Source organism: Urtica dioica, chromosome 8 (assembly GCF_054948205.1).
Source record: "Urtica dioica subsp. dioica isolate 48M chromosome 8, U.dioica_male_clone48M_v1_H2, whole genome shotgun sequence".
NCBI lineage: Eukaryota > Viridiplantae > Streptophyta > Magnoliopsida > Rosales > Urticaceae > Urtica > Urtica dioica.
In genome coordinates, this window is record NC_142763.1 from 1,353,403 (window position 1) to 1,605,064 (window position 251,662).

The 251,662-nt window shown below is 35.3% G+C and overlaps 40 protein-coding genes, 1 long non-coding RNA gene and 1 pseudogene across 54 annotated transcripts in view; 20 read left to right on the forward strand and 22 right to left on the reverse strand.

The window, feature by feature from the left end:
* Nucleotides 1–1,899: 1,899 nt before the first annotated feature.
* On the forward strand, nt 1,900–2,946 carry LOC149387032 (uncharacterized). Its single transcript, XM_089624289.1, has 2 exons — nt 1,900–2,509; nt 2,617–2,946. Exons 1-2 carry the CDS (start codon nt 1,945–1,947, stop codon nt 2,646–2,648), a joined length of 597 nt encoding a protein of 198 aa, XP_089480415.1. The 5' UTR covers nt 1,900–1,944; the 3' UTR covers nt 2,649–2,946.
* Nucleotides 2,947–7,630: 4,684 nt separating this feature from the next.
* LOC149387033 (translationally-controlled tumor protein homolog) lies at nt 7,631–8,275 on the reverse strand. Its single transcript, XM_089621571.1, has 3 exons — nt 8,120–8,275; nt 7,850–8,007; nt 7,631–7,762 (listed from the first exon to the last, which is right to left on the reverse strand). The coding sequence occupies exons 1-3, from the start codon at nt 8,273–8,275 to the stop codon at nt 7,648–7,650; spliced, it is 429 nt and encodes a 142-aa protein (XP_089477697.1). The 3' UTR covers nt 7,631–7,647.
* Nucleotides 8,276–9,541: 1,266 nt separating this feature from the next.
* LOC149387034 (thaumatin-like protein 1) lies at nt 9,542–10,137 on the forward strand. The gene is made up of 2 exons (XM_089621580.1): nt 9,542–9,608; nt 9,725–10,137. Exons 1-2 carry the CDS (start codon nt 9,542–9,544, stop codon nt 10,135–10,137), a joined length of 480 nt encoding a protein of 159 aa, XP_089477706.1.
* A 2,179-nt stretch (nt 10,138–12,316) lies between these two features.
* Nucleotides 12,317–12,850, reverse strand: LOC149387035 (auxin response factor 7-like). The gene has a single exon (XM_089621583.1). The coding sequence runs from the start codon at nt 12,848–12,850 to the stop codon at nt 12,317–12,319; it is 534 nt and encodes a 177-aa protein (XP_089477709.1).
* A 2,209-nt stretch (nt 12,851–15,059) lies between these two features.
* LOC149387036 (kinetochore protein) lies at nt 15,060–18,774 on the forward strand. Its single transcript, XM_089621518.1, has 5 exons — nt 15,060–15,536; nt 15,984–16,674; nt 17,531–17,777; nt 17,933–18,079; nt 18,417–18,774. Exons 1-5 carry the CDS (start codon nt 15,116–15,118, stop codon nt 18,645–18,647), a joined length of 1,737 nt encoding a protein of 578 aa, XP_089477644.1. The 5' UTR covers nt 15,060–15,115; the 3' UTR covers nt 18,648–18,774.
* Nucleotides 18,775–19,466: 692 nt separating this feature from the next.
* Nucleotides 19,467–24,320, forward strand: LOC149387037 (KIN17-like protein). 3 transcript variants are annotated; one of them, XM_089623204.1, is made up of 4 exons: nt 19,468–19,575; nt 20,152–20,219; nt 21,313–22,493; nt 24,035–24,320. In XM_089623204.1, coding segments are annotated over exons 3-4 (1,161 nt in total). In that variant the 5' UTR covers nt 19,468–19,575; nt 20,152–20,219; nt 21,313–21,333; the 3' UTR covers nt 24,036–24,320. The 3 variants fall into 3 exon arrangements, with proteins under 3 accessions (XP_089479332.1, XP_089479330.1, XP_089479331.1); XM_089623206.1 differs by lacking the exon at nt 24,035–24,320 and having other exon boundaries at nt 19,467–19,575; nt 21,313–22,494; XM_089623205.1 differs by lacking the exon at nt 19,468–19,575 and having other exon boundaries at nt 20,062–20,219.
* On the forward strand, nt 22,500–22,982 carry LOC149387038 (uncharacterized). Its single transcript, XR_016300700.1, has 2 exons — nt 22,500–22,673; nt 22,903–22,982. It is a non-coding gene; the product is annotated as an uncharacterized LOC149387038 (long non-coding RNA).
* On the forward strand, nt 24,035–24,320 carry LOC149387039 (dolichyl-diphosphooligosaccharide--protein glycosyltransferase subunit 4A). The gene has a single exon (XM_089623207.1). It carries the CDS (start codon nt 24,035–24,037, stop codon nt 24,140–24,142), a length of 108 nt encoding a protein of 35 aa, XP_089479333.1. The 3' UTR covers nt 24,143–24,320.
* Nucleotides 24,321–26,633: 2,313 nt separating this feature from the next.
* LOC149387040 (uncharacterized) lies at nt 26,634–30,906 on the forward strand. Of its 3 annotated transcripts, XM_089623645.1 has the most exons (4): nt 26,634–26,765; nt 27,349–27,416; nt 28,223–28,424; nt 29,340–30,906. In XM_089623645.1, the coding sequence occupies exon 4, from the start codon at nt 29,341–29,343 to the stop codon at nt 30,436–30,438; it is 1,098 nt and encodes a 365-aa protein (XP_089479771.1). In that variant the 5' UTR covers nt 26,634–26,765; nt 27,349–27,416; nt 28,223–28,424; nt 29,340; the 3' UTR covers nt 30,439–30,906. The 3 variants fall into 3 exon arrangements, with proteins under 3 accessions (XP_089479771.1, XP_089479770.1, XP_089479772.1); XM_089623644.1 differs by lacking the exon at nt 28,223–28,424; XM_089623646.1 differs by lacking the exons at nt 26,634–26,765; nt 28,223–28,424 and adding an exon at nt 26,799–26,930.
* Nucleotides 30,907–32,215: 1,309 nt separating this feature from the next.
* Nucleotides 32,216–38,410, forward strand: LOC149387041 (Photosystem II reaction center PsbP family protein). 2 transcript variants are annotated; one of them, XR_016300619.1, is made up of 4 exons: nt 32,216–32,623; nt 32,801–32,956; nt 33,185–33,498; nt 38,117–38,410. XR_016300619.1 is itself a non-coding variant. In XM_089622058.1 (3 exons), exons 1-3 carry the CDS (start codon nt 32,315–32,317, stop codon nt 33,446–33,448), a joined length of 729 nt encoding a protein of 242 aa, XP_089478184.1. In that variant the 5' UTR covers nt 32,216–32,314; the 3' UTR covers nt 33,449–33,600. The 2 variants fall into 2 exon arrangements, 1 of the variants encoding a protein (XP_089478184.1); XM_089622058.1 differs by lacking the exon at nt 38,117–38,410 and having other exon boundaries at nt 33,185–33,600.
* Nucleotides 33,766–38,186, reverse strand: PAD4 (alpha/beta-Hydrolases superfamily protein). Of its 3 annotated transcripts, XM_089622056.1 has the most exons (5): nt 38,034–38,186; nt 37,927–37,969; nt 37,453–37,786; nt 34,743–35,402; nt 33,766–34,638 (listed from the first exon to the last, which is right to left on the reverse strand). In XM_089622056.1, the coding sequence occupies exons 2-5, from the start codon at nt 37,944–37,946 to the stop codon at nt 33,892–33,894; spliced, it is 1,761 nt and encodes a 586-aa protein (XP_089478182.1). In that variant the 5' UTR covers nt 37,947–37,969; nt 38,034–38,186; the 3' UTR covers nt 33,766–33,891. The 3 variants fall into 3 exon arrangements, with proteins under 3 accessions (XP_089478182.1, XP_089478181.1, XP_089478183.1); XM_089622055.1 differs by having other exon boundaries at nt 37,927–38,186; XM_089622057.1 differs by lacking the exons at nt 37,927–37,969; nt 38,034–38,186 and having other exon boundaries at nt 34,743–35,454; nt 37,453–37,577.
* A 1,964-nt stretch (nt 38,411–40,374) lies between the features above and the next one.
* Nucleotides 40,375–52,109, reverse strand: ESP (separase). Its single transcript, XM_089623451.1, has 27 exons — nt 51,396–52,109; nt 51,075–51,252; nt 50,884–50,991; nt 50,249–50,374; nt 49,751–50,139; nt 48,912–49,020; nt 48,695–48,820; nt 47,979–48,272; nt 47,759–47,875; nt 47,380–47,598; nt 47,155–47,262; nt 46,871–47,017; nt 46,391–46,759; nt 46,222–46,308; nt 45,839–46,102; nt 45,599–45,722; nt 44,687–45,478; nt 44,327–44,564; nt 43,857–43,959; nt 43,522–43,719; nt 43,272–43,327; nt 42,962–43,191; nt 42,611–42,854; nt 42,067–42,472; nt 41,574–41,801; nt 41,397–41,484; nt 40,375–41,180 (listed from the first exon to the last, which is right to left on the reverse strand). Exons 1-27 carry the CDS (start codon nt 52,034–52,036, stop codon nt 40,684–40,686), a joined length of 6,486 nt encoding a protein of 2,161 aa, XP_089479577.1. The 5' UTR covers nt 52,037–52,109; the 3' UTR covers nt 40,375–40,683.
* Nucleotides 52,110–53,662: 1,553 nt separating this feature from the next.
* LOC149387044 (Ribosomal protein L10 family protein) lies at nt 53,663–56,027 on the forward strand. Its single transcript, XM_089621587.1, has 8 exons — nt 53,663–53,808; nt 54,326–54,491; nt 54,590–54,680; nt 54,821–54,879; nt 55,158–55,218; nt 55,405–55,495; nt 55,577–55,653; nt 55,738–56,027. Exons 1-8 carry the CDS (start codon nt 53,781–53,783, stop codon nt 55,852–55,854), a joined length of 690 nt encoding a protein of 229 aa, XP_089477713.1. The 5' UTR covers nt 53,663–53,780; the 3' UTR covers nt 55,855–56,027.
* Nucleotides 56,028–56,872: 845 nt separating this feature from the next.
* PYM (partner of Y14-MAGO) lies at nt 56,873–59,191 on the reverse strand. Its single transcript, XM_089621691.1, has 4 exons — nt 58,845–59,191; nt 58,268–58,384; nt 57,325–57,564; nt 56,873–57,231 (listed from the first exon to the last, which is right to left on the reverse strand). The coding sequence occupies exons 1-4, from the start codon at nt 59,043–59,045 to the stop codon at nt 57,094–57,096; spliced, it is 696 nt and encodes a 231-aa protein (XP_089477817.1). The 5' UTR covers nt 59,046–59,191; the 3' UTR covers nt 56,873–57,093.
* A 2,054-nt stretch (nt 59,192–61,245) lies between these two features.
* LOC149387046 (Lung seven transmembrane receptor family protein) lies at nt 61,246–65,441 on the reverse strand. Its single transcript, XM_089624101.1, has 5 exons — nt 64,968–65,441; nt 63,129–64,065; nt 62,703–62,798; nt 62,442–62,578; nt 61,246–61,693 (listed from the first exon to the last, which is right to left on the reverse strand). Exons 1-5 carry the CDS (start codon nt 65,183–65,185, stop codon nt 61,513–61,515), a joined length of 1,569 nt encoding a protein of 522 aa, XP_089480227.1. The 5' UTR covers nt 65,186–65,441; the 3' UTR covers nt 61,246–61,512.
* A 414-nt stretch (nt 65,442–65,855) lies between these two features.
* On the reverse strand, nt 65,856–69,877 carry LOC149387047 (peroxidase superfamily protein). Its single transcript, XM_089623856.1, has 4 exons — nt 69,451–69,877; nt 69,065–69,244; nt 68,140–68,302; nt 65,856–66,602 (listed from the first exon to the last, which is right to left on the reverse strand). The coding sequence occupies exons 1-4, from the start codon at nt 69,652–69,654 to the stop codon at nt 66,178–66,180; spliced, it is 972 nt and encodes a 323-aa protein (XP_089479982.1). The 5' UTR covers nt 69,655–69,877; the 3' UTR covers nt 65,856–66,177.
* A 1,042-nt stretch (nt 69,878–70,919) lies between these two features.
* LOC149387048 (uncharacterized) lies at nt 70,920–74,539 on the reverse strand. Of its 2 annotated transcripts, none has more exons than XM_089621679.1 (4): nt 74,461–74,539; nt 73,781–74,273; nt 72,443–72,502; nt 70,920–72,303 (listed from the first exon to the last, which is right to left on the reverse strand). In XM_089621679.1, exons 2-4 carry the CDS (start codon nt 74,249–74,251, stop codon nt 71,281–71,283), a joined length of 1,554 nt encoding a protein of 517 aa, XP_089477805.1. In that variant the 5' UTR covers nt 74,252–74,273; nt 74,461–74,539; the 3' UTR covers nt 70,920–71,280. The 2 variants fall into 2 exon arrangements, with proteins under 2 accessions (XP_089477805.1, XP_089477804.1); XM_089621678.1 differs by having other exon boundaries at nt 72,410–72,502.
* A 337-nt stretch (nt 74,540–74,876) lies between these two features.
* On the reverse strand, nt 74,877–79,587 carry LOC149387049 (uncharacterized). The gene is made up of 4 exons (XM_089623517.1): nt 79,337–79,587; nt 78,143–78,256; nt 76,883–77,671; nt 74,877–76,456 (listed from the first exon to the last, which is right to left on the reverse strand). The coding sequence occupies exons 3-4, from the start codon at nt 77,403–77,405 to the stop codon at nt 75,228–75,230; spliced, it is 1,752 nt and encodes a 583-aa protein (XP_089479643.1). The 5' UTR covers nt 77,406–77,671; nt 78,143–78,256; nt 79,337–79,587; the 3' UTR covers nt 74,877–75,227.
* Nucleotides 79,588–95,601: 16,014 nt separating this feature from the next.
* On the reverse strand, nt 95,602–102,861 carry LOC149387050 (beta-xylosidase/alpha-L-arabinofuranosidase 1-like). Its single transcript, XM_089621897.1, has 7 exons — nt 102,432–102,861; nt 99,687–99,974; nt 99,426–99,595; nt 99,225–99,322; nt 98,297–98,647; nt 97,234–97,644; nt 95,602–96,498 (listed from the first exon to the last, which is right to left on the reverse strand). Exons 1-7 carry the CDS (start codon nt 102,831–102,833, stop codon nt 95,915–95,917), a joined length of 2,304 nt encoding a protein of 767 aa, XP_089478023.1. The 5' UTR covers nt 102,834–102,861; the 3' UTR covers nt 95,602–95,914.
* An 11,199-nt stretch (nt 102,862–114,060) lies between these two features.
* BAK1 (BRI1-associated receptor kinase) lies at nt 114,061–120,434 on the forward strand. The gene is made up of 11 exons (XM_089623904.1): nt 114,061–114,507; nt 114,985–115,117; nt 115,235–115,306; nt 116,100–116,243; nt 116,935–117,006; nt 117,106–117,177; nt 117,271–117,353; nt 117,639–117,764; nt 117,845–118,186; nt 118,847–119,241; nt 119,708–120,434. The coding sequence occupies exons 1-11, from the start codon at nt 114,405–114,407 to the stop codon at nt 120,026–120,028; spliced, it is 1,863 nt and encodes a 620-aa protein (XP_089480030.1). The 5' UTR covers nt 114,061–114,404; the 3' UTR covers nt 120,029–120,434.
* A 1,521-nt stretch (nt 120,435–121,955) lies between these two features.
* LOC149387052 (uncharacterized) lies at nt 121,956–124,274 on the forward strand. Its single transcript, XM_089623814.1, has 3 exons — nt 121,956–122,647; nt 123,522–123,597; nt 123,973–124,274. The coding sequence occupies exons 1-3, from the start codon at nt 122,150–122,152 to the stop codon at nt 124,128–124,130; spliced, it is 732 nt and encodes a 243-aa protein (XP_089479940.1). The 5' UTR covers nt 121,956–122,149; the 3' UTR covers nt 124,131–124,274.
* Nucleotides 124,275–125,421: 1,147 nt separating this feature from the next.
* LOC149387053 (cytochrome b-c1 complex subunit 6-1, mitochondrial) lies at nt 125,422–128,056 on the forward strand. Its single transcript, XM_089621539.1, has 5 exons — nt 125,422–125,522; nt 126,189–126,243; nt 126,659–126,743; nt 127,600–127,689; nt 127,842–128,056. Coding segments are annotated over exons 2-5 (210 nt in total). The 5' UTR covers nt 125,422–125,522; nt 126,189–126,241; the 3' UTR covers nt 127,875–128,056.
* Nucleotides 128,057–129,008: 952 nt separating this feature from the next.
* On the reverse strand, nt 129,009–129,775 carry LOC149387054 (putative histone H2B.1). The gene has a single exon (XM_089623227.1). The coding sequence runs from the start codon at nt 129,662–129,664 to the stop codon at nt 129,215–129,217; it is 450 nt and encodes a 149-aa protein (XP_089479353.1). The 5' UTR covers nt 129,665–129,775; the 3' UTR covers nt 129,009–129,214.
* Nucleotides 129,776–133,704: 3,929 nt separating this feature from the next.
* Nucleotides 133,705–137,659, forward strand: LOC149387055 (disease resistance protein RPM1-like). The gene is made up of 3 exons (XM_089621926.1): nt 133,705–136,632; nt 136,764–136,971; nt 137,400–137,659. The coding sequence occupies exon 1, from the start codon at nt 133,842–133,844 to the stop codon at nt 136,629–136,631; it is 2,790 nt and encodes a 929-aa protein (XP_089478052.1). The 5' UTR covers nt 133,705–133,841; the 3' UTR covers nt 136,632; nt 136,764–136,971; nt 137,400–137,659.
* A 991-nt stretch (nt 137,660–138,650) lies between these two features.
* On the reverse strand, nt 138,651–140,373 carry LOC149387056 (non-specific lipid transfer protein GPI-anchored 31-like). Its single transcript, XM_089621931.1, has 3 exons — nt 140,019–140,373; nt 139,604–139,630; nt 138,651–138,997 (listed from the first exon to the last, which is right to left on the reverse strand). Exons 1-3 carry the CDS (start codon nt 140,371–140,373, stop codon nt 138,822–138,824), a joined length of 558 nt encoding a protein of 185 aa, XP_089478057.1. The 3' UTR covers nt 138,651–138,821.
* LOC149387057 (disease resistance protein RPM1-like) lies at nt 140,303–145,859 on the forward strand. 4 transcript variants are annotated; one of them, XM_089621928.1, is made up of 5 exons: nt 140,319–140,426; nt 141,301–141,419; nt 141,962–144,756; nt 144,892–145,185; nt 145,614–145,859. In XM_089621928.1, the coding sequence occupies exon 3, from the start codon at nt 141,966–141,968 to the stop codon at nt 144,753–144,755; it is 2,790 nt and encodes a 929-aa protein (XP_089478054.1). In that variant the 5' UTR covers nt 140,319–140,426; nt 141,301–141,419; nt 141,962–141,965; the 3' UTR covers nt 144,756; nt 144,892–145,185; nt 145,614–145,859. The 4 variants fall into 4 exon arrangements, with proteins under 4 accessions (XP_089478053.1, XP_089478054.1, XP_089478056.1 ...); XM_089621927.1 differs by lacking the exon at nt 141,301–141,419 and having other exon boundaries at nt 140,303–140,426; XM_089621930.1 differs by lacking the exons at nt 140,319–140,426; nt 141,301–141,419 and having other exon boundaries at nt 141,753–144,756; nt 144,892–144,959; nt 145,121–145,185.
* Nucleotides 145,860–146,826: 967 nt separating this feature from the next.
* On the reverse strand, nt 146,827–148,767 carry LOC149387058 (non-specific lipid transfer protein GPI-anchored 31-like). The gene is made up of 3 exons (XM_089624764.1): nt 148,220–148,767; nt 147,789–147,815; nt 146,827–147,200 (listed from the first exon to the last, which is right to left on the reverse strand). The coding sequence occupies exons 1-3, from the start codon at nt 148,572–148,574 to the stop codon at nt 147,025–147,027; spliced, it is 558 nt and encodes a 185-aa protein (XP_089480890.1). The 5' UTR covers nt 148,575–148,767; the 3' UTR covers nt 146,827–147,024.
* Nucleotides 148,768–155,820: 7,053 nt separating this feature from the next.
* On the reverse strand, nt 155,821–160,673 carry LOC149387059 (Protein phosphatase 2C family protein). The gene is made up of 9 exons (XM_089623758.1): nt 160,396–160,673; nt 158,824–160,151; nt 158,557–158,678; nt 158,387–158,456; nt 158,189–158,276; nt 157,498–157,667; nt 157,273–157,416; nt 157,037–157,165; nt 155,821–156,371 (listed from the first exon to the last, which is right to left on the reverse strand). The coding sequence occupies exons 1-9, from the start codon at nt 160,568–160,570 to the stop codon at nt 156,198–156,200; spliced, it is 2,400 nt and encodes a 799-aa protein (XP_089479884.1). The 5' UTR covers nt 160,571–160,673; the 3' UTR covers nt 155,821–156,197.
* Nucleotides 160,674–161,759: 1,086 nt separating this feature from the next.
* Nucleotides 161,760–163,272, forward strand: LHCB6 (light harvesting complex photosystem II subunit 6). The gene is made up of 2 exons (XM_089623195.1): nt 161,760–162,142; nt 162,502–163,272. The coding sequence occupies exons 1-2, from the start codon at nt 161,913–161,915 to the stop codon at nt 163,049–163,051; spliced, it is 780 nt and encodes a 259-aa protein (XP_089479321.1). The 5' UTR covers nt 161,760–161,912; the 3' UTR covers nt 163,052–163,272.
* Nucleotides 163,273–163,877: 605 nt separating this feature from the next.
* LOC149387061 (uncharacterized) lies at nt 163,878–166,161 on the reverse strand. Its single transcript, XM_089624538.1, has 4 exons — nt 165,657–166,161; nt 165,484–165,544; nt 165,226–165,370; nt 163,878–164,407 (listed from the first exon to the last, which is right to left on the reverse strand). The coding sequence occupies exons 1-4, from the start codon at nt 165,895–165,897 to the stop codon at nt 164,144–164,146; spliced, it is 711 nt and encodes a 236-aa protein (XP_089480664.1). The 5' UTR covers nt 165,898–166,161; the 3' UTR covers nt 163,878–164,143.
* Nucleotides 166,162–166,709: 548 nt separating this feature from the next.
* Nucleotides 166,710–172,119, forward strand: LOC149387062 (cation/H(+) antiporter 4-like). Its single transcript, XM_089621586.1, has 4 exons — nt 166,710–166,982; nt 167,517–168,524; nt 169,236–170,051; nt 171,761–172,119. The coding sequence occupies exons 1-4, from the start codon at nt 166,710–166,712 to the stop codon at nt 172,085–172,087; spliced, it is 2,424 nt and encodes an 807-aa protein (XP_089477712.1). The 3' UTR covers nt 172,088–172,119.
* A 1,400-nt stretch (nt 172,120–173,519) lies between these two features.
* On the forward strand, nt 173,520–175,054 carry LOC149387063 (hyccin). Its single transcript, XM_089624826.1, has one exon. It carries the CDS (start codon nt 173,565–173,567, stop codon nt 174,792–174,794), a length of 1,230 nt encoding a protein of 409 aa, XP_089480952.1. The 5' UTR covers nt 173,520–173,564; the 3' UTR covers nt 174,795–175,054.
* Nucleotides 175,055–182,184: 7,130 nt separating this feature from the next.
* LOC149387064 (peroxidase 71-like) lies at nt 182,185–184,032 on the reverse strand. Its single transcript, XM_089623143.1, has 3 exons — nt 183,552–184,032; nt 183,249–183,411; nt 182,185–182,828 (listed from the first exon to the last, which is right to left on the reverse strand). Exons 1-3 carry the CDS (start codon nt 183,963–183,965, stop codon nt 182,401–182,403), a joined length of 1,005 nt encoding a protein of 334 aa, XP_089479269.1. The 5' UTR covers nt 183,966–184,032; the 3' UTR covers nt 182,185–182,400.
* Nucleotides 184,033–186,476: 2,444 nt separating this feature from the next.
* Nucleotides 186,477–188,155, reverse strand: LOC149387065 (peroxidase 71-like; annotated as a pseudogene). Its single transcript, XR_016300952.1, has 3 exons — nt 187,651–188,155; nt 187,399–187,561; nt 186,477–187,137 (listed from the first exon to the last, which is right to left on the reverse strand). The product of XR_016300952.1 is annotated as a peroxidase 71-like (transcript).
* Nucleotides 188,156–190,469: 2,314 nt separating this feature from the next.
* On the reverse strand, nt 190,470–192,706 carry LOC149387066 (cationic peroxidase 2-like). Its single transcript, XM_089624070.1, has 3 exons — nt 192,203–192,706; nt 191,947–192,109; nt 190,470–191,131 (listed from the first exon to the last, which is right to left on the reverse strand). Exons 1-3 carry the CDS (start codon nt 192,605–192,607, stop codon nt 190,686–190,688), a joined length of 1,014 nt encoding a protein of 337 aa, XP_089480196.1. The 5' UTR covers nt 192,608–192,706; the 3' UTR covers nt 190,470–190,685.
* Nucleotides 192,707–199,227: 6,521 nt separating this feature from the next.
* LOC149387067 (peroxidase N1-like) lies at nt 199,228–201,360 on the reverse strand. The gene is made up of 3 exons (XM_089623083.1): nt 200,877–201,360; nt 200,397–200,559; nt 199,228–199,920 (listed from the first exon to the last, which is right to left on the reverse strand). The coding sequence occupies exons 1-3, from the start codon at nt 201,267–201,269 to the stop codon at nt 199,493–199,495; spliced, it is 984 nt and encodes a 327-aa protein (XP_089479209.1). The 5' UTR covers nt 201,270–201,360; the 3' UTR covers nt 199,228–199,492.
* A 3,580-nt stretch (nt 201,361–204,940) lies between these two features.
* LOC149387068 (peroxidase 62-like) lies at nt 204,941–206,862 on the reverse strand. Its single transcript, XM_089623961.1, has 3 exons — nt 206,377–206,862; nt 205,888–206,053; nt 204,941–205,470 (listed from the first exon to the last, which is right to left on the reverse strand). Exons 1-3 carry the CDS (start codon nt 206,779–206,781, stop codon nt 205,046–205,048), a joined length of 996 nt encoding a protein of 331 aa, XP_089480087.1. The 5' UTR covers nt 206,782–206,862; the 3' UTR covers nt 204,941–205,045.
* A 5,785-nt stretch (nt 206,863–212,647) lies between these two features.
* On the forward strand, nt 212,648–214,426 carry LOC149387069 (peroxidase 71-like). The gene is made up of 3 exons (XM_089623127.1): nt 212,648–213,131; nt 213,224–213,386; nt 213,713–214,426. The coding sequence occupies exons 1-3, from the start codon at nt 212,736–212,738 to the stop codon at nt 214,141–214,143; spliced, it is 990 nt and encodes a 329-aa protein (XP_089479253.1). The 5' UTR covers nt 212,648–212,735; the 3' UTR covers nt 214,144–214,426.
* Nucleotides 214,427–214,697: 271 nt separating this feature from the next.
* Nucleotides 214,698–217,276, reverse strand: LOC149387070 (cationic peroxidase 2-like). The gene is made up of 3 exons (XM_089624428.1): nt 216,750–217,276; nt 215,751–215,919; nt 214,698–215,235 (listed from the first exon to the last, which is right to left on the reverse strand). Exons 1-3 carry the CDS (start codon nt 217,152–217,154, stop codon nt 214,805–214,807), a joined length of 1,005 nt encoding a protein of 334 aa, XP_089480554.1. The 5' UTR covers nt 217,155–217,276; the 3' UTR covers nt 214,698–214,804.
* Nucleotides 217,277–221,988: 4,712 nt separating this feature from the next.
* Nucleotides 221,989–225,429, reverse strand: LOC149387071 (isocitrate dehydrogenase [NAD] regulatory subunit 1, mitochondrial). Of its 2 annotated transcripts, none has more exons than XM_089623569.1 (4): nt 224,805–225,429; nt 223,884–224,111; nt 223,467–223,545; nt 221,989–222,408 (listed from the first exon to the last, which is right to left on the reverse strand). In XM_089623569.1, exons 1-4 carry the CDS (start codon nt 225,336–225,338, stop codon nt 222,134–222,136), a joined length of 1,116 nt encoding a protein of 371 aa, XP_089479695.1. In that variant the 5' UTR covers nt 225,339–225,429; the 3' UTR covers nt 221,989–222,133. The 2 variants fall into 2 exon arrangements, with proteins under 2 accessions (XP_089479695.1, XP_089479694.1); XM_089623568.1 differs by having other exon boundaries at nt 223,884–224,123; nt 224,805–225,425.
* A 10,399-nt stretch (nt 225,430–235,828) lies between these two features.
* LOC149387072 (peroxidase N1-like) lies at nt 235,829–237,632 on the forward strand. The gene is made up of 3 exons (XM_089623381.1): nt 235,829–236,345; nt 236,442–236,604; nt 237,050–237,632. Exons 1-3 carry the CDS (start codon nt 235,935–235,937, stop codon nt 237,460–237,462), a joined length of 987 nt encoding a protein of 328 aa, XP_089479507.1. The 5' UTR covers nt 235,829–235,934; the 3' UTR covers nt 237,463–237,632.
* Nucleotides 237,633–250,285: 12,653 nt separating this feature from the next.
* LOC149387073 (peroxidase N1-like) overlaps nt 250,286–251,662 on the forward strand; it is a 1,782-nt gene continuing 405 nt past the window's right edge. The window contains exons 1-3 of the mRNA XM_089624000.1: nt 250,286–250,758; nt 250,852–251,014; nt 251,483–251,662. The exon at nt 251,483–251,662 is cut by the window's right edge and continues 405 nt beyond it. Of these exons, the coding sequence (XP_089480126.1) occupies nt 250,348–250,758; nt 250,852–251,014; nt 251,483–251,662 (754 nt within the window). The 5' untranslated portion in view covers nt 250,286–250,347. The remainder of the gene's footprint in view (nt 250,759–250,851; nt 251,015–251,482) is intronic.

Below are 251,662 nucleotides of genomic sequence, written 5' to 3' on the forward strand. Positions count from 1 at the left end.
CATACTTAGTGTGCGTATAAACAGGGTGTGTAAGATATACATTACGAATATAGAATATATGGATACTAATTACCGTATATTGTATATGGAGTATATTAAGTAAATACGTTATGATATATCTCTCCATTTATGGTCTATCAAATCCCATAATTATAGCACCGAATCAATACACATTAAGCCTCTCATTTCCGTTTCTCTTTGATGGAAAAGAACCGGTTTATAAATTGAGAGAGAGTTGTTTTGGTCCCTAAGCCTTTTAATCTCATTCATAAACACACACCATCTAGTTCGAGGTTATTTCGGTTTAGAAGAGCAAAACGACGTTCCTTGACGCCGGCGAAGCCATTCCGAGTCACCGATAAAGCTCCGACGATTTTCCGATAACAATGGCCGGAGGTAAACGCTTGATCCATTTAGCTTCCGCTTTAAGGTTCATGTTTCTAATCATATGTTTTTGGATTAGAGACTATATTATTCTTACATTTGGTGTCAGAGCATTATCATATCTCTGCCTTGTTTATTGTTTACGGTGTTGTTATTTTTCCATTTCGAGAATTTTCATGATACACGTTATTTTAAAACTATCACGTCCAAACGTTTTAAAATTGTTTTTCGATCGATTCTGTGCTTTAAAATCATGAAAACCGTGGAGAAATAAGGGAGAAACTGTCGGGTTTTTAAATGGGTTCGCGGGTCAAAAAATTTGTTTTGTGGGTGAAGAAGATGACTTTGAACGACATGTCATTTGTTCCATTAAATGATTTATTTTTGTCGTTTTTAATTACACTGTCGTTTATAAGATCTAGAGTATTTTTGTTGATACACTTAGTCTGTTGGGCTTCAATTTGTTTATATTGGGCTTCGATATTTTTTAAGACCCATTAATATGCATTCAGTTTGCATTTTCATACGTTATTTGTTTTTGGCTCATACTGCTTTACGTTTTGTTTTGATAAAGCAATATTAAGTTGATGTTATAAATTAATTTTTGCTTCATATTATTGTTGATACAATTATTTAATTGTACTTTAAAGGTTGATGCTTAATCATTTGTTTTGTTAAAATTGATATGACATCGGTTTTGGGCTAATACTGTACGTACATAATATTGAATTCATCCAGATTATTAATTTAATATTATACTGTTTGCTATGTACACCTTAGCAATTTATATAAATGATATTTAATTTTGTGCCTTAATTATATAAGAGTAATATATATACTGTTATTGTTTATATATATCTTTTAGCATTATAATTGTTTGCACAATAAAGAAATAAATATCATTATATTGTTTAGAACCTTATTAAAATAATTATAAGGTTAAGTGATTTATATTATCTTAATTAATTAGAGATTAGCCAGAGCATCTTTAATTAATATAAGTTATACTTTAGAAATAAAATCACATAAAACAATAGTTGTAGTTAATTATATAATATATTATGAAATATACCCACATGAATTTTATAATATTTGTATAATTAATTATGATAAAATATCAAATTATATTTCCTAATTAACCCACAGGTATTAGGAAAATGAACATAGTTTGATAGTTTTATCATAACGTGTGAATCTAATGGAATTAGAATTTTAGCCCACAGGCAAATTTTATGTCTCTAGATTCATTAAGTACATGTTTTGCATTGGTAAATCATGATATAGTTAATTTCTTCAAAAAAACATAATTCTTATAAGCATGTTTAATTTCTATAAATTACAGCTAGTCAAACTGTTAGTTACTCTGATGTTAAGTGCGATGTCCCCGAACTCAAAGGGGACAACTTTAAGGTTTGGAAAGAAAGAGTTCTCCTTCAGCTGGGATGGATGGATATTGATTATGCCATAAGGAAGCTTGAACCCCCTAAAATCACTGAGAAAAGTTCCCCTGATCAGGTTGATCTTTATGAAAAGTGGGAGCGATCTAATCGCCTCTGCGTTATGTTCATAAAGACCAAAGTATCTGCTGGGGTTAGGGGTTCAATTGAGGAATATGACAATGTTCGTCTCTTAATGAAAGCAATAGACGATCAATTTGTCACTTCAGATAAGGTTTTGGCTAGTACTCTTATCATGCAGTTCTCGTCCGTGAAGCTCACTGGAATAGGAGGTATGCGTGATCATATCGTGCGTATGAGGGATATTGCGGCTCAATTAAAGACACTGGAAGTTGAAATGTCTGAAACCTTTCTGGTTCACTTTATTCTGTGCACTCTGCCCCAACAATATGGTCCATTTAAGATTTCTTATAACACACATAAGGATAAATGGTCAATCAATGAACTCATGACCATGTGTGTTCAAGAGGAGCATAGGTTGGCTATGGAACAGGGTGAGAAAGTGAATCTGACTTTCTCCGAAAGGAAGAAGAAAGATCGTGCCAAAGGCAAAGGCAAGCTCTCTGTCAAACCGGACATTAAGAAAGAGTCAAAGTGTTTCTTTTGCAAGAAGAAAGGACACATGAAGAAAGACTGCTCTAAGTTCCAGAATTGGCTTGAGAAGAAAGGTATTCAATTTTCGTTTGTATGTTATGAATCAAATCTAACTGATGTTGATCATAATACTTGGTGGATTGACTCTGGTTCTACAATCCATGTTTCAAATACTTTGCAGGGTATGCAAAACCTACGGAAGCCAGTGGGTAGTGAGTGCTATATCCTCTCAGGAGGGAAGATGAGCTCACATGTGGAGGCTGTTGGTTCTTGCAATTTGGTTTTGAGTACTGGTTTTATTTTGCATTTAGAAAAGACCTTTTATGTTCCTAGTTTTTCAAGGAATTTAATTTCAGTTTCGAGACTTGTACCTTTTGGTTTTGGTTTTAACTTTTTGGATGATGGTTTTACATTATTAAATAAATCTAAAACTGTTGGTTATGGTACATTGTCTCATGATGGTCTTTATTCTGTTACTTTGCAAAATAATACTGCTTATAACTCTTTGAATGTTACTGCTGGGTTGAAACGTTGTATTATGAATGAAAATTCTTCTCTATTGTGGCACCGGAGATTAGGACATATCTCCATTTTAAGAATCAAGAGGTTGGTGAATGAAGGGGTACTTAGTACTCTTGATTTTACTGACTTCGAGACTTGTGTGGATTGCATTAAGGGAAAGCAAACCAATAAGTCTAAAAAGGGTGCAAAGAAAAGTACTGAATTGTTAGAAATCATACATACTGACATTTGTTGTCCAGACATGGATGCTAGTAGTCCAAAATACTTTATCACTTTCATAGATGATTTCTCACGATATATGTATCTCTATTTACTTCGTTCTAAGGATGAAGCTATAGATGCCTTTAAAGTTTTCAAGGCTGAAGTAGAGTTACAGTGCGGTAAACAAATTAAGATAGTGAGATCAGATAGGGGTGGTGAATATTATGGTAGATATACAGAGAATGGACAAGCACCTGGGCCATTTGCGAAGTTTCTTCAAGAACATGGGATTGTTGCCCAATATACGATGCCTGGTACTCCAGATCAAAATGGTGTATCAGAAAGAAGAAACCGAACTTTAATGGACATGGTGAGAAGTATGAGGAGTACCACAAAACTTCCTCAATTCTTGTGGACTGAAGCACTAAAGACGGCTGTGTATATATTAAACCGAGTTCCAACCAAGGCTGTTTTAAAAGCGCCTTTTGAGTTATTCAAAGGTTGGAAACCCAGTTTGCAACATATACGCATTTGGGGATGCCCGTCTGAAGTGAGAATTTATAATCCACAAGAAAAGAAACTAGACTCTAGGACTATTAGTGGGTATTTCATTGGATATGCCGAGAAGTCTAAAGGTTATAGATTCTATTGTCCATCTCACAGTATTAGGATTGTGGAATCAAGGAATGCAAAATTTCTTGAGAATGACTTGATTAGAGGGAGTGACCCATTGCGTGATTCGGTCTCTGCAATGGATCACAATGAAGCTGAACCTTCTAGTTCAAGTGATAGATTGATTATCATACACACTCCTCAAGCTCAATCGTGTGTACGACAACCAACTATTGAAGTTCCACAAGTTGATAATGTTGATCCTGTAGATCAAGTTGCTGATCAAGATCATGTTGAACAACCTATTGAACAACATGTTGAATAACAAGATCATCAAGATCATGATGAAGCACCATTAAGAAGATCTACTAGAGTTAGAAATTCAGCAATCCCTAGTGATTATGAAGTATATCTGCAAGAAATGGACGACAACGTTGGAGCCGAGAATGATCCTGAAACGTTTTCACAAGCTGTAAGTTCTAAAGAATCTAACTTATGGCACGAGGCTATGATTGAGGAGATGAACTCTATGGGAAAGAATCAAGTCTGGGATCTTGTCGAGTTGCCTGATGGTGTAAAAGTCATCGGATGCAAATGGGTCTTTAAAACAAAGAAAGACTCACAAGGCAACATCGAGAGACATAAAGCAAGACTTGTAGCCAAAGGGTTCACTCAAAGAGAAGGAATTGATTACACTGATACATTTTCGCCTGTATCAAAGAAAGATTCACTTCGCACAATTATGGCATTAGTAGCTCATTTTGACTTCGAGCTACATCAAATGGATGTGAAAACGGGCTTCCTTAACGGAGATCTAGAGGAAGAGGTTTACATGAAACAATCAGAAGGATTCTCCTTTAGTCACGGTGAGCATTTAGTCTGCAAGCTTAATAAATCCATTTACGGTTTAAAACAAGCCTCCCGCCAATGGTATTTAAAATTTCATGATGTTATAACTTCTTTCGGTTTCGAAGAGAATGTCATGGATCAATGTATATACCAGAAGGTCAGTGGGAGTAAGATATGTTTCGTTGTTTTATATGTGGATGATATTTTGTTAGTGACTAATGATAATGGAATGTTGTACGAGGTGAAACAATTTCTGTCTAAGAACTTTGATATGAAAGATATGGGTGAGGCATCTTATGTCATTGGCATTAAGATCCATAGGGAAAGATCACGAGGCATTTTGGGTTTGTCTCAAGAAACCTATATCAACAAAGTTCTAGAGAGATTTCGGATGAAAGATTGTTCGCCAAGTATAGCACCTGTTGTGAAGGGTGACAAATTCAGTCTTGATCAATGGCCAAAGAATGATCTTGAGCGGGATCAAATGAAGAATATTCCATATGCTTCCGCTGTGGGAAGCCTTATGTATGCTCAGGTCTGTACCAGACCTGACATTGCATATGTTGTTAGAGTATTGGGTAGATATCAGAGTAACCCAGGTCTTGACCATTGGAAAGCTGCAAAGAAGGTTATGAGATACCTTCAAGGAACAAAGGGTTACATGCTTATGTTCAGACGAACCAATGAATTTGAGGTGGTTGGTTACTCTGATGCTGACTACGCAGGCTGCATAGATTCCAGAAGATCCACTTCAGGATATATGTTTATGCTAGCCGGCGGAGCTGTATCTTGGAGAAGCACGAAGCAGACGTTGGTCACTACTTCCACCATGGAGGCCGAGTTCGTATCTTGTTTTGAAGCTACATCACATGGTGTTTGGTTGAAGAGTTTTATATCTGGGCTTAGAGTTGTAGACTCTATTTCTAGGCCTATTAAGTTGTACTGTGACAACTCAGCTGCTGTCTTTATGGCTAAGAATAACAAAAGTGGAAGTCGAAGTAAGCATATCGACATCAAGTATCTAGCCATAAGAGAACGTGTTAAAGATGGAAAAGTGCTCATCCAACACATTAGCACTGAGTTGATGATTGCCGATCCTTTGACTAAAGGCATGCCACCAAAGAAATTTAAGGATCATGTGGAAAATATGGGACTTGGTTCCATAATGTAATTTTTCATAGTACGCTACATTTCCATTTATGAAACTCGTATTCAGTTTAATATTTCTCATATGGTTTGTGCACATTCATTATCATTATTGATTTGAGAAGTATTTTATTATGTTTGGACCTAGAATAAACATATGGTTTATTCATTATTTTTTGATGGGTAATTTGTGAAAAGTAATATATATGATACATTGAAGATAATACTCATTTATAGAGGACTTATCGCCATGATCTATATATTAATTTTCTTGTGACATATATTGAATTTATAGACCAAGTGGGAGAATGTAAGATATACATTATGAATATAGAATATATGGATACTAATTACCGTATATTGTATATGGAGTATATTAAGTAAATACGTTATGATATATCTCTCCATTTATGGTCTATCAAATCCCATAATTATAGCAACGAATCAATACACATTAAGCCTCTCATTTCCGTTTCTCTTTGATGGAAAGGAACCGGTTTATAAATTGAGAGAGAGTTGTTTTGGTCCCTAAGCCTTTTAATCTCATTCATAAACACACACCATCTAGTTCGAGGTTATTTCGGTTTAGAAGAGCAAAACGACGTTCCTTGACGCCGGCGAAGCCATTCCGAGTCACCGATAAAGCTCCGACAATTTTCCGATAACAATGACCGGAGGTAAACGCTTGATCCATTTAGCTTCCGCTTTAAGGTTCATGTTTCTAATCATATGTTTTTGGATTAGAGACTATATTATTCTTACAGGGTGTAGATTAGAATGTACATAACAAAGAACCTTCAGCGTAGCAAAACTGGAAGCTCGCGGCGACGCATATCCTATAATTGCCCTTGCGCCCTGAATTCTTCGGCCACTGGTAACACCAAAAGCAAGCTGAAATTAGAGGTGATCGCTTATATTAACCTGAAATTTGATCCCAAAAAATTAACAAAACCCCGAATCGAACCTTGTAACGAGACTAAACATGTAAGGGCACAAAATGAGAAGAGAGGACTGACCTTTGGAGTCGGAGAGAACAACGACGACTTGCATGGTGACATTGTTGGGAGGGAGTTGGAGGCGGAGAGGGTAGAGTTTTCCGTTGAGAGGGCTCCGAGTGCACATCACGATGCCTTGGATTCCGGTCTCTTCCTCAGTTATTTTATGATACATGTGGAAATATTATCCCATAAATGATTATGAAACCTAGAAGGAAATAAATAAATAAATAAAAATTATAATGTTGTAGTGATGTGCAGCTTTCAAGTATTTCGACACTTTTCAATGAAGAATTCAAGCAGATCAAAGAGTGAGTGTCCAGAATTTCCCTTACCAGTTTTTCAGACAAGGAACACAATATCGTCGCCTCTTACACTTTTGGCATTGGACAACCCGGCCTTTGTCATTTCTTTGACATTGATGGCACATTAAAGATACATCTTCAATAAGCTGCTCGTTGAACATATCGGAAACACGACTCTGAGTGATCTCAAGTAAAATCAAACAAACAAAAAAACATATAAAGAAACGAAAAGAACTCTTACTCCTCGATTGTGCAGACACGCATTAGAAAAGAGAGTCTAAACGAGCCACAAAACACTCCAGAATCATCAAACTAATATCAGAAAATAAAAGCCCCAAATCATAATTCCTCAACCCTAATTTTTTTCCAATTTTCGGCCAAAAATTCAAACACATCAGAATTCCCAGCTTTAAAATCCTGTTTTCAAAAATTCATAACTCACTCAAATCTTAACGGATTTACACGTTCTTGGTCATTTTAGAAAGCCCATAACGTCTAATTTCCAGGAAAAATATCAACAAATCCAAATTAAATCGGTACTGATCTGACCACGTCAATTTACAGAGGCTGTTCACAGCGAACTCACTTGACCTCCTTGAGTCCGTGGCCGAAGTACAAAAACGTCGGGTCCGTGGCTCCTTCCTTGTAGTAAGCAAAAACCATACCACAATCATCGCCCATGCTCTCTCCGACAAAGCTGAGGGGGAAAAAAGTTAGTCAATTCATAATCGCTAACAAAACATTAACAAATAATTAGAATAAAAACTGATTAAGAACACCATACAATTGAAGGTCTTTGATCTTCCCGAGCAGGTATTTCGTCGCTCCCTCGACGCTCTTCTTGAACTCCGATTGCTGCTCCGGCGAGAGCTTGGCAGTCAAGTTCTTGATGTACTTCTTCACCCACGCGACAAACTGCTTCTTGTCGAACGGTGGTTGCTCCTGCAAAAGAAACACGCGTTCCCGTTCAGCAAACAATTTACGTATTCAATTTTATTTATATAGAGAACGGAAAGAGAGAAAAAGAAAAAAGAGCTGTGACTGAACGGAATACCTGAAGCCTGAAAGTGTCGACAATGTCGACGACCTTCACAGCCTGGTCATCGACGCTCTCGTCGTCACCGCCTTCTTCGGCGGAAGGGTTGGCACCAATGTCCACGTCGAGCGCTCCTTGAACAACCCACTGAACATAAATAGCGATGAGAGTCATTGACGAGCAACGATTAGTGATTCATATAAATATATGCTAATATCCACTCTCTCAAGTTTTGGAACCACCAACACGGAATAAAAAAAAACAGCTTTTTCATAAGTTTTTATTAAAGAGAAGAGAATGTATTACCAAACAGATTCGCAATAAATAAATAAAAAATACAGCCGGTACAATGTAGTATTTAAGTTGCGTCGTTTTTTAACATTAAGGTTTCCTAAAAGGCCCAAAAATAAGCAATTACATATTTTTTTTTTCTTAATTCAGAACAGCCTCCACTGAGGCTGGTTCTGAGCCGAATTTTTTTGAGGCGTAAAGTTGCCAAAACGTTTCGGTTCTGCACAAGCAATACAATCCGAGCACCAAAACGAGCTCAAACTCACTTAAATTCCACAACCCAATCTCAGAAATGAAAAGCCCCAAATCCAAACTAAGAACCCTAATTTTTTCAAAAATCCATTTCACGTAAGAACTTTTCTTACCTTGAGTTCGTGAAATTTCTTGTTCCCGGTGCTCTCTCGTCCTTTTCCTGGGGGTGACTCATGGTCGGTGTGCTCCGGTGACTCGCGGCCGTCGTGGCTCGTCTCGGTCGGAGCGCACGCACAAGGAGGCTCTGGTGGCGTGCTAAGGAGAACAAGGACAAGAAGATGAAGATGAGAGGATGGTGATGATGGTATGGCCGAGTTGTTCTTGTGGCCGAGAGAGAGTAGGATAGAGTGAGAGAGAGAATGTGAGAGAGTGAGAGCGTGAGAGATAGAAAAAAGACTCAGACTGAATTTTTTTTTATAACATTGACCTAGAAATTGGGTGCGACTTTGTCGCACCCAAAAGGTCTTTTGGGTGCGAAAAGTCGCACCAATGGACCTTTTGGGTGCGGACAGTCGCACCCAATGTTTTGATCGGTCAAAATTTTATAAAAAGGGGGGAAAATGACCGCTTAAAACATTTGGACTTTTGGGTGCGATAAAGTCGCACCCAAAAGGTAACTTTGATTTTTAGGTGCGACTTTGTCGCACCCAAAGGTAGTAATGAACTTTTGGGTGCGACTTTTCGCACCCAAATCTAAAAAAAATCAGCGAAAGTTTTTAGTTGCTTCAATGTCTTTTGGATGCGACTTTTCGCACCCGTAAGTCTTTTTTGGTGCGACTTTTAGGTGCGAAAAGTCGCACCCAAAAGTCATCCGCACCGAAAGACTGTATTTGTAGTAGCGAGACACGAAAAAATATACTACACACACATACCTCTCTCTCTCACACAAATACGCTTATGGCTATTTTTCAAACGATCACTGTTGCAGCGTGCATGGTCTACTTCCAGCTCATCATGAACTCAGGTGAGTGTTGAACGACAAAGCCTATAGTTCAGTTTACAAAATTTGAACCCGTTGTGCATGGACACCTGGTCTAAAATTTACAAAATTAACTATTTTTTTTTTTTTGTGCATATCAGTGACGGCGGTGGTGATTGAGGCGGAGAACTCGTGCCCTGCACCGATCTGGATTGCGGTGGTCTCAGCTCCGGACTCGCCGGAGCTCCCCGAAGTCTCCACGTGGCTCGCCCTTGCGCCGGGACAGTTAGCCCAAACCTCTGTTCCGTCGGAATGGTCCGGCACGATGTGGGCTCGAACAGACTGTAGCCCTGACCACATAACTGGCGCATTCCGTTGCGTTACCGGAGACTGTGGTTCTGGCGCCGTCACTTGCCCCCGAGGCACGCTCACGCCTCCTGACTCCACCGTGGTCAACTTCTCCGCCGCTGATCACCGATTCTACGTTCGGACCGTCCCCTCCTTCATTTCGGTGGTGGTTACACTTACAACCGTCGACGGTGGCAGTGCAAACTATCACCTCCGATTTCTGTAAGCCCACGCAATTTAATTGAAAAAAAAAACCTAATAAATTAGATAAGATATTTTTATTAATAGAACAGAGAGATTAATTAGCTCCACGACATCATCGTCACCGTGAAAGCCACCGGCAACCCAAACTTCACATTGTCACCTGCGTCGTAGTACCCTCCTTCGAGCATTTTTTTTTCTTTATACTGTTGGTCTTGGACAGATAAAACAATTAGAAAAAGTCCTTTGTTATCTTTCACTTTTTGGCCTCCGAATTTTAGAAACATGCCTCCAAATTTTATATTGAAATCAGGCCTAAGTTAAAAGTAAAAAAAAAATATGATAAATAAGTTTAATATAAAATTTCTTCTATTCTTTATAACAAAATCTACACGGGCAAAATCTTTTTTAAGTGAGTTTTTGATGTTATTTACTTGATCTTTTTATAATTCTGTTATCTTTTAAAGTCAAATTATCTTTTATATTTAGTTTATTGTCTTTTGCTTTTAAACATACGAATGGATAGATAATTTTTTTTTTCAGTAACAACAAACCTACCGTATTTCATAACTTTCGTGGATAAAGAGAAGCCAACATTTTTTATATAGTTAAATAAGTAATTCCTTCTATTTTTACTAAGTTATTAAAATTGATTTCATTGAGTTTTAAAAGGCCATATAAAACAAGTTATTAAAGAGCTGAGAAAAATAAATGAAGACAAATACAACAAAAAGAATTCTCATTTTTATAATAAAATATTTAGTTGTATCACAAGTTTTCTTAGGAATTTTATTTATCATAATTTTACATTGTGTTGTTTTTTTAATTTTGGTCTATTTAAATATTATTATAAAAGGCTTCTTTTTTACATGTCATCAAGGCCCCCTAATACGTCGAGCCGTCGCCTCTGAGCCCGAGATTAATTAGCTGAGAGAACAACTTAATTAGACTAATTTCTCAAAATTATGATTGGTTGTGAAGAGAGAGAAAATGAGTTACAGCTTATTATAATGATAAATAACGATAATGTTGTGATATTAATTAAACTAAAAACTGCTCTCTTTATCTGCAGTGTGAACCCAGATCTAGATAAAAAAGCTAAAAGTAAAATGAGTTGGATGACGTGGTTTACGGTAGGAATTGGCGCCAGTGGCATTGCGATCGTCCCAACGGTGATATGGTACATCTTCAAGAAATATGGCGACGGTGGCTGTTTCAAATCCAACGGTCAAACAAACATCGAGTGCTGTAAAATCACCTGCTGCGCCTAGTCCCTTAATGCTAAGCAACGATTTTGGAAATTTTGAGTGAGATCAGTTAAGATTAAGATGTGTGTTGCAATGTATTTTTGTTTTGTTTTTCCCTTTATTATATGCTATGTAGCTCGAATTACGGTGAATTGGTGCTACGTGGGGGATACATTATTTTGAGATTATATATATGGTTCGATTTTCAAAAGCTTTGTAACTTAGAAAACCCCATTTATTTTAAGTAGTATATTATATGCGGAATACTTTTTGGGAGATTTTGTGTGGGAAAGAGTCTATTGGCATATCATTAAACAGATATATTTATTTGTTGTTGAACTCCACTGATTCTGTTGAACTCCACTTCGTTTCTTTAGTGTGAATTTGATTGTGAATTTCAACTTTTACGTTTATCATTCTCACAAACGGACACAGAAAGTGGTGACTACTACAAAATTTATTCCTTGATCATTCTCACAATCGGACACAGAAAACTTTTTTACCTGTGTAAAAAATAAATAATTTCGATAACCCCATGATGAGCTGGAAGTAGACCATGCATGCACACCGCGACCATGATTCTTTGAAAAATAGCATAGGGGTATATGTGTGTAGGGAAAATATTTTGTTGAGTGAAAATATTTATAGCGGATCAACAGGAGATTGGTCGGTCATGTAATTTTCAAAAGTTACATACACAAATATGGTCGCATGAAATTAAAGACGTTAACCTTGATTTATAGAGGAATTGGCGGTATAAATCATCAAACTCTTTCGCTGGACTCAGTTTGGTACTCAAACTTTTTTTTTTACGGGAATAATCACTAAACTGCATTTCTAACACGTACCTTTCGGCGGAGTTGAGGCTGTGGGCCTCATTGGTGACCCGGAGGAGCCCACCGGCGACATAACCAAAGTCGCCGGAAGCCGCGGCGGCGAACATGGAGCGGGGGTTGATCATCGACGGCCCTTGGATCCACCGGTCTTGGACGAGGCTGTACCGCCACACGACCGGAACTCCGTCGTCTTCCTTGCCGGAGACGAGCAAGTGGGTCTCGGCGCAGAGCGTCTCCTTGATTGGGCGTCGCCGCCGTCCAAACAGAAAGCCGGGAGAGGGAAAGTCTGGTGCATAGTGCCGGCATCAAGATACGACGTCCCCGAAGACAAAGCCTCCAACGGATCCGCGGTGGCTCCTTTATATTTGAGCTGGTCCAGTCCTTTCGACACCACTACGGGCACTACTTCGTTCTTGACCCTGATATCGGGCTTGCTCTGGAGCTCCTGGGCCAAGTTCCCGGGAGGGTGGTCCATCACCGCCGCCGTGTCCGCGAGGAACATGGTCGCCGGAGCTTGGTGGTTTCTGTTGAGGGCGTTGGAGGGAGAGATTCGGCAGTTGTTGGTGGAGGGAGAGGAGGTGGAGCACGAGGGAGCGTCGCCGTCGGTGAGGCCCGAGTTGGATCTCATCACCATCATGTTCGTGTTGCTGTTCATGGGCTGCGACAAAGGCAATGGCAATGGCTGATTGATTCCCTATCAATTTTTTATTTATTTAAAATAATACTGATATTTTAGTGGGTAAGAAAAGTCACATGAAGTTGTTAGAAGAAAAAAATACCATTAATAATACTGAATATGTTTAACCATGGTAACAAAATGCTTTAGCCTTACTTCCGTCAAAAAAATCGTTAAAATGAGTAACGTCAGTACTAGAAATGCAGTTTAGTGATTATTCCCGTAAAAACAAAAGTTTGAGTACCAAACTGAGTCTAGAGCAAGAGTTTGATGATTTATGCCGCCAATTCCTCTAATTTATATGGTGGAAACCTTTATATGTCATCGTAGTCATGCAATTTTCAAAAGTTACATATACCGGACTAAAATTCACGAGACCCTGATCGTGCACTTGGATACTTCTATACCTTTTGGGGTAAAGTGCAAAAGATCTTATATCTTATATCTTTAATAAGAAGAAGGGACAGAGAAGAATGGATCAGGAAGAAGACTTGTAGGTCAAACTAAGATTTAAAGTTATATGACATAACCTGGCTTCTTCCACTTACTAATTAAGATTTGATTAACCTGTGTATCTTCTCTCAAAGATACCATAAAAATGGTTTACAACTATAGTCATAGTGGATTTCACAAACGTAGAGATTTAAGTTTGACTCAGTACAACTAAATATTTAACTAAACTAAAACTATATTTAACTCAGTACAACTAAATATTTAACTAAAAGTAGATTTAATGAATCTCGTTTCTTTTATTTTCTCAAAATTTCAAATGACCATATCTCCACCATATCAACTCCAAATTGAATACAAAACTAAAATATTTTATCAATTATATTTTAGTTTAGAGTCTACACCATAAATTAATTTTCTAAGAATTATTTTCATCATTTTGGGTTTGGAATAATGAGTTTATCGAATTAATTTGAAATATATTAAGGTAAAGAGAAATCTCGGAATAAAAAGGAAGGATTTATCGAGTTCGTCTCGAATAAGAAATTATTTTCCGATGAGATATTCCAGAATTTAATTTGAGAAAATAAATTCTCAAGGACGAGAATGAATTCCGAGAAACCTTAAATAAATTTGAATCAATCGAGAATGAATGGGAAAATTCTCGGTTCAAATCATTTAATTAAATGTTCGATCGGTTACGGTTTTAGTCACAAAATTTTGTGACAAGGATGTGGTTGTAATGTTTTTCTGGGCTCAGTTGAAATAAAATGTGAAGCTCGGGGTCAGTTTACAAGTAGTGGAGAATTGAAGGTTTTAAGAGCAAATATGGAATTCTCATTTCATATAAAAGGAAATTTTATTTTTCTTTTTTCCTTATTTTCTTTTCTTCTTCTTCTTTCTTCTTCACGGTTCTTCTCCTCCCTCACGCGCGCAACCTGCAACAAAGAAGAACAGAAAAAAAAAAAAAAATTAAACAACAACAACAACTAGGTGAGAGACCGGCGGGATCTAGGCCGAAATGGTCTTCGTTGCGTCGGGAACTAGGCGGGTCGGCGGGATCCGGTCGGAAAGTGGGAAGTTTTGGTGTGGGTCGCGACGGTTTTTGGGCGAGCTCAACCCGTTCCTCACTGGTCGGGACCCGTTTTTTTTCCTTTTTTTTAATTGAACCGGACCGGGAAGTGAGAACCGGGTTCCCACTCGGATCCCGGTCCGGTTCCCCCAGAACCACCGGAAAAATCCGGTTTTGGTGGTTCCGGTGCCGGATAGCTCCAAAAAAGGGGAACCGGACCGGTTCCCGTCCGGTTCCCCCGATTTTTAAATCCTTGGTTTAGACAGAGTAAAAAACTTATAACTCATTACAAAACTTTTGAACATTCAACCACTTCTTTTTATGTATATCTAATTAAATAAATACAAATTATAATTTACATATAAAATATAATAAAAATGATAAATATTCAGCACCTATACATTTTTATATGTATAAACTAAAATATAATATATATATATATATACATTATTTTTTATTTACCATACATCTAATTATTATTAAAATTTTAAAATATGAGAAATTATATTTAATTAACTCGCAGCAACGCGCGAGTTATAATAAACACTATAACCTATTTTTCAACGGCCATGATAAATAGATTCCTCTCTCACATTTACAGATCTAACTTTCAACGGACAGGATTCGCTTATCAAAAACCAGCACCACATCTCATCTCCTCCATCAAAACTTAGCGGGAGATTGTTCTCTGAACTCAAAATTCAAAAAAGAGAAGAAAAAAAATGAGAGGCCACCAGCAGCAACAGCGCCGGCTCAAACCCTCGTTTGCGACCCCCCAACAACCACCGTCTCCTCAGACGCGTTCCCAATACGCGCCGCCGCGAGACTCCGATGCCAGCTTCGCTTCCAGTCGCCCCTCCTCCGTCGGAATCTCCCGATCCTCCGCCGCGTCGTTCGACCTCTACAAGGACCACCGCTTTCAGTCCTCCGCCGTCGCCACCGTCAACGCGTACCTCTCCGACCATTCTCCGGCGGTCTCACTCCGACTCCCTTTCCCCTCCGCCAAGGACATAACCACGGCGCTCTCGATAATCCTCTCTCGCCTCGATTTCCATTCTCCGAAGCTCGAAGACGACCTTCCTCTCCTCCTCAAGTCACTCAATTTCCCCTTCAAGCTCAACAAATCCATCTTGAAATCGCCTGGTACGGATTCTATAGTCGCTCATTTGATCCAATTTTCTAGGTTAGGGTTAGGGTTTCACTTTCCGTCAAGCTCAACGAATCCATCTTGAAATAGCCGGGTACGGATTTTCTATTCTCGCTTATTGGATCAATTCTTCTAGGTTAGAATTTCGCTCCCTTCAAAAGCTCAAAAAATACATGTGAAATCTTCGGTCTTCGGGTATGAATTCTATAAACGCTGATTCGATCAGGAATTATCGGTTAGGTTGGACTTAGGTGTGTCATTAAGACTGTATTAAAGTTAGTTACAAGTCAAGTTTGTCTGTTTGATTAGTCTGTTGATAAACTGAGCTTGTAATCTTTCCCTCATTCAATACAAGAGAAACACTTTTCTCTCTATTCCAAGATTCAATAGTTTTGCTTTCCGTCGAAAATTCTTAAAACCAATTTATAAATATATATTCTCAGGCACGCCTCACCAATGGCCGACGTTTCTGGCGATCATACACTGGCTCGTACAAGTGGCCAAGTTCTACGACCACGCGTCGTCGAGCACGGCCTCGTTCGGGGAGAACATGATGCACGGGTACGCGCGGGAGAGCTACGCGCTGTACATCGCCGGCGACGACCTGGCGGTGGAGGCGATGGACCGGGACTTGACGGAGAAGGTTGAGAGGGAGTGCGGGGGCTCCGCCGAGATGGCGAAGGAGCTCGAGCGGATGGCGGAGAGCGTCCGGGCCGAGGTGGAGGCCGCAAGGGCCGCCCCGTCGAGGAAGGAGGAGCTCGAGCGGGAGAGGCGGGTCCTCGAGGAGGACGTGGCCAAGTTCAACGAGATGATTGAGAAGCTCGGAGAGAAGATCTCGGGGATGGAGAGGGGTTTGGAGGGGAAAGGGGCGGAGCTGGGCGAGAAGGAAGCGGAGACGGGTCGGGTCGGGGAAGAGAATGATGGGCTGAGGAAGCGGGTCGAGGCTCAGACGGTGAACTCGAGGGACGTGGAGAGGAAGAGGAGGGAAATGCAGGCCGCGGAGAGGGACACCGGGGACGCCGAGGCCGCCAGGAACGCCTGGGAGGAGAAGAGTTGGGATCTCAACGCTGCGCTCGGCCAAAAGTTCAACGAGATCACGAGTCTCGCTATGGAGTGCAATCAGGCTATGCGGAGGTAGTTTTTTTTGTTGTTGTCTCTGTTCTGTGTCTGCCTCTTTTTATATAATGCTGGTGTGGAAATAATGAGATCCATCCGAGGATAAGTGGAAGCAAAAAGCCGCTATCTTTGAAAAGATGAAGGGGCTTTAGCAACGTTACTTGTTTTCTTGTTGTTCTGGGAACAACATTTTATGGAAATGCGTCATTATTTTGTTCGTTTATATGATTATTATGGGGTGAAATGCCGGGAGTTGCTTTGCATCAGTTTTATAAGATGATGAGTTAATTGGGGAGTAAGTCATGTGTTGGTCTACCTGGACAATAAGAAATTCCCAGATTCTTGAAACACTATAAATATTTGAAATGACATTCTAACTATGTATGATTTGTTTTTGAGCTTTATCCTTGCTCTTTGCAATCTTCCCAGGTTCAATATTTTAAACGAAATGTGTAATTACTTAGTTTTTGGGTTCATTTGTATGATCTTAACTAGGGAAATGTTAAAGGTTATTGAGTGCAACCAGGCTCTGTGAGGGATTGATAACTTTTAGGTCATCTCATATACTTGTTTTCTTGTATTATATCACTGCTAACGTTCAAGACTGTCCAACATGTTATCTTTGGTGTTAGTTTGCAAATTGCATGTGAACAGTTTGTTTGAAGGAGTAAGTAAAGTTCAGTCTGTCCAATAATTACACTTTCAATCTAAAAGCTGTTCATCATAGCATAGCTTGCAGTTTAATTCATCATTATTATTCTTATATGATAATTTTGTTAAGCTGCTCACTTTGTGGTTTTTTCAGCCCTCAATACATTATTTATTCATTTTGTATCCTTGTGCTGAGTAATCGCTCTTGCTTTCTTGGTACAAGGTTGAAACTCAGTGATGGATTTCAATATAACTTGAATGCCAACGGCTCGACCCCCGCCGAGGTAATGGGAATTGACTATAAATCAACGTTGAAGCCCTCTCTCGAGTCCTTTGCCAAGGATTTGAAAGAAAGTTCCATGACGAAATTGGAAGAACTGATTGTCCTTCAGCAACAATCAAGCGACGTTGCTGCTAAGATTAAGGGTAAAAGAGACCATCTGGCCAGGCTCGATTCGCATATCAACGAAGTAAGTGTACTGAAATTAATGAAATTCCACTTCCTATTAATCAGTCTGCAGTTTCCTTCTGGGTATTTCTTTCCCAACCTTTAAAAAACTTTTATTCAAGAGTAGTCTAAATAGAACAAGCTATTTGCTCTTCTCTGACGCTTATCATGTTTCAGTTGGAGGCTCAACTACAATTGCTGAGGAAGGAAATGGATGAGTACACTAACAGATGCGCAGTGGATGCAAAAAATATGCTAGAAGATGTGGAAATGGAATCACATAACTTGGATATGGTGGAAAGAGAAGCAGAGGATATATTAAAGGTATTTAGACTTTAAGTTTAAGCTTTCTCATCACTGATTTAGCTAATTGGCATTGTAAATTCATGAACGAACGTAAACATAAGTTTTTTTTTCAGCTCTTGATTAGGAATTAATTAATGATCGATGTTTTATTTTTCTTCGGGTATGAATAGGGTTAAGAAGGCTCTCAAATTATAGGTGGATTCAGTGTGATCAACGAGTTTATTATCAACAATAACTATCAATTTGTGTTCTTAATATTCACGGGTCCAATCATCATGTCACTATGTATCTCGATCTAATTGGGGGATAAGGGACAAGAACACGCTAATGAATTGTCTTTTATTCCTAATTGCAGGCCTCCAAATTGAAGTTGGAGGAAGCTTTGAAGCAAAGCGAAGAGGAAATTCAATCGTGCGCTCGAGAACTCTTGGCACTGGTTGATTTGGTTTCGAAATTTAAAGAGCACGCTCAGTCCAAGCTTTCGGAAATGAGGAACGATCTCTCGGAGACCGCTGCTTTTGTATCCGATGCCTACAAAGGCTCGCTACGGTCACAATTCGGTATCGATCTCGATGCTAAGAACTAAAAATTGGCCAATGTATTGTTAGTTATTATGCTAAGTTTAATTAATCTGGTTAGTTATGTATATCTATTTTGTATATGAAAAAAATGGTATTGAATTCAGTTTGATGATTTTTACTTGCTCATGAAAAGTGTGAAAACTGGTTGACACCTTTTGGTGTGTATTTATTTTTACATTTAATGCATGAAAAAAAAGTGGAATGGAATCTTGAGTCATGACATGTGGTTAAGTTTGCAAAAGGTAAATGTGTTGGATTTTGTAAAAGTCTAGGCATTGAGTTTGGCCATATTTGACAGGTATTTCATCGAACACTTGTACACAGATTCGTTATGTAGTATAGTACTGTTGCGTAGTAACGTATAAAGTACAATTTCTGTTTAGATCATGTGGCACGTTTTGAAGTCCAAACACAATGTTTTATTGCATTTCTTTTGCTCCGTAGGGGACTAACAATTTTTTTCTTATTGCATTTCTTTTGCTCCGTAGGGGACTAACAATTTTTTTCTTAATAGATAATAAACAATTGATTGATCTCCGAATCCGAATGTTGGTTCATCAATAAATAGGTTAAAAAGCGTTTCAACCAGAAAAAAAAAAATTAGAAGTCAAGTCATCTAATTTTTTTTTTTTAGTAAATTGATAGACAAAACGCCGTCAATTTAAATCGTCTAAACTCTAAAGTTGCAAAAAAATACCTCTCTAAAAAAGACACGCGTGTTACAAGTTACAACTTACAAAACCACGCATCAAACCGCCACATAATTACGTCACACACACAGAACCTGTAGCGCGTTGTAATCACGATCCCAAGTTCGCGCGTATAGTTCCTCAACTTTAGAATTTAGTGGGGCCCACACACCCCTCTTCTTCGTATAACAAAAAAGAAATGGAATTACGGAATGACTCAAAAATCGATTCTCTTTTTCTGAAGGTAATATCATATGCTCCAGAGACCTCTCTCGATTTCGTCATTTAGGGTTTCGATTTTCCCCATTTCATTGTTCGTTCTATGTTTGTGAATAAATGTTTCACCATTTATTTTTCAAATTGCTTCTTCTGTGACATGATTCGATTTTGTTTTTGGTTGATGGAATGTGGCAAAAAGAAAGTTAATTAAATTGATTCAAAACGCTTTAATTTTCCCTCTATTTTTTCAGCAATTTTTTCTTGGTCGTTCAATCGCTTGGCGATTGAGAATTAGAAACCTAATATTCTCACTCTTTGTCATCCCTCAACTGGTCTAAATTTAAGCTTTTTATTGATTCGGATGCATTAATTTTATTTTATTATATATTTCGCTGTTTTTGCATATATTAAACTCGGATAAGAAAGATTTGTAGATCCCTCTGTTGAAAAACCGAAGGCCATGTGCGTAGCCTTATTTCTCATTGTTATTAACTGCGCTATAGTGTGATTCCTCAAAAAAAGCGTTGTCGTTTTGTCAGAAGTCTATATATTAGCTTCGTCTCTGAATTGGGTTTTCATGTTCTGGTGGATTTCATTACAGATGCGTTTTGGTCTCTTCAACTAACTTTCATTTGGATCCAGATTTGATTTCATCAGACTACGAGCGAGGTTAGAACTTTTTGTTCAATGATCGAATTTTGGCTCACCATCAATTGATTTTTATGAATTTCTTTTGGCCCATGGTTGATTCTTTTTCTTGGTTATAATTCACTCATTTCAGTATAACCGTATCTCTTTTTCTTCTTCCAATGATTATTTCTATAACGGGAATTCTGTGCTATAGTTTTGTAATGTTTGACATAGTATCCTTGGGTAATTGTAGATTTGAAAAAATCAGTATGTGTGAATGTTTGGTGACGTTGTTTTTCTCTGATTTGTGTGCATTTCGTTGGATTAGATGATTGGATAATGTTTTTTTTATTATTATTATTACTATTACTATTCTTTTTTTTTTCTTTTTTGTAAATACATGTTAGAAACTTAGTTGAGTAGTGCATTGGTCTTTTTATATTTGAGGATGTCGTAGAAGTAATTAAACAACAGAAGGGGATCTAAATTTTTAAATTTGGGAACAATTTCTGAAAGTATCAACAGTAACATAGAGGACCATTTAGATAAATAACATACATGAAATTTCCACACCTTAATTAGATCGTTGATCATGAAGGAAGCTTTTCACCGTTGGAAATGGATTTGAGACGATCCTAGTTGATTAGATTGATGAAATTATGGTTAGCCATGAGTCTGAGTGATCCATCAACTTTGAAGTTTTCAATCGTGTGGCTGGGAAATTAGTCATTTGTACCTTACAGATTGCTAGAGTATTTAAGATTTGTGATCATCTTGAACCTTTAGATGCCTATGAACCATCTAGAGATGATTTACTTTTCTTTGGAGAATTCCTCTTGTTGCAGATTTTTGCTCAATTAAGATTAGGGAGCTAAACAGTGGGCCTATTAATTTGAGGCAATAGGCTTCCCTGTTTTTGGTATATTGTCAACCGAGGTCACATACATTTTTATGGTGACGGAATGAATTCCTTTTTGGTTGGTCTCAATGGACCTTTGCCATATTTCTTCAGCTATTTGAAGACGTATGTTTATGGGATCGTGATCGTGATTACCAGCTCTAATTTTAAATTTTGTTGCTTTTCGCCTCTTGGGCCGACACAACCCGTGCCTTTCTTGGTCGTGATTGCCAGCAAAGAGTCTGATCTTTGGAAATGGGGAAGAACGACTTTCTGACGCCGAAGGCGATAGCGAACAGGATAAAGGCGAAGGGGCTGCAGAAGCTGCGGTGGTACTGTCAGATGTGTCAGAAGCAATGTCGGGACGAGAACGGATTCAAGTGCCACTGCCTGAGCGAGAGCCACCAGCGTCAGATGCTGATCTTCGGTCAGAACCAGAGCCGAGTGGTCGACGGATTCTCGGAGGAGTTCGAGTCCACCTTCCTCGACCTCATCCGCCGCAGCCACCGCTCGTCCCGCGTGGCCGCCACCGTCGTCTACAACGAGTACATCAACGACCGCCACCACGTCCACATGAACTCCACTCGCTGGGCCACCCTCACCGAGTTCGTCAAGCACATCGGCCGCAAAGGCCTCTGCAAGGTCGACGAGACCCCTAAGGGCTGGTTCATCACCTACATCGACCGCGACTCCGCTCAAGCTCTCAAAGAGCGCATGAAAGACCGCCGCGCCAAAGCCGACCTCGCCGAAGAAGAGAAGCACGACCGCGACATCCTCCGCCAGATCGAGCGCGCCTCCAACGCCGCCGCCGCCCCCGCAGAACCCGCCGCCGCCAGCAAGGAGATCGACCTCGAGAAAGGCGTCCGAGTCGGATTCGCTCTCGGGCAGTCGAGGCCGCCGAGGCCCGAGGGCGGCTCTTCCGTGGCCGGGGTCTTCGAGGAGGACGATGACAAGACGAGGGAGAAGAAGAGAGCGAAGAAGACTCTGTCGTCGGAGAGCTCGTCGGTGCTGGCGGAGGTGATGAGGGAGGAGGAGAGGAAGAAGGAGAGAGCGAACAGGAGGGACTATTGGGTTTGCGAGGGGATCGTGGTGAAGGTGATGAGCAAGGCGTTGGCTTCCAAGGGTTACTACAAGCAGAAAGGGGTCGTGAGGCGGGTTGTGGACAAGTACGTCGGGGAGATCGAGATGGTTGAGACCAAGCACGTGTTGAGGGTTGACCAGCACGAGCTCGAGACTGTGATCCCCGGCATCGGCGGAGCCGTGAGGATCGTCAACGGAGCCTACCGCGGCTGCGATGCCCGGCTGCTCGCCGTCGACACCAACAACTTCTGCGCAAAGATTCAGATCGAGAAGGGCGTCTACGACGGAAGAGTCCTCAACGCCGTCGAGTACGAGGATATCTGCAAGATTGCCTAGTGAGTTCGACTCATGACACTTTGCTGGTTCTCTTATTGAGCAATAGGAAAAAGTCGAGGTCGAGTTGAGCTTTAGGGTATATGGAAACTGTATAGTTGATTGCGCTGCGGGAAGAACATCACTTGCTGAATTATTAACATTTCCATGCATGATGTGATAGTGAGAGTAGTGAAGTTTCGGTGCGTTCTTAATCTTACCTAAAAATGGGTTAGCTTAGGGGGAATGAACAAAAAATGTAAAGATAGAAAGAAATTGAAATATGCTACCTACATTGGAGATTTGACCTTAGTTTATGTGTAGTCTGGCAAAAAAAAAAAAAAAAAAAAGCAGGTTGCTTTGCGTTTTATAAGACAATGAGTTTGCTTTTAATTTTTTCAGTAAATATCTTTTTTTGTTTTTGGTAAACAGACAAGGAATTTCCAATGGAAATCGAAACTGTGATGTTTATGCATCTGGAAGCTTTTTAATTAATATTGTTTCAGGACTGATATTGTATAATCCTTTGTGCTCCTTATAAAAACCATGCGTTACTCCTATTTGTGAATGACACAACATATAACGTTTTCTTTAGAAAAGTTGATCAGCAGGGTTTAAGATTCGTATGATCGTGTTTGTAATCCTAGCTTCACATGCATATTGTCGTTTACATAGAAAATATTCATTGTTCATTCGTATCTAGGTATATCCTAAGAGCACCAAAATCTCATTTGCATATATTATACTTTCATTGAACTTGATAGTACTGCAAACAAAAAATTTAAATATAGGAATGTAAATCTGCTTCTTTGAGAAGAAAGAAATACAGAGTGAAATTTCATGTTGTCAGATTGTGATACTGGTAAATTGGGACACAAAGTGACTGAATTGGTTCCTTGTCTTTCGTTTGTTCAATTTTGAATCAAATACTATATAAGGAACTTGTACGAGTGCATAACTTTTTATTTTTGTAGAAACATTTTTTAGATGGATAGCCATTTTTCAACTGCAGACAATAAAAATGATTTTAGTGCTCTCTGTTCTTAAGTTTAAATCATGTTGGAATAAGACAAAATGATAGAATACCCAGATTACTAGAAAAAGAGATGGCTTGATTCTGTTGGTAGAAATGAAAGGTTTTTTTTAGTGCTATTATATTTTGCTTGTAGATTGAAGAGTACATTAAATAAACTAAAATGACTCAGTTAGGTCTCTGTTTTGCAATAAATTAAATATGTTGTCTCAAATCAGTCTTCATTTTGTTTCTCTTTTTAAAAATGCAGTGTCATAGCTATTTCAAGTTTTCAACAATAAATTACATCGAAGAAAGATTCAAATTGAGGGTCTAAGATATCTTCTGTGGCAAAGGAGTGGAATTCTTTATATTCTAGCTTTTATCTTCTCAGTTTTTGACTTGCAATAATTCAGTTTCAGTTCATTAAATTTACAGTATTGTGAAGAAGAATGTGCCATGGAGACTTACTTATTACCTTCTATTTCTGATGGGAGAGTTGCTTTGTACGATGCCTGATAATTTAGTTATTTTTGTCCCATTTCTGTACAGATGATCGACGATCAGGACCTGGGTTTCATTGCCAATTTCCTCGGCATTTTTATATTCGTGATGGTCATTGCTTACCATTACGTTATGGCCGATCCTAAATATGAGTGAAGGCAAACTAAAATATGAGACCAAGGAATTGGAATATATAAATCTAGTTCTCAGTTTCATGTAGAACAGAAAGTTTGATGTATGAATTTTTGTTAGCTCAATAACTATTCTGGATTCCTTTATCCCAAGAATACATCGTTATAATTTTTTTTTTTTTTCTTTTACTTTCACTTGGGTATCTATGGCATTGAGTTTCTACTTTTTTTTTTTTTTTTTTTTAACCAAGTACTAACCCAGTAACATGCTTTAGTAGTCCTTGAATGATTTTTCTCATATTATGAACTACTATAACTTTTCTTGGATCTCTTTTTAACTTCTTTTCTATGGTCTGCCACGAAAATCGGCGACAGAAATATATATTGATTTCATCGATAAAATGTTGGCAACTTGTAAAAAAAAATCAAGTGGGAGAATCACATATTTACTAATCTCAAGCGATTACGATTATTAGTTTACAAGTGGAAATGATCCAACATATAAGATGTATAAAGGGATAAATTTTTAATAGAAAAAAAGACATTTTTACCCCCTGAACTATGGCGTCGACAAAAGTACACCCCTCGTACTTTAAAAACTCAATATTTACTCCTTAATCTTTGTTTTGATTTCAATTTTGTTCTTTCGTCTAAAATTTTGTCAAATCATCAGTTAAATAAGCACCCAACTCACGTGATAGGCAAAATTAATGCTTTAGGGATAATAATATGCATCTAATCAGAGAGAAAATAAATATTATATCAAAAAATTATAATTCTAAACCTATCCAAGAAATTTGAAAACAGGAATGCGAGTTCAAAATCTTCGATAACTTGACAGCCCCTATCAGATTAGATAGCTAATTGGATTTTCTATCGGTTTTCGATAATTCTAAAGCTCTGATGATTGCATCTTCAACTTCGGCGACGATCCTCTGACTGATTCGGTCCCGACTTAAACCCGACGAACAATGCTCTCTCTCTCTCTGCATTGCATTACACTGCTACAAACCGAGTCGATGAAGATGTGTTGAATGAATTCATTCTGCAACACATTGACCTCTCAGACATTAGTTATCATTGCCAACATTCCTTTGCTTCGCCTCAGCACGACTCAGACCTTTGCCTTTGAAGCGAGACCTTCGACTGTTTGGGTCAACTCGGCTCAGAGGAGAAAGACCCGTTATCCGCTCTGGTCCACACGATTTTTATGATATTGGGGCTCGTGAAGAATACAGAGCTAAATAATTATCGCCAACAAAAGCCACGATCTTCAGTCCCTCTCGTCTAACTTGCCGTTTTCGAAACCCAGAAAAAAAAATAATTGCAAAGCGTATGGTCCCAAAATTGATTATGTATGGTTGTGGTGATTATGTATTGTTAGTTATTATGCAAAGTTTAACTAATCTGGTTAGTTATGTATATCTATTTTGTATATGAAAAAAATGGTATTGAATTCAGTTTGATGATTTTTACTTGCTCATGAAAAGTGTGAAAACTGGTTGACAGCTTTTGGTGTGTATTTATTTTTACTTTTAATGGATGAAAAAAAAAAAGTGGAATGGAATCTGGAGTTATGTCATGTGGTTAAGTTTGCAAAAGGTAAATGTGTTGGGTTTTGTAAAAGTCTAGGCATTGAGTTTGGCCATATTTGACAGGTAATTATCGAACACTTGTACACAGATTCGTTATGTAGTATAGTACTGTTGCGTTGTAACGTATAAAGTACAATTTCTGTTTAGATCGTGATTCGTGGCACGTTTCGAAGTCCAAACACAATGTTTTTATTGTATTTCTTTAGCTCCGCAGGGGGAACAATTTTTCTCTTCATAAATAATAATAAACAATTGATTGATCACCGAATCCGAATGTTGGTTCATCAATAAATATGTTAAAAAGCGTTTCGACCAGAAAAAAAAATTAGAAGTTAATCATCTAATTTTTTTTTAGTAAAATGATAGGCAAAGGAGATTTATTACCTGATAACGCTATCATTATAAAACGAGTAAATACTAAAAACTCTTAAAACATATTTTTTTTTATCATATTAATAGAATTTATTCTACTATTTTCTAAAGTTGCACAAAAGAAAAATTTGTATTCATAAAAATAGAAAAAAAATTCTATTGTAGTAATTTTTTTTTTATAACTGAAAATGAATATTTATCATTTTCCAAGTCCAAAAAAGAATAGAAGCGAATTGAAAATTCCATGGAGACGAGGAGAGAAATTAAGTCATTTTTTTTTAATTTTAGAAATGTAGTCATTTTTTTTTAATTTTAGAAATTTAGTCATTTTTTTTTAATTTTAGAAATTTAGTCATTGGTATTAAAAGGAGAAGGTTTTTTTTTTTTTTTGATGAGGTTAATTGGCGTCTGCTTTTAGAATAAGTAACCGAATTCCATCAAAATACCTCTCTAAAAATTACTTACGTGTTACAAAGACCACGCATCAAATCGCCATATAAATAATTACGTCACACACACAGAAGTTACGGCGCGTTGTAATCACGATCCCACGTTCGCGCGTATAGTTCCTCAACTTTAGAATTTAGTGGGGCCCACACACCCCTCTTCTTCGTATAACAAAAAAGAAAGATGGAATTTGCTTAACGCAACTACTCAAAAATCGATTCTCTTTCTCTGAAGGTAATATCCAGAGACCTCTCTCGATTTCGTCATTTAGGGTTTCGATTTTCCCCATTTCATTGTTCGTTCTATGTTTGTGAATAAATGTTTAACCATTTCTCTTTCAAATTGTTTCTTCTGTCACATGATTCGATTTTGTTTTTGGTTGATGGAGTGTGGCAAAAAGTAAGTTAATTAAATTGATTCAAAACGCTTTAATTTTCCCTCTATTTTTTCAGCAATTTTTTCTTCGTCGTTCAATCGCTTGGCGATTGAGAAACCTAATATTCTCACTCTTTGCCATCCCTCAACTGGTCTAAATTTAAGCTTTTTATCGATTCGGATGCATTAATTTTATTTTATTATATATTTCGCTGTTTTTGCATATATTAAATTCGGATAAGAAAGATTTGTAGATCCCTCATTGTGTTGAAAAAGCGAAGGCCATGTGCGTAGCCTTATTTCTCATTGTTATTATTATATTGAGTAATTAACTGTGCTATAGCGTGATTCCTCAAAAAAAAGCGTTGTCGTTTTGTCAGAAGTCTATATATCAGCTTCGTCTCTGAATTGGGTTTTCATGTTCTGGTGGATTTCATTACAGATGCGTTTTGGTCTCTTCAACTAACTTTCATTTGGATCCAGATTTGATTTCATCAGACTACGAGCGAGGTTAGAACTTTTTGTTCAATGATCGAATTTTGGCTCACCATCGATTGATTTTTATGAATTTCTTTTCGCCCATGTTTGATTCTTTTTGTGGGTTATAATTCACTCATTTCAGTATAACCGTATCTCTTTTTCTTCTTCCTATGATTATTTCTATAACGGGAATTCTGTGCTATAGTTTTGTAATGTTTGACATAGAATCCTTGGGTAATTGTAGATTTGAAAAAATCAGTATGTGTGAATGTTTGGTGATGTTGTTTTTCTCTGATTTGTGTGTATTTCGTTGGATTAGATGATTGGATAATGTTTTTTTTTAATTATTATTACTATTACTATTCTTTTTTTTCTTTTTTGCAAATACATGTTGTTAGAGACTTAGTTGAGTAGTGCATTGGTCATTTTATACTCGGGGATGTATTAGAAGTAATTAAACAGCAGAAGGGGATCTAAATTTTTAAATTTGGGAACAATTTCTGAAAGTATGATCAGTAACATAGAGGACCATTTACATAAATAACATACATGAAATTTCCACACCTTAATTAGATCGTTGATCATCAAGGAAGCTTTTCACCGTTGGAAATGGATTTGAGACGATCCTAGTTGATTAGATTGATGAAATTGTGGTTAGCCATGAGTCTGAGTGATCCATCAACTTTGAAGTTTTCAATCGTGTGGCTGGGAAATTAGTCATTTGTACCTTACAGATTGTTGGAGTATATAAGATTTGTGATCATCTTGAACCTTAAGATGCCTTTGAACCATCTAGAGATGATTTACTTTTCTTTGGAGAATTCCTCTTGTTGCAGATTTTTGCTCAATTAAGATTAGGGAGCTAAACAGTGGGCCTATTAATTTGAGGCACTAGGCTTCCCTGTATTTGGTATATTGTCAACCGAGGTCACATATATTTTTATGGTGACGGAATGAATTCCTTTTTGGATGGTCTCAATGGACCTTTGCCATATTTCTTCAGCTATTTGAAGACGTATGTTTATGGGATGTGGTCAGGTAAGCTTATGGGGCCACATTATTTTATTTCGTTTTGGCTTTGTAATCTTTCTGTAAGAAGTTTCAGTCATTTGGATATTTAGGAATTTAATTGCTACTTGGATATGATATGATTTATTGGTAGCAAGCATTGCATTGTGTCAATTCTGTGTCCTTTGTCAGTTGTCACAGTCACTGTTTTTCATTAATAAGGGAAACCAAAAATATGCCAATGGTTAGTTATGCTGGTACCTGAATTTGGTGGAAATGAAAGTAAGAGGTCATAGATAGAAAATGGTTTTTGTATATATGAACGAAGCAAAATTGTAGTTTACAATTACCACTCCATCTCTTTTTTTTACAAATGAGTAACTGACTCTTAATAGCTTTGGCAAAAAAATCCATCCACTTTTCCTTCTAGTTAGCAGTAAGATAACCAGATAGACTTTTATTATTATTAATATTTATCTATATGCCAGAATTTCATCATTGACAGGTTGTCCTGGTAATCAAATTTTGTAGAAGTAAAGGGATTCGATAGTCTTATAGAAAAACTTATTTTTATTTCGAATTCTGGCGATGCAACAGTTCTAACTCTCTTTTTATTGACCAAACCAAGTACAAAGTCTATTTCATAGTTCTCTTATCTTACATAAAAAAAAAGCACCCAAAGAAAATGATAAGACCCTGAATCTTCTCATTACTTACAAAATAGGTAAATACAAGATATTACAAGCTTTCGAGAGGCTTGTTCTATCCCCCGTGAAACAGAGCAATTTTCACTCAATAATTGCCTACTTTTCCCTTTCACTCTCTTCTTATTTATACCAAGCAAATGCTCAACGAACTATTCGTTTCTTACCACGACTGAAACCTTTATCTTGCTAAACAAGCTCGCAATGATTTTTATTTAATTTTATTTTTATTTTTATATAGGATGGCGAAAGGAGGCCGAGGAGGACGCAGCAGAATGTCGTCGAGGCAGTACAGCAGAGCGACGGCGAATCCGTACCCGCTGCTCCGCCGATTCGGGCGGGTCGGCGAGGACATGATCGCGGCCCACGGCTTGATCCCGAAGAAATCGTCGTCGGCGTCGCTGTTGGACAAGAAAGAATGGGAAGACGTGACGTGCTCGGTGTGCATGGAATTCCCTCACAACGCTGTCCTCCTCCTCTGCTCCTCCCACGACAAGGGCTGCCGCCCATTCATGTGCGGGACCAGCTTCCGCCACTCCAACTGCCTCGACCAGTACAAGAAGGCCTACACCAAGTCCGCCGCCGCGCCCGATCGCAGCTCCGTCGCCGGCGACGAGCTGGCGTGCCCGCTCTGCCGCGGCCAGGTCAAGGGCTGGACCGTGGTGGAGCCCGCCCGGGAGTACCTGAACTCCAAGTGCCGGAGCTGCGTCCACGACGAGTGCTCCTTCGTCGGGACCTACAAGGAGCTGAGGCGCCACGTTCGGTCCGACCACCCGTCTCGGCGGCCCCGCGAGGTGGACCCCGCCCTCGAGCAGAAGTGGCGCCGCCTCGAGCGGGAACAAGAGCGGAACGACGTCATCAGCACCATCACCTCCACCATGCCCGGCGCCATGTTCTTCGGCGACTACGTCATCGAGAATGGGAACGGGAACGGGAACGGGAACGGGACCGCCTCGATCGACGTCGACTCCGACGACGACGGCGACGACGATAACAACGAAGGAGGGTTCGTCGCCGGAGTCGACCGGAATCCGGGGTTCGATAGCAGCCTGGTTAATGTGTTTCTGCTGCTCCACGCTTTCGGGCCGCCCGGCGGGGACGAGCTTAACCGGCGGATTCATCATCATAACACGACACCTGTCGGTGGGTCCGAGTCGTCGGATCGTGACGATGACGAGGACGATGATGATGATGACGTGGGCGGTGGTGGAGGCGAGATGTCGCTGGGGAGGCGGCTCCAGAGGCATAACGGGATTATGTTGGGGCGGGCGGGTCGGAGGCGGCGGCGGCGAGACGTGAACGTGAATAATGTGAATGTGAACGGAGGAGGGACTCGGTGAAAGGATCGGGTTTCGGTTCGGTAAGAGGGGGGTTTTCTGGAAAGGTTTCGACTTTCGAGTTTCAACTCTTTGTAGGTACATAAAAACAAAAAAAAGAAGAAGGTGAATTTGTAGGATTTAGAAAAAAACGACACCAAATAAATAAACCATGAGAAAAAGGATAGGAATTTCTTCACATTCGGAGGGATTACTCTTTTTTTTTTTAATTATCATTCTGAATTTCTGGGGGCAAGGTAAAGACTTGAGGGACGTGGATGTTCCTTTTGGCCCTTTGTTGTGTATGAATTTGTAATTTTTTTTTAATTTATTTATTTCTGTTTATTTACTACCTTCCAATCCTCCTGTTACAAAAATATGAACAGCTTCCTGTGTATGAAATTGTAATATTTTTAATTGCTTTTGTTTAATTTTAACAGTGAACAGATGTTCACAAAGTAGACAGTTTGAAAATTTAGCTGTTCATCTTGATTCTCATTCTTTTCTCTTTTGGTTTCTGAATGTATTTATCTGATCTATTGTGGGTCCAAGAATCTAAATTTTCATTAGTGGTCAGTGAATTTCAGATAGGACACCCATTTTGTTGATCATATTTTTAATTGTTTTTGTTTAATTTTAACAGTGAACGGATGTTTACAAAGTAGACAGTTGAAAATTTTAGCTGTTCCTCTTGGTTCTCAGTCTTCTCTCTTTTGGTTTTTGGATATATTTATCTGATCTCTTGTGGGTACAACAGTCTAAATTTTCATCAGTGGTCAGTGATTTTCAGAAACTCATTTTGTTGATCATATTTTTAATTGCTTTTGTTTAATTGCGGATGTTCACAAAGTAGACAGATGGAAAATTTAGCTATTCATCTTGATTCTCAGTCTTTTCTCTTTTGGTTTTTGGATATATTTATCTGATCTGTTGTGGATCCAACAGTCTAAATTTTCATCAGTGAATTTCAGACACCCATTTTGTTGTCGTTTTCGTTACCAAGTTAATACTTAAATTTAATATCACATTGATTTATGTTTTTTTTAGCTCACTAACGACACTAAAAATGGCATTTTTATATTAGTTCATTGAACTCTTTATCGTCGTTTTTTTGTTATTGCTGTCACTCGGCTGAAAAATATATAAAATATAAAATAGAGAAAATGACACGTATACTCTATGTTAGTAAAATCGAGTTTGACTTTTATTTTTAAAAATATCAAATTTATACCATCGGTTTAATTAAAAAATCAAAATTATATTATAAAATAGATAACTGTGTCACAAATATTTTTTTATTGATTTTTCAATAATAATGTCGACTCTAATATTTATATGAGAAACTGAGTTTACTCTTATTCATTCGCACCGCTCTATGTATAATTTATTGTAAAAAAAAAAAAAAAAAAAACAACAATATCTAAAATATGAAATATCGTTGGAGATCAGAAACAGATTAAATGATAAAAATTAACATTCGAAAATCATCAAAATCACCGATACAAACGTAAAATCCAAAAATTAAAATCGCTGAAAGGTATAAAATTTATTAGTCTATTTTGATTTAACTCGATCTTAAGTTTGGGTATTGGAGTTGTTTTTATATTTGTTTTCAAATAAATTATATATGAGACTATTAGACGAAAAAAAATGAGGTTTACATATAATTATCATAATTAACATTAAAGAAAAATCAACGAAATGAAAATTTGTGGCACAATTATTTATATCAGTATAATTTTTATTTTAATTAAATATAAAATACAAATTCGATATGATATTTTTAGTTTGATATTCGACGGGATGTATCATTTTCCCAGTAAATAAAACAAAGGCCAGGATTTCTGGTTCAATCTCTGTGACAGCCATTAACGCACAATAAAAAAAAAACGTGTAAGGGATGAATCGCTCACTGTCATGTCGGAGCTCGTACTTTCCGGCGCCGACATTCCCATCTCCGACAACGACTCTGTTCCCACCAGCTTCGGTCCCAAACCAGAGACCCATTTCCACGGTGGAGACTCAAGCTCTCTCTCTCCGGAAGCGACAGCTCAGCCTCTCCTCTCTCGCCATACTGATTCTGGACGGGTTTACCTCCAACTCCCCCATGGCCATTTCCATGGCCGTCTCTGCTTTAGAGCTCGAGCTCGAGAGGTACACCGATTCCGAGCAGGGCTTTACTCTTCTAAAACCCTCTTCTTGGGTTAAGGTCTCTCTCTCTCTCTCTCTCTCTCTCTCTGTTATACTCTGCTTGTTATTTTTCTCAGTTACCGAATTAGACGAAAGGAATCACAAAAATCTTGATATTCATTCTCGACTGAACTTAATTTGTTTTTTTTTTATTTTTTATTTTTACTTTCCTTGTTGAATTGTGGATGATCATCAGGTTGAAAAAGCCGGTGCGACGGCGCTTTTTGAGGAGGCAAACAAGAAAAGCAGCAATGTCGGCGTTGTGGTCACTCCGGTCAGGCTTTCGAATCTCCGCGATTTTGGGACTCCCGAGTTTGTTGCAGATAAGCTCATTCAAGCCGAGAAACGCAAGGTCAGAAAACCCACTCATATATGCTTTTTTTTAGTAAGCACAAATAGATTTTCATAAAGAAAAAGCTTCTATACGAACTGCGTTTTCGGTGTTGGGCATTCAATGCTCACAAGAACAAAGATCGTTCCTTTATCGTCTCTCTTTTACTTTGCTTTCTTGTGTGCAAAGGAAAATTCCGAGCTGTTCCTTGGGTCACAAGCATATTTTTTTTTCCGTTTGCATATACAGGAAAGCACGAAAGAAGCGGAGGTGATCAGAGTTGGAGAGAGATTAGGGAAAAACGGTTTGGAAGTGTACGAGTTCGAGTACGAGCTCGACAGCACTCGAGGTGGCATGAAAAGGGTATTCTCGGCGGCTTTCGTTGCCTCGAAGAAGCTTTATCTCCTAAACATCACTCACTCAGACAAACCCGATGACCCGCTCGACGAATCTACTAAGACGGTTTTGGAGCAAGTTCTTCGCTCGTTCGACCGTGCTCCTCTTCCTCTCTGACCCATCAATCGGGAGAATTCGTATTCGAAAGTTTTCTCTGGCCAAGCCAAGTGAGTTCTTTTAAGCATAAATTGTCTATTCGCCGCTTGAATATTTTCCGAATAAATCTTAAATAGTGATAAGCTCTGTCGATTCAGTGTCGATTTTTTTTAGCTATGGTCGCTATTTGGATTCGGTATTCAGGGTAAATATCGTCGATTTAAGTTAACGAAACGAGTAAATTCGGAGTGAATAGATAATTAATATGCTCTTTAGCTTCTTGATGGATTCTAGTGCTAGAAATGACAAGCATTTATTGATTGTAGGAATAAGCTAAGTACGAAAATGGGTCTCAATTTTGAGGCAGCTAAGAGGATTGAAACCCTTTTTCACTACAACCTTCTTGTCCGTCTTTCTTACAATACAAGTTAGGCTATACAACATTCCATATCTCCTGGTGAAAATCAAAATCCCGACCTCAGTTCCCTCAATTTCTCGGTCCACTTGGTGTAGCTCGAGTTCTCCGCGACCACGTCCCGCGAGACCTCTTTCTTCTCCACCAAGCTTCCCGCGTAAGCCTCGAACCAGCTGACTCTCTCCCACGCCTCCGCGTTGACCGACCCGTCCTCGTTCCGGACCCGTTCCAGCCACTCTCGAGCCTCCTCGAGCCGGGCCCAGAAGCACGAGTCTTGGGTCTGGCTCGCGAACCTCGTGCGGGGCCCGGTCTCCTTCTCCCCGGCCCGCGAGTCCCTCCACCACCGGTCGGACATCCGGTACCGCCGCGGCCTCCGATCTCCGGCCAAATAATGCCCCTCCGAAAATCCCCTCCGGTTGCGATAATAGTCTGCGATGTCCAGCGGCTCGACGAGGAGCTTGTAGAATTGGAGGGTGTTGACCCACTTTCTCCGCTTCTCGAAGTCGTGTGGGAGCTCGTTTTTCTCGAGCTTCTCGAACACGTCATCCCAGAAGAGCCCGAGATTTTGCCTCATCCAGTCCACTTGAGTCCATTTCTTCGTGCCGGGTCTGAGCTTGAAGTCGTCGTAGTAGCCGAGCCTGTCGTCGGACTTGTCGCACGAGGCCATGTACCACTCGATCTGGGCCCGGAAAGGGACGACCTTCGATAGCCTGACCGCCAGCGCCGCGCAAGTCAGGATCGGTGTCAGACCCGATCGCCGAGCCTCCGTTAGGCACGCTTTCGACTCCCTCGCCTCCTATACATTTCCCGCCAATAACAAAACACAGAAATAATATCAAAATGTTAATCATGAATCAATCTGGAAAGTGAATTTCGATAGACGGGAATCGTTTAGCAGACCCGTGGAGCGATTCCGATGGAGTGCAACGCTAGGGCTAGCCCGGCCTCGTCGGCGTTGCTCTCCCCGGCAGCGAAGAAGCTTCTCTTCTGCAGATACCGCCACGAAAGCCTATCGACGATTACGCCGTACCTCTCGTGGTCGTTGACGCATCGGCTCGCCGAGAATCCGTCGGAGACGAACGTCAAGTACATCATCTTGACGACGCAAGCAGCGTCGTCGAGGCAAATCGCTCCCTCCTCCGAGCACATCACGTAGTTCCCGAACGGCCACAGCAACGACGACGCCATAGACCCTCTTTCCTCCTCCGAAAAGGACACGGACTTTTCGAGGGTTTCGATCGCAAAGCGGAAAAACTCTTCCGAGGTCCACATCGTGGCGGGCGGGATCGAGAGGAGCCTCGGGACGGCGTCGTGCTTGGCCGCCACGTGGCAGAAATTGGCGGCCCATCTCTCTCGGAGGATGGCTCGGCCGAGCGGCTCGTTTCCGATCAGAGGAGACCCGAATGTGACGCAGAGGATCGAGGGCAACGGAGTCGAAGAAGAAGAAGACAATTGGTTGAGTTGGGAGAGAAGCCAAAGGGCTGTGAGTGAGGCTGTGGCTCCTCCAAAAGAATGGCCTGTGATCACTATTGACTTGCTCTTTTCCTTCACTTCCCTTATCTGCATTTTTTTCTCATTGTGTTTGCCAAATTTAATCAAAATCTCCTTTGACCTATTGTTTATCTCAATGCTGTTAGGATATTAAAATACATATATATTGCATAAAAAAAATAAAAACTAAAAAATAAAATAAAAAAACGAACAAACTAATCAAAATAATACATAGGGGTGTCCATAGATATTTTCAATTGCGTGATTATGAATTTTCTTTATTTCCTCGCTCCAAATTCAATAAAGAAAGAACATTTTCACTACTAAAAATCCTATATCATTTTTGGAATATTAAAAAAATAAAGTGTATATATATACATATGTATATAAATTGATTGAAAAAATATTAATGGATATATATATATATATATATATATATGTGTGTATATATTATCTATGCGGTATTTATTCATAGATAATTTGAAACGCTTTATATAATTTTTCTAATTTTCTCATTCTAAATTCAATCAAGAAAGTATATTATCTTTGGGGTGTTTGTACTTGAGCTCAATGCTTTATTATGAGTTCCTCACTCCAAATTCAATCAAGAAAGAGCATGGTCTCTAATTTTCTAACTAAAAAATGACTTGTTGACCAGAGTCAACAAAAAAAGTTGAATTGCTAGAAGCATATTTTTTTTGGTGGGACTCTCTCTAATTTGTCTCGACTTTGGACCAAGTACACATGTTCAAATGTGAGACTCTCTCTAAGATTCCATATTAAATTAAGAATTGGTTAGTTGGAGTTGAGTCACACCTAAGCTGTAGTCAAATTTCATTGTAAAATTGAGCTTTCTAATACTTGATTACTTATTTTAAATTTTTTGTAGCCTTCATTTCGTTTTCAGTTAATTGTTATTGAACCATTTTCTGAATATTATTTTGTCTAGTCAAACCTACTGATGGTTACTGAATAAGAAGGTTTTATTTCAAACCTGCCGGCCACAATATATATATATATATATATATATATATATATATATATAGTATATATTATATTTCTAGTAGTTTATACTTTATTTAAGTTTTGTATTGAATTCTTGGCTGGTGACTTGTGAAACTAAAAGAGTCATTATAAAGTGAGAACAAAAAAAATTTATGAAGAGTAATTCAAAGGCATGTTTTTGTAAAGCAGATTTAATCATTGAAAAAAACATCATATATTTGCCTTTTACTTTAGCTAAGTTCACACTTGGGACTTGGGAGTCATAATAATAAATGTGCATTTTTCTTGTAAAGTATTCTCTTTTTTTATTCTGGGCCCAAGAATTTGACCATTTTTAAAATTCTCAAGCTTTGTTCATGCTACTAAAGGAAATAACAATGAGCATTTTAGTATTATGCTTGATTAGATTCTGCTCATTTGCTGATATCATTTTACCATTCTAGCATTTGATAAATTATTACCCTTTCCTGATTATTTAACTCGCAATAACATGAAAAATTAAGATGGTTAATTATCAAAACTGATTCATTCATCTAGGCGTTTTTTTTTTGGAGGTGTCAGTGTCACTATCGTAAATGTCGACTGTCCTAGATGTTGCATAAAGTTGGACAAAAAAGCGATTAAATACAAAAAAACAGGAAAACAATAATACAGAGAATCATCCAGCTGGAAACAATCAATCCCAAAAACAGAATCATCAAATTATAATTTCCAGATTAGTATAAAACTGGGAGCTTTCTACAAAAGAAAAGAGCACCACAAAAATCTATAAAAAAAAAAAAAAAAAAAAAAAAAAAACAATGACTATTTATTAAAAAAAAACATAGTTACTTGTATCAAACGAAACATTGATGGTCCGGAAAAAAAAAACAAAAAATATTAACATTGTTTACCGTCGGTTTTCTTTTATTTTTTAATTGTTGAGTATCTTTGGTTTCAATTTCAAAATTAATGGGTAATTAATTAAAGGAATAACTCATAAACATAAACTATAAGTAGTTAAGCTGAACATATGTCATATGCTCATTTTGTAAGGAAGAAAATGATACCAACAATTGTTTTTATAATTTAATGATCATGGTTAGTCTAAAAATACAATAACATTATAACAAACCTGGTTCAAGAAAGCTTCGGAGCAGATCATGTCTGAGAAGAGCTTCAACAAACCGGCGTGGACCATCGCCGGCGGTCCATCATCGGCTGGGCCCACCAGCGGCCCAAACACGGCCGAATTTTCCAGCGCCACCAGCCGGGCCCACGCCGGCTCCGCCACGTACCGCGCCATCTGGACGCCGGAAAATGCCACGTACCCCACTCCGCCGTCGTCGGAGGGTTCCGTCAAGAAGCCCATCGGCGCCGATGAGTTCGCGTCGGCGCAGCGCCGCCACGATTCCCTCAGAACCGGCGTTGACGCCAGAAAAGTCGCCGCCATTTCGCTCGTCTCAAAACTACATATACATGAATTATGAATATATATATATATATATATATATATATATATATCAGATAATATATTGTGTTTATAATTATATATTATGTGTGTCGGTGATGATTAAGAGAGTGAAAAAAGTGAGAAGAAATTACTTACGCCAAAGCTTCGGATTCCATTTTTTTTTTTCCTCAATGATCTCTTCTTTCAAGACTTTGCTCTATCTCTCTTCGATTTGGATTAATTGAAGTGAAAGAGTTAATAAGTTCTATTATGAACTTTGAGCTTTGTTTGAAGCTCTTTGAACTGTTGAAGAAATCAGAAAGAGTTTTTTTTTGTGGTTTTGCAGGTTTTTGTTTTGGAGAGAGAGAGAGAGAGAGTCGATTTCTTTCGCACTTTGATTTTTCTTCTTTAACGCGGATACGATAGATATATAGGCTGCAATTTATTTGCAGTAACGACCCTGAACTTTATAGATTCTCACAAATTGACTTATTTTCTTCAATTGATTTTTTTTTTGTACCAGTACCCCCCCTGAATTTTTAAAATTGCCCGATATATATTATCATTTGATACCGTTTGAGTGGGTCTTATTTCATTGCCACACTACTAGTGACCTTGCAATAATTAATCACACTACAGAGATTCATTTCTTATGGCCAATCCACCGGCTTTATTCGTAAAGTTTCCACTCTTTGGTAATCAAAACCCAAAGATCTATGAAAATATCCCATCTTTAATTAACCAAAAAGACAAATAGCTATGCATTTCTTTTCTCTCTCCCACATTTTTTTGTATAAGTATAAGAAGCATAGTATTTTATATTTATACATTTACGATAAAATTTATAAAGATTGATTCGTCTTTTATTTTTCTGTACAAAGTGTCTAATTCATAAATTCGGGTGAAGATATTGAACTTTTGTATTTGAAAAAGGTTTTGATCGGGATCTCTGAAATATATGGTGGTTGATACAGTAATCCTTGATTAGAATTTCGAGTGCGCAGTCCAACACAAAACTCTTATGGCACAAATACAATATAACCACCACACTTATATTTGGTGCGACTTGGCCAAAATGAAAAAAAAAAAAAAAAAATGGAAAGTCATTTCGCTTTGTCGTTTATTATCATTTATTTTTGTCCCCAATTGGCATATAAGTTGAGGTTAGTATTATACTTCACCAAAGCAGTAACAAAATTATCGTTGTCATATGTACAGTTTGAAATGACCAAATACGAGTTAAATTGTGCTTCTTTGTGCATTATTAATCACCACAAAATTATTATTTGAGAATTGAGAGAGATGAGAGAGTTGCGGTTACTAAATTATTACAATCATTTAGCTATGATGATTGTGGTTTTGCGGCTTAAAAAATGGGATAATCTTCAGGGCCCTATATATATATATATATATATACATATATATATATATAACTTAAATTTTTCTATATAATCCTCCTCACCTTCACCATAAAATTTTATCAACAAAACTAAAAAGACGTTCATAATTATAAATAAATCATCAGACTCCAAAAACATAAAAGGAAAAGTTGTACAAAATAGCCATTTGAAACTTATTGATTAGCAAAATAGTCAAAGTTTCAATTTTTCAGCAAAATAGCCAAATTTACGTAACATTTTTATGACAGCCAGGATTAAAATTATTGACGATTATTATAAGCAATTTATCACTTTCAAAAAAATTAATCTTGTGGTCAAAATTTTTTTTGAAACCAGATTGCTGCACATTTTAACTATTTCATTCATTTAAGACAAACTTTGACTATTTTGCAAATTCATAACTTTAAATTGGTTATTTAACTACATCATCCAAACATAAATAAATAAAATGTTAAAAATGTTCTTTATATCATCATAATGATTATTTATTTATAATTTATAAAAAAAAAATAACTATTTAACAAAAAAATTAAATTTTAGTGGTTCAATTACTTATAAATTTGCAACCACCTTTTTTTATTTATATTATCGGATAAAAATAGTTATTTTATTGTTCTATTTTTGTATGTGCATGCAATTGAAGACACGTCAGCTTCTATGATTGATATACCAATAATAAATCAATATATAATCTACGCTGATGCCTTTATTTGAAATGCACATAGGTTACAACATTTTACCCACTAGGTGACATTGGCGGTTTGTTTCAGACTTTCAGTGGCCACTGACTGTTCAAGTCAACTTGTATATGTAGGCATGGCTAGCCTATGAGGTCTATCGTCATTATTATAGTATAAAATAAATTGTGAAATATTTTGAGTGACCGTTCTGGGTTTCGTTCATTTACTTGAATACTTGCAATCAAATTAATCAATGAAGATTTTCTTTTGACCCCTTCGTTACTTGACTGTTTCTTTTTTTTTTTCAATCAACCAAGTTGCGACATAATTGGTTCATGTAAAGTTTTGACCTCTTCGTTCCTTGACTACGTCTGGTTTTGTGGTTTGCTTCGAGCAATTTGTGTCTTATATTCCGATGTATTTTTCTGAGTAATAAATATAGCAACTTCTTTTATATAATGTTCTGAGAAATATAAATTTAAATGTTTATTTGATGAACTTTACTATTGAGCAACTTTGAACCATGTTTCGTAAAAAATGAGATTCAAAAAATCTAAAGAACTTACGAGGTAAAAGTAAAAAACTCTTTTATCAACTAAAAAATATATCAAATAATGATGCAACAATGCCTTGTTATGTCATGTACAATTAGTGAGATGTTATTCAGAACATCAAATGCACGACGATTTTGGATCGGCATTTTTTTTTTCATGTATGCAAACAAATATTCAATTATGTGTAAACTAATTGTGACACTATCTAAAAGAGCATAGAACGAAATATAGAAAATGAAATTTATAACCATACTTGAGCCAAGAAATTTACCATGCTGTTTATAAATCCTTTTTATTCCTTATACCCGTCGGAACACCGTAACAAACCGGCGCAGCCCCGATCAAGAAAGGCAACGTGCACGCTTCCCGTGCCCGGCCCATGAACGATCCGATCCCCGGCCCATGATCGCAGATCGACGGCTGCGATTCGAGCAACGCCGCTTTCTTCTTCGGGACTTTCTTCTTCAAGCTCAGGGCTTCGAGCTCCTCGGCCACCAAAGTAGCGCACCGATCGCAGCCCGAGGAGGAAGAGCCGCTGAGCCGTTCGTTGAACCAAGCGTCGAGCACGGCTTTGCCGAACCGGTCGATGTCCTTGTCTGTGACCTCCCACAGATTGGCCACTATCACCGGAGACCCGGCGATGAGATAGCACAACGGCGTGCCATGTGGCGCGTAACAGCCGTTGAGCGTCAGAGATCCACTGCTACAACCCATCAGGAGAGTCGCAGCGCAGTTTTCGAGTTTCTGGATTTTACGTCCGGGTATATATTGCGCGCCTAAAAAAAGAGACTCGGGTTAATCAAAGGCAATCATGGAATGTTTATTTTAGGAACCTTGCTAATCGAAAATAGGACAAACTAAATAGAGGTCTGCTCTGTCCTAAGAAAGAATTTCTTCGTCTCCCCACAATTCCATGTACTTCAAACTTTTGCAGTTCAAATTTGAGGAGAATGAATGAACGAACAAATACATAGAAAAGCCAATGAACATACCACTTCCGTGCCCAAAATACAGGAAAAGATCGTGACTTTTTAATGCTGCAGCCAATTCTTCAGCTGTGGGTACATACCCAGCCTTGCCCTGAATACATAAAAGACGATTCACACCCGTATATATGTGTAGACAGTAGTTTCATGCAGAGAAGATGGATGGGATATGGGAGAGATTACTTCGACATTTTGATCTCTAAACCATTTCTCAAATGTAGTTTGTGTGCCGCCAAGATCACCGCCAGGATTCAACAAATAAAAGGCGTCTAATGGATCGATACAAGGGAAGGGCGTAGATTGGTCTTCATTCGGGGAGCTTCTGTGAAGGCTCTTCGAGATGCTCCAAACTGAGGGCATCCGATAAACCTCATGGTTTCTCAGTACTGGTATATTCTCCCACGGAACCATCTGATGAAATAAGCCTCATATTAGGCTCACTCAAATTTGAAGTAATGACATTAATTTTCATATGCATATAATAACCTAGGAAAAGGAAGTTCCATTTTGAGCCTATTTCATGTTTTTTTTTTAAAAAGAGTAAATCTGTCCACCTGAGCTAATTTAATATTCCATGTCATGATCAAACAAGCAAAGACCATACTCCTGAATCCAACCTTGAACGATATACAGAAAAGCATGATGAGATTTTTAGTAAGAAGACAGAAACATTCACCTGAACATCTGAGTCGATTACTAGTATTATTGGTTCTCTATCGATGCAGATTTCATCTTCAAGCGTACTAAGTGCTTGGTGTATAATTTCCAAGGCCAACTTAGATGATTTCTCGAGACTGCCAACATCCTTTGTCGATGGACCAGACGTGTCTAAGTCTCGTGAGTCTGTCTTACCAATGTAGCAGCCTTTCCTTAAACAGAGATGTAACATGAACTCCTCTTCTTCCACAGCTTCCTTAGGAGCCCCAAGAATGATACTAAGAAGACTCTCATTTACATCCATCTTACATTTGGTTTTAAGAGAACGTGCCAACTTTTTTTGTATAGACTCCAGGCTCTTATGGTCAGAGCGCCGCCCGAGAAGAATATATTTCCAGGGTCCTAACCATGAATCTTCAATGTTCCTGGTCAGGTAAATTTTCCCTTTTTGAAATTAGTTTCTTTCATGCAAATAGGAAAGGTTAAGGAAAATAATTTGGTTTAATGAATGAGCACAATCAAGCTCAGAATTGTCAAAAATTAAAGGAGGTGGGAAAATCTACCTAAGTAATCTTCCCAAGCGATAATCAAGTTTCTTTCTCCACGTCCACCACAGCTTCCTGCTTTCGGGTGTATCGTCTGAGGTAAAGACTGAAGAAGAGATGTAATTTTCCTTCAATATCAGTCTCAACTCCGGTGCCACATTATCTACCATAGTCGAACCCCAGGGACATTGCCAATCTCTATCCGCATTCTCATTTTCTGAGCAATGCGTTGCAACAGATTTTGCAGCATCTTCTGAAGCTTCTGATACATATATTGCAATTGTTTAGAAATTTAAATAATAATAATAATAAAGCCCTGCTCTTTTCGAGTAATATAGTAAACTTTTGAATACAAGTGTTAAGGAGTACCTTCTAATTTAGTATCTATAGGAAGAAGGAGAATTACTGGTTGACTTTGAAAATCCAACCGTGATACTAGCATCCAAGCACCAGTATGTGAGTTGTAGTTCAGTATCTCTTGCAATGGGTAAGTACAATTGCCTTCTACAAGAGTGATACAAATTGTTGTTGTGCAACCAAAGTCCGCAAAAAAATTGATTACAAATTCTTCAAGATCTTGTATGGACTTAGGAGCAAGCCTGCATGAGTACCAAACAGATGGAAAGTTAGCTCCGTTTTGGTAATCTGACACTCTTTTTTCTGTTTAAGCAACAAAAACCTTGGTAAGTTCTGAATTTCCGTTCCAAGGCAGGTTGACCCTGTAACATCTGAACCCTGAAAATAAAGATGGTTGATATTTCTGTATCAAAAGCTTTAAAAATCTTCATACTAGATCCGAACATAACCAAAAGATAGTACTATTAGATTCAAACAGATAGTTTTATTGCAGAATCATCAAATGCGTATTTTTGTCTCTTATGTGATAATAAAATATGAAAGCCACAACTAATACATTATAGTATATATACCTCAGCATCCACTGAATGTTTGACTCTATATGTCCGATCATAATTTGTGAAGAAATGATAATTAAGATGAGTTCCAACTGAAGCTTGATGAAAAAATGAAGCCCATTGACTTTCAGAGAGTGCTTTACAGTAAGACGATAAAGAACATAGTTCACCACCACCGGCAAGTAAGAAAATGAGAGCAAGCAGCCTACAAACCTGTAGAATCCAAAATCAGTAATCTCAATAGCTTGTTAAGTACATACTTACCTGCATGTTGAAAGCCTTGAGAAACAAGTAAACCATAGGATGGTAGACCAAAAACAGCAAAACAGTCATCATCAAGAATATAGTACCTTCTGAAAAATCATAGGAACTTCGGAGCATAATACGTATGCATGCATCAACGCGTCCACCAGTTTTGGTAGCTGGATGTTAGACATATCACAGCAAGCAACTCTGGTGTACAATAACAAAACCAATAAAAAAGAACCATATCGAAGTCAGGAACAAAGTTCAAGCCAAATTGCAATGCTTGGGGCATATATTTCAAGTCTAAAAGGTGTTACAATCGTGATTGTCACAGACAGATACGTGTTTACGCAGAGGTTATGTAGGCAATTTACGAGAGAGAGAGAGAGAGTAAGAAATTTCATCCAATTTACAAAGCCAAAAACTAGAGTAAAAGAAAACTCAAGGCTTAGTGTCACGTTTTAATCCTCTATGCTATTCGGCACGCGAGTCTAAAATCCAAAAGCCGTGGAGGTCATTGACGCAAGTAGTTACATGATGCTTGTTTTAAAGCAGCAAATATTAAATAACATACCTGGTGCTTTTAGAGTAGTAACTTCTCAACGAAAACCGGCCTATTGTATACAGTATTTCTGCTCGCTCAGCTCTGAGTGTATCTTCTGAGACCTCATTTCCAATTATATCAAGCAAGTGAGTATCAGGAACAGATGAGGTTGGAAGATGGAACGAGTCCAGATTGGCTAGGATAGAAATAGTCTGAAGGAGAATGACATGTGCTTCGTGAATTTGTCCATTTGTCTCCAAGCAACTTCCTGGCAATGAAAATATGTCGAGTTTAGAAACCTAACATTTCTTCCTTTGAGTCTCAGCTTACTTTAGTCAGTTTCACCAAAATAAGTATAAAACAGTACGGTTCGTTATATGTTAGTCCTACCTAATCCAGTGAGTAGCCTTAACGTAAGTCTCTGGCGAAAAAATTCCCATTTCAGGTCTACAAAATTCTTAAGCAATCCGTTCTTCGCAACTTCCATCTGTAGACAGTGCCAACATCTCATTTTGTTCTTGCCATCAGAACCACAACCAATCTTCAAACTCTTAACTTCCACCTGGTCACAAGTCCCAGAACATTCATTCTCACCATTGCTGAGCAAATGCTTTTGATTGGCAACTTGTACCTCATTTGAAATGCATTTGCTTTTAGAAGATCGGTTCTTAGGACGAGTTGTTCTCACACTGTTTGCAGGCATGACAATTTCATTGCTAGAAACAGTTTTTGCAGAGCTTCTAGTCTTCCTAGACTTGTTAACTTCCTGATTTTCCTTCGGCTTTCTCCGGGATAGCTTCATATTGTGCTGATTTTCTACAATGTCTGCAACGATATTATTATCAGCGTCAAATTCCACTTCTTTTGCTGCAGCTCTTTCAACGACAATTCTCCCAGGGCACGCTACTTCTGGAATACTAGCAGAGATTTTCCAGGCAGAACAATTTAACTTGTCAAGAGCTGATTTGTACAAAGATTCAGCACAAGATAAACCCTCATTCGATGCCCTTTCAGATGAATTCTCAACAATGCTTTGGGACAAATCACCAAGATGCTGATCAACAGTTGCGTTCAGCATCAATCTGCATTTTAAGCAAGAAATTTCTTCCTCCAAGTACTGCTTGGCACTATGAAGCTCTTTCTCTGCCAAATCCAAAAGTCGCTTCTTACAGTATAATTTACCTAAGACAAAGAAACAAATGAATTATAGAGGAACATCATGTGAAAGAAGTAGAAGATAACCATATCCCTTTTGGGGGGTGATATAGGAGAGCATGAGATGAAAGCAGTTCACTTTCGTACCCAAAACAGAAGAGAAAGCAGCCATAAATATTGGCAGGTTTTGTGAACAGGAAATACTTTTTCCCCAGAGAAAAAGACCTTCAGCCTCAGCTCCATCGCCAATTATTTCAAAGGCAACACCAACCTGTAATTTGAGAGAGCTTTCAACAGTCTAGATGGGAGGTATATACACAGATAACATTTAGCTCTCATTTGATTCTAAAATAAGGACGTTATATGAAAAGAAGAGACAGGCCAAACCTGTAGAGTGCTTTCAAGATAGCACTGGAGAATAGCCCATGGACTTAGATAACATTTTTCCATATCCCATGAAATAGAATCACATGACCACATTTCATTACCAACCGATCTGCGCACTTGCAGATCCCGAAGGCTGCTGGAAACCTTCAGAAGAACATTTGTAGTTCCATTGGACTTTTCAGATTGCTGATCCACAGAGAATTTGAATTTCTCATCAAACAATTTACTGCGTAACCGGTGAGCTTCTTTGGCATAAACCAGAGCCTGCGGTGTATGAGAAATCATAAAAGAGAGAAACCTTATGCTGAGCACCAAAGAGCGAGAGTACAGTTTAAAATGAGTGTCTACCATAAAATTGGTTAATTTTTTTTTTCAAATGTTACCTCTATTGTTCGCCCTTCTGCTATAAGTCTTTCACTCAAATCATAAAAGAGATATCCAGCCGAAAAAAAAGAGCTGGAAGTGGGATCCTGACGAAAGAATATTGGTCAGTATGCATATAAAATTCTTATGATAAAGTAGGAACTCAGTGGCTACGTAAGAAGATCTTACACTTGAAATTAGTTGAAAAGCGGCATTTTTAACTTCCTCCAATGTGAAGTGCGATTGGAAAGAATTTTCATGGCTCAGTGAACCTTGAGGAGAGTTGGAGAATATAACTGAGAAACTGTGAGCAAATCCGACTTGCAGTGCTTTGGATCCTTTCAAACAACTTATCCATAAATCAACAGAGCTACCAAGTCCATCATAATGGTCTGCTAAGCTTGTTAAGAATGCTTCATTAACAGGGGCAACACAAAGTGCATGGCTAACCCTTCGACATTCCCATAATGCAGCCAAAGAATTTTCCAAAGGTACGTTCTTCAATTGAAATATTCTAAACATAAGCTTATATACATCATAGTGGTAATCCATGCAGCCCTATAAAAGAAAAATCAGGAAGCATAGTGATCTCGTCAATGTCAAGCACACTGCTTATATTTCCTGTAGCTCCTAGCTAAGAACAGTAGGCCTCGATGTAAAAGAACTAACCTTAAGTGACAACAAATCAACAATGCCATACAGAAGAATCATTGTATTTTCAGGCTCTAGAAAGAATTTCTCTTTGGCAGATAATTCATCCGGAATAGCAGTCCTCAACCACAACTTTAGTGCCATTCTGATATCTAGAAAGACTAGCTGCTCAAAACAGCCATTCACTTGTTTTAGTGAAAATCAAAAAACCAAAATTACTAGAATTATAGGTGTATTGAGATAAGACAATTGAAACAAACAAACTAACACCATTTTTAAGACCAATGTTCTTTCATCAGCACCTTTGAATTTGGTTCAGCTTCCTGAGTGCAAATCGCTCGTAAGCAGTATGCAACTGCTAACTGATGACAAGGTTGCACGTCGTTACATGTTTCCCCACATATAGCCTGCTGCTTCACAAATAATGTGTGTCATATAAAATACACCTTTAGAAAAACTTACAGAGCATGATAAGTAACTGACTCAAAACTTTATATAAAAACAAAAGGTAAAGTCAATCATCTTACAATTGAAGAAATTGCATCCGACAAGCATTGGATACAGTCCTTTAAACAGTGCCCGTATAACCTCAAAAGCCTTCCTTTTTTAACTAGGATTTTTGATCTCTGTAACCAACTTTCTGGTGTCGCATAAACATCATTCAATAGGTAGCCTATGATTTGCATCTGCATCTTCTGACATAAATCTGGATGCAGAGCATTCAGTTCTTCGTATGCTTGAAGTTCCTAACCATTTCAAAAGAATGAATTGATAATAGTCATTGTTCCCTAAGATAACTACATTCATGTAGAAATAGAAGCCCTTGACTTTGTACACCACACAATGAGACAATTATTAAGTGACTACAATTCCCAGAAATTTGATTGAACAAAAAAAAAACCTTACCTGCTCCAAGATAATCCCAGTTGTTCTCTTTGACACTTTTTCAGAACGTGACAGAAAGCTGTATAAGCTTGAAGCAGTATCTTGAGCATCCACATTCTTATGAGTTTTGCATTCAATCTGTGAGATAGAACACAAATGAGATAACAGAAGCACATATATTAAGAGAAAACTGTATAAGCTTGAAACCGTATCTTGAGCATGATATTTTTTTGGTTGCTACCTTCACCCACTGCTTCACCAAAGACATGGGACCCGGAAGCTTGCTAAACGTATTAGCAGCGACAAACCAATTCTCCAGGCTCTCAACAATTATGCTTTTCACCTTGTCCATGTTGCATTCGCAGATAGCATTCAAAAGAAAAGCACTTCTTGTGCATGTCTCATGAACAAAATCTACAATAGCATCTTCTGACAGGTCAACGCTAGACATGTCTGGTTTGTGTGAAAACATGTCACAAAGATGTAAAACATAAGTCCATGATGCTTTACAAGATAACTTCAACGCCTTCAAAGCCTGTAGAGGGTTGTATGCAACTTATTTTTAGAGGATACACATTGAGAGGGGATATTTACACTTGGAATTCTTTCTGGCTAGACAAACAAAAACACAAAGGAACAATTAAAGTAGGAAAGACATCTAAGAAATATTGTTCAACCATTTATATTACCCAGTCCATTAACCCTTCTGGCTAAGTACCAAATAGCATTGCAAAAACGGATTTACTTCTAACTTCACCAATAGAAAGCAGCAAACTAAAGATATTTTGGCAGTAGCAAAAAGTATAAATGATAAAGCACATAAAAGAGGTCAATAGACGAAAAAATTATTAACTGAAGATCCATAATTATAAAAAAGCATCCGAGTAAGATCATTGAAATTCATGAGCACCAAAGACTCCAAATTTCAAATGGCAGTATTGAACCTAGTAAAAGTACCTCTTTCAGTCGCCCATCTCTGTAGAGAATCACACCAACGTTGTAAAGAGATATAAAAAGATGTTTCAACCCATTAGGTTGAATCCATTCACTGGAAATGACATCTTTTAGTAAATGCACGCTCTTCTGAAAGAAGTAAGAAATCAAGTTAGTCAAAGCAATTTATAGCCGGTGAACCACACAGAATTTTGTAAATTCACACACCATCTCATATAACCTGCATATTAAGCTTTGTTCCAAAGGAGACGATAAACGACGCCACAGCTATACCTAGGATGTTGGTATCATCAAACCCATCCTTCTCTGTTTCAGAAGCATATTTGATCCTGGAGAAGTAAATATTTCATGGTATTATAAAAACCATTATTTCAACTGGTAAAATGCTGAAACATATTTTGCAATTTTCAAGCAGCTTCTAAATGCTTCACCGCACCTAAACAAAGCAAGCTGCATTACACTTAATTTATTTATTTTAGGGGAAACATAAGTCATTCATTTCAAGCATTAAACGTGTATCATATGTTCAATATTAAACAACATATAGCCAGGAAACTGATGAGAAAACAAATATGTTATTGATAAATAAAAATTATTTCAACGTAAGATCAGCTAAAACTTATCTGAAATTCAGATTCAAAAGTGAATAAGATACCATACTTTTTAACGCAAAAGAAAAAATAATGGTTACAATTTTTTAAGGTAGGGCAACAAGTGTCAGCTACTAGGCGTCCTGCAAATTAAGTAAGTTCCGTTTGGAAAGATTAATTGTTTAGGGAAACAACTTATAGTATTTTTTTATTTTTTTTTTAGGAGAAACAAACATCTTTTATTCATAAAATTGTTACAGCAAAAGGAATGACCGGACTGTCTTCCAATCCCGGACCCAACGCTAAACCAACACGCCAACCCGAGAAAAGGAAACAGACAACAACTTATAGTGTTACACACATCAGAAGACAAAGAAACTGTTCAAATCTCCTCTAACGAGCATGCAGATGAATGGATAATATCCTAGAAATGAGACTGAAATAAGAAGAAATGCTTTTGTAAAATTACCTCTTCAAGAGAAAGAAAGCATCGTAAAACTGAAAGAAAGCCTCCTGTGCGTGACAAAGTTTGACTGCTGATGCAGCAGCCTCACTCTTACTGATTATTTGTTTCTTCTCTGAACTCACTACTTCAGAGAGAGGCAGACATACAAACTTCAATGCATTCAAGTAAAGTAGAGTATAAGAATTTACGACTTTTTTCTCACTCCCCTTATGAACGTAACTCCTTAAGGAAGAGAGTAATGTAGCTAATTCCAGAAGAAGATCCCCTGAAAATGAACTCATAACTGCACCTCCTAAAGATGATGTACTGCTACCATCTGACCTTAATTTGTGATTTACAATGAGCAATCCTGTCGCATATAGCCTAAGAATCAAATTAAAAGGAGCTTTGACCTGAAAAATAAAACAGTCAAAATGCTTATTATTTCAACACTGCAGTGGGAAAGTATCCGAAATAGCATAAGATATAGAAGTATTAAACCAGATCACATAAACAATATACCCGATTCGCTGCTATTTTGTTTAGATGGGCTCCGAACATACTGCAATAATCCGGGTTTGCTTGGCATTTATTGGCACAATAAGCAATCAGTTCAACAAAATCTGTTCCAGTCTTTTCCAGATCAATCTGCAAAACGTAAGCCAATAAGTATTGCAAAGGTTCTAGAGACCAAAAAGGTACTATCATTGGTGCATCCTAATCAGATATAAACTGACCGACAACCGCATTGACTGAAACATTAAGGGAAAAAAAAAACAGAGAAAAAAAAAGGAAGAACAAAAGGTATGTAGTTTACCATTCATAAAATACGAGAGATTTCACAGTATATGGTCCAGCTATGTCACTAAGTTAATAACAAAATAAAACCTCACTAATACAATTTAACAATATTGCATCATAGTTTGCAAAATACCACGCTAAAGACAACACAATTGATTTGATCTTCTAGTACCAACTTCATTTTCCTGTTAACTTCTATAAAGCCTTTGATCTGATTGAAAAAGTTCCAATATCAACAAAATCATATATAGATATCAACGCTCGTTTTAACCTGGGTACACAAACATCCATTTTATTACATATAACAGTGAGGGAAAAATAACCAATCGCTTGATATGTATCTAACTTCGTATTACCTTCCCTTCAGTGGCAATAGAGTCCAATACACACGTCAGTGTCTTAATGAAAAATGTAGCTCTGCTATCTAGCCTCAAGAATAGGGTGCAACACATACTACGCGCCACCTTCAATTGTAAGCTTGATTAGATCATTAACCAAATGAATAATCAACGATTCATTTATATTCACAATCGAAACATAATTTCACCTTGTAAATTTGATCTCTGATCAACGACTCGGCATATTCAGTCATAGTCATTGTGCATAATTCGCAGGCCAAATTCACGTCCACAAAGGAAACCTCCCCGAGTAAGAAAATTGTGCACCTTCCCACATAAGCTACGAGAACCCTATGCAACTTCTCGTGTATGTTTGCATCCAAAACCCTATGATATCAGTGTCCAAATAAACCAATCCAAAATCTTAACACAGTTTTTGGTATACAAAATAGTTGCAAAACCTGTCTAAACCCTAATATTTGCACCAGAGTTGCTCAGTCGAATATTAAAAAAAAAACAAATAAACTCACCTGAACCAACACCTAGACTCTTCCACCAACCGAACAACTCGCCTATAATCACCAGCATCTTTACTTTGGCTCGCCGACACGCATTTCACCAGAGACACCACAATCTCCACCACCAAATTCGCGGTCACAGAATCTCCACCACATTTCTCTGCATCGGGTAACAAACAACTATCTAATTTCCCCCAACCTGTCACCTCTTTGAGCTTCTCTAATACCCCGAAACACTCGGCTTCGACGTCCCTCCACCGCCCCCACGTTTCAAGACTGCGGACCATCCGAAGCCTCTGGAAATGTACGGCGTGAGGCTTCCCGGAGAGCTCCGACGAGACTGACTCCAAGCACCCCAAGCAAAGCCTGTAAATCTCGAACAACTCCATGGCCGACCGCTCTCCGCCGCCTCCGAGCCCCGACGGATCTGCGAGGCGCTTCGGCAGAGCCGCTAGGGCACGGTTGAGGAACGGAAGGAACTTCTTGGCGAGAGAACGAGCTAGGGGTTGGCGGTCGTCTCTTTGCTTGGCGGTTCGCTTGGTTTTCTTCGGATTGGTAAGGTCGGAGAAAGGAGCGAGGTAATCGGAGAATTGGCACCGAACTCCGTTGAAATCGGAGGATTCGAGCTTCGAGATCAGGACAGTCTCGTCCATGGCGGTAGTGAGAGAATGTTTTTTTTTTGGGGGAGAAAGAAGATAATTGGGGTTTTCGCTCAGTTTAGCGATTTATACAGGCGCGAGTGTATTGTAAAGCCCGCCTTTTATCTATTTCAAAATTAACCAAAAATAATTGAAAAGGTCATTGTTGGGATCTATAATAATAGCGTATTGAAGAAGGAATACAAAAATAAAAATGAAGTATTCTTTTTTATAAACATAAAAATAAAAATGAAGTAAGAACTTACCTATTTGTTAAGATTCATTTATTGATCTAATTGCTAGGAAAAAAAAAGTCTATCTTCTTACCCACAACTTTGTTATATGACTATAAATTTTCACCAAATTTCATACCTTAAAATGCAAGATATAAACAAGTATTTGTTGTAATTAATCAATTATCTATTTCTTTTCAAAGATCTAACTCAAATTTTTATTTTATTAGATAAATAGTCTACCAAGCCGAAGTTAATTTAATTAACTTCGGCTTTGTTGACTATTTTCCTAATAAAATAAAATTAGATCTATTTTTTAAAAGGAATGTGGACTATTGAACTATTGGCCTATTATGTTATATTAGTTCACATTATTTAGTATGTTAAATTATGTTATATATGAAGTCCTTGAAAAATACTGCATTGTTGTTGATTTATGCAACTGAATGTTTGGACGTTCTGATTGAACACGAGTTTTAAGTGCATATATTAAATAATGGCTTTTAAGTCATTGTTAGCGAAACACTCCGAAGACTCGCATGAATGAGTGATCATCATCCGAGAATGGTAATTTTTTATTTTATATAAATAATTTGTTAACTAGCTATTTATTACTCATACTCTTTTTTTTTATATATAGCGTATGCAAATGTGAGGTTAATTCCTCCGAGATGGGAAAGAGCCAAAGAGACTATCGGAGAAGATCCACTGCTCACGATAAATATGCCGCAGACTACGTCAAGGGTCTCCAACGTACATACAATGATTTTTTTGGTGTATTAGTTCACATTATTTGGTATTACTTGTTGATGGGAAAATTTTACGAATAAATTGTTTGAAATAATAGAATGATTATCCTTAATTAAAAAAAGTATAGGTAGATTATTCTATACCAAAAATGTAGTCTAACTCATACTCAATTTTCTCAATGTCATATATCTTACCTTAATTTAAGCTATTTATAAAAATCATAATTACTAGATAGTTATACTGTTTTAACGACTGAGGTCAAAATAAGGCATATATTTCTTTCGATTATTTGTTGCAACTGATCAATTTTATTTTATTAGAGAAATAGTTCATCAGACTAAAATTAATTAAATTATATGTTCAATTAATTAGATTAACTTTGATGCGGTGGATTATTTTCCTAATAAAATGAAGAAAAAAAATTGAGTTATTTTTTAAAAAGATTGTGAACTAGTTACTGGCCTAATTACCCCTATTTTTTTTTTCCAAATTGTATTGAGGACATTTTTATCATGAATTAAATTTTGAGGGATAACGACGGAACAATAAACAATAACAGAACTGTTCTGAATAACACTAATAATATTAGGGAACTTATGATATTCCTGTAAAGTTTAAGGGTATTTATGTAGTTTAAATAAATTTACTGAAAGCCTACAAAATTGTTGGCCTTTTATTCAGACTCAGAAAAACCCTTTCCGAGCTGAAATTAGGGTTTTGAGAGCCGCCCTTATTTCTTCCTCTTCTTCTTCGTCTTCTTCAACAAGGATTACAAAATGCCTAAATCGAAGCGTGACAGACCTGGTCAGTTTTTATCGTATCATCTTGTACCTCGCTACTCTCTGTAGTATATTTGTTTTTGCTTTCATTGTTTGTTTACTGCTACAAAAACTGTCGTCGAGAAATACTAAGCTTATCTGATTGTAACAAGCTAGTAGAATTGAGTTTAGTTACGAACACGAAATCGACTGAGGTTATCGAGTGTTTTATTTTGAATTTGTTAAAAATCTATTTTTATTTCCTCGGATGTATTTGTGTAAATGTTGTATGTGCTCGTCGTTTTAAGTGTGTAAATGTTGAATGTTTGACCAGGAAAAAAAGGCTCGAACTTGAAATGAATATCACGCACCTATTTTTTTTTTTTGCTCAGAGAAATACTCTATTTTTTTCCGGTGCTTTGTAGCGTATGTAACCGAATTCCATGTCTTTTTTCCTCGTTCGTGAGATTTATTAAACAATCGGCCTGGAATTCTGGATTCTCTGCTATCAGTGACTTGAAAGTTAGCACTAATTGATTTTTTTTTTCTTGTGAATAATGCAGTTACATTATCAAAGACGAAGAAGAAAGGAAGAGAACACAAAGAAGCCATCGTGGAAACAATAAGGAAAGCCGCGGAGGAATACAGTTCTTTGTACGTGTTCTCTTTCGAGAACATGAGAAATCTCAAGTTCAAGGAGTTCAGAGAGCAACACAAGTCTACGAGCAGGTAACTTAAATTCACCACGAATGATGTTTTGTATGGTCTTGAATGGTCGCTATTTTTATGCTGATGTATATATTTGTGGTCTGATTATTGCTTGTTAGGTTTTTCCTCGGGTCGAACAAAGTCATGCAAGTGGCTCTAGGGAGATCTGCTTCTGAAGAGATCAGACCCGGTGTTTACAAAGTTTCTAGGGTAAGAATTATAACTTGTTTAACCAATAGCTTTTTAAATACTTGCAAAAAGTTTTGGATTAAACCTATGTGTTACTCTCTGCATTTTTGGACTCTATGCAAACATTTGGCTTATACCTTTCTTTTTTGTTACTCCCTTAGCTTCTGCGTGGAGATTCTGGACTGATGTGTACTAACATGTCAAAAGAAGAGGTCGAAAGGTATTGATTGTGCTTTTGATTATAGTGTCTGTACATTTGAAATTGCTGCTAAAAGTTGTGGACCTAAATGAATAAGTTTAAAGAAACTAGGGAAAGATAGCAATTATGTTAACCTTAGTTTAGTTCTTTCTAACTTTATATCCTTTTCCAAAAGCTTAGTGGTTTCACGTAATTTAGAATCAAGGTTTTAAACTCAAGATGAGTACTTGTACTCGTAATGAAGTACGGTATTGATAATTTTCTGCTATATATAACCGCTTTCTTCAACATTTTTGCAGGCTGTTTAATGAATACAAAGACTATGACTTTGCAAGGACCGGGAGTCTCGCAACAGAAAATGTATCTTTCCTTTTCAAGTTTAAACTAATTAAGTTGTAATTAGTGATAGTACACACTTGATTTGTCAGAGTCTGAAACTAAGATTACGAACTTGCAAACTTCTTGGTGGTGTCAACTCTATATTATTCCGTTCGATTTTTCTAGTGTATGTCACAGTCTCATTAATGTGGGTTTTAAATATTTCAGGTCGACCTAAAAGAAGGCCCATTGGAACAGTTCACCCATGAGATGGAACCCTTTTTACGCAAACAAGGGATGCCAGTTCGTATGAACAAGGGTCAGTATATCTGTGTTTGATATTAGCAAATCCCTTGTCTGTTTTTATATTTACCTATTTTATTAATCTTGTTTTGTACAGGGACTGTTGAGCTTGTTGCGGACTTTGTCGTTTGTGAAGAAGGAAAGCCCATTTCTCCCGAGGCTTCTCGCATATTGGTACGGTCTCATATTCCCCCTATTTAGCAATATTATTTAATGGTAAATAAGAGACTTAAAATTTTAATTGAATGGTTTATGCAGAGGTTATTGGGGATCAAGATGGCTCCTTTTAAACTGAACCTGATCTGCAGATGGAGTCCGGACGATTTTGAACTTTATGCCGAAGGACTCGAAGACTCAGATATCGAATCTTCCTAAACACAACGATTTTTCTAGCTTATTTACTTTACTAGTTTACTATGCATGTTTTGGAATATTGTGCTATTGATCATCAGAATTTTGTTTTCCGCTTTTTTTTTTTTGATTCGTCTGACTGGTGTGTATGTATCAATAGTTTTGCTCTTGAATGGCTCATTCTAAGTATCTCATCATTGGTGAGCTTTTTTAAATCGTCTATGGAAAATATAATTATACAGAAAAAGAAAACAACTAATCTTATTCTTATGCGATGTTGCGTTATTCATTCCATTACATGACAATATGACATTATGCTTACCCAGAGTTGCAGAATAGTCAATTTGACTTGAAAGTTAAAAGTGCTTCTTGGAGCCGTTAGCCAATGGAATTATAACACAAGCAATGATGATAAATATTTATTACATGGCGTTAAAATCTCAATACTCGAGAGAAAAAGAAAGTTATCTCCTGTAAGTCTGAACACCTTTTCTAACTCTCTACCCCACCTCATTATCTATTTTTATTTCATAAATACTTATATTTACAATATTTTTATTATTTTTCAATTTTACTTATTATTTACAATTATTATCATTTCATTTAGAAAATAAGAACATGGAGGGGCCGTTTGGTTTAGTTTTCTAAACTCGTTTTCTGTTTTTAAATTCTGTTTTCTGAATCTAATTTTTAAATTTAAAAAACAGATTTAGAATTACGTTTCGGAATATTTTAAATGTTGTTTAGTTATGTTTTTCATTCAATTGTATAGAGATAAAATAGAAAACAACTTTTCGTTGTTTTCTGTTTTCTAAACAAATTTCAAAGAAAACAGAAACATGATTCTAAATCTGTTTTCTGAATTTATAACCAAACAGTTTTTCTAAAACTGTTTTCTAGAATTTAGAATCAGAAAACAGAAAACAGGAATGGAAAACTTAACCAAACGGGGCCGGAAAGTTTTAAAAAGACGAGGTACTCTCGGAATTCCATCTACACAAGAGATTCAAAAGAGACATTTGTGTTGAAAGTGAGCAAGGAGTGAAAGTCAAACATGGACCCAAATCATCAATGGAAATAAATAGTGCGGAATATGAATACATGAGCAGTGAAAGTTCGTTTTCACAACAAAACATTTCTGTTTTGTCACTAATAAATTAAAGCTTACATGAAAACAGAAACCAAAAAGTGAGAAAAATTAAAATGGAATATAAATAAAAACTACATGGTTTCATCTTTCTTCATACTAACACAAAAACCTAATCAAGATTGAGTTATTTCAGTTTTTCTATCCTCCAAAAGCTTCAATTCCTGACGCCAGCTTTCAAGCTTCGAAAACTTCTCCAATTGCTCCGGCTTCACTTGCGGAGTCTTCTCTTTTTGAGCTTCAGTGAGTCGAATCTGCACCAGAAACCACAATTCAAAAGTCAAGGTAAGAAAAAGCTCAAAAGCTCGACCCCCGAAAAAGTGACTCATATGGGTGATAAAAGTTGCCTTCTTTTTGAGAGCTCGAATTCGTTTATCGATATCTTGAACAGGATCGCTGGAATTTGAATCCTCTGTCGGGTCAGAGGGAGGTAGAACTGCTGTGGTTTCTGTGGAAACAGCAAGCTCACTCAATTGAGTCGTCAATAATTCCGATTCGGAAGCCATATTTTGATGAGGCACAGTTTCTTCGTTTTTTATTTCCTCGCCATCCACTTGTTCCACATTCTTGTCTTTATCAAGAGCAGCCTGAAACCAGGAACAAAGAAGTTGACAAGAGCTGCAAAAATATATTAATCCTAGGTTGCCATGATTGCACCTACTTTTTGTTTTTTTTTTTTATATTAATTATCGCACGACGATACAAATCAAGGATATTGACAGGAACCAACAAAATAATCAGCAGAACGTTAGCCAAAATCACAGAATCGATTTTGGATCAAAGAAGGAAGCGTTTGTATTTCTGAAAACACATTCGACTTACCAGAAAATCCCGAGAGATTTACCGAAAGATTAGAATTTTTCCTCCATTTTCCTGATTATATATTCAACCCCTTACTTATCTAATAATTATCATTCTATCTAATATCTCACTCTCATCCATCGTTCACTGAAAATCTGTATGAACCCTACAATCTTTAGGACGTGTATGAAACTCTTTATTGTCAGCCAAGAACACGGCTTCAAGGATTATAACCCTTATCCACGTCGTAGAATACAAAAAGGCTTGGTCCGATACTCATAAATTTTCCACTTTTTTTTTTTTATCTTATACTAATTATTATGGATCTCCACTATTTATTTTCGCAGTTTAAATTCATCAAAACGTATGCAAAGACGCGCAACAATGTAGCTTCAATTGGATGACCAAAATATATTTATCTGATTGAAGTATTTTCCTAAGATTCATAAAAGGAAAGGGAATAGACTCTTTGGATGGGACTTAATGTACCTGTAAGCGCTTCTCTTTCTTTCTCTCGTTTCTCTTAACATTCTTTGTCTTTGGCTTCGCATCCACCGTTGGATCGTAACCCGGAGGACCATCCTGCGAGGCCATCTCTTTTTTCATCTGTATTCAAAAGAAAGTTACAAACAGCCATGTTACATAACAATATCTTTTTAAACGAAAATTGCAAACATATATGCATATTTTTCAAACTTTATCGGTAAAAAACATGTAAAATCAAACTTTTTTCTGTTGAAAAAATATAAGTAGACAACAAAGATTATAACTTCAATTCACAAAAGCTCTATGCCAATCACAACAATGCTTCATATTATCAGTACAAATTAAGACCAAAGAGACAAGGTTTGCGTGACTGTACACAAAATTAAGGCCTAAACACAATAAATAAAAACCTAATTTTTTTTAATAGAATCACAAACAGTAACACTCTCTAGCTGAATTCTTAGAGCTTTTCGGCGAATCACAAATAAAGTTCGCAGAACTTCACTAACAGCAGTCTCTATAATTGTTCACTTTCCGAGCGACGAAACAAGAGGAATAGAGAAGAATCGGAGTTTCGTACCAAAGCACCTTTGGACTGGTAAATTGCGACCTCTTCCTGAGGTGTATAGCCAGCCCTAATTCGAATAGCCTTTCGGAGAGTTCCGTCGGGCCGGCGAGTCGGCGCGAGGATTCTCTCTCCTTCCTTTAGGGTTTTCTTTAGATCAGACATCTGCTTCTTCACCTGCTTCTCCTCTCCGCCGCCATTGTTGCCGCTCGCCATGGCCGAGCTAGGATAGATCAGCTAGCGAGGTCGTTGTGGTTTCGGAGGTTCGGGCTCATTAATGGCGGTTCTCGGTCTCCGTGTAAATTTGGCGAAGAAGAAGGCCAAGATGAGTCAGGTTTATACATTGTTTAGCTTCTTTATTGTGTTTTGTTTATTTATTATTATTATTTTTTGTAGGATTTATTTATTCATTACCATTATTTGGTCTTGAAGTTATTTGATAATATTTTTTGTGACGAAATTAATGGAACAAGAAAAGAAAGTAAGATATTGATAAAAATTAGTGAAAAATGTACTTCTTTGTTGATACTTTGTTATAACGCGTATATTAGTCCAACTCGTTGGTAATTCGTGCATAATATCAAAAGAAAAAAAATATTTAACTTATTTAAGCCTATTTTTAAAAAATATATATTTATTTACGTATCAAGATGTTCAAATTTACGTTTATATAAGTTTTATTTTTTTAGAATAAATTTATTGTTATTTAATGTGTTAGACACTTAGACTACACATTAAATAACAATTAACGATGAGAAGTTAACGACCAAAATTCGAGTTATTTTTAATGTTAACGCATGAGCATACCACCATAGAAATAAGAAAATGACATATACTCAGCGACGGATCTAGGTGGGGGCCAGGGTGGGCCAATGCCCCCCCTCAATTTTTGAAAATTATTTTTTTATCCTCAAATTTTTATATTTTTTTATAATTTTACCCCTAAATTTTATTAATAATTATGTTTTTGACCCAAATTTGTAAGTTTTTTTTCAATAATGCCCCTCCTAAAAAATATTTCTCAAATTTGCCCCCCCTTGATTGAAATCCTGGATCCGTCACTAACTTACTTGTTATTAATGGATAAATTATTTACCGAAAAATACGTTGTTTATTCACGAACAAATCAAAACAGGTATTTTTTTTTTTTTTAATCAAAACAGGTGTTCAAAAACAAATATAAAAAATAAATTCATATAAACATGTGTGTTAATTATAGACATAAGAGACTAATAAGGCTTAATGCATTACATATCAAAACAACAAATAATAAAAATCTTAATAACCAATACTATAATATTAAAATAAAATTCAAGTAGTGCGGTGATATAAAAGTTGTTTTATTTGGAATTGGTAGTATGGAATATAAACATGTATAACACTACATCCTAATAAATAAATAAAAATGACGAGAGGACTTAGTTCAATTGATAAACACTCCACCCCTCAAATACAGAGAAGAATTCGAATCATCATGAAAGCAATTTACTAGAAAATAAATTAAAAAGATATATAAATAATGTACCGATACACTAAAAAAAATTACCACGAAACTCAAACCTTGTCAACAATCAATAAAAATTTTGTGTTATTTAACATAGTCTAATTGATAATTCCACATGACTTCCAAATGAAAATCGTGAGTTCAATCTTCACTGACAGTAAAATTATCCTTAAAAAAAAAAAAAAAAAATCAACATAATTTTTTTTTCTTCTTATTTGGATAAAAGAAATTACTAAACTTGGCCTCAATTAATAGCGTGCTTTTTTTGAAGGGGATTTAAAATATTACTTACCGATTATCTTTCACCGAAGTATAATTTTAGATAGAATATTTTTAATTTTTCCTTTAAATTAAAAACAATATAAAATTAAAGCCGTTGTTTCAATTCAAATAATAGATCATGGATTAACTATTAAGTCGACTTGTAGGGCACACTATGGAGTTGAGACTTCAACTAAAAGAAAAAGAAAATATAAGCTAATCATAAAGATCAATCTAATGAATATAACTAGACAGTTGGTCTACAGCATTATTAGAAGAAGAAAATTGATTGAAATAAATACCATCCCTGAGAAACCACCTTCATTTCATTAACTTGTCACTATCATAAAAGTAAAACACCTATTTCACCCAAAATAATGTTAAAAACGGGTTAGGAGACGGGTCTTTTTTAACGGTTCGAAAAAAACTGCAACCAGACTGGACCAATTAAGAACGTAAAGTAAACTCGTACAAGCCGTTTAGACCAGCCTGGTCTAATTTGTTCCGATTTATACCATTTTTTTTTTCTACAGATTTTATAAGACAATAGAAATTTGTTTTTAAATATTTACATAAACATCTATTAGTTAAGATGTCCACCCCAAATCAGAAGTTTAAAAGTCTTAAGAGTAATTAAATGAAATATAAAAATAAAACTTAAAATTTAGGACCAGGTCCAGTCCGGTCTAAACCGCGGTCTCATTTTGAAACCGAACCGGATCGGATAAAAACCATTTTAATAAAAATAATGTTACGTACACAAGTAAACACAACGGACCAAGGTAAACTGAAAAACCTATAATACATCTTCGTACAAAATCCTACAACTCTAACGCCTACTAAAGTGAAGAGCTATCTCCAAATAATATTTTAAGTACAAAAAGAAGTATAGAAAATTCTTATTCTTCTCTTACTTATTTATTCCCTCTTATCTTCCTCTTCTTCTTCTTCATCGCTTTCCTCGTCGTAATTCTCAGCATCACCGACATTCTCCTTCTCTTGCTTGACTAGCCCCACATCACCCTCTGACTTTCGACTTGTAAGAGGCTCCGCTTCTTCATCGCCAGAATCTTCTCCGACTTCCTCCGAGTAAGCATACCTTTGGGAATGAATGTTTAAAGCAAGCAATTCACATATTCATACTAACTTTCCATGTTATTCGATAAAGCGATATGAATTACAAGAAAAACCCGGGTATTCGAGAGACCCGGAACTCTCCCCAAATGATTATTTCTGACTTTTGTTATAGCCTAACTTATGCGCGGTCTGGTTTCGAAACTAGACGAAACCGGTCGGAAAAAATTGAGACCAGAATGGACCGTTTAAGAGAATAAACTAAACCGGACCAAACCGTTTTAGACTGGTCTGGTGCGGTTTGGACCAATTTAATCCATTTTTCCATTTTTTTTTTTTTTTTTTTTTACAAATTTAATAATAGAATAGGAAAAAGAACAATAGTAACAGAATCATTTATTCATTAGGATGTCCACCCCAAATTAGTAGGTTCAAATGTCTTTTGAGTTATTTTTAAAAAATGTAAAAGTTTAGGACCGGTCCTGTCTAAACCACGATCTCAAATTTTGAAACTGGACCGGATCCGATAAAATCCGTTGTCAAACCCGACTGGATTAAAAATTTAAACCGGACCGGTGGTGGAAAAAAAACCAGTGGTCCGGTCCAATTTACAATTTTTCGATTTTTCTGCACACCTCTAATTCTAAATCCCCCTTTTATTGAACTACTAACTATCACGAGAATTTTCACCCCCTGAGATCCTATCACATACACATACGTATGTCACATACAAATGGCCAAGAATGGAAAAATTATCTGATATGTGTGTGTACCTCTGGGAGCTCTGAGAAGGTGCCCAGAGATAACAGATAACGCAGAGCAACGCGAACGCAAGAACATCCCAGAAAGCCGTGATGATCCAAGCCGTTTGCCATCTTTCGTTAAACGGGTCTGTAGCTTTGAAGTAAACCTGTATAGAAATTACCAAGATTTGATGACGATATTATTGGACATTAATTGTTTCGAAAGTGCATATGTGAGATGAGATTCGGGACACACATCGATACTCGCTGAACTGAATGTTAAAACCATACCTCATAAGCTATCCAAGAAACCGAGGCAATCACCGTAACTGCTAGTGCATTTGAGAATTTCCTGTATATATCCAGCTTTACAGAACTCCTCTTAGCCTGTGGAGAGAGAGAGAGAGAGAGAGAGAGAGAGAGAGAGAGAGAGAGACTACTTTAATTTTCGAGACAATAACTAAACATGAATTAAATTCCATAGGAAAAAGTATTCGTGGACGCAATTTTAAAATATTTATGCTTAGGAGGAGTTGTTCAGAAAATAATGTAATCATAAGGGTTCTTTAAGCGTATAAGTCACAGAAAGATTGCGTCTTTAATTTTTTTAAATATTTTTCTGATACTTTCAAGTTGTAATATCATTAACGTAAAAAACTAAAATGGATTAACCAAATAAATGAGAAGAGAAGATATACAACGGCGTGATTGTCGTACCTGTAACTGCACTAATGTCTTTGAGAGAGAGGTAAAGATCCACAATATCAAAAAGGCGTCTAAGAATGCATTTGGTAGGACCAAAAACACCCTCGCCCGGCCCGAAACGTCATTGATCGTGCCCACATACTCGGTGACATTCAGCAACTCTGTCGACAAAAGATAAGTAGCCCCGAGAAGAAGCACCTTCGAGGTAAGACCGCCAAGCGTGGGTCTCACGACCCCGTAACCCATCGAGACACAGAGGATTAGAACCCGCAAGAGAGTCTTCCTCACGGCCCCGACGGTCACGACCCAAGTCGTGATCGAGACAGGCCTAATTCCCGTGTTGTTGAAATGCACGTATTCCATGTGCCAAAGGATCATCTCTATCAACCCGAGGCCAATCACGGCCGCGATGCAGTGCTGAAGCTGAAGAACGTCCTTCCAAAATCTGACATACTGAGCGAACCAAACCAGGCTGAGAAGCAAATAGGCGAGCGACATGTAGACGTAGAACTTCTTCAGCGGAGCCATTCTTCCGGGGAGAAACCCGTCGGGGTTCTTCCACAGAGTCTTCCCGTTCACCGCGAGACCCTTGAGCTTCGGATCGCACGCCACGAAGATCAGGTTGTACATCCCGGTTCTCGGGATCGGGACCTCCGTGTTTTCCAAGCTCGCAGTGAGTAGATTTCGGCTGAACTGAGCGTTGATAACGAAAGGCCACTCGGTATCGGCCGCGGAAGGAATCCTCAAGATTTGGCCTTGCTTACAGCCTTCGATTTTGGCGAGATCGGGAGTGCAACAAATCGCTCTTTGGCCACCATAAGCGGAGCCGCCGATGTTGTTCCGGTCGGCCGCCTCAAAAATTACGATCTGTACCAGCCCGTCGCTCTGTTCCGAGTGCGAGCGCGCCTTCGTGGCAGCCTCGCTTCTCCGGAACTCGATATTAGCGAAGCTGAAGTGAAGGAACGAATGTCAGAGACCAGATCGAAAAAAGGGAGAACTTGAATTGATGACTGTAATATGAAAACAGAGTACAAAATCTTCGTGTACAAAATGCCATACTAGGGTTGAAAATTCACGTGACTAGTTATGAATGAAGCAGAGTACCCGATAAAATTCCTAACCGTTTTAAGTTTAAACAAATTCAAGAATGTAGATTGTAGGTTCTCTTTGTCATTATACTCGCACTGGATTTTACAATGCCAGATAAAAAATCTAATCGATTCAACAAAGTTCAAAGGTTATATGTTCTGTTTGCCACTCTACTCATACAGGATTTCACAATGCCAGATAAAATTCTAATCGTTTAAAGCAAATTATAGCATTGTGCCCACTGTCTAGGGCATTTAGAATCTCAAGCACAAAACTAATCGCCACTTTTTTTTTTTTTTTTTTTTAATCTCACCATTAGAGAACTACATTTCCGTTTAAGCTAGATTTAAACCCCGCAAATATTGCATCACAAAAGAAAACTAAGCTATGAATTGATTTCCTCAGCTGCACCGGAGATGGGATGTCAGGTAAGACTTGATAAACAGTTCACTGCCTACTAAAGCTTCTAATTTTTCAGCAACAAAAAAAAAATCTCTCTCAATTCAATTGATTAAGGGGAAAAAAGGCTTTCTCGGTCACCACAACCAGACCTAGGACGATGCAAGAGATTGACAAATCAAAATAGAGAACCTTAACTCATTTTTCTGTTTCTCAGGTAAGTCCACCAAGTAGAAATATTGTCAATACAAAATAATAATGATGAATCATGAATTACTTCATAGACACCGCATTTAACCGAAATTTCATATCCGAAAACAGATCTGTGAAAAGAGAAAATCGAAAGTACGCAGACAAGGTTACCTTATATAGGATCGGGCGTCGGAGAGAGAAGCGGCGATGCCTTCGCTTCCGCCGGAGAGAAAGAACGAATTTCCGACTTCTCGGAAGGTCTCGTTCCGGTAAATATGTATTGAGGCTTCGGTGGCTGTGATGGCGAAGAACAGGAGCAACAAGAAGAAGACGATAGATTTGTTGAAGACGCCATTGTTGGAGTTTCTATTTCGTGTTCCGATATCCATTGTCGTCGTCGACGAGAGACAGATCGTTGAAAGAGCTAGGATTAGGGAGAAGAACAGAGAGTTGTTAGAGCGTCAGTGTAGAGAGAGAGAGCGAGTAAGAGAGAAGCAATGGTAGCTGAGCTGTTACAGAACTCGGGATCGGACTCGGAGTCGACTCACTGTGTCGGTCATCTTACGCGCCAACCACTTGCGCGTGTCAATCCAGTGAGCTGCCGGGTGATCAATTGTTGTTTTATATTATAATTTTGAAGAACAGAGAAAATAAATAGATGTTTTATTACTTTATTTATATATTGTCACAAAATTTCATACAGGCAATGATTTTTGTTATAAAATTTCATACAGAAAAGGGTTTTGTAATTTGTTTTTATAATCTTATAAAATAAATGAATTGAATTATGTTATCAGCCTACAAATCTTTAAACATTAAATAAAAATTAAGTAATTTTAGATGCAATATTTTTTTAAGATATTTTTCTAAATTATAAACAAATGATTTGAATTTATACATATATTTTTAGTTGATTAGGAGTGGAGTTTCATTTTTTTTTTTTCTTTTGAGAAACCAACCGAAAAGATACAAATTAAATCGATCAATAAATGACCTTTCTAATAGATTAGGGCCAAAATATCGCTCGTACTAAATTAAAAAATTATTACTATAAAAAAAATTCAAGAGGGAAACAAGTATAACGTTGAGTAATTGATCGTTAGTCCCAGCAAATTAAAACAGATTTTCCATACGTACGTACGCTATAATCTAAAAGAAAATTAATAAACTGCATTGTCCTTCACAAGAATAAACAAAAAAAGTGAACATACTTAATTTATTTAAGATTATAAGCATTAAGATGAAATTAAACAAATTTTAGGGTACCTCACTTTTAACAAGCATTATATCTTGTCCCAAATACCAAACATTTGTTGACAAATTTTATTTTCTTGTACAAACAAACCAGAAAACAATACTTCATATTAAATTTTTTTTTGGTTTAGTTAAAACGAGAACAAATTCGCCTAATCTCGCCTTGCGAACCGGTCTTGACACCAATCTGCCCCATCTTGACCATGGACTCGACGAAATCTCGCCCGAAAGGCGATCCAAACATTTGGTTGAAAAGTCCAAAGTAGGATTCGATGACTGCACCGGTTTGAAAGTCCTCTCTGAGCCGCGCATCGGATTCCAAGACCGCTCGGCCGTGCCTTATGTTCTCCAAAATGTGGCGGTCAAACTTTCTCTCGCTGCCCTCGTCGATCGGGACCCGTACATTGATGTCTCCATTCGGAGGGCAACGCGATTGGAGCACCGGGAGAAAATTTGGGTTTATTGCCGGGTCGGATCCGGATCCGGGCCCAAAGAAATTGTAGAGCCTATTTTGCATGAAGAAACATGCAGTGGTTCCAATTGTGTGAGCGGCTGTAAAATAATAATAATAATAAATAAATAACAAAGAGATTGTTGCATTATTATCTAAGATTTTTCAATATATTCTTATGCACAAATATTGATATTGTGCCGTTGGCTATGAATAATGTGGTATATACACTATATAGTAGGAACTAGGAACTACCATTATTTCGATTTAAAATAAAATAAAACAACATAAGAGCTATACGTAGAATCTAATACTTAATATTAAGTCAAATTAAAAATTCTAGATGATGTTGAAACTTAAAGTTAATTTGTCCAAAAAAGTGTATTCATAATCAAAATAAATGAGTTGGAGACGACCATATTGGCATTGTCATGTCCAATATAGACAAATCGATTATAGTTTTCCAACATTTATTTGCCCAAATATTATGCTAGCTATATCGATGTTCCTTAATTAGCAGCTTAGTTTCTTTTCTCTTAGCTATTATATAATACTTGGTTGCAACTTTCAAAAAAAAAAAAAAAAAAAAAAAACGAATACAGCGTGGGCGGTTTTCCAGGACGTGAAATTAATTTGTAGGAACAAAGTAACATGCTCGTTGGACTATTTCACCACTTATAATAAGCTTCTCTAATCTCGAGTCATAAAAAAACGATATTAACACATATTTTTTAAAAAAATTAATAAAATTAACACATATATTAAGTTGTAAATAAATTAGGTTCATCAAAATGATCTTATCCAATTAAATTTTCATAGACACAACAGCACAACAAGTTTAGTCAATCGAGGTATTAACATGCATGCACATGCACGTGGACGCATGGCACTTTAAAACTCCACAGCTTACACCATAACATACACACAGCTACACATGCGTATATATATATATATATATATATATATATATATATATATATATATATATATATATTGTGTATAGTATGTATGTATATGAATATTCACGCTTGACAAAGAATGCCCGTGCCTATTTTCTGATCAGTCAATTTCTGATGCATTAGGACCTTAACACCGCTTCTTGGTCACGCATGATTTTCAAGAGAGTCGTGACACGTCAAATAAATTTTTTTTTTTTTGAGGAAGTGACACGTCAAATAATTGTAAGTCCTTTTTGTTTTTCAGTGGTTTTACATGCACAAAGAGACAATAAGCTCCGGAAGTGAAAAAGAACACATTTCCAAAGTCACACGCAATAAACTCATTCTATTCTTCATTATTTTTTTCTTTGCTTTTAACTTCTTTTACCTAACGCTCGCTAAAGTAATCGATTATTTTCTTTCATGGGTACTATCTTCCTAAAACGTTATCATTTTAATGTCCCCATACTACGCGTGAATAAAACATTACGTCCATGTAAATTTTTATTTTCCAAAAATATATATAAAAAAAAAAAAGTGAATACGTGGATAGTGAGCCCTACATGTACACCTACTCTCATCATCACTTGCATAGTTGAATTGTAACAGAAAATCACAAAAAATGCATGCGGTGTAAGAAAAGGGTGATATGAAGCAAACAAAGAATAATAGCAATTTAAATAGTAAAAACAAAAGTTACCATTTAAAACAACAAGGTCTTTTGGGGTGAGGCCTTTCCTTAAGAACTTGTCCTTAAGTTGTTGAGCCGAATCTCGCACATCCGGCATGTCATTTGCTAAGAAGAGGTTCGAAACCCGCCCGTCCCTCCGTCCGGTTGGGACGTTATAATTCGGTCCCTCGGACTATTTCAAAAACAAATTTTCTTAAAGAATATTCATTATATATAATTAAATATTTTATTTTACATATATTTTTTAAATTGAATGTTTGTTTAATTAAACCTTTGACTTTTGCAATTAATGGTATTAAACTTCTAAACTACATCATCATGATAAAGTAGAAAGAAAAAAAAAACTTCATTTAGTTGAGTTTAATGTAATTTAACCTTCTTAATTAGTTATTTACACAACTAGATAAAATATCACCTATAATTGATTTAAATTTCAATTTTTGATATTTACATTTATATTTATTGCGGATCATATTTTTTGGTGTCCCTTTCAATTAAATTACAACACGTTATCATGTGTTCTTTTATACCGATTTATTTATAGACTACTCTCATAATTCAACTGTACAAAAAAAAAGTAATCTGGACTATGAAGTGGAGTTAAAATGAACTGATCATGAGAAAGGAAAATTATATATATATATATATATATATATATGGAAATACAAAATAAACGATAATTAATAAAGGGTTATTAAGTTATATAGTCACACGGATATAGTGGATTGAGATATAGCCCACATTTGGTTAATTTCTTGTAAATAGCCAAGTAAACTTATTAACAAATTAATAAAAGTCTTATTTAACATAACCAAACATATATTTTAGGTAGTTAATAGGCTGCCACGTATGCAAGTTGGCTATTTACAAATTATTTATAGTTTAGGTGGCTTGCGTAACCAATTTTTTTATTAATAAAAGATAAAACTCTTACAAAGAGAATGGAATCTCGAGCAGCCAAGGCGACTATATCGGCGCAAGAGACAATTCCAGGGCAAACAGACTCCAATTCTTGCTTGGCTCTCTCTATCACCTCAAACCCTCCCACCCCTGCGTGTGCGCTCGCACCTCTCTCCGCGTTTATGCCATCAATCAGAATCGAACCATCACATCCCTATAATATACGCATATACGTATATACACACACATACATATATATCTATATCATCACTTTTGCATGTCCAATACTACGTACGCACACACGCGCGCGCAAACAAGTTAAGTTAAGTCACTCACTCCAACACCGTGACTGTAGTTCACATATCATAATTCCTAATGTAATGATCAAGTTAAAAGTATATTAATGAAGAGATATTGTACCTCGACCATGCAATCATGGAAATGGAGACGAAGAAGAATGGCGGCCATGTTGGGATCGGAATCGGCGGCTTCGAGAACCACGTTGCGGACGATTTTCTCGGCCGCCGGACATGTTCTCGCGTAAAAACCTTCTCTGAGTTGTTGAGCCTCAGAAACGCCAAAAGCTAGCAGAGTGAAGAAAAGTATCGATGATAAAAAATTCATGGTGTTGTTGATGAAGCCTTTTGGTTTTAGGGTTTTCTCTCGGTACACTCTATATATTTGTTTATATAGATATAGTTTTTTTCTTAAAGATGAGATCGAGTTTTGGGAATTTGAGAGAGGACGAAGAGATATATGTATATATATATATATATTATAACTATGTAGGTGGGGAAAATAATATAGTAGGGGGTTTTATATCACGGTGGTTTGGATTCACGAATTGGTGTATGACGATAGCTTTTTACCTCTTTATATATATTTGGATTGAAATATCATTGCTCGCTTTGTACAATAAATACAATAAAGATAAGTGATATTACATTAAATAATAAGTCGTGATACTTTAGCTTACCTCAACGTGGATACAAAAAGCTTTTAGGTGAATTTACAATGAATTATCAATAAATTATTAGGACGTCTCACGTGTCGATAAAATTTTGTGCATTGGCTTTGTCATCTTCGTTTCTAGTCAAATTCCTCAACTATAATTTTCTCGTAATGGAAAAAAGACACAAAATTTAGAACACAACGAAAATAGGCATTGGTGGTTTCTACACGGATCTAATATATAGTTAATGGACTGGCTAATTAGAAAGATGAGTGGTGGTTGTGAACACTTGTGTAACACTTTTTCTCAAAACGATCCTCTGTCGGAAATAATATTTGTTATAATCAGGTTTAAGGACGTAATGTGCAAATTTAGGTTGAAATGACATTCATCCTCGTTTGCAAATACAGACATTACTGAATAGTTGAGTTTTTACCACCATGGGAAATACTTTCTTCAACTGGTTAATCATAGCACACTCTCTCTTTGGTAGTGTAGTAGTTATTAATATATAGTCTAAGATAGAGCATTTTATTCTTCATCTGCTATAGACTAATCTCAAAGAACTACAAAAGTTTGACCATAAAAACGAATGATCACATCACCTTTTCTTTACACGACTGTAACAGGAGAATACCTATGGTCATACTCTTAAGTAACTATTCTAACGAAGTCAAAAAGCTCATGGTGATGAACAAAAAGAAAGAAGGGGAAAAAAATGCCAGTCCAAAAAAGGAAATCAAAGTCCTCAACTCTTCAACAAAATATCAAAAGAAAAAGAAGAAAAACTCCTTTTTTATAACAAAAAGAAAAACTTCTAACAAATCATATAATAGAAGAATAATATATGGTCATACTCATTGCAAATTTTCTAACAATTCCAAAAAGCTCATGGTGATAAGCAAAGAGAAAGAAGGGGAAACAAATGCCAGTCCAAGAAAGCAAATCAAAATCCTCATCTCTTCAACATAATATCAAAAGAAAAACTCCATCCTTATAAGATGAAAAATATAACGGAAAAGGGTCTTCGAGCCCAACGAATAATCGGCATTACGTACGCATGCAATGTCAAGTATCTAGTTTCTGTGTGTGTTTGATCTATCCAAATCTATGTGAAAAGGATATCGTACGACGAACGAGTAAAGCAAACCTATGCAAACTATATATCGAGAAAAGAAAATTGATGCACGGTACTACGAATCACCACGCATTGTATGTATCTACGTATGTCCAGAGAGATCAATCAGAATCGGCCCACCAAATGCCTCTACACCAAGCCCTGTTTCTAGACACGGGACTCAAGGGTCAGGACATAATTCCAAGAATACCGGAAATCTCCGAGCACCGGTGCGGAAACCAGAGTCAAGGACCAAGTCGATGTGCTCGTCGCCTCTGCTCTCCATATTGACCCCATCGTGCTGAGGCGACCAGCGCTCCGGCAGGGCTTGTGGGTCTATCATCTGAGCGGCATGAATCAGGGCCGAGATTACCTCCGGAGACAGAACCCAGGTTATCGCCGGAGTCGGGGCCGAGGCTATCGCCGGAGTCGGGGCCGAGGCTATCGCCGGAGTCGGGGCCGAGGTTATCGCCGGAGTCGGGGCCGAGGCTATCGCCGGAGTCGGGGCCGAGGCTATCGCCGGAGTCGGGGCCGAGGTTATCGCCGGAGTCGGGGCCGAGGTTATCGCCGGAGTCGGGGCCGAGGCTATCGCCGGAGTCGGGGCCGAGGCTATCGCCGGAGTCGGGGCCGAGGCTATCGCCGGAGTCGAGGCCGAGGCTATCGCCGGAGTCGGGGCCGAGGCTATCGCCGGAGTCGGGGCCGAGGTTATCGCCGTTTTGTTCTCCAGCTTCGCGCCGAGCACTGGGAATGCTTCTCGGTAATCCGAGGTATCGATGAGAAATGATGTCTGTGGGTTCGGTGGTGCCATTTCGTCCGGAGAGGTGTGTGTGTCGGGTGATTTGGGGGGCGTGGGTATTCGTAGTTCAGTTGTAGGGGACACTTGGGGTTGACTTTGATACGGTGGCCTTGTGTATTGGGGCAGTGGGTTTGGACGTTCTCTTGTTGTATGGATTTCTGGGGAAAAATAGAAGGGATCTGCTGGTGCCCTTGGGCAGTAACTCCCTCCATAGTACTTAAGAGGCATTGGCTCTGTGGGCGAGGCTGATCTGACCGGAGTCCTTGGTTCTGTGGGTGAAGCTGTTCGGGCCGGTGTAGCACCCAATTCCGAGAATGTCGGTGATAGTGACTGAGGAAGGAAGAGGGAATCGGGGCTGAGGTTAAATAGACCCGGGATATCGTAGTTCAAGCCGTCGTTGACTTGGGACTGGACAGAGAGCATTGAAAGAAAGAAAGAGATCACAGGAATGAGATTCGTAGCAGTCGCGGGACAGAAAAGGAAAGAAGAAGAAAAATAAAAAGAAATAGATTACTGATATTCGACTGGTATTGTATACGTGGGCTACCTCAGTAATGTTCTTGATGGGGAGACGGGTTGGGCGTTGGTTTTCTTTCGCGCGAGAAAGCTGCTAAGAAGGAGAGAAACAGACAATGTGTCAATGAATGGGTTATCAAAATGTGATTTTAGGCTGGTTTATTAGAACAGAACCAGTTAATTGCTTTAGAGACACATCTCGCGGGCACAAGAAATCAATCTGAAATACCAAAACTACCGTAGTGAAAGAAAATGGTTCAACCAATGGGTTTCTTAGAATAATGAACGCGTGATCAAACTTAGAATCAGTGGGGAAAAGAAAAATACCCAATAACATGGTGCTCTGTTTGTTAAAAAAAACGAGAGGAAAAAAACTGCAAGGGCAAAGAGAAGAGTAGCCAGAAAATTTAAACGTCCAAAATAGTCTGATATAAAATGCCAAAGAGAAACGAAATAGTTGTTTTCAAATAATCACATTTCTTCTTGTCACTAGTTTTACGTTCTTGATTTCTATCAAAGTTTTTTCAAGGAATACGTACGCATATCGTAATGTGTATTAATTGTCTTGCATGTACACAAAACAGTGAGAATATTACAAATGGAAGGATTGCGTCGATACCCAAAAAAAGACTGGCCTTTCGGAGAGATCTTTCTACTGGAACTAAATGCACGTTATAGAAGAAATCATACAATGCCAAGAACTCTCGAACGTTACGTTTAATTTGAAGCAACCAACCAGAATATTAACTCTAACAAGTAAAGAGTCTTATATCAACTTCAAGAACTACATCAAGAAAACTGCATTCAAACAACACAAACAAGAGAATTAGCCGAACGAACTAACCAGTGAAAATGGTTTCTTCTCCAACAAGTCTCAACCAGAACCCAACTCGGTGAACCCAAGTTTGTCTCCCTCTATTCTCTCTGAAAGATATCTTTTTCTTTCTTTTTTTTTTTTAAATAGATTTCCGAATAGCGTAGTTTCATATGTTAACTTAAGTATTATTTATTTATAGGACAGAGCTCAACTCTTTCTCTTCCCAAATCCTCGCCACGTCACCCTCTTATAGTTATATACTTGTTGCTCCATTTTGTTACAACATTTGACTTACCAATTCTATTATTCGCACATTATAAGGGCCCAAAGAAAATAAAACACGCACCGAAAAACAAAAAGGAATGATTTTTAGGGCTACTTTAAAGTTCAAACTGGCAGTGTATGAAGCTATATAACTCGTGTACTTAGCAATTTCATGTAATAGACGTCTGAATCTATGACCTAGAAGAATAAATATGTTCACTTTATTCGGCGAAGCGAGGAAAATAACTCAGCGAAACACTAATTCAAAGCATGATCAGAAAATCGGACCTGAACTTTGGGAGATTGTCGTAAATCACCAGAACTCTCAGAGGACTGGTAAATATCGACCTTGAAGAGACTCTTCCCAGACGAACCAGATGATTCCGAGCCAGAAAACCTAGATTTTCTCTTAAACGGAAGACCGTCCATCACAAGAACCTCCTCACCGTCCACCGCCTTCACCGGCGTACGGTACGCCGACGGCGGAGGCGATCTGTTGATCAAATTGTCCACCACCGAGAGCGGCGATCGTGAGCCTCTCGGCGCAAGATTCCCCACCGATAGCGGCGATCGAGATCCTCCGCCGCAGAGGTACCGGAGGATCGGCGAGTTAAGGCCGACATTTTCGGTGTCGAACCTCGTAGGGCTTAGGGATTCGCCGCGATTAGGACTACCTCCGATTGTCAGCCTGTGCGCCTTCGTCTCCAGCGGAAGTTTGATCTTCGTCCCTCTCGAGTAGTTTCCTTCGAAATTCTCCATGGAATCACGATCCGAGCGGTGACTGAAATCAAAAGAGAAAGAAAGAGAACTTAGATTCGTCGCAATTGAAATCGATTGTTCCTTCGCACACATTCGAGTTTTCCCGCCAAAAACACCACCAATCCAAGTTATAACCACAACATTGACGATCTAATTGAGCATTGACGACGATCGAATTGAAATCCGAAAAGGCTCAGAGAATCGCAAACCTGAGAAGTTCTCAAAATCCCTAATTACTCGAGAGCTTTTTTCTTTCTTCCTCGTAAGCCAAACAGAGACTTTTTTTTCAGTGAGCCAAACAGAGACTTTAGCTCCGTGTTCACTTGCTGAATATATACGCACGCGGCTATGTGTGTGTTTGTGTCCCGAGTTGGACAAATACAAATGAGTTTTAACGTTTGGCGATTCATTTTATTTATTTCAGTGTTGTAATATATTCTTAGTTTGCCACGAGTGCATTTAATATTTTTCTTTTGCAACTTAATTGCAGATTGTCTTTCTGATTTTTTTTTTGGTCAAATCAAATTAAATTCTTAGAATAAAAAACCAACAGTTTTTAAAAGGTTCTCTTTTTTTTTCGTCACTTTGGAAATATGGTGGAACGTGACGCGAGTATTGGTGGTGAATCGCAATCTAATAGTTAACACGAACAAAGAAAGAAGACAATAAAATAAATATACAGACTTTCTTTCCCTTTTTTTTTATTTCAAATTCAAATCAAACGGAGCAGAAGAATCAAGACTCCATTCATTTTCACATCACAATAAAAACACCATAACCTATATTAACAGAAAAACCCCACCAAAAAAACAAAAAAAAAAAACCTTATGCACAATTACGGTTCCCATCCCACCCCGAGCCCATGACAAAAATAATACCAATCCCAAAACCCCAGATTAAAAAAAAAAAAAAACCCCTACTAAAAGTACTATACACAAATTTTCCTTCCCTAGCTTAACTTATTTTTCACCAATCTTCAAACACCATCAATCACATTCTTCAAGTTCAAACTTCCGCCGAACAAGGACATGAGCGGCCCGCCGTGAACCCTCCCCTCCGGTATATCGAACCCTCCATCGAACCCGCCCGAAGTCGTCTTCATCGACAAAGGCACCAGAACCTGCGGCGGAATCAGCTGCCGCGAGCAGTCCGAGACCCCGCTCCCCGCCGTCCCCGACGCCGCCGGAACGAGCCCGTGGAACAGCCTCGGCCCGATCATCCCGCCCGGCCCCTCTCCGCGCCGCCCGTTCGCCGCCGCCGCGGTGGCGTGGGCCGCGCACAGCCCGCTCTTCCCCCTCGCAAACTTCTCGCAACCCCCGCCGCCGCCGCCGCCGGAGGAGGCGGGCCAGCAGCAGCGCTTCCCTCCGCCGTGGGCCTTGCAGAAATCGGTGCTCCCCTGAGCGCTCTTCCCACACCCGTCCCTCCGGCAGCGTTTTCCTCCGCCGTGGCGGACGCAGCAGTCGGTCCGCCCCCTCGCGCTCTTCGTGCACCCGGGGACGGAGCACCGCTTCCCTCCGCCGTGGGCCACGCAGAAGCTGGTCCCGCCGTGGACGCTCTTCGGGCAAATCCCGCCGCCGTCGAACAGGCACCGCTTCCCTCCGCCGTGGCCTTTGCAGAGCGGGGTGCTCCCCTCGGCACCCTTCGTGCAGCCCTGAAAGACGCAGCGCCGCCCTCCGCCGTGGGCCTTGCAGAAGGCGGTGCTGCCCTGGGCCCCCTTCGTGCAGCCCTCCGAGCGGCACCGCCGCCCGCCGCCGTGGGAGATGCAGAGCCCCGCCTGGCCCTCCGCGCTCCGGCAGCACCCTTCGGTGCGGCAGCGTTTTCCGCCGCCGTGGCGGATGCAGAGGCCCGACCGGCCGCGGGCCGCCTTCGGGCAGCCGTCGGGGTGGCCGCACCGGCGGCCGCCGCCGTGGGCGATGCAGTTCTCGGTCTTGCCCTCGGCGCTTTTCGTGCAGCCGAGGTGCTGGCACCGCCGCCCGCCGCCGTGGGCCTTGCAGTAGGCGGTCCGGCTCTCGGCTCCCTTGTTGCAGCCCGGCTTCTGGCACCTCTGCCCGCCGCCGTGCCCGATGCACAGCCCCGATGCCCCCCGCGCCCCCTTCCGGCACCCCAGGAACCGGCACTTCTTCGGGGCCGCTCCACCACCGACCCCGGAACGCTGCTGCTCGGAGCTCGTCGTCGTCCCCACCGTCTCTTGCTCCTCCGAGTAGTCTAAGGTGGGCAAAATAATAAAGGGTCCATTAGATGTCTAGCCTTATTTACATATCTGATTTGCTAGTAAGCCTTATTTAAAGCTTAACTGCAACAATAAAAAGGAAAATAAATACGTGTAAATACATCAAGTCTGCGGCTATTTACCTAATATTTACTGAAAGTTGACTAAGCAGCGATTTCAAAAGTCTAAGTGGGTTATTTCCTCATTTTTTTAATAATTAACCGCATAAATTTTTAACCAATTTGAACCATCAACCGGTTAATCGTCTTTTTTTTTTTAAGATTTAACCAATTAACCGGTAGTTTCAATAATAAATTTTTCGAGATAGTTGGTTAGCCATGAAATAACCAGTTAAAATTAATCGTTTGGTTAAATTTGACCAAAACGAATGGTTAAAATGTAAATTAATAGAAAATACCCACCTTTAGAGTAGTCGCTCCGGAACGAGATTGTCGAAGACTCCGCCCCTCTTGGGGCGAGGAGGAGCGACGGCATGTACCCGCCGGACTTCTTCGCCGACGTGGACCCCTCGTCCACGACCGGGACCGACGCGCGGGACGTCGTGTGGTTGTTGTTGGTCTCGGCTTCCGAGGACATCGAGATGCTCGAGCCCTCGACGGTGGTGCCGCCGCCGGAGAGGCCGAGCTGGAGGATCGAGTCGGTCTCGGCGGAGCTTCTCTTCATGCTGAAGCTGCGCGTGTACTCGTTGGAGTACGCGCTCGGGGTGGGTCCCAGCCCGAGGACCAGCCCTACGCCGTCGTCGTGAGGGGCGAAGAGGCCGGCCCCGGCGCTGCTCCGTTTGCACCCGAACCCGGAGAGGCTGTTTCCGCTGCCGAAGCCGGGGCTGTTCAGGCATAGAGTGGTGTCGCCGGCGGGGTTGTGATTGGCGAATTCGCAGTTGCCGCTACCGCGAGAGAACATGAAACTGTTCTTGTTCAGGTCCATGATCGATACCGGTGAGGAGAGATCGTGTGTGTTTTCTTTTGTACAGAAAGTTCTATTGAGCAGAGCAGAGGAAAGATCTAAACTATGAGTAATCTTAACGAGTTACATCCACCGCTAACGAAGCCTGATGTGTCTGCTCGATCCATCGCAGTATCTGACAACGTTTCTGGGGTAGAATCCTTTCAGAAGAATGGTCTGTAACGAATGGCACAGATCCCTGGAGCGTCTTGTGCTCCGAATTATGCGATCATCAAGCTTCATTAACCCTGAAAAAGAGGAAGGTCAGTTAAAAAAGAGAGAAAACTTGATCAATTATAGGTGACAGATCAAGGTTCAGAGCAACCAGTAAAGAGTAAAATAGATAGGAATGCGGATAAAAATTGTAACTGTCGAAAGAAATTGCATACTCGAAAAATGGGCAGGTTCAAGTCTTTAGCTATTGTAACACATATTCTATACACAACCTAAAATTAATTTGTAACACATATTTTCGAAAAGAATGGAAGATCTGGGTCACGGATGAGGATAAAGACCAACTAGACTCAGTTATAACAACCAGAACAGAAAAACAGTTTACAGTTGAGAAAGAGGTGTGACATGCTAATCTCAGTCCGCATAATAGCAATTTTCAGTCATAAATGGACCGATATAATGAAACGCCGCTCTTACAGTCAAACAAGTATTCTGTCCCATATCTTTCTATGAATTAATTATTACATCATCAGTAAAGTATGTACCTGCTATTTCTGAGCAACATGCTCTCTCTCTGGGCAGTCGCTATATACCGATCCATAACAACGAGAGCAGAGTTCATAGGCTAGCTAGGCGAGTTCCGTTCTTCTTCTGCTTTGCTATAAAATAAAAAACAGGACAGAAAATCGCGCACAAGTGAGTACTTCATCAGAGAAAGAGTACATAGATATACCAACCAAAAAAGCATCATGTTGTTGACTGACTATAAAACGGAATCCGATTCTCACTCGAATGGTCTAGAATTTGTACCATGATTATGTCTATGCTTACGCTTGCTCTCCTAAAAATATATGTCACCGAGACATTTGGGCCTACTTGCATTGCAAAAGAATCTATTAATTGATATTTTTCAAATTCACAAAGTTTCTAAGAGACCAATGGGAAGTAAAGGGTGATGAAAGCTCTTGAAAACAAGGACATCAATATTTCATTAACTAAAAATAAATAAAAAAAATTAAACAGCTGCAGGCAAACAAATCTTTTTTGTGGGTAAAAATCACACAGCTTTTGTATCAGCTGTGTATAAATTCTATTACCCAGACTTGGTATCAACTATCAAAACATTATTGTTAATTGAATAGGACTTCAAGTAGGGTTAACAAAAAAAAAAAAAAATTCCTGGAATGCAATTATGGTCGAGAGACAATAGAAACCAACTACTGGAGATTGAGAAAGCGTAATCACTTCTGGGCTTTAGAGAATTGTTTTTCAACGATACTATAGTATCCTAAACCTATTACAATCAATGATAAGAATTCAACACTAAATTCCCCCCCAAAAAAAAAAAATTAAATAACTCGACAGTGAAAATCAATTATCGAAAGGACTATTAAGATCGCAAATTAAAAAAAATAAACTACTATTGAATTAGCATAACAACAAAAAATGAAAAATGCAATTATACAGTACAACACAATAACAAAAATTAAAACAAAAAGGCTATCGTTTTGCTTCCGGATTAACATAGCAAACAAAAAGAATTTGCATATGAATTATAAACCACACAGTAAAGAAGCTATATATGAACTATTTCAGAAATGATAAGAAAATGGAGGAAAAAAAAACCAGCTAAAAGTAAACACCACAAACTCATTTCCTTTCAAAAGGCTCAACAATAATTCACACACAAAATAACGGCTCATAAATAAATAAATTACTGAAGAGATTAAGCGATATACCACGACGAAAGATTCTTCTGCATGAAACCCCTGGAAAGTCTTCGGATCTGAGTTATCTTCGAAGTTATCTTCGAGAAGCCACACGCACCAAAAACAGCAACTATATCATAGAGAATAATCAAAATATAAAGCGAAAGAGAAAAATACAAAGAGAGAAACAAAAAAAAATGAACACCAGAGAGAAATGAGAAATGAGAAATGAGAAATGAGAAAGGCGAAACGTAAGCGAACACTAACTAGGTATATATTATTAGGGCGTGAATTAATAAAACAATCTCTCGTTTTATATTCGAGCACTCCATTTAATGCTATGGGCACACACATTTGCTGATATTTTATTCACGGAAAGAATGAATGAAAAGTCGAAAATACCCTCCCGCGCTAGTGTCGCGGCCTCACGGCCCGGTGGGACACTGGACTTGGACGAGGCGGGCTTTTTGGGGAAAACGACGGTATGGACGAAAAGGCGGGAAAGCCCTCGAAGGGAACGGTTGGTCCGAAAGTTTTGAGGGGTGATTTGGTCATTTGAGCGGGGATCGATGGGCGAATTTTTGTCATTTTGTTCCCAGGAAAAGGAGTGGCTGAGATAGGAAAAGGTGGTGGGTCGTATTTGCGAGTGCCCGAATTGAAAAGGACAGACATGGAAATTAAAGATTCTTGGCGAGTGGTGATGAGCTGGCAAGTGACGTAGCAATTGTGATTCGGCTTCAGTTAATTCCTGATATTGGCTCGATTCGAGCAAGCCGGCTCGGCTAGGCTCGGCGTAGTTTGTCAAATTGTGATAAGCAAAGAATTGTATATGTATGTTAAATTAGTTCTGTTTTCCCCTGAATTGGATAGGGACATGGTTAAGTTAGGTTAACACAATATTAGTGGAAAATTTATGTCAAGGGTTGGCCATTAAACGAAAAATTTCGGTCAAGATAATTGAATTTTTTTTTTAAGGAGTCAAGATAATTGAAATTAACTGAATTTATTTATATATTAAATTTGATAAACTTAATTATGATTTCAATTTAATTAAAGAAATATTTTTTTCATCAAATTTAATTAGCTTCATTTAGTTTGATAAAAAAAATTTCATTTTAAATTAGAGGTTTATCGAATAATCTTAGTTAACCTAATCAATTTTTTTGTATTTTACTTTCAATGCCTTTTAGCCTTGGGCAAGACTCTTTACGTGTATATGACCTCATTTTAAGATTATGATGGTTCATATATGATTCTACATAGTTCATAATTTTTGCCTAAAATTTCAATATAAGTTATTATGTGAATACATATATGACGATAATAAAATACTGCAAATATCGATTTAAAAAACCTTCATTGTCTAGTTTGTAAGAGCATTTTATTTAGATAAATATGCAAAATATGCTAGCTCTCCAAATTTCATAAGGTTGACATATGTATTTAAACAATAATATAAATCAAATTATAGATTATACTAATCATATTTATTATAGTGTAATACCTTAGTCGTAGTGCTTTTATGAAAGTTCTTAAATATATAGTAAAACAAATATAATTTGACAAAAATGTCTATAGTTGATAAGAAAACCGGATCGTCTGAGATCAAGAGACTTAAAACATGCATAAAGTAGAACTCCACAAAGAAATATTCAAAATAAATTAAGTAACATAAAACGAGATGTCCAATTTGATGACGATCCATATAAAGAGTCCTTGAAATTTAAGGAAGGGGACTTTCGAAAATCCAATAATTTATCGTTCTAGAACTTCAAAATATAGTACAGTAGTTTGAAAAAAAAATGTAAACTTTTAGTTAAGATGATTTTGTTCGTACAAAAGAAAAATTAAATACATTTAAATTATGAATAAAACACTAAAATGTTAATTGACAACATTTTTTTTAAACGTGGTCGGTACCACGAGAGAATACAATTAATACTCTTACTTAGGTGGCGGAAGAATACCGTGGTTACATCAAGACATAAAGTCGCTAATAACATCTCGCATTGTGCATGGAGGGACAAACCCCATCCACCGCAAATCCGAGTTCATTCTAAGAGCATATTTAGCCATATTATGTGCTGCAACGTTACAAGAGCATTTAGCCATATTATGTGCCGCAACGTTACAAGAGCGGGGTATGAAAGAAATATCAAAATTAGAAAACGCTAACCTTCTAACCTTAATGTCCTCCAAGATCGTACCGACCTCCGTAGCCGGTGTAGAATTTCTTTTAATCGCAAGAACCACCTCAAGACAATCGGAGTGCACGGTGAACCGGGAAAAGCCGAGCTCCGACGCCAAACGCAGCCCTCCAAGCACCTCGTAGGCCTCCGCAAGAGAAGGGGAAAACCGGAATTTTTCACCAAAATCTCCGAGGCGATGACCCACCCCCGATGATTGCGAAGGACGCACCCCGTGCCGAATCTTCCCCTAGCCAAGTCAAGGGCCGTATCCACACAATTATTCACCGTTCCCGGCTGAGGGGGCTGCCACCGGTCGGTCGGCTGCGAGCGAAGCGAGGGGCACGGTGGTGAGGTCATGTTGGCAGCCCGGAATTCCCTAAGGAAATTTACAGTCCAATCCACCGTATTCTCCGCATTCCACTCGGCTTGACCGGCCACCGCGTTGTTCCTATGATTCAACAATTCTCAAACCAAAACCACATATAATTCGAAGTTACTAACCTCGAAGTTCTCCATGATTTTGATGAAGACTGAAGTGGCGTCTTCTCGATCCCCGGATATCCTTGACGAAATCAAAGAAACTAGTGAACTCTCATACTTTACGGACCCTTCGGCAGCCCCATAAACTATGCGTGACCGTTTCCGGTCTACCGAAACACCTCGGACAGCGGTCATTGTCGGTGATCTTCTTCCGAGAAAGGTTCACCAAAGCCGGAATCCACCCTTTGCACACCCGCCAAGCAAAAAGCTTGATTTTGGGTGGGAGTGAGAGCTTCCAAATGGTGTTCCACCACCTCGCGGTAGTACCCGGGACGGAGAGGCACGAGCAAGAGAAGTCATGGCCACACGATAGCCACTCTTGACTGAGTACTCACCGTCGAGGGAGAAAGGCCATCGAAGCTTGTCGAGAATCTCATCTTCACTCACCGGGATGACGAGGATATCCTATGCGTCTTCTTCTTCAAACATGGTTCGAACCCATACTTCATTCCACTCACCGCCATTATGCTTGAGTTCCGCCACTCGCATATCCTCCGGAATAAGATACACATCGGAAAAGCGCGAAATTATGGGGCTAGAGGGAATCCAACGATCTCCCATCACATGCACCGATTTCCCGTCCCCGATCCTCCATCTCGTACCCCTCACAATAAGATCTTTACCCCACATCAAGCTCCGCCAAAATAGAGAACCCATTCGGCTTACAAGCGGCGTCAAGGATGTTCCCGTCGGGGTAGTAGCTTGCGCGGAAAACCCTCTCAACAAGGCTGCCCTTATTACGCTCAAGCCTCCACACGTGTTTGGCAACGAGGACTTGATTGAACCGTTCCAAGTCCCGGAATCCCAACCCTCCATTCTCTTTGTGGACCGTCAATTATTTCCACTTGCACCTATGGATCTTCTTCTCGTTCTCTTTATTCCCTCACCAAAATTTGGCGATGATATTGTGAATTGACAACATAATTTCATAAAATAAAAGTTAAATTATAATTTTTATCAATCATAAATATAAAAATTAAATACACCTAAATGATAAATTAAACAGTAAATGTTAATTGATAATCTAATGTTAATTAACATTTCACTTCCAATCATTTATCTTGGATGGCACTATTTTTTTGCATGTGATGTCTTTTATCGTGAGAGCTTATCTTCATTATTTGAATTTTAAAAATTTTATTTGTAATATAATTTTTAAATTGTTGCGTGTAATTAAGTATAGTGAATGTACAAATGGAAAATGGTACAAATAAATTGTTAATTTGTAATCCTTACAATTTTATTTAGAAAAAATTGTACAAAATAGCCATTTAAAATTTATTAATTAGCAAAATAATCAAAATTTCAACTTTCAGCAAAATAACCAAATTTACGGTTTCAAAATTTATACAATAGTTGACATATAGAAAGCTATTCTTTATGTGTAAATATTTTTTAAGGCACCTTATGTGTAAAGATAAACAGTTTTAATAAACATTTTTTTTTACCGTTTTTTTTTTTAAGGAGCGGCTGAAGATATGGCTTGATGTGAGCCGGCGCGGCTGAGATGCAGCGGATACAGCCGCCAATGACACGGCCCAATTGCTGCATCCAAAATCTAGCAATTCACGGAATCCATATCCACGTTTCGACTTCTCATTGGCTGTTGCGCTCAATTATTGAGATTCCATTTGATACCCTAGTAGTACGTTCCTTAATCACTTAACTACCACTTTTATAATTCAAGAGAGCGAGAGATAAAATGAAACAAATAATTATTGTTTTCGAGAAGAAAAAAAAAATTATAATTATAATGGTGACGTAGTCACACTTTTTATTTTTTTAATTAGATACATATGGAGACGAGAGAAAGAGAATGAGAGAGAGAGGTTTCTTTGGAGATCTGCATAAAATTTGTCAGGTTGTACATATATACGAATATTTGCATTTATACCCTTAGAGTTTGATATAATTAGAAAATCGCCTCATAAATTAAAAAAAAATAATGACAAATTGATCAAGAGATAGTAATTGTCGGAAATAATATTTGTACGATCTACAAACAACTTAGATTGTTTATTAAAATACATACAAACAGCTTAATATATGTCATTATATATCAGCTAAATCGATCTAAGATGTGTTTTATATTAAACAACAAATTGAGCTAAAATGTAAATTATATGTATAAACTTATTCATTGAATAAAATATAGAAACATGGTGTATTAACGAATTCGACAGATGATTTGTTAATACCAAGTTCATGATTATTAGTCAGCATGATGTGTCTTCACTTATTCAATTTTTGAAAGAGAAAAATCTCGATAAAGTCGTACTAATACCTACATCGACTTTCATGATTGTTTAAGAGTACAACTATTGTGAAAATATTGCACAATGATTTTAGAATCGTCGTGAAAGAAATGAAAAAAATAAAAAGAGGAAGATGAAAGATGAAAAGAATAAGAAGAATATGAAGACCGAAAAGAGGACAAATTAAAGAAGCAAAAGAATAAGACATAAAAAAAAGAGTGAAGGAGAAGGTAAAGAAGGATAACGAGAATGAAAATAATAATTAGAACAACAACAATTAGAAGATGGATGGTAAATGAATGAAAAAAAGAAGAAAAAAAAGAGGACAAGTAAAAATAATATAAATTATGGTTACAAGACTCCTGCACGATTGTAATTAGAAAATTCTCATAGAACGTGGAATTTACCACAACATTATCCATATTTTTTGTGATTCTGTCGGTATAGTGCACGACCGTTTTAAAATCGTTATGCATACGTTTAAATTGCTCTTCACGGGAAGTGTTCACGAAAAAAATTGTGCGCAATAATGCAGATTTTGATGTATGATATTTATACCACGTTTATTTGACGTTTATATAAACAATTTTTATAAACTATAGTGAAATTTTTTGTTATATAACTGATTATTTGTAGCAATGTAATGTGTGTTTTCAATACTTTGATTACATGTAAACACAATTTTTTTTTCCAGAAGTTAATAGGTTTATCACTTCTTTAGATCAATCACACTTTAAATTAACTTGGTTGAAAAATATGTGCAATCTCATTCTTACACCATAAATCATTAGAAATTTTTTTCTAAGAATATATGAATCATAACAAAGGCTTAATTACACAATTAAATAAAGCAATATTTTTATCAAAATTATTACATTTGACATTCTATATATGATACTTAGACAGTAGAGTAATACTCAATTAATCAACATTGAAAATTAAAAATGAGTAGTCCACGACCAACGAGACAAGTAAAATTGGTGACGACGTCACATACTATCGCTACACGACAAACCACACGCCAATTCCGAAAGAGTTTGCTATATAATATTATTATATTTTAGAGAGCCAATACGGAGAGAGCTTTGCCACGTGGAGTTCTGTCACTTGCTGACGCAAATCTCCCACCATTCTTAATCTATGGCCCACCTGTGACGCCAGCCAAAAGGACTCTCACTTGTAATTAAAAAAAGGTCTTTTAGGCTCAGCATTTAAATCGATAACTTCGTTCAAATTGTTTTCGTTTAAAATGATAAGTGAATTGACCATTTAAATTGACATTTTAAATAAATATTTGGAACTATTGTGAGGAATACAATTTAAACGGGAAATAAAATAATTCACGTTCGATTATAAATATTTAAACGATATAAAATGTATTCATATTCAAAATTCTTACGCATTTTATCAATATCATTATTTTTAAGAAAAAATAAGCATACTTAATTTTCTTATTTTTTTGTAAGTTAGAAATATAATAAAATAAATTATCATACGTAAAACTAAATTAATATTTAATGAAAATCGTAAAACCCTCTAAATGTTGCTTTTAGATATATATATATATATATATATATTTGAAATAATCAATATTTTCTAATAATCAATGTTTTCCGCTGTTATATTTACTTATTTCTAATAATCAATATTTTCTATTTGTAAAAGTTATAAAATCAATATATATATATATATATATATATATATATATATTGATTATATTTTAATAAACTGGAAATCCTAACTCTTTTACTTGTTAAAAGAATATTCTTTTTTATTTAGCTTCTACGATTAATAATAAATTTATTATAATCTATAGTTCTTCGGCTTAAATTAAAATTGAATATTTATATATAATTCATTTATATTGATATGAACAAATATATAACAAACAAATATATTTGAAACGGTGGACATTACAAATGAGCTTAATTCACCTATCTATTATAATTAGAAATAATGGTCAAAATTTCATTCAAGCCCACTTTTATTGACTTGAATAAAAAAAAATTAGAAAAAAACATAAAATTATTTAATCAATTTATTTTAATTATAATAGCTCATTAATGTCATGTCAAACGCGCTCTAAGTACTTATATTTTCATCGCCATATAAATTCATATTTCAGAATAATATATTATACCAATATTAACATACCACGTATATATTCTACTAGGTACATGGAGCTTAATATAGATCGGCCACATTATTTTCTATATGTGATAATTTTTTGCTAGGTTAGGGTACGTAGAGAAAATTAGGATTCATTCAGGTATAGTGAATAGGTAAAGGTGAGAGTTTTTTTCAAAATAAGTATTTACTATTTTACTATACTATTTGGTATAAATATTATCCAGCATATATATCAAAAATATGAAGGCATCTTAAATAATAATCAACAATACTTTGTCTAGGTATTGAGTTCAAACTTCATGAGCTGCAAAAATGCATGTTCTCTTAAAATTTATCATAAATTATATAATTTTGGTCAATAATATCATATGCGATTGCACTGATAATATATCATATAATATTTATCAATAATATTATTTCTAAAAAAAAAATGAACTACGATATTTGAAAATAATTTGAATAATATGTAAAATTGGTATGACGTTATTTTTAAGCCATGATTCCAAAAAATAAAATTGATTAAAATTAATCGATAAAGAGATGAGCAATCTACGACTTCATAAATTTTGTTAGCTTCTATTTTTTTAATTTATGTCGAATTTCTAACATACCCGCTAAATATCATAACTATATAAAGAATGATCATAATCACCGAGTCCCATAATAAAAATAAGAATCAAAGTATCCTTGACTTTTTTTTATTCAAAAGACAAAATAATTTCCACAAAATCGATCAATTAAGATCAGTAACCCATAGGTATTTTTTTGATGTATTTCGTGTTGAAACAGGCAATTTATATAAGCCCTCCATTTGATATCTCGATCGATGTAGTGTCATCATATCCCATACCATAACATACAAAACAGTGCTATTCTTTAACAAGGCAACAAAATATGATACTCAATGAACCACACAAACAACCTTATCCTCTCAAATACTACTATAAAAATTTGCCTTTTATTTTTCGCCAAGTTTGAGGAATATAAAAATACATGATTGCAAGGTTTCCAACTAGGTATCCATTAGGAGAGCACACATCCTTTACAACCAGATCAATTAGTTATTTGAGCAATATAATAATTATTATATTACACATCAACCACAACCTATATTATAAACCAAACAACAGAAAACGAACCACAATGTAACTAGCATAATAAAAATGATAATACGAAAATATTTCCTATACATATATGTGGCGTAGAATTTTGAACATTTTTCCCTTTTGTTTTGGTATTTAAATATGAAAAGTCATTTGACTATACGTTAACACATCAATAAACAGTATATAACATACCAAAAGATGCATGAATTTACCACTCAACTTGTAGCTTATTACTTAAACAATGTGCTACATTATTTTTTGCCAAGGTATTGACCAAATCCACAAATCGGCCTATCTTTAGGAATAAATTTAGTAAAATTAAAATTTGAATCCGTCTGCAAAAATAATCATCTATCAACCTTCATTGACGACGTCACAAGACGAATAGACGATTCCGCGTGCATATTATCGTTTGACATTGATCATATATATATAAACCTAAAATAATTTTAAAAGATAAAGCACATTATATGATAATGTAGCCAAATAAAGCATCGCTATTATCATCTCTAATAAATTATTCATATATGTGTGAAACTACACACAAACGCCTTCAAAAATATTAAAGTTATGGAAATTATTGGATGATTAACATCTTTATCCTAATATATAGTCTACTACGACATGGTAGTTTGGCAAGCCGGAATTTAATATTTTATCAACAATATTGTGTTTGAGCTTTCTTATATAAGTGAAAAAATATATTCAAAAACCCTAATAGCTTGTAGGAATCGCCATTCTTATTTTTCCGTATATTCTAAAGGGAAATTAAGGACGAGAATATTCACGATTTGAAAAAGAATTTGGTGTAACAATTAGTTTACACCAATAATATTTTGTGACGCAATTACTCGGAGATATATAAGTCAACAAAGCTAAGAGAGTTGGTTAAAAAAAATTAGGGTGACGATTGTTAATAGCATATAGAACTAATTAATAATTTTTTTTTCTTTTGTAGAGAATTGACAACGGAACTGTACGATCGTGGACCATAGTAAAGATTGGCCAATAAGCTTAAAGGAGAAATGAATAAATAAATAAAATATTAAAAAATAGGGCAAAGAAAAATGTATTTGAAGCCTTCTAGCCTTCTAGGCACCTCCAAAAGCTATTTTGGTAATGTGAAGTGGAAATCTACGCAATTAAATGAAAGCCACGTTTAGAGTTTAATAGTTTGTGGGGATATGAGGAGACCAAACCAAGCCTATTTTGTCGGTAATAAAACAAATATAATTTTTTTTTTATATAATGAAAAACAAATAATTTTTTTAAAAATTACTTAAATAAGTACTAAGTACAAACACAAAGCCCATTTTCCTCAAAGAAATAATGTCCAAGGGTGTGTGGCTGCCACACTTTCCAGATTCACATCACATTTGATGATTATAAAATACAAAAATCGTGACATGTACGTTTACAAAAATGCAAAAGCTAATAATAATAGCGACATATAGTTTCACCAAATTCCAAATGTGACGTATGCACTGAATATTCACAATTAAAATATTGAACCCAATACTCTATATTATACAGATCCTAAATGGCCTATAAATATATTGGAATCTTTAGTTCAACTCCTTGAACATTGTGCAACATTAATATATATAGCTCTTATCAATTATCATCTTTTATTCTTGACCTAACAAAAGTAAAGCTAAGCAGAATAGCAAAACTAACCCTACTTTAAAATCCCTACACAAAAGATAAAAGAAATATGACAAAATCATGATCTCAAACTAACTAATTATGTTTAGCAATCTAATTAATAATTTAAGCTTTCAAGTCATTTGGTATTGAATTATCAGTTAGGTTACTTTTTTTTTAATAGTTTTCAACCACAATTGCCATAAATACAACGTGATCAATATTTTCATGTTTACATTTAACTTTTTTTGTTGATTAAAGTCTGTAATTTTTTAAACTATTCTTTTGACTGCGCTGTTGTATTAAGGTTTATTTTTTGGTGAAATTTCTTTTTATAGATACTTCAGCATTAAAAAGAAAATATTTGTATTTATATAAATTATGTAAAATGTAATAAATTATATGATTTCAAATTCTCCATCGTTTATCCAGAATTGTTATTTTATATTTTCACGTCATTTGTATTCTTGATTTTTTAGATTTTTGGCATTGTAAATCAAATATATATATACGATGTATATATGATCTATATATTTTATATAGAATGATTAATTACGAATTATATTGAGGCTTTTTGCAATGTTGCTAAGTAAAGCCAAGCTTTGACTATTTTAACATTCTATTACTTTCAAAGCATATATAATTGGAACACCCAAAACAAAATTATAAAATAAAACCTTAATCTAATGGTTTATACGTCATTCTCATCTTAAAATTTTCTCAAACCTAACAAAAAAAAAAACTTTATAATTGCTTCAATATAATATTGTGGACTAATAGATAAAAAAAATAAAAAATAAAATACTCACTTGATAGAAAAAATATAGGGATAAGCATTGCAATGGTGTATACGTAATATAGGTTATAGTAATATAATACCTGTCATGTTATTTGTTTTCTTTATTCTGAAATGTGTTTTGTAGATGCAGAAACGTCTTTGAAAGTTTAGGTTCAGATAGTATAAAATTATTAATCAATACTAATGTCCACTTCTGTGAACAAAAAATTAAATAAAGAACTTATTTAGGTCCACCACCATTAATGTTTCCCAACAAATTCATAATCATATAAATGCGATGATTACGCATTTATACATATTCAAATTTTGATCTTTTTGCTAGTTGGTTTAGACACCGTAATCTAACATGTAAAAAAAGGATGATATATATATATATATATATATATATATATATATATATATATATATATATATATATATATATATATATATATAGGGGTGAAATCAGAAGGGGTTGAGTCAAAAATAAAATTTGGGTGGATAAAAAAGTAAGATATGTATAAAATTTAGGAAGCAAAATATTTATTTTATAAAATAAGTTTAAAATATTTCTTTTTTTAAACTTTAGTATGTTTCACAATTATTAAGTCATTTAGAGGGATCGATTTTAGTTGTTTTAGATAGTAAATACTACTAGAAGTCTACAATAATAAACAAAATAAGAAGGGGATATTAGTTTTATTATGTAAATAAAAAAATATTGAAGGGCTAAAATGTAAGAAGCAGAAAAGTTAGCAGGGGCCTTTTGTATGTAATACAAAGGTATACTAGTACAGCTTTGAGATTCTACGGCGGTTAATAATCATCGTAAAAGAATTCTATGACGTTAATTTTCAGTCGACTAACACGTATAAACCGCGTCTATCACTAATTTACCGCTATGAAATAGGCGACTAACACGTATAAACTCGCGAGATTCAAGCTCGGAGATAGGCGACTAACATGTATAAACCGCGTCTATCACTAATTCACCGCTATAAGATTATGAGGTATTAAGTCTGAAACATATCACATTGTTACGAATTTACATTGAGCTAATCCAAAAGACTAAACAAATGAAGAAAAAAGAAGACAAAATCCATCATTGCTAACTCGTTAGTATGGATTACTACAACCGCTAACGGTTAATATCTACATTGTTCGCTCTATAATACTTACAATTGTCATATAGTATTCCCCGAGACCATAGCCGGTGCAAGGGGAGGGCAAGTGGGACCATTCTCCAATAAGACCCATATATTATTTTTAATAAATATATTATAACTTCATTTGTAGCTATAAATGCACGCTTAATTAGTTATAATTTGTAATTATAATTTTATTAAATTAATATTAGTCTGTAGTTATAATTTACGAAATTTGATTAATTTATAGTTAGAATTTCATGTGCAATTTAATACTTTAAATATTTTGTATTATTGATAAATGGAATTATTTAAAAAAAAAAAATGGGGACTTTAAATGAATTTTTACCCAAGTCCCCGAAAATTGTAGAACCGGCTGATCGAACCGATTTGGTCCAAAACCGAAATTCGGTTAACCAGTTATGTAAAACCGATAACCAGTTTTATAACCGTTTTAAAACTGGTTAACCAGTTCTGAAACCGATTAACCAAAAAAATCGGTTAACCGATTTCAAAATTGGATGACCAAATTTAAAGATCCTACAATTATCCAAATCGGTTATCCGGTTCAAATCGGTTAACTGATTCAAATCGGTTATCCGTTTTATATATAAAAAAATCGGTTAAATAACATTGTTTGCCAATTGATTTTAAAATGGAATCTCATGATACTTTAACAGAACCCTTTACTTTTTTATTTTTAACATATTGTTCGTAGCAAGTTTGCAACTCCAAGTCCCTACCAGAATTTTGAACAACTTTTGCATTGAGCGTGTGTGAAAACACAAGTTTGTAACTCTATTTATTAATTTATTTATTTCATCATTATACAAAAAAAAAAACTAAGAAAAAATAATAAAAATTAATGTAAACTCTTAAATATGTCATCTTATTAATAAAAAATATGATTACTCATCAAACATAAATAAAGCCCATATCCTACTATGTGATCATTTAATTTTGAAAGATTATAATAATATGTATATGGAATATATTTTATATTAATATTTTTTATGGTTTTATCTTAATATTACTGTCATGCATATATATATATATTAATCAACAATATTATTGTTTGACATATTTTTGCTTTTAAAAAAAAGTGTTTTTAAATTCAGCTTTCAGTCCACCTATGCATTTATGATTGCATCAACCAGTTGCAACTATCTTAAAGTTGTATTTTCAGGTATTAACACTTATAATTTGTATTTATGACGGCATTTTTTATGGCCTAGATTTGAGGCTAAATTTTATTCAAAGTTATCATCATAAGATGCTGATCATTCAAAAGCAAACAATATCTATATATTTTTTTTAAAGAAACAAACCTTCTAATATACATAGATCTATATATCTCCATAAATAGAACACAATAATAAGCATCAACACTAGAAAGTTGGAATTAACCAGTTTCGGATTGCTTTAATGTAATAATTTAAAAAAATTACATATCATTGAGTACAGGTACAGCCATACACGTGTAAAGTATTTCTCAGAACTAGTAGGACTGTCTGTACTCTGTACTGGTCTTTTTCATGATGAGAAAGTTCATATTTGTTTGAAGTTCTTAACGGTATATATTCTTATGAATCCATTCTGTAGTTTCATTTATATTTTGATGGAAAGAAAGACATTTTCTGCATGGATTTATGAACTCTAAGAGTCAAATCTTAAAAATCAAATTGAATGTGTTAATTTTTTTTTTTTTTTTTTTTGGGCATTGATTTATTGTCTAGCTTGCGAGTTTTTGCTAGCTTCGGTAATGTGAAAACCTGAAGACTTCCATTAAGTTGATAATATATACGTAGATTAAAATATTATAAAATATTAGGGTGTTATTGTCAATGATGTAGCCATTATTGGTTGTCTCATTCATTGGCTTACGTAGTGTCCTTTATAATAAATAATAATTATTGTAGTGACAATCGTGGAATCTATATTTATTGGAATAAAATAACATGGTCTTTTATATTCTTACAACGTCATCATTTGATTCAATCTTACTTGATTCATTTTCACATATTTTAAACTTTGTTTTAAGAACCACCTATACTTATTGGTGATAAAAGCTATATTCTTATTTGCCAATATTCAATTAGCCCATTGTTTCGTGCGGCTACTAGTTTAATTTCAACTTGTTGTTCATGCTTCATTAAATTTATTCGAGTTTTCTTCTATATCAATTAATCCCACGAATACTCGCATCTCGTTTGACATGATAAAAAAAAGGCTTGGAATATTTTTTTTTTTATACTAAACAAATAATTGAATTTAACAATCATGACGTTTTAACACGACGGATATTTTTATTAAAGATTTGAATGGGCGATAAGCAGCGTCAATAACTAAAAAATTAGTTTATGTTAGTTGTCACTAGAGAGGAAAAATAAATCTTAGGTACGGAGAATTTTGAACTAATTGATTCAAGATTTCTAAGTTTAAGATTAATTTGGATGTATGAAGTATATGTTCAAACAAAGTTAAGCCATGATTATAATTATATGAACTAGCTTATTTGATTAAAAAAATTCACATGCTTTTTTTTATATGATTTATGTTTATGTTCTTGTAAAGTTTTTGAAATGTTATAATTTTTCTAGGTATATTATATACTGATAAACAAATAAAGTAAGGTAAATACTACAAGACTAAAAAAAGGCCGTTACAAACGAACTCTGATCCTCTGTCACCCTAATGGTGTCTCCTATCTGTCCCACCAATTAAATTTGGACACCTCACCATCCCTTTAGACTTCTTTTAACACTGTTATTAGTTATACTTAGTTCACGTTTCTCTATCCCATATAAATTAAAATCTATTTTACTATACAGTCAATGCCACCGTAAATAAAGTTCTGACAAATCAGAGAACCTTGCTAACTTTTAGAAAATAAATCCACAGAAAAATGGCGAGGACAAATTCTTGAATAGCATTAATTTTCGATCAAGACATGGATTTAAATTACACTGCTCTACGCACTTCTTTAGCTTGCTGGATAATGAATCAGCAATAAAATCGACAACGGTATACTAAGTAAATTAATTTTTTTTGTTTGTTTGCCTTTTTTTTTTTAGCCCTTTTGCTTATATTACTTGCATCGTAAAATTATTATTTGGCCTTTCTTATTTTATCTATATATTAGTGTTTATTTTGTTATTTGTATAACGAAATTAAAATTTGATCCCTCTAAACACCTTTCACTCCCGTATGTGCGTGTTTGGCAGCAACTGGAAGCTTTGCAAAAGCTAGATTTAGGGTCATTAATGAATTATTATTTTTTTTACTGAATAAAAGTAGAAGGAATTAGGTGAATATTATGTTTAAAATTACTGAGTAAAAAGGTATTATCTATATATAAAAATACAAATATGTAATAATAATAATAACAAACTACTATATATAGTAATTGTTAATGCGGTTTTCACAACATTTGCGATGTGCGTCCCACGGAAAAATCCAATTCAACACGCTGTGAGTGTAAGGCCTCATTCGAAGGCTCCGAGGAATTAGAGGCGTCAAGAGTTAAGAACTGCGAGACGTCTATTTCCGAGGCTTTTCAGGTTGATGATCTCGGGGTTATAGACGACTTCCTTCAAACAAAAAGGGATCAAGGCGGCTGGGGACAAACCCGAAATAACCAAGATCTCCTCAGTTCCTTCGGAAAGTGGTTCTAGGAAGTGGTGGACGTCTGAGTGGGCTACTTCTTTGCTCCTTTTCCTAGATCAAGTGATGAAATTAGATAATAATGGGATGTTCCTCTTTGTGGAGCGATGAGCTTGTGAATATGAGTTCAACAAGCCCTTTGACACTCTTAGACGGTTGATAAATAGACGTTTGTGATACATTAGTGTATGTGAGGGACGTGTATGTGGGAGATGATGTATAGAGAGTGATCTTCCTCCACATAGGGGAAATGCAACGGAAATTCACGATAGAGACATGCAACGGAATCTCCAGGCAAACTTGGTGGAGCATATATGGACTCGATTTGGAGAAGATTTTTCATTAAAAAATGATTATTTACTCTTTTTATGTAATTTTATGAGAATTTTAATTTCTAAATGTTGTTTATTTTAATGAAAAAACATTATTCAATGAATTTTCATGTTCTCGATTTTATAAATTAATTATATAATATATCTTGTTAATTTTAATTATTTAATTATTTATCATATAAGTATAAATAAATAAAAAATTATAGAAAATAAATAGAAAACGTGGTGGATAACTTTTATAAAGTTGCTTGCATTGTAATGATTTTGTTAGACGTTATCAACTTAATGGTGTAAAAAAAATATAATTAAATATTATTATTTTGGTGATTTGTTAAAATTGGACAACTTCTAGCATTGTAGTTGCTCACAGTAAAAATTAAATTAATAATAACAACAGAAAGGTGCAATCTTATATATTTTTTCCATCGTCCTAAATTTAGTGCCTCATTTAATCTTCATCGTAATTATCATTGCACGCCACATATAATAAAAATAACATTTACAAAACGTGTGTAGGGATAGTCAACCATAAACCCAAATTCATTTCATCCTTTGAATGAATTCAAAATCCTTTTGATTTTGAACAATCAAAACAAGATATTTCAAATCACTCGAGAGATACAATTAATTTCTGACGACTATCTCAACTTATTTAAATCCTTTTTTTTTTCTTTTCTATCTTCCTTTTTTTTTTCCTTACTTTGTTTTTTTTGCCCCCTCGAGGCTTAAAAGCTTAACACAATTGCCACCAGAAGGGAACACAAAAATCAACAAAAAGAAAAGAAAAAAAAAATAATAATAATGGGCTTGCTTATCTTTTGGGCTCTCAAACCCTCAGACTCAGTGAGTGTTTCAAGTCTCCAATGTGAAGCAAATGGCGGCCCAAAGCGACTTTCCTTGTCCCAGCCTCGTCAACGATACTCAAGTCCTTGCAAACGTTGACTTTGAAATTGACCAAAGACTCTTCTTGAGCCGCCAAAGAAACTTTCTCGAAGCCCAATAAGTGCTTCTTGGGCGAGTTGTGGACCGACGGTGGGCTCGAGAAGAGGAAGACGACGTGGGACCCACTGGCGGCCCCGTTGTTTTTCACCCTCAGGTGAATGTCGACGAACAAGTTCTGGCAGCTCTGGGCGTGATCCTCTACGGCGAGCGTAGCGCAGCGCGATGTACCAGCACGGCACGCGTGGGTCTCGTCCAATGGGAACGAGACGATCTTCGGGGCGTGAGCGAGGTGGTGGTGAAACGTGGTGTAGCTTAGACCGTCTCCAAAAGTGTAGACGGTTTCGCCCGTGTAGAAACGGTAGGTCCGACCCGGATAGCCAGTTTTCGGGTCGGGTCTCATGTTCATGTTTGTCATGGGCACTTTTTCCGCGTAGGATTGGGGGTACCATGTCAATGGTAATCTTCCACCTAGAAAAATTAAAGTATTAAAGAAACTCTCCTTTACAAGATATATATATTTCTTTAATAATCAACGCTTTGAGAAATTTCATTAAATAGAAGATAATATTAAATTTTTGGCAAGATTTAAAAAAGATGTAATTTCTTTTTATTGTTTAAAATGTAAATTGAAGTGAATTTCCGTTAATTAGAAACTCCCCTTGACAATATATATATATATATATATATATATATATATATATATATATATATATATGTATATTTTAATTATTAATGCTTTGAGAAATTTCATAAAACAGAATATAATATTAAATTTTTGGCGAGATTTAAAAAAGATGTAATTTATTTTTATTGTTTAAAATGTAAATTAAAGTGAGTTTCCGTTAATTAGAAACTCCCCTTGACAATAATACAATATATATATATATATATATATATATATATATATATGTATATATATATATATATTAATTATTAATGCTTTGAGAAATTTCATAAAATAGAGTATAATATTAAATTTTTGGCAATATTTAAAAAAGATGTCATTTTTTATTGTTTAAAATGTAAATTAAACTGAACTTCGGTTAATTTAATGAATTACACATTTTTTGAAACTGAAATTTGCTTTTAAAAACATTTTTATCATTATTATGTGACCAAACTTGCACCTTTTTAAAGATTCATACCATTAATAATTTCTATATAATCAGGTACGAAATAATGTATCGAATAGAGTTAGTTTACTTGGATTGTAGCGGCCGAAAACTATATCGGCTAGGGCAGCTCCTCCGGCTTCGCCAGGATAGCCGACCCAAAGAATGCTTGTAATTTTGGAATCATTTTTAGCGAACGAGATGTCAAACCCTCCTCCGGACATTATAACGAGAATGACCGGTCCTTTTGACGCCTTTGCAACTTGTGTGATCAAGAGTTGTTGTTGGCCCGGGAGAGTCAGAACGACTCTGTCGCGGCTCTCTGCCTCGATGGACTGATCCGCCCCCACCACAAGCACCGTTGCGTCCGCGCTTGATGCGATCTTTGCTGCGTCATCGGCTTGTGCGGTCCCACACCCCACGTTAGCGCATCCCGGGTGGTAAGTGGTTGCCACCGAGGCACTTAAGCCTTGTAACGGTGTCGTGTATTTACAAGGAGTCCCTATACAAAAAAAAAAAGAGGAAAGAAAAAACTCAAAATTAAGCTAAATGTAATTATTATCTTCTTGAAAAACAAGTGTACAGTCAATTAAATTTACTTGGATACTACTAGCAAATATCTTTTGATTTAGTATAATAATTGGCAGAGCCACATGAGTAATTTTTTTTTTTCAATTTTTTATGTTTTTTAATTTAATTTAATTTAATTTTTAAAATTTACCCTTTTGGATATTTATTTTCAAATTTACCCTGATTACAATTCTCGGCACCGTTACTCGATATACTTTAATTTCATCTATAAAATTTCAATCATTTAAAGTCTATAGTCAATTAAATGTACTTGCATACTTATAGTATCTTTCTTTTAATTAAGAGTAAAGATATATATCCAACGGCTGAGCTACACGAGTACTTTTTTTTCTTTCAATTTTTATATTTTTAGCTAAAAATTATATAATTTTTTAAATGTACCCCTTTGATTTTTATTTTCAAATTTACCCTGATTACAATTCAATATACCTTGATTTCATCCGTAAAACTTCAATTATTTATTAAAAAAAGAAAAAGAAATCTATCGTTGTATAAACCTACATACCATATTAAACAATAAAAAATTTATGTACTCGTTTTATATTGTATTAATTAATATTTACCTTCATAGTTTCCGATCATGGTTTTGGTGACATTGGCATTGGGACCAATGACAGCCAGGTTTTTGATGGAAGTGGGAGACAAAGGCAGAGAGTCATGGGCGTTTTTGAGCAACACAATGCCTTGCCTGGCAGCTTCACGGGCCAATTCTTGGTTCTCAGAAGTGCAAACATCTTTAGGCCCCAAATTGCCAAATGGCTGTTTCTTCGGGTCACCGTCGAAGAAGCCCAATCTCATCAGCGTTGCGAAGTTGTTTGAAACCGCCTTGTCTATGGCTGCCTCGCCCACAAGCCCATTCTTCACCGCCGCTTCCGTGTGCTTTCCCAAGAAAGCCCCACAGTCTAAATCTAAACCTGTCCAATTTTGGAAATTACAGGTGCTACCAAATTTAGGAAAAATTATACAAAATAACCGTTTGAAACTTATTGATTAGCACAATAGTCAAAGTTTCAACTTTTCAGCAAAGTAGCCAAATTTACGTTTTCAAAACTTTTATGACAGCCAGGATTAAAATTATTGACGATTATTATAAATAATTTATCACTTTCAAAAAAATTAATCTTGGGGTCAATTTTTTTTTTAAACTAGATTGCTGCACATTTTGGCTATTTCACTCATTTAAGACAAACATTGACTATTTTGCAAATTCATAATTTTAAATTGACTATTTAGCTACATCAATCCTTTTAAAAACATATTCCGAGAATATCTCATTTTCATTTTTTTTTAATGTTTTCAGAAATTGTCGGAAAAAATAGGTTTTATGATATATTTGAAAATATTTTAATTATTCAAACATTACTCTAATGCCTAACTACTATACTTTTTTTTTATCTATGTGAATTACATGGAATTTAACACATAATATATTTGAAGGCAATAAAAAGAATATAATGAAACGAGTTTATAATTAATAAAAAAAAAAATTACCCGCCAAAATGGTCTTGGCTGCAGCTTCCTCCGGGGACTTGGTGTAGTGCTGAGAGTTATACAGCACATCCACTGAATCACAATCTGAAACTATGTATCTGCAAAATACACCCCCACCAATTTAAATATTTTCATTTCATTACACACTCAAATTTTGCATTGTGATCATGAAATAAAAAAAATTAGGTCAGGTAAAAGTACCCATTTAATTTCCATTGGCCTCTAATGACTCCATAGAGAAGATCAGGGTCAGCACAGGTTGGCTTGCCATTGACTTGATTGTAAGAGCACATCACACTTGCAACATTCCCATCAATCACACAACTCTTGAACGGTGGCTGAAATGTATCATCCATATCTTGCTTTGTCACCTTATAAAAAAAAAAACATAACAAATATTAAAAACTCGAAAAAATTAATTGGAATTAAATTTTTTTTTTTCATTAGCATAAAAAAACGTACCACGGCATTGAAGTGAAATCGATCGACGCCTTTCCAATTGTCCAAATCGTAGGCCGTGTAATGCTTGCAACACGCGGCGACTTTGAGCCTGTTCGGGTCTTTACCGTCTGTCTGTTGGAGACCTTTGACGTACCCAGCGGCGTATTTGCTCGTCAGCAACGGATCTTCTCCGGGGGTCTCTTGGGCTCTTCCCCATCTCGGGTCTCGGACAATGTTGATGTTCGGAGACCAATACGTCAGGCCCGCAAGCCCGACGTTGTACATGGCTCTCGCCTCCGTCGAAACCACCTATCCATTTCGACATTATCTACCTTAATTAGATTTTGATTAATGAAAATGCATTTGTTTGTGATAATTGGCTAAGGTACATTCAATCAACACTAGTACCAATAATTTGTTTTTGTGTCATATGATGTTAGGTATTTTATAAAAGCACATGTGTGATAAAAGCAACATTATTGGCTAGTATAATGGGAGGTGATTTGTATTTTGTACAAACAAACTACAAAGAGTAGCAGAGCCATTGGGCAACTTTTTTTTTTTTTTTTTTGAGGTCAGAGCCATTGGGCAACTTGTTCTGAAACTTAATGCCATTATTGGCTGGGTTGGTGCAAAACAAGGACCATTAGATTGGATTGGATATGATTTTTCTAGCTGGCATATATGTATAGTGGGTCCCACAAGAGATAAAATGGCAGATAGGTAAAATTGGGTTAATTTTTTTGTTTCAATCTTCACTAACTACATTTTTTTAACCGAAATTTTTAGTTAAAAAGAAGTAATAGATTAGTTTACAACTTAAAATGGTCATAATCTGTTTCTCATCAATTTTGGATCGTGAGTTCGAGTTATAATAGGGATAAAATTCTCTTTCAACAAAAGAAAAATAAAGATAATTTATATATATAGATTAAAGGATTTAGCCCCAAAAATGACCCTGTACACTATTTTTTGGATATTCAAAATAATAGTAAATTGAGAATTACCATGTATTTTTACTTTCGAGATTTTTCGGTTAAGTTAGGTTATATATATGCTTTTCAAACACTATGGGCCAAATGGCAGTGGGTATTTTCTTTTCAATGCTTAAGCATTACCCTATTTTGCATTGATGATATTCTATATGTTCTATAGACTTTTGCCAATAAAGTTTATTTTCCTTGCATGGTGAGCAATGATACAATTTGGGAAGCGACAAAGCGGAAAAGAACATTAGTCAATTTCAAAAGTGTATAATTTAACACAAAAATAAACCCTACTTAATTTAATATAAATTAATGAAAAAACATAGTATATTGGTCTTGGAATTATCACATTAGCCAAAACATCATTTCTAGGAAATAAAATACAGCGCTTTAACTCACATGATTGGGTTTGGTTACCAAACTTGAAGTGGGTTTTGAAAAATGTTTCACTTCGCACATGTAAAGGAATGTATATTTGACACTTTATTACTTCATAACTTTACTGGTCACCAATCAGTATCAACTCTTTAACAGAAAAATCATACAATAATTTTAAATCATATAACTAGCTGCAAAAATTTACGTACCACCTACATATTAAATTAGCCATCAAATTAGGATAGGATAACTAAATCTAAACAATATCTATCACTAGCTAGCCTCAGAATCAGAAATACCTAAAAAAAAGTATCATTTGAATTTGAAGGCTTTTTTAATTATTTTATTATTGTTATTTCATAGCTGTAAAGATCATATTATTTGTGAATGCAAAAAAAAAAAACAGCTGTAATAATGCAACATAAGAGGTAGTTCCAGATCGCAAAAAAAAAAAAAAAAGCTTTTGGAAAGAACAAAAAAAACATTTTTCACAGGTTGTGGTGGTGATAGTGGTTGATGATGATACTGATAATAATGTGGACACTACCAAATAAATTAAATTTAAAGTATCACTCACACTCATCGAAAAATATTAAATAAATAAACATGTGTTCTGATTTGAGCTTCTTATCTTTAAATCTGTAGATGAAATCTTCTATATATTTAAAAACAAAAAAAATTAAAGTATCACACTCACAGAAAAAAATAAAATAAACGTAAGTCCTGATTCGAGCTTCTTATCTTCAAATCTATAGATTCGATCTACTGTATTCTCGAATGCCAAATCCAAAGAATCCATCAAGAAATCAAATTAGTATAAAAAAAAAAAAAAATTAAAGCTAAAAATAAACATTCAAAACTCCGATTTTAAATTATAAAAAAAAAAAAATTGACAGCTGAAAGCAAAAAGGAAGTCCCAAAAACTCATCTCTGATGATTTTATACATTACAAAGTACGAACTAAACGCTACAATGAGTCTAGTCTATGAATTAGTAGATTGAAGCTTACACAATCAAATCCATAATTCTAAAACAGAACTATATAATCTCGGATAAAATAATAATAAATAGAGCCCTCGAATCTATTAACGTGAGGCTAATAAAAACAACCCAAAAAATGCATTAACAAAATAAAATCAACAGATTTAAACGTCGATCAACTTAAAGAACTAATTAATACAATTTAAAGAACATATCAAAAACTCAAAACAAAACCAACCTCCCCAAAAAAAAAAAAAAAAAAAAAAACAGAGAACAACACACACACAAACTTAAGATTTATATCTCACCAAAACACAGTTCTGCTTCTATTCACACAACGTACATAAAAAGATTAAAAAATAAAGAGCATTGGTTCAGTTATAAGACGTGATATTATTATTATTATTATTATTATTATTACCTTTCCAATGGCCTCAAAGAGAGAGGAGTTAAAAGAAGCTCCGGTGAGAATGGGCTGAGGAAAGCTGGTGGCTCCGGGGACAAGGCTTGAGAAGTGGGTCCCAGGACCGACGTAGGAGACGCCGTGAAGAGCCTCCGACCACCACTCGTACCTCGGAATCCCCAGCCGGCTCACATTTCCGGCGGAGTTCACCAGGAACGTTATCTTCTCCGGCAGACTCAGCCTCTTCACCAGGTCCCCCACCCTCTCGTCGATCCCCAGCGACGCGTCGCAGAATCCCATCCCCGTCGTCGACGCGCCGCCGCACGCGTAGGGCTGCGCGTAGGCGAGGCCGGCGAAGGAGATGGACGCGGCGAGCACAAGAGCGATGATAGTTCGTCCTCTGTTTTGTGCAGAGGCCATTTTGGTGAAGAAGAAAAAAGAAGAAGAAAGTTTTGGTTATAATATATTGGTGTGATGGGGTTTTCTTGTATTTATATATGTATATGAGCATGGATTATTGGGGCTCGAGCTTTCAAGTGAGAAATGATAGATTTTCACTCTTTACTATTTCACTCTCTCTTTATATTTCATTATGTTCTTATTATTAGTATAGTAATAGTTGCTTGGTTTAAGTGTAACATGGCACAACCTTTAAACTAAATTCCAACTTTGAGCTAAATTTTTTGTGTGAATTAAAAATAAATTTGGACAATAAAACATATATAATAGAACGAGCTGAAATTCGGAATCATGTTTTTCGGTTTCAAATTCGGAAATTTTGATTCATGTAACAGTGAACGAAACATTTCGTTTCGTCTTTCTGTGTTCCATGATTTTATGTTTTTAAGTTTATTAGTAGTTGCGTTTTGATTTTGGCTGAATTGTCCATTTCTTGAATGAAACAACTGATTTTTGGGCATACACAATTTTGTTATGACCGCCATATTTTGAGTGTGTCCTTAGATGCTCATGCTCATAAACTTCGCGTTTTAATATTTATCATATGCGTGCAGGAGTGTATTAAAATGTCCCACATCGACAAAGACAATATTCCACCTTTTAGCTAGTTTTAAATTGCACTTCTAACAATATATTTATGGTTTAAAACTCGTAATTAGTATATTATAATATGTTTGATGTCGCATGTGATTTTTTCAATTTATATTTTAGTTGTATAGTGCAAATATTTTGTAAGGTTACTATTATAATCAATCTTATATTAATATCACATGAATACATGAAATAGGGTTTCTCTTTTCTTTATATATACATTTTTGTTTATTACATTATGTAGATTGCGATTAAATACACATGAGACATTGTTTTTTTTTTTGTTTAGCAAGAAAGAGCAGCCTTATTTAATAAGAAGAACTTGGTAGATCCAAGTAAAACATATTCAATACAAGGAGTCTTGGCAAGAAGTAGACCATCTCGGAGCACCAACAGTTTGCTATAACAGGTCAAAAATGTCACTGACATGGACGAAGATATGATTTTTATTTGAGGAGCTTATTTTTAATTTAAAGATAGAAGTGTATCGTCAAGCATAATTTTGTCATTTTTCTTAAGATTAAGATGGTAATAGTATTTGAGGAGCTTATTTTATTTTTTTTTTTTAAATTTTAGATCGAGGTGTGACATATAGCACAATCATATATAATTATTGCACATAATTTTGTAATTTAACTCTTGCGCATTTTATCTTTAATTTTCTAGTTATACAAAAAAAGAAAGAAATCGGCCCCTCAAACTTGAATATGGAACCTTTAATCCATTAACTTTTGGCTCTTTGCATACTCTTTTTGTTATTTATATTTATTATTATTGTTGTTCGTTGTGCTATTATGTGCAAAAAGTAACGTTATTTTATAGCTTCCCGTGATGTTGACGATCGATGGTTTTTTAAGGATGGGCAGTAAATGTTATTGTTTTTTAAGGATGGGCAGTAAATGTTATTGTTTTTTAGGGATTTGGAAGGATCCAAAATACATAAATGTGATTTGTTTAAAAAAATAATTTAAGACACAAGAATCTAGCTGTCAAAAAAAAAAAAAAAACACAAGAATCTACGTGGATGTGAATTTCTAGCTTTGATAAGAGTCCGTGAATATTTTATCGATTTTTTTTTTACTGAAGAGGTATTTGTCTTTTGATGAATATTGGGAATCACGAGAGAGAGAGAGAGAGAGAGGGAGAGAGATTGGTTTAAAGTTTCGTAATATCCAAGCGAATGTTGTTTGTTTTGTCTGCTCTTTGTGGCAACACGTGAGAGATAGAGATGCCATAGCTCGGTTGTGTCTTAGTCAAAGCTCTAAGAAAATTAAATGATTCGTATATAGCAAGTATTTTATATACATTATTTCGAGTTTGATTGGTTGAACTTGTAAAAGATCAATCTCGTGAACTTGATTGACTCTATTTGTGTTTTTGGGATGAGGAACAAAAGTATTGTTATACTGAGGAATATTTCTAAATTATTTACGAAGGCCTACATATTTTTCTACAAATAACAATTTATAAACATCATGATTTGTGTAGAAATATCTACCTTAACTCGGTAATCATTTGAGTGTGTTAATTAGATAAAAGAATAGGTAGTTTGATTTAACCAATAATTAAAATCTCGGCTATACATCGCTGTTTCTCTTTTAGATCTCGTTTTTTTAATGTCCCGATACGATATCAATCATATATCTTATAGTTATACATAAATATCGTTGTTCACCAGGTGTAGCTTATTAGTTTATGGATAGTTTATCAATTTATGCGTTTAAAACTTGATTTAAAATTGATGATACCTTATCCATTTTTTAAATTTACATTTTATAAAAATCTCTGATATATAGTTTGAAGACAAGGATAATCATGGAAGCTCGTCCTTCATGTGTATTTATTGCTGAATCTTGTCGAGAATGAGTTGTAAATCATCGAGAACGAGTCTCTATTTTAATTTTGATATTTTTGGAAAGATCGAGTATATACTCAGTGAATATTTTTATGAATTTTTGTGTAACGGTTGATTTCTTTTTAGATCGCTAAGTTTTGGTTCACTTCCAACGTGTTTTAAAATTTATAACGAGCCACTTCCATGATTTTCGACTTCCATTCTTTTTTGCATTTGTGTACGTAGTTGCTTAAATCGTGAAAGTAAAAAATAATACCACACACTTTGATTTAATACTCCTTAGAGAAAATAACATGGTAATAGTGATAATAGGAAAAATGTCTAAAATCGAACGGCATTTGAATTCCTGAGTATACTTATTTTTTGAAATGACGTTAACTTATATATTTATATTGTAACTCCCACAAATAGTAACTTCCATGACGAGTATATTCTAATTCATTTTTTTTTTATTAAGTTTAGTTATTTAGATACCTTTTATATATATATATATATATATATATATATATATATATATATATATATATATATATTACAACTTCCACAAATAGATTATTACAAAAAGTAACTTCCATGAGCAGTAAATTCTAATTCATTCCTTTTGTAGATACACAATCTATAATTTAACTTCCATGATCAGTAATTTCTAATTTATTCTTAAAGTGCTTGGTTATTTAGATACCTTTTATAGAGATACGCAATCTATAATTTAATTCTATTGGCGATCAACTAAATGTGTGTGTGTGTGTGTGTGTGTGTGTGTGTGTGTGTGTGTGTGTGTGTGTATGCGTGAATTCTAATAGGTGATTTTATATATTTTGATAGGGTGCTCTAAAGTCATTCATACAAAGCAAAAAAGAAAAAAAGAACTCTGTAATAATAATATGATGGAATAATAGGATTTCGTGGAGGTAGTGCACAGAAAGACGATATGGATAAGTGCCGGACTGAGGTTGGTCTGCGGTGAAAGTTTGCGAAGTCCCATAAATGGGTCCCACACGATCCCCGAGTCTGAGACTGAATTCTCTAAAGTGTAGGTCCCACAAGAAAGTTATGGACCCTATGGTTCAATTAACAACAATACATCTTATCAGATTCAACATCATATTTATTTAGGGCGTCCAAAAAATCCCTTCGTAAAAAAAGGGCGTCCCCCCAAAAACCACCATTTCAATTTTCAATGTATACAATTTTTTTTTAATATTGTTTCCACATAATTAGAAATTAATTTTTTTGAAAAAAAAAATCGCTCGTATTTTGTCGATTTAAGCTGTTGTTGTTGTTATTGAGTGTGAATACGAGTATTTTGAGGTAAAGGATCAAATGTGTATATCTTTAAATAGTATTTTAAGTATGAATGATTGTTATAAATTCTACTCGGCAAATGAATGATTGTTATGTATCACGAGAGGAGAGATTTATTTCTTTCTTTCCATTGTGATTTTCTTTTTGTGTGGTCCACTATATGATCACAAGTCATAATTAATAATAACTATCAACAACTTATTGTGGCACTGTCCGTAGGCTATCTTAGTTTCGATAATTATCAGTACATGTGTTTGTACAAACATCATACGTTTAGTGCATTACAACAAGATGTCATTAAATTCCTCCATAATTTTAGAAAATTGGGTATCAATGATACTTATCTTTTTTGGAGACAATATGTGATTGGAATAAATTCCACGTGGCTCTTAACTTTATATGATATTGTTGTTTATTACACGCAAGTTGTTTACTTATATTAATATATCCATGCTTTAACTAAGAGATGGAAGCATGTATTTTTGTTTGGCGATGAATTTAAAGTTGAATTCTACCTTGATACTTGGATTTGCTTTATTAATACTAATCCACATAAAAAAAAAAGTATTCATCACTATTAAAATTTCGACAAATTATAGTGGAAGGGGACACACACGTGTTATGTAATTATTTCAAACACGAATAATATACAGTATATATTTGTATATACATACATATATATATATATATATATATATATTATCATTGCTTCGCTTTTATGATAATAGAACAAATAATTGGATTATATAGCCTACGAGACTAACAATATCGCAATAAAGGTGACAATATATAAGATATTATTTTATATTTACCATGTTCATCGTCCATGTGATATGTTAAACGAATCTCCACGTACAAAAAGGTGACAAATAGAGATATGTATACGTGGATTATTTTAGCATATCATTGATTTGAAGATTTTTTCCCGCCTCTAAGCATATCCGGAAATCGTTCGATGTGACCACCATCTAATGACTTTTATTCCTATTATAACGTAAGAATAAAATTTTGTGTGCACAAATTTTATAAGCTAGTACTAAGCCAATGAAACTAACTCTACGTGGTTTATGGAATTATATTTGAATCATCCCATAGCATACTTTAAAAAGATAGTACCCCCCACGTATCATAAACCTTTGAAAACAATGATTTTTTTTATGTCACACGTACCATATGATTGGATTTAATTAATAACATGCATTGTTTATTAAGTACTGTTCTGCATGGGCGTCACTTATGTTGAGTGGGTGGACTCATATGAATAGATTTTAGGTCAAATTTCTTCATTGAACACGATAATAAGTGGAGAGCATAATGTACGGCTTTATGCATTTTATTGTCTTAAATTCCCGGGCAATTTAACAAAATAATCAAATTAAAACGTTATAATTTTAGTTTGGTCAACGTTTCCAAAGTTTTAAAAAATAGCCCTAAAAATGACGTGTCAATATTTATTGATGGTTTTTTTTTAATATATATTTATTGATGGTCAAAATTTTATTTTTGCCCTTCATTTAAATACACGATCTTGTTTTCAAATTTTGAGAACGATATTTATTTAAACGAAAATAAAAAACAGAACTAAAATCAAAACGTACTACAAGTATGTGACATAGGGAAAGTCCGCCTTTTTTCTTCTTTTATCTCCGTGTAGAGAGAGAGAGATCCAAAATTGGAATATAAAAAAGTTTTTAATTTTTAATTTTATTTTTTATGGATAATCAGATCCTAAACTTTAGCAAGCTTGAACACCAATTAGAATTTTATTTAATTTCGAAAATCAATATTAATTGTTGATTTTTTTTAATAAAGTAAAGAAAATTATAATGATAAAATCAGAAATTTATTAATTTAAATGTCATGTCATCAATTTGGCTATTAATTAAAAAATTATGAAACGTTGGCTTGTTTAAAACTACAATATGTTTCATGTAGTTTAGTCGGTCATATTTCTCTAAATTCTCCGAGTTATTATTATTATTATTATATTTTAATTTGGCGAATTATTATGTTGGTATATATAATTGGTAATACGAGGAAGCCAGGTTCATTCGATCCATTTCTCGTACCCCCTTAGATTTTGGGTCGGATCTAGAGCGACCAATTTTATTCATAGGACCGGCTTAACCTCTTTTGTAAATATGGGTGAAAGTGTTTATCCCTAAAAAATCCACTGTAAAAAATGTAATTTAATAGGTAGAAAATTAAAATGACCTTAGAATAAAAAGGTTTCAATGATTAAAGATCGAGTATGGATTATATTTTCCTAAGCAGTAAAACTTGTAAATCGCTTGTGATTATGGACTAAGACTTCGGACTTTCATATCATAATTTCCTAACCTCTTTCAATTTTTTTTTTTGTTATTTCGACTTCTTATAAGCTTATATATATCTGTAGTACTAAAACCATGGGATATTAATATTCTAAAACTGTAACAACTCTTTTATAAAACTGCAAAAGATTAGTAGCGACTCTTTTTGTAGTCGTTGTTGCTTTTCAGTTTTTTTATTTATTTATTTATTTATTTATAGTCAATGACATTTTGCGATGAATAGCGATGAAATTCATCATTTTATTTTATGATACACTAAAAAATAATTTAAAATTTTGATTATTTAAATTGATCTTTGCGAGTGTTCGTCGAAAATCATCGGAGATCATCGAAAATCATCGAAGGTCTTTAAAAGTGTTGGAGATATAGAGAAGTGTAAATTATATTTTATTTTGGGTAATTTAGCAAAATAGCCAACTTAAACGTTGGAAATTGCTAAATAGCCAAGGTTTGGTAAATATTAAGCAAATAGCCAATTTTATATATTTACAAACGTAAATATTAAGTAAATAGTCACTGCCATATTAAGCCACGTCATCATTTATGGCTATTTACCTAATATTTACCAAACCTTGGCTATTTAGCAATATCAATTGTTTAAGTTGGCTATTTTTCTAATTTTTTGTTTTATTTTTTTAGAAAAAATGTGTAGCGTGGAGTTTTTGTTTGAAAATGAGCCAAAAATCTAATTTAAAATATCTTGACCATAAGGTGTCCAACCAAGATATTTTGATAGTTTTTTAGTCTAGAAAATAAAAATTCTCTAAAAAAGAAGAAACAATCAGTTAATTCATCTAATCCATACTAAGCAAGTATACAATCTTAAACAAAATAATCACCAAGCACATTGATTAATAACGGATAACTATAAACTTTCTTTTTAGCAATTTTTTTTATACTATTTTCTTAAGGATTTTTAGTATATGTTCTGATTTCATACTAAACACATAGTTATTCATTATAAGCTATCGTCACATTAAATATGGGGAAGAGTGTTAAAAAATAGCATTATACAAAGGGCCGTTTGGGAGTTTACTTAAATTAATTTTGTTCCCTGCTCGCAAATATATTGGAGTCAATGAGCAAAAACTTCACATGATACAAGAACAAACGTTGCAACACACTATTAGACTTCGGCGAACAAAATCTACGATAAAACTACCAAACGAGAAAGAAAAAAAAAATACTCAAGAGGAATAATAGATAGGATTATAGACCAAGGTTTAATTCATGTGTCTTCAAATAAGCAGGCGAGGCTTCCTTTTATACGCAAAGTCAAGCACAACTACAGAAGTTTAGAACAAATATTTCGGTGATTAGAAAATTTAATCTTAACGCATTATTGCATGTAAAATTAATCTGTAAGAATTATTTTTGACAATGTAATAACAAATCATGAAATTATTGGAAGTAGAGAGGAAGTAGTTTTGTAGTGTGGGCGTGTATTCACTTTTTCAGCGGCTATAAAATATTTGAACCCATATCATGGAAGTGTATGATTTTAAGCTTCCCATTATATATTTTTAACATATTTGGGGAAACATTTGGTTTGTTGGAGTGTCGCTTTCAAGAAATCATAAGTTTGTGTGTCCATTACATATCCTACGCAATGAGTCGTATGTTGCTTCAAAGGAATATATTGTAACCAGCAAATGAGTTTGAAACTGCTATATCATTATTTTTTTTTTCCGTTTATCTGTCGAACTATTGAAAGCATACATGAAAATTAGGAAATGTGAAAAACTGGAGAAAAGAAAAATTACAGACATACGAGAGAAATTTCATTATATAAAAAAATATGTTATAATTCCTATAATATATATATATATATATATATATATATATATATATCTCCCACCTAGTTTTATTGTTTGAATTATTGGTTAAATTTTAAACATTGTAATTATTTGAATCAAAGATTTTAGGATGTCATTTTTTTAAAATTTTTAAAAATTAAATTACATTAGTGTCTGAATTGCAGTATTTTTCAGAAAACTGTCAACTAGTGGGTTTTTTCAACAAATATTTATTTGTAACATAAATAAATGATCATGTTCTTGTATCTCAGTTTCTTTTAGATACGCACCATATATGGCCCCATATAATATGGGTGTAAATTAATGACGTGGAAATGAATAAGAAATAAATAATGCCTGCAAAATATATAACGCGTGGGAATAAATGTTTAATAATTACTCGTGACTTAAAACTGAAGCCATCCAAGCTCTGTTCGCTTTTTACTTCAACTTTGCTTGTTTGATCATAACACATGATTAATTTTGTGGCTCCCACTTTGCCTCTTTCATTTTTTGCGTAGACATTGATCTCTTTCTCTTCTCTGCCTTTTAGTTTTAGCTCTGCCAAAAAATATGCATCATATCTTTCTCTTTACATGCATAGTAAGACAACTTGATTTATAACAAGAAACGATGACATACTATACTATACTTGTATTGGCTTGTTTGAGACCGTTTATTAGACATTAAGAATTTCGAAATGTTAATAACAAAATGAGTGAAATTTGGGCTGCTTTGATTTGTTTATCATTGCTAACTTTAATGAAGGTATTTAATTTTATATAATTACTAATTAGATCGGGTATTTCAATATTTTGTTGATTGAATACAAAACTAAAGTCTACATCTAGTTTGAAGTTTTGCGAAACTTTTTAAGAACATTAAGGGTTTTATCAAGTTTGTTTTGAAAACTTGTGTGATTGTGGACAAAATAAAAGATGTTGCTATATACGTACGTAACCATCTGTAGTTAACTAATTAACTACATTTTAAAGTTTTGTTGACATGGTATATAAATATCTACAACAAAATTCTAAGTCAGAATAGACTAGTTTTTAGGTTGGAAACAAAACTCCTTTAGGTCCCTTAGGAAACCCTTATTACGAAAAGTACGTTGAATTAGATTTGCTGTTATTGATAGTGAGTGATTTAGATTAACTTATTAAACTAGCGAGTATAAAATCGCCAAATATTATATAAAGATAATATCTTTAGAAAATTAGCTAATTTTATGGTAGCTAGTATAAAATAGCCAAATAATATAAATAAACATCAAATTATCATTGTAACGCCTAGATTAAATAATGCCTGATGAAATATTGATTTTAATATTTCTGCCAAAACACACAAAAATATTCAACTATGACAAATATAACCGACTATCATAGCAAGAAATCTATAGTAGTTGTTTTTGTAGTACAAAAAATAGCATTTGTAAATTCTCAAAATAATGGGCTATTTAATTCCTTTCAAAAATAATATTTTTTTCAAACGTTTTACAATTATTTTCTTTTCAAAATGAAATTTTAAACTGTAAATAAATTGAAATAGAGCCCGAAAGAGTAATTTTTTTTTTTTTTTTTTTAAATTCTTAAACGCTATCTCTGTAATAAAAACTTTAAGCATCTAATTTTGAGATAAAGTACAAAACTTGACTACAAGAAGCAATTACCACAGTATCATTTTCCAAGCCTTTGGGTCTCAATGTAATATTCCTAACATATAATAGAATTTTATGGGCCTGAATGGTCTCTTAAGATTGCCAACGGCAACAGAAACCTTTGAGCCTTAATGATATATCCCTTACATTTATAACTACATTAAAATCAGGCCCATTTTAAGCCCACAATAAGCTAGTGGTGGGTTTGCACTTCTGTTAATTTCAGGCCCAACACTCTTTATTGGAATGTACTTGTCTCCCTGGACAAATAATATGAATATCGTCATTCTAAAATCTAACCCAATTGACTAGTAAAATAGGAAATATTTAAAAAATTTAGTACATATTTTTATTTTTAGTGATGACGCTATAACTAAAATATTTACCCCTGCATGTATATACATGACGACTAGGTATAAAAAACTCTTTTGTACATGAATGTGATAAAAAAAAAGGGTAAATATTTTAGTTACACGTCATATATTATAGGTTTATCAAGTTTTTTTTGCTATTTTTAATTTTTTTTTATACCATGATATTCTTTTGCAGCGACTATTTAGCTTTGGCATGCACATGCATGCATTGTATTAGTATGATATAAATATTCAACCGTGTTTTACTATTGAGCTTAGGGCTCTGAATATTAAGAATGCTAAACAAAAATTAACATATATGTAGAATATGATGGTAAAATATGGCAATAAATTTCAGATATTGAGTTTCCAATCAATCACAGACTAGTAAGCTTCTCTATTACTCAGATTGACAGAGCATTTAATTTAGCCTGTTTGTGTCTGTGGTTGCAATACAGCTTGGCTGTTCTTTTACTCTTTTTCTACCTATTTACTACTGTATATTCTGTTGTACAAAAGAAAAAATGTTCGATGACTTAATTGAAAATTGCCCCGCAATTTTCATTACCATTGAAAAGTAGCCAAGAATTCGGAAAGAAATAGGTGCCATTAATACTACATTTAGTTTGATTTACACTATATTTAGACTAGTAAGAGAGTTGACTAATCATTGTTGAATACAAGTCTAAAAAAATGACATCTGTTTTTATAACTTATTTATTGGATTAAAGATAAGCTCTACAAATTTAGATAAATGTATTTAACTATATTTCGTTTTCATCCCCTAAATGATAGGAATTCCCAATATTACAAATTTCAACTCAGTTATTTTTAGTTTCTTTACTTTTAATTAGTTTGATTAGGGTAAAAAATTATAAGAATGTAATATTTTAATATACTTTTTTATTCTAGGGTAAAAGTATAATAAGAATATAACAGTTATATATTTTTACTGTTTATATTGTTGGAAGAACTTTTAACATCACGGTTGAATTCCGGGGTCAAGATGAGAAGTGTTTCCCTAACCAGGGGCGGGAAATAATATTTACTAAAACTAAGTCCCACACGTGCCATCAGCTAAGCACGTGGGAGCGTACGTCTTTGACCCGCATATGATTCTCATTTAATTTGTTATTTTTTACTATTTTATTTCACGCGAAAGTTCAATTTATTCCATGTTTGATCCTTGAAAATTGCTGTAGAAGAAAACAAAAAGTTTTTATTTTTTTTATTTTTTATTTATTTTTTTATTGAAAATATTAAATTCTAACAAAAGTAATGGCTGAACGTTTGACTAAAAATCTCAGAGACAACTCACATAGACCAACGACTTTCTTCATCAACCAAAAACAAACCACCATTTTTTTTTTCTTGAAGCTCAAAAGTTTTTCAGAGCTTTCAACGAGGAACGAACATCTCTGTTTCTCCTTTCTATCTGTTCTCTGTATTCTCTTCTAATCTTTTTCTTAGCGGTAATTGGGATAGAGAGAGAGAGAGAGAGGGAAAGAGAGGAGTTGAAATTGAGCGACGAAAGGTTTTTATTCATTTAATATATTGTGGTACGCTGCGATTGGATTCGGTCAACGATGTATTAGTGATCGGTCAACGGCGAGGGTTTCCCGGTGGTTTGAAGCGTGGAATGGAAATGGCGGAGCGGTTGATCTCAGCGATCTCGGCGTCGGCTTTTCTATGGCTGATTCTGCTCTTAGGCTCTCTCAGGAGTGTCGATTCCAACGCCGAAGGTAAAACTTATTTCCTGTTTGGTATGTATTCAAAAGTATCGAATTGTTGTGTTTTCGTTTGTTACGGAGCTGAATTTCGGGGCTGTTTTGGTTTTAAATTTTTAATACAGTCCGTTAGGTATTTAATGGAATAGAAAAAGGATTTAAATCATTTATTGGTTAGAGTTAGAGCCATGTTGTTGTGACCTTCGTGGTTTGACATAATATAAGGGTGATCATAAACTAGAAGCTCAGGATAAACAAGCGTGGTATAGAGCAAGTTTGGAATTATTTGTATCTGTATTGAATCATACTCGAGAATAGGTGAAACTAACGTAGTGTTATGGTCAAAACTTTAAGGGATTTTGTTTGAATTTTTTTTCGGGGAAATAGAAGCCGCTTTAAGTTTTAGGGACGAGAATTTCTGGCAGAACACAAAGTTTATTTGAGAGTAATTAGCGATCTCTAAACAGTTATTTTCTTTTCCGTGTAAGACAGGCGATGCGCTGAATGCCTTGAAGTCTGGCTTAGCCGATCCAAACAACGTGTTGCAGAGTTGGGACGCCACGCTCGTGAATCCCTGCACGTGGTTCCACGTTTCTTGCAACAACGAAAACAGTGTCACCCGAGTGTAAAATTTTTGTTTCACGACTTGAATATTGATTGTTTGAACTTGTTCGCTTCTTCTCGTTGATGTTGTGGTGGTGCTCATAAATAAGCTTTTTTTTTTTTTTGGGTGATGATACAGTGATCTCGGGAACGCTAATCTTACTGGTCAACTGGTTCCGCAGCTTGGCCAGCTGAACAATCTACAGTACTTGTGAGTCACATCTTTTTTGCTTCATCACGTGATTCGATATTGTAATCTTTCCGTTTTTCTGAAGAGGACTGAAATGGTTTTTTCTTTCCTTAATGACATGCGTTCGTTTTTTACCCCTCATTGTCTCGTAATATTGTTTGCTCTAGAAATAAATTAATAAATAACTTAGAGCTACAATATTCTAATTGCTGAACATGTAATTTATCTCCTGTTCCATTAGCAAATATCGGAATTGGCAGTATGCATCAATGGAAAGAGTGTTTTTTTTTTTTTTTTTTTTTTTTTTGCATTTGTAGCATGTAATAATAGTGTAGTTAATATTTCCTAGTTTTCATGTTTTCAAATGATCATTGCGCTCTCACAACAATTGTTTTTTGCACTTGGTGAGGTTGAATTTTCCTAGTTTCTAGAGTTAGTTGCTCTTTGTGCTTTTGTCAACAATTTGCATGCCTTCCGATAATTAAAAAAAAAAACCAATTTACGTGCGTTTCGTATTATATTATACTATGCGTAGCTTCAAGCATGTAGACGTTCTCTTATGTCCTAATTATACCGTTGTGGCTTTGTTGATACTTTCTATAAGAAAAAAAAATATGGTGTTTGTGTGTGCTTGTGTAGAGCGCCTCTGATGGTATGTACTATGTATAAGCTCTGCGTAATTGATTGATGCCTAGTTATGTTTCATTTTGCGTATAAATGACGGGGTTGTGTTTTTCTTGCAAACACATGTGTACACTGTAGCTAAATCCCATCCTTTGTTTACGTAATACCTAATCTTCTTATATCTTTACAGGGAACTTTACAGCAACAACATAAGCGGAAAAATCCCAGAAGAGCTAGGGAATTTGTCAAACTTGGTCAGCTTGGATCTTTACCTGAATAAATTAGTGGGTATCATTCCAGAGACGTTGGGAAAGCTTGATAAATTACGTTTCTTGTATGTACACTCATTCTTCTCTTACATTATTTTAAAGAGTGGTATATAAAAATTGTTATTTATTGGCCTTGAGGTTTTGGCTCGTGTTGTGTGATTCATCGTGTTTAAATGTTTGCACAATCATATCATTTCTTGGAAAAGTGCTTCATCTATTAGTGTCAAAGTGCATAGGTTTTTACTTAGCATAAGCATTGATGGAATAATGTACCCCAAAGCGTATAGCAACTATTACCATTTTCAGTAGTTTTTTTTATTTTATTTTATAAAACCATTAAAACAGAATAATGATCACACCTTGGTCTTAGACTTGGTAAATTTCATACTTACAAAATGTTGTCGACCTGGCTATATGCCAAAACCTATTTGACTAAGTTGGTTATTACAACTCATTGCTATCAACTCATGGCATGAATACTCTCGAACTTGTGTTTACTTTTCAATTTACAAGTTACCATACATGAATAGCGTTAAGATAATCATTGGTGTTTTAACCACTAATAATAGATTACTCAAGTGGCTACAGTTAATTGTAAATTGGTAAGTTCAATTACTATGAATTTGACGGTATAACTGAAATTAGCTGTTTAATGGATTCGTGTTGCGACCCTGTATTTTATCGTTTCTGACGTGCTTTCATGTTAGTATTTATTCTTATTGGTTGGAAATAAAGGTCTCTCTCCCTGTGAAACAGGCGTCTCAACAATAATAGCTTGACTGGGAAGATTCCTGTGATTTTAACTACTGTTAAATCACTGCAAGTCCTGTAAGTGTTCCCATAAAAACTAATATTATTAGTTTCTAACTTATCTAGGGTCAATAGCAGAAAAAATGTGACAGTGCAATGTGACTTTGCTGTCTGCAGGGATCTTTCAAACAACAATCTGACGGGAGATATTCCAATCAATGGCTCTTTTATACAATTTACTCCTATCAGGTTCATACAGAGCAATTTTGACAATTTTCCTTCTGATGGTCCTTGTGTCCTAGCAAAATGTTGTTTTGACGAATAATATGCATCATTTTGCAGTTTTACAAATAATAAACTGAATCGGCCCCCAGCTTCACCGCCTCCTCCTATAACTCCTTCAACAACATCCCCTTCCTCCTCAGGTGGTTATTATCAATTTTATTTTCCCATAGCTATTTCATTTCGATACTAGTTTTCATGTATTGTCTGTATTTTATTGTTTGGTGTCTGTTGCTTCCCCTCTGATTCTGGGCTGGCGTGAAGGTGTACGCTCGGTCTGGTTTTTGGGGTAATTAGTTGTTTTGGCTGTGTCCGGCAAGTGTCATAATAAATATTTCAATTACCTGAGTACTTAAGCCACCGAAATTTGGAGATTTGATATGGGATAGATCTTTCTGTCTGAGCATTTTACTTGGTGAATACTTCAGGCACAAGAACAGCAACTATTGCCGGAGGAGTCGCTGCTGGTGCGGCTCTTCTTTTTGCTGTTCCAGCCATTGCTCTTGCCTACTGGCGCCGAAAGAAGCCAGAGGTTCATTTCTTTGATGTCCCAGGTTGGTGACTTTTGAGATTTTTATTTTTATTTTATTTTTCTAAATGCGTCGCATGTCTTACATGCCTGTATCCGAAACAGCCGAGGAAGATCCAGAAGTTCACCTGGGACAGCTCAAAAGGTTTTCTCTGCGTGATCTACAAGTTGCGACCGATAATTTTAGCAACAAACATATCCTCGGACGGGGAGGATTTGGGAAGGTTTATAAAGGGCGTTTAGCCGATGGCACTCTAGTGGCGGTGAAAAGACTTAAAGAGGAGCGCACGCAAGGCGGCGAGCTTCAGTTCCAGACAGAAGTAGAAATGATCAGCATGGCCGTGCACCGTAACCTTCTTCGTCTCCGTGGCTTTTGCATGACTCCAACTGAGCGGGTTCTTGTCTACCCCTATATGGCCAACGGAAGTGTAGCATCGTGCTTAAGAGGTAATACCTGTAACTTTGTACTTGCGTATCAGTTCAGAAAAGAGCAGTAGTATTTTAGCACATTGTTTCCACATGATTTATTTCTTGGTTTGTGTCAGATATCAATTTTGTTAGGATCTAAGGAATAAAGGATTATAATAATAACTGGCAGGTGATAAGTGTAGAAATATAGAGTAGTTAAAAAGTTGTTAGTCTATATATAAGAGTTATTATGGTAGAAAAAAGGCAGTTTCTGATTGTAATGTCGAGAGGAAGAATTAGCAACAAAGTGTAGCATCGTGCTTAAAAGGTGATTAAGTTTGCATATTTGTGTATTAGCTGAGGAAATATATGTAGTACTTTATTGCTTTTTCGCAAGATATACCCAAGGAATATTGGGGAATAGCAGGTGATTAGGGGTAGAAATTTAGAATTGTTAAAAAGTTGACGATCTATACAAGTAAGAGCTATTATGGTAGAAGAAAAGAATTGCATGCTGATTGTAATAGATATTTGGGGAGAGGAAGTATTGGCAACTATCTTTGTATTTTGTTTATGCTATTTTCTATTAAGAAATATGAGTGAGCTTCTCAACATTTTCCAATGCTAGTCTTGTGTTTTAAATTTAACTATAGATGTCACATTTCCTCCCATAATGGTGTGTATATAATATGGCTGCAGAACGTTCTGAATCACAACCACCACTCGATTGGCCAATTCGGAAACGCATTGCACTGGGATCTGCAAGGGGATTAGCTTATTTGCACGATCACTGCGATCCCAAGATTATCCACCGTGATGTTAAAGCTGCAAACATATTGTTAGACGAGGAATTCGAGGCAGTTGTTGGAGACTTTGGGTTGGCTAAACTCATGGACTATAAGGATACTCATGTCACCACCGCTGTTCGTGGCACAATCGGGCACATAGCACCGGAGTACCTCTCCACTGGGAAGTCCTCGGAGAAAACCGATGTTTTTGGATACGGAGTTATGCTTCTTGAACTCATAACCGGACAAAGGGCTTTTGATCTTGCTCGGCTCGCGAATGACGATGATGTCATGTTACTCGACTGGGTATGCATTTTGCTCTCTTCTCTTACGTGCTTGCATAGCGTCTGCTCTTTAATACTCGTGTTAAATCATTATAAATATATAAATAAAAACATGCCTACTTGACAATTTCTCTGCTTCATTGATGTCATAGAAAATGTCCCACATGTGTCAAATTTACCTAAATTTGGCATCTCATTATAAGTAGCCCGACATACGTAAACCGAAAAACGTCATTACAAAACCTGATCTTTTCAGTTTCGTGATTCTTTACACAACTGGTTGCACGGTTAGAGAGTACAATAGCAAGTCACATATGTGCAAATTGTTTCATGATTCTTAAATACAAAAGCTCAATTCATACATAGGGATAAAAGCTCAACTCAAGAAACTTTTAGCCGTTGGTCAAGCGGTCAGACCGTACAGTTGTTAGCGTTTCGAGTTCCCGATAATCGATGTCTGAGACCCCGAGACTCTCGAATAATTGCAGGTGAAAGGGCTGCTGAAAGATCGGAGATTGGAGACGCTGGTGGACGGGGATCTAGAGGGAAATTACGAGGACTACGAGGTGGAACAGCTGATCCAAGTGGCTCTGCTGTGCACGCAGGGCTCGGCGTCGGAGCGGCCGAAGATGTCTGAGGTTGTGAGAATGCTCGAGGGAGACGGGCTGGCCGAGAGATGGGAAGAGTGGCAAAAGGAAGAGATGTTCCGCCAAGACTTCAACAACAACCACGCTCTCCACCCAGGCACCAACTGGATCGTCGACTCTACTTCCCACATCCCTCCCGACGAATTATCCGGTCCCCGATAGTCAAATTAAAAAAAAAAAAAAAAAAAAAGAAATAGAACGACGCTGCTCTCTCGAGAGAACCCGTTTTTGTATTTTTGTAATTTTCTTTTTTATGTTTTGATGGTGGTTATAATACTTGCCAGTTTGTTGTGTATAAGTTTTTCTTTGTAGTGTATTTTTTTTCCTTTGATTCTATATGTCCAGTATGTATAACTCATTGGGGGGGTAAAGTGGTGGTGTGTTTTTTTTCTTCTTCTTCTTCTTCTTGTTTTCTTATAGGGTTTAAATCTAAGTTGGGTTGATCAGGAATTTGTTGTGGTGAAGAGCCATAGAAAGCATCCGGGTAAAGATGTCATTTTTATGTATGTAATTGTAATGTATTAAAACATTATTAGTGGAGATGGTTTAATAAATATATATTTCTTTCCATTGTTCAATTTTTGTTTGTTTGTTAAGAAGATAGCATGTATAAACCGGTCATGGGTTTTATTGTTGATGTGACATGTTTTCGTAGTTGGATGTGATTGGGCGCAGATTTGAATCCCATTTCCCTTTTGTTGCTTGGTGATCAGAACTCAGAGAAGTAATGCTGAAGAGAGACAGGGTAATATTTAAAGTGAGGCTGAAACAAATTTAGTTGCAAAATTGACAAGTGGTAAACTTTTAAGCAGTTATTATTACTACCAGCTTTGTGATGGAAGAAAGATCTGACCCTTCCTAAAAACCTCATTTAAAGCACTGCAACTTTACTTTGTTGTTTTGTAACTGCAAATAAAACTTTTTTCATTATATATATATATATACAAGCTTCCATTTTTTGTTTGACCATTTCTTTTCATCCCACGTGATCTCCAAATTGCCAATTTATTTGTTTTTACAAGTACAACGGTTCTGTTGGATCCGTTTCACTTAGCTGGAGACTGAATGGTGTAATTGTTATTATACAAAAATGGAAAGAAGAAAAAGATCATTCAGGAAAAAAAAAGTTACATACATCAAAAGTGCAAAAAGAGTAATAAATGAGGACGATAAAGCAAATACTAAACAGTGTGGTGTGGGTTACTAATAAGAAGAACTATATCCATAAGATAGCAAAAGAATAAATGTAAAAGAGCAGTCTATAGGTGTAACTGGTAAACTTCACTGACCATATTTAAGTGTCTTAAAGCACTGTGTAACTGTTTTTTTTTTTTTGCGACCAAAAAAAAAAACATAGATAGGATTATAAATTCTCTCATAATTAGAATGAGATAACGGAAATTCTTCAGATAACTAATACTAGCTAGATAATAACGGCATATCACTTCAAGACGTGTACCAAAAATAAACAAACAGCTAATTCTGCTTTTAAGTTTTAACTATTTCTTTGTTTTGTAGTACAATAACACATCATGATTATGAAATGACTAGTTCAAACTTTGGATACTTTTGTAGACTCCAACACGACACTCAACATAACATATATACCACAAAAGCTTATTAGTTTTTTGCAATGTAAGTATAGAAAAAGACATATAAGGTAAAAGAGTATAAATAAATAAATAAATAAATAACACGCAATGACTTGTCCTGCGTGGCAAAACCTACCGAATATGATGAAATTTCTTGGAAAAAAAAATTGAGAATTAAAATCCCACAAAATGTAAAAATAAAAATAAAAAAACTTATTTGCAAGGGAATGGTATATGTAGTCATTATATTAATATGTAATATTAAAAAAAAAAAAAAAAATAACCAACGTACGGTACAAAAACCAAACTGACATTGCCAGCCAATTCTTTGTTAGCTTTGCCATAAATTTTGCATGTTTCTGTCCTATCCCACTATACCCACATGATCTCATCTCATTCTATCCTAATCTCTCTTCTCTCTCTCTCTCTCTCTCTCTCTCTCTCTCTCTCAGTATAATACTTCCACAAAAAAAAAAAATATATAAATAAACGTCGTTTTTCATTTTTTCTTTCTCCATTACCCTTTTCTCCACTTCACTAGACTAGAAATAAAAATCCTTGACATCAACACATTATTATCAGTTATCACACACATTTTTTCATTTAAAAAAAAAAAACACTTCTCACTCTTTCAACTACTTTTCTTCTTTTGATATACATATAAGCTAATATCCGCTTGGTGTCATTCAAGATGAAGAGCATGGCAAAGAAGAAGATCGGCGGGTTCATGTGCCACTCTCCGGCGGCCACCGCCGTGTGCATGACCGGACCCGACTCACGCGCCGTCGTGATCCCCGGCCGGAGGTCTTCCTCCGAGAGGAACATCATCACCAATTCCACCGCAAACACTGCCGCCTCATCTCTGCCCAGTAGGTACTCCAAGCTCGTCGATTATCATAATATTAAGCTAAATAATAATAATGATAATCGACGTCATCATCATCATCATCATCGTCACCGTGATCAATCGCAAGCGAAGCTCAGCGGTGGTGCTAATAATAATAACATGATTATTGTTAAGAGCGAGCAACAAGAAGAACAAGCGGTTAATAATGATTTGACGCTAATTAGCGGTGGTGTTAGTACTACTAATACTAATAATAGTGACCGACAAATTGTTCTGCGTGACGATCTCAATATATCTCCAACGTCAGGGATCGATTCACTGCCTCATAGTAATGTTTTACAGGTAATAATTCAGTTTCTTAGCTTCTATATTTATTTTTCTTTTTTCCGAAGGACCAATAATTCATATGGAATTTGGTTGTTTATAATTCATACTTTCTCTCTTTCATACACACGCCAAATCAAAAAGGTCACATGATCAAATCGATCGTATCTGCAACATAGATTATATATTTATATATGAATTATGTCAGCTTTTTTCTGGGTTTATAGAGATATAATACTGATGGAATCATGGAACCAGAAAATATACCAAAAGCCAGTACAATTATTATTGAGTTGTTTATTTATTTATTTATTTATTAGTAGGCCAAGAAATAAATGTTGGCTATGAGTTATAGTTTTCATTGGCTTCGTAGGGTTGATGTAACATTTAAGTCCATTTTCTTCTGCGTAGTCTATTTAGTTGCTATACACATTAACTTCTAAGATTGATGTTTGATAAAGTCAATTAGTAATACAATGTTATTTATATACATTTAAATAATTAAATATCTGAATTAAGAATTTTGGTTCCAAATAAATTCATGTCATGTATAGCCAATACTACTATATGACAAATTTTTAAGATTAAGCCTAGATGTGAGTCATATTTACACCATGCCATTTACTAATAAACTCTGGCATTTTTTACTCTTTTTGATATTTTCCTCATTCATATAAAGTCCAATCTACCATGCCATTTACTAAGAAACTCTACGATTTTTTGCACATAAAAGTCCACCTCAATTTAATGCTAAGCTTTTTTGGATAAGTCTTACAAAGAATTTTGTGGTTATGAATTTTATCGTATGGCCATCATATATATTTTGATTTAAAAAAAATAATGAATCATATGTATGTAAGTTATTTCTTTTTATATGGTGTGAAAATTTCAGGTTGTTGTGATGAGGGTCTCTCTTCATTGTCAAGGATGTGCTGGTAAACTCAAGAAACATATAGCTAAAATGGAAGGTATATTATTATATATATATATCTTCACAATGTAGAATCATTTCATATAAAAACAAAGAAAAATATCTTCGATCTATTAATATTTGCTTTCTCAGTTCTCACTCATTAATTATTATTGTTTTTTAAAATATTTTAAAAAATGTACTTATTCGGAGACGCCCACTTTCCCAGTCACACGTGAACACTCTCTGTTACAGTGTCACACGTGCTATTTTTAAAACTTATATTGTATTTTTTGCAAGAAAATAAATCTTCGAGCGATTTTTAAATTTTGATCACTAAATCTAATTAAACTTTGAGACCATCATGTAAAATATTGACTTATAGTTAATTGTTTGTCTTTGACCACCTCATATAGTTGGGTTGTTCTTATAGGAGTGACGTCATTCAGTATAGAGCTGGAACACAAGAGGGTCACCGTGATGGGACACGTGTCACCGGTGGTCGTTTTGGAGAACATTTCAAAGGTGAGAAGAGCAGAGTTTTGGCCTTCCTCAGCTTCTTCTACAGATCACTATCTTCGTCATTTCTGACTTTAATGTATGAAATGAATCATTATTTATATTTCCACAAAAGAAAAAGAAAAGGGCCTTAATTAATTATTAGTGTTAATCAGTGTTACATATGAATTTACCTAGATTTGAGCTTATTGAGTAATCTGAGATTCAGGTACGAAACTATCAATCTGTGTATTGGTTGTTATCTATATCAAGTTGATTATCAAACCAATAAATGTTCCTACCAAATTGCCCAAAAATAAAAGAGGCAAGGAAAAAATGGGATTGGTAGGTGAAACTATTTGATCATTATGCGGACAGTATTAATATGTTCACATAAATTGTAGCTATGGTTGACTGTGATGTGCAAATTCTTATTGCATAAATACTCATATTTCAATCCAATCATCACCTATCTATCATAATGTATAAATAAATAATATTGTACTTGTTTGTATATCAAAGTAACCATCTTTAAAAATATTGGATGCGTTGTTGCATTATTATCCAACTAAGGGCTTAAAATCTCTTTTATATATAACACTTGCCTAGTGAAATTTATGTTTTCGTTTCTTCAAGAAGAAAAGACAAAGGCACCTAGCTGTCATCATTATAAACATTATAATTCTAATTATTCTATATTGTAAACAACGATGTATTTTTATGAGCAATTAAATCATGGGGCGGGATAACTATCTAGCTTATATGAAACCCCTCTTTTATAATAATAGCTCAACTATAAATTTAATAGGGTAAATAGTTTAAACTCAAATTCAACAATACAATATACCTCTTCATCGTCCTCAATCCTAACAATTTCGTCATATCCTAACAATTTCGTCATATCGAAATTTGCGACTCTAAAGCTCTGAGATCGTCTGTCTCGGCTTTCAAAGAATTGAACAGAATCGAGATTGACTCTGACGCCGCCGAATTCGATTGTGCCATTGATAATAAGAACTCCCACAAAATAATGTCATCAATATATGCGGGAGTTATACAAATGACTCATTTGAAGAAGCTAATTTTCAAACTTTTCAAAAGTACTTTTTTTTTTCACATAAATTCTATAAATGATGCTTTATACAGTAATGAAAATATACATAAAAATATTTGTAAAAAAAATATACATAAAATAAGTAAGTAAAACTGCAACAGTAAGGGAAATAGTGTAAAAAAATTGTTATGCATGTGATAAAAAAAAAAAAAACTATTTCAGGAATTAAGTAGTGAGGTGTGTTTATAATACTCGGGCCTTGGGCTGTATTATTAGAAGAAAAGCCCACAACGAGATAAAGGACTTTCTGGTAATTTTGAAATTAGTCAGCCCAAAGGCAAACCTAAATTTCCTTCAAACTAGTCATCAGACACAATTTTTTCTGTATCACACTCGATCGCTTGGGGTTTTCGGTGGTGGACTTTTCCCAGGTAAATTCTCGCTCTTCGTTCTCGTATACCTTTTTTCTCGCTTCTATATTTTTTTTCTTTCGATTTTTTTTTTTTAGATCTGCCTGGTTTTCCTTCCTAAATTATTTTATTTGTTATTCGTCGAGGGTTTGTTTATTCGAGCGATGAAATACGATTTGACCTTTTTTAATCTTTTGTTTGAAATATGCAATCTGATTTACAATATAAATCTCCGAAATAATATTAGAGGAGTTCGTTTAAAATATAATGAATGGTTATACTCTTAGATTGAATTTACATCACATATGTTCTTTAAATGTTTATCTTTTAATCGTATTTTTTAGTTGATTTCGAAATTTTGGTGCATAATTCCCAAATGTGTAAATACTCAGTACCAGAATCTTGCTTTAAGATGTGTAAAAAATTAGTTTCAATTTTTGGCTTAACCTAGAATGAGGTAGTTCTTCTTACTTCTTCTTAATCACAATTATTTGAATCTTAAAGGAACAAACTCGTTTATTATTAAAAATGAATAAGAGCTTAACTTTTTGTGGTTCTATGCTATCTGGCCATTTAGGTGCTAATCATTTTTATTTTGTTTCCAAGTAAATGTAAGTGTTATTTGATGCCTTGTTGTCTATGTATATGTCAACTAAATGCTAACAATTTTGAGTTTCATTTTTTCAGCTACACAACTTAACAGAGCATCGTGCGGTTGATCGTTTCCCTTTCTATTTGCAATGTAAGGATTGTCATCTTTGTTGTCTTTGTCGTAGCAGAAAATTGTTAATTTTATTGATTCTATAACCCAATGCTGTTTTCAATATTTTTTTTTTATAATCTATTTATTGCATTAAACATTCGTTAACTTATACATTTTGCATCATAAGACTTCGCAGTGAAAGTTCAGAGATATAGTGAACATATATTCTGTTGTGCACTTGTGCTTTTGATACAAGAAAGAGTATATTCTTTTAGTAGAGGACTTTAGGGCATAGGGGGAAAAAAAACACTTTACAAAATTATAAGAGATCATTCTATAAGTTTCATGGCTTCGTGATAGAATTTTCCAGACCAGAACACGTCTCTACGAAATTCTTGTATATGTATTCTTTGTTAGACCTTGATGTTTGGTCTTTGTCCATTTACGAAACCAGGGCAGACGAAGATCCCGTTGATCCCAAGAAGTATCTTGAAGAGTCATGCAAGCCCAAGTGTGTGAAGCCCTTACTCGAGTATCAGGTATACACCTCGTGACAATTGTTTGAAACATAAATTCAGATACTTGGGTGATGATAAATTTGAAAGTTAGGAATCCTCTGGTTTTGGAATTTCACAAGGGTCTTCATAACCTCTTCGTGGGGACTGTTTTCATCGACCTCAAAGTTTCTTTATATATTTTTTTTTCATGTGTCAGCTTGACTTTATCTTTAGAATATTTGACTTTGGTATTATATTTCTTTGTTACATCTTAGTCTAATTCCTGCTTCACAACACCCTGGTCAAGAGGCTAATTTTCTGACCTTTTTATGTTGACACTACCCGAAACCAGCCAGTAATAGGTTTAGATGATAAGCCCGGAATTTATGTTTTTGTATAGTTTTCTGATCTCGGAAGCAACTGTATAATTCCACTTTGTTTCCCGTTGTATTGCAAAGTCTCATGTGTTGATTCTGTTGGGAACGAGTCCCTTACAAACAAGCCGACATTTTTCCTATCTTTTAATTTGGCTGTGTAAATTATGCAAATACTATTTTCATTCATGTACAATCTGGTTAATAAGTACCGATAGATCTCTGCTACCCAATGACTACTCCATGCTGTAATCTGACTGAAATAAGTTGAAGTTCAAATGTTGTTCAACTCGGTGTAGTACAATGGTCGATTTTGTTCCTATATCATGTGAATTAAGCAGCCTTGTATTCTTTTTTCTTTTTTTCTCTGAAGTGACAAATGGATTAACTCTGAACTCTCGAGAAATGATTGGTTTCCCTCGGCTATTTAAACTTCAGTGCCTTTCAAGGCAGTTCGTAATGTATGAAATTTTGACTTGCCATCAATAGTTTCTTACTGAGTACATTTTTTTTTCTGTGTAAAGGCATGTGTAAAAAGGATCCAAGGCGATGAATCTGGGCACAAGCACTGTACCGGGCAATATTTCGATTACTGGTCCTGTGTTGACAAATGTGTAAGTATTATAATTTTCTTCTCTTAAAATAAAATAAAATAAAAATAAAAAATTCATTTCTCCCATGGACTGTCATTATGGTATGTTTTTTTTCTTCTGGAAATGCTGTCTTTTATTGTGTTGCTGATATGGTTTGTGATGATACTATGCAGGTGGCTCCAAAACTATTTGATAAGCTGAAGTGATAAAGAGCTCGGATTTGTTTTGTCGTTTTCTTCTTTTGTTTTATAAAATTGAAAATCTGTTTTCTGAGCAGTTGAAATTGTTGGGTGGCCAAGAGATGGCTCTGTGATTTTCTTCCTCATTGTTCTCATGGTTAACAATAGAGAATGACATTCATATCTAATAAAATCCTCTTTGTTCGACACTTTGAGTGGTAGGTTTAATGTTTTGGGTGTTTTTGTTCAACTCTTTGCTCTGTGATTTATTAATATATAAATTTCTAGACAATGTGTAGTTTATTTGTGTAGTTTGATACAGATGTAGAATGGGTAAAGAAAATAACGAATGCAGTCATTGTGTTAATTGACTTCGAATGGGTTTACTATTTATATTTGTAGACTCCATATGCTAAGCTTAAATTTGCTACATCTTATTATATTTGTATTTTTTTATTTGAAGTGTCATCTGAGTTCTATAGACCAAGCCAGAACCACAAATGGACTGTTTTTTCCAGTTACTGAAAGTTTTAAATATCATCATTGAAATCACAGTTTTATACTTTGCTTGGCACATAATCAATTGTGAATGAACCAATAAGAAATCTACAATACTTGACGTGGGCAAAGGATGAATCTACACACAAAAAAAGGTTGATACACTAAAGCCTAAAACTACATAATTTACAACCCAAGAAAAAAATAATTAATTAGTGGGCTAACGAATAAAATAAGTTGTAAAACAAAGGGAGAATATAACTAACGAATATTAAAATGTACAACATTTAGCATCTTCCATTTTATTTACCCGCAACAGTCAAAATTCTACGTTGGTATCCAAAGAACAATTATCTTCGTTATTTTGAATTGAATTATCCACGTCGTCGTATGGAACATACACTTTGTTATAAAGTGAAATATAAAATTAATAACTACAATTATGCAATTTTCTAGCAAGGGTTTGAAACATGCTAGAACATTAGTGATACCAGAAATTTAATATTTCTTAAATACGAGCAATACTGCAATTTATATAGAAAACAAATGAAATGAAACTACTGGATATGTAGTAGCATTTGTAAAAAGCGGGACAACAAACTTTAACAAGCATTATTATACGAAACACAATATAATTAATAACGGAAAAAACCAACAAGAGAATAAAGGTAATATTCATTTCACATTAATATTTGAGGAATATAAAAAAAAAAAAAAAATTAAGATCTAATTGCTCGAGATAAAAGCAACTATAGGAGACACATCTTCATCGATCTTTGGCACAAAGATCGCAAGATTCGATCAAACAGACAGAAAACCCTAAATCTAACCCTAGACATTCGCATACTCAGAAACAAAAGGCAATCCATTTACGAGCTCGTGAATTTCGTCACGGCCTTGGTCCCCTCCGACACGGCGTGCTTGGCAAGCTCTCCGGGAAGAACGAGTCTCACAGCGGTCTGAATCTCCCGAGAGGTGATCGTCGGCTTCTTGTTGTAGCGAGCGAGTCTCGAAGCCTCCTGGGCTAGCTTCTCGAAGATATCGTTGATGAAGCTGTTCATGATTCCCATAGCCTTGCTCGAGATCCCGATATCAGGGTGAACCTGCTTGAGAACCTTGAAGATGTAGATCTTGTAGGTCTCGACGCTCTTCTTCGTCCTCTTCTTCTTCTTCTCTCCGGCAGCCGCGGAACCGCCGTCCTTCGGGAGCTTCTTCCCGGCCTTCGGCTTCTTCTCCGCCGGAGCTTTCTCCGCCGCTGTGGTCTTCTTCTCCTCAGCCGGCTTCTTCTCTGCGGGCTTCTTCTCTGCCTTCGGAGCCATTGAATTCGAAGGTTTTTTTTCTTCTCAAGGAACGAATCGAAACGAGGGTTTGAGAAATTTGGGGGGTGAGTATTGCGTGTTCGGTTAAGTGAATTGAGATTTGTTTCGGATTGTCTTATATAGGAAGAGAGGGGAATGTTATTACTGGATATTGGCATTTGACGAGGATCGATGATGTGGCGTCGTATTTAGACGTTGGATTTAGTCGTGCGGGTGTCAGGAAATAGACGGTTGTGATAGATTTTCATAATTTTGGATAGAGTGTTGTTGGCGAAAAGGTTCGGTGTGGATCGATGAGTTGTCGTTTCTTTTGCTCGTTAGATTTCGAGTGTTTTTTTTATTAAAATGGACGGTTAAGATGTTCCAACTTTCCATCCATGTATAAAAAAACGACAATTATTTCATTGCCATTGAGAAAAAATGTATGGATTATATTACAAAAGTAAACAAAAACGTAAACGAAAAAAAAGTGGCTAAAATAGAATTTTAAAAATTATTTTTTCATTCTAGGAAGTTTACATCTTTCAAATAAAATCAAATAATATATAGTGAAATGTGACATATGTTATTTTGTAACTACATATCAGAAATAATTCTTGTATAAACATATGTGACATATGTACACAAAAATTATAAAAGATTTACATTATATATTTCGTATTGCTATAAATGGCAATTTCTAAAATGTCGCATGCCTCTATTACAACATTCATGTTGTACATCTCCTCAACGTGTGCATAGGAGTTTAGTTTATTTTATTAAAGGCATATTAAAATAGATATGCATTTAGAGGCTTTTTGAGTGACTTTATAACCAACATTTAAATTCTAATTAAGTCCTCACAATCACGGAACTTCCATCTTTCTTTCCTTCCCCTTATGGCGACATGCAGCCATGCATCCCCTAACTTCACCGTATGAGTATTGTTGTCTTAGCACGACTCTCAAAATGGACACCATATATTCTTCAAAACACTTACTCTCGATGACTTCTTGAACACTTGAATTTATATTTAGATTCCTCTTTCGTATTAGAAGCGTAATTTGTAGTAATAAAGAAACGGTCCTCAATTTATTGATTTTAATTCCTGCATGAACAAGCTCCATCACGCATAATTACATATGTGTCATTATCCTTCGTAGGATTCTCTTTATCATCTACATCGTCCAAATTCTTTGTCGAAAGTCTTTACTCATCGTTGCTCTCATGCTAGTTTGGCTCATGTGCTTGGGCAGGCCCGGGGGACTATAGGCTATAGTCCCCCTTCAAAAAGTGTTTATTTTGCAATTTTTGCTAGTTTTTTATTAATTATTTTTACCCTAAAATATTACAAATCGGCACCCTAATTTTTTTTTTCCCGTATACTAGTTCCCGTGGTTTAGGTTCCTGATTACGTCCCTATGCTCGAGAGTGTCCATTTCCCAAACTCACAAAGAAGGAAGACAAATGACCAACGACGAGTCGAAAGCTGTTTTCTTAGACGATAGTTTTATTTTCATCTTTGCCATAAGAATGTCTAGACATGGCGTTTTCTGTGGCAGTCTACGTGCCTTGAATCGTCTGATGTTTGTTCTGCAAGACGCTATTAACTCATGTATGACATTTTTCTTATTTATCAAAATATCCCTTTAGTTATCAGTCCAAAGAGCAAAAAGTCAAATATCTCACCCTTGAAGGCTCAACGGTTGGAATGTGTAGGTCCTGTAGGTCAAGTCTCTACATACTGAGCTTCAGGAGCCTTTATATCCATTGCGGTTATAATATTACAGACTAACCAAAAAATGGGTGATAGGTAAGGAGATTGAAGTACGACACGTCCTAGTAACGGCTCAGCTTGGTGAATTTCTAATGAACGTTTTTCGCTAGTCATCACTTCATTGATGCACATGCCAAACTTTAGGTATAAAAATATGGCTCATTAGGAAAATAATCAATTTGACCGTTTGATAAATCTTATGTAATTAAATAGTCATTTTCATGTATTTACAGACGTAAATCTTAGATAAATAGTCACCTCCATATATTAGATCACGTCATTATTTATGGCTATTTACCTAAGATTTATCAAACGTTGGCTATTTAGCAAAGTCAAACGTTTAAGTTGGTCATCTTCCTAATATTATGATAAAAATATCCACCACTCGGTTGAGGGGGAGTATTAGAGACGGTGAATAACCCTTAATATTGCTAATGAGTTGTTGTCCATGTGTACCGTGGCCTATATAGTTTTGTTAAAAATATGTCACTAAGACTTCATTCAAACAGGCCTATCAGCCTTAAAATTGTAACAAAGTTAGGAGCGAAGCTAGTTTCCTATATTACATCAACATCCAATTTAAGAAAAAAAGTGGCAAGCTTATGATCTTATGAATTATAGGCCATCATGTAAAAAACAATGTAAAAAATATATGAAGAGAAATGACATTCATGAGGATCTCCTAGACCACTAAACCAACTTCATTTATATGAGCCTTCTTCGCCTTTATAAGATCCATTGTTGTCTTCCACATCCCTGTTACTGTTTCCACTGGCCTTGTTTGGTAGGAAGGATTAAATGATAGATGGATGGATTGTTTTACAAGGGAAAAGAATGAAAAAAAAAAGAAATGATTACATAATTTCTTATTTATGTTTGGTAGAAAGGAAAAAATGATAGATGGATGGATTGTTTTGAGTGTATATTTGTAAAAAAAATAACATTTTTCTTCTTTACTTTCATTTCCTTCTAAAATTGGAAGGATTAAAAATGGTGGGCCCGGTGGATTATTAATCCCTCCAAATCATTCCTATTTTCTTTCTCTCATTCCTACCAAACAAGGCTACATGTCACATCAACAGAAAAAATCAATCCTCTCTTTCCATTTCTCCTCTACCAAACAAAACCTAGAGCGGATTGAAAGATCAAAATAGAGGAGAAAATAGTACAAAAGAAATTACCAAGTTCATTTATTAAAAAAAAAAGTACAGCAGCGATAAATTTATTCGTATTTCATGAATAAAAAACGACAATTATTTCATTGCCATAATAATGTATGGAGTTTACTACAAAAGAAAACAAAAACGAAAACAAAAAAAAATATCTGGCTAAAATATAATTTTAAATAATTTTCGATTTTTTTTCATGATAGGGAGTTTAAATCTTACAAATAATAAAAAAGTTGAATAGTAGTCATATGTGACTTACGTAATTTAATATCCTTAAAAAAAACATATGTAATTTTAATATATTTATACATCAACAACTATTCTTGTATAAACATAGATATAAAAAGTTTATAAAAGATTTACGTCATATGATAAAAGGCAGCTTCTACAATACAATCTTTTATGCATTCGTGTACATCCTCAACGGTAGAATAGAAAATAAAGCGTCCATAGAGTATTAGTTTGTTTTATTAAATATGTATGTGTTTAGATTTAGAGGACTTTAAAGTAATTTTATAATAAAGATTTAAATTCTGGTTTAAGCCCTCACAAAACGTTTTTCCTTTTCCAGCCTAAGTTTCTTTCTTCTTCCCTATGACAACATGCAGCCATGGGGTTCCTTATTGAGGACAACTCCAACGCATATTAGTACATACGAGCTTATATGCATTGACGATGTTTTAATTACAGGTACATATTTTTTTTGGCAATTCAACGCCTCGTTGAGGATCTGAATTGAGATTTCTCCTAAAAAATATTTGGGGGAAGGGAACATAACTATTTCCTTGGTATTGAGGCTCTTCCTGAACATGACAAGATTCATTTGCTGCAAGGGAAATATATTTACTGATTTTCTCAAGAGGTTAAGTCTATATATATACTGATGACAAGAACAAGCATTATTCCCATGGGAGAGACATTTCTGGGCTCTCTTAAAAGCACTCCATATATAATCACATGGAAACAAAACACGCATAGAAACAATTGCTGTTATGAAAAGTAATGTTGAAAATGATAGTGGGAACAAAGAAAATAATACGAAGAAAAAAAAAAAGACTTGAATAAATTATGTCCCCACATGCATGACTAAGAAAAAAAAAAAAGCTAGTCAATATTAACACGGTTTCTTAAGCACCACTCGATTGATGTAATCCAGAATACGAGTCAAGAGTCTGATTCTGATCATACAGAAACTCTATCACTGAGAGATTTTGACGATCCTTTTATTTTTGTTTTATTTTGATAAAGAAGCATGGCAGAGACGTTGTTGAGCCCTGTGATAGAGAAACTGATTGATCTCCTCATCAAAGAAGCCAAGTCCCTGAAAGGAGTTCACAAGAAAGTCAAGAGCCTTCAAAACGAGTTGGAGATCATCGAGCCTCTTCTTCACGACGCCGAAGCCAAGTCCGCCAGAGGAGAGCTCAGCGACGCAACAAAGGTGTGGCTGAGACAACTCAGAGAGGAAGCGGAGAAAATCGAAGACATCGTCGACGAATACACTTATTATGCAGAGCAGCGCCGTCAAGATCAAGGTTGTTTCTTTGGATCTCTGCGCAAGCCCGGTCGCCGCGTTAAGGCATTGAAAACGCGCCGCGACTTGGCTTCTGATATCAGAGACGTCAAAGACTCGATACTCGAGATCAAGGAGAGAGGCCTGCGATACGGGTTGAGACCCTTCGAGCAAGGCGGCTCGAGTGGCGGGACAGGAAACTCTCGAGTCGACCCACGCATTGGCTCGCTGTTCGTCGACGATGAAGAGCTTGTGGGCATTGAATCCGAGTCGAATGAGCTTGTGAGAAGTTTGTTGGAAGGTCGCCAAGAACGGACGGTGATTTCGCTCGTGGGTGAGGGCGGGATCGGTAAGACTACTCTTGCAAGGAAAGTTTACAAAGATAGTGTCCAAAAAGGAAGCTTTGACCATCACGCTTGGGTCACCGTTTCCCAATCGTACGACATCGACAAAGTTCTCAAGATACTGATGACTCGGATCTGCCCACCTGCCCGAGAAATCATCGCAGTTGAAGAAGCTTTCGCAGTCTTGAAAAGCTCTCTCCAGGCAAAGAGGTACGTGATCGTTTTTGACGATGTGTGGGAAATTGAATTTTGGAGCGTCGTAAAGCATGCTTTGCCTGATAATAGCAATGGTAGTAGAATACTTCTCACGACTCGTAAATCTAACGTCAAAGACTCTTTTAAGTCACCGTCGACTGAAATGATTGCTAGAGAGCTAAAGACTTGGTCGACCGAACAAGCATGGTTGTTGTTTTGTAAAAAGGCATTTCCAAACTCATATTGTCCACCTGAGTTGGAACAATTGGCTCACGAGATTCTACGTCGGTGCACCGGCTTGCCACTTGCTCTGGTTGCCGTGGCTGGTTTATTGTCCAAAAAAGAGAGGTGCAAAGTAGAGTGGAAAAAAGTGCTTGCCGATCTCAACTACGAATTTCAAGAGAACAATGCGTTATCGAGTGTTTCAAAAGTCCTATTACTCAGTTATCATGACTTGCCTCTCCATCTGAAGTTATGCTTCTTATACTTCGGAATGTTTCCAGAAGATTTTTCAGTAGATCAAAGGAAATTATTCGCAATATGGATTGCTGAAGGGTTCATTAAATTCCGAGAAAACAAGACGTCTGAACAAATCGCTGAAGAATACTTGATTGAACTCATCGATAGAAACTTGGTATCATATGAGTTACTATGCGGATATAATAGAGAGTGCAAGGTGCATGATTTAGTACGGGAGCTGATTTTAACAAAAGCGAAGGAGTTGGGTTTTTGTAAAGTATTTAACCAAAACAAGCCAGGTTACAAAGAGAAGAGTCGCCGGTTAGCGATTCATAACACCGCAGAGAACGTTGTGTTTGATTCTAAGATTCGGTCTATCGTTCTTTGCAACACTGGAGAGGTTTCAAAGCCTTTCGTAGTCGGCGTGTTTGAAAGCTGTAAGCTCTTAAAGGTGGTCGACTTTGAAGCCTCTCCTCTCGATTATCTGCCAAAGGAGATAGGAAATTTGTTGCAGTTGAAATACTTGAATCTGAAAGGCACGAAAGTGAAGACTCTCCCAACCTCTATCGGAAAGCTGCGAAATCTCCAGACTTTGGAGCTCAGCAATACCTTGGTCCGGGAGCTTCCGGCCGAGATCAATAAACTGCATAAACTACGACACATTTTCGCTTACTATTTGGATGAAGGAAGGAAATACGGTGTAAAGATATTCACGGGGGTGAGGATTCATGAAGGGATCAAAACGTTGGAAGATTTGCAGACACTCCTTGCTGTGGAAGCACACTCCGGTAGAGTTGACATCATCAAAGAGCTACAATATCTGAGAAAATTAAAAACTCTAGGAATTTCGGAAGTCACAACAAAAATGTGTGAAGCACTTGGAGAGGCTATTGAAAAAATGAAGGACCTTGAAACATTAGGCCTGATCTCAATCAACAAGGATGAGGTTATAGATTTGAGATGCGTTTCGTCTCCTCCCGAACTCTTGCGCTACTTCAAACTCTGTTGTCGATTGGAAAACTTGCCGATTTGGGTTTCTGGGCTTCATAATTTGAAAGGACTGGAGTTACATTATTCGAGGCTAGTCGACGAGCCGCTGAAAATGCTCAAAGGCTTGCTCAATCTATCGTACCTTTTCTTGGACGAGGCGTACGATGGAGAGGAATTGCGGTTTGAGGAAGGAAGTTTTCCGAAACTCGAGCATCTTGAATTGAAAAAATTGGAAGGATTGAAGGTGGTTACGTTCGAAAGAGGAGCGTTGCCTCTTCTCAAGAAGTTTGAATTCGGACCTTCTCCGCTGATGAAGGAAATGCCTCGCGATCTTCGTCACCTGACAAACCTTAAATCGCTTGTAGTTAATGATATGCCAAGGGAATTTGTGAAGGCCTTACAACCAAATGGTGGCTCAGAATTCTGCAAAATTAAGCACATATCTTCTGTTACCTTTGGCTATTCCTCAGGCAAAGGGTTGCTTCATAGTTCCTACATGCTTGGCAGCTCAGAGTTGTTGCAACATCTTGAAGCACACCAGTAATGTAAGCAATTTTATTGAATCGTTTAGCAGTTTTAAGTCCTTTTTTTTATTTTAAGATTATATTTTAACAATTTTTTAAAAAGGCTTTCTTAGTATACAAGACATTTTGGTTAACTTTTGATTGTTAATTAGGTCCGTTGGTGTCCTCATTCGCTCGTTTCTTTAACCCGCTTAAGTCGAAGATCAAGAGGCGTAAGAAGGTTGGAATCATTGTGGAGGAGATTCACATGAGTCTGGTGTTATTTACGAAAGTGTTTTCCCTCCTGATCTTGTAGACGTTTTTATGGCTGATAAGCCTGTTTAATGAAGTCTCAGCGACATTTTTCTTCAAAAACATAAGGTACTCAAATTGTTTATCCTCGACTTTATGTATTTTATAATTAACTAGGTTGAATGTTACTTAAAAACATTGATTTGAGCAATCCGATTGTGTTTGAATTACATTAATCTATTTATTACATGACCCAAATAAAGTAGATAGTGAGTCGAAAGTCGAAACATACAAATCTCAGAGGCGGAGGCCGGTGTGGATGACGGTCATATCATTTATATGAATTGATATTCTGACTACATTTTGACTATAGAATATATTATGTAAATGTTGTGTTATTAAGATTGGAAGCAAATGACAATGTCAATATACCAATACATATCCAGCTGCATAATCGGATTAGTTTCAGACTTGCAGATTCTTTCACTTAACACTAGTTCTTTCAATCTTGGAACCTTTATCTCATTTTCATCACATTTTTTTTTCTAACAAAACAGGGCAAAAAGAACGTTGTGGCAATGATGATTGGTGTTGTTGCTTGGGTGGATTTTGTAGAAGATCAGACTGATGCTCCAAAATACTGAAAAGGCTATTCCTTTTTTTTTTTTTTTTTTTTTTTTTTTTTTTTTTTTTTGTAACGTCGAAATGAACTTGTAGAAAATGCATGGAAAAAGACGACCAATCTCCATCGAAGAATTGAGAAAAGAAGAGAAGACGAGAAATTGAAATTGGAAAAATGAACTCTTCTGATTTTTCATTAACAGTCTCAGATTGTATTTAAACATTATTACATAACAAATAACTTTGGTAAGTCATCACTTATTAATTAGTGAGCTCGGTCAACAAGTCAAAAGAAAATAAACAAAATTATATAAAATAAAGAAAAGCTAACAGTTACAAAAACCGATCTTTAACTAAAGCTCAAACAAAGATGACTTGAATGCTAAGTTAACTAATTTCCAATACCCCTCAAGATGGACTCTTTAACTATTTTTTAGGAACATCTTGGACTGCAACTTAAAAACTCACATTGTAAATGCTAAAGCTAAAAGAGTTGCAGGTAAAGGCTTTTATTGGAATAGCTGGCTCTATTTGTTTTAGGCAGTGTTTTATGTTTCAAATGTTTCTTAGGACATAAGAAATCTTATAGCCTTATCGTCATAAGCTTATAAGGTTTTATTGTTTTATTGACAAAAGAGTAAAACGATAAAACACTTGACAAGCGAGAAAATAGTACCAAAAATATTATCAAGTTCATTTCTTAACACCACATTGACTCTATATTATTGAGGAAACCGAAACCGCCACATTGACACTAAATAGCCACAACACCCGGAAGTCGAAATCCATACCATTCAGTCGATTAATAAAAGTAAAACCACTCTTGTTGGGAATTGGTAATAATTGAATCTATTAACAAACAAAGATTGGGTTTGATTCTTCATGTGCAATGTGTTCGATTTTGTGGGCCAAAATTAATTGGGGGAAATTCTACAGGTACCTCATTTTAAACTGATGATTCTTTGAATACCTCAAATCTTCAAACATTCTATAAATATTTCATTTTATTTTATTTTCAGAAAATTTTTATGATATTTAAAAAAAAAAAAAAAACTTTGAATACCAAACTTATGGTGCGCGTTTGTGGTGTGTGTAATTTTACACCGAACTTTTAGTGCGTTTATGGTTTGATGGAAGATGTGGCCAATTGACAAAAAATAAAAATAAAAATTCAATGTGCCACCCCATCCAAATAACGAATGTTCTATAACTATTAGATTCTCATCTAATAACGAATGTAAGACATTAAAACCCCCCGAATGGTCAAACATAATTAATTAAATAGCACAAATGATATATCCCACAACAACATAATTAACTCTCAAAGTGAGAGCACAAGATGAGAAAAATAAGCTTTTTTAGAAGGAAGAAAGTGAAGCCACAATAACTCCGACCACAACGGATCCCACAGAGAAGGAAACTCCGGTGGCGGCGCCGGAACGGGGAGGTCCTCCGGGAGACGGCGCCGGAGTTTGGACGGAGGCGGAAACTGCTCCGTCGGGCGAAGATGCAGAACTACCAGGAGAAACGGCAACTAAAAAACATAAAAAAAAAAAATAAAAAAAATATTAAATAAATACAAATAATTAATGAGTCATAAATTCATTTTGAACAATGGATGAGATCATGAGACCATACACAAGTCAAAGAATTAACTATACGTTTTTTATAATTTAACTAGAGGGGAAAGTGCAATTAATCTCCCATAAAGAATTATCAAAGAAAGACGTTTCAAGTTTTGGATTATATTTAAATATGAGAAAATTAAGGACTTAATAAAGATAGTCAACAGAAAAACTAAAATCCTTATATTCACTGTAAGTGAAAAAGAAAACGTTGATTGATTTTTTTATTTTAATTCGGCAAAAGGTATTTAATTCAAAGATTTACACGAAAAATATTAAAAAAAATCTAAAGAAGATCAGTCGGGCAAACCACACACACAGTTCACGCGAACGAAACCAGTGGTATGAGCCTGAGGTAACAAATTATTTATAAAATTTCCAGAGAATGATATTCATCCAATTCCAAACCAATATTCAAGAACATGCAATACAAATAAAAAAAAGGAAAAAAAAAACATTGAAATTGAGAAATGTAAATCAGAAGCTAAAGTAATTAATCTGATAAGGACAAGTACCTGGAGCACCGACCGGAGGGAGTGACACTGCAGGAAATAAAATTGAAAAGGAAAAAAAAAAAAATCATGAGTAACCACCATTAAAAATTAACAAACAAATAAATGAAAAAAATAGGAAGAAAAAAAATTTGAACTATTCAAAGAATAATTAGATATTACGCTGAAAAATACATAATCGGCATATATACTCTGCACAGTGTGAGCTCTTTGTTTTTTAGACCGAAAATACGAAGTACGAGCCAATACGCTCTAATATTTCAAAGAGAGAGAGAGAGAGAAATTGCATACACAATGTGTATCGTGTGTTGCGAATCTAACGATTCGAAACGGATTTCGTTTCCGATAATCGGTATTCCGATTCGCTCTGTTCTCTAGGTCGAAAAAACAAAAGAGAGATCGGAGAGAGAGAACTCACGGCCGCAATTGGTGACGGAGGGAGCGGAAACCTTGCAAGCGGCGGGGAGAGAAGTGGCTTTGGTGACGTTGAGAACGACGCCGAGCTGAGCGCTGTTCTTGAAGGCCTCGCACAGACACTCCGGTCCGCTCTTCAGCACCGTCTTCAGTCCGGTGCAGCAAGTCGGCTCCGGCGTCTCCGTCGTGCTGTCGTTCGACACGAACGACAGGCAGTCCACCATGTTCAATATCAGGCTCGAACAGTCCACCGCCGGCGCCGGCGCGTGGTGCCCGGCCGCCTCTCCGGTCGTCCACGATCCCGCCAGAATCGCCATCGCCACCGCCAACATCACCGCCGAACACCGCGAAACCGCCATTGATTCGAGGTCGAGATCGATAGATAGAGAGAGAAAGCGCTTACTGATCTCAGGTGAACTTCGTGCTTGACTCTCATCTTATCATCACTTCCTTCAGCTAATCCCCATGAGTATTCGTAATCTAACCAAAACGCGATAAAAATGTATCGGAATCCTCAGCACAACAAAATTTCCAAGGAAAAAAAACAGTACTGGATTATATTAATCAGAATATAGTATAACCAATGAACTCAGACTTGCATACAGAAACCAATGAACTCAGACTTGCATACAGAACAGTAAAAGAAACATCAATTCAACCAGTTGATTCAAAGATAAATAAGGTCAATCAAATACACGCCAGCTATTTACTATGATAAATTCCGTTCTTCGTTTAAAACTATACCGAAAAAAAAAAATTCATGACTAATTCAATTCCAACATTTGTAAATTACGATAATTATTTCATTGCCATAATAATGTATGGAGTTTACTACAAAAGAAAACAAAAACGAAAAAAAAAAATCTGGCTAAAATAGTTTTAAATAATTTTCAATTTTTTTTTTCATGATAGGGAGTTTAAATCTTTCAAATAATAAAAAAGTTGAATAGTAGTCATATGTGACATACGTAATTTAATATCCTTTTAAAGAAAAAACATATGTAATTTTAATATATTATACATCAACAACTATTCTTGTATAAACAAAGATATAAAAAGTTTAAAAAAGATTTACATCATATGATAAAAGGCAGCTTCTACAATACAATCTTTTATGCATTCATGTTGTACATCCTCAACGGTAGAATAGAAAATAAAGCGTCCATAAAGTATTAGTTTGTTTTATTAAATATGTATGTGTTTAGATTTAGAGGACTTTAAAGTAATTTTATAATAAAGATTTAAAATCTGGTTTAAGCCCTCACAAAACGTTTTTCCTTTTCCAGCCTAAGTTTCTTTCTTCTTCCCTATGACAACATGCAGCCATGGGGTCCCTTATTGAGGACAACTCCAAGGCATATTAGTACATACGAGCTTATATGCATTGACGATGTTTTAATTACAGGTACATATTTTTTTTTGGAAATTCAACGCCTCGTTGAGGATCTGAATTCCTAAAAAATATTTGGGGGAAGGGAACATAACTATTTCCTTGGTATTGAGGCTCTTCCTGAACATGACAAGATTCATTTGCTGCAAGGGAAATATATTTACTGATTTTCTCAAGAGGTTAAGTCTATATATATATACTGATGACAAGAACAAGGATTATTCCCATGGGAGAGACATTTCTGGGCTCTCTTAAAAGCACTCCATATATAATCACATGGAAACAAAACACGCATAGAAACAATTGCTGTTATGAAAAGTAATGTTGAAAATGATAGTGGGAACAAAGAAAATAATACGAAGAAAAAAATAACGACTTGAATAAATTATGTCCCCACATGCATGACTAAGAAAAAAAAAAAAAGCTAGTCAATATTAACACGGTTTCTTAAGCACCACTCGATTGATGTAATCCAGAATACGAGTCAAGAGTCTGATTCTGATCATACAGAAACTCTATCACTGAGAGATTTTGACGATCCTTTTATTTTGATAAAGAAGCATGGCAGAGACGTTGTTGAGCCCTGTGATAGAGAAACTGATTGATCTCCTCATCAAAGAAGCCAAGTCCCTGAAAGGAGTTCACAAGAAAGTCAAGAGCCTTCAAAAGGAGTTGGAGATCATCGAGCCTCTTCTTCACGACGCCGAAGCCAAGTCCGCCAGAGGAGAGCTCAGCGACGCAACAAAGGTGTGGGTGAGACAACTTAGAGAGGAAGCGGAGAAAATCGAAGACATCGTCGACGAATACACTTATTATGCAGAGCAGCGCCGTCAAGATCAAGGTAGTTTCTTTGGATCTCTGCGCAAGCCCGGTCGCCGCGTTAAGGCATTGAAAACGCGCCGCGACTTGGCTTCTGATATCAGAGACGTCAAAGACTCGATACTCGAGATCAAGGAGAGAGGCCTGCGATACGGGTTGAGACCCTTCGAGCAAGGCGGCTCGAGTGGCGGGACAGGAAACTCTCGAGTCGACCCACGCATTGGCTCGCTTTTCGTCGACGATGAAGAGCTTGTGGGCATTGAACCCGTGTCGAATGAGCTTGTGAGAAGTTTGTTGGAAGGTCGCCAAGAACGGACGGTGATTTCGCTCGTGGGTGAGGGCGGAATCGGCAAGACAACTCTTGCGAGGAAAGTTTACAAAGACAGTGTCCAAAAAGGAAGCTTTGACCATCACGCTTGGGTCACCGTTTCCCAATCGTACGACATCGACAAAGTTCTCAAGACACTGATGACTCGGATCTGCCCACCTGCCCGAGAAATCATCGCAGTTGAAGAAGCTTTCGCAGTCTTGAAAAGCTCTCTCCAGGCAAAGAGGTACGTGATCGTTTTTGACGATGTGTGGGAAATTGAATTTTGGAGCGTCGTAAAGCATGCTTTGCCTGATAATAGCAATGGTAGTAGAATACTTCTCACGACTCGTAAATCTAACGTCAAAGACTCTTTTAAGTCACCGTCGACTGAAATGATTGCTAGAGAGCTAAAGACTTGGTCTACCGAACAAGCATGGTTGTTGTTTTGTAAAAAGGCATTTCCAAACTCATATTGTCCACCTGAGTTGGAACAATTGGCTCACGAGATTCTACGTCGGTGCAACGGCTTGCCACTTGCTCTGGTTGCCGTGGCTGGTTTATTGTCCAAAAAAGAGAGGTGCAAAGTAGAATGGAAAAAAGTGCTTGCCGATCTCAACTACGAATTTCAAGAGAACAATGCGTTATCGAGTGTTTCAAAAGTCCTATTACTCAGTTATCATGACTTGCCTCACCATCTGAAGTTATGCTTCTTATACTTCGGAATGTTTCCAGAAGATTTTTCAGTAGATCAAAGGAGATTATGCGCATCATGGATCGCTGAAGGGTTCATTAAATTCCGAGAAAACAAGACGTCTGAACAAATCGTTGAAGAATACTTGATTGAACTCATCGATAGAAACTTGGTATCATCTGAGTTACTATGCGGATATAAAACAGAGTGCAAGGTGCACGATTTAGTACGGGAGCTGATTTTAACAAAAGCGAAGGAGTTGGGTTTTTGTAAAGTATTTAACCAAAACAAGCCAGGTTACAAAGAGAAGAGTCGCCGGTTAGCGATTCATAACACCACAGAGAACGTTGTGTTTGATTCTAAGATTCGGTCTATCGTTCTTTTCAACACCAGAGAGGTTTCAAAGCCTTTCGTAGTCGGCGTGTTTGAAAGATGTAAGCTCTTAAAGGTGGTCGACTTTGAAGCCTCTCCTCTCGATTATCTGCCAAAGGAGATAGGAAATTTGTTGCAGTTGAAATACTTGAATCTGCAAGGCACGAAAGTGAAGGCTCTCCCAACCTCTATCGGAAAGCTGCGAAATCTCCAGACTTTGGAGCTCAGCAATACCTTGGTCCAGGAGCTTCCGGCTGAGATCAATAAACTGCATAAACTACGACACATTTTCGCTTACTATTTGGATGAAGGAAGGAAATACAATGTAAAGTTAATCAGAGGGGTGAGGATTCATGAAGGGATCAAAATGTTGGAAGATTTGCAGACACTCCTTGGTGTGGAAGCACACTCCGGTAGAGTTGACATCATCAAAGAGTTACATTATCTGAGAAAATTAAAAACTCTTGGAATTTCGGAAGTCACAACAAAAATGTGTGAAGCACTTGGAGAGGCTATTGAAAAAATGAAGGACCTTGAAAAATTAGCCCTGATCTCAATCAACAAGGATGAGGTTATAGATTTGAGATGCGTTTCGTCTCCTCCCGAACTCTTGCGCTACTTCAATCTCTGTTGTCGATTGCAACACTTGCCGATTTGGGTTTCTGGGCTTCATAATTTGAAAGGACTGGAGTTACATTATTCGAGGCTAGTCGACGAGCCGCTGAAAATGCTCAAAGGCTTGCTCAATCTATCGTACCTTTGCTTGGACGAGGCGTACGATGGAGAGGAATTGCGGTTTGAGGAAGGAAGTTTTCCGAAACTCGAGCATCTTGAATTGAAGAATTTGGAAGGATTGAAGGTGGTTACGTTCGAAAGAGGAGCGTTGCCTCTTCTCGAGAAGTTTGTATTCGGACCTTCTCCCCTGATGGAGGAAATGCCTCGCGATCTTCGTCACATGACAAACCTTAAATCGCTTGTAGTTAATGATATGCCAAGGGAATTTGTGAAGGCCTTACAACCAAATGGTGGCTCAGAATTCTGCAAAATTAAGCACATATCTTCGGTTACCTTTGGCTACTCCTCAGGCAAAGGGTTGCTTCATAGTTCCTACATGCTTGGCAGCTCAGAGTTGTTGCAACATCTTGAAGCACACCAGTAATGTAAGCAATTTTATTGAATCGTTTAGCAGTTTCAAGTCTTTTTTTTTTTTTTTTTTAAGATTATATTTTAACAATTTTTTAAAAAGGCTTTCTTAGTATACAAGACATATTGGTTAACTTTTGATTGTTAATTAGGTCCGTTGGTGTCCTCATTCGCTCGTTTCTTTAGCCCGCTTAAGTCGAGGATCAAGAGGTGTAATAAGGTTGGAATCATTGTGGATGAGATTCACATGAGTTTTCTGGTTTTGATTTCTTCCTAGAACTTGTAATATAGCTTCACATAAGTTAGCATCTTTAGCTCTCCATGTTGAGTGACTCGAGTCTGATGTTATTTACGAAAATGTTTTCCCTCCTGATCTTGCAGATGTTTTTATGGTTGATAAGCCTGTTTAACGAAGTCTCATCGACATTTTTCTTAAAAAACATAAGGTACTCAAATTGTTTATCCTCGACTTTATGTATTTTATAATTAACTAGGTTGAATGTTACTTAAAAACATTGATTTGAGCAATCCGATTGTGTTTGAATTACATTAATCTATTTATTACATGACCCAAATAAAGTAGATAGTGAGTCGAAAGTCGAAACATACAAATCTCAGAGGCGGAGGCCGGTGTGGATGACGGTCATATCATTTATATGAATTGATATTCTGACTACATTTTGACTATAGAATATATTATGTAAATGTTGTGTTATTAAGATTGGAAGCAAATGACAATGTCAATATACCAATACATATCCAGCTGCATAATCGGATTAGTTTCAGACTTGCAGATTCTTTCACTTAACACTAGTTCTTTCAATCTTGGAACCTTTATCTCATTTTCATCACATTTTTTTTTCTAACAAAACAGGGCAAAAAGAACGTTGTGGCATTGCTGATTGGTGTTGTTGCTTGGGTGGATTTTGTAGAAGATCAGACTAATGCTCCAAAATACTGAAAAGGCTATTCCTTCTTTTTTTTTTTTTTTTTTTTTGTAACGTCGAAATGAACTTGTAGAAAATGCATGGAAAAAGACGACCAATCTCCATCGAAGACTTGAGAAAAGAAGAGAAGACGAGAAATTGAAATTGGAAAAATGAACTCTTCTGATTTTTCATTAACAGTCTCAGATTGTATTTAAACATTATTACATACCAAATAACTTTGGTAAGTCATCACTTATTAATCAGTGAGCTCGGTCAACAAGTCAAAGAAAATAAATAAAATTATATAAAATAAAGAAAAGCTAACAGCTACAAAACCGAGCTTTAACTAAAGCTCAAACAAAGATGACTTGAATGCTAAGTTAACTAATTTCCAACACCCCTCAAGATGGACTCTTTAACTATTTTTTAGGAACATCTTGGACTGCAACTTAAAAACTCACATTGGAAATGCTAAGCTAAAAGAGTTGCAGGTAAAGGCTTTTATTGGAATAGCTGGCTCTATTTGTTTTAGGCAGTGTTTTATGTTTCGAATGTTTCTTAGGACATAAGAAATCTTATAGCCTTATCGTCATAAGCTTATAAGGTTTTATTGTTTTATTGACAAAAGAGTAAAACAATAAAACACTTGACAAGCGAGAAAATAGTACCAAAAATATTATCAAGTTCATTTCTTAACACCACATTGACTCTATATTATTGAGGAAACCGAAACCGCCACATTGACACTAAATAGCCACGACACCCGGAAGTCGAAATCCATACCATTCAGTCGATTAATAAAAGTAAAACCACTCTTGTTGGGAATTGGTAATAATTGAATCTATTAACAAACAAAGATTGGGTTTGATTCTTCATGTGCAATGTGTTCGATTTTGTGGGCCAAAATTAATTGGGGGAAATTCTACAGGTACCTCATTTTAAACTGATGATTCTTTGAATACCTCAAATCTTCAAACATTCTATAAATATTTCATTTTATTTTATTTTCAGAAAATTTTTATGATATTTAAAATAAAAAAAATAAAAAAATCTTTGAATACCAAACTTATGGTGCGCGTTTGTGGTGTGTGTAATTTTACAACGAACTTTTAGTGCGTTTATGGTTTGATGGAAGATGTGGCCAATTGACAAAAAATAAAAATAAAAATTCAATGTGCCACCTCATCCAAATAACGAATGTTCTATAACTATTAGATTCTCATCTAATAACGAATGTAAGACATTAAAACCCCCCGAATGGTCAAACATAATTAATTAAATAGCACAAATGATATATCCCACAACAACATAATTAACTCTCAAAGTGAGAGCAGAAGATGAGAAAAATAAGCTTTTTTAGAAGGAAGAAAGTGAAGCCACAATAACTCCGACCACAACGGAGCCCACAGAGAAGGAAACTCCGGTGGCGGCGCTGGAACGGGGAGGTCCTCCGGGAGACGGCGCCGGAGTTTGGACGGAGGCGGAAACTGCTCCGTCAGGCGAAGATGCAGAACTACCAGGAGAAACGGCAACTAAAAAACATAAAAAAAAAATTATTAAATAAATACAAATAATTAATGAGTCATAAATTCATTTTGAACAATGGATGAGATCATGAGACCATACACAAGTCAAAGAATTAACTATACGTTTTTTATAATTTAACTAGAGGGGAAAGTGCAATTAATCTCCCATAAAGAATTATCAAAGAAAGATGTTTCAAGTTTTGGGATTTTATTTTTTAATATGAGAAAATTAAGGACTTAATAAAGATAGTCAACAGAAAAATTAATATCCTTATATTCACTGTAAGCGAAAAGAAAACGTTGATTGAATTTTTTATTTTAATTCGGCATAAGGTATTTAATTCAAAGATTTACACGAAAAATATAAAAAAAAATTCTCAAGATCAGTCCGGCAAACCACACACACAGTTCACGCGAACGAAACCAGTGGTATGAGGTAGCAAATTATTTATAAAATTTCCAGAGAATGATATTTTATCCAATTCCAAACCAATATTCAAGAACATGCAATACAGATAAAAAAGAAAAAAAAAACATTGAAATTGAGAAATGTAAATCAGAAGCTAAAGTAATTAATCTGATAAGGACAAGTACCTGGAGCACCGACCGGAGGGAGTGACACTGGAGGAAATAAAATTGAAAAGAAAATAAAAAAATCATGAGTAACCACCATTAAAAATTAACAAACAAATAAATGAAAAAAAATAGGAAGAAAAAAAAAATGAACTATTCAAAGAATAATTAGGGTTTTGTTTGGTAGTTAATTAGTACGCTGAAAAATACATAATCGGCATATATACTCTGCACAGTGTGAGCTCTTTGTTTTTTAGACCGAAAATACGAAGTACGAGCCAATACGCTCTAATATTTCAAAGAGAGAGAGAGAGAAATTGCATACACAATGTGTATCGTGTGTTGCGAATCTAACGATTCGAAACGGATTTCGTTTCCGATAATCGGTATTCCGATTCGCTCTGTTCTCTAGGTCGAAAAAACAAAAGAGAGATCGGAGAGAGAGAACTCACGGCCGCAATTGGTGACGGAGGGAGCGGAAACCTTGCAAGCGGCGGGGAGAGAAGTGGCTTTGGTGACGTTGAGAACGACGCCGAGCTGAGCGCTGTTCTTGAAGGCCTCGCACAGACACTCCGGTCCGCTCTTCAGCACCGTCTTCAGTCCGGTGCAGCAAGTCGGCTCCGGCGTCTCCGTCGTGCTGTCGTTCGACACGAACGACAAGCAGTCCACCATGTTCAATATCAGGCTCGAACAGTCCACCGCCGGCGCCGGCGCGTGGTGCCCGGCCGCCTCTCCGGTCGTCCACGACCCCGCCAGAATCGCCATCGCCACCGCCAACATCACCGCCGAACACCGCAATACCGCCATTGATTCAAGGTCGAGATCGATAGATAGTTAGAGAGAGAAAGCGCGTGCGTTTGAAGCGAATTTGAGTCTCTCTCTCTTTCTCTCTGTCTCGAGTTTTGTGATTTGTTTATATGGGTTTACGGGTTATTGTTGTTAAAGAAATGCTGGTTTATTCTTCTATATATATAGAGAGAAAGCGATTGGGGATATGGAAAAGCCAGATAGAGAGAAGTCTTTTCTGTGAAATTTTTTTGGTTTTTTATTTTTTAAAATTCAAAATAATGAGTTAATAAAAGCGTGTAATTGCTAATTAGTTTCAAAACTGAAATTATTTCACACTTTTTAAAGAGTAAAATCTGTTTTCATTTAGTTTTTATTCATATTTTTATTTTCAAATTGAATGGTTCAAGAGGGAAATTCGGGGATTAGCATCAACGACTATCTACTAAATATTCGTTTGCATTCAACTATTTATATATATAAATGAAATAAAAAAAAACCGTATAGAAACTGACTATGAGTCAAGACGTAAATCCCAATTTAAATATTTGAACCATTGAATTAAAACCAGCTCGAAACAAAATTAATTAGCCGTATACCAAATTCAGAATTTATTTATTAATTTTGTTTTTGCAGGATGGGGTGAAATGAGTACATTAAGTTTGGGTCAGAGATAGCCAAGTGTGAAATGAAGTCGGTGCAGTAAAGTTGTGCAAAGACACGTGTCTCATTTTGCATGCTACGGATGATTTTAGTCATTCCCTACGGCCGTAATATACGTCAACTTTTGTTCCAGATAAACAAAAAAACGTCAACTTTTTTTTTTTTCTGATGAAAAAGAAAATCTAAATATATAACCGTATTTAACTTTATTGCTTTTTTTTTTAACGGAACTTTACTTTACTTTTAGGCTTTGTTCATGTAAAAAAAAGGAAAAGATGGATGGATGAATTATCTAAAATTTAAGAGAAACGAAAAGAAAGTGATTGATTTTAATTTTTTCAAAAATTAATCGGTATAATAAAATGAAAGATTATTATCCATTTGTTTGGTAAAAAAAAAAAAAGAGAGAATGAATGATGTTTATATGTTAAATTTACTTTTGTACCTTTATATAATACCAAATAATTACCCAAAAAAATTATTTGAGCTAATACATACATACATTGTATACAATTCACCCACGTATGTATGTATATATATATATATATAGATAGATAGATATATGATATAAAACATGCAAAATAAATATATATTATCTATCAAAAACATATCAAATGCACAACAACACATGCACTTATGAAGTATCCAAACAAGAGTTATTATTTTACACATATTTACAACGGTTTTCATTCACGGTGAGAAATAAAAAAAAATAAAAAAAACTTCTTAAGGAGAGAGATAAAAGGAATTTTATAAGAAATTGCCATCAATTTATAAAGTTATTATTGTGCAGTAAATTAAAAAAAAACATCATTCTTTCCACGATCCCTCCAAATACGAGGGGATGATTTTTTTGTGGATCCCACGTATTCGAATCTCTCCTACAATTCTTTTCATCCTTTCATTTTTATCTACCAAACAAAAAAAGCTAAAAATTCATCATTCATAAATCCACCCTACCAAACAAGGCCTTAAGTTAAGATTAGTCTTTCAATATGAAAAAAAAAGTTGAATATTTTATGTCAAATTTTACTTTTATGAATTATGACACCAAATAATGACTGGATATTGAGTTTCAATTAAATCTGAATTTTTTAATTAAGTTGGATTATCATAAACCGTTACTTAAAGATGTAATTCTTAGCACATTTGAGCTACACGATCAACCCCGCGATCCCCATGACCCGTCTATCCATAAATAGAGTTTGTAACATAATAAACATAGAATCTAATCTAAAACTAATTACAAATTCTTATATTCACTTATTATGTTCGACATATAGAAAAACAAAATTGGCACCAAAATCCGAGCATTTATATACTATTCAATAAACTTTTCGATAGTTGACCTAAATATATCTAAACAATTGCACTATATTAATCACGAAAATCTAATACTCTCATAACAATTTAGTAGAATACACCACCTTTCGTTTTTAAAAAATCATAATCAAACAGCTACATAAAATACTAATAAACACAACAAGAATGAAAAAACAATAATATAATCCATTGTTGACACAAGTATGACAAAGGTTATCTAATAGTGTGAGCGACATAGACCACACAGATGATGATTCAACGACCATGCGATATTACCTATATTCTTCAACACTTGTTTTTCAAGCAAAAACCTCTATGTTACACTTTTTTCCCTCTACACACCAAACATCGCCTCAAATCTCATTCGGAGAAGGTCGCAACACGCATTCGACCCAAATCACATCCATCGACTCACCACATCGCACGACTTCTATTGTCACACACAAGCCATGCTTTTAAATGTATCCTCTCCTCCATGAGACGATCGAAGGCGAGCCATATGATGTCAATATTTTTGTTTTACTTTATACATATACATAAGAACTAAGTAAAATAAATTTTAAATAATGTCAAATGAGTAATAAGAAAATGCTTAAAATACAATAAGATTTTCAATCCAAGTTTACACTTTGGATTTCAAATTCAACGAAGCTAAAAGCATGGCAATATAAAAAAATGATGGTTTAAATTTAAATCAATAAAGTTTATAGCTAAGCAACCTTCTTCCAAAACGAGAATATAGAGTTATTGGAGGAGATTTATAGGCACTTTGAAATTCGATGCAATCTCATATGGAGTGAAGTCAAGACAGATTGAGAGAATAAGCCCCTCTCGAATGGTCAGAAGTTTCGCAACTAAAACATAGTAGATTCGAGGAAGAGATATGGAAAAAGTTGTCATGAATCACAAAAACACTCACCACCAACACATGTTTACGTTGTGTTTCACGCCACTCGAAATTGGGCTTCCATGGTTTTGACATTGGGGACCTCATCGGATAGTCATCAGATATTTGGGAAAAGCTGTTGTCCCATGGAATATAAGATAATCTTATGCGAGCACCACCATCTTATAAACAACTTGGCAATCTCGGGTTTGCGGTGTTTTATGAGTAAACTTGTTGTGGTAATTCAAAATCTCCCACAATAAGATATGAAGACAATTAACATTTCGAGCAACAGATTATACTCAAAAGCATATATAGAGAAGATCAAGCATCTCTTTGTTTTGATTTTGATTAAGCATCGCTTTATAAGGCGAGTTCCTCAAAACGTCTTATTACGCGTCACTCCAATCAAAATTAATCAAACCTCTTTACTTGTTATTATTATATTATAAAAGAATAGTATATTTTATTTTTATTGAATATATAAATGTATATGCGCCACTAAAACTCTAATAAACTATACCTATTGTACGATATAGATGATAAGTTTAGGACCCATGACACAAGACTTTCACACGCAAGGATTTGTTTTTCATGTGGTTTGGTGTCATTAATTGAAGAAACGTCAAATCCAACTAATATCTTTAGTACCAAAGTAGAAGAGAGAGCCCAACGATAACCATCTTAAACTCTCTACAGATGGATTACCTTTTTTTTTTTGTCTTCTATTCTACTCTTTTTTTTTTTTTTTTTTTTTTTTTATGTATTCTACTCAGCTATATAATGTTTATGATTACGCAAGAAATATATGGAAAAAGTATCATTTACTTATCATTGTGAATTATGTGTTTGAGTTTGACTACTACGATTATGATATCATATGTGCTTCCTTATTGCGCGCAAAACTTAGTGATAAAAATACGTATATATACACATATTCTCCTATGTGCATATATATACAAGCATATATATATATATATATATATATATATATATATATTTACCAATTTGTTATTTTTTCTACATGTACGGAAGCACACTGTTGTTACGTTGTTTTGTTGGCTCTATTTTTTAGTGCAAGTAGTATGGAAAGATGTCGGATGTTATGTTTCATCTTCTGGAGTGACATCTTTCCTCGTGTGTGCAGACAGTATTTCAGGCAAGTTTCCAGTTTCGACAGATTGCTTCGCTGGTGAATTTTTGCTGAGTTATTGCCTTGCTGCTGTCTTCATTACAAGATATCTGCCTCGCTGGAGCCTTCATTGCAAGATATTCTCCGCTGCTATCTTCATTGCTCGAATATTCTCTTTGATGGAGTCTTTACATTGAGATATTCGCTTGAGGCCGGGTAAGGAAACCCGAGATATCTTCCAGGATTGTCCAGCTGCTATAAAAGCCGTGTGCTCTCCCTTAGCAGCTTCGACACTTTTGATCAAACACTCAGAGCTCTTAGACGTGCAAGACCGGCGGACTGGGAGGCTGTGTGTTTTGGTTATAAGTGGTGTACTCTCTCAAACACTATTCTTCAGATTGAGTGTATGTGAGATTTGGGTTCTTGTGCTTTTCGTGATTGAAGGTTCACGTGCTTCTGAAGACTGAAGGTCAACCGAGCCAGGAGGTTGCTCGAAGGGTGGAATTGAGACGGAGCTCAAATTCAGGGGGAGTCCCTGTCTAGGTGATCACTGGTAGTAATAGTCTCTAGGTTTTATTGATTTGTTGATTGTAATCAGATATAACCTTGTGTGTACTATTGTCTACAAGATAGTGAAAATCCTTTCCACTGGCAGCGTGCCCCCAGACGTAGGTGTGTTTCACCGAACTGGGTAACCATATCTTGTGTACTTTATTTCTGCACCTTTGTTGTTTATCCATATCTGTGTTCAAGCAAGTTGTCGGACACATTGTCAACACATTGTGTGCGACATCTTGCCTTTGCAACTAATCAGAATTTCACACACATCATATTATTATATTATTTTAAATATATTATATTGTTGTACATGGCGAAACTGGCTATTGTGTGTGAGGAGAACATTTCAAATTTGACATCATTAGTATTGTGTGCTTAAAGGTTATATTTATAAGCCTACATATCATACAACATTTTTGCTTAGATTAACATCCCCTAAAAAACTCCTTCTCCATTTCAAATTTGAAAACATTTAATCAAGCATATATATATTTATATATTAATCACCTCAAGACGAAGGGACCACAGAAGAATTATATATTCAAAACAAACAGAAACACCTTTTTAGGCTAATTAAAATAGAAACATATCTTTTTTATTATTTATAGTTATACAAATGATTATGGTAAGTCGGTAACATGACTGGCCATGGCCAAGCCAAGCGTTTGAAAATCATGGCCAACTTTGTTCCTTTTCGTTACTCATTACTTTTTGTTTTTATTATTTTCCTTTGTTTTTTGCTCACTCATGGCTTGCATTATGATTTGGGTTCATTGAGCTTGCGCGTCCATAGAATGTGGTGGACCCAACTTTCATGTTTTGTTGAGCTTTCCCACGCTATGTTCCCATTGTTTCAATTTAAAATCTTCCTCACAACGAGCCAAATGATTCTTGGTCAATAAGTGGACGAATTAAGATCTAAATTTACGTCATTATTTACATTTTTAACTCCCCTTTGTTACTGACTTCACGAGGACCACTTACGAGGCTTTTGTCCCAAAAAAACGTACCTCCGAATATACAATAAGGAATTGAAATTAATAGTTTTACAAAAGCCAATATTTATCTAAAATAAATTAAATAATCTAAATTTAGAAAAATGTGCATGTATCAAATTTGAATAATTTTTTTTTATTATGTGATTACATTTTTTTGAAGCTAGTAAATTATTCATATACAACGCTAAGTTTTTTGAATGATAGTGTAAAAATTTAGATTTATGTCTAAAAAAATTAATAACATGTGTAAATTTTTGTTGTACACATATAACTCAGACTTGTGTCTAAAAAAATTAATAACATGTTTTTTTTCATTTTGCAGGATAGTTAAAGCACTGTTTATAATATAAAATTTAATAATTTGATGATGATGATACATATGATACAAAAACTACACAACTTATTATTATCTATGGATATATGGACAAAAACTACACAACTTATTATAACCTCCAATTTTTATTTATAGAATCAATAACTTTAGAAAATCGCATGCGAAAAAGAAAATTCGAATAGTTCTTTCATTTGTTCATTATTTCATTATCACTTTTGTGAACAATATCATGTCTGTGGAAGCATGCCAGCATTGCGGTTGTAATGATTTTACATGAGAGGGATCCAATTTGCCAATTTATTTACACTTTTTTATTTTATTTTATAAATTGGTTGATTTAATATATCCTAAACCTGTCAGCTACTATACTAATTACTAAATACTAATGTGACTTGTTAAAAAAAAAAAAAAACTAATGTGACCAATAATCATTGTGGTCTATGACTCTATGGTGATCCATGATCGGATATATAATAAAAAAAAAGTTTGACGGGCTGTAAAAAAGTGTCAATTACTTTTCGTTTCTTTCCAATTTATGAAGGTGATTCAATTGAGTTGTTGGGTTAATTTACGCTAATTCATATTTTATCAAGGACCCATCGAACACGTGTCCCGTGGTCCATAATTTTCGAAAATACAAAAAATGAAACAAGACATAAGAACAGCACGAGGGAGTGTTTTTAGTTAAAAGTGGGTTATTATTTTCTAATACGATCAATCAATTTAATTTACTCTGATTGTGATTTGTGAGTATACAAATGAGGACGATGTACAATGCCGATCGATGAATTAGTACAAGTTAGGATATAGACAGCAGTATTTCAGAATTTACTATCGTTGATGTGTTTCGACTTTTCAAGAGCTTATTTCCTTATAAACTAGAAATTAAACAACGATCACCAACCACCACAATAAACTATATTTTCTTGCAAAATTTAGGGAAAAAATAATATAAAAAACAGGAGTTTGTACTTTGTACTCTTTTTTATTGCAAGTTTGAAGTTACTGAAGCTCTTTTTCCAGTCTACTTGAAAACTTTGAGCAAAAGAAAAAAACGTTTAACTTGAAAATTCTCATATTACATTTACATTGAACTTGTAACTTCTTCAATATGGCCAGGTTTTACTGAGACACTTGGTTGATGATGATTGATGAGTTGTCAAGAGAAATTATAGACGAGAAAGAGAGAAATGTCCACGTTACTTGTTCCATTTTTTTTAATTATTTAAAAAAAAAATTGAAGTGATCAAAAGCGGTCATGTTATGGCCATACCGCCATTACGCCATACAAAATCATAAAGGATCATGATGGTGTGTGCTTGGTTTATAAATGTCTATTCAATAGAGAGAATATTCAAAAGCTAAATGGCCTTTAGTAAATCGGTCAAAACAAATATATCAACGTTAACATCGTTACCTTTCCTATAGCTTAAGCACATCGTTAATAGAATCTAATTAATTAGAGAAAGAAAGCCTTTGAGAATGGCTTTTTACCCATAATTAGTAAAATATCGTCAATGACACAAATGTACGATTCATAAAAAATGAAAAACAATTAAAGAAGACTTGTAAGGCAAGTCTTTTAAGTTAAGCGTCGCTGTATTACAAATATATGTTGCTAATCTATGCTTGTGTGTACACATGTTTTTTAAATTAAACACAGAAGTAATTTCAAGGGAAGAAATTACCATCATAAGAAATTAAGAATCTCTTGATTGAGGTTACTCGTCGCGTCATAATTTTCCTTTTTTTAAATGGTCTGCTTGTTTTGGATAATCGACACAATGACAGCGACATCATCGAGCTTTCCACCGGAATATCCCACGTACCCGGCCACCTGTGCTGCGTCTGAGAATGGAGTTCTCGAGGACGATGGTGACCGAGCAACTTCTTGGGCTTTATGGGCCAACGACTCAGCTATATCCTGATGCAAAGTAAGGATTTTTTTTTCTTCTTCTTTCATATCTCGCTTATAAATAGATGGCTTTTCTTAGGTTACTAATGAAGTTTAAATAAATTTTCAAGAGAAATTTGGTTTCGTATTTTTTGATATTTTCTCAAACCAATGAATTCAAGATAAATTTGTTTCCCAATGTGCTGACCTGACCGAGGAATTAACTGAATATATGGTTTTGGAAGATCTTGATTGTTATTTTTGACGAAAATATAGAAGGAAGATGTTAGACTTTCAAATCAAGAGGTTAATCAAAACTGATCTAATTCTTATTATCATTCTCTTATATCTAAGTTCCTAACAGTCTTGGTGAGCTAAATCAATAGTTTTAAGATTCATACGCTATTTTACTGCTTTCGCTGCATCACGAAATCAGACCCAAGTTTCACCCAAGTTTAACGATAGATTGATTTAATTTTTCACCCGTTTCCATAGAAACTGGAATACAGTTATTAGTTATTCATTTTCTCCTCTTATTTTCTCTCTCATTTTTATTTCCCTTCTATTTTCCCTCCATCCAATCAAGTACATCACAAGGAAAATATGAGGGATTTCATTCTCCTTTCCCTCACATTTTCCAGGTTCCAAACACACTCCAAGTGAAACGATAATCTGAGTTGAGAGGTTTTTGGTACCTGGGGTTTGAGGCCGGATTTCAACGACTTTGTTGCGAAAGAAGCAATTTCTTGGTCGTACAAGTTGTCGAAAAGGCCGTCTGTTGCAGTGACGACCACATCTCCCTCTTCCAGATCGATCTTGTACGACTGAATACAAAAAAAAAAAAACATATCAAGAGATTTCTTCGGAAACAAGTTATCTACCATTTAATTAAAAACTTGTCCCGAAACACGTGATCTCAAACAGCACAAACCTGAATGAGTTTCGAAGGATCATCGCCTTTCTCAACGTGTAACGGAAAATTGAACTCGTGGACCGTGGGAGACGATTGGTGAAGGACGTAGCCGTCCCTGATTATCACGAATCCCGAGTCACCAATGTTGGCCACGTGGAAAGCCTGCAGAACGAGGAAGAGGTTTTTGCTATGCAATTTTAAAATTTACCGATTTTTGAACATATGATAATTACGTTAATATACCTTGCCATCAAAGTGAGCGACCAAAATTGTGGACGATCCGGGTGATTTTGACTCAGCAACACTTCTAACAAGAGCTTCTCCTGGGTTGTTCATTGGACTTCCCTCAAAATCTGATACAATTCTTTCACAGTTCTCCATGAGTTCTTGGGCATATACTCCCGAATTCACTCCTGAAGAATCAGATTGGAATCTCATAAACAATTAAGTAAATAAAAAGCCAAAGCAAAACATGAAGTGTCAGAAAAATAGCCAGAGTCCGAACCTATAGAGCCAAAGCAACTAGAGTGAGACCCAGAACTCTTCCAAAAGCCTAAACTTCCCTCCAAATTATTATTTTTAACCCTTCTCGAATAGTTTCTAATTATTAATTTTTCCCTTCTTAAATGTTATCTCTTACTTCTATGTTCCATGTACAGATGCTATTTCTAAATATTCTTAAATCACCCTTTAACCAACTACTAATTATTATAATTCCCACCCTAAGGCCTTAACAGCAACGTCACTGTAATCACTTGAAATATTATTGACACAGCTTTTGGCGGCGTTTATACATTGTGGCTGTTGAGGAATTGGACAACGAGTTGATACGCTATTAGTAAGAATAACAGAAAATATTTTTCTTAAACATGCCATTTTTCCTGGAAATTTTAATACGTTTTATTGTATCAATTATTCCGCCGAAAACAGATACCTTGGAGTGACCACTGAGCAACTCCATCGGCCACACCGAGCCAGTTCTGGTGTGCAACAAAATAAGCATCCTCGGCACCTGCCAATCCCTGTAAAACATTTTCAATAAAATCTTCTCAGATTTCGCTAACTAAAGCGAAACAATACTCCATATACATTTTTTTTTTTTCCCATTTCAACATGAAACATGAGAATCTACCTTTGTGGGTTGTTGTAGCAGCAGTGCAGCACCAGAAGACAGTACAAGCTCTCTAGTTGAGATTTCCTCACTGCCCAGACGACGAAACAAATATATATCTCCCCGGAGAAATAAAAATCGAAAAAGGATCACGGGTGATAGCACGCGATCAAATAAAGCAATGTTACTACCTCTTCGGATCCTCATCAGCTGGTGATTCTCCATCTCCATTTCTTTTCTCGACAATCGCTTCCGCTTCTTCCTCAGTTGTGGAAGATGCGTTATGACACACAAGATGGTGGAAGCTACTGAGCTTCTCAACAACACGAAAAAAAGGAATTCGTCAATGCATTAGATCGTATAACATATTTAATTCAGGACTGGGCTGGGCATGATAAACATCACCACCTCAGTCATAGACATTATCGCTACAGACCGAGATTGATTGACTTACTGACCTTTTCGTCTAGTGATATCTCAGAGATAACTTCATGGGATGGTTTTTCGCTGTTTTTCTCTTTGGCCTGAGACATTTCTGTCGGAGCTTCGCCGGGTGTATCGCTAAACGCTAAAGGACCCGAGTCGATTTCAGAAGATACAGAGCCGGTTGTAACTTCATCAGCATTGCTTTCTTTCACTTCATCTTCCAAGTCGGGTTGAGAATTAAAATCACTTTCTTTCGCTTCATCTTCCATGTTATTCTTGAAAGATACCGATGAGCTGATTGTAACTCCATTGGGATTGCTATCTTTCACTTCCTCATTTTCTGAGTCAAGCTTAGAAGATACCAAGCCGGTTTTTACTTCATCGACATTGCTATCTTTCGCTTTATCTTCCAAGTCAAGTTCAGAAGATACCGAGTCGGTCATAACTCCATCGATATTGCCATTTTTCACTCCATTTTCCAAGTCAATCTCAGAAGATACCAAGTCGGTTTTAACTCCGACTACATTTCTATCTTTCCTCGCTTTGTCTTCCAAGTCAAGTTTAAAAGATACCGAGCCGGTTAGAAATCCATCAGCATTTCTATCTTTTGCTTGGTCCAAGTCGAGTTCAAAAGATACCGAGCCAGCTATAACTCCATCGACATCATTGTCTTTTGCTCCATCTCCCAAGTCAAGCTCAAAAGTTACCGAGCCGATCACGACTCCATCGACATTTCTATCTTTCGTTTTGTCCAAGTCAAGTTTAAAAGATACCGAGCCGGTTACAACTCCATCGACGTCGTTATCTTTCGCTTCATCTTCTGAGTCAACTTGAGAAGCCACAGATCCGCTCGAAACTCCATCGACATCACTTTCTTTCACTTCATCTTCCATGTCCAGTTCAGAAGATACAGACCCACTTGTAACCTCATCGAAAACACTGTCTTTCGCTTCAGCTTCCAAATCAAGTTCTGTTGATACCGATCCGGTTGTAACTCCATCGACATCACTCTGTTTTGCTTCGGCTTTTAGGTCACTGTCAGAAGATACCGAGCCAATCGTAACTACATCGATATCTCTCTCAGTTGGTTCATCTTCCGTATTTAGTCGAGAAGATACCAATCCGGTTGTGACTCCATCGACATCACTGTCTTTCGCTTCAACAACACCATAGTCATCACTAGAGGGCGACAATGAGCCCGAAGCCGAAACCTCAACAGCAACAACACCTTCTTCAACTTTTTTTCGTCTCCTACGCCGAACAGAGCGAGACACGGCTTGGCCCGAAGAGCTCTGAGTCTTTTCAACGATCACGTCTCTCGCGTTTCCGAACCGGAAGACCACGCTTCCGTCGGACCTCTCTGCTCAAAAAAAGAAAGAAAAAAAAAGGATCCAAAAAAAAATCACTATCTCACTCGATCAACTCAAGAACATCTGTGCAATGCAATCTCGGCGAATTCGAAAGTTTCCTAATTACAAACAAAATGCAGTAAGATCGGCTAACTTGATCAACTAACGAACTTCAAAATCCCTAAAATAATAATACAGAGATCTGAAAACGAGAAAAACAAAAATATGCGACAATGGAATCGAAATCAGGCGTACTGGCAGATGAAATGAGTCCGAATTCGTCGGAGGAAGGAGGATCGGGATCGGAGCCGGTGCCGGAGGGAATTCGAAACCCGGTCCGTGGCTTTTGGCCGAAATTGGGAATGGCGTTAAAGTGGCGACAAGGTCTCGGGAAGAGAGTTTGGAAGGAAGAGAAGCTCAACGAAGCCATTCTTTAATTCGTCGTCATTCATTTGTTTTGTTAATTTTTATTTTTATTTTTTTTGCTTTTGTAACTTCAGAGATTAACGACGATGTTCTTCTAAATTTGAAGTTCTAACTTCTAATTATTGTTATTAAAGACAACTGTTTTTAGTCAACCTTGAGTTGACGTTCCCGTTGGGTTCAATTTACCCGGGTAATTATTTGGTAGTTTATTTCCCACGTTGCTAGTATTAAATGAATATTATTTCAGCACCAGTGTTTTATTTATTTATTATATAATGTGGCTGAATATTATTTTGAGTTTCCCCATCAAAACCTTGGAAGAATATAATAGTAGTAGTTTTGGATTAAATTGTGCAATATCCATAAAATTAAATTTAAGATTCCTAAACTGATGTGAAATCTGAACTTCTGAAGGCAAGGCAACGATCTATTATTTATCCATAGACCCCTGATATTTAATTGCTTTGAATTTTAGCATGATCCACGAAGAAGAATGTAAATCACATCACTTCAAAGCCTTTTATTTTTATTGGGAATCTGCTCTGCAAACCAAGATTACATTTTGTCAAATTCAACCATATGCTGTAAAAATAACTGCTTATGCAAGTCTCTTAATTCCGATTCATGTTAAAATTCATTAGTGACCATGCAATGCTCTTCTAGTATTTACGCACTAGGAGTCACATCAAAGCTAAAGCAAAGTTTTTGTGAGCCACACATTCATGTATATTTTAACCTTTCATGAATAGAGAAGTGAAGTGAGCCGCACATTTGTTCTGCCCATATTTTACCCTTAAATCATGCTCTTGGGGATTTTTGTAGTCCAAAAATCCAAATGAGAAAGAACCGTTAATTTTTAATTTTATATAAACTGTCAACTTTGAGCATAGAATAAAAAATAAAAAATATTAGCATATGACACGTTGACGGAAAGTTGGTACTTTAGGCGAAATTGTAACAAGATAAAGAAAAGAGGAAAGGACAGAAACCGCAAAGATAAAATTTAAGGGACCAAAATGCGACAGATCAAATAGTGCAAGGACCACTATGGAAAATAACCCAAAAATATAAGGTCCACGTGGTTGGAGAGAAACATAGGAGATGAAGGAGTGAGTCGTGATTGGCCCGAAATCTATCCAACGAGACCTCAACAAGATTTCATTATCCTACTTGGCTCCTCCAAAATCATCCCTTTGGATTTCTTGAAAAACACCAATCACATAAACACACTCACTCTCTATATCTCACTCAAAAACACCACACGCTCCAAAACCAAAACCAAAACCACCACACCAATCTCACAAACACACAGAGCAAAGAGAGAGAGAGAGAGAGAGAGAGAGATTATGGCAGCGACTTCGGCGGCGGTGCTTAACGGGCTGGGCTCGGCTTTCCTGAGCGGAGGAAAGAAGAGCAGCCAGGCCTTGCTCTCCGCACGGGCCTTGTTCTCCGCAAGGCCCGGCCAAGTCTCGGGAAAGAGGTTCGTGGTCGTTGCGGCCGCGGCGGCCAAGAAGTCGTGGCTCCCCGGAGTCAGAGCCGGTGGCAACCTCGTCGACCCCGAATGGCTCGACGGCTCGTAAGTCCAAACACCATTTCCCAATTTACTAATTATCATTCACAACATTCAAATTATTTATCTGTTAAAGTTCTAAAATGTCCACATTGAGACCTATCTATATCATTGATAACTGAAAAACAGCATCTATGCCCTTGCTCAATTTTTTTTCTTCCTCACTGACAGAGTTGCCTTAAGACCCAAGCTTTTAAAAAATTAAGTATCATGTGACTGTTACTTTTTTTTTTTTTTCTGATTGAGGCATTTCATCGAACAGCTTAACCGCAGGCTGAAAAAAAAGACCGAATCTAGACTTAAATCTATGCCTTTCCTATCTTGATATACATTTTTTGTGTGTGTTACTGTGGATGACGTGGCAGGCTACCGGGCGATTACGGTTTCGACCCGCTAGGGCTCGGAAAAGACCCGGCGTTCCTGAAGTGGTACAGAGAAGCCGAGCTGATCCACGGGCGGTGGGCCATGGCTGCGGTGGTGGGAATCTTCGTGGGACAAGCGTACAGCGGAATCCCGTGGTTCGAGGCCGGAGCCGCTCCGGGAGCCGTGGCTCCGTTCTCGTTCGGGACCCTGCTCGGGACCCAGCTCTTGCTGATGGGTTGGGTCGAGAGCAAGCGGTGGGTCGATTTCTTCAACCCGGACTCGCAGTCCGTTGAGTGGGCCACGCCTTGGTCCCGAACCGCCGAGAATTTCTCGAACGCCACCGGAGATCAGGGCTACCCCGGCGGCAAATTCTTCGACCCGCTCGGGCTCGCCGGAGAGACCAAGAACGGGGTTTACCTTCCCGACCTCGACAAGCTCGACAGACTGAAGCTCGCCGAGATCAAGCACGCCAGGATCGCCATGATCGCCATGCTCGTCTTTTACTTCGAGGCCGGCCAGGGAAAGACTCCCCTCGGAGTTCTCTCGCCATAGAGAGAGAGAGAGAGAGAGAGAGAGAGAGAGAGAGAGAGAGAGAGAGAGAGAGAGAGAGAGAGAGAGCCTTTCTATTTGTCTGATCTCTTTTTTTCACCGTGATGTTTGTTTGTTAATAGATTTAATTCAACATTTTAGCGGTAACCATGAATGATGAGCCTTTTAAGCAAAAACTAAATCCCTCTCTATCATATATATAATATTTGAGCTGTCAGTTTTTACTTACAATCTTTGGAATAATGGGTAAATAGAAATGCATGGATGACAGTAATGGAGTGAAAAAAAAAATGAAAATAAAAACAATCACTATTGAAGTGGTCTAACACCAAACTGTTGTATGCAAGAGGCTTTTTTTTTGGGTAATCAATGTATACATGTGCGTGTGTGTTGTCTTTGTTGATAAGTATGAATGAAGAAAGAGATTTCTGAAGCGAAGTTTTTGTTGGTTTTGTTTTGTGCCTTGTGGTCTGAAACAGGGATGACGGGCTTATGGTCATGAAGTTCCCTTTTGAACTCTATCTACAAAATATATATATATATATATATATATATATATATATATATATATATATATATTATAAAAAAGAAAACGCTGCCTCTAGTTTTTTTTACCCCTTCTTGCTTCAATGTATTAGCAGCAACTAACAATAAGCAGCAGCAAAAGAATTAGTGCGTTTAGTTTGTGATATGTTTCACTTAAAATAAAGATAAGTTGCTAATGGTTTCCAGTCTAACCGGGAACGAGTAATTCTCGGCAGTCTAACCGAAGAAGATTTTAGATTTTAAATACTGGTTCAACTTCAAATACGTAAAAGAAAACGCAGAATTTATGCGGAAAATAACTAGCCAACTGAGATTTCAATAACTAAAAAAATGATGACAAAATGCAGTACGTGAGCAGTGTTGCAGAACTTGAATTCTTGAGACTCAGCATCTAAATTTAAAAACTTCAACACTTTTTTTTTTCTTTTTCTTTTATGTGACTCATATGAATAACTGGAAGTTGCTAGATGACTTAAAAAAGGCCGCAACACATACACTACAGGACAAAAAAAATCAGACGGTTCAAAGGAAAGACTTGAAGAGACAAAATTAGGAAGAGCCAGAGCTAGTACCCATGGCCAACAAAAACTGACCCTCGCAGACGACCTCGCCTCCCACGTAAGCCTTGCCCTCCATTTTGGCGAGCCCGTAGCCTTTTTGGAGCTTGACCAAGGTCATCCTCATCACCAGAGTGTCTCCGGCGATCACTGGCTTGCGAAACCTCACTTTGTCGATTCCGGCGAAGAAGAAATTCTCCCGTGAACCACCCACTTCCGGTTGTAGCATCACAATACCACCCACCTGTGCTAATGCCTGATTTTTTTTTTTAAAAAAAAAAACCCCCCCGAAGAAGAGTTAAAGTCCGGACAATGGTGGATATACATGGGATTCGTAATTTTCATTCACATGAATAAGACCATTAGTGGGAGCCAAACCTATGGTTAAGTAAGAGACTGGTGGTATTTACATGGCATTTGTAATTTTTATTCACATGAATAAGACCACTAGTGAGAGCCAAACCTATGATTAAGTAAGAGACTGGTGGTATTTACATGGCATTCGTAATTTAGTGAGAGCCGAACCTATGGTTAAGTAAGGGCTGGTGGTATTTACATGGCATTCGTAATTTTCATTCACAGTCCATATTTGAGCAGGAAGCTATGTTTTGCGAATCAAGGAGTTTAGCATAACAATATATTCTGCGAGGGATTTTTTTTATGTAGACTTACTTAGCATTATTCTTGCATAGTTTAAGATGAAGAATATGGGCTTAGTGGCAAAACAGTATCAGGATATCTAAAACCCCATTAAAAAAAAATTCAAAAACCCAACATTAATCCCACAAATGAAATATAATGATTAACCGAGGCCATTGTGTGATAACTAGATACTTGATATCAACAGACGGTTGAATAAAAACAATTCCTTTATAGAAAAGTCACATTTCTTGTTATTCATAAACACAACAGCGCAATTCAGAAGTCAGATATTGAGATAGAAACAAGTAGACATAGCAATGCATTTGAAAAGGATCGAAACACAGGAACAAGTAATCGCAACAAGAAGCAAGGGAATGAACACAATACCAATAACAAAAAAACATAATAATTAAAGAAGCAAAAGGAATTTACCTCAACCATGAGAACACCAGGCATAATAGGCCTCTCAGGAAAATGGCCAGGGAAAAAGTTGTCATTGATTGTCACATTCTTGATGGCCACAGCTGAAACTCCAGGATTGTACTCAATCACTCTATCCACTAAAAGAAACGGAAACCTAAACAAAGCGATGAAAAGCTCAACCGAATTAAACCACATCGCCTCATACAATAGTTATTTATTTATCGAATATGCAAGATAATTGGTAGATATACATGTATAAAGTCTTACCTGTGCGGCAAAATTTCACGAATCTTGTTTATATCCATCACAGTGGGAAATGCTTCATATCCTGAAGATTCAAAATTCACAAAACATATATAAATTAATAAAAAAAAAAAATCAAAATATGTGTGATTAACAAAGAGAGCAAAAATGAGAGAATGTGAAAGCGAATTTCTCACTCAATTCGATAGGAACGCTCTCCTGAGACGACTCTTTCGCGGCGTCGGAGGAGCAGAGAGTAGCGAAACGACGCGAAAAAGGTCCGTCGTTTCTGCGGACGCGGATCGAGGGGAGATGAAGAGATCTGGGGCTGATTCGGAGAGATGGCGAGAGAGAAGAGTTTGTGGGACGAGAGACGAGCGACGGGCGAGAAGCTGGGGCGAGAGAGAGTGAGGACGCAGAGGAAGGTACGACCGCCATTGCCGATGAAGCTTGACGAAGAAGAAGAAGAAGAATGGGACGACGATAATGAGGCTGTCTCTGATTTTTTGGCGACGGAATTCTCAATCCTGCTTCGGATCGAACTCTTCCAATCTACTTATTTCACTCTCTTTCTTTCGGAGTGTCCAAAGCAAGTTTGTGATTCTAACAAGAGAGTAGTTCAGAAATTTTGATAAAATATGATTAATAATACATTAATTAGATTTCTATGCCGAAAGTATCATGAATTGGAGTATTGGACTTTTAAGACCAAAATACTTATCAACGCAACCCAATTTATGAAACCATTTAAGTATTTAAGTTTAAGGATATGATTCAATTTAATATATTTAAAATATAGAAAATAGTAGTAGTATATGTATGTGAGAACTAATAAGGGGCATATAGAAAGAGAATCAACGTATGGTTGTACAATTTATAGGTTGAAAAAGATCCATTTTTAACAAAATACAAAATGTATCGTTAAAACTTAAAACTAGGTTAGTCAATATGATTCTAAAAAATTTAGGTTGGTATAACTTCACACCACATATGATTAGTTAATCGTTCAATTCGTGATACATTTAGCTTTGGTGGTGTATGTAAATATTAATTTAGAAAATGACAACTGAATAAGCTATACATAGTATCATCCAACAATATTTAGTTCTTTTAGTCTTTTCGTTCCTTGATTTGGTGCAGAAAAGCACCCAATTTGTGAGAAACAACGTATAATAAAAACACAACTCTCACGGTCTCACCCAGAAAGAAAAAAAAAAGAAGTTATTTCCATAATTGTTTTTCTAGACCCAATGGAGTTGTTCAACACGAGCGTGCGGTCTATTTTTCCGGTAAAGAGATGCGAGGTGTTCCCGTCGAACATGAACTCGGTGGGGCTGTGGAACAGTAGCGACTATTTTAACCTCAACATCACATTGCCTTTCGCTCCTAAGTTCAATCTTCCGCTGCAAAAGTACACGATCCCGATTCTCGAGGTCGAAATGCTTTTGATGTTCATCTTAACACAAGCCTCCAATTTCTTCCTCAAGATGATCGGCTTGCCTATGTTCGTCTCCGAGCTTCTCGTAAGTTCATTCTACCACGTTATTATTTGTATGGACAGAGCAAAAAATCAAATAAAATTTTGAGAGAGACAACGCGCGTAAAAAATAAAATTCATACGAGAAAAGTTTTAAATTGAGAAATATTTTTGAAAAAATTAATATCATACAAGAAAAGTTTTAAATTGACAGAGGGAGACACCTATATTTTATATTGGTGGGGTCAAATAATATTGGAAAATTATAAGAATACTATTTTAAAAGTGCAACATGTTCAAAATAGTGGGTATTTCAAATCTTTTCATAACTAGTGTTTTTTTTCAAAGTCTAAACAGCTATATTTTTCTTATAAATAAAAAAATAGAAACAGTAAATATAAATGAAGCCCAAAACACTAATCAAATTTAGTAAATTATTTTGTAAACATAATTAGAATGATTATTTATAACTTGAAAAAAAAAAATTCACGATAAATACTTTAGACACACTATTCATGCGATTAGTTTGAAAGAGTACTACCACAAGCAACTTCCACAATAATGATTTTCTATTTGTCAGGCCGGGATATTCCTAAGCGATGCGATGATTGGGAGCGTAGTAGGCGACTATCGAAAAAATGTTTTCATATTCCAAAACCAAGACATCCTCGGCACGATTTCGTTGTTTGCCTACACGATGTTCATATTCCTAAGCGGGGTCAAGATGGACTTGAGCATCGTGTTCCGTACGGGCTCAAAGGCGTTCCACACGGGAGCCCTAGCCATGGTCGCCCCGCTCCTCCTCGGGGCGGGGACTCAGTTAGCCCTCTCCCGCTATTTTCACCTCTCAAAACAAGAGAATCTCCAACTCATGTTCGTCCTCACCACACACTCTCTCACCTCATTCCCCGTCATCGCGTGCCTCCTCGAAGACCTAAAGATCTTCAACTCAGAGCTGGGTCGGCTCGGCCTCTCATCCTCCATCATAAGTGACATCCTAGGGGTGATCCTCGTCGCGCTCGCCACTTTGGCAAAAGTGTGGGACAAGTCCATAGCCCTCGGGCTCTTGGACGTGGTCCTGGTCACCTCATTCACTCTCGTGGTCATCTACGTGGCCCGGCCCGCGATGATATGGATTGTGAGGCAGACGCCTGAGGGTCGGCCAGTGAAGAAAATCTACATCAACCTTATCATCCTCGCGGTGTTGCTATCCGCCATACTCTCTAATTGGTACCACATGACCCTCGTATTCGGGCCAATGATATTGGGCCTGGCCGTGCCTGATGGGCCTCCGCTCGGGTCAGCCCTAGTAAAGATGTTTGACCCTATGACGTCCGGCGTGTTCATGCCGATCTTCGCAGCAATTTGTATGATCAAGACGAGCCCCGCGTCTATGATGTTTACGTCGACAATTTCAAAGGCGAATGCGATTTTGGTGATGGTGGTCGTGCTCTCTAAATTCTTGTTCTCTTTGGTGCCTCCGATGATGAGTAAGATGCCTCTCAAAGACGCTTTGGCTATAGCCTTCATTATGTCTTACAAAGGTGTTGTTGAGATGGCCTCTTACGGAATTGCCAGAGATAGTACGGTACGCCACATATATCCCTTCATCTAATTTTTTTGGGTTGTATTTTGTCGTTAGTAAATTTTTAATATTAAGAAAGTACTCTCGTACACAAAGGGTAATTGGAAAAAAAATATGGCTAAAAACAGTTGGACAAAAGAAAGAAGAAAAATATTAGATAGTAATTTTGACATTTAAAAAATTCACCAAGGAAAAAGGTAATGAATTTTTTTTTAAGGAATAATTAGATTAGAACTTTTTTTTTATCTAATTAGATTATCATGTTCAAATCGTTTGAAATCTTAACGTAGTTCTATTTTAAACAAAGTTATTTAAAATTCAAAATAGAAAAAAAAAAAAAAAAAAAAAAAAAAGAATAGCATACTTCCAAAGAAGAAAAATGGTCTAAAAATATTAGAGTATAAAGGTAATTTTGACATTTTATAAAAGAACATTGATAATTATCAGCGAGCTCCACATTTACTATGTTCAATAGGAAGCTATCACGTCACCGATGATGGCGCTGATTATTATCATTTTCCTTTTAAAAATTCACCCAAAAAAAGTAATTAAAAAAGTGGTATTAGCATAACTTAGTTGTTAATTTCACACTTCCCATCGACCGCAAAGCTATCCTTCAAAAAAAAAAAAATTATAAAAAAAAGTTAAGGATTTATAGACATGCATACATTATTATTGAAAACTCAAAAACTAATTCCCCTAGTACATATATAGGTGATAGACTTGGAGGTGTACACATTTGCGATGGCGGTGATATTCGTGACGGCGGTGGTGGTCCCCCTGGCGGTGCGGCACCTGTACGACCCGATGCGAAAGTACGCCGGATACCAAAAGCGCAACATAATGCAGTCCGGCGTGGGCGACCTCCGCGTGGTGGCCGTGATAAACCGGCCGGAGAACACGGCGGCGGCCATCAACCTCCTGGACGCGATGTGCCCGACGAAGGAGCGGCCGATCTCCGTCCACGTCCTCCACGTCATCGAGATGGTGGGCCGCGCCACCCCCGTCTTCATCTCCCACCAGCTCCAGAAGAAGACCCTCTCCAACTACTCCTACTCCGAGAACGTCATCCTCTCCTTCTCCCACTTCCAGCGCGAGAACTCCGGCGGCGGCGCCGCCGTGGGAGTGTTCACGGCGATCTCTCCGGCGGAGTACATGCACGACGACATCTGCACGCTGGCGCTGGACAAGCTGGCGGCGCTCATCGTGGTGCCGTTCCACCGGAAGTGGGCGGCGGACGGGGCCGGGATCGACGCCGAGGACGCCACCGTGCGCGCCGTCAACCTCAGCGTCATGGAGCGGGCCCCGTGCTCCGTCGCCGTCCTCGTCGACCGCGGCCACTCCGAGAGCGTCCAGGCCGTCGCCTCCCGCGGAGGGGCTTATCGCGTCGCCGTGGTGTTTCTCGGCGGGAGCGACGACCGCGAGGCTCTCACCTTAGCCCGCCGTATGGCCGGGGATTCGTGTATCAGACTCACTTTTATTCATTTCGTCTCTGCCACCGCCGCAGAGGACGGGTCGCCGTGGGATCAGGTTATTATACTCTCTCTCTCTCTTTCTTTCTTTCTCTCTATAAATAATTCATCACTTTGGACAAAAGTGAACTAAAAATGATCATATATTAGTCGGTCAAAATTAAATTGGTCTAATTTTTTTTTTTTTTTTTTAGAGAGGGCTTTATAAGTAGTCAAAGATACAAGATCGGATATTTACAAATATGGTGGGTTGGACAAATATAAATATCTATTTCTAGAACCACACAAACACACCCCATAATTAATCAAATGTGGGAATTGCGCCCGCCGGGATTCGATCCTGCGTCCTCCCCTTGGGAGGAGAGTGGTGTTACCACTTGGCCCCAGCAAGCTTGGGCTGGATATTTAATTGATTAGTACATTTGATTTTTAACTGTTTTTTCAACTACTAGTCGGTTAATCTTAACTGGGTGATAAAAGAAAAGAGAAAATAATTAATAATGACTCTCTGTTAGAACTTTGAGAGAGAGTGTTTGGATCAATTCAGAGAAGACGAAGATCTCTCATTGATGATTAGACTGATGTGACATTTACAAGTATTTAAAAGTAACGACATTCAAACGAGAGAAAAGAAAACGACAACAATTTAAAGGAAATGAACAAACGACAAGTCGTTTGTTCAGACTACACTAACACTCTCTAGATATATAACCATATGAAAACTCGTATTTTGTCATATAATCAACTTTCGATAAATTTTAATTAAATAGTCATGAGATTTTATTAACAAAGGCAACAAAACATTAATAATTGTAAATATTCATTAATAATTGTAAATAAATAACCATTAGACTTCGAGGGCATAAACGAAATATTAAAAACGTCCAAACAATGTCACATCACCATAGTGATTACTTATTTAAAATTTACAAAAGATTGACTATATAGTAAATCTCTAAATTCTAGTGGTTTAATTACTCAATTAATTGAATTAATAATGATTAAATGATTTTCTTATTAATCAATTGAACTAAACTAAAGATGATAATATAAATCAATCAAAATTAAGGTGGTCTAATTTAATCCGTGAAAGGTCGATTAATCTTGACTGTTTATTTAGATATAAAAAAGAGAAATCGTCTCAACTACCACCATCTGATAATTTTTTTTAAAAATTTTCCACCAAAAGCTTAATTTGGCCAAAAATATTATTAAATCACTTGTACAAATACAATTTCACCCTCAATAATTTATGTCAACAATTGATGTCAATTATTGACATAGATGTCTTCAATAGATGTCGATTGTTGACATCTATGTCAACAAACAAATAACTCAAAATTCACAGATGTCAACAATAATTGTCAATTGTTGACATAGAAAATATCAATTTTTGACATCATATTGAGGGTAAAATTATATTTGTACAAATGATTTACTAATACTTTTTGATCAAATTAAGCTTTCGTTAGGAAATTGAAAAAACCTATAATAATTGAGACAATTTCTCTATAAAAAATCAACTATAGCTAAATGGCCAAATGACTTTATATAATTTATAAAAATTATAAAATCTATTGTTAGTGGAGTGGTGAACCTTTAAACAATGCTAAACACCATATGTACAAAAGACCGCGATCGAGTTGAGTTAGTTATAACTAATTTGCTACTTCCCTATTAGGAATCCCACAATGAGAAGTAACAGAAATTCAAAAGTTGTCTAATAAGAACTAAGAAGCCAAGGCAAACATGTGTTGATGTTATTAGGTTCTGGATAACGAGGTGCTTAAGGAGGTTGCGCCGCAGAGCAGCGGTGCGTCGTCGAGCTCGGCCGCGGAAGCCGGGGTTGGGTACCATAAGGAGGTTGTTAAAGACGGGACTCAGACCGCCACTGTGCTTCGATCCATTGTTGGCGATTACGACCTCTTCATCGTTGGACGCAGATTCAATGTCCGATCTCCGCTCACTTCTGGCCTCGACGAGTGGAGTGAGTTTCCTGAGCTTGGCGTCGTTGGTGATCTGCTTTCTTCCACTGATGTTCTCACCAAGGCCTCTGTTTTGGTGGTGCAACAACAGAAGATTTCCTCTCATTGATTTATTCTCTTACTCTCTCTCTCTCTCTTATACATGTATATGCATATATGTATGTGTAAGATTAGTGTAAACCGTAAGGTAGTTTGTTTTAAGCAATTGTAATACAATACTCTTCTCGGTTACGACTACGATTGAATTAATTCAAATGGGAGCTCTTTCGGAAATAAGTTCAGTCACTTGGGTGGGTTTAGTATTGGAGTAGAGTACAAGGATGTAAATGAAATTACCTTCAAAATCCTTGGCGATTCCCAATTTCAAGAAAGCTTTATAAGAGTACTGTAACTGTAACGAAGTTATTGTTTTTATTTATTTACTAGTTTTATAAAAGCAACAATTTTTTTTTTTTTAAGTCAAAAAGAAAAATAAGTAAAATAGAGTAAGTTGAAGACTTTTAATTGTATTAAATTAAATCTAGCAAAATCGTTGTCAATGATGTTTAAAAAATAACAAAAGGTAGAAAAAAAATTCTTTTATGATTCAAAGGTTTTTAAAATACTGAATGTTTTCCTATCTGTCAGATTTCTTAGAAGTATTATAGGAAAAAGAAATTTTAGGTAAGTAAAAGTCGAAGTTAAATTATGATAAAAGAAATTAAAGTTTTTCCACACACTATATATATATATATTATATATATATATATATATATATATATATATATAATAACATATACTCATAATAATGTATGTTATTGGTATAGTATGTTATTGTTATAGTATAATATAGTATTAGTAATCATGATTATAATATACATAAAAAAATTATACAAAACATATTGATGAAAGATGGAGAAAAAAGGAAATTATATAAATAAAAAGATATACAAAATATATTGATGAGAGAGAGAAAAAAAAATTAAAGGTCGGGAAAAAAAATAAAGGATAATGTATGTTATTGATATAGTATAATATAATATTAGTAATTATGATTATAACATACATAAAAAAATTAATGTTTGGTTGGGAAAAAAAATCAAAATTGGAAGGAAAAAAAAAAAATTCAAAACCAAAATTAAAATTGGAAGGCAAAAAAAAAAGGAAAAAAAACCAAAATCGGAAGAAAAAAAAAAGGAAAAAAAAAAACCAAAATCGGGAGCCAAAAAAAAAAAAAAAAACTGACCGCCAAGTGTCGCTTCCTGGAGACGTCACGTGGCGGCACCAGGATTGAAGTTAAAGAGGGAGTGCCTTTTATTAACTATGTTAAGGATTTCGGAAATGATTTTTGGCACAACTCACGAGTGGGAACGATCCACTCATGAGTTGACACGTGTCAGTTGGCTGCCACGTGTCAACTCATGAGTGGATCGTTCCCACTCGTGAGTTGTGCCAAAAATCTTGGATGTTTATTTTGGAATTAGTTCAGTCAACTGGGTGATTTTAGTATTATGAGAAAATGCAAGGACGTAATTGAAATCTAGCATTTTCTAATACAAAACCCTAAATTCCCAAATTTCAAGTTTTCAACGATCCGATTCAACTCCATGAGAGGAAGAGATCAAATGGAACTCCACCACCACAACCACCGAGCTCCGGCCGGAAGCTCGCCGTCATCCTCATCCGCCGGATCTTCCTCCGCCGCCGCAGCAGCCACGAACAATAACAATGCCGGTCCACCTCCTCCTCCGTCGGATCCGATGCATTCATGGTGGGAATCAATCTCCAAAGCCCGGAGCCGAATCGAAACCCTAGCTTCTCTCCTTCCTCCGTCTCTCTCTCCGACGCTCTCCGCCCTCGCCGACTCCGACCGCCCCGCTCTCTCGCTCCTATCCTCCGCCGCCGCCTACTCCGCGGTGTCGTCGTCGCTCTCCGGATCGTCCTCCGATCCTCTTTGCCATTGGCTCTACGACACGTTTCTCTCCTCCGATCCACACCTCCGTCTCCTGGTATCGTCCTTTCTCCCACTCGTCTCTTCTCTATACCTTTCTTTACTCCACTCGCCGGAATCGGCTGCCGCGCACTCGCTCGCAGGATTCGAGGCCGTTCTACTCGCCGTTTACTCAGCCGAGTGTAAGTCACGCGCCGGTAAACCTATCCTCGTCCACGTCCCCGATCTCTCCTATCCCTCGCTCTACCACAACCCTCGCTCTTCCCCCGCCGGAGTCTCCGCCGGAGCTGTCGTCGGAACCGGCGTCCTCTCTCCGCCGCTGGAGCCTCAGACCGCCGTGAAGTCAACCAAGCGCGCCTGCATCGTCGGCGTCGCTTTGGACTATTACTACAAGCACATCGCTCAAATGCCTCCGTGGTCAAAGACCGAGCTCTGCCGCGCCGTCGCATCCTGGGCCGGCGGTGACGACTGTCCCTGCGCCAGAGAGCTCGATCAGAACGATGACGATGATGAGGACGAGCTTTCCGATGGCCTTGCCGAGCTGAGAATTGAGAACGGCGGGCCCGTGAGTGGATCGAGGGTTCCGTTGCCATGGGAGCTTCTTCAGCCGGCTCTGAGGATCCTCGGCCACTGTCTTCTCGCGCCGCTGAGCCCGCCGGAGGTGAAGGACGAAGCCGCCGCCGCTGTCCGGCGGCTCTATGCCAGAGCCTCTCACGACCTGGCGCCTCAGGCGATCCTGGCCACACGGAGCTTGATCCAGCTGGACAATCGGACGAGGGCTGACGAGAGGAATGTCGCCGCCACTACGATGACGGGGAATTCGTCGTCCAACGTCAACACTCCGAGCAAGGCCAAGAAGCCCGAGATCTTGCTGGTTTCCAAGTGAGGTTTTGCTGCTCTGTTTATACTCTCTACATATATGTTTAATATATTTATGAGGTTCGTGTAGTGTTGTTAAGTGTTGATGGTTTTTGTATTTGTAGATTTTAAAATATTTTTTTATTGTTTATATATGAGTAATTATACAAACTGTATTTGTTGTTGCTTTGCTTTTATGGTTTGTTGATTGTGTCTGAGTTTGTTTTTGGTACATTCCAAGAAGTGTTCTTTTCAATGGATTTGATTCTTTTGATGCGTTTTTTAAAATGGATTATTTCTGAGTTTGTGATGGTGTTCGAGTCCAGGTATGTGTTACACGTTATTCTTCCCGAGAAAATAATCACACTTTCTGTTTGCTTACAAAGTTGCTGTATTTTTGTTTAGATGGTTTCATGATTGGGATGTGCAAGTTTCAGCTTATTTTGTAAAAGTTGGGTCTTAGGTACACAATAGGACTGATATTGCTCTTTGAAGTGCCATTAATCGCGCTTAAAGGGTTCTACTTGGGACTTAGGACTATATAGCCTCTCTAGTTGTCTTGTTGGCTTCGATATATATCGAGAAGAGTTTAGTTTAGGGACACATCACAAGAATCCCCAAACTTCCTAGTGGTTCTGAAGAATTCAAGCTGTTTATTTTAATCCCTTGTAGCACTGAAGTGTTACTTGACTAATCAGCGGTTTGATTGAACTTGGAACTTGCTCTTGAGAGAGAGTTCCTTTTGGAGGGTGATTTACAATTTTGGATATGGTGAACGTAGCTGGGTAGTTTAAGTATGAATACGAAGCTGATCAACTCCGAGAAAAGGGATTGAGGCCCAACCAAGATTATATGCATTCAGTTTTTATCTGGATTAAGATCAGCCAAGATATTTGATTGTAGTTGGAAGTTGGTTGGGGAATTATAGCGGTCTTTGCTTTCATGTGTTCAAAATTACTGCTAGTTTGGTCTGTCTTTGATGTAAAGAAGTTATGAAAATCATTTTGGAGTGCTAGATCATTTCACTATATCAAACAGAGGCGTATAAGTGTAGATGTACTAAAAACCATGCAGAGAATAACGAGAGCGATTTTAACAAAGGGTTTTGTAGAGAGCTAAAGCTTTTGTGTCAAGGAACCATCAAGCTCTAGGCTTTCTTAGGTGTTTTTGTTTATCCATATACTGATGCTAGCTTATACATAATACTGACGCTAATCACTTGATGATTAAATATTTGCTTTGACTTGCCGAATGTCGCCTTATGCGTATTTAGTAAAATATAATTAACATAACAGTGATCATCTTTCAAGAAAAAAATAGTTAATCCGTAATGTAGCATATCAAACATGATAACAGATTTGGCACCAGTGTTGGTCATCTTAAGTCTTAACCATATGCTTTTCAAACTAAAAAACCGGAAGTAATTCTAGTTGGAAGCATAGAGCATCGGGTCGAATCGGCTAGAGCTTATTTAGGCAAAGAAAAAACAAACTACCAGAGCTACGATGTCACGTGCAACACATGCGAGGATATCAACATAAGAATCGACATTAGGGCACACAGCTTCAAGCTGAGACTGTGTCATTGGTAACACCATAGCCTCTCAAACCTAGACTCGGCAAATGCCGTTGGTGCTATCGAGAAATGCAAGTATTACCCTATAATTCATTCATACGATATAGCCATCATCGTGGGGGAGGGCAAAGAGCTTCCAATGCAATTCGACATCTCTGTAGGACAAAAAGAAGAATTGCCTTCACCGGTAATTAAATTCAACCTCAAATTTCATGCTCCAAGGGTTGATGCACCAAAGCATATCACGTCCTCAAATGTTAAATTGAAGCATAGTTTTATAATGATCAGATAGTTAAATTGATATATTTAAGCTTAGGTCTCCCTTAAAGAAGATAAAGATGTGCCATTTAATTCTTAGTTTTTTTAATTATTGTGTATTAAAAAATAAAAAATGGTATACTTCATAGAAATCTAAATTTCGGACGTTTTTTCTGTTCTTTTTTTTCCCGCTACATCGTCATCTTCTTCTCTTTTATTTTTAATTTTTACTTCCCTTATGACTCTCCACTAGTCACTTTCTATATATTTGGAAAACTAAAGTATTTCCAAATGTGAACCTTATACATAGTAAGTCCACGTCAATTCTATGACAAATTAGTTAATTATATCTATTTTTCTAATCTCAAAATTAGCTCATTATATCTTGACGTTTTCTTTAAACTCTGTCGATGGATATCAAAATAAGTTACTAATTAACTCAACGGTGGTCAATGTCAACTGTATATATATCATAGTATTAGTCCTAGTATAAGTATAATAGCTGATAAACTGCTACATAATATAAAGAGAAATTGCTTAATTTGCCATCAATTTCATAATATTTTTCTATTTTCCACTAAAACGCTAATTTTTTTTCCAAAATGTCACCATCTATGTCAACAATGTTGACATCTATGTTTGCTCTTCACTATTAGATGTCACCATTGTTGATATAGATGGTGTCATTTTGAGAAAAATTAGCATTTTGGTGAAAAATGAGAAAATGTTATAAAATTGATGACAAATTAGACAATTTTTCTAATATAAACCTTGGAGGGGAAATGTATATTTGTGCGATAATCATTTTTTTTCTTTCAATTCATACTTTTTCAATGACTGAAAAGTGTGATTTTATAGCAAAAATAATAATAGTAACAACGAACTATACTTATATACCAGTGACGCACTCAAACCACTCTATTAGGGGGGGAAAAAGAACAATACGTCATATCTTACAATATAGTAACACAGAACGGTAGTACTTGATTGAATAACTATGACGATCATTATGTTTTAAACTTTACAAATATCTCATACGTTTCCTACCATGACAATCATCCATTACTTTTAAATTTTTATAGTTATATACGTTATTTTGAATTTTATTGACTTTTGTACTTGATAATTTTTTTGAAAACTAAATTACCATGATAATTTTTTTGAAAACTAATACATTGATAAAATATTTTGGTTTTCCATAAACACATTTTTTTTCGTGGTACAACTACAAGCGCAATTGGTATATGAATCGACTAATATTATTGGTAGTGGAGGATTTAAAAAATAAATTCCAAAATTTGAGTCAAATCAGGAAGTGAAAAAGTAAGAAAAACTGGATGACCTTAAATCAAAGGATAAGAAAAACTAAAATGGTCTCAAAAGTCATATAATAGAACAAGGGATTTAAAGAGGTTACTACTAGTAAAGTCATATATATATATGTCTATGCGTGAGTAATTTGACCATGTGGGGATACTCTATAAACTGCCAAAAATAATTGGCTTGCATTTTTCCAATGGATATATCTATTTGTTTTCGTCACACTTTTGTTCTTTTTCAATCTTGATTTTACTACTAACTTACTTGTATAAAAAATTATCTTCTTCAACTACTGTAGAACGAATATCGGGAACGATCAGTCAATATAGCTGTATTTTCTTTGTCATTTAGATAATAAATAGATATTTCTAGTAAACTAAAAGACTTCTAAATACTGTACCTGCTTGAATTGAAAATCCAGGGATAAATCGTTCACACATACGCGCTTTTCAGGTTTTATGAACGACAATAAGAGAAGAAGAAACTATCAAAGAGTTGAATGTCTATTTCTTCAATTAGTATTATAGCTTGAATTTTTTAATATTATGAAAATAAAAAAAATTATGTCTATGTCTCCCCCAATATAGTACATACACCTTATTATAATTTGGGATATGTCTTAATTACGTGATAATAATTAGACTGAAATATTAAGTTAGGAGGTATAAAGTGGTCAAACGACTAACTCTCTCAAATTATTGCAATTTGTTTTGTTTTGTTTGGTATGAAAGAGAAAGAGCGAGAAAAAGGGTGGATTGATTGAGTCTGATAGTAGAGAAAAAAAGAAAAAGAAAATGATGGATTATAATTTTTTTAAAAGTTGATTGATATAATGTGTAGAGATATTAGATTCATCCCTCTTTTGTTGTTTGTTATAAATAAGAATATACATAAATGATTAATGTTATAATTCTATATTGCCATTATAATAATTATAGCAATCAATATTATATTTGTAATTTACTTAACTTTTTTGTTTCCATACCTCCAAATCTTTCCAATTTTGAAGTGATAGTTTTTGGAGGAGCCAACGAAAAATCAATCCTTCTTAATCCTTTTAATTTGCTTTCTTCCTCCTTACCAAACAAACTTTTTTTTTAATCAATTTCCATAATTCAATTCCTCATTTTTCACCCATCCCTCCTGTTTCCCTCCTACTAATTCAACAAGGCCTAAGAGGTGAACACGAGTTTTCTCTCCTAAGGCCTAAGAGGTAAACAAGAGTACATTTCCAAAAATATATTAATTATCATTATGCATAAAAAAAAAAAAGACACCCGACTCAAAACAACTTGAAAATATGAAAACAATTGAGTTTAGTCCTTAAAGTTGTGACATAAGTCCACAAACCAAATCAAAACTCAAGCACAAAGACCATATCTAGTCCGTTCTCGACGATATAATGTATAAAGAAAATAAAACACCGTCCGATCGGGCCATATGCGTTGTCCTTGTTCGATAGGCCCGAAACCCTGTCCGAGAAGAGACGTCCACGAGACTCCCCTTCCTACCATATTGGTCCCAACCCATATTGGTCCGCCCCTCCTAGCCTTAAATGGTTCCTTCAAATACCAATATCTCTCAAGGGAAAAATGTTTGGACTTTTTAAACCCAAAATTAAATATCTCTCTCTCACTCTTCATCTTCTCTCTCTCTAAATCTAGAGAATGTATAAGGGTACAACCCATAGACTCCCACCTCATATTTTCAACCCGACTAATTTTGAGTGTCGAAGTGCTGTTAATGGAAACCCCCTCATCCATTATTAGCTCTATATCTTATGTAAGAATAGATTTAGTCATTTAGCATTTTGTTGTATATATTGACTACTTATTCATCCTCGTTTTATTATTGAGTTTTATAAGCAATTAGGCCACCTAAAACGTTAGGTTTGGGATCTAGCCTATGTTTGGAGTTTTTTAGGGAAATAGCCAAACGTAATAGGTGGCAAATTATGTTTTACTTTTTTGTCCTCAGTTTTTTAATTAGCATATTTTTTTTTTCCTTTTTTTGTGCGTTAATTGTTCCTGATACGTAGGAGGCAGTTATTTTGCTTTTGAATCATTATCCACGTTCTCTCTCTCTCTCTCTCTCTCTCTCTCTCTCTCTCTCTCTCTCTCTCTCTCTCTCTCTCTCTCTCCAGCCACTCCACAAATCGGATCTGGGCGTTCTCTCTCTCTCTCTCTCTCTCTCTCTCTCTCCAACCCGAGTGTGGCTGCGCCCGGCGAGATCGGCACCGGGTGGCGTCGGCCTAGGAGCGCCGGGGAGAGCCGAGTCGACCGGCGTGGAGGCGTGCTCGGCGAGGCGGGCCCGGGCGAAGGTGCGCCGGCCCTCGTCGGCGCTGTCTGCGCCGGAAGCATCGCCAGAGGAGACCCAGGCGGCTCTGGGGGCGCGCGCGGCCTGGGTGGAGTCGCGCAAGTCGAGCCGGGCGCTGGGATGGTCGTGTCGGCCCTGGGCGGCGACGCCGGGACTGTTTGGCAGGCGAGCGGCGGCGATGGAGGCCCGGGCAGCCTGGGCCCGGCCTTCCCCGATGGGAGGCGCACCTTATAATTAAGCTTCTGTAGTATATTATTTACAATTATTTCCATTTATTTCGAAACTAGATCTGAGTTTTTTTTTAACCCAGATCTCAGATCTGGTTTTTAAAAAAATAGTACAGATTGTGTTGTTACAGATGATTTATTTACAGTTATTTCCATTTATTTCCATTTCAAGAATGAGATAATTTCCAGTAATTTACGTTTATTATTTGTGTTGACAGGTTCTCAACAGTAACGCCAATCTTGGTGAGCCGTTCTAGATTAGCGTGCCACGTATAACAATTTTGAAATTTTCTGTTATTTTATATTATTATTGTCTATTATTTAATATAAATATATTCATTATTTCCATCTGATTAAGTAAAATGGCAAATTAGTCTATTAATTATTGACACCTAAGCACATTGGCTATTTTCCTAAAAGTTATGAAACATAGGCTAAAAACAAAATCTATAGTTTCAAAGTGGCTATTTTGCTACAATGCCCTTTATTATTACATCATTTATTTTTTTATTCGAAATATTATAAAAACCTAGCTCCTCTTTTGTTCTCTCTCCAAGTCTCTTCTCCATTTTGTAATCTTAACACCGGAGACTCACTTTCCGGTGAGAAGAGAAAGACGTGTACGGAGAGTCGACCTCTCATCAGTGAACACGTGGCACGTTGGGTCTGTCCCTTTTTTTTGTTACGTAAGCTCTCTCGAAATATTGAATTTTAAATCTCGGTGGAAAATTTTCTTCTCCTTGAATCATTGATTATAATTTTTTAATATAAAAAGATTAGGTCGCTGAGCTGGAGAGATATCGAAGACGAAGATGACATTTGATCTTCAAATATTAGAAAAGCCGCGTAGCCAAAGAGACATTAACAGATAAGCATATTTTGGTGAATTTTTTACTGTTTCTGAGTAAGGAATTCAATATATGCATGGATTAAGCAAGTTCTCACGCGCTAACTGACATGTAGAACTAAGAGACCTCTGAGTCAACGATATGACCCAGTAGTCATAGCTTAAAATAGAGAGAGGTTGAATATACAATTAAAACCAATCTGCCGATCTCGTAGTCGTAGAGATTAAACTAGGATAAAATCTCAAACAAGCCTTTCTTCTTTGTATATTTCGATGTAAAAATAGATAAATAAACAGAAGAAGACAAATATCATGTACATGCACATACTCCATTCTATATATAAAATTAGAAAGCAGAAGAAAATTTGCGTAATTGAGAAATTTAATTTCTTTTTATGAAAGTGAAACTATCATATCACTCATATCCAAAATATAAAGAGTGCTCACAGCAAAGTTATAGACTTTTAGGCAATTAATTATTTGCTGGAAATTAAATTTGAGATGACTTCATATGATATTAAATAATAATAAATTCGACCAAAAAATAGCGACACATTGCTCAACACATCCACACGCTAACATGGAATAAAATAACTAGGAGTAATCTACGGTCTAAGTTCTAACTACCACGACGTATAATTGATCTTTTCTTTCTAAATAGATTATAAAAACACACCTATCTACCCGACACATGATTTTGACACAGAATTCTTTCTTCCAGAATCCAGAGTAAATCACTCCAACAATACTATTTGAGGTAAAGTCGACAATTACAACTCTGGGTTTATTAAATAGTCTGATTCTCACGAACCGACAAAGTAAGCATCCACTTATGACACTAAAGTAAAGTAGAATTATTTTGAAAACATAAACACTTCAAATCGACAACCCAAGCTTTCAATTTATTACAACATTTTTTTATTACTACAAAAGCCATGGCAAACGAAACACAGATTTCACACGTCACCATCAACACTTGCAACACCTTAATTATTCCGGTGATCTCACACGAACCATAATAAATGTGATACGTAACAACACTACTTTCAACAGCAAAACAAATTTGGCAAATACATCTAATTAATAACAGACTAATTAATGGCGGTACAGACCCTCCTGATTTCACCGTCGCTAGGGCTAGTCTTGACGCCGACGAGGCTCATCTTGATCATCGATCTTCCAAACTCGACGCCAAAGTCGAGACCATCTGCGGCGTCGGGGTTTAGAAGTCGCCGGACAAAGGGCTGAGTCCTCGGGTCGGTCCAGAGAAACTGGTCGGACTGAAGGATTCCGCGGCCGTTGAAGAGGTTGTTGTAGTATGACGTGTCGAAATCTGAGCCGCTCCCATTGTCGAGATCGACGCGCCTCGATGCGTCTCCGTTCTGAGGGCACAGCGCTCTTAGGACGGGGACAAAATCAGGGTCGATGGACGGGTCGGCTCCGGACTCGGTGCCGTTGGGGAAGTTGAACAGCCTAAAACGGAACAACCCGCACGAGGTTGTGCCTATGGTGTGTGAACCTATATATATATACACATGCAATTATATTATAGTCATTTGTAAATTAATGTCACAAATTATAGAGTACTACTCCTTTTTTTTTTATACTTACTAATCCTGTACTATAGATATAGGATAATCTAAAACTAAAATTTAATTAAGAAATTAAGCTTAAAGTAAAAGATATGCTGATTTTTATCACATTTATAACTTAGATATCGGATTTGTCTTTATTTTAGGGCTTCGGATATTGAGCGAGGATATATATATATGTATTTTTTTGTTCCTTTTCTGAAAAACAAGTAAATATGAGATATAATTTAAAATGTGATAACCAGAAAATATGTAGAAATATTATACATAGATAAAAAATACTATCAATGAATAATTAATTAATTATACTTATAGGCACATATTATAATAAGTTATTATATATGTACCAAGAAGAACGACGAGGTCTTGAACGTCAAGTTGCAAGGCATTGAGCTTGTCTATTTGTGCAGTGACTGTTTCTCTAGGACCAGGCAAATCTCCTGTCTCCGACGCTAATGAAACCAAACCGTCTCTTCTTCCAGTTGGTACGTCCCATCTTTGTCCACCGGTCTACACACACATGTTATATATATATATATATATATATATATATATATATATATATATATTATATATGTATATAATACGATGGCACGTTTTCAACTACATGGTACTGTACATATATACAATACATATATATTTATACGTACCAAAACGGTGGCGTCACGTGCGGCGAGCGCGAGAATATCGGCGCAAGAGACGACGTTTGGACATTCGGCTTCGAGCCGAGCCTTGGCGTCGTCGATGACCTCGTAGCCGTTGATTCCGCGGTTCGGTGGTGCGGTCTTTTCGGTCGCTGTACCGTTGATGAGGACCGAGCCGTCGCAGCCATGGACAAAGCAGTCGTGGAAGTGAAGCCTGAGAAGCCCCGGGGCTATTCTAGGGTTTGAGGCTAGGCCGTCCGAGACCGCCGCAGAGACGATGGTTTCGGCGTTAGGGCACGAGTCCGAGTAGAACCCGACACGTGTGCCTTGGCCGTGAACCGAGGCGGCGGCGGCGATGAGCAGGAATAACAAAGCCACCGAAGTGGTGGTTTTACTAACGAAACAATGGTGTTTTTCCATTTATGATAGTGTATGCGTGGTAGTGATAAAAGGTGCTTAAGGGCTTTTAGTTGATTGGCTTGTGTTTATGGATAATATATGCTTTGCATAGAAGGGTTTTATAGAACGCGAGTGTCAAAGTTTAGTGCAAGAGGACGTGTGAAAGTAAGAGAAGACGGCTATAAATAAATTGATGTTGAAAGTCATCTGATCTCTAAAAAAAAAAACTAAAAAAAAAACTTAAGGGTTTTGAGAGAGGTGGCAATTATTCATTAATATTATAACTGGGTAATAGAGGATAAACTAAACATAATAAATGGAACACTTCTAAATTATTTTGATAATTTAGGAAATAATTTTTTTATAATATAAGATAAAGATTTATCTACTGATAAATAATAATTTTTCAGAAACTACGAATTGAGACGTAACAATACGTATAGGTGGCAATATTATTATTATAATTTGATTAACTAATTAATATATTAGGGGTTTTCCCGAAAAAAAGAAAGTGCCCATTTTTAAATACAAGAGCCTGCGTACACGCTAACTTTTGATTAACAAATGTAACTGAACTTCCCTTGTCTTATAAAATGGCCAGTTAGCCTTTTTTTACCCCCTTAACTATACCCTTTTATAAAGGAATATACCAGTGTTTTTACCCCGTTTTGAAAAATACAAATAATACAATTTAGTATAAAAAAAAATTACTACATGATTTCAATATGTTTGCATGCACATCTTATAATATCAAATTTACTTCTCAATAATGACTGTTGAAATGTGACGTTAATGAAATTGTGATCTCTTTGTTTGATTGAGGAGATGGATATCAAACCATTGACTCGTCCTTCACACAATTGTTTGTATTAATCATATGCATATAATTTATAATATTTCTGACGAATGGTATTTATTAACCTTTGAAAGTTCTAAATATATTCCAAATTCAACAATTAGAACTCTTCCCTATGATTTTTATTAAAAATATTATTCATTCCTTAACTATATGGGATCATCATCGGATTTTACAGCACAATATAGTATATGTATTTAATATTTCGGTCTGTCTTTACACTTAATAAGTTTGTTGGCTATATTTAACTAATCAGGAAAATTAATCAATGAGTTGTGTACAATATTTCTGTAATCTAGATCTCTTGTTTTACTTTGTATCCCTTTTAATTTACTCATAGTAATATTTGAAGCTATTTAACCTTTGTTTCCTTGTTTATTTGTTTTTTATATGTTTAAAATTTTCCGGTTTTCTACGCAATTTAATGATAACCATTTTGTTCAAAAAAAAAAAAAAAAAAAACGCTAACCGTTTAAATTATACCTAACATTCACTTATTATTTCAAAAGGTATTCATTTCAGTAACTGTTGAGAAACGGAATTTTGAACAGAGAGAGAGAAATGAATTGAATAGAACTTCGTAGCTTATTCTCATTCACCTTTGATGGTACATTGACTGATATAAACTAACAACTTTTGTAACCAAGTTAATACATTTTGGCAATAATTACAAGACTGCTAATTGCAAGCTCAGTTCGACACTAGATTGCCAGCTTAGCACCTTAATGCACAGTCATCGTCACGCACACGCCCATAGTAATTTGTAGAGCATATTGTAATATTTGTATCTCAGACAACGGTTTAGTGAACATATCAGTCAAGTGTCCTTCAGCTGGAATGCAAACGCAAACATTGCTCTGGTACAGGAACGAAACCAATTGTATAGGAACGAATCCATAACTCATTGTAAAAAATAATTACATATTATAACCTTATATTTCTTAACTTATTTTAAATATTAAAACCCACATAATTTATTTTAAAAATAATTACAGCCTATAACCTCAATAATAATTTTGTAATCAATTTATTTCGTTTGATAATTTATATTTAGACATTTAATTATCTATTACATTTAAGATAAATAGTCAATTGGAACGGATAAATTTGTAATTTTTTTTATAAATTTCGTTAAATAGTCATTATTTCGCTATTTTATTTTTAGAAACACTAAAAAAATCTTGTTAATTTGCTGTATAAATTAAAATCTTGACTATTTTCTTAATGAAAGTTTAGAACGATCATAATATCTAATTTTTTGTATTTTTAATCTTATCATCAATTTTTTTTTTAATGATTTAGCCCCTCGCATGTTAGTTTCTGGTTTCGTATCATTAAAAGAGGGAGGGAAAGTTTGATAGAGAAACGAGGGAAAATTCTCACTAATCGATCAAATAGTATAGTAGCCGAGTGGCATAAACACATCAATAAAGCTAATCCAATTCAATTAAAAATACGACATTAACGAACTAAAGCACGTACATACATGAGGTAATGCCGACAAGTTGGGGTTTACTATTAATAATCAGGTTCCATGGACAAATTAATATCTTATATTTATAAATGCTTACTACTAAAATATGGAGCATATTCGTCCCAATATCCATTGAATATTAGGTCAACGGCCAATTATCACAATAAAACAAACGAATTAAATAAAATCAAAAGTCTTCAAAGAAAGTATAAACTAGCCAGGTCCCCATTTGATTATAACTTGAAAGAACAAAAACATGCAATACACAAACTGTTCTTCGTGGTAAACGTACGAAACACATCTTTCACGTCACCATCAACACTCGATGACAAAAAGTTATTCTGATCTCCCACACAAACGAAATTACAACACTTACAACAAAAACACACACTCAGTACATATTTCTTTATCAATCAATTACTGATCAGCAACTGATGGATTGAAGGCCGTACAGACCTTCCTGATCTCACTGTTGACAGGGCTAGTCTTGACATTAATGAGGCTCATCTTGATCATCGCTCTTCCGAACTCGACGGGAAAGTAGAGACCGTCGTAGTCGAAAGGGTTTAGGAGTCGCCGGACAAATGGCTGAGTCCTCGGGTCGGTCCAGAGAAACTGGTCGGACTGAAGGACTCCGCGGCCGTTTAAGAGGTTGGTGTAGAACGACAAGTCGAATTTCGTTCCGCTCTCGTTATCGAGCTCGACTCGGACCGTTCCGTTGCCGCCATCGGGGCACAGAGCTCGCAGGACCGGAAGGAAGTCCGGGTCGATGGACGGGTCGGCTCCGGACTCAGTGGCGTTCGTGAAGTTGTACAGCCTGAACCGGAACAACGCGCACGAGGTTGTGCCTATGGTGTGTGAACCTATATCATATAGTAATAATGATTTTTATTAGTGGCAAATTAGGCTACTTCAATTTTTTTTAACTTATCCTGAAATTCTGTGAATGGATTGAAATGTTCTATTCGGAATAGTGTTGGAATTTTGGTCAAACCGGAAAATATCTTTTCCGGTTAGGTTAATTCCGACACTACTAAAATATAATCTTTTTTTTCTATATAAATAATTTGAAATTGTAACCACCAAAATAAGTAGATATAATACAATTATTAATTCATACATACCAAGAAGAACGACGAGGTCTTGAACATCGAGACCCAAGGCACCAAGCTTGTCTATCTGTGCAGTAACGTTTTCTGTAGGACCAGGCAAATCTCTTGTCTCCGATTGTAGCGAAACCAAGCCGTCTCTTCTTCCAGTTGGTACCTCCCATCTTAGCCCACCGGTCTACCAAAAAAGAGCACATACCTATACTTATTATATTGAAGAACATAATTACTATATCCACGTATATATATATGCATGTGTTTACGTACCAAAACGGTGGCGTCACGTGAGGCGAGCGAGAGAATATCGGCGCAAGAGACGACGCCGGGGCATTCGGCTTCGAGGCGAGCCTTGGCGTCGTCGATGACGACGTAGCCGTTGATGTTGCGGTTCGCTCCGGCGCTCTTCTCGGTCCCGTTGCCCTCGATGAGGACCGAGGCGTCGCAGCCTCGGACGAAGCAGTCGTGGAAGGCAATCCTCAGAATCCCCGGGGCTATTCTAGGGTTTGTGGCTAGCTAGACCGGCCGCGACCGCCTCAGCGACTATGGTCTCGGCGTTAGGGCACGAATTCGCGTAGAATCCGACACGTGTGCCACGGCCGTGAACCGGTGTCGCCGCTGCGGCGAAGAACACGAGCAAAGCCACCGAAACGGTGGTTCTAGTAATGAAAATCATTTCTGATAGTAGAGAAATATAGTAGTGTTTTTAGTACAGATACAGTGATAAAAATTTGTTTTAGGATTTTTAGTTTTTAGACTTTAGAGGGCTTATTATGGACTGGGTTGTGTTTTTGGAAAATGCTTTGCATTGATGGGTTTTATAGGACGTGGGCTTTAGAGGTTGGTGCGATAGGGCATGTGAAAGTAAGAAAAGCCGGCCATTTACAAATAGGATAATCGATGTCCAAAGTCTTTTAAAATTAAAGGATAGGGACCCAATTAATAAAACTGAAGAATTTTGAGAGAAGTAACAATTAATAATTAATTTATAACTATAGTATTTTTAAGGGCAGTGTAGCGAAATAGCCAAAATAAAACTATAAAATTTGTTTTTAGCTTATGTTTCACAATTTTTAGGGAAATAGCCAACAGACTTATGTGGTAATAATTAAGGTCTGATTTACCCTTATTTATTAACAAATTCGTCACTTTCTCTCTCCTACATTTTTCCTACACTTTTTTTACATAAAAACTTCAAAAAACCATATCTATCTCATATGAACTCGAAATTGAGTGATTCCAAATCCTACGGATTCGTGACGCCGAGATCTTCAAAAATAGATCCATTGTGTTTGATGAAAAATCATGTTTAATACCATAGATGTAGAAAAATCACGTTACTACCTTAAATATTGAAATAACTGGAAATTTTTGAAATTATAAAAAAAAATGAAAACGTAACTATGATGCATTAAACATAATTTTTCATCAAACAAAATGGGTCTATTTTTGAAGATCTCGACGACACGAATTTGTAGGATCTGAAATCACTCAATTTCGAGTTCGTATGAGGAAGATACGAATTTTTTAAGTTTTGATGCAAAAAAAATTATTTGAAAAAAAATAGGAGAGAGAAAGTAACGAATTTGTTAATAAATAAGGGCAAATCAGACCTTAATTATTGCCACATAAGCCATTTGGCTATATCCCTAAAAATTGTCAAACATAGGCTAAATCCAAAATCACATGTTTAAAGTGGCCTAGTTACTTACAAATCTCTATTTTAATTAAAATTATAGTCTAAATATTCAAATATAAAGAAATTAACTCATTTATGTTCTTATATATTATAACCATGCTTTTTGTCTTAATTTGAACTATTTCCTTAATTATTAGATAATTATATTAAAATTTTAAGATAAAGAGTTAAAGTAATCATATACTTATTAGCTCTCCTATAATTAATATTATAAATGCGCAAGATAAACTATAAACATTAAAAATTATAATAATATAAGGCGAAGATATATCTACTAAGAATAATAATTAATTAAAAAAAAAACTATAGATTGAGACAGTTTGATATGCTGTAGCCTAACGGCCTAACTATAGTATTATAATTGAGTGAAAATTAATATATTAGGGTTTTCTAATAATATAATGTGTTCATTTTCAAAATATAAGAGCCTGCGTGCACGCTAGCTTTTGATTACACGTATTAATGCGCATCCCTAGTCGTATTTTATATGCAATATCCCTGGCCAGATAGCCCTCTAAATTATACATAATACCAGTGTTTTAAACCCGTTTGAAATGTATAAATAATAAATATACGAGTAAGTATCCAAAATTACTACAAAAGTTTCGATATTATTTTCCTTCATGCATCTTATAGTTAGAGTTCTTAATTAGATTTACTTCTCAATATGGAAGAGAATAAACGTGTCCTTAATAATTGGAAACTCACACAAACTCCACTACTTCAAATTTTAATAAAAGTTTTTTTTTTATGAGCATTATTTGAGATTTCAATTAGTATTGTGTTTTGAAATCTTCTTCCATATCTATCTTTCTCTCTGTCTCTCTCGTCATTAAATTTTAAGTGATATTAGCCATATGAATCACAATTAACAAGTTTATATGATATATTACTATTTTTAGACGGTTTTAATTTTTAGTGTTTTCGGTAATCTTTAATTTATTGGGTACTTTTTTTTTTTTTTTGTCGATTGAACCTACCACCTCATTTTGAAGAGGTGGTGTAGAATTACCAACTCTACTCACATGTATTATTTTTTGGTTTCGTATCATTAAAAGAGGGAGGGAAAGTATGGTAGAGAAACGAGGGAAAATTCTCACTAATCGATCAAATAGTATAGTAGCCGAGTGGCATAAACACATCAATAAAGCTAATCCAATTCAATTAAAAATACGACATTAACGAACCAAAGCACGTACATACATGAGGTAATGCCGACAAGTTGGGGTTTACTATTAATAATCAGGTTCAATGGACAAATTAATGTCTTATATTTATAAATGCTTACCACTAAAAAATGGAGCATATTCGTCCCAACCCATTGAATATTAGGTCAACGGTCAATTATCACAATAAAACAAACGAATTAAATAAAATCAAGTCCTCAAAGAAAGTATAAACTAGCCAGGTCCCCATTTGATTATAACTTGAAAGAACAAAAGCATGCAATACACAAACTGTTCTTCGTGGTAAACGTACGAAACACATCTTTCAGTCACAATCAACACTCGATGACAACAAGTTATTCTGATCTCCCACACAAACGAAATTACAACACTTACAACAAAAACACACAGTACATATAGATTTATTTATCAATAATTAATTACTGATCAGCAACTAATGGATTGAAGGCCGTACAGACCCTCCTGATCTCACTGTTGACAGGGCTAGTCTTGACATTAATGAGGCTCATCTTGATCATCGCTCTTCCGAACTCGACGGGAAAGTAGAGACCGTCGTAGTCGAAAGGGTTTAGGAGTCGCCGGACAAAGGGCTGAGTCCTCGGGTCGGTCCAGAGAAACTGGTCGGACTGAAGGACTCCACGGCCGTTTAAGAGGTTGGTGTAGAACGACAAGTCGAATTTCGTTCCGCTCCCGTTATCGAGCTCGACTCGCGTCGTTCCGTTGATACCGTCGGGGCACAGAGCTCGCAGGACCGGAAGGAAGTCCGGGTCGATGGACGGGTCGGCTCCGGACTCAGTGGTGTTCGTGAAGTTGTACAGCCTGAACCGGAACAACGCGCACGAGGTTGTGCCTATGGTGTGTGAACCTATATAATATAGTAATAATGATTTTTATTAGTGACAGATTAGGCTACTTCAATTTTTTTTTTTTTTTTTTACTTATCCTGAAATTCTGTTAATGGATTGAAACGTTCTATTCGGAATAGTGGTGGAATTTTGGTCAAACCGGAAAAGATATATTCCGGTTAATTCCGACACTAATAAAATATAATCTTTTTTTTTTTTTTTGGAAATAATTTTAAATTGTTGATGAATAATTTAGAACGGTACTGAAATTTTGGTTCCGTGAATTATATCAAAATAAATTTCAGTATTATGAAAAGTGTCGGTAGCCCAGGTTTACCTGTAATCTAGAACATGAGGTAATCTAGAACATGAGGGTACTATATTTACCACCTCTTTTTTTTAGCAAGGTGTTTACTTCTATACCCTTTTAATTTAAATTATAACATACCGTTATTTTATTTAATTCTTTTTGTATACATATAAAAGTTTCAAAATTTTTTAGGGGTGTGAACACTTTTTTTTTCTTTCCAAAAAAAGAAATCATATAATTTTAAGCTTAAGGTAAACAATAACGGCAAAAAGAATTTTAAACTTGGCATATGCTCATTTGGTCTTCACCTACCTCCCCTCTTAAGAGCAATAAAATAATAATAAAACTTCTTAAACGTAAATATATTTAGTTATTTATTAAATAATATAAGTAGTTTTCAGATTCCGTGTTTTGGGTATTGAGCAAGACGATATTTTCTTCTTTTTGACAAAAAGACGTATAAGACATAATTTTAAATTGTAACCATCAAAATAAGTAGATATAATACAATTAACTCATACGTACCAAGAAGAACGACGAGGTCTTGAACATCGAGACCCAAGGCACCAAGCTTGTCTATCTGTGCAGTAACGTTTTCTGTAGGACCAGGCAATTCTAGTGTATCCGATACTAGCGAAACCAAACCGTCTCTTCTTCCAGTTGGTACCTCCCATCCAAGCCCACCGGTCTAACCAAAAAAAGAGCACATATCTCTACTTATTATATTGAAGAACACAATTACTATATCCACGTATATATATATATGCATGTGTTTACGTACCAAAACGGTGGCGTCACGTGAGGCGAGCGAGATAATATCGGCGCAAGAGACGACGCCGGGGCATTCGGCTTCGAGGCGAGCCTTGGCGTCGTCGATGACGACGTAGCCGTTGATGTCGCGGTTCGCTACGGAGCTCTTCTCGGTCCCGTTGCCCTCGATGAGGACCGAGGCGTCGCAGCCGTGGACGAAACAGTCGTGGAAGGCAATCCTCAGAATCCCCGGGGCTATTCTAGGGTTTGTGGCTAGACCGGCCGCGACCGCCTCAGCGACTATTTGCTCGGCGTTAGGGCACGAATTCGCGTAGAACCCGACGCGTGTGCCACGGCCGTGAACCGGTGTCGCCGCCGTGGTGGCGAGGAACACGAGCAAAGCCACCGAAACGGTGGTTCTACTAATGAAAACCATTTATATAGTAGTGTTTTTAGTTCAGATGCAGTGATAAAAATTTGTTTTGGGATTTTTAGTTTTTTAGACTTTTAGAGGGGTTGTGTTTTCGGATAATGCTTTGCATTGATGGTTTTATAGGACGTGGGTTTTAGAGGTTGGTGCGAGAGGGCATGTGAAAGTAAGAAATTAAAAGCCGGCCATTTACAAATATCCAAAGTCTTCTAAAATCAAAGGATAGAGACCCAATTAATAAAACTCAAGGATTTTGAGAGAAGTAACAATTAATAATTAATTAAGAATATATAGTATTTTTAATTAAAATATAGTCTATATATTCAAATATAAAGAAATAAATTAACTAATTTATGTTCTTATATATGGTATATGACCATGCTTTTTGTCTTAATCTGAACTATTTCCTTAATTATTAGATAATTATATTAAAATTTTAAGATAAAGAGTTAAAGTAATCATATACTTGTTAGCTCTCGTATAATAAATATTACAAATGCGCAAGATAACTATTGAGACAGTTTGATATGCTGTAGCCTAACTATATTATTATAATTTAGTGAAAATTAATATTAATATATTAGGATTTTCTAATAATATAATGTGTTCATTTTCAAAACATAAGAGCCTGCGTGCACGCTAGCTTTTGATTACATGTCAATTAATGCACATCCCTTGTCTTATTTTATATGCAATATCCCTGGACAGATAGCCCTCTAAATTATACATAATACCAGTGTTTTAAACCCGTTTGAAATGTATAAATAATAAATAATACGAGTAAGAGTATCCAAAATTACTACAAAAGTTTCGATATTATTTTTCTTCATGCATCTTATAGTTAGAGTTCGTAATTAGATTTACTTCTCAATATGGAAGCGAATAAACGTGTCCTTAATAGTTGGAAATTCACACAAACTACACTACTTCAAATTTTAATAAAAGGTTTTTTTTTTTATGAGCATTATTTGAGATTTCAATTAGTATTGTGTTTTGAAATCTTCTTCCATAACTCTCTCTCTCTCTCTCTCTCTCTCTCTCTCTCTCTCTCTCTCTCTCACACACACACACACACACACACACACACACATACACACACACACACACACACACACTCTCTCTCTCTCTCTCTCTCTCTCTCTCTCTCTCTCTCTCTCTCTCTCTCTCTCTCTCATCATTAAATCTTAAGTGATATTTGGACGGTTTTAATTTTTAGTTTTTTCGGTAATCTTTAATTTATAGGGTATTTTTTTTTAAGAACCATTAGTGGGATTGAACTCACCACTGGAAGTTGTGAATAATTACCAACTCTATTCCCATGTTTTTTATTTTTCAAATTTTTGTACTTAAATTTGACTCATTATGAATTCGTATTTTTTAAGATGGATTTTATTGCTGATATTAACCAATATAAGCTACTATAAGTGAGTTAAAATTATGAATCACAAACGTTTTGTAATTTTGATAGGACGTAAAAAATAAAAATTTTCTAAAGAGAACATGAAAATATCGTTTTTTTGAAATTTATTATTTATTATGCTCTGTGAAAATTTGAATTTGCGAATCTGAGGGGACATTTTTATGGGCCGGGTTTGACTAATTTGTAAAATAAAATTATAGCTTTATCGTTTATAAATACGGTTTATTTGATTTATGATGATTTTATAACATTATATAGATATTAGTGATTTTACAAATCATATATTTTTGTTTTATTATTCAGCAACAGTGTCTTAAATAAGTAATTAGATCGTGACTTCTCCGTTTGATTTGAAAAAGGGATCAAGTCATATCTCTTCCTTTTCACATTGGTTATCATAGTTAAATATTATTAATATGCAGTTGTGTTCATCTTTGACTACAAGTTTTTTTAAGTTTTTTTTTTGTTCATTGTTTGTACTTATTCAATATTATATTTTTTCAGAAATTAAAATTGATTGTAAAGAGTCAATTACATATTTTTTGAGATTTATTTATTTATTTATGAAACAGTAACTAAATTGAAATTTCAACGTTTCAATTTGACTAATTAATTTTTTAGAATGCTTTTTATATTAATTAGGACCGTATAATTTCGTAACTCCAAAGCAATTGCTGATGTGTTTGCGGGGACTAGTCTGCGCAATATGAAATTTCTGGCACCTGACATTTGAAAGTTCCTCTAGTCCAAATTCAACAATTGGACTTTTTCCCTCTATGATTTGAAAGATAATATAACTTATTCTTCATTTAGTCGTGGATAGCATCATCGGATATTACAGCACGATATAATCATATTCTCAGCCTTAATAACTAATGGCATCTACACAATTTTTTCACCTTTTAAATTATACAAAAAATCACTTTAATAAAAGATACGGGTTTTGGGATGCAAACTTATATTACATATAATAGGTATGTTGGACCATATTATTTCCCAAAGCTCACTACGTGAGTTTTGAATGTGGAAAAGAATGGTGGCCCACATGTATTTATTTATTAGTTTAATAATAATATGATAATTTCTATTAGTTAATAAATAAAAGGTGATTTAGTATTGTAATTTGATGATGGATCTATATAAAGCTAATCATAGAAATTGGTTATCTCTTCATTTATAGCCTAGTTTTTATATGCCATCACAAGAAATCTATTAAGATTAAAGAAGTCAAGAGAGATAAATCAATTTTGGTTATCCGCCACCGTCGTTGTTCTCGTTATGGATCGAGATAAGTTTTCTTGATCTCTAATAGTTTGTGAAAATCTTATAATTCTAAAATCTTGGCTATTTAAGATTGTTTAAATTATGCTCACAAGATACAATTTGATAATTTTACATAAATAAATGAATAAGACATCATTTTTACTGTAATAGGTACAAATAATTATTCGAAGAAAAAGAAAATAAAAAGTAACTAAGAAATTACTACGATGATTGGAAGTGAATACTTGCTGAAGTTAACTTTCGTTATAAACTTGTAAAATTAAGTACATGGCCATCAAATTTCACAGCTTACAAATATACTAATAATTAGAACTGAAATTTGATCGAGTCCGGTAATTTTAGACCATTTTCATATTTAAATTCAAATTAAAAAAAAAAAAAAAAAAACAAACTAGTGCAATAACCTGTCTAATTAATTTAGTCCAAATTCAAAAGTCGATTAACCAAATATTCGATTATTCAATTTTTTAAATACAATATATTGTTTTGAAAAACTCTTTTTAAATTCGGTTATTTGGTTGTTTGAAATTTAAATTTAGATTTAAAATCAGCTACCCAATTTCTAAAATCTATAAATACTTTGAAACTAGTTTTTAAATCCATATCCGGTTCTAAAATTATTGCATTGATCAACATAATGTAAAAATGAGTCAAATAATATTTTAACCCGGCCAAACTAATAATACAATTATCTAAAATATATAAGAATATAATAGTTCATATGCATACAAAATAAAATCAAAATTAAGAAGACATCGTGCATAGAAAAAAATCATCGATCAATTAGCCGATAATAAAATTTGCTAAAACTAAAAATTGATATCCGGCTTAATTTGTGAACTGGACCGATTAATTGAATCTTAATTTTAATTTTAGGATTTTTGTAGTTATAACCATTTGACTTATAGCGTTTTGTATGATATCCAATTTTTTGTAAATTTTATTTAAATAATCACCTCAACTTATTTACGGGACTCAAATAGGCAAAAAAAAATACTAATTAGGCGGGAATGCTTTTGGGTATTTTGTCTCTTTGATGCCTATTTAGCTAATTTTTTTGTTAATTTTATGATGTGTCACCTTTTTTATTTATTTTTTTAATGTTGGATCGGCATGATTATTGATTTGATCTGGTTTACGTTTATTTTTGTACAGCTGTGTCTCTTTTCTCTTACTGCATCCGATTATTCCAATCCTATCAGATGTGAACGCACATGTGGTAATCGAGTCTTTTGAAGAAAGTATGAGGCACGCGTATTTTTAAAATATATATCTGCAGATAACTACAAGAGTGGACATAATATAACGTCATGCTATAAACGTCACTCTTTTATTTTTTATTTTTTTTAGTGACCTCTAAGTCGTTGCATAACTTCAACCTCCTAAGAACGTCACTGTTTATTTATTTATTTATTTATTTATTTATTTTTAATGACCTCTAAGCCGTTGTTTTTTCTGTTTAGTAACACTCAAGCTTAAATAAGTGTGCCTCATACTTAACATTGTAGATAGATAAGTGTTTCGATCTGAAAAATAGACAAGTGAAGACATCAAATAATTTTTTGTAACTTTTGAATCTAACAATCTGTGCAAAATAAAGATGGCAAAAAAGTCTTGTTTAAATCAAGATTCGGTTCTCACTTAAGGTAAGTAAGAACTAACTGCCAAATAGTGAATGACTACTTCTAGCTAAAAGATTCAAACAGAAGTATTGGATGATATGGCACGACTTAGCTGTTATTGAAGCGGGATAATCCATATTGATTGGGTGTGAATAAATATGTATTTACATATCAGTTGAACATCTGTACTTAGTACCAATTGATTTTGAGATGGAATTCAACAGCTCTCACTACTTTTCTCAAGGACAAGATAACACGGTTGCTATTTCTCAAAGGCAACATGATATTGTTATCGATCACAATGGTATAAGAGGAAACAATCCGTGTAATCTTGGTATATTTGTCGGAAGTTCACGAATGAGGTTGAAACAAACTAGCAAAATGCAGGATCCGAGATCTTTGGAATAAGCCCGAGAGTGAAGGTTTTGCCTCAAGACATGTCGATTCGGGGTCGAGGATACGATTGGCCATAAAATATATCGACCATCCGAGTTTTATATTAATTTTTAAAATTAATAGATTATTCAAATTTAGATATATGGATTGGCTCTTTTTAAGTCAATGATTCAAACGAATATTTGAATTATATATGGCACGATATATTCATATATATAATTATAAAAAAATCGCTTTGACTAGTCCTAACAAGTTGAATACTAGAATGGACAATGAATAGTGATTCAACAAACAAAAAAGAACTAACATAATAAAAGGAAAAATATATCATTATTAGTATTATTGCTATTATTAATTGAGGGTAATATTGCTATTATTTATGGATGCAATCCAAAATTATGTTCCTCCCAAAACTATACGGTATCATAGCCCTTAAAATCGAGTTTGCGCATTCGTTGAGATCGTTACAATATTTGAACAACAAGTTTTAAATATGATGGATCTATTAAACGATACAAGTCTCGTATTGTTGCAAAGGGTAGTTTTGCAAGAGTATGACATGGATTATGACCATTCGCATCATAATCAGAGTTGCTTTTTGTTCATCGATGGAATATATCTCAAATGAATGTTAAAAATGATTTCTTGTAGGTGATCTTCATGAAGAAGTTTATATGTCACATCTTCCTAGCATCGCACATCGACTTGTCTGCAATCTCCACAAAGTTTTTTTATGATCTCACACAAGCCCTCGAGCCTGATTTGATAAGTTTTCCATCGTGATAATCTCTCTTGACATCTTTCATAGTCATCGCAATTTAGCCTTAATTGTCAAGCGTATAACAACACGTCATATATCTTCGTATTCTTTTATGTTCATGATTATTATTTGTGATGATGATTATACTGAGATTGAATCCTTAAAGTGTAACTTAAACTCATTTTTTTATGCTATGAAAGATATCTTGAGTTTGCTATATTATTCTACGGGGATTGAGGCGACCTCTTCTCAAACAGTTATATTTTGTCTTTAATTAGTTAAAGTATATATCTCAGGACCATTGACACTCCTCTTGAAAGCAAGCAGGCCCGGCCCAAGCCTTAGGCCAACTAGGCAATGGCCTAGGGCCTCATATTTTTGAACAAAATTAAGGCCTATTTAAGAGTAAAAAACAGCTCATATAAAATAAAATAAAAGGCTCACCATTATACAAATCACATTTTTGTACACATATTCAGACTTTAGGTGATTTATTTGTAAAACAAACCCTATAAAATGGTCTATCCTTTATTTTAGAAGAGTTTTGAAAAATGTGTGTACATATAAAAATTGTTCTTTTATTTTTTATGCATTTATTTTTTAACATTGATCGATTTTGGAAGAAAAAAAAAAACATGTTACGGGTTTTTGGTAGGCAAACAAGTTCTCTAGATGAATTGGTTTTATTTTTATTTTTTTGTAATTTATTAAGGTCATTATATAATTTTTGATCTTATTAATAATAATTATGGTTGAAGATTTTACTATTTTTTTCTTTTAATATTTTTTAACGGATTAAAAAGGTCAAATTTTTAGTTTTCGCCTAAGGCCTTGTTATTTGTTGGACCGGGCCTGAAAGCAAGGATCGTAACTCCTCATCCTTGTTGGGCATATATTGCCAAAGGTCTCGTTATTTGTTGGGCCGGGCCTGTATTTGTCTAATATTTTATATTAATTTTTAAAATAAAGTCTTATTCGAATTTGGCATTTTTAGTCAATAATATAAACAATTGGCTAAATTTAGCATATATAGTTTATAAATAATTAATTTGACTAGTCCTATAACAAGTTGAGATTACATGTGGTCCAGGTCCACCATATTAGAATACAGTAGACAACGAAAAATGATTCAACAAACTAAAAATAATAAAATAACACTCAAAATCTGATTTTATTAATAACTTTGTAAACAAAAGGCAACGTAGTTGCGTTGTACGTAATACGTATAACTAACCATCGACACTTCTCAGATAGTTAGGGATTCTCACACACGAATTACACTCGTTACTAATAAACTGACAGGTAAATAAATAAACCCTCACACACATAAACAAACACTACAATTTTTTTTTCTTCCCGCAGGTTCTTGATATATGATTCTATAGTGATTAATTAACCAAACCACATAATTAATTAATGGCCGTACAGACCCTCCTGATTTCACCGTCGGTAGGGTTAGTCTTGACACCGACGTTGCTCATCTTGATCATCGATCTCCCGAACTCGACGCCGAAGTTGAGTCCTTCGGGGCCGTTAGGGTTCAGAAGCCGGCGGACAAAGGGCTGAGTCCGCGGGTCGGTCCAGAGAAGCTGGTCGGTCTCGAGGATTCCGCGGCCGTTGTTGAGGTTGGTGTAGTACGACGTGTCGAAATTCGAGCCGCTTCCATTGTCGAGCTCGACACGCCTCGTCGCATCGCCGTTCTCGGGGCACAGCGATCGGAGGGTCGGGAGAAACGCCGGGTCGATCGAAGGGTCGGCGCCGGACTCGGTGCTGTTGGTGAAGTTGAAGAGCCTGTGTGAGAACAACGCGCACGAGGTTGTGCCTATGCTGTGTGAACCTACACATATAGAGAGTGAGAGAGGACAACAAAAAAAGGTTATGTTTCTAAGGTAATAATAATTTTTTTATTATTTATTTCACGTACAGTTTAACGTGATGTACTATAAATTTTAAAGATTTGATGCATGTACCATTATCGATGGGGATTTTGTTACGAGTACATTTGCTTGCATGAAGATAATTTTTGTATGCATGAAGCTTCTATTCCACGTAAAGTTTAACTTATTATTACAGTATTTTAATGAGCAATTTGTTAAAGAACCATCATGTAGTATTATGTGCTCAAAAACATTTAAAAAAAAAATTAGCAAAAAATTATGCAGTCACGAGTTACTCTTTTTAATTTATTGTCAATTAAATTTGATATTAAGCTACATGATATATATAACTCATGTAATTAACATGCAACGATACAACCAAATTCCCGATCGATTGGGATGTGAAATAATGGAACATGTATAATTTAGTACGTACCTAGGAGAACTACAAGGTCTTGAATGTTGAGGTTCAAATCTCCGAGCTTTCTTATCTGAATATCAACTGGTTCTCTGAAACCAGGTAGTTCTGTAGTCTCGGATCGTAATGAAATCCTTCCATCTCTTCTTCCAGTTGGCACATCCCAACCAACTCCTCCAGTCTTCAAAACACAAGAAAATAAAAAAAATTTGTAAGAAAAAAAATATAATTTTGTGACAGACTTAGGAGTCTTTGAACTTTAGAAACCTGACACTCAAGGGATATTTTTTTTGTCTGACTTCAGTCAATTGTGTAACGAAATTTCAGTGTGACGTGAATTTATTTTTTAAGGTAATCACGTCACATATATAGTTCTATATTAAAGTTATGTGGCTACAAGCTCAAAAAATTTCAAAGTTACTATTGGTAAATATATATATATATATATATATATATATATATATATATGAGTCTATATATAATGATTAATTAATTTACCAAGACAACGGAATCGCGAGCCGCGAGGGCGAGGATATCGGCGCAAGAAACGACGCCGGGACAGGCGGCTTCGAGCTGAGCCTTGGCATCGTCAATGACGTTGTAGCCCTGAATTCCGCTGTTTTGAATGGCGGTTTTCTCGGTGTCGGTGCCCTCGATGAGGACCGAGCCGTCGCAGCCTTGGACGAAGCAGTCGTGGAAGCTGAGTCGGAGCAGCCCCGGGGCTATTCTAGGGCTTGTCTGAAGGTGATTTTGCACTGTCGATGCCACGATGGCTTCGGCGGTCGGGCACGAGGTCGAGTAGAAACCGACACGTGTACCTTGTCCGTGAACCGACGCGGCAAAGATGCCGAGGGAGAGAAGCAAATAAGCGAAGCAAGATAGGGTTTTCATGGCGAGTAGTGACTAGTTAGGTATGTATTTTGAGTAGTGATAAAAAGGTCTCTTGCTAGGGTTTTAGAGAGGCTTTTTGGTGTGTATGTGAGTGTGTTTAGATGCTTTGGTTTTGGCGGGTTTTATAGGACGTGAGTGTGTCAAAAGATTCATACACGTGGTCGTACGTCTAAAGTAAGAAATGCCGGCTAATCAGAGAAATTAGCGGAAAACTCTCTGCTTAAAAGTCATATATAAAAACAAGGGTTTCTGGAACTGGGGTATAGCATAGAGAAGAAATATATAAAATAAAAAACAGCCCTTCAAAGCTTATCATTTATGATATAAAAAAAATCTGAATGATGATCAGTATGTATATAGCTATTGAATGATATACACATGTTACTTGAAACCGCTATATATCTTCTGCTTAATCTACAATAGCTTAACAATAAAATACTTAAAAGTTCACGCAAGTTTATTTTTGGGCTAACTGATCAAAGTCCGTCCAATCCAGACAAAAGTTTAAAAAATGAAATAAAAGTCTAATTATTTTTTGTTTTCAAATTTTTGTAAATAATGTAGTATATTTTTTATAAACCATTAGTATTTACAAATATATATCAACGTAATGGTGAGCCTTAATTGTAATTGATTAAAAAAAAATACATCACGTGTATATCCACTTTATTTTACGTCGAGATTTTTACATTTATTATATAACCTTATAATTATGTTTAATATTCTTAAGGAAATTGCACACCAGGAATCAATTAAATTGATATCACTGACATGTTTGGAATTATTCATCAATTGCCAAAGTGGTCGTTATCATATAGAGCTCCGGTGAATGGTCATAAGTGGTGGATAGAGCTTTGAAAGTTCTAAACGGTCTAGACATCGGAATATATGTCGAACTGGAATACTATTCCCTATAAATGTGAAACGATACATTAATTTTTCGTTTATTGCGGAGATATTTATCGTCTTGCTAACTGTTTGCGTGGTAGCCTGATAATAATTGAAGAGGATAATCAATCTTATACAAGCTTAAACTACATATCTTTGCGCTTTGTCACCTTATAAGAACTGCCCTTAGTTCTTTAAATAATTATTTTGACGACATGTAAATAATTGACTGTAGTAAAATTCAATAACGTAATTAGAGGGAAGACCTCAAAATAGGAATTAATAGATTTACATATTTGATATAGCTCGTAATATTAGAGGACAATCACACGTTTGCTAGCTAAAAATTATTTGTTTGCATGATGATTGATATGATTTTTTTTAGGGATGTGTGTGCCACACACGCATTAGATATGGATAAGAGCCCCGGTATTTAATATGTTATGTTATGTCCACTTCTCAAAAATATAAATAGAAAAGAGTATTTATGTGTTAGTATTTTTTTTCTTGATTTCTCTTTCTCAGGTGTAATGCTTATTATGATTAATTTTTGTTAGAAGTTGGTGTGTACCACACACGCATTAGATATGGACAAGAGCCTCGGTATATCTTATGTCCAATTCTCAAAAATAAAAATGAAAATTAATATTTATGTGTTTGGATTTTTTTTTTTCTTGATTTCTCTTTCTCAGATGTAATGCTTATTATGATTAATTTTTGTTAAAGTTGGATAAGTCAAGTTTTTGTTAGAAGTTTTTATTTAATTTTTTTTGTTGTCTTTTTTTTTTACTAGTCATAACAGTGACTACAATTTAACTTCCATAGTCCAATGAATTTGAATCAATATGATTAAAGCTAATCTAACTTGATTCAACGCTAAGCCTTTAAGTCACTAATAGAGCATAGCTGTAGCTTATGTAAAATTTGACCGCGTGCCAAAGCATGTCATTGTCTTTGAGATTGTGCCACTCCATTTGTAACTTAATTAATGAATAATGAACATAACTAATAATATCTGATTTTTACTTTTGATAAGTCAACAATAATATTACTCAATAATATGGTACACTGGTTATTTTGGAATTGTTCTCCTCCACTTGAAGATACTTCCAGTACTAGCACACCTTGACTTACCTAACTTTTCTTCTCACCCTCCATGCTTTTTTGAATGCTAAAAAAGATTCTAGTTCGTTTTCGATTAGAAAATTGCGAAAACAAAAATTGCAAGATATTGAGCTAAAACACAATTGTTACAATAATTAATTTAGAAATACACGTACATATATATAGATAAAGTAATTACATTATATTCTGTAATAATTTATATTTATTTAAAAAAATGACAAAATAGTCCTTGCAAATTAAATATTTAGTATAATAACTTAACTTTTAAGTTTTCAATAAATTGGTCATTGAGTGAACGTGTGTATTAGTTACATAATACGTCGAGCATCAATACAACGTTATTAGTTTATATCCTTTTCACCTTCGTAAACAATCAGTAATTCTTTATTCCAAAGTTGTCTGTGATTTATTCTTACAATTTGGTGGTCACATTAAATAGATCAGTTTTTGCTTTATATATGTTATTTGTCATCTTAGTTCTAAACGTGTTATTCTTTCAGATTTTCGATTTTGTAATACAATATTATATGCATTGTATACAATAACATATATACATGATGTAATCAATTTATGTAGCAAGGCAACTTCGATTTCGCGGGTTGTGTTTCCAGAATTTTTATTATAATTCGCGTTCTTCATTTTTTTTTTTTTTACTATTCTACTTAAAGTCAGACAACTATGAAAAACTCGCGATCGAGAGGAATTCATTGACACCCAGCTCGACTACTTTTTTTTTTTTTATGTTCTGATTTTTTTTTTTTACGATAGAAGGATAATTAAACAAGTCTACATGTAAGGGTTAAAAAGGGATAAAAAGAAATATAATATGAAAAAATTGTTATTTTTGTTCCTTTGGGTTCAATTCACTATTTATTTACATATTAATAGTCACATCCAGACAACATATATAGTATTCTTTCTTTCCATATATACATCATTCGAGCAATATTATTTGAATTAAAATATTTGGCGACATGCACTCAGATACGCCAAGATATCACGGCTATATATCTGATTTAATCTGAACTTGTGATTGTAGTTTATCTCAGCTACATATTTCACCTTGTGATTAGGTTTTTTTTTTTTTTTTTTTTTTTTTGCATTAAAAGAAAAAAATAAAATAAACGTACGTCTGTTAGGCAACTAAAAGAACGAATTCCAACGAGTAATTAATCACGTTGTATTGATGCGTGTTAAAAATTAAGTTATGTTATGATCAGAATCCGTACGTTGAATAAATTAAGAAGAAAAGACAACGAGAAGTAAATAGACAAAATTAGCATATTTGAAGGTATAAATTCATTGATTTTTATTCAAGCCAATATATGTATATATAGGCTTTTCTTACGTGTAGCATATTTTGAAGGTATATATTATAACCATCAAACACTTCTCTGATGATTATATATTCCGACTCAGAGCATCTTTAATGGTTTAGCTTAGGGTATTGCTTAGCTAAATAGTATTTTTGCCACATAGATTTTCTAGAGCTAAATAGTTAAGCAACTAGCTTAAATTAGCCAATTTGCTTAGATTTGCTTAGCTAAATCAATAGCCAATATGCAAAACAATGATTAAGCAACTAGCTAAATATTTTTGATATTTGCAAGCAAATCCCTACAATTCTTAAGCAAGAAACCATTAAAGATGCTCTAGCTACTAATAATAGTGCGGAATACATAGGATAGGACTGGAAATTAATACAAATAAAAGCAGGTTTGACGGCCGGCTATTAATTAAAATCCTTACAAATATGGACTAAGTTAATTAATGGCCGTACAGACCCTCCTGATTTCACCGTCGGTGGGGCTAGTCTTGACACCGACGTTGCTCATCTTGACCATCGATCTCCCGAACTCGACGCCGAAGTTGAGTCCATTTGGGCCTCTCGGGTTCAAGAGCCGGGCCACGATGGGCTGAGTGGTCGGGTCGGCCCAAAGAAACTGATCGGAGGGAAGGATTCCCCGGTTCCGCCTCAGGTTGTTGAAGTACGAGGTGTCGAAAGTCGACCCGCTTCCGTTGTCGAGCTCGACCCGGTTTCCTCCGGGCCCGCCTTGAGGACAGATGGCGCGGAGGGTCGGGACGAAGCCAGGGTCGATGGTGGGGTCCGCGCCGGTCGTCGAGTTCGGGAAGTTGTACAGCCTCGTTGCCAATAACACGCACGAAGTGGTACCAATGGTGTGTGAACCTGGATATATATATAGTTCAAGCTAGTAATAAGTACATTTTTTTTCTTAATATTTCATTCTTATACATAATAATATTTTGGTGCAAAAAATATTGTAGCAATAATATTTACATAAACCTATACTTTGTGCCCTTATCTTAAAGCATATACGGTCATGTATCTACTTTAGAAAAAATTCCAACCTTATAAGACTTGTAAAGGGTCTTTATTTATGTATTTAAGAGAATGCATTGGTTTGGAATATATGTTAAACAAAAGTAAAATATATAAAATAGCTAGGTAGATATTCAAAGTAAAAAAAAGTTAATACTTAATAAGTTAGAAATTTTGTACTATATTCTGTGGAATTTTTACGTGCATGCGTGTCAAAGATTTGCATGGGGTTTTGTGGATTAGAATATTTATGACGTTACTTACCAACAAGGACAACAAGGTCTTGAGCGTTGAGATTCATAACAGTGTTGAACTTCTGTAATTGGGAAGCGACAGATTCTCTAGCGTTGGGTAAAGTTCCTGTCTGTGATGCCAATGAAACTCTTCCATCTCTTCTTCCTGTTGGGACTGCCCATCTTCTCCCTCCTGTCTGTATCCATCAATAGTAAAATCACCAAAATACAATTATTTTTTTTACTATATATATAATATATACATATATTTCTAACAGTATAGGCATTAATCATGGGCGAAGTCAGAAATCTAGATTAGGTGGTTAATTTGCAACAAAAAAATTCAGGGACTGATTTGTAAATTTTGAGAGTAAAAAAATGTAAAAATAAAATAAAAAATGAGTATTTTAGTTATGATGTCTTTTTAGAATATTTTGCTGTATAATTAGGTTATTGTATACCCATATAATATAATTAAAAATATTGTTGTGTATTTTAATTATGTTAATTAATTAATTACCAGAACAGTGGAGTCACGCGCCGCAAGTGCGAGGATATCGGCGCAGGAAACGACGTTAGGACACGTGGCTTCGAGCTGAGTCTTGGCGTCGTTGATGACGTTGTAGCCGTTGATACCGCTGTTTGGACCGGCGGTCTTCTCGGTCCCGGGACCCTCGATGAGGACCGAGCCGTCGCAGCCCTGGACGAAGCAATCGTGGAAGTGAAGCCTGACCAAACCCGGGGCGATTCTAGGGTTTGCTCTAAGATGTCTCGCGACCGTTGTTGTAACGATGGCTTCGGCGTTAGGGCACGAGGTCGAGTAGAAACCGACACGTGTCCCTTGGCCGTTAACCGAGGCGGCGAGGAGAAAAAGAAACACCACCCATATTAGGGGGTTTTTGTTAAAACAAGCTTTGGTTGACATTGATAATGGTATTTAGTATATAGATCGAGGACTTGTAAGAAAAGTGATAGTAAAGTGGTTTTAATTACTATACTTGTGGCTTGTGTTGAGAACATGCTTTGCATGGGAGAGGATTTTATAGGACGCGAGAGTGTCATAGATTCGTAGATGAGAACGTAGAAAAGTAAACAAAGCCGGCTAATTAGGATAAGACAAAAGTATTGGTCTCAAAAGTCATATCAACTACACGAGTAAGAAAAATGTGGCCATAATTAATTGTAAAATGTGGGGTGTAGTGTAGAGTAGTGGAGACTCGGAGTTGAGTGATTTGATCATGTCGGATTATTAATCGATAACTAATGAGAAGATTAGATTTCACTTGCATGGATGTAACACCATGCACGATTCACGCGTGAGTAATCTTTGATGTGTCCTTTTCAAATTTGAAATATATTACTATTTAGTGAATAGATAGTTATACATTTGCGCACTGCAGTTCAATTATTCGTTTTATGAATTGACAATTCTAGTCAAAAGGGAAACACTGTAAAATATCTTTCAACATACCGACAACATATATTTTGATTAGTTACTTCCATTTTTTTTTTATAAATATATATATATATATATATATATATATATATATATATATATATATATTGTCGGTATGTTTATATTTATATTCAATATTATCAACTATGACTTAAAACGATCTCAAATATTTATATCATCATGCGCCACTTAACTTTCTATTATACTATTAATTGAATATTATTAATTATAAGTTTGGAAGTTCGATTTTATATTTTATCATTTTGTTTCCAAATACAAGTTAGTTTACCCGTGAATAAAAAAATTATCTATCAGCTGGAACTACGCGTCAAATTCTTATTACACAATAGCAACTAGTAAGATAAATGACATACGCTAACTAAATATTTGCTTAAATAATCTAATCTAAGACACACAAGCTTCTTTGTTTATCACGCTCAAATTAGCAAGATATGCCATATTATGGTTTAGCAAAACAAGAATAACATTTCTATGCATGAAGATAAATAGATATCAGCTAATACAAATAATTATTTACGTTAGATCTCCTCTCTGTATTATATAGTTGAAAGCTAATTTACGTACATGACTATTTCAAAAATCGTTTCAATTTTTTTGTTGAACATTATAAACTGGCGGCGCTGATCATATATTCGTACGCTATGGTTGCATATGTACAAGACCGATTGCATATACTTTGGCTTACTATATATATGACTAAAAGTTAACTTCTATAATATTCCCGATTTTCACGGGAAAGTACCAAAACTATTGACAATGTCCTTTTTAACTCATGCGAAAAATTAATAAACATAATACAAGCCATATTTTCTGGAATATTTAGAACTAATCTGAGTAACAATATAATAAAATCAAGTTGTAAAGCACTTACATGTGGATTTTTTTAATTGTATTTTTAGGGCCCCGCCAAATTAAGCTGTCAATGTAGAAGGAAGGACTTATAACCTTGAATATCCGGCCGGATATGCTAAATATATGCTTGGAAATAAAACACACGTAAGCACACATTTATATAATATGATTAAATATACATAAAAAATGTTCTAAATATTTTTTTAATCTAATTATCATAAATTTGAATTATATATATTGGACAAAATACTATTCACCACCGTATGTTATCTCTCACTTTCACTGTTACAAATCATCAAATGCATCACATATATGTCAAATAAATATGAGGGCAGATCATCACAAACCATTAGACGCAATAGGTATCGCATATTTTTCAAACTGAAATCACACGCGTTTGTTATAGAAATTATATCAGCCACTTTCTGTAACAGTTTTTTTTAAGTAAGAGAAAATTATATGCGCATAATGAATGTGAAATAATAAATGAACGAACTCACGAATTGCTGAACCAGACTTTCGACTATTATACAAGAGTACATCACTTATGGATCGACATCCTCTACATAGCAACACAAATATGATTAGAAAAGCTATATGAAATAGTCAAAACTCTCAATTAAAATTATACCACATCTATTCAAATATTAAACATATAGCTTAACTCATGTCTACACGTTTTGTCTTTGAGTTATCTTCTTAATTTATAGATAGTTATATTAAATTTTAATGAAAGAAGTTTAAATAGGCTACATCCCTAACTGCTCCACAATTAATTAGGAAGGATATTTTGTTTTTTTTTTAAATTCACTAATAGATATATATAGCCATATTTATATGTATGATTTGCTATTGAACCAAATTTTAGTAAATATTTGATAGATAATCATAAGACGGTATTTACCAAATATTTACTAAAGGTTATTTACGAAATCAGAAAAGCAAATTTGAAAACCGTAAATCATTCGCATGCTACTACATAATCATTGTGTCTATTTACTAAATATTTATTAAAGGTTTGCTATACAGTAATATAAAATTGTAAATATGAATAAATTGCTAATTATTTCATAATAATATGGTTATTCTACTATATAAATGAGACGTGAATTATTTTAAAAATCTTATATTTTCATTTGACTAATTAACTATACTGTGCATTATACACTCTTGAGATTCCAATATTGTTTGAGATTTTGTATCTAATTATGTCTCTGTCTCTAACTGCCCGAATTGTTTGCTTATTGCTTAGTCAACTAAGAGAGTAAAAAGATAACATTAATGATATGTTGAAATATTGCAACCGTAACGTAGACATTTTACGTAGACATCCATAATAATTATATACGATTGAAATTAAGTTTTGGATTAATCGATAATATTATATTATCCTAAACACTAGTAGTTTAAAATTTGTTCTTTTCCATGTGATGTACTTTATATTAGCCAAACTTTTCCACAAGTCTAGGGACGAATGTTTTAACTTAAAAGTGATTATATCCAGCTTTGTCTCGTCAACAAAAATAAATGAGAAAACTTATGGTCTTCTTCCAGGGGAAAAAAGATATCATAGTTAGGGGAAGAAAAACTAAATGACGATTTATATTTTTGTATATGTGGTTTTTGTAAATTTTATGAGGGAACTAGAAGACATGAGGTGACAAACTATATCGCAATAGGAAAAATAAAATCGGTGTGCTTTGAGATACAACTTATCTATATATGTGGTTTGTAAATTTAATGACTTGACAGATTGACTCATATATTTCTTTATACTTAAAGACTATAGTGGTCTTTTGCTATTTTTTTCTACTTTTTGTTAATTTATAATTGAATATCAAGTGTGACTTACTTACGTCCCTTCAATAAAAAAAAAGTGTGACTTACGTTAACTTATTTTAATAATAAGATAACCATTTCACATTATAATTGAGTGTTGGAAAAAAAAAGGACAAATATATATACTTGGTTGTTCTAAATTCTAATCATATAAATCGATGTAGACAAGAGCATTAAGTGTAGATCCATTCACAGGTAGAAATGAGCTCAAGTTAAGATAATAATAATAATAATAATAATAATAATAATAATAATAATAATAATAATAATAATAATAATAATAATAATAATAATAATAATAAATGAGGCATATAATTTATTTGGACCCTCTATATTAAATGCCTAGCCAATTATCCAATAACTAAGAAAATGAAAAATATACCATGAGTTTTAATGAATTACCACAAGTATACCTTCTGTTTTATAATGTATAACAAACATCTCTCTAGTTTAACTAAATCTTACATTTATCCCCTCTACCTCTAGTTATAGTTACAAATATATCGCTTCACATTCATTTTTGCTACATTTATTTTACCAAATAATTTTTTAAAAGACTAAATTACCCTAGTTAAATAAAAACTAAAAAAAAAGTAGTCTCTTTCGGGCCATTTTATTTATCTCTCCCCCAAACTCTTACCATATTTCTCCTCTTGCTCATGGTCGTCTGAGATTCTCTCAACCAAGCGTCGAAAATCTGTCGTTGACCCTGCAACGGACCAACATTGCCTATGGAGAGAGCCCATTTCAAATTAAGTTCAGCTGGTTCAAAAAAAAAAGTAGCTTAATTATGGAAAGCTTTGAAAGCTGCAACAATTTCTTGTAATCTAAAATTCATATAATTTGTAAAAAAAAAAAAAAAAAAAAAAAAAACCATTAATTTTTTTTATTATAATATAAACAACAATTGAAATGACGCTAGCTTTGGCAATAAACAACAATAGGAACAAAATTGAAAACATCACACATGAAAGCCATTAATGATCTCAAGACTTATTAGAAGTGTGGGTCTAACTCACACTCGAAACCTAGCTCAAGAGTGGATGGATACCACACACTTATAAGGAACACATTACTCAAGTACCCAATCGATGTGGGACATTCTAATACACCCCCCTCACACCCAGGATGGGCAACTGAAATATGAAGTTTGTGAGAATGAACATTCACGGTTGATCCCACAATCGAAATTGGGCCCTGTTCTGATGCCATATTAGAAGCGTGGGCATAACTCACACTCAAAACCTAGCTCAAGAGTGGATATTGGATACCAAACATTTATAAGGAACACATTGCTCAAGTACCCAATCGATGTGGGACATTCTAATACACCACTCTTACGCCCAGAATGGACAACTAGAGTGTTAAGTTCGTGAGAATGAACATTTACGGGTGGTCCCACAATCGAAATCGGATCATGTTCTGATACCCTATTAGAAATGTGGGCCTAACTTACACTCAAAAGTTAGCTCAATAGTGGAGGGATGTCAAACACTTATAAAGAGCATATTGCTCATGTACCCAATCGATGTGAAACATTCTAATAATAAGACTGTACCACCAAAAGTTCAAACCAGCACGGCGATTGGCAAACAAAACTATGTCACAGGGTTAGAGAGGATAAGCAATAAAGAGATTACGTTTATGTTTTTTTTTAATCAAGGATGTTTTTGTCAATTTAAAAACTATTAAAGGAAAAGTTCAACTAATATAAGGGAATAATTTTTTTAACTAATCACAAATTAAGGCACAATTGTAAAATTTAACTCATGGATATTTGGGATTCACTTTAAATAGAAGGTATATTTGTGGCATTTTGGCTAATATAGGAAAAATCTTTGATATTTTCCCTAAAAGAAAATAGTCCAACCAAGATGGCATATACGTGTTATGCTATGGAAGAATTAGACACTGTGTTATATTTTTAATATTTAAATGTTTGGGGTGTATTTTAATTGAAGATATTCATGCAAAATGTTGTCTAATTAAATCACGAATTATGGAAAAAAAAAAAAAAAAAAAAAAAATTATTGCTATTTTGCCAGGCATTCCACGTCTGAAAGAAAGTGGATGCTAACATGTGATATAGTTTACGAAATCTTCCTTCTTTACCATTAATTACATCTGAATTAAAAAAATCCAAACCTCAGTATAGTAGACCGTGTTTTATTGGTTGTCCGCGGATGATTTGATTCCATGATAAAAAAGTGTATCTTGTACCATTTTTTCATGATGTATTACAATTTACAAACCATTTCTTCTAATAATAATAATAATAATAATAATGATAATAAGTCGACATAGAGTGGAATCACTTGATCTATGTACGTATACTAACTTCTATTAATAGTATATCTTCTTCAGAGAACGAAAAAACGACTTTGACTTTCTTCACGCGCAATACCCAAGTCCATGTAAAATCATGCAATCCAGTTATGTACCCCTAGAATAACGACATTGACTTTTTGAGCCACTCCTTTTGTTCTAATGGACGACTTTGACCCACATTAGATAAGATAGAAATATAGCCGTTTTTGCTTACTTTTCCCGCGCTTTCTGACCTAATTAGTTTTCTTTTCCCTATAAATTCAACCCAATTTCACAACCCTAATTATCCAAAGCAGTTCCCTCCAAAACTTCAAACACAAAGTCATCGTCTCTTTTACCACAAAAGAAAAACCCTGAAAGAAAATATTTCCCTTTTTTCATCAATGGAAACCCACATTACTTTGATCTCGGCATTGTGTCTCTTCCTCGGATTTTTCACCGCCTCGGTGCACGGCCAAGTGACACGTGTCGGGTTCTATTTGCCAACGTGCCCTAACGTGGAATCCATCGTGGGATCAACGGTCGCGAAACACGTGAGGCTCAACCCTAGAGTAGCTCCGGGGCTACTCAGGCTCCACTTTCACGACTGCTTCGTCCGAGGCTGCGATGGCTCGGTCCTCCTCGACGGTGCCGGGACCGAGAAATCTGCCGTGCAAAACAGCGGTATCATCGGCTACAATGTCATCGACGAAGCCAAGGCTCGGCTCGAAGCCTTGTGCCCCGGCGTAGTCTCGTGCGCCGATATTCTTGCTCTCGCTGCCCGTGATTCCGTTGTCATGGTAAAAAAAATTATTATTAGTATTGTTTTAATTAATATAGAGAGTGATATATTATAGCTAAAATATATACTTTTTTACTTTATTATTGGCAGACTAAAGGATTTGGTTGGAAAGTTCCAACGGGAAGAAAAGATGGAAGAGTTTCGATAGCATCGGAGGCTTCAACTTTGCCTGGCCCTAGAGAATCAGTTTCCTCTCAAATAAGCAAGTTCAGTGCTTTGGGTCTCAACACTCAAGACCTTGTAGCCCTCGTTGGTAATAATCTATATATATGCCATATCCCTGTATATATATAGTGTAATTATCATTGCATGCAAATATATACTACGTAGTGAAGCACCGGATGACCAAATATACATATAACGAGTATATTATATATAACAAATGCATGCATAAATATATATCATATAATGATTTCAATTTTTTTGAACTATTCTTTACCATAAAATCACACATTTGTTTCCATGACTTTGACATTATATAATATAGAAAATAGCGGTTGACATATAGAATAAAGTTAAACGTTGACATATACATAACTAATAATACTATTATCTATACATGTTGATCTACACACACAGGCTCGCACACCATTGGCACAACATCATGCGCTCTATTCAGGCACAGGCTTTACAACTTCACCACGACGACGACCAGCGGCGCGGACCCCACGATCGACCCGTCCTTCGTCCCGGCCCTCCGCTCGCTGTGCCCTCAAACCGGCGACGCGACGAGGCGTGTCGAGCTCGACAACGGAAGCGGGTCCCGCTTCGACGCGTCGTTCTTCAACAACCTGAGGTTGGGCCGAGCGGTTCTCGAGTCGGACCAGTTCTTGTGGACCGACCCGGCCACGAGGCCCATCGTCCAGCGGTTCTTGGCCGGGAGAGGCCGTCAAGCCCTCAACTTCAACTTCGAGTTTGGGAGGTCCATGGTTAAGATGAGCAACATCGGAGTCAAATCTGGACCCGCTCATGATTCCGAGATCAGGAGGATTTGTACGGCAATCAACTAATTCAGAGTTGTGTTTGCTTTTTTTTGTTTTTATTATTGCCAAGTGTTTATTGATATATAATTTATTATGTATTGATTCAAAAGAAATTGATTGTTATTGTTATCTCTAGTTTTCTTCTTTGTTAGGTGTTTACGTGATCAAAAGCCATGCATGCTTTTCTAAGTTGTAATTGTGTTGTGATGTACCTTTACTTGAAGAGAAATACAAGCTTTAGTGTTCTTTATAATAGCGTCTATGAAAGATATGTTACTATTTATCATTGGCCTCAATAATTAGCATGTAGTCCATAATTTAATTTTGGAACGAAATTGTACACGGTTTCATACTATTTCCAGTCATTTAAAGAAAAATGATTTTTTCTCTCCATAACGTCTTTTATCTACTATCGAAGAAACTAAATATAAATTCTAATTTAACCATGAAAATATTAAATAAAAGTAGAATAATTAAATAAATTTAGACACATAGGATTCGTTTTGGTTGGGATTTCATGCATTTTATTTTAATTTCATAGCATTATTTGTGTAACCATCAAACACTACTCTGAAGTCTGAGGACCATAAAGTTGCAATAGATACCAATAAAAAGTTGTGAGGACTGGCTATACATAATTAAAAATTAGCATCCGAATAAGAAAAACCATGGAGTCAGTCAGGTAAGTTTAATAATTAATGGCCGTACAGACCCTCCTGATTTCACCGTCGGTGGGGCTAATCTTGACACCGACGTTGCTCATCTTGACCATCGATCTCCCGAACTCGACGGCAAAGTCGAGTCCATTTGGGCCTTTCGGGTTCAAGAGCCGGGCCACGATGGGCTTAGTGGCCGGGTCGGCCCAAAGGAACTGGTCGGACTCGAGGATTCCTCGGCTCCGTCTCAGGTTGTCGAAGTACGAGGTATCGAAGGCCGACCCGCTTCTGTGGTCGAGCTCGACCCGCTTCGCCCCGGGCCCGCCTTGAGGACACGTGGCACGGAGGGTCCGGACGAAGGAAGGGTCGATGGCGGGGTCCGCGCCGGACGGGGTCGCGGTGGTGAAGTTGTAGAGCCTCCTCGTCAATAAACCGCATGATGATGTGCCAATGGTGTGTGAACCTAAATAATTTTAAGTTATAATTAATAAGGATAAACGATTATTAGTTGGTAAGTATCAATACATAATACATCTAAGGGTACTTCAACTTCAAGGCATGTTAGCTATTTTCGATTCATATTTTATATAAATTGCACAAAAAAAAAAATACAAAAAGTCCCTATTGATTATTTACTGTTCCTTTAAGTTTTTGACGTTGTATATAAATAATTTACTATCTTTTGAAAATTTAATCATAAAATAAATTTAAAAAACGATATTAAAAATTAGAATCATTTCACTTTATTTAGACAAACTTTGACTATTTTAGAAAATCCAGTAGTCTATATTGAAAATTAGCTATAGTACTTATATTATATTTATATATATGAATTATAAAGTAAGAATGATTAATCAAATTAAAAAATCATTTAATTCAATATATATATAATGAAGAACTATATATATGTATGTATTTATTAACTTTAAAAGTCTAACTGAAAATTCGACTTATGTATTAAAGATTTGCATTGCGTACCAACAAGGACAACAAGGTCTTGAGTGTTGAGACCCAAACTAGAGAATAATTGTAATTGGGAAGTGACTGTTTCTCTATCGCCGGATTTTGGGCTCGTCTCCGATGCCAATGAAACTCTTCCATCTCTTCTTCCTGTTGGTACTTCCCATCCCCATCTCCTTCCTCCAGTCTGTAGTGATTATAAGCATTATAGCCAACCCAAATATATCATACATGGTTATTTTTTTTTATATAAATCCAATATATGATGACTTTTTGAATTAATCCGAAGCCTCTTTCTGTGAGTATTCTTTTAGTGACACATGAAGGTTATTTGTGGATAAATCAAAAAGCAACTTGACGTAGGAGACTACAAAAAAATAATCGAAAATTGGTTAAATCGAGAGTCGAACCAATCTGGAAATAAAATTTTGTGCTATATCATCAAACCAAATACGTACTTGGTTCGGTTAAATTGGATCGATTATTGATTTTAGGTATCAAAAAAATTGATTTTCGTTTATTTAATCGATTTTTTTTTTTATAACAAATTGTGGATAGCTAGTTTTAAAATCGGATAACTAAGTTTTGGTTTTGAACCAATTCGATCCGATTATTTGTCCAAAAAATTGAAAACTAAAAATTAATTATGATTCTTAAAACAGGCCAACACCGAACCGGACCGGATTCAGCCTTACCTCGACATGGTGTGATAATTTAATTGAAGCGAAGTGAAATTGAAATGATGAGACCAAAAACATATTTAGAGGATCATGAATTTTTTATTGGCCTGTTAAATTTGCAAGCGCTTTTATGTTATTTTGAGAAATAAAAGTAAGAACTATTTACAAAGTTAATATGAACATAAAAATATTGTTGTCAATTAATTAGCACATTTCATTTTGAAAAATTATTGCCGAATAAATTACGGTAATATATATATATATATATATATATATATATATATATATATACAACTTTGTGAAATCTTGTAAATTTTAATTATTTATAAATAATTACCAGAACAACGGAATCACGCGCGGCAAGCGCGAGAATATCGGCGCATGAAACAACGTTAGGGCACGCAGCTTCGAGCTGAGTCTTGGCGTCGTTTATGACATCGTAGCCATTGATGCCACTATTTTGAAGTGCGCTCTTCTCGGTCGCGGGGCCTTCGATGAGAACCGAGGCATCGCAGCCCCGGAGCGAGCAATCGTGGAATTGAAGCCTCACCAAACCCGGGGCGATTCTAGGGTTTGATTTTAGATGTTTCGTGACCGTTTTCGTGACGATGGTTTCGGCCTCAGGGCACGAAGTCGAATAGAAACCGACACGTGTCCCTTTGCCGTGAACCAATGTGGCGAGGAGCAAAAGAAACACCACCCAAATTATGGGGGTTTTGCTAGAACAAGGTTCGATTTTCATTGATAAGATATTTAATTAGTTTATAGGACTTTATAAAAAAATGAACTTCTTTTTTTATGTAATAGTATAGTGGGTTTTGGAGACTATACTAGTGGCTTGTGTTGAGAGCATACTTTGCACAGTGGAGGATTATAATAGAACGTGAAAGTGATAAAGATTCGTAGATGAAAAAGTATAAAGTAACAAGAGAGTGGTTCATTAGGATAAGAAGAATATATTGGTCTCAAAAGTCATATGCATAAAAACAAGGATTCAGAAAAATGTCTCAATCATCAATAATAGAAGGGCCATGAATTGATCGTATGGGATTATCAATCGATGACATATCTAAAATTGCAAATCCTTTGACTTCCTATGTGTCCCATTAGTACGAGCTAAATTTTTACACTAAATTTTAATTTTGCAACAGTAATATTACTTCTTTCTACCGAGGAAAATATTATAACATTTATTCACTTTAATTATATAATGTCAATGGATCTGATTATATAATTATGAAATATTTATAATTTTTACGCTAATTAGTATTATATCAAATTTGGTATAACATTATGTACGTGAAATCCTATGCCTCGTAACAACGAAAAACACTACTTTGACAAGTAGTATATTATATACGCTTTGACTTTAAATATCCGGATATATTCTTAAAATATGCTTCAAAAAATATTTCTTCTCGATGATTTAACAAGTAGTAATATAAACTAATATGCAATATATATAACGGACCGATTATGTGTCAGTAATTTATAAAACGTAGTAGTTTTTAACATAAGATCTTTGAAATAGAATTTCAATTTTCTACCGTCCAAGCTTCATTTTCGTTGAGATAGTATAAGATATATAATCTAATAAACCGATTGAAGATCTATGACTATAACATGCACTCTTTATTACTATAAGCATTAGGAGCATATATATATCCACCTTAAAATTATTTTAATATTTACCTTTTCGTACACAAAATTTTAATACCTAGATAAAATCGATTTTCTTTTAATCTGATATGCCCCATCAAAGACGTTTACCTATTTTTATTTTTATTTTAACCAATAAAATATCTGAGTACTTTGTTGCTTGCTTAAGGAGATATATTTGATTATTTTTCTCAGCATCTTATAATTAAGGGGTGCTAATTGCTAAATTGCACACGTATTAGATATGGACAAGTTTGGATAAGAATAAAGATATATTCTTGTAGTACCTGATTGTGAGACCCTCCTCAGTGTATTATGCAAAAGCCTTAAGTGCCGATTCCCATGCTCTGACTGAGCTAATAAAAGTCATTCTTTCCCTAAAAAAAAAGAATAAAGATATCATTATTATTATCTTACGCTACATATTGTTTATAAATGATATATTAATATAGGATCCACAAAATATTTTTTGTGTTTTTATGCCCAAAAAAAAATTACAAATTTAAAAATAATCTACACTTTTCACTAAGAGAGTACAAAGATCATGTTGTTGATGTTGAAATTTCGCCAGCCTAACTTTAGATATTTTGCATAAATCCAAATTAATCGTATATAATTGGTATTAACTTTTAGATTGTCGTTGATGTTGACGGAGAATATGATATAAAAAAAAATGTTGATCGAGAATATACATTATAAAAACCGTAATTGTTTGAAAATTCGTCTTTTCCGAGTGAAGTACATTATTTGCCAAACTTTTCCACAGGCCCACGTGCAAATTATTTTGCATAGAAGTGATCATGTCCAACTTTGAGTCTGGTTACCAAAAAAATTAAATATTAAAAGAAAACAAAAAACTCACGGTCTTCTTCGAGGGTGAAAAATATAGCGCAGGTAGGCAAATCAAACAGCGATGTTTTAAAAAAAAACAAAAAATCCTGAAGCTGTCCACTGATATTAAATATATACTAAACGATATCATAATATCATTTCACTGTAGCATAATGAACAATTTCTACCGACAAAAAATAAATAAAAAATTAAATTGGTATTGCACCAAATGTTAAGAAGATTTAAATATGGTTACGTGCGTAACAGAAAAAGAGAGACGTGAGGAATTCTCGGAAAGATTGAATTTAATAATTTATCTATGGTTACAATAATTTTATACCAAGATTGTACAGCCTGTTACAACTTTAAAGACTCCCAAATTTTTGAAAAATATAATTTTCACCCTCAACTTTTATCAATTTTTATGTGTAAAAAAACAATTATATGCTTTTTAAAATTTACCCCATTGATTTAAAAATAAATACAAAATTCCCGACTGTGATTTCTGGATCTGCCACTACTCGACTCAGTCTCAGACACATTGAGGTTACACTAGCCAGTATACCATTGGAAGAACAAGAAATTTTTGTGTTGCTTTTTGGAGCTCCAAGAGACTTAGATGTAGGCCAGTTGTAGAACTTTTGTCATAAGAATCAACGCCTCAAATCAACATAAAAAAAATGGCTCTCTAGGTATTTAGTCATATGAAAACTCAAATTTTTCCATATATTTAATTTTTAGTAATTTTAATTAAATAACCACGAAATTTTATTAATAAAGTTTTAAAAAAATTAATAATAGTAAACATCCGTCAATAACTATAAATAAATCATCAGACTTCAATAGCATAAATGGAATGCTAAAAAATCCATGAGAATTCTATTGTCAACTTTCCAATGAGATAACAAAGCGTTTCGTATATCCAAATAAACTTGTCAACAAATATGCGGCTTGTGCTCATTCAATAGTGGAATACAATAGATCTCCTACAATGCTCATGTATTTATGGACATCAATTATATGAATGAAAAAATTGTCAAAAATAAAAACCCCATTGTACCTTCGGCTTTGATAAAAGCATTTCGAAATTGTGATGAGTGATATTCTGATGGTTCCAGATGCAAAAATTGTTATTCGATTAAAATCTTAGTTCGACAAAAAAAAAAGTTTGATAAAAAGAATTGTTGTTTATATATATGATAAGGTATTTTTTTATTCTCATTGCTCTCGTTGATTTTCACAAAGTCTTCGCCAACAAGAAGGTTGTCGATATCCCACCACTTTGAGCTCGCCTGTGTTGTGCGAACTAGCGTTGATCGATTGTGTCTAAAATGGAAAGTTTTTTCCTTTAATTTTTCTTTTGTTTTTGTTATTTTCAGCAATCCAGATTTTTATCTTGCATTTCTTTATTTTCCGTATTCTTGAATATTGATTTATATGGTTATTTGTAGTTCTATTCTTTTCTAAGATATAATTTATTTATTTTTTTAGGCGTGTATCTTAATTGGCACTATCTCTAATTTCACAACTTGTCATGACTGAAAGTGAAAGTATCTATTGATGGTACGTGTTATCAAACACCGAAAAGTAGCATTTCTATTTGTTCTAACTTAATGGGGGTCAAAGTCGTCGATTAAAATAAAAGGGCTATCGTCTTGTAAATGTAGTTATTCAGCGGTGGTGCTTACCTGGATTGATTGATTTCGCATGGGGTTGGGTTTTGCGCGTGAAAAAAGTCAATGTCGTTTTTTTCTTTTTTTAAAAGACAGTTTACTATTAATAGAAATTTTGAATATTATGTGACATGTGTGCATATGATCAACCAAGTCTATATCCGCTTATTAACACTAAATAATCAAGTGAAAATAGCTTTTAAAAACCATTTTTCGTAAAAAAAATAAAAATAAAAATAAATTCAATATTAACCGCTGAACTTTTTTATTTTTATAAATAATCGTTATAATTTTTGAAGTATCCATTTTGTTCTTAATAACTGTTAACCAGATTTCAATAATAATTAATCAAATTTCAATAGTTGTTAATCAAATTTCAATAGGAGATCAATAATTTAATTTTTACTAGACAAGAGAATACCTTCAAAAGTGTGACTGCTCGAATACAAATGCAACAACCGGGGGAGCCGAGATCATATAATTGAAAAGAGTTACCAAGGTTGTGATAACTCTTTGAACCTCCCCAAAATCACTTAGATGTCATCCACATAAATCATATGTGCCATTGTTTGCCTAGATCCTGAAGAATAGCTTTTTGGCAAGTATAAAATGGTCATTCTGAGGAAAAAAAAAAGTATAAAATGGTCATTTCAACTCAATGATTTTACTATCCAGGCATTTTTTCTACATATATATAGGTATTTTCGGGAAAATTTTATAAATATTAAAAGAAAAAATAACGCTTTTAGCTCTTTCGGCAGTGGAATTGTCAAAAACCTACGCCGTGTTCCATTAATCTAATTAAGAAGAACTTTAATTCATATATTTGATTACATGAAACATTTTAAGCTTAGATTACAAACAAATCTTATAAAGATTAAATAATTGAGACAAATCGTTGTCTCGGAGAATTGAACTCGTGTCTTCACGCAAGATACCTCAAAGACAAGAAAAAGTTCAATTTAGATGCTTAGTGGTATTATTTAGTTTCATTTATACAATTCATATATTTGTTTTCTTTTTATTTACATTATTGCGTGACGATTTTAGTATTAGTATATTAGCTGTAATATACATTGATACAGGCCAACAAAGAAAATTGAGAATTCTAAGCATGGAATAATCTACCCCAAAATTGAAAAAATAAAATAGGCAGTGAAGTCTTGAACAGCTGCTGAGCCTCTTGTATCGCTGGACAGAAAGGATACATCCGACAAAATGAACAAACTGGAGTAAAATAATATAAATATAAAAAGGATGGTATTGTTGACACGTCTGCTTGTAAAAAAAAAAAAAAAAAAAAAAAAAAAAATAGCACCAGCACAATAACAAGCCTTTAAAATTCAATTACAATTTGAGGGAAGGGATGTAATAAAGACCGGTAACAAAAAACCATTATTGGGAAACCGACTGTGCAGTAGTAAAAATCAACCTCGGATTATTTGCATAATTTATACTTGTATATAAAAAAAAAATCATGCATTTTAGGAAATGCAAATTGATAGCCTAAACAAATGCAGAGAAAAAAAATAAATAGTTGAGCGGAGAGGGGGTTGGATCAGTCGAGGTTGGCAATAACTGCATCGGTGACCTCTTGGGTGGTGCTGGTGCCACCGAGGTCTTTGGTGCGGTGGTTTCCGTCAGAGATGACTCTCTTCACCGCCGTCTCGAGGCGGTCCGCAAACGACGGGAACTGAAGGTGCCGCAGCATCATGGCCGACGACAGCAGCAGAGCCACGGGGTTCGCCTTCTTCGAATCCGTCAGCTTCTCGTTCCCAACGTTCCCGGCCGAGGCTCCTTGCTCAAACACAGCATGTTCCGCTCCCACATTCCCTGAAACATCCCCCGATATCATATATTTTTCAAAAAATTAGGAAGATAGCCAATTTAAACGTTTGACATTGTTAAATAACCAACGTTTGGTAAATCTTAGGTAAATAGCCACTTTCATATGTAAATATTAAATAAATAGTTACACGTTTGTTATATAAAAGTGACTATTTACCTAAGATTTACATCTGAAAGTAGCTATTTACCAAACGTTGACTATTTAGTAATGTCAAACGTTTAAGTTGTCTATTTAAGTTGTCTATTTAAACGTTTAAGTTGGTTATAACTTTTCTTCCTTGTCCACGGATACACCAGAAAACTAGCCCAATTGCAAACTTAAAAAAAAAAAAAAAAAAAACACACACACACACACACACTAGGGTTTAGTCTTTAGGTCCGCTGTCCGACCCTGTAACATTTGGGGAACCGGAAACACTACTGTTTTTAATTCCAGGGAGGAACAGGAACACTCGCAAGTTTCTGGGTCCCTAATCCCTATCCGACTCTAAAATTTGAGAAATGGGCAACAATTGCTAGGTGGGTGGGTACCTTTAGAGCTAGAATACAAGACCCCTTGGAAATAAATGAATACGCAAGAACATATGGATAGGACTCGGAATAGGCCAGAACAGTAATATAAAATTTTAATTACAGATTGGGGGCCGGTTAATAAACGTCTTCTCAATAAACTGCCACAAAATTACTAATTTGCGTTGACAAATCTCTGCCTGTTTGAACTGGAAGACAAGCCTCCCTAACAAAATCAAAACTTCGCCCTTATCGACTCGATAAATAGAGGACCTGTTACCAGTGGTCCCCCCCAGAATTATATAGTGTAGCTATGGTTTCCTCTAAAGATATATCAAAAGGATATCTTGCCCTAATCTGTACCTTACTTTGCTTGTATATGAGTTATAGTGCAACTACAGTTCTATAAAAAGATATACCAAACGGATATCTAGTGTCAAATATGAACTTTTCTCTGTTTCACAAATTTTAATCATCATTTGTCTAAATAACCAATAATTAAATTTGCACTGATACAAGAGGCAGATCTGTACCTCCAGGCATAACACCGGTGCCACCAGCAATACCCGCTGCTGTGTTTGCCACGAGATTTCCGTAAAGATTGGGAGTAACCTGCAAAACAGAGAGACAGCCCTTTCAAAACAGAGATAGCTGGTAGAACAGGACAAATTCCCAGCTATAGGATTTAAAAGGGGGTAATTGTAATAACTAAGAACTAGTAGTTAGTTCAACGATGAGTGAATAGTCTTAAGAGTCTATAAATAGATAGGATTCATGTAGACGAGAGGAATGATTAAATACGTAAGAGTGGGAGATAGTAGTTTTAAGGGAGATTGCGGACATCTCGGATAAGATTCATATCAGAATCCCTGAATTCCATTGAGCTACTCAATTCTTAATTTGTATCATAATCGAACGACGAAATGTGAGATTTTTTGAGCGACACATACCATGACATCAAACTGCTCGGGCTTTGAGACGAGCTGCATGCAGCAGTTGTCGACGATGATTTCGTTGTACTTGATACTTGGATAATTTAAGGCGACCTCCCGGCACGATTCTAAGAACAGACCATCTGCGAGTTTCATGATGTTGGCTTTGTGCACGGCCGTCACTTTCTTTCTGTTATTCAGGTACGCGTACTCAAAGGCGTACTTAGCTATACGCTCCGAGCAGAACTTTGTGATCACCTAGCAAAATGAGTAAATGAGAGACGAGAAAACAACTGAACCGGAAGAAGTTTTTATTTGTTAAAAAAAAAGGAATGAGAAATATATTGCTAAGGGGAAAAAAACTATAAGTGTCGCACATAACAAGGGACTATCGTTTCTCAATAATAATAATAATCATAAAAGACTATCGTGGACAAAAAACGTGGAGCGAAATTGTGAAATGATAGGTGGTGCTCGAATACTTTGTTTCCAATGGAATATTCACAGAAGAGACCATGAAAACTGCATCCTGATTCAGAAAAACTGGAATTAATAATCCTGCCAAACAACTTTGTTTCTTAATCCCTCCAACCTAGCAGAAATTGCAGGTTATCAATTAAAACACAATAAAACTCCACTTTCACTAATAAGCATCAATTTAAATTCTTCTGCTAAAGTTCCGAATTCTATTAAGCAGAGCAACAGTCCAATTCAGTAATCCACAATCAAGATCATAAACCCTTCCAATACCAATCCAATCCATAATTCAATCAAGCAATCAAACAATCGAATTCGATGATCAACAGTCCCCGCCATAAATCCCTAAACCTCGGCATCATAAACGCTTCCAACACGAATCAAATCGATAATTCAATCAAGCAATCAAACAATGGAACTCGATGATCAACAATCAACGCCGTAAAACCCTAAACCATGTACCTTAAGACTCTCGACGACGCCAGGAACGACCTCGTGCTCGAGACCAGCGTACTCTCCCTCGGTATTCTCCCTGATGACGACGATGTCGACGTTTTCGTGCCTCGTCGGAAGCCCCGGAAGATTGAAGCAGTTCACCAACGACGCGTACAGATCAAGCTCCTTCCTCAGCTGGACGTTGAGAGAATTCACTCCACCGCCGACCGGAGTCTTCAGACCTCCCTTCAGACATACCTTGTTCTTCCTGATCGAGTCAAGGACCTCCTCCGGAACGCGCTTCATGTCGCCATGGACGTCGTAGCGCTCGAAGTAAAGCGGCGCGTGCATAGCCTCCATAACCTGCTCCACGGCGTTGGTCACCAGAGGTCCGATTCCGTCGCCGGGAATCAGCGTCACCGGTCTCGGAGTACCGTCGCCGGGGCGAGGCATGTAAGTCACGGATCGAGCTCCGGCAGCGGAGTCCGATCGTATTCCGATCGGTGGCGCCGAGGATCGGCCGGTAAGGTTCCGAATGATCGGGAGAGCTCGGCGGGCCATTCTAGGGTTAGGTCTAGAGTTTCGGGAATTCCAGAGCAATTTGATTTGAAGAAGAAGAAGAAGAACAGCAAGTCGCGATTTGTCGTAGGGGCTTGAAAAATTGAGTCACTTGAAGGGCTTTTCCGCAAATAAAGTTAACATATGTTGCCTTTCTATGATATTAGCTTATTTTATCGGTTGCTTCTCTAAATATAACCGCTGCGTTTGGGGGGTATTTTTCTAAAAGGCACTTCTTTTTTTAATCCTTATTTTAAAAAAATAATAATAATAAGTTAGGGGTTTTGGCGTTTTTAACCGTAATTTAATTTATTTGATATTTGGTCCTCTTTTTTTTTCTTTTTTCTTTTTTTTTTTTGAGGGAAGTCCTCATTTTTTTCAATAACCCTTATATCTTTTTATCAAATAATTTTACTGTCATTGCATCAAAAATAATAATTTTACTGTCACGTTAAAATTATAATTTTTTTTAAAACTTAAATACCTCCACTTTCATATATTTTTATAGAACTAAAAATATCTTATAATTCTTTAATTTTAAATTAAGTATAAATAAATATTCATTATAAATATAAAATATTTATATTTTTCATATTAACTAATTATACCAAACACCAAATTTCATTCTACTTATACTTGCAATTATTTTACAAATATATATCAAACATGTATATTTTTGAGTTTTATAAGCAACTAGGCCACCTAAAACGTTAGGTTTGGGATCTAGCCTATGTTTGGAGTTTTTTAGGGAAATATCCAAACGTAATAGGTGACAAACAGTGTTTTACTTTTTTGCCCTCAATAATTAAGGCAGTTTTTTAATTAGCATATTTATTTTCTTTTTTTTGTGCGTTAATAGTTCCTAATACGTAGGAGGCAGTTATTTTGCTTTTGAACCTAGTATCCACGTTCTCTCTCTCTCACTCTCTCTCTCAAGCCACTCCACAAATCCGGATCTGGGCGTATCCACGTTCTCTCTCTCTCTCTCACTCTCTCTCTCTCCAGCCACTCCACAAATCCGGATCTGGGCGTATCCGCGTTCTCTCTCTCTCTCTCTCTCTCTCTCTCTCTCTCTCTCTCTCTCTCTCCAACCCGAGCGTGGCTGCGCCCGGCGAGATCGGCACCGGGGGAGATTCACCGGCCATGGGCGACGCCACCTGGGCCGATCCCGGCGTCGGGGAGGACCCACCCGACCGGGTGGCACTATTTGATTGCTTGCTGGTCGCGCCGGCGAAGCATGCGGCCTGGTCGTGACCGCGCCTGAGGAGGCGCGCGCCGGTGGGGAAGCGCCGGCGTTGGACGGCCATCCATGGAGGAGCCGACGTTGGACAGGAGGCGGTCCAGCCAAATAGCGCCGGGGTCTGTGGCCTGCAGGCACGGAGGTTTGGTTGAAGAGGCTCGGGAGATCTTCGGGTCGATGAGGCTCGACGGGGTTGAACCTTGTGTCGAACATTTCGGGTGCGTGGTAGATTTTCTGAGCCGGGGCGGGTTTTCGGATGAGGCCAAGGAGTTGGTTGCGGAGAACATTTCGGGTGCGTGGTGGATATTCTCACTGTTAATTTTTTTTAACTGTGAAGATTTTTTAATGTCTGTTTTTGGAAAAATGTAGAGGTACAGATGATTTATTTACAGTTATTTCCATTTATTTCCAGCTTGGTTAGAGGTGACCAGACTCGCACTGTTAATTTTTTTTTAACAGTGAAGATTTTCGAATGTCTGTTTTTGGAAAAATGTAGAGGTACAGATGATTTATTTATAGTTATTTCCATTTATTTCCATTCAAATTACTTAAATGTGGAGAATGAGATAATTTCCAGTAATTTACGTTTATTATCTGTGTTGACAGGTTCCCAACAGTTACGCAATCTTGGTGAGCCGTTCTAGATTAGCGCGCCACATATAACAATTTTGAAATTGTCTGTTATTTTATATTATTATTGCCTATTATTTAATATAAATATATTCATTATTTCCATTTGATTAAGTAAAAGGGCAAATTAGTCTATTAATTATTGACACCTAAGCACGTTGGCTATTTCCCTAAAAGTTATGAAACATAGGCTAAAAACAAAATCTATAGTTTCAAAGTGGCTATTTTGCTACAATACCCTATATTTTTTACGATAATAAATTTATCTTATAGCAGAATCTTTTTTCAAAAGCAAAACATAACAATACTTCTGATTGATTTTTTTTTTTTTAACTTTTCCACTATAAAAATGAAGAAGAGTATGTGTATTTATTATTATTTTCATACTAAATCACACGCAAGGTTGAAAGTAAATTTTCTCATTAATTCAAAAAATATATGTCAACTTAAAACCTCACTTCGCGGCGGATTAACTACAAACGTCGGAAAAAAAAAAGTTTTTAGTATTGAGGATCATTTATTAGAAGAATGAGTATAAACATAATTTTGCAAATTCGACAATATATAAAGAGAAGTATAAACATTTCCATCACATTCATCTTTATAATAACAACAAAATAGCTAACTAAAACGTTTGAAATTGTTATATAGCAAACATTTAGTAAATCTTAGATAAATAGCATAAAGATAATGTGGCTTAATAAATGAAAGTGGTTATTTACCTAAGATTTACGTTTATAAATATATAAAAATGTTATTTAGTTAAAATTTATGAAACGCTAATAATTTAGCAATGTCAAACTATAAATATAAATATTTACTCAATAGACCCTTATAAGAAAGGAACTTTCTTACATTAATCTTTTGTTTTTAATTTTTTAATAATAGATAATCGTTTCATTAAGATGTATTATCACAATCAGCTATTACAAGATGATCAATAAAAAGAGATTTCACAAAACCAAGATTTTGGTGTTTAATTAAGATTATTTTTTCCTCGAAAAAAAATTAAGATTATTTCATTAATCTTAAAAGGAAAGTAGCAATCAATTGATTATGGATTCAACAGTTAGGTGAGCAAATATTTACTCTCAAGAGAGTGGATTACACTATATATAAATTATTTTCTCCATCGATCATATTTCAAACTCTCCATCGACGGAAATCATATGATGGCGGGCCCGCACCACAGCCGACGAGTTTCACCTTTGCGACGATTCGAGCATGTTGGGATTCAAGTGCAGGGCCTACAAGGAGATCTGAACGGCACTATGAGCGGTTCAAGCCCCTATTAGTTGAGGCCAAGACCCTGATGGGGCGACCTCAAGAAGATCTGTGTCGTGGACTTCGGGTCTGTTCTATTTGTCTCCGGGGAAGGAGGCGTTGTTGTAGGACGGACGAGAAGAGCTTATGGACATTGGTCTAGGGTTTTGAATTTTTTCTCAGAGAAACATCGATGGAGAAGAGAGAGCGTTTGTGGTTCGTATCACAATTCATCCTAATGTTAAGGGAAAGTTTCAATAAATATATAGATCTGCAAAATCAAATAAATATTTAGTAAATAATTTAAAAAATTAAAAATAAATTATAAATTCAAAGGACAAAACATGCAAAATAATAATCCACCAATTGCCACCTCATATTAATTGACTATATTTTTTAAACAATTTTGACACGTTGGCTATTTTGAAATTCTAACATTTCAAATGGGTACCTTGTATAATTATTCTATTTTTAAGCATTTCTTTTATAAAATTTAATTAATTTAAGGTTTTATACTATTTATTATCAGCCACCCTCGACTTGAATTCTTCCACCTACGGATGACAGTGAGTAAGGTCAGGGTAGAAATTCAAATCGAGGGTGGCCAAATATATATAAACAATATAAAATATCATACAATAAACGATATTTAAATTGTCTAATAAAAACCATAGCATAAAAATAGTGAATCTCTTCATGTGTATAAAATGATTTTTTCTAGTCTGAGTCTGATTTTTTAAAACTGGACATTTATGATAATATGTTTATCTATTTAAATTTATAAAGTGAAAAAATATATATTCAAAACAGTTTGAATTTTGACTAAATCGAACCATACGAATCTAAGAGTACAATATAATCTTCCTTAATTTATTTTCTTATATTTGTCGGTTAAATCTCTATTTTTCAAATAGTTTTAAATGGTCCAAAAAAATGTAGACACCAAATTAGGACTGAAATTTTGTCTCATTGCGTCATAATTTAATTGAAACGATTTGATTAAACACTTAATAAAAAATAAAAACTTGGCCTTAATTATTCATCACATATAAATTGTAAGAGAACTAGTAAAATCTACACTCGAATGTTAAACAAAATAATTAGTGTACTTATCATCACCAGTTGGAAAAATTATTTTTTATAGATGATTTAAACGCTCTATATTTTTGTTGTTATATATTTTAAAGTAAAATGATTACAAATTGTCTACGTATTTTCGCAAATATTATTTAATTAGTATTTCTAACACCATCTATACTTAAATTTGTATCATCACATATTTATTTAATTCCATGATTCTATTCTTATTCTTATTCTTATTCTTATTCTTATTATTATTACTATTATTATTCACATACACTACTACAAAAATAGTACTGGATGAACTGATTTAAATTGTTAGGCTAATTGGCAACAATAAAGCTTATTATACTTAAATAATAATAAGGTGACTATGAAATTTTATAAAACAAACAAGGTATTTGTAGAAGTTTTATAAAGGTATAGGCATTTAAGAAATAACCATATCTGTCTACCAATATTTATTTATTTTTAATGGGTTTAGATATGAGTAAAACTCTATAAGATATTGGGTAACTCATGAGTATTTTTTTATTCATTTAATATTAGATTTATTAATAAAAAATAAAAGTATAAAAGATATTTAAATTAATAAATATATACGCTAAAAATTTACTTAAAATTCATAAATATAATAATAATTTAAAACCGGTAAAGTATGGATAAGTTCTCGAGTAAAGTACTTAAAAACTCTATTCATTGAATATCCATATAATTTAATGCTTAATCTGTATTCTTTATATATTTACTTATTTATTTGGTAAAATCGACAAATAAAATTCTTGCGAACACGTGGTACATGGATAAAATTGCATCTTTAGTTCCGCTGTGGGCCCTGGTTGCAATGATCAAGTCCGAGATACTTTTTCCTCGAGAAAAATAATTTAGAAAAAAAGAGTAATATTGACAAATGAATCACATAGTAAAAACTAAAAAGCAATGCCACGTCCGCGAGGAGGAACTAAAAAAAAAAAAACGAAAACTTCTTAGCCGCCCTAACCTTTTGGGTTGTCAGTTGTCACAACTTTTTATAGTTTTACACATTACGTTTACATGCTGGAATCTATAATAATAAAATTTCAAAAATTAAAAAAAAAAAAAGTTACTGTCGATTTACCCCACATATGACTTTTTTATTTTATTTGTATATATATAATATTCTATATCAAACTCACATGTTCCCTATTATTAAACGCACACGGTAATCCAAAATGACCACTAAGTTGGCGCCACCTCACTCGTCTCGAGCCCACCAATGATTTCAAGTGGATCATTCCCTCTACTGTTTTTTTTAGAATTAATGACATTTTTGATCTCTCGTCTTTGACATCTTTAACACATTGATCACTGATTAAAAAAACCTGCAGTCTTGACCCATTATAATAATCATTTTTTCACTTTCAGTCCTTCCGTTAAAAAACCGTCAAAACAGATGAAAAATGGATCATGTGCGTATCACGTACCTTTTAAATGAGGACAAAATCGTAATTTAATAATAAATTAAAAAACAAATCATATTACAATTAAAATTAAAAAAATAAAAATAAGAATTCTAAAAATAAAAACAAATCATCTTCTTCTTCCTCTCTCTCTATATACGTTTTCTTTCTCTTCTCTTCCTCTCCTTCTTCTTTCGCTCAAGATCCGGCCGATCATCACCACTACCTCTCCTTCCTCATCTTTCTTTCTTCTTCTTCTTCTTCAGTCACGCGCGCCATCAACCGAGTTCGACTGTGTTGAGCGTCCGCCGAGGCCGAGAGAGATCGTCGCGAGCCACCAAGGACCGTCGCCGAGGAAAAGACACCGGGAAAGAGAGAGAGAGAGAGCATCTATCAATACCAACTATAAATCAATTATTCATCGCTGTCCATGAACCCTCGAGACCCGTCTCTCACACGCGCTCTGACCGAGAAGAAGCAAACCGCCGCGTGTCTCAGGAGCTCCGACGAGCAACTCGGACGGTGAATAGAGGAAGTAGTTCATCTGGGTCCTTGATTCCTCAAGCTTGGTACATAATTTCTCTCTCGGTTAAGGATTCCGAAAATTAGGGTTTGAGATTGTGAACTTGGGGCTTTTCAGCTCTGAGCATTATTGAGGTGTTTGTGGAATGGTTTGTGCTCGGGCCTGTGATGGATTTCGGATTTTTGATGAATTTTGTCTCTGAATGTTTTGTTTGGCCGTGTGTATTGAAACTAAGATTTATGAATTTCTTCACTGTTAGTCTCGTGGCCTCTATCTTGTTCAGAATCGTTGGTCAATGGTTAAACTTGTTGTGATTTGATATTCGATGATGATTCGGAATTGTGGACGTGATTTCTTCGAGTTTCTGTTTGATTTGGTCGACAATAATCATGCTCGGTGTTCGATTTCGGTGTTCGATTTATTGTGTATATCATTATAATTCAAATAAAGTTGGTCAATAAAGTTTTCCAATTATTTATTTATTTATTTATCTATTAACAATAATTAGAAAGTATAATAGTTAAGAGTATTCTGATAATTTCCTTTTTTTTTGTTTTACACGTGAGAATTTTCAGTCAATTTTAACAACAATGCTAACAGAAGGACTGAAAGTGAAAAAATGACTATCATAATGGACCAAGACTGTAGGTTTTTTTAATCAATGACCAAAGTGTTAAAGAGGTCAAAGACGATGAGCTAAAAATATCATTAATTCTTTTTTTTTTTTATTCCTAACAACTCTCTCTCTCTCTCCCTCTCGTGAACTTCGAATTACGATTTTAACTTTTATTTTCTACTTCTCTTTCTGAGAGTATTTTGTCTTTAGTTGAAAAAGAAATCGACTAAACTGTAATGTGTTAGGCTACTAACTATTTTTTGTTATGAGTTATTTGATTGAACTCTAGTTACACAAGTTTTTTTTGTTTTTTTTTTATCAATTAGTGACACAAGCTAATCCACTAATGATTTTCGTCTTATTATTTTCTTTGTAAATAAAAAATTTAACATCTTCATTAAATAATACTTTAAATTAAATATTTTATATCTTAACTTTCATAGTCAGTATTTTTAATTAATTATTTGAAACTATAATTTTACAGTAATTATTAAAAATTTATGGTATAACTTATAACTCATCCTGGCTATCGGACGGTATCGGCACAACCGTGTCCGACAGCGAACCTTTCCGAGTCAAAATGGGAGGAAAATTTCCGGGACTTTAGGACGGCAGTTCCGTGCTATCGGCAATGGAATTTCCGTCGTCCGAATTAAAACTTGACGGAAATAAGAGTTCCAAACAAAGAACCAGACTTTAATGGCAGACTAAGTTTTGGCCGTTGGATTTTACATCCAACGGCCCAGATTATTTAAAAAAAAAAACCAACTCTGACAAACCTGTGCGCACATACCCTGCGTCCCTGCCTTCCGTCGTCATCCTTCAAACCCCAAAATCACTTCCGTCGATCCATGGAAATCAACTCGCCAGTTCCGTGCCACACGGAACTCGGAATTTCCGTAGACGCGCGGGAAGTCTCGGAAGCCCGTCCTTCCGTGTGCTTCCGTACCGAGAAGCCAGGATGACTTATAACTACGAAAAAATATGAACGGCTCATTATTTAATGTCATTATATAAATACAAATAAACCGGTGTTATCAATATAGTAGAATAATATATACGTGTATTATATATATATATATATATATATATATAATTTTACATAAACACCGAAGTAGTATGGCAACAAAAGGAAGTTGAGGAAGAACCCTAACAATATATTTCATTGGTTTTTTTCAATATGTTCCTCGTGCTATAGTTTTGTTACGTTAAATACATATAAATAATTCCCAATAACTCTATTACGAGGATTTATTCCGATGAGTTGCATAGGGTTTTGAGAGACTTTGAGAATTATGATTTGTAAAATGCATATATAATGGGTCTGACCAGAACGAGGTATTTGCGGTAGAGGCACATGACACAAAACATAGAGTTCAATTATATTTCGAACGGGATGATCAAGCAAATGAAGAACTCATCATCAACTTTACGTTGGAGTTCGATTTTGAGCTAGAAGATTCTACCTTTCTTTGTCGGAGAAGGAGCCTCCGGTATAAATTTTATGACGGCATTGCCTTTGCCGTTAACATAAACAATGAATATAGAAGGTTAAAAACAGAAAGCCTAAAATATGACATCACACGTATGTAATCATCCGGTGCAAGCAAGACTAGTGAAACTGTGTCTTAGTTACAAATTGTATTCAAAATGGACAGATCACAGTGGTGCAACATCAACATTATAAATCAACGGTGCAACATTAAAATATTCGCCAATAATAATAATAATAATAATAATAATAATAATAATAATAATAATAATAATAATAATAATAATAATAATAATAATAATAATAATAGGCGAATATATCATTGGTGGCAAGTTCAAACTTGCATCTAAACCAAAAGGACTCTGAATATTACTCAATCACTCAAAAAATATCTATTAATTACCGAAACGGCATATACCTTTTTATGTCATAATATACCAAAACGGCATAATATGAAGAAGTGGTGGCTAATTTGGTCTAGTGGTAATCTCGCACATACCTCGACAGAGAGATCCTGAATTTGAGCCCGCTGGACGCAGAAATGCATGCCCGTCAGACTGCTTAATGTCCCTATACTAAATCGTGTAATCTTGTGCAATAATGCGACTATTATAATGCATCATGTAATCTTGGCCAATAGTATCACTTTAAAAAAAATGAAGAAGCGTTTTAGCGTTTGTATTTTATTTTATACAGATTATTTACAAAATGTATTTACTATTATTATTTTTTCGAACTTTAAAAGTCCTTACCTTGAACCATTTTTTTATTTTTTTTATTTTATGATATAGTCATATTATTATTTGTATTATAACTATTAAATTACTAATTAAGTGAAGGCCGTTCTTTTGCTCAAAACCTTACTAGAAAGCTGCTCTTATGCTAAAAAAAAAAGAGAAAGTAAATTACTAATTGTCACGTGAAATTTAGTATATTTAATAATTGAATACTATAGAATAAAGAAAGAAGATGTATTTACATCATATATGAAAATATGAAAATATGAGTATATCCACCAACTTATATATTCGTCAATGTGTTTATATGAATTAAAATGGAAGTCATTAGAATATTGTTACATTTTTTTTAGTTAACCGCAGAAAGGCGCGGGTAAAAGAAACTCGTTTCAATCTACAGCGTTATATTTAATTACAATGATTTGCTATCATTAATAGAAATGGTGTGCAGTTAATAAATTGAAAACGTCTCTTGTTAACATTTTTATATGTAGGTACAGCCTGTAAGGAGTCAGGTTTGAATTACAATGGGGTCAACTATAATAGTTACGTACTTTCATAATCATTATTTAGCTAAATAATACAAATTGCTTTTGACAATATATTTTTATTGTTTAGATCTATGGGTACACGGGGTTAAAGGGCTATTATAAAAACAAGGGACAATGTCAATCGTGTATATATTTTTTTAATTAAATTAGTTCTGGTTTAGAATTTTATGAGTAGTTTGATTAGTTTCTAGCATATCCTAGAATATGATTAATTTGTGAATTTTTAATTTCACAACATCAAGTATAGTTGTATAAAGCCTTAATCACCCATAACATATTTATGAGAAATCTAAACTGTGAAGCATTGTATTATCCTATTAAGTACCATATCTAACATAGGACTACGCGTATATACGTCTTAAATATATATATATATATATATATATATATATATATATATATATATATATCCATTTATAGCCAATGCTTTAGTCTTCAAAGTTTTCAATCACACGCGTATTCTTATTCTTTAGCTCAAAATGTCCAATTTCTGAGAAACACCCTTTAGTAAGCTTTTGAAATCTTCTGATATTATTATTAATAACATTGAAAACAGTAGCCAATGTTGATCACCCAATTAATTAATAACCGACGAAGACCTATTCACTTGCACGTAATAAAATATGCATTTTTAACCATCACGGACACAAAATGATCAGCAAAAGAGATCAAGTTGATCTTGTCTGAAACCCCAGACATTGACCTTTTGCTCACACGCCATCAAAGTCCAGCTAGCCTAAAACAATACAATAAACAGTCATATATATATACATTGAGCACGTATAATAACGTATAATTATTATATGTTTTTATACATACATGGAACAACTTTGACCAGCTTTTTTTGTGTGCGCCTTGAGTTTTTGACCTCTTCTCTCACTCCCCTATAAATACATAGCTCTTCAATCCCAAATTCACAACACTCCAACAAACAGACAATCTCTCTCACAAGAAGAAAATCTTATCTTGTGGTGTCCAAAGATTTCCTTAAACTTCCTCTCTAATATACACTTCTCTCATATTCCTATATGGTCAGCATGGAAAGTCCTAGGTTTTCGGTTGTTATTTTGTCATTTTTGGTTCTTGGTCTCATCGCCGCCGTCTCTGTCCACGGCCAAGGGACACGTGTTGGGTTCTACTCCAAAACGTGCCCTAACGCCGAAAAGATCGTTAAGGAAACGGTCGAGAAGCACTTCAAAGCAAACCCTAGAGTTGCCCCGGGGCTGCTCCGAATGCACTTCCACGACTGCTTCGTCCGAGGCTGCGACGGCTCGGTCCTTCTAGAAGGCGCCGGAACAGAGAAGACCTCGTTTCAGAACAGTGGACTCCCGGGCTACGAAGCCATAAATGAAGCCAAAACTCGGCTCGAAGCTGAGTGCCGTAGAAAAGTCTCGTGCGCCGATATTCTCGCCATAGCCGCCCGTGATTCCGTTGTTTTGGTAAATTTATTCTCAAGTTTCCGCTTATAAATTATCTTGTTTCATAGAGTTATTGTTGATTTTTTTTTTTGGTACAATTTTTTTTATATTGGGCAGACTAAAGGATTTGGGTGGAAAGTGCGAACTGGAAGAAAGGATGGTAGGGTTTCGATAGCTGCTAATGCGGACAATTTGCCTAACGCTTTAGAGCCAATGGCTTCACAGCTAAAAAAGTTTAAGGATTTGGGACTTGGCACTCAAGACTTTGTAGCCCTTCTTGGTACGTATACATACACATACATATAATAATTTTTTCCACGTCCCTTAATATGATTGATCATGCATTGAGACTCGAACAATAATATCATTACATATTTTAAGTGCTACGTAAATTATATGGCGAAGCTATAAGTATTTTTCAGAGGGGTTAGATCATATATCAAAATTCAAACTGAACTTCAGATTTGATTATTAAAAAAAAAAAGTACAGCAGTAAATGAGATTCTAATTAATTTTTTTTTCTTAAATTATTTTAATTTAAGAGGAATGATTTGAATAACAAAATCCAGGATGACCATTAATTAGTAGCACACAACATCTTCAAAGCTTTATATATTTTTTTCACCGCAATCACAATTTTAATTAGAAGAGAAACCGGAAAAAAAAAAAAAAAAAAATTCCACACACAAATACTAACTATAGTGAATATGATATATAATTTCCAGGGTCACACACCATCGGAACGACGTCGTGCGGTTTGGCGGGAAGGAGGCTTTTCAACTTCAACAGCTCGACCGGCGCGGACCCCGCGATCAACCCTTCGTTTGTTCCGATCCTGCGAGCTATTTGCCCTCAGAATAACGGAGACGCCTCGAGAAGAGTCGAGCTCGACAACCGAGGAAGCACTCGATTCGACGCCCATTTCTACTCCCAAATCAAGGCCGGCCGAGCCGTGATCGACTCCGACAGCCTTCTCTGGACCGATCGCAACACCAAACCCTTTGTCGAGCGCTTCCTCGGCGTCTCCAGAAGAGGTCCGCTAAACTTCAACGACGAGTTCGCGAAATCGATGATTAAGATGGGCAATATCGTTAATTCCAGGGGCGAGATCAGAAGGATCTGCACGGCCATTAACTAATTCATTTATTAATAACAACATTATTGATTGATTAATTACTAGCAAGTGTTTTATTGATGTGTTTGTTGTTTTGAATTCAATTAAGATGTATGATCAAGTTCATATATTTACAATGTATGTGTAATCATCAGCTAAATAAACTTGACTGTTGCGGGGTCACATTGTTTTAATTTGGACATGTTTTATGTTAAACTAATAGAATATGCTAGGGTATAACCTGCCAAAAAATAGCATGTTTAGTTTTTTTTAAGATTAAAAACAAAATCTCTAGGGAATATATGAATAAAATAAAATATATAAGCCTTAAATAAGAAGAAAAGACACCAGAAATTTTCAACCAGTATAAAGCATACATAATTTTTTCCTCCCTCTCAAATACAATGATAAATGGTAGAAAGGTAGAATATAAACCGCTTATCTTTAGTTTGAACCTGCTCAGAAAGGTAGAATATATAAGTTAGATCAAACGAGTCAAATCTGTGCGAGAGACGGGAACAAAGTTTGAAACGGTATTAAAAAGTTGGGAAAATATCAAGAGTATCTCGTGTTTAATCGAAATGCGAGATTTATTCCCTCTATTTAAGAAATATCAGATATATCCATTCAGTTTAATATAAATGACATACATCTCCTAAAATGTTTAATCGAAATGCGAGATTTATTCCCTCTATTTAAGAAATATCAGACATATTCATTCAGTTTAATATAAATGACATACATCCCCTAAAAAATGTTATATTACAAATATCATATTTTTTCGTTTATTTTTTTAAAAAAATAATTTGAACTCCCCAAAATACCCTTAATGAAATAATTTTTTATTTTCTATTCTATATACAAAAAAATTAAATTAAAAAATTTCTTTATAAAAAGTTAAGGGTTTTTTTTTTATAAAGAGAGATTTTGATTTTTTTTAATAAAATATTTATTCTATTAAGGGTATTTTTGGGAGTTCAAATTATTTTTTTGTAAAAAATAAACGAAAATGGTGATATTTATAATATAACTTTTTTTTAAGGGAGGTATATGTCATTTATATTAAACTGAATGGATATGTCAGTTATTTCTAGAAATAGAGGAGATAAATCTCGCATTTCGATTAAACACGTGGGATACTCTTGATATTTTCCCTAAAAAGTTTAAAAGCATTAGAGATTTCTTTTAAAACATTCGAAATTGTTGCTACTATTTCGAATATAAAATTTCAAAATTGCAAATAGAATATCAACTTTTAATGATAAACTTTGAAATTCATAACAAAATCTTCGAAATAAAGTGAAAAATTTTAAATTTAAGAATTGACGAACACAAAATAAATTTTTAAGAAAAATCAAGGGGATTTGATTTTTTACATACCGAAAAATTTGGTTTTTCTAATATGCCTAATACAGAGCTTAGTTTTCAAATGTCCCAAGTCAAACGACTAATGAGTTTTATATTAATCATTTATTCATATTTTATTTAAGTTTTAATTATTTTTTAATGTTATATTATGAAATTTATTCGAAAATATGAAAAATAATTATCTTATTTAACAATAATTTTCTTTTTAAATACGAAAATATAGGATTTCAGATTACATCTGAACTCATAAAAAGTGGGAATGAAATCTTCGATCCCATAAAAAGTTGGAATTATTTATGGAATATGGATGATGTCCAAATGAGTCATATAATATAATGCTATAATTTTGTCTTTCAAAAAATTAGATAAATAGCCAATTAAAACGTTTAAAATTTCTATATAGCCAACGTTTCATAAATCTTATGTAAATAGTCATAAAAATGACGTGGCCTAATAAATGTAAGTGATTATTTACCTAAGATTTACGTACGTAAGTATACGAAGTGACTATTTATCTAAGATTTACGAAATATTAGCTATTTAGCAATGTCAAATTATAAATGTAGCTATTTACCTAATGGATCCTTTTTTTATACACTTAATTATTTACGTCCATCTAGGCCTGTTTAACTGTTAACTCTTCTTAGGTAAAGTAAATATTGTATTTTGGTTTTTGAACTTTGAAAAGTGTAAGACGTTGATTCTATTAGCTAAAAATGAATATATAAGTTAGATCAAACGAGTCAAATCTGTGCAAGAGACGGGAACAAAGTTTGAAACGGTATTAAAAAGTTTAAAAGCATTAGAGATTTCTTTTAAAACATTCGAAATTGTAGCTACTATTTCGAATATAAAATTTCAGAAATTCACATTCAATTTTTCTATCAATGAACTTCGAAATTTGAATATTTTTATCTTTTTTCAAAAGATAAAAGAATATATCAACTTTTAATGATAAACTTTGAAATTCATAACAAAATCTTCGAAATAAAGTGAAAAATTTCAAATTTAAGAATTGATGAACACAAAATAAATTTTCAAGAAAAATCAAGGGGATTTGATCTTTTACATACCGAAAATTTTGGTTTTTATGATATGCCCAATACAGAGCTTAGTTTTCAAATGTCCCAAGTCAAACGACTAATGAGTTTTATATTAATCATTTATTCATATTTTATTTAAGTTTTAATAATTTTTTATGTTATATTAAGGTATTTATTCGAAAATATGAAAAATAATTATCTTATTTAAATAATTTTTTTTAAATATGAAAATATAGGATTCCGGATTACATCTGAACTCATAAAAAGTGGGAATGAAATCTTCGATCCCATAAAAAGTTGAAATTATTTATGGAATATGGATGATGTCCAAATGAGTCATATAATATAATGCTATAGTTTTGTCTTTCAAAAAATTAGATAAATAGCGAATTAAAACGTTTAAAATTTCTATATAGTCAACGTTTCGTAAATCTTATGTAAATAGTTATAAAAATGACGTGGGCTAATAAATGTAAGTGGTAATTTACCTAAGATTTACGTATGTAAATATACGAAAGTGACTATTTAACTAAGATTTACGAAATGTTAGCTATTTAGCAATGTCAAATTTTAAATGTGACTATTTTACCTACTGGACCCTTTTTTTATACACTTAATTATTTACGTCCATCTAGGCCTGTTTAACTTGTTAACTCTTCTTAGGTAAATATTTTGTTTTGGTGTTTGAAAAGTGTAAGACGTTGATTCTATTAGCTAAAAATGAATATTATTGCAATCATTTGAAAGCAAATAAGCACATGAAGTAAAAAATAATCCATTGTCACCTTGTCGAAGGCATATATCATTTCCTGTCGTAAAAATCTTTCAATGGTCATACGCTACGATCAGAGTTGCAACAAAAATTATGACCAAAAACATGTTGAACAAGTTGAGCTGGTCGATCGGACAGAAGAGCCGATCCATCGGCTGTTCAAGAAAGATTGGTGTTCCAGACTACTTCGTTAGCGGACCGACCCTCTGATTTGTCAAAATCTTGCTCAATCGACATTGTTACCCGTTTTATTTTTGGAATGATCAGTTTTTTGTGTAATTTTGATCAGTCTCAAGAGCTTATGTAGAAAAAATTGTGCTTTGTGAAACACAATTGCTTAATCCTTGTTATTTTGTTAGACATCTATTTATTTATTTTGAAACAAAAAATTGACCTTCGTGAAACACAATTGCTTAGATTTTTTATTTATTTTTTATTTTATTTTAAATGAAACTTAAGAAGTTAAGGAGAAATAAGCTGTCATTCTCATTCACCGTCGCTCTTCAGTCATCATTCATCATTCTAGTTTTCTTCTCGTCTAATTGATTTTTGTGATCATGATTCCTTCATCAGTTTATTTGTTGTTTTTGTACATGAGCTAATCATGTATATGGTTACCACTTAATTCTCTAATTTGTATGAACTAAAATAATAAGGCATTTTTTCTCTCTTTTTTTTTTAACGTGGGTTTGTACCAATCAGAGTCGTCATCACAACTATGAGTTCGTCTTCGTCATCCAAATCAACAACGGCCCTTTCCTAAGGAGGGATATTTTCCCTCTTTTTATTGTATTTTTATGTTTCAATAATACAAATTTAGATTGAGTTTTAGTATCACAATATCTTTGATACTTGAGTGATTTTTCAATTTCATTATCAAATACGAGTCTCAAATCTAATAACCATTAGAAAAATATCCAATTTAAACGTTTGATATTGCTAAATAGTCAACGTTTAGTAAATCTTAGATAAATACCCACTTTCCGACGTAAATCATATGTAAATAGCAACTTTCATATAACAAACGTTGGATATTTACATAAGATTTACATCTGAAAGTGACTATTTATCTAAGATTATCAAACGTTGACTATTTAGTAATGTCAAACATTTAAGTTGGTTATTTTTCTAATTTTATGATGAATTTATGATATTTTCTATGGGCGTGGATCTCAAGAGAGCCACTCGACAATTTCAGGGGCCTTTGACATAAATTTATTTAAAGGCCCTCAAAATAAATTTCAATCATTTTATTAATTATCATATGAATTAACAATCAATATAAAAACATTTAAATTAATTAATAAATATTATATTAGTAAAAATATAAATACAAACTAGTACTAATTTAATCAATTATGACTGCAAACTAATACTAATTTAGTAAGATTATAACTACAAATTAAAGTATATAATAGTTTTAGATATCTAAATATATTTATTAGAAAACAAATTTGACCCTTTTTTTAGAAGAAGAATTTGTTGCAACTAGCCAATTAATTTCCTAATTTTTTTTTAAAGATTTTAGTCAGGGTTTTATTTTATTAAGAAAATAGCTCTCTAGTCCCACAATAAATTAATTAACTAAAGAGTAAATTAAAAAACTAAAAAGTAAATTTTAATTTTTAATTTACTTTTTAGTTAATTAATATATTATTTAGTCAATTAATTTATTATGGACGCGGTGGACTATTTTTTTTTAATAAAATGAAATTTTTGTTATTTTCTAAAAAGAGAATGATTTATTGAATTAATGAATTAATTGGCCATTTTTTTAAAGATTTATGGGTCTTTTCAATCACCCCACTTGCATTTCCTTTAGCCGGCCCTAGATCTCACTTGGATTTGCATAATTCAGAAACTCCAAAAAAAGCAGTTCACAATAGTTGATTGTTATATGTGTAGTTTAAGAAGACTTGTTATATGTGCAATTTTAATATGACAAGTTGTTAAATTATGTTATAATTCACTTTTCAACAACTTCCGAAAGATTTTGAATTTTCTTCTAAAATTTATTCGATTTTTTTTTTTTTTTGGCTTTTATTAAACTATATCCGTCGGTTCTTTAAAATATCATTTATGCAAAATGTCTAACTTATCTGCTTACTCTTAATGACAGCATGTTTTGGATAGTTAGAGAGAGACAGAAAGACATACTTTGGGCCACTTTGTTTTTTCATTTGAAAACTGTTTTTAACTTTTCTAACTTGAACAATTTTAAAAAATATTGAATTGACTGTTTGTTTGATGATTCTCAGAATACAACTCAAAAAGTTTTCAAATTATTTTATGTTTTAATGAAGAAAATCAGAAAACTGTTTTTAGATGTTTTCTAATTTTTTCACTCAACTTTTTTAACATTTTTTTTAATATATCCTCTTGACATTTCATTCTCTCCTATCAACATCATTTCATTTTCCTCACTTTTGATTATCGAATTTGTTTTCGTTCCCTAGAAAACTTAAGTTTTACAATTATGACAAACCTTAAACAATCGGAACTCCATTTTACAAACTATTAATTGGTCGTGATCCTCTCGTCGAACACATGAGTTTTCACTATTTTTAGTCAACATTAGTTATCAAAATTTGATATTTGTTGTATTGACTACAAAGACAAACGGTGTTTTCCGATGAACTTGTGAACAATCATTATTATTAAAGGTAAGACTATTATATTCGCAGCAAAGACTTTCAATTAGTATATATCTCGACGTCTAATTCTTATGTGAATTATTACACTACAATTACAAAAAAACTGAAAAAAAAAACCGAAATCCATACCAAACAGTTATTTGAAAACAACTGCAAAATTTTTTTAGACTACAACTATATAAAAACAAAAACAGAAAAAAAAACAGTTTGAGTGAACTACCAAACAAGCCATTCCATTCTAACAATATTGGACTCCTCCCAAGGGTCATTTATAAATAGTACGTAGCCTATGTGGCATAATTTTTTTTTTATTATTAATAGTGTGGAAACTTTTGGCAGATAAAGTACTGCACATGGAATATAATAAACTTAAAACAACTAATCCAAATTTCATTTCAATTGCATGTGTATAATTTGGATTTATGCGAGAAAAGCCGCCTCAAGAAAAAAAAAAATGGCATGTATTCGTTACAAAAAAAAAAAAAAATCCAAAATTTTTTTTTTTAACACCAAACAAAACACAAAGTAAAATCTCTCGGGCCGCCGCTTCCCCACTGTACGGAGTCTAATTTCTGATTTTGACTTGTGGAGTATTTTCGATCGTGAAAGGGAATTTTCCCTAAGGTATTTTCTCTCTCTCTTTTTTTTTTTTTTTAAATTTTTTTTTTTTTTTTAAGTTTGTGGACACCAAACTCGGAGCCGCCACCATCACTATTAAGTATTTACTCAACTTTGTTGTGCGAAATTGCTAACCAGCGTCAGTCGACTATCCCACTTTAACCATTTCTCATGGAAGGATACAAATTTTTTTTGTTCTCTTTTTGTTTTAGAATTGCCTATTAGATCCGAATCTCAGATCCGATAAATGGATTTATGATTTTTCTACGAGCATTGATCTCACCTGAAATTGCAAAATTCGGTAGATTACAAGAACATAGTTCACAACTTGTGGTAATTACTCACCACTTTTGTAGTATTTGTTTATGATCTAACTGCGTAACTAATTTCAAACTTGATTTTAAGAAAATACAAATATTTGATTTATTTTATAATCTAGTCATTTACCAAAGTAAAATAAAATAAAAATAATAAAACACAAAAAAAATAACTCTTCTTATTATTGACTACAAAAATCCCTAAAAATATTATATATTTAGATTTTCACTTCGACATTAACACAAATTTATATCGACATTAACACAAATTTACACAAACATACCGAGAGGGCCAGCCCCCGACCGAAACTCGGACCACCATCTCTGAGACAATAGCTTCAGCCGCGATGAGTCGAATTTCCGTCGTTCTCATATATTTTCACAGGCTCTTCATTCCTTACCCAGACTTCTTGGGTTTCATTCAATTCCAAATTTATTATTACGTCATAATTCTTACTCTAAAGCAAAATTAATACCAAAATTAAGACAAACCCCGAAAGCAAATAATTGAAGATCTTTCGTCTCTGGTTTCTCGTTTGTAATATTCATAGATCTACAGATCCAATAATTGGAGAGAGAGAAGCAATCAGATAGATTGGGAATTTCACCGCACGAATCCTTCCTTGGCCTCCATCTTGTCGGAGAGAAAACTTCGGCGCTGTCTCCGACGGTTTGGCCATAGCCACCAATGTCGTTTCCGTTGCCATTCACGATGGGGACGGAGCCAAAAAGAGCGGAATATGATGAGTCGGGGCTGGAAAAAGTCGCTCTAAAATCATGAACAAAAACGCCCAGAAAGAGGAACAAAGAAGAATGAGAGAGAGAGGGAGAGAATAATATAATCGTTTTAATGTAAACGCCCAGAAAGAGGAACAAAAAAGGAGAGAGAGGGAGAGAATAATCCACATATCTAGCCTTTTAATGCACAATGAAAATTGATTTTTCATTAATCAGTTACCATTAAAAAAAATTCAAATAAACGTTTATACAAAAAGGCAAAATCGAAAAAAATATTTAATTTAATTGGCACGTCATCATAATTGGTTATTTAAAAAAAAAACTCGAAACGTTGGTTATTTAGCAATTTCAACGTTTCAGATGGCTTAGTCCGAGTGATTTTTTAATTTAATTTTCATCTTATTGTTTACTACATATTGTTTGGTTGATTATAGTTAGTTAGTCATGAATTCTATTATTAATAATTAATCGGTAATTTTGTCCAAATAATTTTTGCTCATTAATTGTCAATTAGTTGTGTGTTAATAGAATGAATGACTAATTACCTACAATTAAGCAAAGCTGACTAACATGTAAACTTAAAGCTTCTATATGATTATACTATAGAACTCTTTAAATTTTCTTTTAGTGTAAGCTTTTTGACTTTTATTAATAATATTCTCTATCAAGATCCCTTCTATTAAAATTAATAATAATAATTTGGATTCATGCAAAAAGTCTGAGCTACGGTGGCAATATTTCAACATCAACGTTATCAATTTACTATATTAGTGAGTAAGCAAGTTTTGGATAGTTTTGATTCAAACAATATGGACTCTCAAGGGTCATTTATATAAACAGTATGTATAATCATGACAATATATTTAAAATTATCCATATCTCATACATGTGTGGTTCAGACTTTCTCACAAAAATATAATGTACATATTATAAATAACTAAGAATATGCTCCGATAAAAAAAAAAACACTAAGAATATGTAAAAAAAAAAAAAAGATTTATAATATCAACATCTTACTAGCTCGGTACTTGGTATGTGCTGTAAAAACATGGAATCATAAATGGTGGGAAAAACAAATCAGATCTACGAGCCTCATTCTACAACTTTAATGTTATAACATAAATCATGATTCATTTCTTATATTTTAATTAATTTAGAGATGAAATCTCGGTGCCGCCACTATATACATGCATAAAAAAACGTGGCACAAGATTTTTGAAATCTTCATATGTAAACTAGTTTTCAATTTTTATGTTAGTAAAAACAACAACTTCGAGGTCGTTTTTAAGGGAAAAAAAAACAGTGACGTACATACCATGACGCTGCGTTCACTCTTGTAGGTATCCATATATATATGGAAAAATGGCATGAACTAGCCAATTCAAACTATGGCTTTTGCAAAATAGCCATAGTTTCATTAGGTTAGCCAAAATAGCCACCACTCTCTGCAGACCTTCGATCGCTTCGCTGCCGGGGATTCCGTCGACTGGGAGGACCATCCCGACTTCCATGCGCAGCACCGCGGGGCCCGGCCGCGGGCGGTGGTCGGCCATGTGGCGGGCGGCGGCGACTATCTCGCCGGCGAGGGAGGGCAGGAGCTCCGGCGACGAACCTTTCCAGTGAGGAAGCCCGTCTCGTCGCCGTAGCGTGACGGAGAGTCGCGAATCTCCGTCGATCTCCTCGCCTTCGCCGCCGTGACGGAGAGTCCGACGGGAGGTAAGATCTGTGTGATTGCGGTGACTGGAAGGAGGTCTGAGAAGAAGAAGATCGGAGAAGGTCGAGGATTAAATTTTAAGGCTGAATAAAATTCCTGGACTAAATTAATCCTGCCTGGATTAAATTTAATCCCGATATCTTGTGTGGATTAAATTTAATCCTGCCTGGATTAATAATCGCAGCTTGGCTATTTTGCTTATACTTGATAAACTTTGGCTATTTTGCAAATCTTTAACTTCTATTTGGTCATTTAGCCGCTTGACCCTATATATATATATATGTAACTAATCCACACGAGTACACGACTCTATCGAACTTCACTTAAAAGTCAGAAGACTAAATTTTGAGTAGCAGACGAGTAATAAATTCAAATTATTTACTGAAGTCAATTGCGAAATCAAGAACGACTATAATTCAGAAACAAATAAATACAAATTAAAAATTTATGCATAAATAAATGTTTGTCAAACAAAATATCAAAACCTTAACTAATTATAGTGTAATTTATTATGTCATAAAAAAAACGACAAATGATAATAATAATAATAATAATAATAATAATAATAATAATAATAATAATAATAATAATAATAAAGACCAATACTTAATACTGTAATAGATTAATAGAAGCTCAATTAGAGCGGTAATAATAAAAATATACGAGATTGCTTCATTTGGAGTTGTACGTTAATACTTAATATTGAGTATAAACAACATAAATAATTATTAAGGCCGTGTAAAAAATGTATTTGATATGTTGTATATCAATGGCTTAATTGAGAGTAAATTATAAAAACATGGGTATATGAGTATCACATACAGATACTCGGGATAAAATATTATTAATATAGTTACCTATGGAATATGGATTAGGGTGGACAACTCAAATCGCCAATAGTTAGGGTGATAGTTAGGTTGGTCTAGCGGTAATCCCACACACACCTCGACGGAGAGGTCATGGGTTCAAGCCCCTATGGGATGCAGAAATGCATGCCCTGTAGAATTTATTCTAATAAGTATGTAATCTTGGCCAGTAATGTCACCTACTATGTAATCTTGGCCGATAGTGCCACCTGCGCTTTGCACTGCTAATATATCATGTAATCCTGGCCGATAGTGCCTCTACTAAAAAAAAAAAAAAAATCGTCAATAGTTAGGGATACATATCAATAACCGTTAGTAAATTAGAAATCAGTACGTTCATCATTATTGATTTGAATACCGCCATGTCGCCAAGATAAGAGACACAACTACAATAATGTTACAAATTTGACTTCCATGTCATGTATACTTAATTTTTTTTCTCACTAAATTGATCCCAAAAGTTAATTATTTCACTCAATTCGTACTGACTTCTAATCTTTGAAATTCACTGTTAATTATTAATTATGGACGTGACCTCAGATGTATTGCAGAGTTGTAGAAGAAAAGAATGTAATGCAAGAGAAGCGGATATACTAAAATATCACTTTTCAACGAAAGTGGCAAAGTGAATGAACACTACTTCTGTAATAAAAATTGTGACAAAACCATAAATAATTATTAGATTAGATTAAAACAAAAAATGGTTGCAGAGAATGTCCATATTCTTTTTTTGGAATTTTGCTACTTTTCAATTTTTTATATTTTATTTTTGAAACATAATTATTTTTACTAGATAGTCAAAATTTGACCATACATACTAACTAACCGGTCAATATTTATTTATTCTTCCATAAATTTTCTTGTTGAGATACTTCTTGAAATTACGAAATGTGTACTATTATGCTTGTTCAACTAATATGTAGAACATGGAGGTGAAAAGTTACTATATGGATGATCAATCAAGCAAGTAAATAAAACAAGTAGTAAATCAATAAAAGACAAATATTTTGTAACCTATTTTAGCGATAATGCACCTAATTTGGGGGGCGTTGTATATATGGCAGTGGAAAGAAATGAACTAAAATGTATAGAGGTATATAAAAACTCAAACTCGGAAACTCCCTCTCAAGTAGCCATCTCGTATAACCCCAAATGAACTGTAATTAATTAAGCTTTCCTTAGATAAAATATCACTGACCCCTCTTGTACTAGACACTCTCACCAAGATCATTCAACAGTCGAACACAAATAAAACACCATGATCCACTTATCGATGAAGAACCAAAACAATATGGAATGAGTTATAATCCGAGTGATTTTAAGTTGTTATGCTATAATCAAACCCATATGAAGGTTTTGTTGGAATAAGTTGGAGCTAAGTCCGAGTGACCAAAAGTTGTAACTCGATAATCAAAATTCTAGGAAGGTTTTGTTACAATCAAGAAACGACTCTTCTCCCTAATTAACAAAATATATATCTCCAATAATAACAAAACTAAAAGACAAATATATTTTAGTTCAATTCGCATGGGAAGGAAAACGTGACTTAAGTAATCATGAAATCTTGAACAAATAATTGCACAATGTCTTGAACAAAATGAATTCGTCAAAAGCAAAAACCATGCCACAAGGAATTAATACTTTTTTTTTTTTTTTTTTTCCTATTTCTTAATAGTGTTTTCTAAACAGAACTTGAATAATTTTAAGTTTCCATTGACTAAACTTCTTCTTCTTTTTTTCTTGTTTTTTTTCAAATTTCTAGATTTTTCGTGAAGCTACGAAAAGGTACTTAACAAATATCACAGTTTTTCCTTTTCAATTTGATTTTCCTAGATAATTTGTTTATATATTTTCGGGTTCTTTTGTTGGGTTTTTATGAATAGTATATTCAACTTATATTAATAATATACTTTCGCACGTAACTGCGTTTGATGTTGTGTTGATCACAATAATGTTAAAATTCAAAATTACACTTTGTTAAAATTAAATGTTTCCTTTCCTTACATTCTTGTTGAAATTGTCTTACTTTGTGTTATAGCTCAAATTGATTGTATTTATCCGTCACATTACAGTAGTTTCAGTGAAGGGAGGAATGGAGAATGATTTTTTTTTGGCTTGTGGCTATAATTGTGGGTTCATATTTCAGGTAATTGTTAATTGTGGATAATTTTTTTTAGTGTTTGGATGTGAAAATTAATATTTATTTTGGGGTTATTTGATACGGATACAATAAAGTATTTTGAATGTTATTTGTATTATTTAGCTATTTAATTTTGCTCGTTGCGATTTAGAGTAGCTATAGTAGTTTGTTAAAATCATGAATTTATAATGGCTATTTTGACGGTCGTCTAATATAACATTTACTACAGTAGCCAATGTTGATCAAGAAATCAATTAATTAATAACCGACGTAGACCTGATCACATGCACGTAATAAAATATGTATATGATATATTTTAACCATACACGAAAACAAAATTATCCGAAAAAGAGGATCGAATTGATCTCGTCTAAAAACCAGTAGACAGAGACAATGACTTTTATGTTCACACTCCACCAAAGTCCAGCCAAAACAGTATAATAAAAAAATCATTCATTTATAAATATATCACATTGTGACGACGTATTATTAACATATTTTTTTAAAATAAATAGAACAACCTTGACTAGTCCTTTTTATTTTTTATTGCGTGTGTCGTAAACTCGCCTCCTATCCCTTACCTTTTTTAGCCTCTCACTCCCCTATAAATACATAACTCTTCAATACCAAATCCACAACTCATTTCATCTCTAAATATACACTTCTCTCATATTCCGATATGGTCAGCATGGAAAGTCCTAGGTTTTCGGTTGTTATTTTGTCATTTTTGGTTCTTGGTCTCATCGCTGCCGTCTCTGTCCACGGCCAAGGGACACGTGTTGGGTTCTACTCCAAAACGTGCCCTAACGCCGAAAAGATCGTTAAGGCAACGGTCGAGAAGCACTTCAAAGCAAACCCTAGAGTTGCCCCGGGGCTGCTCCGAATGCACTTCCACGACTGCTTCGTCCGAGGCTGCGACGGCTCGGTCCTTCTAGAAGGTTCCGGGACCGAGAAGACCTCGTTTCAGAACAATGGACTCCCGGGCTACGCAGCCATAAATGAAGCCAAGACTCGGCTCGAAGCTTCGTGCCCTAGGATAGTCTCGTGCGCCGATATTCTCGCCATCGCCGCCCGTGATTCCGTTGTTTTGGTAAATTTATTATTCCCATATTTTCATGATACGTTAAAATTGTTTTTTAGAATTATTGTTGATTTTTTTTTTTTTTTTTTGAATTTCGGGCAGACTAAAGGATTTGGGTGGCAAGTGCCAACTGGCAGAAAAGATGGTAGGGTTTCGATAGCTGCTGAGGCCGGCAATTTGCCTAACGCTTTAGAGCCAATGGATTCACAGCTTAGAAAGTTCAAGAATTTGGGACTCACCACTCAAGACCTTGTAGCCCTTCTCGGTACGTACACATACATATATATAGAATTCTAATTGCGTATCATAAATATTATTTATCTCTACGTCACTTTATATTATTACTGATCATGCATTTATAAAACTCGAATAATAAAATCATTACTATTTTTTTCCCCCGAGAAATATATATCATTACTAGTTTTAAACGTCACGTAAAAATATATATAGTGGCGAAGTCAGGATACGATAATAAGAGTCTCAAATTTAATAATAAAAAAAGTGGTCTATAAGAAAATAATGTATTCAGGAAAGAAATATATTAAAAATCATATAATTTTAAGTAAAATTATAAAAATAGAAAGAAAAAAAAATAGGGATATAACTTTTATTTACTTTTCAACACAATTTTGATTCAAAGAGATACCTAAACACAATAAAAACAAAATGATGATTAGACCAAATAGTGAGTTTCTCCATCCACACGTTAATTTAATTAAGGTCATGGTTTCAGGGTCACACACCATCGGAACGACGTCGTGCGGTTTGGCGGGAAGGAGGCTTTTCAACTTCAATACCTCGACCGGCGCGGACCCCGCAATCAACCCTTCGTTTGTTCCGATCCTGCGAGCTATTTGCCCTCTGAACGGTGACGGCTCGAGAAGAGTCGAGCTCGACAACGGAGGAAGCACTC

Excerpts from the sequence above, each read along its gene's own strand:
- LOC149387032 (XM_089624289.1), top strand. The coding sequence starts at position 1,945 with ATGTTCATAAAGACCAAAGTATCTGCTGGGGTTAGGGGTTCAATTGAG. Across the intron at positions 2,510-2,616 it reads GAATTGGCTTGAGAAGAAAG|GGTATGCAAAACCTACGGAA; the intron begins GTATTCAATTTT and ends AATACTTTGCAG.
- LOC149387033 (XM_089621571.1), bottom strand. The coding sequence starts at position 8,275 with ATGACTCTCATCGCTATTTATGTTCAGTGGGTTGTTCAAGGAGCGCTC. Across the intron at positions 8,008-8,119 it reads TCGACACTTTCAGGCTTCAG|GAGCAACCACCGTTCGACAA; the intron begins GTATTCCGTTCA and ends TTTCTTTTGCAG. Across the intron at positions 7,763-7,849 it reads AAGATCAAAGACCTTCAATT|CTTTGTCGGAGAGAGCATGG; the intron begins GTATGGTGTTCT and ends TTTCCCCCTCAG.
- LOC149387034 (XM_089621580.1), top strand. The coding sequence starts at position 9,542 with ATGGCTATTTTTCAAACGATCACTGTTGCAGCGTGCATGGTCTACTTC. Across the intron at positions 9,609-9,724 it reads CCAGCTCATCATGAACTCAG|TGACGGCGGTGGTGATTGAG; the intron begins GTGAGTGTTGAA and ends TGTGCATATCAG.
- LOC149387035 (XM_089621583.1), bottom strand. The coding sequence starts at position 12,850 with ATGAACAGCAACACGAACATGATGGTGATGAGATCCAACTCGGGCCTC.
- LOC149387036 (XM_089621518.1), top strand. The coding sequence starts at position 15,116 with ATGAGAGGCCACCAGCAGCAACAGCGCCGGCTCAAACCCTCGTTTGCG. Across the intron at positions 16,675-17,530 it reads TGCAATCAGGCTATGCGGAG|GTTGAAACTCAGTGATGGAT; the intron begins GTAGTTTTTTTT and ends TCTTGGTACAAG. Across the intron at positions 17,778-17,932 it reads TCGATTCGCATATCAACGAA|TTGGAGGCTCAACTACAATT; the intron begins GTAAGTGTACTG and ends ATCATGTTTCAG.
- LOC149387037 (XM_089623206.1), top strand. The coding sequence starts at position 21,334 with ATGGGGAAGAACGACTTTCTGACGCCGAAGGCGATAGCGAACAGGATA.
- LOC149387039 (XM_089623207.1), top strand. The coding sequence starts at position 24,035 with ATGATCGACGATCAGGACCTGGGTTTCATTGCCAATTTCCTCGGCATT.
- LOC149387040 (XM_089623645.1), top strand. The coding sequence starts at position 29,341 with ATGGCGAAAGGAGGCCGAGGAGGACGCAGCAGAATGTCGTCGAGGCAG.
- LOC149387041 (XM_089622058.1), top strand. The coding sequence starts at position 32,315 with ATGAATCGCTCACTGTCATGTCGGAGCTCGTACTTTCCGGCGCCGACA. Across the intron at positions 32,624-32,800 it reads AACCCTCTTCTTGGGTTAAG|GTTGAAAAAGCCGGTGCGAC; the intron begins GTCTCTCTCTCT and ends GATGATCATCAG. Across the intron at positions 32,957-33,184 it reads TTCAAGCCGAGAAACGCAAG|GAAAGCACGAAAGAAGCGGA; the intron begins GTCAGAAAACCC and ends TTGCATATACAG.
- PAD4 (XM_089622056.1), bottom strand. The coding sequence starts at position 37,946 with ATGGAATCCGAAGCTTTGGC. Across the intron at positions 37,787-37,926 it reads ATGGAATCCGAAGCTTTGGC|TTTTGAGACGAGCGAAATGG; the intron begins GTAAGTAATTTC and ends ATGTATATGTAG. Across the intron at positions 34,639-34,742 it reads CCATCGGAATCGCTCCACGG|GAGGCGAGGGAGTCGAAAGC; the intron begins GTCTGCTAAACG and ends GGAAATGTATAG.
- ESP (XM_089623451.1), bottom strand. The coding sequence starts at position 52,036 with ATGGACGAGACTGTCCTGATCTCGAAGCTCGAATCCTCCGATTTCAAC. Across the intron at positions 47,263-47,379 it reads CGGATGCAATTTCTTCAATT|CAGGCTATATGTGGGGAAAC; the intron begins GTAAGATGATTG and ends TTTGTGAAGCAG. Across the intron at positions 43,192-43,271 it reads GAAATTCAGAACTTACCAAG|GCTTGCTCCTAAGTCCATAC; the intron begins GTTTTTGTTGCT and ends GTACTCATGCAG.
- LOC149387044 (XM_089621587.1), top strand. The coding sequence starts at position 53,781 with ATGCCTAAATCGAAGCGTGACAGACCTG. Across the intron at positions 54,880-55,157 it reads TCAAAAGAAGAGGTCGAAAG|GCTGTTTAATGAATACAAAG; the intron begins GTATTGATTGTG and ends ACATTTTTGCAG. Across the intron at positions 55,496-55,576 it reads GCCAGTTCGTATGAACAAGG|GGACTGTTGAGCTTGTTGCG; the intron begins GTCAGTATATCT and ends TGTTTTGTACAG.
- PYM (XM_089621691.1), bottom strand. The coding sequence starts at position 59,045 with ATGGCGAGCGGCAACAATGGCGGCGGAGAGGAGAAGCAGGTGAAGAAG. Across the intron at positions 57,565-58,267 it reads AGAAAGAGAAGCGCTTACAG|GCTGCTCTTGATAAAGACAA; the intron begins GTACATTAAGTC and ends TCCTGGTTTCAG. Across the intron at positions 57,232-57,324 it reads TTCGAGCTCTCAAAAAGAAG|ATTCGACTCACTGAAGCTCA; the intron begins GCAACTTTTATC and ends TTTCTGGTGCAG.
- LOC149387046 (XM_089624101.1), bottom strand. The coding sequence starts at position 65,185 with ATGGATATCGGAACACGAAATAGAAACTCCAACAATGGCGTCTTCAAC. Across the intron at positions 64,066-64,967 it reads GACGCCCGATCCTATATAAG|CTTCGCTAATATCGAGTTCC; the intron begins GTAACCTTGTCT and ends CCTTCACTTCAG. Across the intron at positions 61,694-62,441 it reads CCTTCTCAGAGCTCCCAGAG|GTATGCTTACTCGGAGGAAG; the intron begins GTACACACACAT and ends TCATTCCCAAAG.
- LOC149387047 (XM_089623856.1), bottom strand. The coding sequence starts at position 69,654 with ATGAATTTTTTATCATCGATACTTTTCTTCACTCTGCTAGCTTTTGGC. Across the intron at positions 68,303-69,064 it reads CTCGAGATTCCATTCTCTTT|TCCGAGGGACCGAATTATAA; the intron begins GTAAGAGTTTTA and ends TTTTTGAAATAG. Across the intron at positions 66,603-68,139 it reads AGACCTTGTTGTTTTAAATG|CCGCTCACACAATTGGAACC; the intron begins GTAACTTTTGTT and ends ATTATTTTACAG.
- LOC149387048 (XM_089621678.1), bottom strand. The coding sequence starts at position 74,251 with ATGGAGAATTTCGAAGGAAACTACTCGAGAGGGACGAAGATCAAACTT. Across the intron at positions 72,503-73,780 it reads GACAATCTCCCAAAGTTCAG|CTTTCTCGCGCGAAAGAAAA; the intron begins GTCCGATTTTCT and ends CCTTCTTAGCAG. Across the intron at positions 72,304-72,409 it reads ACAATACCAGTCGAATATCA|TCCCAAGTCAACGACGGCTT; the intron begins GTAATCTATTTC and ends CTCTCTGTCCAG.
- LOC149387049 (XM_089623517.1), bottom strand. The coding sequence starts at position 77,405 with ATGGACCTGAACAAGAACAGTTTCATGTTCTCTCGCGGTAGCGGCAAC. Across the intron at positions 76,457-76,882 it reads CCGGAGCGACTACTCTAAAG|ACTACTCGGAGGAGCAAGAG; the intron begins GTGGGTATTTTC and ends TGCCCACCTTAG.
- LOC149387050 (XM_089621897.1), bottom strand. The coding sequence starts at position 102,833 with ATGGCCTCTGCACAAAACAGAGGACGAACTATCATCGCTCTTGTGCTC. Across the intron at positions 99,323-99,425 it reads GGCCAATGGAAATTAAATGG|ATACATAGTTTCAGATTGTG; the intron begins GTACTTTTACCT and ends TGTATTTTGCAG. Across the intron at positions 98,648-99,224 it reads AGCCAAGACCATTTTGGCGG|GTTTAGATTTAGACTGTGGG; the intron begins GTAATTTTTTTT and ends AAAATTGGACAG.
- BAK1 (XM_089623904.1), top strand. The coding sequence starts at position 114,405 with ATGGAAATGGCGGAGCGGTTGATCTCAGCGATCTCGGCGTCGGCTTTT. Across the intron at positions 114,508-114,984 it reads TGTCGATTCCAACGCCGAAG|GCGATGCGCTGAATGCCTTG; the intron begins GTAAAACTTATT and ends CGTGTAAGACAG. Across the intron at positions 117,765-117,844 it reads TCATTTCTTTGATGTCCCAG|CCGAGGAAGATCCAGAAGTT; the intron begins GTTGGTGACTTT and ends TATCCGAAACAG.
- LOC149387052 (XM_089623814.1), top strand. The coding sequence starts at position 122,150 with ATGAAGAGCATGGCAAAGAAGAAGATCGGCGGGTTCATGTGCCACTCT. Across the intron at positions 122,648-123,521 it reads CTCATAGTAATGTTTTACAG|GTTGTTGTGATGAGGGTCTC; the intron begins GTAATAATTCAG and ends TGAAAATTTCAG. Across the intron at positions 123,598-123,972 it reads ACATATAGCTAAAATGGAAG|GAGTGACGTCATTCAGTATA; the intron begins GTATATTATTAT and ends TTGTTCTTATAG.
- LOC149387053 (XM_089621539.1), top strand. Across the intron at positions 126,744-127,599 it reads AGCCCTTACTCGAGTATCAG|GCATGTGTAAAAAGGATCCA; the intron begins GTATACACCTCG and ends TTCTGTGTAAAG. Across the intron at positions 127,690-127,841 it reads GGTCCTGTGTTGACAAATGT|GTGGCTCCAAAACTATTTGA; the intron begins GTAAGTATTATA and ends GATACTATGCAG.
- LOC149387054 (XM_089623227.1), bottom strand. The coding sequence starts at position 129,664 with ATGGCTCCGAAGGCAGAGAAGAAGCCCGCAGAGAAGAAGCCGGCTGAG.
- LOC149387055 (XM_089621926.1), top strand. The coding sequence starts at position 133,842 with ATGGCAGAGACGTTGTTGAGCCCTGTGATAGAGAAACTGATTGATCTC.
- LOC149387056 (XM_089621931.1), bottom strand. The coding sequence starts at position 140,373 with ATGGCGGTTTCGCGGTGTTCGGCGGTGATGTTGGCGGTGGCGATGGCG. Across the intron at positions 139,631-140,018 it reads CTCCGTCACCAATTGCGGCC|TGTCACTCCCTCCGGTCGGT; the intron begins GTGAGTTCTCTC and ends TATTTCCTGCAG. Across the intron at positions 138,998-139,603 it reads CCCTCCGGTCGGTGCTCCAG|TTGCCGTTTCTCCTGGTAGT; the intron begins GTACTTGTCCTT and ends TATGTTTTTTAG.
- LOC149387057 (XM_089621927.1), top strand. The coding sequence starts at position 141,966 with ATGGCAGAGACGTTGTTGAGCCCTGTGATAGAGAAACTGATTGATCTC.
- LOC149387058 (XM_089624764.1), bottom strand. The coding sequence starts at position 148,574 with ATGGCGGTATTGCGGTGTTCGGCGGTGATGTTGGCGGTGGCGATGGCG. Across the intron at positions 147,816-148,219 it reads CTCCGTCACCAATTGCGGCC|TGTCACTCCCTCCGGTCGGT; the intron begins GTGAGTTCTCTC and ends TATTTCCTCCAG. Across the intron at positions 147,201-147,788 it reads CCCTCCGGTCGGTGCTCCAG|TTGCCGTTTCTCCTGGTAGT; the intron begins GTACTTGTCCTT and ends TATGTTTTTTAG.
- LOC149387059 (XM_089623758.1), bottom strand. The coding sequence starts at position 160,570 with ATGGCTTCGTTGAGCTTCTCTTCCTTCCAAACTCTCTTCCCGAGACCT. Across the intron at positions 158,457-158,556 it reads GCTGATGAGGATCCGAAGAG|TGAGGAAATCTCAACTAGAG; the intron begins GTAGTAACATTG and ends TCGTCTGGGCAG. Across the intron at positions 157,417-157,497 it reads TCGCTCACTTTGATGGCAAG|GCTTTCCACGTGGCCAACAT; the intron begins GTATATTAACGT and ends CTCGTTCTGCAG.
- LHCB6 (XM_089623195.1), top strand. The coding sequence starts at position 161,913 with ATGGCAGCGACTTCGGCGGCGGTGCTTAACGGGCTGGGCTCGGCTTTC. Across the intron at positions 162,143-162,501 it reads CCCGAATGGCTCGACGGCTC|GCTACCGGGCGATTACGGTT; the intron begins GTAAGTCCAAAC and ends ATGACGTGGCAG.
- LOC149387061 (XM_089624538.1), bottom strand. The coding sequence starts at position 165,897 with ATGGCGGTCGTACCTTCCTCTGCGTCCTCACTCTCTCTCGCCCCAGCT. Across the intron at positions 165,371-165,483 it reads CGTGAAATTTTGCCGCACAG|GTTTCCGTTTCTTTTAGTGG; the intron begins GTAAGACTTTAT and ends CGCTTTGTTTAG. Across the intron at positions 164,408-165,225 it reads CTGGTGTTCTCATGGTTGAG|GCATTAGCACAGGTGGGTGG; the intron begins GTAAATTCCTTT and ends AAAAAAAATCAG.
- LOC149387062 (XM_089621586.1), top strand. The coding sequence starts at position 166,710 with ATGGAGTTGTTCAACACGAGCGTGCGGTCTATTTTTCCGGTAAAGAGA. Across the intron at positions 166,983-167,516 it reads TGTTCGTCTCCGAGCTTCTC|GCCGGGATATTCCTAAGCGA; the intron begins GTAAGTTCATTC and ends TCTATTTGTCAG. Across the intron at positions 170,052-171,760 it reads ACGGGTCGCCGTGGGATCAG|GTTCTGGATAACGAGGTGCT; the intron begins GTTATTATACTC and ends TGATGTTATTAG.
- LOC149387063 (XM_089624826.1), top strand. The coding sequence starts at position 173,565 with ATGAGAGGAAGAGATCAAATGGAACTCCACCACCACAACCACCGAGCT.
- LOC149387064 (XM_089623143.1), bottom strand. The coding sequence starts at position 183,965 with ATGGAAAAACACCATTGTTTCGTTAGTAAAACCACCACTTCGGTGGCT. Across the intron at positions 183,412-183,551 it reads CACGTGACGCCACCGTTTTG|ACCGGTGGACAAAGATGGGA; the intron begins GTACGTATAAAT and ends ATGTGTGTGTAG. Across the intron at positions 182,829-183,248 it reads AGACCTCGTCGTTCTTCTTG|GTTCACACACCATAGGCACA; the intron begins GTACATATATAA and ends ATATATATATAG.
- LOC149387066 (XM_089624070.1), bottom strand. The coding sequence starts at position 192,607 with ATGGTTTTCATTAGTAGAACCACCGTTTCGGTGGCTTTGCTCGTGTTC. Across the intron at positions 192,110-192,202 it reads CACGTGACGCCACCGTTTTG|ACCGGTGGGCTTGGATGGGA; the intron begins GTACGTAAACAC and ends TTTTTTGGTTAG. Across the intron at positions 191,132-191,946 it reads AGACCTCGTCGTTCTTCTTG|GTTCACACACCATAGGCACA; the intron begins GTACGTATGAGT and ends TATATTATATAG.
- LOC149387067 (XM_089623083.1), bottom strand. The coding sequence starts at position 201,269 with ATGAAAACCCTATCTTGCTTCGCTTATTTGCTTCTCTCCCTCGGCATC. Across the intron at positions 200,560-200,876 it reads CTCGCGATTCCGTTGTCTTG|ACTGGAGGAGTTGGTTGGGA; the intron begins GTAAATTAATTA and ends TGTGTTTTGAAG. Across the intron at positions 199,921-200,396 it reads AGACCTTGTAGTTCTCCTAG|GTTCACACAGCATAGGCACA; the intron begins GTACGTACTAAA and ends CTATATGTGTAG.
- LOC149387068 (XM_089623961.1), bottom strand. The coding sequence starts at position 206,781 with ATGTCAACCAAAGCTTGTTTTAACAAAAACCCCCTAATATGGGTGGTG. Across the intron at positions 206,054-206,376 it reads CGCGTGACTCCACTGTTCTG|ACAGGAGGGAGAAGATGGGC; the intron begins GTAATTAATTAA and ends TGATGGATACAG. Across the intron at positions 205,471-205,887 it reads AGACCTTGTTGTCCTTGTTG|GTTCACACACCATTGGTACC; the intron begins GTAAGTAACGTC and ends ATATATATCCAG.
- LOC149387069 (XM_089623127.1), top strand. The coding sequence starts at position 212,736 with ATGGAAACCCACATTACTTTGATCTCGGCATTGTGTCTCTTCCTCGGA. Across the intron at positions 213,132-213,223 it reads CCCGTGATTCCGTTGTCATG|ACTAAAGGATTTGGTTGGAA; the intron begins GTAAAAAAAATT and ends TATTATTGGCAG. Across the intron at positions 213,387-213,712 it reads AGACCTTGTAGCCCTCGTTG|GCTCGCACACCATTGGCACA; the intron begins GTAATAATCTAT and ends CTACACACACAG.
- LOC149387070 (XM_089624428.1), bottom strand. The coding sequence starts at position 217,154 with ATGAAAATCGAACCTTGTTCTAGCAAAACCCCCATAATTTGGGTGGTG. Across the intron at positions 215,920-216,749 it reads CGCGTGATTCCGTTGTTCTG|ACTGGAGGAAGGAGATGGGG; the intron begins GTAATTATTTAT and ends TAATCACTACAG. Across the intron at positions 215,236-215,750 it reads AGACCTTGTTGTCCTTGTTG|GTTCACACACCATTGGCACA; the intron begins GTACGCAATGCA and ends AAAATTATTTAG.
- LOC149387071 (XM_089623568.1), bottom strand. The coding sequence starts at position 225,338 with ATGGCCCGCCGAGCTCTCCCGATCATTCGGAACCTTACCGGCCGATCC. Across the intron at positions 223,546-223,883 it reads CCGAGCAGTTTGATGTCATG|GTTACTCCCAATCTTTACGG; the intron begins GTATGTGTCGCT and ends TCTGTTTTGCAG. Across the intron at positions 222,409-223,466 it reads CACCGGTGTTATGCCTGGAG|GGAATGTGGGAGCGGAACAT; the intron begins GTACAGATCTGC and ends GGGATGTTTCAG.
- LOC149387072 (XM_089623381.1), top strand. The coding sequence starts at position 235,935 with ATGGTCAGCATGGAAAGTCCTAGGTTTTCGGTTGTTATTTTGTCATTT. Across the intron at positions 236,346-236,441 it reads CCCGTGATTCCGTTGTTTTG|ACTAAAGGATTTGGGTGGAA; the intron begins GTAAATTTATTC and ends TATATTGGGCAG. Across the intron at positions 236,605-237,049 it reads AGACTTTGTAGCCCTTCTTG|GGTCACACACCATCGGAACG; the intron begins GTACGTATACAT and ends TATAATTTCCAG.